The 288,358-nt window shown below is 47.6% G+C and overlaps 2 protein-coding genes across 6 annotated transcripts; one reads left to right on the forward strand and one right to left on the reverse strand.

The window, feature by feature from the left end:
* Nucleotides 1-3,637: 3,637 nt before the first annotated feature.
* LOC135057047 (gastrula zinc finger protein XlCGF26.1-like) lies at nt 3,638-39,211 on the reverse strand. Of its 2 annotated transcripts, XM_063962919.1 has the most exons (6): nt 39,110-39,211; nt 30,090-30,271; nt 29,491-29,569; nt 29,269-29,366; nt 28,714-29,125; nt 3,638-10,836 (listed from the first exon to the last, which is right to left on the reverse strand). In XM_063962919.1, exons 1-6 carry the CDS (start codon nt 39,129-39,131, stop codon nt 9,500-9,502), a joined length of 2,130 nt encoding a protein of 709 aa, XP_063818989.1. In that variant the 5' UTR covers nt 39,132-39,211; the 3' UTR covers nt 3,638-9,499. The 2 variants fall into 2 exon arrangements, with proteins under 2 accessions (XP_063818989.1, XP_063818990.1); XM_063962920.1 differs by lacking the exon at nt 30,090-30,271 and having other exon boundaries at nt 39,110-39,196.
* An 82-nt stretch (nt 39,212-39,293) lies between these two features.
* LOC135057058 (oocyte zinc finger protein XlCOF8.4-like) lies at nt 39,294-185,483 on the forward strand. Of its 4 annotated transcripts, none has more exons than XM_063962946.1 (11): nt 39,294-39,517; nt 40,262-40,328; nt 42,031-42,172; nt 95,197-95,355; nt 98,001-98,124; nt 98,238-98,335; nt 98,499-98,607; nt 172,830-172,927; nt 173,075-173,146; nt 177,650-177,758; nt 182,853-185,483. In XM_063962946.1, exons 3-11 carry the CDS (start codon nt 42,095-42,097, stop codon nt 183,584-183,586), a joined length of 1,581 nt encoding a protein of 526 aa, XP_063819016.1. In that variant the 5' UTR covers nt 39,294-39,517; nt 40,262-40,328; nt 42,031-42,094; the 3' UTR covers nt 183,587-185,483. The 4 variants fall into 4 exon arrangements, with proteins under 4 accessions (XP_063819016.1, XP_063819017.1, XP_063819019.1 ...); XM_063962947.1 differs by having other exon boundaries at nt 182,856-185,483; XM_063962949.1 differs by lacking the exon at nt 173,075-173,146.
* The last annotated feature ends 102,875 nt before the right edge of the window (nt 185,484-288,358 follow it).

Consider the following 288,358-nt stretch of genomic DNA (forward strand, 5'->3'; position numbering starts at 1 on the left):
AAAGTCAGAAATGTATAACACATTTTTTATTGCCGGGATCAAGTCACGGATTGGATTGTGTATATGTCTCCACCTTGTCGACACTGGAGTCAGACTCCGTGTCGACATCTGTGTCTGCCATCTGAGAGAGCGGGCGTTTTTGAGCCCCTGATGGCCTTTGAGACGCCTGGGCAGGCGCGGGCTGCGAAGCCGGCTGTCCCACAGCTGTTACGTCATCCACCCTTTTATGTAAGGAGTTGACACTGTCGGTTAATACCTTTTACCTCTCTATCCACTCTGGTGTCGGCCCCACAGGGGGCGACATCACATATATCGGCCTCTGTTCCGTCACCATATAAGCCTCCTCATTCAACATGTCGACACAGCCGTACCGACACACCGCAGACACACAGGGAATGCTCTAAACGAGGACAGGACCCACAAAAGCCCTTTGGGGGGACAGAGTGAGAGTATGCCAGCACACACCAGAGCGCTATATACTGCAGGGACTAACTGAGTTATGTCCCCTATAGCTTTATATCTATATATATAATGCATACTGCGCCTAAATTTAGTGCCCCCTCTCTCTTTTTTTAACCCTTGTAGACTGCAGGGGAGAGCCAGGGAGCTTCCCTCCAACGGAGCTGTGAGGGAAAATGGCGCCAGTGTGCTGAGGAGATAGGCTCCGCCCCTTTTTCGCGGCCTATTCTCCCGTTTTTTATGGACTTCTGGCAGGGGTATTTACCTCATATATAGCCCCTGGGGCTATATATTGAGGTATTTTTGCCAGCCAAGGTGTTTTTATTGCTGCCTCAGGGCGCCCCCCCCCAGCGCCCTGCACCCTCAGTGACCGGAGTATGAAGTGTGTGAGAGGAGCAATGGCGCACAGCTGCAGTGCTGTGCGCTACCTTGGTGAAGACTGAGTCTTCATGCCGCCGATTTTCCGGACCATCTTCTTGCTTCTGGCTCTGTAAGGGGGACGGCGGCGCGGCTCCGGGACCGAACATCAAGGCTGGGCCTGCGGTCGATCCCTCTGGAGCTAATGGTGTCCAGTAGCCTAAGAAGCCCAATCCGGCTGCAAGCAGGCGAGTTCGCTTCTTCTCCCCTTAGTCCCTCGCTGCAGTGAGCCTGTTGCCAGCAGGTCTCACTGAAAAGAACAAATTCTAAGACTATAACTTTCTAAGAGCTCAGGAGAGCCCCTAGTGTGCATCCAACCTCGGCCGGGCACGAAATCTAACTGAGGCTTGGAGGAGGGTCATAGTGGGAGGAGCCAGTGCACACCAGGTAGTCTAAGATCTTTCTAGAGTGCCCAGCCTCCTTCGGAGCCCGCTATTCCCCATGGTCCTTACGGAGTTCCCAGCATCCACTAGGACGTTAGAGAAAAATTATTATAGCCTTGTACCCATTTTGTAACGTAAGATTTGAAGATATTCTTTAATTAAATACTTTAATTCTAGTTCTGGTTCTGTGTTTTTGACCGAAGCCTCAAGTGGCTCATGTTACCTATTTTTAATTATATATAACTGTGTGTGCAGGTAAGAGCAGAACCTTACCTTGGGCTTTGACACTAAAGGTCCCTTCTGCTGGTGGCAGTGACCGTGTTTGATTAACCACATGTGCTGAGGTAACCATAAAAGTCACGGGTGGTGATTCTCAGATTGGCATATCTAGAGGGGCAGCACACAGGACCGTGACATGCAGTACTAGATGCTAGGACATACCCCTGCCAAATTCCAATCTCTCTGCACATTTTACCTGCCCTACCTGCTGTGTTAGATGCTAGGACACACCCTTGCTTATATCTAATTTCTCTGCACATTATGTCTGCCCACCTGCAGTACTAGATGCTAGGACACATCCCTGCCCAATTCTAATCTCTCTGCACGTTATACAGTGCATTCGGAAACTATTCACAGCGCTTCACTTTTTCCACATTTTTGTTATGTTATAGCCTTATTCCAAAATGGAATAAATACATTTTTCCCCTCAAAATTGTACACACAATACCCCATAATGACAATGTGAAAAACATTTTTTTTTTAGATTTTTGCAAATGTATAAAAAAACAAACAAACTAAGAAATCACATGTACATAAGTATTCACAGCCTTTGCTCAATACTTTGTTGATGCACCTTTGGCAGCAATTACAGCCTCAAGTCTTTTTGAATATGATGCCACAAGCCTGGCACACTTATTTTTGGCCAGTTTCACCTATTCCTCTTTGCAGCACCTCTCAAGCTCAATCAGGTTGGATGGGACGCGTTGGTGCACAGCCATTTTCAGATCTCTCCAGAGGTGGTCAATCGGATTCAAGTCTGGGCTTTGGCTGGGCCACTCAATGACATTCACAGAGTTGTCCTGAAGCCACTCCTTTGATATCTTGACTGTGTTCTTAGGGTCGTTGTACTGCTGAAAGATGAACCATCTCCCCAGTCAGCGGTCAAGAGCACTCTGGAGCAGGATTTCATCCAGGATGTCTCTGTACATTGCTGCATTCATCTACTAGTCTCCCAGTTCCTGCCGCTGAAAAACATCCCTACAGCACAATGCTGTCACCACCATGCTTTACTGTAGGGATGCAATTGGCCTGGTGATGAGCGGTGCCTGGTTTCCTCTACACATGATGCCTGGCATTCACGCCAAAGAGTTCTTTATCTCATCATACCAGAGAATTTTGTTTCTCATGGTCCGAGAGTCCTTCAAGTGCATTTTGGCAAACTCCAGGCGGGCTGCCATGTGCTTTTTACTAAGGAGTGGCTTCCGTCTGGCCACTCTACTATATAGGCCTGATTGGTGGATTGCTGCTTGCTGAGATGGTTGTCCTTCTGGAAGGCTCACCTCTCTCCACAGAGGAATGCTGTGGTTCTGAGAGAGTGACCATCGGGTTCTTGGTCACCTCCCTGACTAGGGCCCTTCTCCCCTGATCGCTCAGTTTAGACAGCCGGCCAGCTCTAGGAAGAGTCCTGGTGGTTCCGAACTTCTTCCATTTACGGATGATGGAGGCCACTGTGCTCATTGGGACCTTCAAAGCAGCAGATATTTTTCTGTACCCTTCCCCAGATTTGTGCCTCGAGACAATCCTGTCTCGGAGGTCTACAGACAATTCCTTTGACTTCATGCTTGGTTTGTGGTCACACATGCACTGTCAAGTGTGTGCCTTTCCAAATCATGTCCAATCAAGTGAATTTACAACAGGTGGACTCCAATTAAGCTGTAGGGACATCTCAAGGATGATCAGTGGAAACAGGATGCACCTGAGCTCAATTTTGAGCTTCATGGCAAAGGCTGTGATGGCAAAGACTGGTTTCTAGTGATTGGATAGAATTATCAGTGATGTCACTGGCTTCTAGTGTAGGGATAGGATGCATTCTCAGTGATATCACTGCTTCCTAGTGATTTGATAGGCTGCATTCTCAGTGATGTCTCTTGTTCCTAGTGATTGATGGGCTGCAGTGTCAGTGATGTCACTGGTTTCTAGTTACTGGATAGGTTGCATTCTCAGTGATGTCACTCAGCAATATAAATACCCCTTTGATTCATCTGAATAGCCAGGTTTTTAAACAAAGGGAAGCAAAGGGTAGAGAGGAGCCACCTTGGGCATGGTCACATTATGCCTTGCGATGTGACTATCATATTGGGAGACACCAGCCAGAGATATTTAAAAAAAACAATAATTTTATTAAAGCAATGAGTGATACAATCAGTAGTAGAAACTCAACAAGTTATTGTACATAGAATTAGATATTCCCACAGGGCCCAATCCAAAGCATTACACTGCAGAGACAGGTACAGAAAATAATCCAGTGACAAGTGAAGGAAAATTCTAAAACATTCTAGAAGGCAGATGAATCAAGTATACAATCATACATATCCAGACAGAACATGCCAAGATGCTTCCAAAAGCCATAGGGAACAATGAGCAGAAAAGAGAACAAAATGTATAAGAATGTTTCAGAAAATTGGCAGTGTCAGGCCCATAAACACAAATGCAATAATTAAACATCACCGTGCTCACCCCTTGCCCACCAAGATCACACAGTAATAGGAGGGTCACCCTCCACCATGCACATAAAATACCAGGAGGTACTGCACGGAGATTTATGAATGTCAGTTTGTATGGCTGCTGACAGGGTTGCTATGAAGCTTTCCCACACCGCGAAAAACCTCTTGGTTCTGTAGCGTAACCCCCACCCACTCTATGCAGAAAAAGTAAAACAATTTTATTTTGAAAAGGGACATGGCTGGGGGTTCAAGGTCTATCCACACCTGTAGGACTAGGGAAGCCAATCCCGGTCCATTTTTTCAATCCCGGGTATCGGGATTGAAAAATGGGCAATCCCGGGATTGGCTTTTAACTATGTGGCCACCCCCTCGCCCCGCACACATAACTAACCGTATACCGCGGGCGGGCAACTCCACAGTGTCTCTCTCTTCCCCAGCGGCGGCGCTGGGGAGCTGGAAGAATGACGCTGGGCAGCGTCTGAGCGTCCTGGGGACGTTCAACGCTGGACCCTCAATCCCCAGGATTGGACCTTCCATTCCCGGGATTGAATCCCAGACGTTTTTGGCCCTAAATCCCGGGATCCCGATATTGGCCTCCCTACGTAGAACTGATTTGCAAATTGATGCACTGACTGCCAACAGCAGCCGTCTGCCCCTCCTTGAGATCAGAAGATTTTGGGAGAATGCCAAACAGTGCCCATTCTGGAGTTAGTACCAAGTGTTCCTGAGAGTAAATATGTACTTTTTACCAAAACCTGTAATTGGCAGGACCATAGACAATGGAGTTAGTCAGCCTTGGCCAAACCACATGTAGAGTAGTCATGAGTTGAGAGCCCAATGATTGACCTCCTATGTGGAGACAGGTAAGACATGTGCAATATGATAATGAACATCTCTGTGTACACAGAAGACAGCGAATGACAGACCTAGTATGAGTCCACAACAAATCAGCTATCTGCAAGCCCGGAAGCTGTGAGGACCAGATCGCTGGGCCCCTTTGACATGTGAAATGAGCAAAGATGAATGTGCCGGTGGTCATTGGAGTATTGTGTCTATGGGATTCAGCAAATCAGCTGGGGAGAAATGGCAAACAACCTGCTTAACAGTGGTAGGCTAAAAGAAATGCTACAGAATATGCAGTTACTACAGGGAATTTCTCAGTTGTTTCCTGGAATGTGAGAGGCCATTTATTTGATGCAGATTAAACAACAAACATTGTTCCCCCCACCTACCATCCACAAGTTAAAAGGGTGTACTGCCTGTCCCTCTTGGAAGTCCAAATTTAACGTAAAAGAAAGATACAATGATGTACGTACACTTAAACCATGTTTGTGGCACACTGTGTGTCATACTTTTATGGGAGGCCAAAGCAGTGGATTCTCTCTAATGTAGTTCAGAATTTCCTGATCATGGAGGTGCAGAAAGGAAATCAGGTGCCCCCACTAAAAACTTCCTCTTCAAGGACATATCAGTGTAGACTTCCTGGCCATGCACAAATCCTTCAACCAGAGCCATTTAGTAGTGGCACACATTGGAGGCGCCTTCTGCAACTGTACCTACTTCCCTGCCCTAATCCGGCTCTACATACACCACTCACAGCAGGCTCACACATGCATAGGACTACACTCAAAGCAGGCTCTCACACATATGGCCATGCTCATGGCAGGATCACACATGTAGTTACACTCATCGTAAGTTCACACATGCATAGTTACACTGACAGCAGGCCACCACACACATTAAGAGTCACACTCACAGAATGTTCTCACACATACATTGGGTCAAAGTTCTGCATAGACACACAGAGAAGACAAATACTGGCTCACACATACACACAATATGGTGACTCCCCTCCCTCTTACAGGCTGGCCAGTGGTTACCATGCAGCTGCTCCTCCACCTTCTATCTACCATGGTGCAGAGAGTCAGACCTGTACCCTTTGCTATGTAGTACCACCTTCTGGCTCAAACTGCCCCCTCTATCCCTTCTGCCTGCATGGTAGCTCAGGGTAACTTTTGCAGTTGCTAGTGATGAACAACGGAGGGGGTGGCTGAGCTCCTATCCTCCCAAAAGCACTACTGGGGGACAAGTTTTATGTTAGGGGGAACCTCCAAACTGGCAAATCCGCTGCTTTGAGTATACTCTGTACATTTGTTTTCATCATTTACATTAACAACTTTTACTATACAAGGTGACATAGTGGTTAGATTGACACTTTACTACACTGGTGTTGCTGGTACATTTCACACCAAGGTCCTGTTTATGTGAAGTTTGTATGTTCTCTCCATGCCTGCATGGTTGACCACTGGTACTCTGGTTTTCTCCCACAACGTTTAAAAACAGACTGGTAGAGTAAGTGGCTTCTGACAAAAATATAACCTGGTGTGAGATATATAATAAGATTATAAACTCCAATGGGGCATGGATCGATGTGACTGGCTGCTTAGAATAGTAACCTTGCATGTGCAAAATGGATTCTTTGAATTATATTGGGAAAAGGAACTATATACACGTTATGCCGGGTACATATGGCGCGATGCAGGAAATGTCCGACATTGACTATTCGATGTGGCCGGAGTCCGGCACCACCGATGTAGTCAATGTTGGGCTGCCCGCACAGTCTATTTTTCCTTGCGATGCCAATCCAGCAGGACCGCGCATCAGCATTACAAGGAGTTTCCACACAGTGCGATATGCACTATATGTTCTTCCAATATGGACAATATAGTATATAACGGAAGAAATATCGCACTATGTGTAGGCACCTTTACTAGAGTTTTCTTTTATACCCATAAGCCGTAACATTGAAACCACTGACCTATTGTGTATGTCACCCTTGTGCCACAAAAAAGCTTTGACCTGTCAAGGAACAGACTACACAAGACCTCTGAAGGTGTCCTGTAGTGTTTGGCACCAACACGTTCGCAGCAGATCCTTTAAGTCCTGCAAGTTGCAATGTGAGGCCTCCATGGCTTAGACTTGCTTTTCCAGCACATCCCACATATGCTCTATTGGATTGAGATCTGGGAAATTTGGAGGCCAAGTCAACACCTTGAACTCATTTTATGTTCCTTAAACTATTCCTGAACAATTTTTGCAGCGCGGCAATGCACATTATCCCGCTGAAAGAGGTCTCTGCAATACTATTGCCATGAAGGGTGTACCTGATCTGCAACAATGTTTAGGTAGATACTTGTCAAAGTAATATCCACATGAATGCCAGTACTCAAGGTTTCCCAGCAGAACATTGGTCAGAGCATAACACTGCCTCTGTCGGCTTGCCTTCCACCGACAGTATATCCCGTTATATCCTTAAATTACATTGACCTGTCCACATTACGTAAACTAAAATATTATTCCTTAGCCCAAGCCACCATTTTCCATTTCTCGATGGTCCAGTTCTAATACCCAAGTGCCCATTGTAGGCACTTATGGTGGTGTACAGGGGTCAGCATAAGCCCTTTGACCGATCTACAACTACACATACCCATTTGCAGCAAGTTGTGTGTTCTGACACCTTACTATTGTAGCAAGAACTCTTCAGCATTTTGTGCTACAGAAGCTCTTCTGTGGGATTGGACCAGAAGAGTTAGCCTTTGCTACCCATGCGCATCAATAAGCCTTGAGTGGCAATGACCCCGTCACTGGTTGTCCTTACTTGGACCAATTTTGGTAGAAACTGACCACTGCATACTGGTACCACCCCTAAAGACTTGCAGGTTTGGAGATGCTCTGACCCAAACATCTAGCCATCACAATATGGCCCTTGTTAAAGTCGCTCAGATCTTTATGTCTGCCCAATTTTCATGCTTCCAACACATCAACTTCAAGAACTGTTTACACTTAATGCCTAGTATATCAGACTCCTTGACGGGGTGTGGATCATAAGGTCAACAGTAACTAGGTCGACAGTCATTAGGTCGACCACTATTGGTAGACAGTAACTAGGTTGACACGGTCGTTAGGTCGACATGGAAAAAAGTCAACATGAGTTTTTTTTATATTTTTTTGGTGTTGTTTTCTTCGTAAAGTTACCGGGAAACCCAATCGCTTTGCTCGCCATGCTTTGGGCAAGGTTTGCTATTCCAATCATAGTTCACGTGGATCGTAAAGTATGAAAAAGTTCAAAATATGTAAAAAAATAAAAAGTGAAAAACTCATGTTGACCTTTTCATGTGTCGACCTCTGCCATGTCAACCTAATGAGTATCGACCTAAGTGCTGTTGACCTAAAGTCTGGATACCCCCTGACAGGTGCCACTGTAACAAGATGAAACTGAATATTTAATTGATGACTAACATCACAAAAAGGGGTCAAATGTTGATAAAGCTCCATATAGAAGCAAAACCGGTCAGAGATTGGGATTCACCTGCCTCTCCATGGGTGTGCTGGCAGCATATTATATGGTCCAGTCAACAGCAATACGGGACCAGGCAATTGGCATTTAGTTATTACACCAGCTGAATAAGTACCGGATCTTCGGTTTAGTCTTTGGGCATGGAACTGCACAATAAACTGGATTCCAGAGGAGCGCACAAAACAAGACTGCACATCTAAGAAATATAAGATCTTCAGAACATTAACACCTGAGTAATGCCAGAAATGACTGGTACAAGTTCACCTCATAATAATGGATCAATGCTATTAATTGTCATTTTACCTATCTGCCACTTTAATACATCTCTGCAGCCAGCACACCGGATTGGTCAGTGGAGAGACATATTTGATAAGTAATCTACCATCCACATTAATGTATAAATATTACTGTTTTACTTATTGATTTGTACGTAACATTTTACTCCTTTTTATGATGTAAGTCATCAACTATACTCATTCATTTTATGTTTTGACTGTTTGATTATGCCATGTCAAATTCATTTTAAAGAGCAGCACTGCCATCCTGTTTTATTGGTTTTGCATACTTTTTTAAGTATCATTGAGCTTCCATGGGCTCCATTGTGCTACTGCAGCTAGGGAGGCCAATCCCGGGTATCACTATTGAAAAATGGTCAAACCCGGGATTCCTGGGATTGGCATTTTCCTGTGTGGCCGCCCCCTCTGCACACATAATTCACCATACACCAGGGGCGGGCGGGTGGGACATGTACTTTGCTCTCACCCGGCGGCTCCCAGTGGCGTGTGACGGCGCAGCGTGATTTCTGACTGCCTGTCATGCTGCGCTGGGGAGCCGGGGGGAGAAAGCTGGGCAGCATCTGAGCTCAGGACGCTCAACGCTGATCCCTCAATCCCCGGGATTGGAGCTTCCAATCCCGGGATTGAATCCCGGATTAGGCCTCCCTAACTGCAGCTGTAGTTATCATTAAGTGGATTTTTTAAGATGATTAACAATTTGGTCTATCAGCTCCTGTTATTGGTAGATTGGAACAAGAAAATCAATGTTTTTCATTTCACCTGTCAGTGGTTTTAATGTTAGGGCTGACTGGTGTATATACACATAATTAATGAAACATGGTTTCATGTATATCAACTCGAGGAAATTTAACTGAGTTTCTGCTGTTAGAATAGCTGGTTCTCAACTGTATGACTTTTCTCATGTATAACTAGATGTGATTTTTGTGTAAAACATTTCCCACACACAGAGCATGGAAATGGCTTCTCACCTGTATGAAGTCTTTGATGTGTAACAAGATGTGATTTACGTGTAAAACATTTCCCACACTCTGAACATGGGAAAGGTTTCTCACCTGTATGAAGTCTTTGATGTCTAACAAGATGTGATTTATGTATAAAACATTTCCCACACTCAGAACATGGAAATTTTATCTCACCTGTGTGACTTCTCTTATGTATAACAAGACTTGACTGCCATGAAAAACATTTCCCACACTCAGAACATGGAAATGACTTCTCACTTGAGTGACTTGAGTGACTTCTCTCATGTGTAATAAGAGTTGATTTCTGTCTAAAACATTTCCCACATTCAAAACATGGAAATGGCTTGTCACCTGTATGAAGTGCTTGATGTGTAACAAGATGTGATTTACGTGTAAAACATTTCTCACACTCTGAACATGGAAATGGTTTCTCACCTGTGTGAAGTCTTTGATGTGTAACAAGATGTGATTTACTTGAAAAGCATTTCCCACACTCAGAACATGGAAATGGTCTCTCGCCTGTGTGACTTCTCTGATGTATAACAAAAGCTAATTTGTGTGTAAAACATTTCCCACACTCAGAACATGTAAGTAAATTCTCACCTGTATGACATCTCTGATGTGTAACAAGATCTGATTTACGTGTAAAACATTTCCCACACTCAAAGCATGGAAATGGCTTCTCACCTGTGTGACTTCTCTGATGTATGAGAAGAGCGGATATCTGTCTAAAACACTTCCCACACTCAGCGCATGGAAATGGTTTCTCACCTGTGTGACATCTCTCATGTCTAACAAAAGTTGATTTATGTCTAAAACTTTTTCCACACTCAGAACATTGAAATGGCTTATCACCTGTATGAAGCCTTTGATGTGAAACAAGATGTGATTTACGTGTATAACATTTTTCACACTCAGAACACGGAAATATTTTTTCACCTGTATGAGTTTTCTTATGTCTAACAAGAGTTAGTTTGTGTGTCAAACATTTCCCACATTCAGAAGAGGTAATTATTGTATCACCACCATGATTTGTATTATGTGCAGCAATGTGTGAGTTACCAGAACATTCCTCAAGAACAGAGGGATCAGATATCTCTGCACTGTGAGGTGCTGGATGTATATTAAGGGAAATGCGATTTTCTTCTGGAGACCCTTGCGTGATGTTCTTATCTTCTGATTTACAATCTGGGGACCAATCGAGATGTCCCTCCGAGGTGATCCTTGCTTTATGTCCATCTGGTAGAAATTAAATAAGTAGTTATCCAAGTATCCCAAAGCAAAGGCATCATTAATCAAATATTTCATCTCACCCCTATTTCCACAGGTTTGTGCTTAAAACCTGAAGCGGGAATACTTTAAACTGCTGCTTTTTACTCAAACAGAATACTGGGGAAGAAAGGAAACAAGGAGAGTGTGGCTGGGTCCCAGTAGATTTCCAGGGTAGTCCAGCAGATGGTGTTTGTCCCTTACTCGTCTCCTGTGGATGTCAGATCTGGAAAGAATGTCATTGTGTGAGGTACGTATGCTGTGACCTTCTCACTGCAATGGCAAGCTTGAAACTAAAGGGATTCAAGCTTAGCCAGTGCCTATATCAAACATGGCATCCCCAGTTTGAAAAAGGAGACACAGCCAGTAGACCGCTACACTGGAGCAACAGTGGTGAGCCATTATTGTGGAGAGTTGGCAGTGCTTCAATAAAGGCAGTGTTTCAATAAAGTGCTCCTAGGAGGAAGAGATCTGGCTGCCACATAAAGGGCCAGAAGAGGGTGAGATGAAGAATGTTACGTGAGCAACTGGAGAATACTATGTAGCAGCAGATAAGCACTGAGGACAACTGCTGGTGGTGAAAGTCAAGATACATGCCGAGGACCAGAGAGGCCAGCAGCAGTGGGAGGCAAAAGAGCTCCCCACTGCAGCCTATCCATCTAGACCAGGTAGGCCTCCTTGGGACCGCCATAATTACCTATAACCCCGTAGACCACCAAGGAGTACAGGCACTAGGACCATGGCGCACACTAAATTTGGAGCTAGGGCTATGGTGCTTGCTAGGCCCTTGAGGACATTGCAGGTTTGTGTGCTGGGCCCGAGACGCAGAATAATTTCAGGTGCTAGGCCCATGTCCTGAATAGGTCTTGATAGGCATGAAACATTGTCCGGCTGTCACATGTTTATCTTGTCAGTACAAAGCCTGTTTTCCCTCCAAAACTAAGTCCATTTTTACAGCCGAAATAAAGGCTGTATAGGCTCTCCTAAATAGAGCAGACTCTTGGGCTCTATGCACTATCCTAGGTGCCAGCTAGTCTTAGAAAAAATCCAAGGGGAAACTTTCACCCAGTTCCCAAGAATAGGTGAAGGGTGATAGGCGTTAAGGGCCCCATACACTACTGCGATATTGCATGTTTTCGGGCAATAGCGACGAGTTCCTGAGATGGATAGCATGAAAAATGTCAAATTGCATGTACTTTTTTTGCGATTGCGCGCTCCCGTGTGTCACCCATCGCAAATCACACGTGCTGCACGTGGGCTCTATCTCAATTGCATGGAAATAGGTTTAATAACGTTAGATTGCATGAGATAAATCACATGTAAAAATACAATACACTCAAGTATGAAATTGCAATCGCAGGCCTACTGGGAAGCTCGCGGCCAGATTGTGGGAAAATTGCATGCAAGTCATTGCTGAGATACATCTCCCTAGTGTATGGGCCCCGTTAGGTCCATCATTCCCACAGCATTTCAGCTGTACTTTAGAGGAGGCTGTGATTTCCTTCACCATCTCCCCTAAAGACAGAGGTTGTACTTGCTTCTACTATCCTTGTCATTTGATGTGTCACTGTTTGTTCTTGATTGCATAGTATCATTAAAATTAAGTCAATTCATCTATTAGATTTAAGACAGGTTATTGTTTACACACTAGGACTGCTGTGAGTTAGCATTCAGTGTTACTAGTTAGACACCTGGGGGTAAATTTACTAAGATGTGAGTTCTATTTAAGATGGGATGTTGCTTATAGCAACCAATCAAATTCCAGGTATTATCTTCTAGAAGGTGCTAGATAAATGAGAAGTAGAATCTGATTGGTTGCTATGGGCAACATCCCATCTTAAATAGAACTCCCATCTTAGTAAATTTACCCCCTGGTTGGTTGGCGAACTAATTAGTTTAGGATTAGAGAGCTATGTGAGTGGGTGTTGTCTGTATCTCCACAGGGCTCTGGAGAAGACTACAAGGTCACAATATTGTGATGACTGTCCATCTGTCTATGTGTTTTCCTTTCCCCTTCCTTCCAGTGGACCTTGGACCTTACATTATAAGGTTAGTTTTCCACCTGCTTCACAAGCATCTATAGGTAAAAGCTGTGATCTGAGGCCAGAAGTGACGGATGACCCTCCAACTCCACACAGTGAGGCACATTTGCAGGTGAATAGTAAATGACCCAGGGTTGGTAAGAGGTGGATAGAAGAATCGACCTGCTCTGTCTCTTTTAGACACCTGACCCGGAGGGTACCAATCTGGAGATAGAACCCACAAAGGATCCCTTTTTCTTCTGAGGTAAGAACCTTATATGGTGTAGTTGGCAGGGTCATGTTTACACAGAACCTCAGCAGCTCCAGTGGCTTCCACTCTATGGCCAGTCACACCGCAACTGCAAACTGCACTGTAGTTCCGTCTCGGAGTCATATCACATGGTTTGACAGATGTTACCTGATGGAATGAACCTTTGTAGGGAACTTCCAGGTTGTATCAAGACATGAAGCTGGAACTTGCCTTGAACACTTAAGAAGGCACAATAGAATTCTGCCTACTACATCAGATTTTATATCTAAATAATTTTTTACTTTGAGAAAACCCCCAGTGTATACAAGAATACATGTATTCTTTACCACATACAGTGAGACTATAGGAGGTAATTATACATGAATTGAATTATTTGATGATGTTGGGGCTAATTAATAATGGTTTTGAAGGTAATTGTAAAGGTGTTAATTATATTAATTATAACTAATCGGGTTATTACAATGATGCTTAAGTAGTTAATAGTTTGTGAGGAGGGGTTAGTGACTTATGATGAAATGGTCAAGGTTATAAAAAATACTTCGTATTATATGTTGACCACAACTACTCTACATTTTACGGCATTCACTGATGCTCACTGTATACTAAAGTGGTCACTGATGCTCACTGTATATTAAAGTGGTCACTGATGCTCGCTGTATTACATGGCGGTCACTAATTCTCTCTGTGTTATATGGCAGTCACTGAATATCTTTATTATATGGTGGTCACTGATCCTCCCTCTATTACATGGCAGTCACTGATGCTCTCTGTATTGTATGGCGGTCACTGATGTTCTCTATTAAATGGCGGTCCTTGATACTGATTTACATGGTGGTCACTGATGATCTCTGTATTATATGGCGGTCACTGATTCTTTATACATTGCAGTCACTGTGTCACGATCCGGGTATCTGGACGCCATTTCTTACCCATCAGATGCCTCCTAAGGCTGGCTCAGCGCTCCAGGACCGGATCCCATCTGTTATCCTGATGTGTACATTCCTGTATCCTCTCCTGTCACTCTGGGACGCTGTCACAGTAAACGCCATATTACACCTGGCATGGCGTCTCCCGCGGCCTCCGCCGCCGTCCCTGAACTTCTGCATGCAGAGTGTCTGAGTGGCGATTACGTCAGCCGCGGCCTCCGCTGTGTCCGCGTGGTTGGATGTGCATCTGTCAGCCTGGCGCCTCCTGTCTCCGGTGGCCGGCGCCGCCATTACTGTTTTCATTACCACATGGATTACAAACCAAACTTCCCTCCAAGTGTCTGCATGGGCGCAGCCATCTTGGATTCTGTCAGCTGATCATTTCCACCAATCTGTTCTCAGTATTGATAATCTGCATAATTGCCTAGCCAATCCCTTCCTGCTGCAGGTATAAATACACTGTGCCTGAGCAAGGAAGGCGTCAGTGCTTTGGTTGTCAAACCTAGTTCCTGTTTGTCTCTCTCCTGTGATTGTCTTCCAGGTTCCAGCTCCTGTCTCAAGACTTCCACCATAGAGACCCGCACCAGCATTCCACCTGCGGTGTAGCCTGACTCTCCAATCCATTGTGGATTCATCTGTTTCCAGCTACAACATTACCTGCTTCCAGCTCAGCTTCCAGCAGAGTACAGCTTCCCTTAAAGGGCCGGTGTCCTTTCTACACTTTACCACTCTCCACCGGTATTATTATTTCTCCGCTCTCAAGTTCTACATTTCAGTTCATATTTCATCGCTCCCAAGTTCATTTATTATTTAACTGGTTCCAGCCAGTATCCACTCCGTGCTAACAACAGTCTGGTTCCAGCCAGTATCCACAGCAGCTGTTTTATCTTCAGCAACCCAGCTTTTCCTGGAACACCAGCTGGCACAATCCTGGGTTATCTCCATTGCTACAGTCGGGCCTGGTAAGGACTTTCCATCTAGAAGATCATAAGAACTATCTCACACTACCAGTGCCCTGTGGCTCCTGCCATCCTGTAGTACCCAGGAACTGTATTTATTCTTTGCTGACTTTTACGTTTTCTTTTACTGCTGCTGTGTTGCGGAGTTGTCATAATAAACATCATTGACTTTTATCCAAGTTGTCGTGGTCACGCCTTCGGGCAGTTATTATTCATGTTACTTACATGTCCAGGGGTCTGATACAACCTCCCAGGTTCCGGTACATCTCAGCCCCTACAACTGAGGCTGCCTCCCGTCAGCTCAGGCCCTCAGTTGTGACAGTAAGCACTGACCTAATGAATCCAGCCGGAGACCAGGATCAAGCGGCCAGGCCGATGCAAGAACTGGCAGCCCGACTAGAACATCAGGAGGCTGCACAGGGCCACATCATCCGCTGTCTCCAGGATCTCTCTACTCGGCTGGATGGGATTCAGACAACTCTCCGTGGATCAGGCGCGTCTGGTGCGTCAACCACAGTGACTCCAGCTATAACCCCACCCACCTTACCCATTTCTGCTCCACGTCTTCATCTTCCAACGCCAGCAAAATTTGACGGATCTCCAAGATTCTGCAGGGGATTTCTCAACCAGTGTGAGATTCAGTTTGAGCTACAACCTGGCAATTTTCCCAGTGACCGTACAAAAATTGCCTACATTATGTCTCTTCTCAGTGGCTCAGCCCTTGATTGGGCATCACCGTTATGGGAGAGGTCCGACACCCTGCTATCTTCCTACACTGCCTTCGTGTCAACATTCAGGCGCATCTTCGACGAGCCAGGCCGGGTAACCTCAGCTTCATCCGAGATTCTCCGTTTACGCCAGGGGTCACGTACTGTAGGACAATATCTGATACAGTTCCAGATCCTGGCATCCGAACTGGCATGGAACGACGAGGCCCTGTATGCTGCATTCTGGCATGGCTTATCTGAGCGTATTAAAGATGAGTTAGCTACCAGAGACTTACCTTCTAAGTTAGATGAGCTAATCTCACTCTGCACGAAAGTTGATTTACGTTTCAGAGAGAGAGCAACTGAGCGTGGAAGATCATCTGCTCCAAAATCTTCTGCTCCTCCTCCTCGTCAACTGTCACCATCTAAAGATGAGCCCATGCAACTTGGCCGTTCCCGTTTAACTCCTGCTGAGCGCCGAAGACGTCTCTCCGAGTTTCTCTGTCTCTATTGTGCAGCTCCGTCTCACATCATTAATGCCTGTCCCAAACGTCCGGGAAACTCCAAATCCTAGCTCGCCAAGGAGAGGGCCGGCTAGGAGTAATGATCTCCTCTCCATCTCCTCAAGATTGTAATCTCCCAGTCTCGCTTCAAGTTGCTCAACGTTATCGGAACGTCATTGCCCTCCTTGATTCCGGAGCAGCTGGGAACTTTATTACCGAAGCCTATGTTAAACGGTGGTCCCTACCCACCGAGAGACTTCCTTCGTCCATTTCTTTAACTGCCGTGGATGGCAGCAAAATTTTTGATGCAGTTATTTCTTTAAGGACTCTACCAGTTCGTCTGAGAGTGGGAGTTCTTCATTCCGAACTTATTTCTTTTTTAGTGATTCCAAGAGCCACACATCCTGTGGTCCTGGGCCTTCCATGGCTCCGTCTTCACAATCCTACAATTGATTGGACGACTACGCAAATCCTGGCATGGGGTTCCTCCTGTGCTGAGACATGTTTGTTTAAAGTATTGCCTGTCTGTTCTTCCTCCCCCAGGTCGTCTGATGTTCCACCTCCTCCATATCAAGATTTCACGGATGTGTTCAGTAAAGCTTCTGCTGATATCCTTCCTCCTCATAGAGAATGGGACTGTCCGATTGATCTCGTTCCAGGGAAGGTTCCACCTCGAGGCCGAACTTATCCGTTGTCTCTGCCTGAGACGCATTCTATGGAGGAATATATTAAAGAGAACCTAGCAAAGGGGTTCATTCGACCTTCTTCTTCTCCAGCCGGCGCAGGCTTCTTTTTTGTAAAAAAGAAAGATGGTGGTCTGCGGCCGTGCATCGACTACAGAGGTTTGAACGACATTACCATCAAGAACCGTTATCCTTTACCCCTGATTACTGAGCTCTTTGACAGAGTTAGCGGAGCTACCATCTTTACAAAGCTGGACTTGCGAGGTGCATACAATCTCATCCGGATCCGTGAGGGTGACGAGTGGAAGACCGCCTTTAACACCCGTGACGGACATTATGAGTACCTCGTCATGCCCTTCGGATTGAGCAATGCTCCAGCTGTCTTCCAGCATTTTGTCAATGAGATCTTCAGAGACATTCTATACCGTCATGTCGTGGTCTATCTAGACGATATCCTCATTTTTGCCAACGATTTAGAGGAACATCGTTTTTGGGTTAAAGAGGTTCTGTCCCGTCTCCGTGTCAATCATCTCTATTGCAAATTAGAAAAATGCGTCTTTGAAGTCAAGTCCATTCCGTTTCTAGGGTACATTGTGTCCGGTTCCGGACTAGAGATGGATCCTGAGAAACTACAAGCAATCCAAAATTGGCCGGTACCCTTAACCCTCAAAGGGGTCCAGAGGTTCTTAGGGTTCGCCAACTATTACCGAAAGTTTATACGAGACTTTTCCACCATTGTGGCGCCTATTACTGCTTTCACTAAGAAGGGTGCTAACCCGTCCAAGTGGTCTGAAGAAGCCATGCAAGCATTTCATCTTTTAAAACAAAGGTTCATCTCTGCGCCTGTTCTGAAACAGCCTGACATCGACTCTCCTTTCATCTTAGAGGTGGACGCCTCCTCCGTTGGAGTAGGAGCGGTGTTATCTCAGAGGGCTAAAGATGGCCATTTACACCCTTGCAGTTTCTTCTCCCGGAAGTTCTCCCCAGCTGAGCGCAACTATGCCATTGGCGACCAGGAGTTGCTAGCCATCAAGCTCGCTCTAGAAGAGTGGAGGTATCTGTTGGAGGGAGCTTCTCATTCAATCACCATACTTACAGACCACAAGAACCTTTTATACCTGAAGGGCGCACAATGTCTCAACCCTCGTCAGGCCAGATGGGCACTTTTCTTTTCCAGGTTCGACTTTAAACTCCAGTTCTGTCCGGGCTCTCAGAATCGCAAGGCCGATGCCCTTTCCCGCTCATGGGAGCAAGAAAATGAGTCAGAGTCTTCAGACAAGCATCCTATTATAAATCCGTTGGCATTCTCCACGGTAGGGATGGACTCTACGCCCCCATCAGGGAAAAGTTTTGTGAAGCCGATGCTAAGGAAGAAGCTCATGCATTGGGCCCATGCTTCCCGTTTTGCCGGACATACAGGTATCCAAAAAACCCTGGAGTTTATCTCTAGGTCCTATTGGTGGCCAACTCTGAAAAAGGACGTCTTGGAGTTTATTGCATCTTGCCCAAAGTGTGCCCAACATAAAGTATCCCGCCAGTCGCCTGCGGGGCAACTGGTTCCACTATCCGTTCCCCGTCGACCATGGACCCACTTGTCGATGGATTTCATTACAGACTTACCCATGTGCAACAAGTTCAATACCATCTGGGTGGTAGTTGACCGGTTCACCAAGATGGCACACTTCATTCCTCTCACCGGTCTTCCGTCAGCTTCCAAGTTGGCTCAAGTATTCATACAAGAGATCTTCCGACTCCACGGTCTTCCTGAAGAAATTATCTCAGATCGAGGAGTTCAATTCACAGCCAAATTCTGGCGAAGTTTATGTCAAGTCCTCCAAGTCAAGCTAAAGTTTTCCACGGCTTACCATCCTCAGACCAATGGTCAAACCGAGAGGGTGAATCAGAACTTGGAGGCCTTCCTCCGCATCTATGTGTCCTCCTCTCAAGATGACTGGGTTCAATTACTTCCCTGGGCCGAGTTCTGTCATAACAACCAGTATCATTCTTCATCTGCTTCAACACCATTCTTCACTAACTTTGGATTCCACCCTAAAGTCCCTGAGTTCCAACCGCTTCCAGCAACTTCTGTTCCCGCAGTGGATATCACCTTGCATCAGTTTGCCAATATCTGGAAGAGCGTACGATCAGCTCTGCTCAAGGCATCGTTCAGGTACAAGAAGTTTGCGGATAAGAAGCGTCGAGCAGTTCCTGCTCTCAAGGTGGGTGATCGGGTATGGTTATCCACGAAGAATTTGAGGTTAAGAGTTCCCAGTATGAAGTTTGCACCTCGCTATATCGGTCCTTTCAAGATTGAACAAGTCATCAATCCTGTTGCTTACAGACTCCAGTTGCCTCCCTTCTTAAAAATACCCAGGACATTCCATGTTTCCCTGTTGAAACCGCTGATCTTGAATCGGTTTCATTCCTCACTTCCTCCAACTCCGAAAGTCCAAACTCAACGAGGCGTTGAGTATGAAGTGGCCAAGATCCTGGACTCACGTCACCGTTACGGTCAACTACAATATCTTATTGACTGGAAGGGTTATGGTCCTGAGGAACGTTCATGGACCAATGCTTCTGATGTCCATGCTCCTGCCTTGGTCCGGAGATTCCATTCCAAGTTTCCTCAAAAGCCAAAGAAGTGTCCGGGGGCCACTCCTAAAGGGGGGGGTGCTGTCACGATCCGGGTGTCTGGACGCCATTTCTTACCCATCAGATGCCTCCTAAGGCTGGCTCAGCGCTCCAGGACCGGATCCCATCTGTTATCCTGATGTGTACATTCCTGTATCCTCTCCTGTCACTCTGGGACGCTGTCACAGTAAACGCCATATTACACCTGGCATGGCGTCTCCCGCGGCCTCCGCCGCCGTCCCTGAACTTCTGCATGCAGAGTGTCTGAGTGGCGATTACGTCAGCCGCGGCCTCCGCTGTGTCCGCGTGGTTGGATGTGCATCTGTCAGCCTGGCGCCTCCTGTCTCCGGTGGCCGGCGCCGCCATTACTGTTTTCATTACCACATGGATTACAAACCAAACTTCCCTCCCAAGTGTCTGCATGGGCGCAGCCATCTTGGATTCTGTCAGCTGATCATTTCCACCAATCTGTTCTCAGTATTGATAATCTGCATAATTGCCTAGCCAATCCCTTCCTTGCTGCAGGTATAAATACACTGTGCCTGAGCAAGGAAGGCGTCAGTGCTTTGGTTGTCAAACCTAGTTCCTGTTTGTCTCTCTCCTGTGATTGTCTTCCAGGTTCCAGCTCCTGTCTCAAGACTTCCACCATAGAGACCCGCACCAGCATTCCACCTGCGGTGTAGCCTGACTCTCCAATCCATTGTGGATTCATCTGTTTCCAGCTACAACATTACCTGCTTCCAGCTCAGCTTCCAGCAGAGTACAGCTTCCCTTAAAGGGCCGGTGTCCTTTCTACACTTTACCACTCTCCACCGGTATTATTATTTCTCCGCTCTCAAGTTCTACATTTCAGTTCATATTTCATCGCTCCCAAGTTCATTTATTATTTAACTGGTTCCAGCCAGTATCCACTCCGTGCTAACAACAGTCTGGTTCCAGCCAGTATCCACAGCAGCTGTTTTATCTTCAGCAACCCAGCTTTTCCTGGAACACCAGCTGGCACAATCCTGGGTTATCTCCATTGCTACAGTCGGGCCTGGTAAGGACTTTCCATCTAGAAGATCATAAGAACTATCTCACACTACCAGTGCCCTGTGGCTCCTGCCATCCTGTAGTACCCAGGAACTGTATTTATTCTTTGCTGACTTTTACGTTTTCTTTTACTGCTGCTGTGTTGCGGAGTTGTCATAATAAACATCATTGACTTTTATCCAAGTTGTCGTGGTCACGCCTTCGGGCAGTTATTATTCATGTTACTTACATGTCCAGGGGTCTGATACAACCTCCCAGGTTCCGGTACATCTCAGCCCCTACAACTGAGGCTGCCTCCCGTCAGCTCAGGCCCTCAGTTGTGACACACTGCAATGTTCTCTGTATAGTACAGCAGTCACTGCGATGCACTGTGGTGGGTGACGTACTGTAGTAAAGGCAGAAATACTTCCCTCAGACTCATAAGACATTGCAGCATACATGCTTCATTTAAAATGAGAAAACACCCCAAAACCACAAAATAAATACAGTAATGGGACTAAACATGGCTTTGCCCCTCACCTCACAGACCTTTTAGTCTTTACAATGTGGACATCTGTATTGGCGCTCCTTGGCTAGTCATATAACAGCAGCAGCAATCACCATAATTACCCATTTTATTGAGCACCATAAAGATTTATAACTAAAAGGAAATACAAAAAGAGTTCTACTATTGCTAGGATTGGATTTATTATGCTGTAACAAAAATATGTCTGGAGAAATTGTTTGAAAAAGGAGGAAGACCGTCAGTGAAATCAATTAAGACTGCCCCGTATTGACCCACTTCATCAGGTTGAACTATCATCACTATCTTTTGTTCCAACAGTGGAATTCTTTTAAGATCTATAGTCAAGCAACACAAGAGTGATTACTATCTATTGTGATGGTAGTGTGCCGAGTCTTTGCCTAGATTCTCTTGGAGGACTGGGGCTGCCCTAGGGGAAAGGCTCCTTTCGGAGCCGGTCCTGTTTGCCTGGGTCAAATGTCATGTCATGTCTGTTCCCCCTTCCCCCCATCATTCTGGGGCCACCCTAAATTCAAACCTAGTTAGGATACCTTTCTTCCAGAGGACAATCCTGCCTGTGCAATGAGTCAAAGGTCATGGATATTGTGTTCAAGTTTTTGGGGGCTCACTGAGCATCAAAGTTACTGCCAGAAGGAGGGCTATCAGGGCCGCAAACATTTTTATATTAGGGGTACACTATCATTAGCGGGCTACTCTGGATTCGAGCCTGGGTAAAAGTTAAATAGAGCCAAAAAGAGGCCACTCAAGCATTGTTTAAGTAGGAGTCATTGGTCAAATACGCTTATATCTATTCTGCAGCATGGTCCATATGCGGGTGGCATAGGTCAAAGGCTTTGTTTGTACTCAGTCTGGTTCTCCATCATGGCCTATGCAGGGGTCACAGGCCACATCATTTGGGTCCAATTTTTTCCAGGGCTAATTGAGCCTGGATACTCAGAAATAACTTATCTTGAGTTTAGGGATCCACCATCAAATTGGGCAAAGTTAATATTTGAAGCTGTTCAGAGGGGTAAACCTTAACCAAGTGGCCTGAAGCTTTGTACTCGCATGCCACGGTTGCAAAGTTCTATATTCCCCCAGTGGTGGTCTAGAGACTCAACAGAGGCAAAACATAAATATCAGGGGGTTTGTTCAGCTAGCCTATAGAGTCCAAGGAACTGGAGAAACCACGAGTAAAAGTTTAATCTAATTTTAACTTATGTATCTTGGGGTGGTTGAGGTCTAGAACCTAATGGGGTCTATACACCCCTAAAATTTGGTAGAGTTAGGGAACTGCCAGCCATAGTGGTGGCCCCAAGAAGTAGACCTATTTTTAGGGTAGGTGGTGCCACTTCCAGCAGAAGTCTATTAGCGGCTGATGGCTCCTGACTCCCCCACCGTGAAGATGAGTTTTTCTGCAGCGGGGTACACTGTTATTCCCTGTGGAATACCATCGGGGGGGTGTAGAGTAGGATCTTGATCTGAGGCACCAACAGGCTAAAAGCTTTGACTGTTCCCAAGATGCTCAGCGCCGCCTCCTCTATAACCCCGCCTCCGTGCACAGGAGCTCAGTTTGTAAGTTGGTGCCTGCAGTGTAGGCAGCTAACAGGGAGGGCTGCTCCAGCAGCCCTAAGAAGAGCTATTTTAAAGAAGATAGAAGACTTCAAGGGCTGCAGCAGAGGCACTCTAGTGCTAGATATCATTCTGATATCTCCTGCTGCAGCTCCATCACCTCCCACAGCGGCGCTGTATACTCCCACATCCCTGGTTGCTGGGTACTTACAGCGGAGGCTCCGGTTCTTTACCCAGGGCATTCTTTACCCAGGGCACACACACTAACCAAAGTTCTTGGGGATCGCGTGGCCGCACTCAGGGAGGAGGTAAGAGGGTCCCCCAGACGGGACCCGCTGGAAATCGCGATCCGCCGAGGCCATTAGGAGGCGGGCCGCACGCAGTGGCGTGGACACTGACCACCAGGGCAAGAGCACAGGTCGGATTAGACTATAATCCATTTTATTAAGGCCCGCAGCACTCGGTGGTGAAGTCCAGCAAGGGGATAAGGCTCTGGCCTGTAGCCTCTCCCCCAGCCCCTGGGCGCCATTTAGAGTAAATGTTCCCGCCCTGGAGCTGCATCTCTCACTCCCTGTAAGCGTTTGGGCACCATTACACACAGCTGCGCTGATTCTGGGACTGCTGGGTGATGCCTCCTCTGTAAAGCCGCCTGCCTCATCAGTGATGTGCATTTACAGGACACTTAAGTATTCTATATGTCGTTTAGACAGTGTTAGTTAAGAACAAGTGCATACTTCAGGGTTATTTAGTACAAGTACCCTGTGATATTCATCCAGTTTTTACTGTGCATTGATATATCTGTTTATATACATAGCTTTACTCAGTAATAGTATTGCTAGTCCAGTGCAGTTTTATTGTTTGTCATAATTCCTGCATTGTACATGTGACTGTGTGTGTGTGCATATAGCTGCTGGGTGATCTCTACTCCGTGTATCTCACTCCTACTGCTATCCCTATATTCTGTAACCTGAGGAGGCTCCGTGCGTCAGAGTTATTAGATAATATAGGAATTTCACAGGATATACGTATTTTGTATTTTTCTGTGTGTTTTTCAGTCACATTTTACCTCAGAAATCCTCTGTTTGTGCTGTCACGCTGCACGGGGTGTTTGTGTTAGGTATTCTATCTCCTGATATTGTACTGTGTCGCCCGTGGTTTATGCTTTCATATCATGTCAGATACAGGGGGCGATGGGTCTGGGGCTGATTCCGCCGTGCGCGGTTATGATGTCCCAGATGCATTTGAGGATAACATGGCTGCAGAGGGTTCAGGTTTTGGGGGTTCTGTACCCCCCAGTCAGTTTGTAACAACGGGGGCACATCAGGGCCCGCCTTGGTCTGCCTTTTCTAATTTACTGACTACGCTGGTAACTAGACTTGCCAACCCCTATGGGACCTCCTGTGCCTTATCAGCCTTATATGGTCCCTGTGGTTAATCCGCCATGGACAGATGCTCTGTCCACTCAGTTACAGCACTTGAATAACTCTTTGTATAAACGTATTCCTGACCCTCGCCCGCCTAAGACTAAACCTAAGAAGTTCTCTAAGTGGGCTGTTACTTCCTCTCAATCCATACATGTTTCGGATACCTCTTCCCATGAAGATGGCATGTATACTAACCCCACAGACTCTGATCATGACGTTTCTGATGGGGAAATGTTTCACAGGTGGATGTTCCTGATCTATTAGAGGCTATCGGACTCATTCTTCAGATTGATGATGATCCTGAGCCTGCTACTACATCTAAGAAACCGGACAGGTACAAATGTCAGAAGGTTACTAAATTGTTTTTTCCTCATTCTGACCACTTGGTTGACATACTTCAGGAATCCTGGGAGAACCCACGAAAGAAATTCACCCCGCACAACAAGATGCTGGCCCGCTATCCCCTTGCGGCAGAATTGAGTAAAAATTGTGAAACGCCACCGCCGGTGGATTCGCAAATCGCTCGGCTGGTGGTGTCATCTGCTCTGCCTGTCACTACCGTCACTCCTCTCAAGGAGCCGACGGATAAGCGTGTGGAGGGCTGCTTAAAAGCTATCTATACCCTTGCAGGGGCTGAGCATAGGCCCACCATTGCAGCTACTTGGGCCGCAGAAGCTATTGAGGCGTGGGCTCAGAAAATCGAGGCTGAGATTCCGTCCAATTTTTCTGAACATGCCAGACAATGTCTCTGTTATATTGTCACGGCATCTCATTACATTAAAGAAGCAGCTTCAGATGCAGGTGTTCTGGCGGCCAAGGCTGCTACGACATCCATTTTGACTCGCCGTATTCTCTGGTTGCAGTCCTGGTCGGTGGACTTGGACTCTAAGAAAATCCTGGAGGTGCTCCAGTTTAAAGGAAACATCCTCTTTGGTGAGGATCTCAACAAGATTGTCACTGACTTGATGTGTGCTAAGACTGCATGTCTACCTAGTACTACTCCTTCGGCCCCGAAGGCTAAGAGTACTTCCTTTCGCCCTCTGGGTAAAGCAAAGGGTCAGGCGTACCTGAAACAGTCTCGCACTTTCAAAATCACCAAGCCCAAGCCTAAACGTGCCTGGGCTGTCTGTCAGCCGGCTTCCAAATCGGACAAGCCTGCGGCATGACGTGGCGGGCCTCCCCCTGAGGGATCCCAGGGTGGGAGGCCAACTTCTACAGTTCACCCAGGTATGGTTGAAGACCACTTCAGACGCTTGGGTACGGGAAGTCGTCACTCACGGATATGCTATATCCTTCAAGACACGTCCCCCTCCTCGCTGTTGCCCGACGGACATCCCTTCGGATCAGGTGAAGGCACCAACTCTCCGTTTAGTGGTACAACCCCTCCTGGACACCGGAGTGGTAGTGCCGGTGCCTCTGGCTCAGAGGGACAGGGGGTACTATTCAACGCTGTTCCTAGTCCCCAGACCGAATGGTTCCTCCCGGCCCATTCTCAACCACAAATCTTTGAACAAGTTTGTGAGGGTCTCCAAGTTTCGTATGGAGACCCTTCGCTCTATTGTCCTGGCTTTGGAACCAGGGAACTATATGGTATCCCTGGATATACAGGATGCTTACCTGCATATTCCTATTGCCGTGTCACATCAGCAATACCTGCATTTTGCTATTGGCAATCTCCATTACCAATTCCGGGCCTTACCGTTTGGTCTGACCACGGCTCCGCGAATTTTCACCAAGGTCATGGCAGTTATGACGGCTTCACTCCGCCATCGGGGCATCCGGATCCTGCAGTATCTGGACGACCTGCTGATCCTGGCCAATTCCCCAGAAGTTCTCCTCCGTCATTTGGATCTGACGGTCCAGTTTCTGCAAGCCCACGGGTGGCTCATCAACTGGAAGAAATCATCCCTGGTCCCTGCCCAGAGCATGGTGCATCTAGGAGCGTTGTTGGACACACACAACCAGAGGTTGTTTTTGTCACAGGAGAAAGTCCTGAAGCTTCAGGACAAGATACGTTGCTTCCTCTCTTGGCCGCGTGTTTCGATACACTCGGCGATGCAAGTACTAGGCCTCATGGTGTCAGCTTTCGATTTGGTGGAGTATGCTCAATTTCATTCCCGCCCTCTGGAGAAACTGATTCTTGCCAAGTGGGATGGTCTGCCTCACCAGATCAGGTCTCAAATGATCTCCTTGTCTCCGGAGGTCCGTCACTGACCTGGTGGCTGCAAGACCAACGATTGAGCAGGGGTCGTCCCTTCTGGTTCTCCAACTCGGTCCTTCTGATGACGGATGCCAGTCTGAGGGGTTGGGGCGCGGTGTTGGAGCAACACTCTCTTCAGGGTCGGTGGACCAGGGAGGAGTCTCTCCTCCCGATAAACATTCTGGAATTGCGGGCAGTGTTCAATGCTCTGAAACTGGCCCGGCATCTGGTACTGGACAGGCCTGTTCAAGTACAGTCAGACAACGTCACCATGGTGGCGTACATAAATCATCAAGGCGGCACTCAAAGTCGCATGGCAATGATGGAAGTGTCAAAGATTCTTCAATGGGCGTAACGCCATCTGCCGGCCATATCGGCAGTGTTCATTCCGGGGGTCCTGAACTGTGAAACGGACTTCCTCAGTCGACAGGACGTACACGCCGGAGAGTGGAGCCTTCATTCAGAAGTATTTCAACTCCTAGTGGACAATTGGGGCCTACCAAATGTAGACCTGATGGCGTCTCAACACAATCACAAGGTTCCGGTCTTCGGAGTAAGAACAAGGGACCCTCAAGCTGCGTTCGTGGACGCACTGGCAATTCCATGGAGCTTTCGGCTGCCATACATGTTCCCTCCAGTCTCACTCCTGCCCAGAGTAGTGAGGAAGCTCAAGCAAAAAGGAGGAATCCTTCTTCTAATAGTTCAAGCGTGGCCCAGACGGCATTGGTTTTCAGACCTACAGGGTCTCTCGCTAGAGCGTCCTCTTCTACTTCCGCAACGACCAGACCTCCTCGTCCAGGGTCCTTGTGTTTACCAGGATTGGCCCGACTGGCTTTAACGGCGTGGCTCTTGATGCTTCCGTACTGAGGGCCAAAGGATTTTCTGAGGCGGTCATGCAAACTATGTTGAAGGCCCGTAAGCCGGCTTCTGCTCGGATTTACCATAGGGTCTGGAATTCTTACTTTGCTTGGTGCGCATCTAACAATCATGACGTTTACAAGTTTAGTACGGCCAAACTTTTGGCCTTCCTACAACATGGCCTGGACTTGGCCCTTAAGCTGGCATCCCTCAAGGTTCATATTTCTGCCTTGTCAGTATGGTTTCAGAGAAAAATTGTGACTCTGCCTGATGTTCATACATTCACTCAGGGTGTTTTACGGATTCAACCTCCCTATGTCCCACCTGCGGCTCCTTGGGATTTGTCGGTGGTTCTGGAGGCTTTGCAAGAGTCTCCGTTTGAACCTCTTGAATCTGCGGACCTTAAGTGGCTTTCCCTCAAGGTCTTGTTTCTGCTGGCTATTGCGTCTGCTAGACGGGTATCAGATTTGGGTGCCTTATCTTGTAGGTCCCCCAATCTGGTTTTTCACCGTGACCGGGTGGTTCTTCGAACCCGCCCTGGTTATCTATCTAAGGTGGTGTCTTCTTTCCACCTTAACCAGGAGATTGTGGTTCTGGCCTTTGTCTCTCCGGATTTATTCTCCAAAGAGCGGGCTCTCCGTATCTATGTGAAGAGGACAGCCTCCAGTAGGAAGTCTGATTCTCTCTTGTACTTTTTGGTTTTCACAAACGTAGATGGCCTGCTAACAAGCAGACCTTGGCCAGATGGATTAGAATGGTGATTGCACATGTTTATGTACAGGCTGGCCTTCCAGCTCCTGCTACCATCAAAGCCCATTCTACTCTGTCTGTTGGCCCTTCTTGGGCGGCCCGCCCTGGTGCGACCCTTGAACAGTTGTGCAAGGCGGCTACGTGGTCTATCAGTGAACACGTTCATAAGGTTCTATGCCTTCGATACTTCCGCCTCCCAGGATGCTTCCTTTGGACGCCGGGTTCTTGTGCCCGCTACAGTGCGTCCCCTCCCATAAGGAACTGCTTTAGGACATCCCCGATGTAATTCCCTGTGGAATACCAGTGTACCCCGCTGCAGAAAAGGAGATTTATGGTAAGAACTTACCCTTGTTAAATCTCTTTCTGCGAGGTACACTGGATTCCACAGGGCGCCCACCCTGTCGCATTTAGCTTCTTTGGGTTGGTATGGCATAAGCCGCCGATACCTTCTCCTGTCGTGAGAATGTGGTGCACGTGGCTACTAACAGTTTACGTCTCTTTTACCTGCTACTGCATTGGACTGGTTGACAAAACTGAGCTCCTGTGCACGGAGGCGGAGTTTTAGATGAGGCGGCGCTGAGCATCTTGGGAACAGTGAAAGCTTTTATCCTACTCTACACCCCCCGATGTTAGTCCCTGTGGAATCCAGTGTACCTCGCAGAAAAAGATTTAACAAGGGTAAGTTCTTACCATAAATCTTTTTCTCATTAGTCTGTACTGACAGAAGCATGTGTAGGATAAGAGATTGTTCTAGTAACTGAGCAAGGAGAATATGTGACTCTCTCTGTAATAAGTGATTGTTACTCACCTGTGCTGATATCTGTAGGGATTTCCTCCTCCTTACACTGATGACCTCTCACATATATTTCTTCTTTTTTCTCTATATCTTCCACCTTAATATCAGACACATTTGTCTCTTCTCCCTCTATATCTTCTGCCTTTATATCAGTGACATACGTTTCTTCTTCTCCCTCTATATCTTCTGCCTTTATATCAGTGACATACGTTTCTTCTTCTCCCTCTATATCTTCTGCCTTTATATCAGTGACATACGTTTCTTCTTCTCCCTCTATATCTTCTGCCTTTATATCAGTGACATACGTTTCTTCTTCTCCCTCTATATCTTCTACCTTAATATCAGTGACATTTGTCTCTTCTTCTCCCTCTATTTCTTCTGCCTTAAGGTCTTCGACCTTAATGTTATTTAAGTGGCCTTCACCCTATAAAAACCAGCAATAAAAGACATTAATAATGTGTGATTTCAGTAAGATATTAAACAATACAAAAGAACAAACTCAGCTTTTCTACACATCATATAGAGAAAGTCACTGTGGCATTTGGCGAGATCGAAAATCCCATCTACCTGATACTCTTGTGGGATCCTGTGACTCTCCTCTGTACAATCCTGTGAATACAGAGGATGGGGACATCTCTCTGGGGTATCTCTGTTACTGGGTCCATCTGTAGGAGACATACAGTGACTGAGTACACTGTATATATGTAATTATCAGATGAAGTGTGTATATACAGTAGGTGGTCCTCATACCTGTTCTCCCCTGTACAATAAATTAAAATCTCCTCTTACCTAGTGATATGAGCGGACAGGGATTCTCCATCATCACGTCCTTGTACAGATCCTTATGTCCCTGCATATACTCCCACTCCTGCATGGAGAGATGGACAGTGACATCCTGACACCTTATAAGAACCTGACACACACAATGACACAGTCATCACCCAGACACCTCCCCTGGTGTTACTGTATAATGTCCCATTCCCAGCAGTCACCTCTCCAGTCATCACCCAGACACCTCCCCTGGTGTTACTGTATAATGCCCCATTCCCAGCAGTCACCTTTCCAGTCATCACCCAGACACCTCCCCTGGTGTTACTGTATAATGTCCCATTCCCAGCAGTCACCTCTCCAGTCATCACCCAGACACCTCCCCTGGTGTTACTGTATAATGTCCCATTCCCAGCAGTCACCTTTCCAGTCATCATCCAGACACCTCCCCTGGTGTTACTGTATAATGTCCCATTCCCAGCAGTCACCTCTCCAGTCATCACCCAGACACCTCCCCTGGTGTTACTGTATAATGTCCCATTCCCAGCAGTCACCTCTCCAGTCATCACCCAGACACCTCCCCTGGTGTTACTGTATAATGTCCCATTCCCAGCAGTCACCTCTCCAGTCAGCAGCTGAATGATCTTGTTGGTGAGTTCCAGGATCTTCTGCTCATTGTCTCTCTCAAGTATCAGTGAGTGAGGTGGACGCACCGTGATGGGGCTCTGGGTCCTGTTCAATCCTCCAGACCCATGGAGACAGATACTTGGTCTCTCACACTCACTGGAGGTCTTCTTCACTACTGTGTAATAATGTGTGAACACAGAGACATTAATAAAAAGATAAGTAGAATTTCACAAATTTGGAGTTGTTTTTTAAAGTGTCTATCTTTCAATAATAGCACTTACCCTATTTGTAACCATACATTTATTATATATGGATGGATTTAAGTATCCTCCAGCTCCAGCAACGACACACTACTGGTGCTGGAGGATGAGATAGCAATCCAAATCGTGAAGATTTTCTCTTTATGAGCTCACATCTTATTAAGGTGAGGGAGGATCTAATTTGCCATCAACACGCTCTGGATACCACTCACTGATAAATAGCAATTTTATTTCTGTATAACATTTTTTAATGTGTATGTTACAAACTGTGTCAATAAACCAATAATTGGTACTAATTGTCCCTTGTGGCCTTCTGTTTGGGCGATTTTTCTGGTGAGGGGATATCTGTTCCAGGATCCCAGGAGAATAAACTGTGCAAAGATTTCTTCAATCTCCAGTCTGCACCAATTGGGTCCATTATTTTGGAAGATTTAATATCCAATGAATATAGCGCACTTTGGAAAATAAATAAATATAGTGGCAGAGACAGCATGTTTCCATGTGAAAGTAATGTGGAGGATCCAGACCAGGTTTTGGAAGCAGTAGTCCCGATATAAGGGTTTCCAGGGCAGAGTCACCTTACTCTTGATGGTGGAATAGCTGCCCAAGTGATAGGCCGGGGTGTGTGGGTTAGACTAGGGACCACTGGAGCCTGTCAAGAGTCTGCTATGCTGAAAGTGCCTGTATGCTACTGCCTGTAATACCGACTGCATATCGATGTAACTTGCTATGTGCTGACCTGCTGTTCCAAATGAACACAGAAAATGTTCATTTGAGTCCCCGTGTGTGTGATCCTTGTCACAAGTGATGGAGAATGCGAGCAAGGACACGGTGTACAGCAGAAACTGTTGGTAAGCATACCGGTGTTTAAACTGCAAGTTTTCCTTTTCTTCCTCTCTGGTTACGCAGTGCAAGTGGCAGCCTTAAAGGGCCATAGCATTATAGGCAGACTGTTTGCTGTTATGTGTTAAATAGCCAGAAAAACAGACGGGTGTCGGCTTGGACGGTTTGATAAGCCTGGCACATTATATTAAACCTCCTAGTTTTGTCCTTAAAGGGGCCATGCAGGGCAAAATGGAGTAGTTACTAAAACAACTTGCTGAACTTGCAGCTGGGCAACAAACTATAATTCAAATGTTACATGAGGGGCAACAAACCTAGATTCAGATGTTACATGAGGGGCAACGAACCCAGCTGAAAGACAGCAAACTCAAATTCAAATGTGCGATGAGTTAAAAGCGCATAAAAAAACTGAGCCAAAGCGGGAAAGGCTACTAATGCTCACCCCAGCGGATGCTATAGAGGCATTCCTTTGCACGTTTGAGCGCACGGCCACGCGGTTGGGATGGCCTGCGGAGGAATGGTCTGACAGGCTGGACACCGTTTAACAGGGGAGGCACAGCGGGCGTATGTGGACATGACTGTGGCTGAGGCACGCTCCTATCCTGGCCTGAAAAAGGCTATACTGGATAGGATTGGAGTGACGGGGCCAAGCAAACCTCAACAATTCCATGACTGGCGGCTTGAGTGCTCTGAGCCTCCCAGGATTCAGCTGGCCAAACTAGCCCGACTGGCAAGGGCCTGGTTGCAGCCAGATAAAAACCCTGCAGTACAGATTGTGGAAGTAGTCGCACTGGACCAGGCTATGCGAGTGTTAGACTGCTCGGTGCAGCAGTGGGCCCTTCAGGCTGACCCTCAGACATCTGAGGAGTTGGCAGTGGTGAATGAGCGGCACCTGATGCTGTGAAAGCTGAATAAAGCCAGGTCATGATACGGGCCAACACCTAAACCCGAAACTCAGGTCTCAGTAGTTAAACCAGAGGCTCCGCCTCCCTTGGTGTGCTTTGAGTGTGGCGAGCCTGGTCATGTGCGGCGGGACTGCCTGAAACAGGGCGAGCCAATGGACAGCTCGGCCGTTGGTCAGCATGGCGGCAGCAGGGGGTATCCCAAGCAAAGTCCTCACTGTTCCGGGTGCAGGTACAGGTGGAAAACCGGGAGATTTGGGCCCTGGTAGATACCGGCAGTTAGCTCACCATTGTCGCGGCCAACATGGTTCCTCCGGGAGCAGACAAGGTCCAGCCTCCTGTCAGGGTGTTGTGCATCCATGGCGATGTGGAGGAGTGCCCACAGGTCTATTTACCCCTGACCATTCAAGGTCGGTTGTTAAAACGTGGTAGCGGCGGTGACCTTCAGTTCCCCATATCCGCTGATCCTGGGCCGAAACTTTCCATAGCTACAGGAGCTGGTTACCTGGCATGCTAGCAACAAACCATCAAACACCAAAACAACTCAGAAGCCAGAGACCAGAGACTACCAAAGTTTAGCGTCCGGGAGAGAGGCTGCCGGTCCCAAACCACCCCAAGAGACTGAGTCCGAGGCCCATTGGAACCCAGTTGGTGGGACGATATCACTGCAGGACTTTGGGAGAGATCAACACGATGACAGCAATTTGGTACACGCCTTTGAGACTGTTAAAGTAGTTAACGTCAGGATAGTTGATGCTTTACCATCAGAGGATGTACCATATTTTGTTTTGAAAAATGATTTGCTATATTGTGTCGCTACTTTACAAGGGAAAGGGGTAGATCAGCTCTTGGCTCCCCGAAAACTGGAGCAGTTGGTGTTAGAAGCTACCCATCTAGGGAAGGAGAAAACACTCCAACGCATCCAGTTAAGGTTCTTTTGGCCTGGCATCTATGCTTCCGTTAAGAGGTATTGTCAGGAATGCCCAGTCTGCCAGAGGACAGCCCCACGGCCAGAGTTTAGAGCTCCACCGGTACCCTTCCCTTTCATTTCCGTACCTTTTGAGCAGATTGGTATGGATCTGATAGAGCCAGTGGAAAAATCTGCTCGAGGGCACCAATACATATTGGTAGTAGTTGATTATGCCACCAGGTACCCAGAGGCTATATCCCTGCGCAATATGAAATCTGGCACTATTGCCAGAGAACTAATAACCATGTATACCCGGTTAGGAATACTGAAAGAGGTCTTAACGGATCAAGGTACACCTTTCGTGTGTCTAAACTCATGAAAGATTTATGTCGGCTGCTAAACGTAGGCAGGATTACTACCTCGGTGCACCACCCGCAGACAGATGGCCTGGTAGAAAGATTTAGTAAAACCCTTAAGCAAATGATAAAGAGGGCAGTGTCACAAGAAAAACGAGATTGGGATCTGCTCCTACCTTACTTGATGTTTGCGGTCAGAGAGGTACTCCAATCCTCTACAGGGTTTAGTCACTTTGAGCTCCTCTATGGGAGACAGCCCAGAGGAATTCTAGATCTCTTAAAAGAAGGGTGGAAAGTATAACCATGGACCCTAACATTCAGTTTGTGGCCCAGTTATATGGCGGTTTAAGGCAGATTGCGCCACTACTGAACATGGAAAGGGCCCAACAACGTCAGATGTATGATGTCACCTCAGTTTACCGGTCCTTTAATCCGGGAGATAAAGTGTTAGTGCTGGTACCCACCACAGAAAGCAAGATGTATGCACAATGGCGGGGCCCCTATAAGATCATCAAGGCAAGTGGGACCGGTGAATTACAGGGTCCGACAGGAGGGTAGAAGGAGGGAGGTACAAGTCTACCATGTAAACCTGTTAAAACCCTGGAAAGAAACTACCAATCGGCCCACTTTGGTAGCTAAAAAGATTTCAGAATGCCAGGTACCCATGGAAGTCACGCTTACTCCTGAACAGAAACGGGAAGTGGTGAACTTGGTGAAACGCTACCAAGATGTGTTTTCTGCCATTCCGGGAAAGACACAGATCATCCAACATGATGTTGTGACTCCACCCGGGGTGGTCATTAAACAGAGGCCTTATCACATACCCGAAGCAAAGCGGGCAGCGGTAAAGCAGGAGGTGGAAGAGATGTTATGCCTAGGAGTTATAGAGGAATCCACCAGTGAGTGGAATAATCCAATTGTCCTAGTACGGAAGCCTTCAGATGCCTTACGGTTCTGCAATGACTTCCGTAAATTAAGTCAAGTGTCCCGGTTTGATTCTTACCCTATGCCCCGGGTTGATGAGTTGGTAGAAAATGTAGCCAATAGTCAATCTCTCACTACACTTGATTTGACAAAAGGTTATTGGCAGATTCCGTTACCAGAAGCTGCTAAGGCAAAAACAGCCTTCTCTAGCCCAGAAGGCTTATTCCAATATAAAATGCTCCCATTTGGTTTACATGGTGCCCCAGTAACCTTCCAGAAAGCTATGCATAAGTTGCTGCGCCCCACAGAGAATATTTTATTTATTTTATTTATTAACAGTTTCTTATATAGCGCAGCATATTCAGTTGCGCTTTACAATTAGAACAACAGTAATAGAACAAAACTGGGTTAAAACAGACAGACATAGAGGTAGGAAGGACCTGCTCGCAAGCTTACAATCTATAGGGAAAATATGCGACTGCTTATTTAGATGACATTGTTATTTTCAGCTCTGACTGGGAGTCACACCTACCAAAGGTAGAATCCGTTTTACAATCTCTACGGGCACACGGGTTTACCATAACCCTGAGAAATGTGCCATTGGTATGATTGAGGCCAAGTATTTGGGATACATTGTGGGCAGAGGACAGGTTAAACCTCAGCCTAGTAAGGTAGAAGCAGTCCTCACCTGGTCTAGACCTAAATACAAAATCACAACTTAGGACATTTCTCGATTTGGTCGGATATTATCGCAGGTTCATTGGAGATTTCGCCGCTAGAGCGGCTCCACTAACCGAATGTCTTAAAAAACAGTTCCCAGACAAGATAACGTGGTTTAGACCAGTGGAAACTGCTTGGCAGGATTTAAGACAAGCTTTGTGTACTGAGCCTGTCTTGCAAGCTCTTGACTTTAAAAAGCAATTTGTGTGACAAACGGATGTCTCTGGGACAGGATTAGGAGCAGTCCTATCCCAAGAGGTAGATGGAGAGGAGAAGCCCATCCTCTACCTTAGCCGTAAATTATTGCCCAGGGAGCGCAGGTACTCAACTGTAGAGCAGGCGTGCTTGGCCATTAAATGGGCAGTTGAGCATTAAGGTATTATTTATTGGGACGAGAGTTTTTGTTGGTGACAGACCATGCACCCTTACAGTGGATGCATACAAACAAAGAGGTGAATGCTTGTGTGACTTGTTGGTTTTTGGCTTTGCAGCCATTTAAGTTTGAGGTGAGGCATCGCCCAGGGAAACAGCACCTCAATGCCGATGCCCTTTCCAGGAGGTCTGTAGGTCCTGCTCTTCCAAGCAACCCTATGGTGAAGCTGGGGGGGGAAGGGGGGGAGGAAAAAGGCAAGGCGGCTGACCTCTGGAAGGTGATGGAAGGCTGTGTACCTGGGCGGATGACACAGGTGGGGGTGGGAGAGGCAGAGAGCTTGCCTAAAAATAGTGTAGCTTCACCAGGGTGGTTGAAGCTAAGGGGGGAGGAGTGTGGCAGAGACAGCATGTTTCCATGTGAAAGCAATTTTGAGGATCCAGACCAGGTTTTGGAAGCACTAGCAGAATCCCAGGTGTGTGATCAGCAGCACATGGGATTTCCTGATATAAGGATTTCCAGGGCAGAGTTACCTTGCTCTTGACGGTGGAATAGCTGCCCAAGTGATAGCCCAGGGTGTGTGGGTTAGACTAGGGACCACTGGAGCCTATCAAGGCCAGTATTTACTAAAAAAAACGAGTTTTGCCGATTTGTGTTTTTTTTTCTAAGTCCCAATCCGGGAATTCACTAAGCACAAATCTCGGCAGTGTCTGGTCTATTCGTAATGGATTTAACGGCAAAGTTCTGAAATACGAATGAATAGACCATCGGTCAAACGCGGCTGTTATTTCATACAATACGGGTATTCACTATTCATTCGTATTTGGGTGTTAGTCTCTGAGTGCTCAAGTGCGGGTCTATTTTTTTGCGAATCGTTAAAAAAAGCAGCAAAAAAATAGACCTGCTTTTTCCAGTCGAGTTTGGATAACCATGCACGGATCAGTGAGATCTGTGCATGGTTATCTATGAGAAAGGGTGTGTTTAGTGTAAAAACATTAAAAAAAATTGCGTGGGGTCCCCCCTCCTAAGCATAACCAGCCTCGGGCTCTTTGAGCCGGTCCTGGGTGACAAAATATGGGGAAAAAAATGACAGGGGTTCCCCCATATTTCATCAACCAGCACCGGGCTCTGTGCCTGGTCCTGGTTCAAAAAATACGGGGGACAAAAAGCGTAGCGGTCCCCCGTATTTTTTAAACCAGCACCGGGCTCCACTAGCCAGGTACATAATGCCACAGCCGGGGGACACTTTTATTGTGGTCCCGGCGGCCCTGGCATTACATACCCAACTAGTCACCCCTGGCCGGGGTACCCTGGAGGAGTGGGAACCCCTTAAATCAAGGGGTCCCCCCCTCCAGCCACCCAAGGGCCAGGGGTGAAGCCCGAGGCTGTCCCCCCCATCCAAGGGCGGCGGATGGGGGCTGATAGCCTTGTGTAAAAAATGAGAATATTGTTTTTTAGTAGCAGTACTACAAGTCCCAGCAAGCCTCCCCCGCAAGCTGGTACTTGGAGAACCACAAGTACCAGCATGCGGTGAAAAACCGGGCCCGCTGGTACCTGTAGTACTACTACTAAAAAAATACCCAACAAAAAACAGGACACACACACCGTGACAGTATAAGTTTATTACATACATGCACACCTCCAAACATACATACTTACCTATGTTCACACGAGGCTCGGTCCTCTTCTCCATGTAGAATCCTTGGGGTACCTGTGAAAAAAATGATACTCACATAATCCAGTGTTGCTTGTCTTCTTTGTATAATCCACGTACTTGGCAAAACAAAAAAACGGAAACCCAACCACGCACTGAAAGGGGTCCATGGCAACCAATCAACACTGAAGTAACATCTATAATTTGCATACTATAAAATGATACAGAGCTGCTGATTGGTTGATGGGGAAATTTCTCCACTGGCTCAGTTCTCCACTGTTATCACTGCTTAGTAAATGTACCCCTAAGTTCACTGATTTTTATTTGTAGCGCCGGTAAAGGAAATACTCATCTTTCTTTCTACTGCATATACACTCACCCTATACCCATAGGGGTAAATTTACTAAGGTGGGAGATTTTTTAGAACTGGTGATGTTGCCTATAGCAACCAATGAGACTCTATTATCGTCTAGAAGCAGCTAGATAGATGTTAAGTAAACTCTGACCGGTTGCTATGAGCAACATCACCAGTTCTAAAAAAACTCCCACCTTAGTAAATTTACCACCACAGTGCCCAGCACACACACTCTCTGTACCCACAGTGCCCAATATACACACACACCCTGTACCCATAGTGCACAGCATAATTCACACACCCTATACATAGGTGTGCGCAGGGGGGGTGCCTGGTGCGCACAGGCATCCCCTAATGTCTGGCACCCAGATCTCACATGCCTGATGCAGCGATCGCCGAGCAGGCTGATTACTGTCCCCTCTGCGCTGCACCCTGTCAGGACTGCATTACCGACCGGACGCCTGGGTTAATCAAGGGTGCCACTGACACCGGCTTTCAAATTCCCAGCTCCACCTCCATGTACAAAAACAGTGTGATGTGACGTGATTACGTCATGCTGCTCGCATGCCCACCCGTCATACCCGCCACATACACACCTCTCTCCTTCTATGCTATGCCAACGCCAGCCACTGATGAGGATCAGCATGCAGCCAGCGTTCCTCTTAGGAAGACAAATTCAGTACTGGCAGGCGGTCGGCAGCAACATTGACACGTCACTTGTTTTTCCAGCAGCATCAGTACTAGTCTGCGACTGTCAGTGTCAGTGAGTGACTGACTTGTAAGTAAGCTGTTGCAGCTTGCAGGGGAAAGAGAGGGGGAGCCAGACCAGGCTGAGGAGGAGCAGTGTAATTGCAGTGAGTGCCATCAGGGGTGTTTGTTTGGTGCACTCCACAACATCTGACGATGTATCTGCTTTATTAGGATTGGTACAAAGATGGATATTTTACATGTGTTTACCATCAATAGATGGTACTAACCACGCCCAAAAGGCGGTGCTAGACCCCCCCCCCCCCCCCCCCTCGACGGTGCACCCCCTAATAAAATGTGCTGCGCACACCAGTGACCCTATACCCATAGTGCACAGCACAATTCACACACCCTATACCCATAGTGCACAGCATACAGACATACACACCCCATGCTCACAGTGCCCAGCACACTCACACACCCTGTACCCATAGTGCCCAGCACATACAAATCCTGTACAAATAGTGCCCAGCACATACACACCCTGTACCCATAGTGCCCAGCACATACACACCCTGTACCCATAGTGCCCAGCATACACACACACCCTATACACTCAGTGCCCAGCATACACACACACTCTGTACAAAGATGCCCAGCACACTCACACACCCTGTACCCACAGTGCCCAGCGCATACACACCCTGTACCCATAGTGCCCAGCATACACACACACACCCTATACACTCAGTGCCCAGCATACACACACACACTCTGGGGGAGATGTACTAAGCCTGAAAAGTGATAAATATCACTGTGATAAAGCACCAGCCAATCGGCTCCTAACTGCCATGTCACAGGCTGTGTTTGAAAAATGACAGTTAGGAGCCGATTGGCTGGTGCTTTATCACAGTGATATTGATCACTTTTCAAGCTTAGTACATCTGGCCCTCTGTACCCACAGTGCCCAGCAAACTCACGCCCCATACCTATTGTGAACATCACAGTCAGTACAGTAATAATCGGATTTACCTGTTACACAGCCGCACAGCATATACTGTGTGGATCCGCGGCTAGCGTATATATTAGGTAGATGCTAGAATCAAGTGACTCTACCCTAACCCTAGCGTGTCCTGGCGAGACAAGCATCAGATAGCAGCACTAGCTGGATATCTTTAGAGGAACATAATGTCCTCAGTGCAGGAGGGCGGCGGCCATGTTGGCGGAGTCTTATAATATCACTGGCCAACCCTGGCGGCCGCTGGCTGCAGCTAGAGGCTACATACTGCTTATTCCCGTGTAAGCCTTACGTCCTAAAGTGCCCTATCAGTAAAGGGAGACATTATTGCGATACTATTTTCCTGAAAAACATAACGGAGATCTAGAGAAGCCGACGGCCGTTTTGTTGTGGTCCATCCTCTCTCCTACCCCAATACTCAGGTACTTCTTCTCCTGGGGCAGATAATTGGATCCTGTCACGTCTCTGTTTCCTCTCACAAAGGTATTCCGCTCCCTGGGTCTGTTTATACCGAGGTCTGGGCTGTGCCCCATGCACATCTGAGATAATAGAGTGTAAGCTCTTTTGGTGAGGCAGCAATGGAGGTGTATGGTGGCATATAGAACCTGTGTATGGTGACCATAGGCATGGCATTTGCTCTGCCATCTCTATACATATGACATATGCCATCAGATGTTATGGGGGTCTGTTCAGTTAGGTGGGAGCAGTGCAAAGTGCTGATGCGGTGGCGTGGATACGCAGAAGGCGGGGCTACAGCGCCTCATCTCATCCCCTGCGGAAAGCAAAATAATCAGCTAGTCACGGATTACCGTAAGTGAAGCACTTTGCTTCACTTACTGGCACCACGAGTCCAGTGAATGTGACTAGATGTAGCCTCAATCTTCATAGGGGTCAGTTCAATTACCTGTATGTTCCCTCATGATGGCGGGAGTAAGAAACTGCGGACTCGTGTATTTGCGGGGCTGTGTACAAAAATCTACACATATGGGATGAGATCGGGCCGCAAGAGGTGCAGACTGCGTTGCTGTTGGCAGCATTTCCTCACCATTCTATCGCCAGCTCGCACCCCTCCTGGCTAATTGAGTTGAGCCCCTTAGAGTCCAATTTGTCTAGATCCATAAAGCCAGTTGTATTTACATGATGTTCTTTGTATCCCGGTATTGCAGCATATAGAGCCTCATTGGAGACCCCCTGCCATACCGGAGGAAGAGGAGAATGGGGCCAAACGATTGGGTATGCACAGTATACATGATAATAAATGGCGCTGTCCTGAGAATGTAAATCACTGCCTGTATACCAGCGTCCTGATTAGTGCTGGCATAGACGGACCCCATATCCCGGCTTATCACCGCTGGTGAGGCTATCAGTGGTGCCTCCCCATCATGGAATACGCTGGCTGTCTCGGCGAGATAGCCTGTTCCTGACGGGATGGGGCCTACGCTGTGTTTATGTATACCTCCCAACATGACATTCCAGTAGGGACAACATACTCTATTCATGGACTTCCCTCTTAATTTATGATTGCCGTCACCTGTGTTGAACTAGTTAATGAATAAGAAAGGTGTTTATCACAGGTGATGGCAATCATAGATTAAGATGTTGTCCCTCCTTGAATGGGTCATGTTGAGAGGTATGGTGTATGTAACTAATGCTGCTATTGATCTGAGTATTGTCTCTGTTGTGACGGCGTCTACTGCCCCCTTGTGTCTGTGTATAGTTTATAGGTAGGTTTCCTTATAGCGGCTTACATCAAGAGTTTTGTCAGTGCTTCCCTATTACACATTGCTGTTGGCCACAGTACCGCATGCCTAGCCTTCCTGCAGGGCTTTATGATGATATTTTCCATCTTTGCATCTCTGGCACCATTGATGGTTCTAAGTTGTTAGATCTTAGATACTCAGCTCCTCCTAGATGTTGTGGCTGTGACACTTCCTTGGCGATAACATTCATGATAACAGGAACCCGCCAGCAGATGATAAAATCTGGAAACCATTAGATTTTTTTTTTTTTTTTTTATTCGTTTTTTTGTTTTCTCTACAGCTTAAATTGGTTTCCACCTCTAGGTTCCTGTTCCACCCCAAAGTCACGGTTTCTACCTATAGGTTTCCTGTTTCCACCCCTAGTTCTCGGTTTCTATCTATAGGTCCCTGTTTCCACCACTCCACTAATTCCTCTGTGAACCATGCAGGTCGTTGTGCGGCTTCTTGCTGTGTGTGCTCAGGCGCTCACTCGGTCTCTTTGAAGGCTGTACTCAGGCGAAAAACGTGTGCCCGGCCATAGGGCTGATGCAAGTTTGGATAGTAACTCCTAAAGACGCACCAGGTGGTATAAAAGTGGCTACAGCTGCGGAAAGTGCCCGCCTCAGTCCTTGCATATTCCTATACAGGGATTTATACAAGATAAGGACTTTAGCACGATCGGCATAAAGTCACAGATGGGCCACTGCCAATAGATGCAGCTGCGGGCACCTCTGAGTCCACCTCTGCTTCAGGGCCATTGTCTCTGTACTCTCGCGTGGGAGATGTTGCCCTATTTGGGGGACCCTCACCTTCAGAGAAGTCGGTGTCCGAGGTGGTGTAGCACTCCCCCACCCCCCATCTTGTTATGGGGTCTGACATTGTAACACAGCCCAAATTCTCTGGAAAACCCCCTGGTTCTGTCAAATGTAACTTATTTTTAGTGGTGCTAAGAGCGTCTGATATGTCTCTGGCAGGAATAATCCTCCTGGCCAGGAGAGGGGCATTGGTGTAACATTATACAATACAGCGCTGTGTGACAAACCCTGAGAAGTTTTATTAGCCTGGGGCACAGGAACTTCTGAGAGACACTAACCAGGGCGATATGGAAGGGAAAAGAGAAGACTTACTGGTCACCCAGTGTTACATATCTATGTTATATGTGCTATGTTGATTATATTTATTATATTTATTCCTAGACAATACAGCTGTGAGGTACCAGAGAGTTTATTACAAGTTGTCCAATCTATATTCTCACTGAGGATGGACAAGGATGGATGTCAGAAGTCTGAGAGGATATTATATATCACAATGGAAATCATCTATTTGCTGACTGGGCAGGTGAGAGGGTCTGGGAGCATCACAGTGACATCAGATATCTTTAGTAATAATACAGGGACATGACTTGGGGGATTTGGGAGTGTCACATTGACAGCACTTATATCTACATTACTAATACAGGGACATGACTGGGGAGGTGAGGGGATCTGGGAGTGACAGTAATGTCACTTATGTCTATAGTAATATACAGGGGCATGACTGGGGAGGTGAGGGGATCTGGGAATGTCACAGTGACATCATTTATAGCTATAGTAATATACAGGGACATGAGTGGGGTGGTGAGGGGATCTAGGAGTATCACTGTGACATCACTAATACCCCTTTCACATCGCACAAATAACCTGGTATCGACACGGCATATTGCCGTGTCGACACGGGTCAGTGTGCGATGTGAAAGCACTTTGCCCGAATTAGCGGGTCGACTGACCCGGTAATTCAACCCGGTATATAAGAAGGGTTATTCCCGGGTTGAATACCGGGTCAGGCACAGTGTGAATTGGAGCGACACGGCTCCCATTCACAGCATAGGGAGAGGCAGCGCAGGAGATGAACTCCACCCCCGCCTCTGCTGCTGCTGCGCCCCCCCTGCTGCTATGGCAACCGACCCGGTATATTGACAGGTCCGAAAGCCAGCAAAGCAGAGCAAATGCTGGATCCCACCCGGTAAGGACACATTTCTCTTCTCGGGTGGGATCCGGCATTTGTGATCTGAAAGCGGTATTATTGCATAGTAATAATACAGGGACATGACTAGGTTAATGGGGTGATATGGGAGTGTCACTGTGATATCGCTTATATCTATAGTAATATACAAGGACATGACTGGGGGGTGAGGGGATCTGAGAATGTAACAGTGATCACTCAAGGCTCTTTTAATGAAACAGTGATCTTAATAAATGGGTGAGGAATTCAGGGAAAGCTTTTCCACAGCCCCCTGACGCCAGTCCAAGAGGATCTGGTTATCTTTTTTTTCTCTTGCGTCCTAGAGGATGCTGGGGACTCCGTAAGGACCATGGGGTATAGATGGGCTCCGCAGGAGATAGGGCACCTAAAAAGAACTTTTACTATGGGTGTGCACTGGCTCCTCCCTCTATGCCCCTCCTCCAGACCTCAGTTAGATTCTGTGCCCAGAGGAGAAAGGGTACACTGCAGAGAGCTCTCCAGAGTTTTCTGTTTTAAAAGAATTTTGTTAGGTTTTTTATTTTCAGGGAGTCCTGTTGGCAACAGGCTCCCTGCATCGTGGGACTGAGGAGAGAGAAGCAGGGCTGGCTTTACGGTTGGGCTCTGTTTCTAGGCTACTGGACACCATTAGCTCCAGAGGGTGTCGGAACACAGGTCTCACCTGGGGTTCGTCCCGGAGCCGCGCCGCCGTCCTCCTCACAGATGCCGAAGATAGAAGCCGGGTGAGTATGAGAAGGCAGAAGACATGAGGCGGCAGAAGACATCAGATCTTCATGAGGAGGCTCCCACTATACACACACAGAGCAGCACTGAAGGGTGCAGGGCGCTGGGGGGGGCGCCCTGGGCAGCAATATTCCTCACTTCTGGGCATGTTAAGATGGATTAGGCTGCGGAGGCAGTAAATCCAAGAATCCCCCGCCATTTTAATAAAAAAAGCACTGGGACCGAAGCCCGCCGTCGGGTGGGCGGGGCTTGATCCTCAACACTAACCAGCGCCATTTTCTCCGCAGAAGCTGCATGCTGAACGCTGGCTCCCTGGTCTCTCCCCTGCTGAACGTCACAGGCTGGAAAAAAGAGGAGGGGGGCACATTGGCGACGCAGTGAGTGGGAATTGGAATATTATTATATAAAAAAGCGCTATCTGGTCATAGTTTTCCACAGTGTTATTAAGCGCCGGGTGTGTGCTGGCATACTCTCTCTCTGTCTCTCCTAAGGGCCTGGTTGGGGTTTTGTCCCCTTGTAGGTTAATCCCTGTGTGTGTGGGGTGCCGGTACGTGGTGTCGACATGTCTGAAGCGGAAGGCTTCTCCAAGGAGGAGGTGGAGCAAATGAGTGGTGTGTCCCCGTCGGTTGTGCCGACTCCGGAATGGATGGACATGTGGCATATGTTGAATGCAAGTGTGGCATCTTTACATAAAAGGCTTGATAAAGCTGAATTAGGGCATCAGGGGGTCAATCCTCGGATTGGACCGACTCACAGGGCCCGTCGGGGTCTCAAAAGCGTCCCTTAACACAAGACACTACTACCGACACGGATTCTGATTCCAGTGTCGACTATGACGAAGTAAAATTGCACCCTAGGGTGACTAAAACCATTCAGTGTATGATTGTGGCAATAAGGGATGTGTTGCATATTGAGGATGAACCCTCGGTCCCCGACACAAGGGTACACATGTTTAAGGAAAAGAAACGGATTAAATGATTTCTTTGGAAAAGCTTGGGAGACTCCGGAAAAGAGACCGCAGATCCCCAAAAGAATTTATATGGCATACCCCTTCCCTAAGCAGGACAGGGAGATTTGGGAATCACCCCGCCCCCCTGTGGACAAGGCCCTGACGCGCTTGTCCAAGAAAGTGGCGCTACCGTCTCCTGACACAGCGGTCCTTAAGGACCCTGCAGATCGCAGGCAAGAAACTACCTTAAAGGGTATTTATTCTCATACGGGTGCTGTGCTAAGACCGTCAATTGCGTCGGCATGGGTGTGTAGCGCAATTGCAGCTTGGACAGATGAGCTGACAGATCAATTTGAAAATATGGATAAGGATACTATATTCTTAACTCTAGCCCATATTAAAGACGCAGTCTTATTTATGAGGGATGCTCAAAGGGACATTGGACTGCTAGCTTCTAGGGCCAATGCCATGTCTATCTCGGCAAGAAGATCCTTATGGACTCGCCAATGGACGGGTGATGCGGATTCCAAAAAACATATGGAAGTACTACCCTATAAGGGTGAGGTATTGTTTGGGGATGGGCTGACGGACCTGGTTTCCACAGCTACAGCAGGTAAATCAAAATTTTTACCATATATTCCCCAACAGCAAAACAAAGTAACACCCTATCAGATGCAGTCCTTTCGGTCGCACAAGTCCAGAAGAGGTCGGGGATCCTCTTTCCTCACCAGAGGTAAGGGCAGAGGCAAAAGAGCACCTGCTTCGGCAGGTGCCCAGGACCAAAAGTCCTCCCCGGCTGCTCCAAAACCCACAGCATTACGCTGGGGCTCCCCTGAGGGAGTCCGCACCGGTGGGGGGCACGTCTTCGACTTTTCAGTCAGGCCTGGGTCAGATCAGACCTGAATCCCTGGGTGTTGGAAATAGTTTCCCAGGGGTACAAACTGGAATTCGAGGAGGTGCCCCCGCGCCGATTTTTCAAATCGGCCCTACCAGCTTCCACATCGGAAAGGGATGTAGTGTTAGCTGCAATTCAAACGCTGTGTATACAGCAAGTGATAACCAAGGTTCCCCTGCACCAGCAGGGAAGAGGTTACTACTCAACCCTATTTGTGGTCCCGAAACCGGACGGTTCGGTCAGACCTATTTTGAATCTGAAATCCCTAAACCTGTACATAAAAAGATTCAAATTCAAAATGGAATCACTCAGAGCGATAATAGCCAACATGGAGGAGGGGGAGTTTATGGTGTCTCTGGACATAAAGGATGCGTGCCTTCATGTCCCCATATATGCCCCCCATCAGGAATACCTGAGATTCGCTGTACAGGATTGTCATTACCAATTTCAGACGTTGCCGTTTGGACTTTCCACGGCCCCGAGGATTTTCACCAAGATAATGGCGGAAATTATGGTGGTCCTGCGCAAGCATGGAGTCACAATTATCCCATACTTGGACGTTCTCCTGATAAAAGCGAGATCAGGGAGAAATTGCTGAGCAGTGTGGCACTCTCTCTGAGAGTGCTCCAGCAACACGGTTGGATTCTAAATCTACCGAAGTCACAGTTGATTCGGACAACTCGACTACCGTTCCTAGGTATGATACTGGATACGGAACAAATGAAGGTCTTCCTCCCAATAGAGAAAGCCCAGGACATCCAGAACATGGTCAGAGACCTGCTAAAACCGAAAAGGGTGTCAGTTCACCAATGCACTCGAGTTCTGGGAAAAATGGTGGCGGCCTACGAGGCCATTCCCTTCGGAAGGTTCCATGCAAGGACTTTTCAATGGGACCATCTGGACAAGTGGTCCGGGTCCCATCTGCACTTACATCGGAAAATAACTCTGTCCCCAGGGGCCAGAGTGTCTCTCCTGTGGTGGTTGCAAAGTGCTCACCTGCTGGAGGGTCGCCGGTTCGGAATTCAGGACTGGATCCTGGTTACCACGGACGCGAGCCTCCGAGGATGGGGAGCGGTCACACAGGGAAAAAACTTTCAGGGACTTTGGTCAGACCAGGAGTCCTGTCTACACATCAATGTGTTGGAACTCAGGGCCATTTACAACGGCCTTTGACAAGCGGAGAGTCTTCTTCGAAACCTACCAGTTCTGATTCAATCAGACAATGTCACAGCAGTGGCTCATGTGAACCGCCAAGGCGGGACAAGAAGCAGAGTCGCGATGGCGGAAGCCACCAGGATCCTTCGCTGGGCGGAAAATCATGTAAGCGCTCTGTCGGCTGTTTTCATTCCGGGAGTGGACAACTGGGAAGCAGACTTCCTCAGCAGACACGATCTCCATCCAGGAGAGTGGGGACTTCATCAAGAAGTCTTTGCAGACATAACACGTCTTTGGGGAACTCCTCAAATAGACATGATGGCGTCACGCCTCAACAAAAAGCTTCGGAGGTATTGTGCCAGGTCTCGGGACCCTCAGGCAGTGGCAGTAGACGCTCTGATAACACCGTGGCTGTTCAAATCGGTCTACGTGTTTCCTCCTCTTCCTCTCATCACAAAAGTGTTGAGGATCATAAGGCAAAGAAGAGTACAGACGATACTCGTTGTCCCAGACTGGCCTCGAAGGGCCTGGTACTCGGATCTAGTTGCAACAGGGGCCATGTGTATTTCAGGACTTACCGCGGTTACGTTTGACGGCATGGCGGTTGAACGCCGAATCCTAGCGAAAAAGGGGATTCCGGAAGAGGTCATCCCTACTTTAATAAAGGCTAGGAAGGAGGTGACGGTTAAGCATTATCACCGTATCTGGCGAAAGAATGTGTCTTGGTGTGAGACCAAGAATGCACCTACGGAAGATTTTCATCTGGGTCGTTTTCTCCACTTCCTACAGACAGGAGTGGATATGGGCCTGAAATTAGGCTCTGTTAAGGTTCAGATTTCGGCCCTCTCGATTTTCTTTCAGAAGGAATTGGCTTCTCTTCCAGAAGTCCAGACGTTTGTAAAGGGAGTGCTACACATCCAGCCTCCTTTTGTGCCTTCAGTGGCACCGTGGGACCTCAACGTGGTGTTGCAGTTCCTAAAATCACACTGGTTTGAACAGCTTAACAAGGTTGAGTTGAAATTTCTTACTTGGAAGGTGGTCATGTTGTTGGCTTTGGCATCGGCAAGGCGAGTATCAGAATTGGCGGCTTTGTCACACAAAAGCCCCTACTTGATTTTTCATGTGGATCGAGCTGAATTGCTGACACGTCCGCAATTTTTGCCTAAGGTGGTTTCTTCATTCCATGTGAATCAACCTATTGTGGTGCCTGTGGCTACAAGTGACCTGGAGGATTCCAGATCCCTGGACGTAGTCAGGGCCTTAAAGATTTAGGTAGCCAGGACGGCTCGAATTAGGAAAACAGAAGCTCTGTTTGTCCTGTATGCGGCCAATAAGATTGGCGCTCCTGCTTCTAAGCAGACTATTGCTCGCTGGATCTGTAATACGATTCAGCAGGCTCACTCTACGGCTGGATTGCCGTTACCGAATTCGGTTAAGGCCCATTCCACTAGGAAGGTGGGCTCTTCTTGGGCGGCTGCCCGAGGCGTCTCGGCATTACAACTTTGCCGAGCGGCTACTTGGTCGGGGTCAAACACTTTTGCTAAATTCTACAAGTTTGATACCCTGGCTGATGAGGACCTAGCGTTTGCTCAGTCGGTGCTGCAGAGTCATACGCACTCTCCCGCCCGATTGGATGCTTTGGTATAAACCCCATGGTCCTTACGGAGTCCCCAGCATCCTCTAGGACGTAAGAGAAAATAAGATTTTAAACCTACCGGTAAATCTATTTCTCCTAGTTCGTAGAGGATGCTGGGCGCCCGTCCCAGTGCGGAAACTCTGCAAGACTTGTATATAGTTGTTGCTTACATAAGGGTTATGTTACAGTTGAAATCGGTCTTGGACCGTTACTACTGTTGTTCATACGGTTAACTGGTTATGTATGATCCAGGTTACATGGTATGATTGGTGTGGGCTGGTATGAATCTTGCCCTTGGATTTCTAAATCCTGCCTTGTATTGTCCATCTCCTCTGGGCACAGTTCTCTAACTGAGGTCTGGAGGAGGGGCATAGAGGGAGGAGCCAGTGCACACCCATAGTCAAAGTTCTTTTTAGGTGCCCTATCTCCTGCGGAGCCCGTCTATACCCCATGGTCCTTACGGAGTCCCCAGCATCCTCTACGGACTAGGAGAAATAGATTTACCGGTAGGTTTAAAATCTTATCTTTTTTTTTTAGAGGCCACAACCACATGGTCCCGACATATTCGTACATATACCGAAACTACCTTTCTCTTATATCCTAGGGGATACTGAGAATCCATTTAGTACCATGGGGTATAGACAGGTCCACTCGGAGCCATGGGCACTATAGAAGTTTGATTAGGTGTGCTGGCTCCTCCCTCTATGCCCCTCCTACCAGACTCTGTTTAGAAAATGTGCCCGGAGGAGCCGGTCACATCTCTGGAAGCTCCTGAAGAGTTTTCTGCATTTATTTTCTATGTTTGTTATTATTTTCAGGCAGGACTGGCTGGCACCAGTCTGCCTGCTTCGTGGGAATTAGGGTGGGAACGGCCCAACCTCTCTCAGGGTTAATGGTCCCGTTCCCCGCTGACAGGACGCTATCCCCTGAGGGAACTATTCGCAAGCCCCACCACGGCAAGCATACATTCCCGCAGCATGCCGCCATCCCTAACAGAGCCAGAAGAATGAAGAATGGTGAGTACTAAACTGGCGTCCTGGCTAGCGGGTCGCTGGCCATTATGGCGGCATGAGGGTGCGGAGACGCACGGCTTCTAAACGGGGTGGACTGCGTCTCATAACTGTGTACGGACACAGACGCTGAACAGCGGACACAGTACCCAGACTGGCAACAAAGCCATAAAATGAGTCTGTCTCCATTTTATGCATAAAGACACATACAGCCAGTATAAAAAAAGAGCAGGAAGACCGCGCGCCATTGAAGGGTCGGGGCTTCACTATGAGGGGATCCAGCAACTCACCAGCGCCATTTTCCCTCCACAGCTGACACAGACACTGAATGACAGGAACGCGCAGCTCCTCTGGAGAGACTCCAGATGACCTCTGCGGCACCAGGGGGTTATAGCGGGGGGGGGGGGGGGGGCATTATTAGTGTACTAAGACCCTAATCTAGGTACTTAGTCTGCGACCCGGCTAAGCTTTGCATTAGCGATTAGGGCGCAGTGTGCTGGTTCCATACACTCTGTGTCTCCCTGGAAGGGCTCTTTGTGGGTTAATTGTGCATTTAACCTTTTCCTGTGTGTGTGTGTGTGTGCTGTCACTGTTACAGTATGTCAGGCAAAGAGTGTGTTTCATGTAAGGCACAGTGTTCCTCTTTTCCACGGGATTCACAAGTATGTACTCAGTGCAGTATCCTTTCCCAGGCTAATGGGTCTGAACCAGCATGGCTGGACTCCATTAAGGGAATGATTTCCTCAATTTCTACTAAGTTATCTCGGAATGAGAAAGAGACGCAATACTTAAGACAGTCTATGGCTGAGTTTATGAAGAAGTACTCAGTACCCAAACCAGCGTCTCAGTCCCCTGCCATTTGTCCGCAAAAACGTACTTTGGCCCATATCCTGCAGTCTGACTCTGATGATGAAGGTTCAGAAATGGAGTAGGGATGGACTCAGAGGTGGGGGAGGGTACTCTGTCGCAGGGAATAGAGGCTCTCATAGAAGCTATCAGAGAAGTTCTGAATATCCCTGATAAGGTGACAGAGGAGAGTGAGGAATCTAATTTTAACATAAAGAAGAAATCTTCAGCTACTTTTCCTGTGTCAAAGCAACTAAATACTTTGTTTGAAAAATGGGAGAATCCACTGATAATGGATGCATCGGTTTCCAGGCTCTCACGAAAATTGTATTGCCTGTCCCGGGTGCAGCCTCCCTAAAAGACGCGGCTGATCGCAAAATTGAGATTACGCTCAAATCTTTGTATACAGCGGCAGAGGTGGCCCAGAGACCCACTATAGCATGTGGGTGGATTACGCGAGCCATTGCTAAATGGTCGGGTAACCTTATTGATGGGTTAGATACGTTACCTCAAGGGGAGAGTGTTTCCTGCAACATATACAGGACTCTGCAACTTTATGGTGGAAGCCGTAAAAGAAATAGGCTTGCATAATGCACATGCTACAGCTATGGCAGTGTCTGCACGCAGGGATCTATGACTACGCCAGTGGACTGCGGATGCGGACTCCCGGAAAGGCGTGGAAGGCGTACCTTTCACAGGCGAGGCCTTACTTGGAGATAAACTAGACAAATGGATCTCCAAAGCTACTGCGGGTAATTCCACATACCTTCCTTCTGCAGCTTCCCCAGCTAGGAAGGCCTACTCAGTACCCAATTTACAGTCCTTTCGGACTGCCAAGTTTAGGGGCAAACCCAGAGTTTCTTCTACCGCCACCAGAGGTAAACCATGCAAACCAGCTACTGCCAGTTCACAGGAACAGGGCTCAGGCTCTGCTTCCTCAAAACCTTCAGCATGACGGTGGCCTGCGATGCCTGGAAGAGTGGCAGGTGGGAGCCCAGCTAAAATTCTTCAGTCACATCTGGACAAGGTTGTACCAGAATCCCTGGGTCATAGGTCTTATATCCCGGGGCTACAAACTGGAGTTCCAGGAGCTCCCACTTCACAGATTCTACAAATCAGGCTTACCAGTTTCACAAGGGGCAAGTATAACTTTATACAGGACGCCATTCAAAAACTGGTACAGACTAGAGATGAGCGGGTTCGGTTTCTCTGAATCCGAACCCGCCAGAACTTCATGTTTTTTTTCACGGGTCCGAGCGACTCGGATCTTCCCGCCTTGCTCGGTTAACCCGAGCGCGCCCGAACGTCATCATGACGCTGTCGGATTCTCGCGAGGCTCGGATTCTATCGCGAGACTCGGATTCTATATAAGGAGCCGCGCGTCGCCGCCATTTTCACACGTGCATTGAGATTGATAGGGAGAGGACGTGGCTGGCGTCCTCTCCGTTTAGAATAGATTAGAGAGACACTTGATTTACTAATTTTGGGGAGCATTAGGAGTACTCAGTACAGTGCAGAGTTTTGCTGATAGTGACCACCAGTTTTATTTATAATCCGTTCTCTGCCTGAAAAAAGCGATACACAGCACACAGTGACTCAGTCACATACCATATCTGTGTGCACTGCTCAGGCTCAGGCCAGTGTGCTGCATCATCTATTATCTATATATAATATTATATATATCTGTCTGACTGCTCAGCTCACACAGCTTATAATTGTGGGGGAGACTGGGGAGCACTACTGCAGTGCCAGTTATAGGTTATAGCAGGAGCCAGGAGTACATAATATATTATATAGTGAGTGACCACCAGACACACAGTGCAGTTTATTTAATATATCCGTTCTCTGCCTGAAAAAAGCGATACACACAGTGACTCAGTCAGTCACATACCATATCTGTGTGCACTGCTCAGGCTCAGGCCAGTGTGCTGCATCATCTATATATATTATATATCTGTCTGACTGCTCAGCTCACACAGCTTATAATTGTGGGGGAGACTGGGGAGCACTACTGCAGTGCCAGTTATAGGTTATAGCAGGAGCCAGGAGTACATAATATTATATTAAAATTAAACAGTGCACACTTTTGCTGCAGGAGTGCCACTGCCAGTGTGACTAGTGACCAGTGACCTGACCACCAGTATATATAATATTAGTAGTATACTATCTCTTTATCAACCAGTCTATATTAGCAGCAGACACAGTACAGTGCGGTAGTTCACGGCTGTGGCTACCTCTGTGTCGGCACTCGGCAGCCCGTCCATAATTGTATATACCACCTAACCGTGGTTTTTTTTTCTTTCTTTATACATACATACTAGTTACGAGTATACTATCTCTTTATCAACCAGTCTATATTAGCAGCAGACACAGTACAGTGCGGTAGTTCACGGCTGTGGCTACCTCTGTGTCGGCACTCGGCAGCCCGTCCATAATTGTATATACCACCTAACCGTGGTTTTTTTTTCTTTCTTTATACATACATACTAGTTACGAGTATACTATCTCTTTATCAACCAGTCTATATTAGCAGCAGACACAGTACAGTGCGGTAGTTCACGGCTGTGGCTACCTCTGTGTCGGCACTCGGCAGCCCGTCCATAATTGTATATACCACCTAACCGTGGTTTTTTTTTCTTTCTTTATACATACATACTAGTTACGAATATACTATCTCTTTATCAACCAGTCTATATATTAGCAGCAGACACAGTACAGTGCGGTAGTTCACGGCTGTGGCTACCTCTGTGTCGGCACTCGGCAGCCCGTCCATAATTGTATATACCACCTAACCGTGGTTTTTTTTTCTTTCTTTATACATACATACTAGTTACGAGTATACTATCTCTTTATCAACCAGTCTATATATTAGCAGCAGACACAGTACAGTGCGGTAGTTCACGGCTGTGGCTACCTCTGTGTCGGCACTCGGCAGCCCGTCCATAATTGTATATACCACCTAACCGTGGTTTTTTTTTCTTTCTTTATACATACATACTAGTTACGAGTATACTATCTCTTTATCAACCAGTCTATATATTAGCAGCAGACACAGTACAGTGCGGTAGTTCACGGCTGTGGCTACCTCTGTGTCGGCACTCGGCAGCCCGTCCATAATTGTATATACCACCTAACCGTGGTTTTTTTTTCTTTCTTTATACATACATACTAGTTACGAGTATACTATCTCTTTATCAACCAGTCTATATATTAGCAGCAGACACAGTACAGTGCGGTAGTTCACGGCTGTGGCTACCTCTGTGTCGGCACTCGGCAGCCCGTCCATAATTGTATATACCACCTAACCGTGTTTTTTTTTTCTTTCTTTATACATACATACTAGTTACGAGTATACTATCTCTTTATCAACCAGTCTATATATTAGCAGCAGACACAGTACAGTGCGGTAGTTCACGGCTGTGGCTACCTCTGTGTCGGCACTCGGCAGCCCGTCCATAATTGTATATACCACCTAACCGTGGTTTTTTTTTCTTTCTTTATACATACATACTAGTTACGAGTATACTATCTCTTTATCAACCAGTCTATATATTAGCAGCAGACACAGTACAGTGCGGTAGTTCACGGCTGTGGCTACCTCTGTGTCGGCACTCGGCAGCCCGTCCATAATTGTATATACCACCTAACCGTGGTTTTTTTTTCTTTCTTTAAACATACATACTAGTTACGAGTATACTATCTCTTTATCAACCAGTCTATATATTAGCAGCAGACACAGTACAGTGCGGTAGTTCACGGCTGTGGCTACCTCTGTGTCGGCACTCGGCAGCCCGTCCATAATTGTATACTAGTATCCAATCCATCCATCTCCATTGTTTACCTGAGGTGCCTTTTAGTTGTGCCTATTAAAATATGGAGAACAAAAATGTTGAGGTTCCAAAATTAGGGAAAGATCAAGATCCACTTCCACCTCGTGCTGACGCTGCTGCCACTAGTCATGGCCGAGACGATGAAATGCCAGCAACGTCGTCTGCCAAGGCCGATGCCCAATGTCATAGTACAGAGCATGTCAAATCCAAAACACCAAATATCAGTAAAAAAAGGACTCCAAAACCTAAAATAAAATTGTCGGAGGAGAAGCGTAAACTTGCCAATATGCCATTTACCACACGGAGTGGCAAGGAACGGCTGAGGCCCTGGCCTATGTTCATGGCTAGTGGTTCAGCTTCACATGAGGATGGAAGCACTCAGCCTCTCGCTAGAAAAATGAAAAGACTCAAGCTGGCAAAAGCAGCACAGCAAAGAACTGTGCATTCTTCGAAATCCCAAATCCACAAGGAGAGTCCAATTGTGTCGGTTGCGATGCCTGACCTTCCCAACACTGGACGTGAAGAGCATGCGCCTTCCACCATTTGCACGCCCCCTGCAAGTGCTGGAAGGAGCACCCGCAGTCCAGTTCCTGATAGTCAGATTGAAGATGTCAGTGTTGAAGTACACCAGGATGAGGAGGATATGGGTGTTGCTGGCGCTGGGGAGGAAATTGACCAGGAGGATTCTGATGGTGAGGTGGTTTGTTTAAGTCAGGCACCCGGGGAGACACCTGTTGTCCGTGGGAGGAATATGGCCGTTGACATGCCAGGTGAAAATACCAAAAAAATCAGCTCTTCGGTGTGGAGGTATTTCACCAGAAATGCGGACAACAGGTGTCAAGCCGTGTGTTCCCTTTGTCAAGCTGTAATAAGTAGGGGTAAGGATGTTAACCACCTCGGAACATCCTCCCTTATACGTCACCTGCAGCGCATTCATAATAAGTCAGTGACAAGTTCAAAAACTTTGGGTGACAGCGGAAGCAGTCCACTGACCAGTAAATCCCTTCCTCTTGTAACCAAGCTCACGCAAACCACCCCACCAACTCCCTCAGTGTCAATTTCCTCCTTCCCCAGGAATGCCAATAGTCCTGCAGGCCATGTCACTGGCAATTCTGACGAGTCCTCTCCTGCCTGGGATTCCTCCGATGCATCCTTGCGTGTAACGCCTACTGCTGCTGGCGCTGCTGTTGTTGCCGCTGGGAGTCGATGGTCATCCCAGAGGGGAAGTCGTAAGCCCACTTGTACTACTTCCAGTAAGCAATTGACTGTTCAACAGTCCTTTGCGAGGAAGATGAAATATCACAGCAGTCATCCTACTGCAAAGCGGATAACTGAGTCCTTGACAACTATGTTGGTGTTAGACGTGCGTCCGGTATCCGCCGTTAGTTCACAGGGAACTAGACAATTTATTGAGGCAGTGTGCCCCCGTTACCAAATACCATCTAGGTTCCACTTCTCTAGGCAGGCGATACCGAGAATGTACACGGACGTCAGAAAAAGACTCACCAGTGTCCTAAAAAATGCAGTTGTACCCAATGTCCACTTAACCACGGACATGTGGACAAGTGGAGCAGGGCAGGGTCAGGACTATATGACTGTGACAGCCCACTGGGTAGATGTATGGACTCCCGCCGCAAGAACAGCAGCGGCGGCACCAGTAGCAGCATCTCGCAAACGCCAACTCTTTCCTAGGCAGGCTACGCTTTGTATCACCGCTTTCCAGAATACGCACACAGCTGAAAACCTCTTACGGCAACTGAGGAAGATCATCGCGGAATGGCTTACCCCAATTGGACTCTCCTGTGGATTTGTGGCATCGGACAACGCCAGCAATATTGTGTGTGCATTAAATATGGGCAAATTCCAGCACGTCCCATGTTTTGCACATACCTTGAATTTGGTGGTGCAGAATTTTTTAAAAAACGACAGGGGCGTGCAAGAGATGCTGTCGGTGGCCAGAAAAATTGCGGGACACTTTCGGCGTACAGGCACCACGTACAGAAGACTGGAGCACCACCAAAAACTACTGAACCTGCCCTGCCATCATCTGAAGCAAGAAGTGGTAACGAGGTGGAATTCAACCCTCTATATGCTTCAGAGGTTGGAGGAGCAGCAAAAGGCCATTCAAGCCTATACAATTGAGCACGATATAGTAGGTGGAATGCACCTGTCTCAAGTGCAGTGGAGAATGATTTCAACGTTGTGCAAGGTTCTGATGCCCTTTGAACTTGCCACACGTGAAGTCAGTTCAGACACTGCCAGCCTGAGTCAGGTCATTCCCCTCATCAGGCTTTTGCAGAAGAAGCTGGAGGCATTGAAGAAGGAGCTAAAAGGGAGCGATTCCGCTAGGCATGTGGGACTTGTGGATGCAGCCCTTAATTCGCTTAACAAGGATTCACGGGTGGTCAATCTGTTGAAATCAGAGCACTACATTTTGGCCACCGTGCTCGATCCTAGATTTAAAGCCTACCTTGGATCTCTCTTTCCGGCAGACACAGGTCTGCTGGGGTTGAAAGACCTGCTGGTGACAAAATTGTCAAGTCAAGCGGAACGCGACCTGTCAACATCTCCTCCTTCACATTCTCCCGCAACTGGGGGTGCGAGGAAAAGGCTCAGAATTCCGAGCCCACCCGCTGGCGGTGATGCAGGGCAGTCTGGAGCGACTGCTGATGCTGACATCTGGTCCGGACTGAAGGACCTGACAACGATTACGGACATGTCGTCTACTGTCACTGCATATGATTCTCTCAACATTGATAGAATGGTGGAGGATTATATGAGTGACCGCATCCAAGTAGGCACGTCACACAGTCCGTACTTATACTGGCAGGAAAAAGAGGCAATTTGGAGGCCCTTGCACAAACTGGCTTTATTCTACCTAAGTTGCCCTCCCACAAGTGTGTACTCCGAAAGAGTGTTTAGTGCCGCCGCTCACCTTGTCAGCAATCGGCGTACGAGGTTACATCCAGAAAATGTGGAGAAGATGATGTTCATTAACATGAATTATAATCAATTCCTCCGCGGAGACATTGACCAGCAGCAATTGCCTCCACAAAGTACACAGGGAGCTGAGATGGTGGATTCCAGTGGGGACGAATTGATAATCTGTGAGGAGGGGGATGTACACGGTGATATATCGGAGGGTGAAGATGAGGTGGACATCTTGCCTCTGTAGAGCCAGTTTGTGCAAGGAGAGATTAATTGCTTCTTTTTTGGGGGGGGTCCAAACCAACCCGTCATATCAGTCACAGTCGTGTGGCAGACCCTGTCACTGAAATGATGGGTTGGTTAAAGTGTGCATGTCCTGTTTTGTTTATACAACATAAGGGTGGGTGGGAGGGCCCAAGGACAATTCCATCTTGCACCTCTTTTTTCTTTTCTTTTTCTTTGCATCATGTGCTGATTGGGGAGGGTTTTTTGGAAGGGACATCCTGCGTGACACTGCAGTGCCACTCCTAGATGGGCCCGGTGTTTGTGTCGGCCACTAGGGTCGCTAATCTTACTCACACAGTCAGTTACCTCATTGCGCCTCTTTTTTTCTTTGCGTCATGTGCTGTTTGGGGAGGGTTTTTTGGAAGGGACATCCTGCGTGACACTGCAGTGCCACTCCTAGATGGGCCCGGTGTTTGTGTCGGCCACTAGGGTCGCTAATCTTACTCACACAGCTACCTCATTGCGCCTCTTTTTTTCTTTGCGTCATGTGCTGTTTGGGGAGGGTTTTTTGGAAGGGACATCCTGCGTGACACTGCAGTGCCACTCCTAGATGGGCCCGGTGTTTGTGTCGGCCACTAGGGTCGCTTATCTTACTCACACAGCGACCTCGGTGCAAATTTTAGGACTAAAAATAATATTGTGAGGTGTGAGGTATTCAGAATAGACTGAAAATGAGTGTAAATTATGGTTTTTGAGGTTAATAATACTTTGGGATCAAAATGACCCCCAAATTCTATGATTTAAGCTGTTTTTTAGTGTTTTTTGAAAAAAACACCCGAATCCAAAACACACCCGAATCCGACAAAAAAAATTCGGTGAGGTTTTGCCAAAACGCGTTCGAACCCAAAACACGGCCGCGGAACCGAACCCAAAACCAAAACACAAAACCCGAAAAATTTCAGGCGCTCATCTCTAGTACAGACCCAGGTCATTGTTCCAGTTCCACCTCATCTGCAAAACAAGGGGTACTATTCCAACTTGATTGTAGTACCGAAACCGGACGGTTCGTTAAGACCGATTCTGAACCTCAAGTCGTTGAAGCCGTACTTACGAGTGTTCAAATTCAAGATGGAGTCTCTGAGAGCGGTGATCTCGGGTCTGGCGGAATTCCTAGTGTCTCTGGATATCAAGGATGCGTACCTTCACGTTCCGATCTGGCCGTCTCATCAGGCTTATCTACGGTTTGCACTGCAGGACTGTCACTACCAGTTCCAGCCCCTGCCATTTGGTCTCTCCATGGCACCGAGGGTGTTCACCAAAGTGATGGCAGAGATGATGTTTCTACTCCGCAAACAGGGAGTGAACATAATTCCGTACCTGGATGATCTTCTGATAAAGGCACCGTCCAGGGAGCGGTTGTTGGACAGCATTGGCCTCTCACGGGTGGATTCTGAACCTACCAAAATCTCACCTAGAACCAACACAGAGGCTTCCTATCCTGGGAATGATACTGGACACAGAGTCTCAGAAAGTGTTCCTTCCCTTGGAAAAGGCAATCCAGTTGATGGTTCGGGCTGACAATGCTAAATTCCTTGTCGTATAAACAACCCTTTATGAAGCTAAGAACACTGTACGCTGTTTACTTAAGAAGTACCGTAATGGTACGCTATCTGCGTAGCGATCGCTCAGCCGTAGGCGAGACGCTCAAGCGTCACGTTCGCTTACGGCCCAGTGATCACAAGACACGTTATTGGTTATGTCTAGGGGAATGATTCGCTATGGCGTAGCTTACGCTCGAGACCACGAGGAGGTCACCAGCGATGCAGACGCTCACAACACTATACCTTTATGATAAAACCTTATACCAATGAAATACACTGAATACCTTAATGTGAGTACAGGGTGTAGGTGCAACCTTGTGTAACCTGACTATCTACAAAGCTGCTTGAGCGTCACCGACGCTCAAGTGAACACTTATCACTATAGAAAATACACAGATGCTGGTTTAGGTTCCAAGGCCTATTAACTGTATTATATCTAATATACTTGTAAAAGGGGATAACAGTACAAATGATACACTACAATATAACAGAGACTTCCTAACCACAGAACTAAACAATAAATACAAAAAGACAATACTACACTGACCTAAATGCAATACAATACAATACTATCTAATACAATACAATACTAGCCTAGTCTAGGGGAGATATGAGAGAACAGAACAGAGAGAGATAGAGAGAGAGAGAGAGAGAGAGAGAGAGAGAGAGAGAAATTGGCTCACAGAAAGACAATGATTACGGAGAGAAACTTACGCACAAAGGGTATGATCGCCTGCGCCTCGATATCCAGCTCCCGGCTATCAGCAGATAACCGTTGATGAGAGAGTGAGAGTTGGATGTGGTCGGCCTGCCTATTTATGCCCCACACACAATGCAATCTCCTGGTCCTACAATCCCATTGTCCATTGGCCGAAGGAATTCGGCCCTGTATCATAACAAAAGGTCATAGGGTGATTCATACAGGTGGGCTGTGACGATTTCCAACAGCTCAGGTGGGTGGGAAACTGGGTTTCCCGCCGCATACCTGAGTATGTGTAAATAATAGAAATGGACATAAACTTCTTATGTCCATAACTATTCGCACGAGCGATTAATACGCTCCAAACCAACACCGGAATATTGCTAATTAAATACTCTTCCGATGGGTACCAAACACTGCTGTATGATTCCTGTTAGACCCTTCGTACGATATAAAGAGGGATTCCTCAGCTCTGGGACATTGTATTTTAACCAAACTTTCAGAATCTATCAAAGGGACCATGATTTATAAACTACATTAATTGTGAACATTTGTAACGAATGAGTCGCACGCTACGACTACATAAACTCTACCGTAAATACGCATACCGCGCCTGCGAGTGCACATTATTGCGGGTATGCGCATCCACGGGAGAGCGCACGCACGCGCAGCGCGGACCAGTGTGCGGTGCAAATATGGCAACGTGCATTGAGACATTTTTCTGACTTTGACAGTCCACCCTTTGGCAGTCAATAATAACTGCCACAAAACATTTAAGGAGAAAAATGTAAGTCAGGGGTTAATTGATTTCCATGGTTGGGTAGGGGAGGAGAGAGGAGAAGGTGTGAAGAGGGTATGACCTAGTGAGAAAGCAGAAGCATGTGTGTATGAATCCATGTTTGGAGGGTCATGTATCATCGTGCCGTACGTGTGGTAAATCAAGCTTCGAGGTATTGCGAAGTATACATTTGAATTCCTTCTTATCCTGTGGTACAGGTCTGTGGATGGGCTGTCAAACTTTACCGAGCTCATTTCGGCTGTGGTTGTAACAAAATGGGGATGCACATTTTAGTTGATGATACATGAATGGGGGAGGTATGTGGTTGCTGATATCTGTGCCTGTATTCCCTATCGTCTATGTGTGTCGTTACCTGAGGGTTGTAGAGATGAAGATAAAGAACACTTACGAAAAATGCAATGATATTCTATGTCAGGGAAATGTACATCTGTCGTCGAAGTTGTGTTCGGTATCTGTTGAGAGTCGTCTTCTTTGCGCTGTTTTGCTCCTTAGGCATGAGCAACAAGCTTTGTCAGTGCCATCAGATTTACAAAAATGTTGGGCTAGCGTGAGTTTAAAAATACTAGGGAAACTGGGGATCCATGGCAAAGTTCATCAAGTGTCCATATTTAAAGTTGTCAAATCTTCTTCTTTGGTCAATCCGTTGTCTGTATACATCTCGTCTCGTCAGCTTCCTCGTCCAAGGGGGTCTTTGTATCTTGGAGAAAAGCAGAAAAACAGGTGAAAGAAACGGACCGTATAATCGCATTTTCATCACATTCTGGTTTCTATCATTGGGTCATAAATCAAATCCAGGTTAATTACAGTTTCCTCACTCCTCAAGCTCATCACTTTTGTACTTTGTTTGCACCTCATTAAAGCCTGCCCGCATCTAAATATCAATCCAATCGATATAACGACACCCAAGATACATAGTAGAAACTTTCCAACATCCATTATGACTCCTTGAGCCCAATCTCCTAAACCGGAGAACCAATTTCGCGGGTTCAACCATGACACCCAACCAGTCAGCTCATTACCTACAGCAGCAAGGGTGAGATTGTGTTTTCGACGAAATTCCCACTTCAATTGGAGAATATCGTCCATCTTTTGGTCTATGACCTCTACCGGATCCTCGGTGCTATTTGTGATATACGTGCAACACTTTATGCCGTACTGTGTTGCCAATGTAACACAATATCCGCCTGTTACTGCTGTAAGATAATTAAGAACCATCCTATGCTGAACTAGTTCTGTTTTGTAAGCTTGAAGTTCTCTTCCAGTGTATCTAAACGTGTCATCATACATTTCAGTGATATTATCTAACAAATTGGCGAGTGCGGAAATGTATTTATAATTCATCACTCCCCGAGCGGTACGAGTGAAATCTAACGCTACCAGAACCTGAATCCCGGTGGATTCATGGATAAGATCAGAGGCCGGATGCTCTAACCTTTCTGACAGTTGTCTTTTAACTCGGTGCTCGTAATGAGTGTGAGTATAAGGAGCTTGGGCACCACGGTGTATGTCCTTCATTTTGTCATGTGTAACAGTCATCACTTCAGGCAATACTTTTCCAATATAACACAATCCTTCAGAGTTTGGGGCTAGCCACTTGTACGCCTTTCTCCCGCATATGAAATATGCATCATCGGGGAGAACATATGGGACGGAGAAGGACATGACCATGTTACAAACCTTCCAGGTGAAATCTCCTGACCCTAATTCTTCCATCTGCCTAATGCACGTATCAGTTTGTACGATATGTGCACAGTATCCTGGTGATACCTCTCCAACTCTAGTAATCCTATTTCCTAAGGTATATCGATACCGGAAAGATTTTCCTCTACTGGCTATGTGGCGTACGAGCTCTGTATCTGTAGGCATTCTATCTGCTCTGTGTGAAAAGGTCATGGTAAGGTTGCTCCATGACACTTCCCAATTTCCCGGTTTTCTGGGATTGGAGATGTTAAGACATAAGAGGGACCTATCCACATGGTATTGGTGGAGCTTCAAACTAGGAGGGCTGGAGATGTTAAACCTCCGGTCCACCGGTCTCCCACCACTTAGCTCAAGTACCTCCCCTAACGTTAAAGGAAATGGTACTAGCCCTGATTTGCTGTGACCCTGAGGTACTTGAGAGCATACCCAACAATCTGTTTGGTTTAATACGTTACCCACTAAGGAGTGATAGTCACTCAATGGATGCCGGTCTATATGGATATTAAAACTAGATTGGCATTTCTTTATGCATCCATCTTCAACCAGATTATCACAGAGCCTACAGATACAATTTTCTTCAGCTAACAATCCATCACAATTTCTTCTATCGGATCGTTTTCTGATACTCGCCTTTGCTTGTTGGTTTGGTTGATCTTGGAAAACTACGCCTCCATCATCATAATCGGAACCCATTCCAGAACCTCTTTCGACCTCTATGGTACTCTCGCCGGAACAGACTGCTCTGGTCAACATCATGGTTAACATCAAAATCCGGATCACAGTCTCTTGGGGCAAGTCCATCTTTGAGGAGGAAATAGAGAAGAATGAGGAGGGGGAAAAAGAAATTTTAAAGGGAGAGGGGCTGGGAAGTGGAGAAAAACAATAAAAGGGAGAAGGGAGTCGACAACTGCTTTCGGTCTTCAAGGCTCAGGTGCCGCCTCAATCCTCCTGGAACAGACACTCCAGTGATACAACCTCTACCGTCTGTTCCTTATCGCGGGACTTCTCTGGATCAGCAACCTTTTTGCAGTGGGATGAATGGACCCAAGTCTCTCTCTCAGCAACCTTCAATGCTGTGGTGCTAGTCAATAAGACCTGGTATGGTCCTTCCCATCTATCAATAAGACAACCTGAGCGTAGAAAATTTCGTATCATTACATAATCCCCAGGTTCAATGTCATGACAATTACTATCTGGTAAATCAGGAATCACCAACTTCAGATTATCATTTTGATTCCTCAACTGTTTACTCATGTTAATCAAGTACTTTACAGTTACTTCATTGTTACATTTCAAATCATCCTGAGGGTTAATCATGACATGCGGTTGTCGACCAAACAAGATTTCAAAAGGAGACAGATTAAGAGGGGACCTGGGAGTGGTTCTGATGCTATACAAAACAATGGGTAAAGCTTCTGGCCACGTCAATCCTGTCTCTGCCATTACTTTACTCAATTTATTTTTAATAGTGCTGTTCACTCTTTCGACCTTCGCACTCGCCTGTGGACGGTACGGAGTGTGCAGCTTGCTATCAATACCCATCAATTTACACATTCCTTGAAAGACATCACCTGTAAAATGGGTACCCCTATCACTTTCAATGATTCTAGGGATACCATATCTACATACAAATTCCTGCACAATTTTCTTAGCTGTAAACATAGCGGTATTTGTAGCTGCTGGAAAAGCCTCGACCCAATTCGAGAAAACATCTATACAGACAAGTACATATTTCAAATTTCGACATGGGGGTAATTGAATGAAGTCAATTTGTATTACCTGGAAAGGGCCGCCGGCAGGTGGGATATGGGATGGTTCTGTAGGTATTGCTTTTCCAATATTCTTTCTCAGACAGGTAAGGCATGACATTGCTCTTTTACTCGCATGAGAGGAGAATCCTGGGGCGCACCAGTATGCTCTTACCAATTTGCACATCCCCTCCTTGCCTAGATGAGTCAGCCCGTGAGCTGCTTCAGCCAGACATGGAAGGTATGCCCTGGGGGCCACCGGTTTACCATGTCCATCCGTCCAGAGCCCTGAGGACTCCTGGCCATATCCCTTTGCCTTCCAGACTGCTCTTTCCTGTGTGGAACACAGATTCTGCATCTCACACAACTTCTGTGTGTTGATGGTATTAAATACCATCAACTGTGTGGTGTCTGTCCGTGTGGGGGTAGCAGCTGCAAGCTTTGCGGCTTCGTCTGCTCGGCTGTTACCAAGGGATACTGGGTCTTGGCTATATGTATGTGCTTTACATTTGATAACAGCCACTCTGTCGGGTTCCTGTATTGCTGTTAGAAGCCTTTTTATATGAGCTGCATGCGCTATCGGTGTACCAGCTGCCGTCATGAAATTTCTGAGCCGCCATAGCGCTCCGAAATCATGGACTACCCCGAACGCGTATCTGGAATCGGTGTAGATATTGGCTGACTTACCCTTAGCCAATTCACATGCTCTGGTTAGGGCGACCAGTTCAGCAACCTGGGCTGAGTGAGGTGGGCCTAGCGGTTCCGCTTCTATGGTGTCTTGGTCATCTACGACTGCGTATCCAGTACACAAGTCTCCCGAGTCTGACTGTCTGTGACAACTACCATCCGTGTAGAACGTGAGTTCTGCATCTTCCAGTGGATTGTCACTGATGTCAGGCCTTGCGGTAAAATTTTGGGTCAAATATTCCATACAATCATGTGTATCTTCCTTTGCATTAAATCCTCCTTCCCCATCACTCTCACCTTCCACCCTTTGTGTCTGACCAGGCACACCTGGGAGAAATGTTGCAGGATTTAATGCGCTGCATCTCCTTATGGTGATGTTTACGGGGGCCATTAATGCCAATTCCCATCTTGTAAACCTTGCTGATGAGACGTGTCTGGTTTGGGCAGAATTCAATAAGGCAGATACCGCATGCGGTGTATGGATTGTGAGGTTGTGGCCTAGCACGACATCTTCGCTTTTTGTCACTAGCAATGCTATTGCCGCAACGCTACGCAAGCATGTGGGGAGGGATCGCGCTACCGTATCTAGCTGGGCGCTGTAGTATGCAATTGGCCTGCTGGCATCACCGTGTTTTTGTGTTAGTACACCTGCTGCGCACCCAGCACTTTCTGTTCCGTATAGTTCAAAGGGTTTCCCATAGTCTGGCATACCTAGTGCTGGTGCCTGCGTTAGGCACTGTTTGAGTCTCTCAAATGCTGTTTCAGATTCGTCTGTATGCGAAATCCGATCAGGTTTGTTTGAAGAGACCATTTCCTGCAAAGGTAGCGCCAATATGGAAAACCCTGGGATCCAATTACGGCAATACCCACACATTCCTAAAAACGTCCTGATCTGTTGCTGGGTTTGTGGCAGTGTCATGTCTCTAATGGCTTGGATTCTATCAGCGGTCAGGTGTCTCAGTCCTTGTGTTAGACAGTGTCCCAAATATTTTACCTTAGTTTGGCATAATTGTAACTTGTCTTTGGAAACCTTGTGACCTGTGTCTGAAAGATGAAACAGGAGCTGTTTCGTATCCTTCAGAGATGCTTCCAGTGAATCTGAACACAGTAATAAATCGTCCACATACTGTATCAATACTGATCCACTGTCTGGTTGGAAAGACTGTAAACAATCATGCAAAGCCTGAGAAAATATACTTGGACTATCTATGAAACCTTGGGGTAACCGAGTCCACGTGTATTGGACTCCTCTGTATGTGAATGCAAACAAATATTGGCTGTCAGGGTGCAGAGGTACCGAAAAGAAAGCGGAGCAGAGGTCAATAACAGTGAAAAATTTGGCAATGGGAGGAATTTGCATTAGGATGACAGCTGGATTAGGCACTACGGGGAACTGACTCTCAACTATTTTGTTAATCCCCCTTAGATCCTGCACTAGCCTGTAACCCCTCCCCCCACTCTTTTTAACAGGGAAGATGGGACTATTTGCGGTGCTGGACGTTCTTACTAGAATGCCCTGTTGTAGCAAGCGCTCTATTACGGGAAAAACTCCTAGCTCCACCTCTGGCTTCAGAGGATACTGTGGGATTTTTGGAGCTATCCTACCATCTTTTACTTGCACAACTACTGGAGCTACGTTTGCCATTAATCCAGTGTCCTGTCCATCTTTTGTCCAAAGTGACTCTGGTATCTGAGATATCATCTCTTTTACTTGGGATGGATTCCTATTTGTCATAATGGAATGTGACATTAATTTTGATGGGGAGTCTAACATGTCTCGTACTTCCTGAGCGTGATTCTCAGGAATGTCCAAGAATACACCTTCAGGGGTACAATAAATGACGCAACCCATTTTACATAGTAAGTCTCTTCCCAGGAGATTAGTTGGTGCAGATGCAGCCAGCAAAAAGGAATGCTTGGTATGCAAGGGCCCTATTGTAATCTCGGCTGGTTTGCTAACAGGGTAGTGCTGGACTACTCCTGTTACTCCCATGGCTGGAATTGTCCTACCAGTGGTTCTCATGCCCACTGTCGAATTTATCACTGACTTGGCCGCCCCTGTGTCTACAAGAAAGTTTAAAGTTTTACCAGCCACATTGATTGCAATTTCTGGTTCGCTTCCAAGACTGGCAATCAACTTAACTGGGTGCAGATTACAGGTATGGCCACACCCCTATTGGGTATGCTGACCTCCCTGAATCCCGCTGGCAGCAACTACTTGTGAGGGAGTTAGCTGGGAACTACCAGAGGCATGCCAGTCTCTGTTTGGGGGATATCTTTTTGTTTCCCCTGTATGTGGCTCAAAACTCCGCCTCTGTGGACCCTGCTCCCAATGTCGTGTGTTGTGTTGTTGTCTAGGGGGTTGAAAAGATCTTTGTACATTCTTTGTTCTACATTCTCGTGCAAAGTGTCCCGGTCTGTTACAAGAAAAACATATTATTACACTTGCCTTACCCACAGGATTCGGTGGTACATACGCAGGCTGCCTTGTGGTCAGCGCCTGTATACTTACGGACATCAACTTATCACTTTGCGATTCCCTGTGCCTAGTGATGTTTCTGTCGTGATCAATAGCAGCCTCTCTCAAGCCGGACACTGACAGACCTCGCCAGCACGGTTGCGTGGTCTGAACCCTAGTCTTTAATGTTTCCTTTAAACCATCCATCAGTACAGATACTGCTACTTCTCGATGGTTTGGGTTGGTCTTAATGTCTTCTATACCAGTATATTTTGCCATTTCTAATAGTGCCCGGTGAAAATATTCTGTTGCCGTTTCGGACTCCTTTTGCTTAATGGAAAATATTTTATTCCATTTAACAACGGCTGGGAAATACTCTTTTAGCTGTAAATTTATCCTTTTTACATTATCCTTGTTGTACACGTCTGTAAGCGGTACATCTTTATCCAATGCACAATCAGCTAAAAACTGAGTTGCATCAACATTGGAAGGTAAACAAGCTCTTAGCAGTATCTGCCAATCCTTGTTGTTGGGTTCTACAGTGTTACCTAGATCCCTGATGTATTTTTGGCTAGCAACTAAATCCTTCCTGGGGTCAGGAAATTCGGACACTATTGTTCTTAATTCCATTCTGGAAAATGGAGTGTACATGGCAATGTTCCTTATGGGAGTGGCTCCAGACACATCTGTTTTTCCATTGGGAACTGCTATTACCCTTACAGGAGCAATTCTAACAGCCTCTTCCTGTGTAGATTCTACAGCTTGTTGTGGTACAATTGTTTCAGTGTAGTGCATGGTGCCGTACTTACCCGTTGACACGACCTCACCTATCCCTCCGCTAGGGGCTTTCACTAATCTCGTGGGTGTCGCTGTGCCTACTGTGGTCTCTGCTATGGTGGCTGCAAGAGAGAGAGCTGAAATTGTTGCTGAATCGTCTTCTTGATCACACTCCTGAGGAAGGTTCAAAACAGGGTACATCTTGCACGGGTTAATACTTGCATGAGTTATTTGGTTAACATCATTAACATTTACAGGGTTACTAAGAGTTTGTGTTTTACAACCCAGTGCGTTTCTCTCCGCAATCAACTTCTCTCCTGCAATGTATGGTGGAGGAGGAGCTGTGGCAATCAACTTCCTGACTGCCCCAGATCCCGCCGCCAGAGCCAAACCTCTCTGTATCTCACCTTCCTGGTGCCATAACTGTAAACAATCATGATGTTGAATTCGTCTCTTTGTTGATTTTACGAGACATATCCTCCTCCTTAAATTTTGTAACACTTCTGGACTAAAGCTACCTATTCTTGGGAATTTGTCCCTGTCTTGTACAGTCATTCTCTCCCATTCATCACATAAAGATTCGGTGTGAATTCCATATTTTTCACACATTACATATCGTGCCGACCCAACTGGTCGGTTCACAGAATCAACCTGAACCAGGGTTGATCGCCCCCTACCTGAACAAATGGCCCCCATAATCTGCAGGCGTTGCTTATTCCTCCTTGAATATCAAGGCTTTCAGCGAACCCTTACAAACAAACCAAGATGTCCTTGGGCAGGCCGGCGGTGGTGGTTTATCAAGTACCCCACTTACTTCTCGCCCACGTTGGCCTGTGCTGCAATCACTGTAGCCAGAGCTGCTGGACCCAACCTAGGGCCCCTGTGAACCTTTAGTTTACTGGAACATATGAGGGTTACCCGCAGGACACTTACTCTTTCCAGTAAAGTTGGGGTTGTTAGATAGTTCCTGAGTGACCAGCGAACTTCCCTTCCAAAAATAAAAAATTACACAAATCACGTCAGAATGTACAGATAGCGTTTGTGACCACTTTACTCTAATGGTATTAGGTCAGATTACTAACTACTGCACACAATAACGTGCGGTCCAATCGTTCAGTATACGAGCACTACTTGTCATGTACTGAAAGATCAATGGAATCTATGTTTCCGGCTGCGATTCCTTCAGCCAGAGCTTGTATGGCCTATATGGGTTCTGCACCAACACCCCAGGCGTTGTGCCACTGGACTTTTATAGCGGACCTTTTACCTTACGACCTCCTGGTCTTGTTACCTTATGACCTCCTGGTCTTGTTACCTTATGGTCCGCTATACTCTAATGCTCAAATATTATTTAACCAGGGATGCCTCCCTGGCCACCGTATATGTCACTTACACGTATGTCCCTTGACGAGTACCCGGCTTTCCTTTTGGTTCCACCTTAAAGTTATATAAACTTTTGTATACAAAACACACTCACTCAACACATGTACACTTTTGTTTCTATATCTATTTCTGCGCAGAAATTGTCTTTAGGCCAAAAGTGTTACCAATTAGGAGCAGGATCTGTTAAACTAAATTTCAGATTTTCTAAAAATAGATTTGCGTTATTTACCGCTTCGCGTTATCTACCGCTGTGCGTTACTTATCGCCTTGCGCTAATTATCGCTTTGCGCTAATTCAACTGTTTTCGTGACTTGAGCTACGTGAGCGTAACCGGACGCTACGTTGCGTAATGTACGCTGCGTGCGTCTGCCTTTTGGATTGCGTACGCTAGTCTTTGTTAGCGACACGTGTACGCAATGCAAAGGATCCACCGTAACACAATATATTTTTATCAATGTAAATGATCCCTGATCATCTACCGCAATCCACACTGACTGCCTTGTATCTCAGACAAACCGTGTGTTTGTTCTATACTTTAACTATCACCTCTACTATGAAATAACAGCAAATCTCTTTTTAGCACTTTCTATCAACTATAAAATTGGCAAACAGGAATAGTGATATACGAAAAATGAAACAGAAATGCAGATATATGTATGCGTGCGTGTATACGCAAGACAAAAGAGAAATAAAAGTTTTAAAAGACACAAGCGTTTTGTTCTTACTTCCGGTTACCGGGTTCCTTCAGCACTCTTTATCTAAGCGAAGCAGACGCTTATCCCGTCAGCACTGTGAGACAACCTCCCACCCTTTGCTGGAGGGATAATGTCTGCTGATCTACCTAGTGCAGATATGAGAAGTATAGGACGAGCCCGCAATTGACAATGCTAAATTCCTTGTCGTATAAACAACCCTTTATGAAGCTAAGAACACTGTACGCTGTTTACTTAAGAAGTACCGTAATGGTACGCTATCTGCGTAGCGATCGCTCAGCCGTAGGCGAGACGCTCAAGCGTCACGTTCGCTTACGGCCCAGTGATCACAAGACACGTTATTGGTTATGTCTAGGGGAATGATTCGCTATGGCGTAGCTTACGCTCGAGACCACGAGGAGGTCACCAGCGATGCAGACGCTCACAACACTATACCTTTATGATAAAACCTTATACCAATGAAATACACTGAATACCTTAATGTGAGTACAGGGTGTAGGTGCAACCTTGTGTAACCTGACTATCTACAAAGCTGCTTGAGCGTCACCGACGCTCAAGTGAACACTTATCACTATAGAAAATACACAGATGCTGGTTTAGGTTCCAAGGCCTATTAACTGTATTATATCTAATATACTTGTAAAAGGGGATAACAGTACAAATGATACACTACAATATAACAGAGACTTCCTAACCACAGAACTAAACAATAAATACAAAAAGACAATACTACACTGACCTAAATGCAATACAATACAATACTATCTAATACAATACAATACTAGCCTAGTCTAGGGGAGATATGAGAGAACAGAACAGAGAGAGATAGAGAGAGAGAGAGAGAGAGAGAAATTGGCTCACAGAAAGACAATGATTACGGAGAGAAACTTACGCACAAAGGGTATGATCGCCTGCGCCTCGATATCCAGCTCCCGGCTATCAGCAGATAACCGTTGATGAGAGAGTGAGAGTTGGATGTGGTCGGCCTGCCTATTTATGCCCCACACACAATGCAATCTCCTGGTCCTACAATCCCATTGTCCATTGGCCGAAGGAATTCGGCCCTGTATCATAACAAAAGGTCATAGGGTGATTCATACAGGTGGGCTGTGACGATTTCCAACAGCTCAGGTGGGTGGGAAACTGGGTTTCCCGCCGCATACCTGAGTATGTGTAAATAATAGAAATGGACATAAACTTCTTATGTCCATAACTATTCGCACGAGCGATTAATACGCTCCAAACCAACACCGGAATATTGCTAATTAAATACTCTTCCGATGGGTACCAAACACTGCTGTATGATTCCTGTTAGACCCTTCGTACGATATAAAGAGGGATTCCTCAGCTCTGGGACATTGTATTTTAACCAAACTTTCAGAATCTATCAAAGGGACCATGATTTATAAACTACATTAATTGTGAACATTTGTAACGAATGAGTCGCACGCTACGACTACATAAACTCTACCGTAAATACGCATACCGCGCCTGCGAGTGCACATTATTGCGGGTATGCGCATCCACGGGAGAGCGCACGCACGCGCAGCGCGGACCAGTGTGCGGTGCAAATATGGCAACGTGCATTGAGACATTTTTCTGACTTTGACAGGGCTGTCCTGAAGACAACCGGGATCTCGGTGCATCTGTGCATTCGCCTCTTACGAGGCGCTTCAATAGGGAAGGTTTCATGCGAGGCTCTTCCAGCTAGATCTGTTGGACAAATGGTCCGGATTGCATCTTCACATGCACCAGAGGATCCGTCTGTCGCCAAAAACCAGGATCTCCCTTCTGTGGTGGCTAAAGACTTCTCCACTAGTCGAGGGTCGGAAGTTCGGGATTCAGAATTGGATTCTGCTAACCACAGATGCAGGCCTCAGAGGTTGGGGAGCAGTCACCCAGGGGGTACAGTGTCAGGGAAGATGGGCAAGTCAGGAAGTCATCCTTCCAATAAACATCCTGGAACTCAGGGCTATATACAACGCCCTTCTACAGGCCTCATCTCTTCTTCAGAATCAGGCCATTCAGGTCCAGTCGGACAATGTGACGGCAGTGACGTACATAAACCGACAGGGTGGAACAAAAGCAGTACCCCAATGTCAGAGGTGTCAAGAATTCTCCTCTGGCAGAAAAACACCCCGTGGCATTGTCGGTGGTCTTCATTCCGGGAGTAGACAGCTGGGAAGCAGACTTCCTCAGCAGACATGACCTGCACCCGGGGGAGTGGGGCCTTCACCCGGAGCTGTTCCGGTTGCTGACACGTCGGTGGGGATTTCTACAAATCGACATGATGGCCTCTCGACTCAACAAGAAGCTCAAGAGATATTGTTCCAGGTCGAGAGATCCACAAGCAGTGGTGGTAGACGCTCTGACAGTTGGTGTACGTGTTTCCTCCACTTCCTCTGATCCCAAGAATTCTAAAAAGAATAAAATGGGAAAAGGTTCAAGCAATCCTCATTGCTCCGGATGTCACGCTCGGCGTAAGTTGGGGTTCCGACAACCGAGTTTTGGCTGAAGGGACAGCTACCTGTGAGGAGAGTAAACGAGGTGGAAGCCTAACTGTTAACGTTGGACGGAGGGCGTAAAGAAAAGGAGGACTTCGTAGAAAGATAACTGTAGTTTTAATGAATAATCAGGCTGTACACGAATATTGGAGCAATTGAAGAAACTGGAAGAATTAGAGTCTATGGTTAAATGACTTGAACTGAAGAACTGAAGACTGTGTTTTACGATTAAAAGACGAGGCTACAGAACTTGGGCTTTGAAGAAATGAGGACTGTGGTTTGTGATTGAAAGACGAGGCTGAAGAACTTGGACTTTGAAGAAATGAGGACTGTGGTTTGTGATTGAAAGACGAGGCTGAAGAACTTGGACTTTGAAGAAATGAGGACTGTGGTTTGTGATTGAAAGGCGAGGCTGAAGAACTTGGACTTTGAAGAAATTAAGACGTCTGCGGGAACCACCGTTAGCACCTGGAGCTCCTCTACGACCTGGGGCCCCGTGAGCGCTTCCACGAGTGGCAACGGACTTAGAAAGCAGGATTGCAGCAGCGTTTAGGTAACCGATGGATGAGAGCAACCAGGACCAGGGAACCAGAAGTAACCTGGGAGCACAGAGCTAGAGAACCTTTCACAAGGAGGTAACATGAAGCACTGGCACTCTCCCTCTGAGCCAGACCCCTTTTGTAAGGGGAGAACACGCAGGATTGGCTGGACAGATTGGGAACTTCATTGGTAGTACTCTGGTCTCCAACATGGCTGCCCCCAGCACAGGAGACCTACTTAGCTGTTAGCACACAGCTTTAGCCAGCTTCTGTCTCTGACACACTATACTGTGTCACCACTAGAGGACCTTACCGCAGCGATCCCCGCCGCAGCGCCCGTCTCTCCAGACCCTCGGCCCCCGCCCCTTGGCAGCCGCACATCCGTCCAGAAGGACCCGCCGCCAGCAGCTCCCTGCCGCCGCAGCCGTGCCAACCAGCGGGATGGTAACCCGCGGGAGTAAGGCTCCGGAGCATGACACCGGACTGGCCACGAAGGGCCTGGTATGCTGATCTTCTTGAGATGCTGCTCGAAGATCCGTGGCCTCTACCTCTTTGCAAGGATATTCTGTAACATTGCCTGTTCGTCTATCTATACTTACCACAGCTACGTTTAACGGCATGGAAGTTGATTCTAGCCAGGAGAGGGATTCCTAACAAGGTCATCCTGACTATGATCCAAGCCAGGAAGGGGGTTACGTCTAAACATTACCACCATATCTGGAAGAAATATGTCTCTTGGTGTGAGAGCAGACCATATTCTGCGGTAGAATTCCATCTGGGACGTTTCCTGCTTTTTCTGCAGTCGTAGTGGATGTGGGCCTATGTCTAGGCTCCATAAAAGTCCAGATTTCGGCCTTGTCTATTTTCTTTCAGAAACAATTGGCTTCTTTTCCTGAGGTCCAGATGTTCTTGAAAGGTGTTCTGCACATCCAACCTCCCTTTGTACCTCCCACGGCAAATTGGGATCTCAATGTGATGCTGCAGTTCCTCCAATTGGGATGTTGACATAGAGTACCTTACGTGGAAGACCGTCACACTGTTGGCCTTGGCTTCAGCAAGACGTGTGTCTGAGTTGGGGGCGTTGTCTCACAAGAGCCCCTACCTAATTTTCCATGAGGACAGAGCTGAACTCGGGACTCGTCAGCAGTTTCTTCCTAAGGTGGTGTTCGCGTTTCACAAAAACCAACCTATTGTGGTTCTGGTTATTATGGACACCTCTGCTTCTTCAAAGTCCTTGGATGTTGTGATGGCTTTGAAGGTGTATGTAAAGAGGACAGCTCGTCACAGGAAATCGAACTTGCTGTTCGTTCTCTATGATCCCAATAAAATTGGGTGTCCTGCTTCAAAGCAGTCAATTGCACGCTGGATCAGGCTCACTATCCAGCATGCTTATTCCACGGCAGGCTTGCCGGTTCCAAAATCTGTACAGGCCCACTCTACTAGGTCGGTGGGTTCTTCTTGGGCGGCTGCCCGGGATGTCTCGGCTTTACAGCTCTGCCGAGCAGCTACTTGGTCAGGTTCTAACACGTTTGCAAAGTCTTACAAGTTCGATACTTTGGCCTCCGAGGACCTTCAGTTTGGTCAATCAGTTCTGCAGGAACCTCAGCACTCTCCCACCCGGTTTGGGAGCTTTGGTACTTCCCCATGGTACTAAATGGATTTCCTGTATCCCCTAGGCCGTAAGAGAAAATAGGATTTTAATTACCTACCAGTAAATCCTTTTCTCATACGTCCTAGAGGATGCTGGAGATGCTTCAACAACCATGGGGGTATAGACGGGATCCGCAGGAGACATGGGCACTTTAAGACTTTAAATTGGTGTGAACTGGCTCCTCCCTCTATGCTTCTCCTCCAGACTCCAGTTAGATTCTGTGCCCAGTGAGACTGGATGCACACTGAGGAGCACTCCAGAGTTTCTCAGAAAAAAACTTTGTTAGGTTTATTATTTTCAGGAAGACCTGCTGGCAACAGGCTCCCTGCATGATGGGACTGAGGGGAGAGAAGCAGACCTACTTCTCTGAGTTCAAAGGCTCTGCTTCTTAAGCTACTGGACACCATTAGCTCGAGAGGGTCCGATCACTTGGTGCGCCTAGCTGCTCGTTCCCGGAGCCGCGCCGTCACCCCCCTTGCAGAGCCAGAAGATAGAAGCCAGGTGAGTATTAGAAGAACAGAAGACTTCAGTGACGGCAGAAGACGGCATGTTAGGTACCGCGCAGCGGCTGCGCTGCGCGCCGTGTTCCCACACTGATAACGGCACTACAGGGTGCACGGCGCAGGGGGGGCGCCCTGGGCAGCATTTATCCTCAATTTAGCCACTGGCAAAAGAGTATAACGTGCCTGGGCACTGATCACAGACCCCCGCCAGTATAAAAAATATGAAATTAAGCGGACTGAAGCGCGCCATTAAGGGGGCATGGCTTGGCCCTCACAGCTCTGACCAGCGCCATTTTCTCTCCACAGAAGCTACAGAGACGCTGAGCCTGGCCTCCCACACTGCTGTACAAGTAACAGGGTGCAAAACGGGGGGCACAAGAGATTTGGTGCTAATTATTGGAATATAAAAGCGCTAGCAGGTCTGGGCAGTATTTTACTCGCTTCAGAACCGGGATAGGCGCTGGGTTGTGAGCTGGCAGAACTCCCTCTGTGTTTCTCTAACAGGCTTTGTTGTGGGTCTGTCCCCTATAGCCCCAGTGTGGTTGTGGGTGTCGTTACGTGTGTGTCGACATGTCTGAGGCTGAGTGCTCTTCTCAGGAGGAGGCTGGAGTGGGAACAGAAAAGACTGGGGGAGTGACCGTGTCGGCACCGCCGACGGCTGATTGGGTAAATATGTTGAGTATTTTGAATGCTAATGTGGCTCGGTTGACGAAGAGATTCGATAAATCTGAGTCTAAGAACCAGACATGGAGGAAATCCATGGAGGATGCATTGTCACAAGCTCAGACCCCTTCGGGGTCACAGAAACGTGCATTTACCCAGTTAACAGATACAGATACCGACACGGACTCTGATTCCAGTGTCGACTATAGTGATGCCATATTAAATCCTAAACTGGCTAAGAGCATTCAGTACATGATTGTGTCAATAAAAGAAGTGTTGCATGTAACAGAGGACCCGGCTGTTCCTGAAACTAGGGTCTTTATGTATAAAGGAAAGAAACCTGCGGTCACTTTTCCTCCCTCTCATGAACTGAACGGTCTCTTTGAAAAAGCTTGGGAAAATCCTGACAAGAAGGCACAGGTTCCCAAAAGAATTCCAGTGGCATACCCGTTTCCTTTTGGGGACAGGGAGAAGTGGGAGTCAACCCCCACGGTAGATAAAGCTCTGTCCCGTCTATCCAAAAAGGTGGCGCTTCCGTCTCCTGACACGGCAGCCCTAAAGGATCCTGCAGATCGCAAGCTGGAAAATACACTAAAATCCATTTATGTCACTACGGGTTCGCTACTCAGGCCTGCCGTTGCTTCGGCATGGGTGAGTAGCGCTATTGAAAAGTGGGCAGATAACTTGTCATCTGAGATAGATACCCTAGACAGGGATAGCGTACTTTTGACTCTGGGTCATATCAGGGACGCTGCAGCATATTTAAAAGAAGCTGTAAGGGATATTGGCCTTTTGGGATCAAGGGCCAATGCCATGGCTGTCTCGGCTAGAAGGACATTGTGGATTCATAAATGGAATGCTGATACTGACTTGAAGAAGGCTATGGAGTCTCTACCGTTTAACGGTAGTGTCTTGTTTGGTGACGGCCTCACTGACCTGGTATCTACGGCTACCGCGGGTAAGTCGTCATTTTTACCTTATGTTCCTGCGCAACAAAAGAAAACGCCCCACTATCAGATGTAGTCCTTTCGGCCCAATAAATACAAAAAAGGACGAGGATCCTCCTTCCTTGCTGCGAGAGGAAGAGGAAAGGGAAAAAGGTCACAGGCTGTGGCAAGTTCCCAAGAACAGAAGTCCTCTCCGGCTTCTACCAAATCCACCGCATGACGCTGGGGCTCCTCTGCGGGAGTCCGCACCAGTGGGGGCACATCTCAAACTCTTCAGTCAGGTCTGGGCTCGCTCGACCCTGGATCCTTGTATATTTGAAATAGTACCCAAGGGTACAAATTAGAGTTTCAAGACGTGCCCCCTCACCGATTTTTCAAATCGGCCTTGCCAGCTTCTCTTCCAGAAAGGGAGGTGCTATGCGCTGCGATACTAAAGCTGTGTCAAAATCAAGTCATTGTCACGGTACCCCCGTCACAACAGGGGGAGGGTTTTTATACGAGTCTGTTCGTGGTACCAAAGCAGGATGGCTCAGTCAGACCGATTCTGAACCTAAAATCCCTCAAATTCTTTGTAAAAAAATTCAAATTCAAGATGGAATCTCTCCCGAGCAGTGATCTCCAGTCTGGAGGAAGGGGATTTTATGGTGTCGGTCGACATAAAGGATGCCTACTTACATGTTCCTCTATATCCTCCACATCAGGCTTACCTGAGGTTTGCTGTTCAGGATTGTCATTACCAATTTCAGACGTTGCCGTTTGGTCGGTCCACGGCTCCGAGAATTTTCACCAAGGTTATGGCGGAAATTATGGTTCTCCTTCGCAAGCAGGGAATCACAATTATCCCGTACTTGGACGATCTTCTCATAAAGGCGAGATTCAAGGAGCAATTGCTGAAAAACGTTGCGCTCTCTCTGACGATTCTGCAACAACATGGGGGGTTATTCCGAGTTGTTCGCTCTGTAAATTTCATCGCATCGCAGCGATTTTCCGCTTAGTGCGCATGCGCAATGTTCGCACTGCGACTGCGCCAAGTAAATTTGCTATGAAGTTAGGTATTTTACTCACGGCTTTTTCTTCGTTCAGGCGATCGTAATGTGATTGACAGGAAGTGGGTGTTTCTGGGCGGAAACAGGCCGTTTTATGGGCGTGTGGGAATAAACGCTACCGTTTCTGGGAAAAACGCGGGAGTGGCTGGAGAAACGGAGGAGTGGCTGGGCGAACGCTGGGTGTGTTTGTGACGTCAAACCAGGAACGACAAGCTCTGAACTGATCGCAGATGCCGAGTAAGTGTGGAGCTACTCAGAAACTGCACAGAGATGTCTTTTCGCAATATTGCGAATCTTTCGTTCGCAATTTTACTATGCTAAGATTCACTCCCAGTAGGCGTAGGCTTAGCGTGTGCAAAGCTGCTAAAAACGGCTTGCGAGCGAACAACTCGGAATGACCCCCATGGTTGGCTCCTAAACTTGCCAAAATCACAATTGGTTCCGACTACACGGCTGTCGTTCCTGGGTATGATTCTGGATACAGAATTACAGAGAGTCTTTCTTCCAGTGTAAAAGGCTCTGGAAATACAGCACATGGTAAAACAGATTCTGAAACCGACAAGAGTGTCAATTCTTTAATGCACTCGGTTGCTGGGGAAGATGGTGGCGGCCTACGAGGCCATTCAGTATGGCAGGTTCCATGCCAGGGTGTTTCAGTGTGACCTGTTGGACAAGTGGTCCGGGTCTCACCTGGACATGCACCGGAAAATAATCCTATCTTCCTCACCTTCTGGAGGGACGCAGGTTCGGGATTCAGGATTGGATCCTGGTGACCACAGATGCAAGTCTCCGAGGCTGGGGAGCTGTCACACAGAGGAGAAATTTTCAGGGAAAATGGTCAAGCCAGGAAGCTTGTCTGCACATAAACATTCTGGAGTTAAGGGCCATTTACAACGGCATTCTGCAAGCGGAACATCTTCTTCGCGGTCTGCCCGTCTTGATTAAGTCAGACAACATAACAGCAGTGGCGTACATAAACCGCCAGGGCGGAACAAAGAGCAGATCGGCAATGGCCGAGGCCACGAAGGTTCTTCGCTGGGCGGAAAGACATGCAAGCGCTTTGTCAGCGGTCTTCATTCCAGGAGTCGACAACTGGGAAGCAGACTTCCTCAGCAGACACGATCTCCATCCAGGAGAGTGGGGTCTTCATCAAGAGGTCTTTGCAGAAGTGACAAGTCGTTGGGGAATTCCTCAAATAGACATGATGGCGTCCCGCCTCAACAAGAAACTTCAGAGATATTGTTCCAGGTCAAGGGGCCCTCAAGCGGTAGCGGTGACACCGTGGGTGTTTCCGTCGGTATATGTGTTCCCTCCACTTCCTCTCATCCCAAAGGTGATAAAGATGATAAGAAGAACAAGGGTGGAGACTTCCGGTTCCGGCAGCGGCATGAACGGCTGCTGATCACTTCAGCTCCGCTGTCCGGGCCCCCTCACTACCGATTTCACAGCGCTAGCCGCCTCCATAACACTGCCAGCCACCACCGATTATCAGGGGAAGAGTCCGGTACATGGACAAGTATCTTACCGCCATGCCGTCCTCCAAGAACCGCGGAGCTAAGGACAAGGAGAAGCGCCGGGCGGATTCCAAGATGGCGCCGGACGCCAGCACAGTCACAGCGTGCTCCTCTCCTGCCATCCTGCCTCAGCGTGTCCGCTCTCCCGGGATCGAAGCACAGCACTTCTCAGAGGGTGAGTCTCCCCCCCCGCTCCCCTACATTATCAGATACAACAGACAGGGTGATCCCACATATGGACCGTCCTGTTACTTATGGGGAAATGGTGCAGGCAGTTAGACTGGCTATTGATCCCCTTCTGAAAGCACAGACTGCTCAAATTAATCAGCAACTGGCATCACTCTCACAGAGAGTTCTAGATACCGAACATAGATTGGGGAGAATTTTGCAGACGTCAGCTCTTTAAAACAACGAGTCTCTGCACAGGCAAATGAAATACATCAGCTGCACAATAAGGTACAGGATTTGGAGAATCGTTCACGCAGGCAAAATCTAAGAATTGTAGGTCTACCTGAGGAGGTCAAAGGTCAAGCGCTCTTTGATTTTATCCGAATCACCTTGCCATCCTTGCTCAAAGTAGCTGACAGATGCCAGGATTTAATAATAGAAAGAGCACACAGACTGGGGCCGCAGCGCCAACAAGAGGGAGCGCGTCCACGCGCTGTTATTTTTAAAAGCCTTAATTATCTACACAAAGAATTGCTCTGGACGGCATCACGCAGATGCAGAGATCTGACATGGAATGGAAACAAGATTCTCATTTTCCAGGACTACTCTGCGGAGTTATCCAAGGCGAGAAAGGATTTCGCTCCTATCTGCTCGCAACTAGTGCAAGACGGATGTAAATTTGCACTTCTTTACCCGGCACGCCTGCGTATCTATGATGGGTCATCCTTCTTGGACTTCCTAAGCCCAGCTGACGCAAAGGCTTATCTCCAGGAATATGCTGAGAATGCTCGCTCAAGATCACACATGTCTGAATGTGAATGAAATGTATGATTATGAGTTGTCTTCTTTCCGCAGATCACTGATCTACCATTAGATTTATGTTATCTGTGCAATTATTAATGCTTATCGTGCTAAGTTATATTGCCTGATGTGCACTTCGCTTATCTCCCCCCCCCCTACCCCACCACCCCCCTCTATGACCTAAGGCTCTAATTAGGAGCCCAGTGCATTAGGCTGGCAGGCTCCACATGATGTTCACGTGAGGCGCCCCGGCCTAGGAGTGCACATGATATAGTGCTTCCGGTATAGGAGCACGGATCTTATCTTCTAACAGTTTGTTGAGGAGAATTCCTCATTAGGAATGCTTATATGTAGGTTTGTTAGTTGTTTTTTTTTGTCCCCAGTTAGCCTCCCCCCCCCCACCACCTCCCCCTCCCACACCTCTTACGCTGCCTGAAAATGTCCTTAGAATACTGCCTGTGGGGTTATGTCACGTCACTCCTTTTTCTAGATGACACAGACACTTAAACTAGGCTGCTGGAATGTAGGTGGCATAAACTCGCCCCAAAAACGGAAGCGCATTTTAATCTATCTCCGTAAATTACGCTTTGACCTAGTATATGTACAGGAAACCCACCTTACCCCACCTGAAACCCTGAAACTAAATATGCTAGAATGGGTGGTGCTCGCCTCGGCCTCCTATAATTCCAAAGCAAGAGGGGTGGCTATACTGGCGAGACGACACTTTCCTGTGGAGGTGTCTGATGTAATTTCGGACCCCCTTGGCAGATATGTCTCTTGCACTTTAAAGATTGAACATCAGCTATTTTATTGCATGAATGTATACGCTCCTAATATTTATGAAAGAAAGTTTTTCGAACACATCATAACCATCCTAACTCCACGTCTACATATGTTTGTTTTGCTAGGAGGTGACTTTAACCTGATCTCAAACATACACCTAGATAGACAACAACCGCGCACTGGCAGGAGAAAACTGCCCACTCTGGGGGTCCCAGAATTAGCACGACAACTGCTACTACTAGATCTGTGGCGTATATTACACCCCACGGACAGAAATTTTACATGCCTATCTGCTGCCAAGCATACAATGTCACGTATTGACTATATATTAGTTTCCACCAAACTCTTATCAACCACGCTCATAGCTGATATGGAGCCAATACATTTATCAGATCACGCATTGATCTGGATTCAAATCCAACTCTTACGGGATAAGGGCAGCTATATTAACTGGAGATGCCCATCCACATTTGCAACCTCCTCCAAGCTGAAGCAGGCGGTTCTAGATGCACGGGCTACTTATGACACACATAACGCAGACACTAAACAAACACACCCCATCATCTTCTGGCAGGCTTCCAAAGCTACTATAAGGGGTGAGATTATCTCACACTCTTCTACAATTAAAAAGCAATTAACTAAACAATATTTAGAAGCACACGATCTGGTCTCTAGGACGTTCCTCTCATTTGCAGCCAAACCCACCCCACAAAATAGATCCGCTTATCAAAAGGCCAAATTAATTCATGAACAGGTATTCATTAAGATGGAGATGTCTTACTCCTTTTCCAGAGATGCTAAATTCCACAAATTTGGAAATAAGTCGGGCAAGCTCCTATCAAACATGCTCCAGGGTACCCGCCCCCCCTCCATAATCCATCCGCTAAAAACAACTAGTGGTGGTCTTACCACGGATAATGCACAGATAGCGCAAGTATTACTTGACTATTATCAAAAACTATACTCGGCCCCGTACTCTGACACAGTCCAGGAAACTGAGTTTTGGGAAAACCTAGCACTTCCACAGTTAACTACAGATAAAAGCCTAACCCTGATTTCTGAGATATCACAGCAAGAAGTAAGGGACGGTATAGCACATCTTAAAAGGGGAAAAGCGCCAGGCCCAGATGGCCTCACGGCGGATTACTACAAATTACTGGCAGATCACATTGTACCAATTTTGACTAAAGTTTATAACACAATTCTCTTCACTAACGCACTTCCCATCTATTTTAACAGAGCACTCTTAAGACTACTGCCGAAACCAGGAAGGGACCTCTCCGATCCAGGTTCCTACCGTCCTATCTCACTCCTCAATTTAGATTATAAAATCATGACCAAGATCTTAGCAGATAGATTGAAACCCCTTTTACCGACCCTAATACACACCGACCAGACGGGCTTTATCCAAGGTAGGAATCCAGTTACCAATATCAGGAAGGTTTTGGCTGCGGTGAGTGATTCCCAGGATGCCATGTCAAACTCAGGGAGGGCAATACTGTCTCTTGATGCAGAGAAAGCTTTTGACATGGTACACTGGGATCACCTATTCCGTTCCCTCTCCAAATTTGGCTTCCCAATACAATTTACACACTTCCTCCAAACCTTATATACAGACTCAGCATCAAACATACTATGTAATGGCACTCTATCCGGCCCTTTCCCCATTTTGAGGGGCACTAGACAGGGATGTCCCCTATCCCCCTTACTATTTGCGATTGCATTAGAACCCCTAGCAGTCGCCCTGAGACAATCCCCCCTCTACCAAGGCATATCGATAGGCTCGGCTGATCTTAGACTATCGCTTTTTGCGGACGATATGCTGCTCTTTCTATCACACCCAGAGCATTCAATCCCTACAGCCATCTCGATCATATCCAAATTTAGCTCCTTTTCGGGTTACAAAATAAATATTAACAAATCTGAATTATTAGTTCTAAGGGGCCCGCCACCTAGTTTACCTCAAACGGACGATATATCATCGATCAAACTAGCCGTCTCCCATATTAAATATTTAGGCATCCAGATCCCACATACCCTTGCGAACCTTTATAAGCTGAATTTCCACCCGATCCTGTCGTCACTAGAAAAGTATCTTAAACAGTGGCATGATTTACCTCTATCCCTATTAGGTAGAGTGGAAGTTATAAAATCCATCCTTCTCCCAAAACTAACCTATATTATGCAGCTTTTACCTATCAAAATAACTAAGGCAGACATTAAGTCCCTCAATAGTGCCTGTACGAAGTTTATCTGGCAATCTAAAAAACCGAAGATAGCTCTCAAAAAAATGTGTCTCTCCAAAAAGGATGGCGGGTTGGGTTTCCCTGACCTATCATTGTACACTCGAGCCATACACTTCCGATATGCCATGGATTGGCTACTAGAACGCAGTCAATACACAAATTATGAAGTGGAATGCGCCTTGTTTACTCCATTATCCTTAGGGGCCTTATTACATGTTCCCAAATCGGCCATAGACAAACGGGTTTACAACCATGTTTTTCTCAGAGATACTCACTCAGCTTGGCATACTATACACACCTCGCTTGGTAGGGACCCCAGTTATTCCCAGTGGCTACCAATGGGGGGCAACCCTATATTTAGCCCGGGCATCGAAAACGCTGCCTTTCAGCGTTTTCGACAAAAAGGCCTGAAAGCTATATCCCAGGTGTTCGACCCAGGGGGTCACATTATCCCATTCGTGCGACTACAGGCTACTTACGGTATCACACCTGCGGATTACTATGCTTATGCCCAACTAACACACTATGCTCTCACCCTCCCTACCCTACCTAAACAACATCCACCTTTAGACCCATTGGAGCACATTTTCCTTAAATGTACATTAAATAAATATAAACCAAGGATCACTTATGAAACTTTATTAAAACTTAATAAGGATCCCACATGGAAACAAATTGAGAGGCCCTGGACAACAGATTTTCCCACAGACATACAAGATGACACTATACTTAAACATTATCACTCAGTGCTAAAGACAGTACGATCCTCGGTGCTCCAGGAGGTTCATGTGAAAACCACACACAGGGCATACATTTCTCAGGGGCAACGCAGCCATTATGTGCCGGAAGAAAGTGGTAACTGCCCAAAGTGCAGGATTTCATCAGCGACATTCATACACAACTTCTGGACATGTGGTCATGTGAAGAAATTCTGGTATAAGGTACTACACCATCTCAATGCCATTTTCACCATGCAATTGACATTACATCCCCTCCCACTTTTATTTGCCAACTTTGACGTTTGGGATCTCGGTACTCGGAGACGACAACTCATTCCTATTTTGACTATGATAGTCACTGTAGCTAAAAAAATCATCCTAAACTCTTGGATTAAACATAGGTCTCCTTCATTGAGGGAAGTGATTAACTTACTTGAGAAATATATGGCATTCGACAGGTATGACGTACTGTCTGATTATTGTAATGGGTCAGTAGGATTTCACAAGAAATGGGGCTTATATATAGAATCTACCCAAAGGGAAAACCCCAAGATATGGTGAGGTAATGATAGGGAAACACCTCATTCCAGATACTGTTTTCCGCTTTTCTCCATGGTGAGCTGGGATTTACTAACACCCCTAGCCATGCTCAGCTTAATAATCAACCAAGAAGAGAGGTATGCTGACTCTTATGGGATAGGCTATACTCACCTATAGGAATGGTTCTTATACGCTATACTTCTCAGGAATATAGGTAGCACCCCTAGTTAATCCCATCCCCCCCCCCCCTTTTTTTTCTCTCTCCCCTTCCCCCTTACACCCCCTTTGTTAAAATTGTTTATATTTACACTCTGTATGTTTCTGAGGTTTATGAATATATTATGAGACTACCTAACTGTGTTGTAGAACATCACCCAGGCTTAGATGTCAAGCTTCAAACTCACCAATTATAGCGATTCATCTAAAATGTCTTATTTCTTAAGGGACTAAATCTACCTCTAGATGATTCCTCCATCAGCTCCCTGACGAAATATTATCCAATTTGACTGTGTTTTGCTTTTAAGAGATGACGAATTTATGTTCATGACTCTATCTTTTATAAGTCTATCATGTACAACACTGCGAAACTTTGTTATATGAAAAACTTTGTGAAAACTTAATAAACACATTTGAAAGAAAAAAAAAAGAAGAACAAGGGTTCAGGCGATACTCATTGTTCCAGATTGGCCAAGGAGAGCCTGGTATCCAGATCTTCAAGAATTACTCATAGAAGATCCCTGGCCTCTTCCTCTACGGGAGGACCTGTTACAGCAAGGACCGTGCGTGTATCAAGACTTACCGCGGCTGCGTTTGACGGCATGGATGTTGAACGCCAAATCCTAGCCCGAAAGGGTATTCCCAGTGAAGTAATTCCCACACTTCTTCAAGCTAGAAAAGAAGTAACGGCAAAGCATTACCACCGTATTTGGAGGAAATGTGTGTCTTGGTGTGAATCCTAGAATGCTCCAACAGAAGAATTTCAGCTGTGGCGTCTGCTCCATTTTTTGCAAGCAGGTGTGGATGCGGGCCTAAAGTTAGGCTCTATTAAAGTACAAATTTCGGCCTTATCAATTTTCTTTCAGAAAGAATTGGCCTCCCTTCCAGAAGTTCAGACCTTCGTGAAAGGCGTGCTGCACATTCGGCCTCCATTTGTGCCTCCTGTGGCACCGTGGGATCTTAATGTGGTATTGCAGTTCTTGCAATCTCATTGGTTTGAACCTTTATGTAAGGTTGAGTTAAAATTCCTTACTTTGAAAGTAGTCATGTTGTTGGCCTTGGCATCCGCAAGGTGGGTATCTGAGTTGGTGGCTTTGTCTCACAAAAGCCCCTATTTAATATTCCATGCTGATAGAGCGGAATTGAGAACTCGTCAGCAATTTCTGCCAAAAGTGGTTTCATCATTTCACGTAAACCAGCCTATTGTGGTGCCAGTGGCTACTGACGCCTTGGCGGAATCGAAGTCTCTTGATGTGGTTGGAGCTTTGAAAATCTATGTCGCCAGAACGGCGCAGATTAGGAAAACAGAGGCTCTGTTTGTCCTGTGGGCTCCCAACAAGATTAGGGCTCCTGCTTCCAAGCAGACTATTGCGCGTTGGATCTGTAATACGATTTAGCAGGCTCATTCTACGGCAGGATTGCTGTTACCGAAATCGGTGAAGGCCCTTTCTACCAGAAAGGTGGGCTCTTCCTGGGCGGCTGCCCGAGGGGTCTCGGCATTACAGCTTTGCCGAGCTGCTACTTGGTCAGGTTCAAACACCTTTGCGAAGTTTTACAAGTTTGATACCCTGGCTGAGGAGGACCTCTTGTTTGGTCAATTGGTGCTGCAGAATCATCCGCCCTCTCCCGCCCGTTCTAGAGCTTTGGTATAAACCCCATGGTTCTTGAAGCATCCCCAGCATCCTCTAAGATGTATGAGAAAATAGGATTTTAATACCTACCGGTAAATCCTTTTCTCTTAGTCCGTAGAGGATGCTGGGCGACCGTCCCAATGCGTACTGTATCTGCAGTTATTGGTTATGGTTACACACGTGTTGTGTTGCGGTTATAGTCAGTCTGTTGCTGTCATTATTCATGCCATTGCATGCGTTGGGTTGAATGCCATGTTGTACGGCATGCTTGAGGTGTGAGCTGGTGTGTATCTCACCTTAGTTTAAATCAAAATAAATCCTTTTTCCTCGAAATGTCCGTCTCCCTGGGCACAGGTCCTATAACTGGAGTCTGGAGGAGGGGCATTGAGGGAGGAGCCAGTTCACACCCATTTAAAGTCTTAAAGTGCCCATGTCTCCTGCGGATCCCGTCTATACCCCCATGGTTCTTGAAGCATCCCCAGCATCCTCTACGGACTAAGAGAAAAGGATTTACCAGTAGGTATTAAAATCCTATTTTCTCGTAGTCCGTAGGGGATACTGGGTGCCCGCCCGGTGTTTCGGTCTTCCTGCACTGTTACTTGGTTAAGTAATGCTGTTTGGTTCGGCTGTTACTGTTTACAAGTTTTGGTTAGCATGGCTTTCCTCATGTTATGGTTGTGCTGGTTCGAATTCTCATCACTTTCCTTTTCTATATCCTTCTTTCAAGGTATGTCCGTCGCCTCGGGCATAGTTTCCTAGACTGAGTCTGGTAGGAGGGGCATAGAGGGAGGAGCTAGCACACCTAATCAAACTTCTATAGTGCCCATGGCTCCTAGTGGACCTGTCTGTACCCCATGGTACTAAATGGATTCCCAGTATCCCCTAGGACGTAAGAGAAAGGTAGTTTAGGTATATGTACTGGTATGTTGGGACCACGTGGTTGTGGCCTTTCTTAAAAAAAAAAGATAACAGGATCCTTTAGGACTGTTAAATTCTCAGATCCCCTCACCCCCCCAGTCATGTCCTTGTATATTACTATAGATATAAGTGATATCGCTGTGACCCTCCCATATCACCCCATTAACCTAGTCATGGCTCCTAGTGGTCCCGTCTATACCCTATGGTACTAAGTGGATTCCCACGGACTATGAGAAAAGGATTTACCGGTAGGTAATTAAATCCTATTTTTATATGGGGTGTATATATTTGGTTGTAGCTTGTAATATTATTTGTGTTCATTTTGTGTTGTACTAGAAACTAGTGATGAGCGAGGTTCGGTTTTACTCGGTTCTCAAAACGGCATCTTATTGGCTATCCAAAACACGTGACATCCGTGAGCCAATAAGATGCCGTTTTGAGAACCGAGTAAAACCGAGTAAAACCGAGTAAAACCGAATCCGCTCATCACTACTAGAAACAGTTTCAGTTTTAAAGCATCTGGCGCATTTTATGTTTCTTTATAAAATGTTCAATGATTCTGTCTTTTATGTAAACTGATACCTGCATTGTATTTATTTGTACATTGATATTTCATGTATCATGTACATGGCAAAACCTGCAGGTATCTGCTCTCAGATATAGTATCAGTACCTCAGTCTCATCAGCAGAGCTGTAACCGGGCAGCAGGGAGCCGGTCCCTGATATAGTATCAGTACCTCAGTCTCATCAGCAGAGCTGTAACCGGGCAGCAGGGAGCCGGTCCCTGATATAGTATCAGTACCTCAGTCTCATCAGCAGAGCTGTAACCGGGCAGCAGGGAGCCGGTCCCTGATATAGTATCAGTACCTCAGTCTCATCAGCAGAGCTGTAACCGGGCAGCAGGGAGCCGCTCTCAGATATAGTATCAGTACCTCAGTCTCATCAGCACAGCTGTAACCGGGCAGCAGGGAGCCGGTCCCTGATATAGTATCAGTACCTCAGTCTCATCAGCAGAGCTGTAACCGGGCAGCAGGGAGCCGCTCTCAGATATAGTATCAGTACCTCAGTCTCATCAGCAGAGCTGTAACCGGGCAGCAGGGAGCTGCTCTCTCAGATATAGTATCAGTACCTCAGTCTCATCAGTAGAGCTGTAACCGGGTAGCAGGGAGCCGCTCTGGGATATAGTATCAGTGCTTCAGTCCTCTCATCAGCAGAGCTGTAACCAGGCAGCAGGGAGGTGCTCTCAGATATAGTATCAGTGCCTCAGTCCTCTCATCAGCACAGCTGTAACCGGGCAGCAGGGAGCCGCTCTCAGATATAGTATCAGTGCTTCAGTCCTCTCATCAGCACAGCTGTAACCGGGCAGCAGGGAGCCGCTACCTGATATAGTATCAGGGCCTCAGTCTCCTCATCAGCACAGTTGTAACCGGGCAGCAGGGAGCCGCTCTCAGATATAGTATCAGTACCTCAGTCTCATCAGCAGAGCTGTAACCGGGCAGCAGGTAGCCGCTCTGGGATATAGTATCAGTGCTTCAGTCCTCTCATCAGCGCAGCTGTAACCGGACAGAAGGGATTCGCTCTCAGATGGGGCTGTAACACACACGCCGGTTTCTCCCGGATGGCAAAAAGCCGGACAAACTTCGTCCGGCTTTTGCCATCCGGCAGAGTCTTTCACACACAACGGCTTTGAGCCGTTTGTGATGCTGTGCGCATGCGCAGCAGCAGGCACGGCTTGGGAAAAAACCGTTGTGTGTGTGTGTGTGAAAGCTCCCCTTCACACACACAGTCCACTACCTTCAAAGACGGCACGGCCCCCTCCCGGCAGCCGGACCTTCCGGTGGATATTTCCAGCTGCAACCCAGCAGCCGGGCTGGGGCCGTGCAGTGTGAAAGGCCCCTACCCCTCACACTGATAACTACAATACCGGCACGGGAAAAAGCCATCCAGCTTTTTCCCTGCCGGGAAAAGCCGGCGCGTGTGTTTTAGCCCCTACAGTATCCGTGCCTCAGGCCTTTTATCAGCACAGCTGTAACCGAGCAGCAGGGAGCCATTCTGATATACAGAGGGGGAAAAAAGTATTTGGACAGCCACCAATTGTGCAAGTTGACTTAAAAAGATGAGAGAGGTCTGTAATTTCCATCATAGGTACACTTCAACTGTGAGAGACAGAATCTGAAAAAAAATCCAGGAAATCACATTGTATGATTTTTAAACAATTTACTTGTATATTCTTGCAGAAAATAAATATTTGGACACCTACCAAGCAGCAAGATTTCTGGCTCTCACAGACCTGTTACTTCTTCTTTAAGAAGCTCTTCTATCCTCCACTCGTTACCTGTATTAATGGCACCTGTTTGAACTGGTTATCTGTATAAAAGACACCTGTCCACACCCTCAAACAGTCCTGCTACCTCTCCAACATGGTCAAGACCAGAGAGCTGTCTAAGGACACCAGGGCCAAAATTGTAGAGCTGCACACGGCAGGGATGAGCTACTCGACAATAGGCAAGCAGCTTGGTGAGAAGAGATCAACTACTGGCGCAATTATTCAAAAATGGAAGAAATAGAAGATCACTAACCAGTGATAGCACTGAGCCCAAAAAAAAGTGGGTCCCAGGGACCCCTCACTTTTAAAAATTGGAGTCCTACCGGTCCTTTTCTGGGTCCCATCGGAATGAAGGTTCTTATTAATCTTAATCTTGTTGCAAGGTGGGGGGATGGGGTGACAGTGCTGCTGGGCTGTGTAGCATGCAGGACACCCTGCACTAGAGCTGTAACTAGATATTTTGGTGCCCCTTGTCAGAAAGTGAATTGGTTCTCCACCTCCTAGAACCCCAAGTACAGGCAGTGTGCGCCGAAGGCGCGCAAAAAAATTATGGGCGTGGCTTAATGGAGAAGGGGCATGACCACATAATAGTACCAATTAACATTATACCACACAGTAGTGCCGCTTATACACATTGCACCAGGTAACATAGTATCTAAGGTTGAAAAAAGACAATTGTCCATCGGGTTCAACCTATTTGTGGTCTCCTATGCACGATTATTTTGTATAATTTTTTTTTACTGAAGTTGCTGACTGCCGTTCCGATTAACCCCTCTTTTTTAAATAACCATAGTGCGTGACTATGCCCCGTAACCCTGGATATCCTTATCCATTAGGAATTTATCTAACCCATTCTTAAAGGTGTTGACTGAGTTGGCCGTTACAACTCCCTCAGGCAGGGAATTCCAAACACGTATCGTCCTTACCGTAAAAAAGCCTTTACGCCGTATTGTGTGGAATCTTCTCTCCTCTAACCTGAGCGAGTGTCCACGAGTTCTCTGTGTTGATCTAACCAAAAACAGGTCCTGCGCAAGATCTGTATATTGTCCCCTTATATATTTGTAAATGTTGATCATGTCCCCTCTTAATCTCCTCTTTTCCAGTGTAAACATGCCTAGTCTTGCAAGCCTTTCCTCGTATTCCAACGTCTCCATACCCTTAATTAGTTTGGTCGCCCGCCTTTGAACCTTTTCTAGCTCCAGGATATCCTTTTTGTAATAAGGTGCCCAGAATTGTACACCGTATTCAAGGTGTGGCCTCACAAGTGATTTATATAACGGGAGTATAATACTCTCGTCCCTAGCATCAATTCCCCGTTTTATGCATGCTATCTTATTAGCCTTCTTTGCTGCAGTCCTACTTTGGGTACTACTGCTTAGTTTGCTATCTATGAGGACACCTAAGTCCTTTTCCAGTACAGAATCCCCTAATTTTACCCCATTTAGTAGGTAGGTGTTATTTTTGTTCTGGTTACCACAGTGCATTACCTTACACTTGTCTGTATTGAAGCGCATTCTCCATTTCGCTGCCCAAGCTTCTAATTTAACTAAGTCATTCTGAAGTGACTCAGCATCCCCCTCCGCATTTATAACTTTACACAATTTGGTATCATCTGCAAAAATTGACACTTGCTCTCTAGACCTTCTGTTAGGTCGTTAATGAAAATATTGAACAATAGCGGTCCTAATACTGAGCCTTGCGGCACACCACTTAGCACTTCAGTCCAAGTTGAAAAAGATCCATTAACCACAACGCGCTGCTCCCTATTATCTAACCAGTTTTTGACCCAAGTGCATATTGTGCTTCCTAGCCCTGATTCTTGTAGCTTGTAGATAAGTCTCATGTGTGGTACAGTATTGAACGCTTTGGCAAAATCTAAAAAGATTACATTCACCTCTTTACCCTGATCTAGGTTTGCGCTTACTGTTTCATAAATGCCAAGTAAGTTGGTTTGACAGGATCTGTCCTTCATAAACCCATGTTGATTCCTTTTAATGACCTTATTGACTTCAAGGAACTTCTGAATACTATCTCTTAGAATACCTTCCAATACTTTCCCCACTATAGGTGTAAGACTAACTGGTCTATAATTACCTGGTTCAGCTTTACTTCCCTTTTTGAATATAGGCACTACTTCCGCTATACGCCAGTCTTTGGGAACCATACCTGATATTACTGAATCCTTAAAGATCAAAAATAGCGGCTTTGCAAGTTCAGAATGAAGCTCCATTAGAACCCTTGGGTGAATACCATCGGGACCTGGTGACTTATTAATCTTTAAATGTTTTAATCGGTCACAGACTACTCCTATACACACTGCGCCAGGCAGAGCGCGTTATTAGCGCCAGGCAGAGCACGTTATTAGCACCAGGCAGAGCACGTTATATACTTCGCGCCAGGCAGAGCATATTATACATATTGCACCAGGTAGCTGACAATATGCACATTGCACCAGGTAGAGCACGTTACACACACTGCGCCAGGTAGAGCACGTTACACACACTGCGCCAGGTAGAGCACGTTACACACACTGCGCCAGGTAGAGCACGTTACACACACTGAGCCAGGCAGAGCACGTTACACACACTGCGCCAGGTAGAGCATGTTGTACACACTGAGCCAGGTAGAGCACGTCATACACACTGAGCCAGGTAGAGCACATTATACACATTGCAGCAGGCAGAGCACGGTATACACACTGAGCCAGGTAGAGCACATTATACACACTGAGCCAGGTAGAGCACGTTATACACACTGAGCCAGGTAGAGCACGTTATACACATTGCAGCAGGTAGAGCACGTTATACACATTTCGCCAGGTAGAGCAGGTTATACACATTTCGCCAGGTAGAGCATGTTATACACACTGAGCCAGGTAGAGCACGTTATACACATTGCAGCAGGTAGAGCACGTTATACACATTTAGCCAGGTAGAGCACGATATACACATTGCAGCAGGTAGAGCACGTTATACACATTTCGCCAGGTAGAGCACGTTATACACACTGAGCCAGGTAGAGCACGTTATACACATTGTGCCAGGTAGAGCACGTTATACACATTGCGCCAGGTAGAGCACGTTATACACATTTCGCCAGGTAGAGCAGGTTATACACATTTCGCCAGGTAGAGCATGTTATACACACTGAGCCAGGTAGAGCACGTTATACACATTGCAGCAGGTAGAGCACGTTATACACATTTAGCCAGGTAGAGCACGATATACACATTGCAGCAGGTAGAGCACGTTATACACATTTCGCCAGGTAGAGCACGTTATACACACTGAGCCAGGTAGAGCACGTTATACACATTGCGCCAGGTAGAGCACTTTATACACATTTCGCCAGGTAGAGCACGTTATACACACTGAGCCAGGTAGAGCACGTTATACACACTGAGCCAGGTAGAGCACGTTATACACACTGAGCCAGGCAGAGCACGTTATACACACTGAGCCAGGCAGAGCACGTTATACACATTTCGCCTGGTAGAGCAGGTTATACACATTTCGCCAGGTAGAGCATGTTATACACACTGAGCCAGGTAGAGCACGTTATACACATTGCAGCAGGTAGAGCACGTTATACACACTGAGCCAGGTAGAGCACGTTATACACACTGAGCCAGGCAGAGCACGTTATACACACTGAGCCAGGCAGAGCACGTTATACACACTGAGCCAGGCAGAGCACGTTATACACACTGAGCCAGGTAGAGCATGTTATACACACTGAGCCAGGTAGAGCACATTATACACATTGCGCCAGGTAGAGAGGGGCAGAGAGATAGGGGTGTGAGGAGGTAACACTGGGCTGAGTTGGGGAGGGGAATCAGTGTGTCTGGACTGACAGGGTGGTTCTAGATGGGAGGGCAGTGAGAAAACACAGTGGGCTGGTTGGGGAGGGAAGGTGGAAACACTGGGCTGGCAGGGTCAGTAATGGTGGGGTACACTGGGCTGGCAGACACTGTTAAGGCAGCATTAGCCTGCTGCTGTTCAGTTTCTGCCTGGCCCCGCACACTGGCTCAGCTAAATTACCTCTGCCCTGCCAGCTCTGAGCAGGGATCTGTTCACAGGTGGCGGGTCCGACTTCATCACTCTGCTGGGTGATGTCATCTGGCGGCAGCTCCGGCACCTCCCGTATCATCTGTAATCTAGCGGGCCCTCCCCTCTCCCCTCCCGTGGACTAGTGCAGCCGGGGAGAGGATGACAAGTGTGGATCAAGCCCCGGAGCGCCGCGCTGCAGCTTCCCGTCAGTCCTCTCAGCGTGTTACGGTCTGACTCCCGGCACCGCATCTTCCCGCCCAGCAGCAGCCGCTGCTGACTTCTGACCAATAAGGTCAGAGAAAAGTCAGCTAGTGACCAATCAGGCGCCAAAGAGCAATTTCAACGGAGCGCGTCCCCGGGGACCAGCCCATTCTTACAAAGTGAGTCCCCAGTCCTCATTTTGGGGTAAAAAAAAACGCTATAGCACGTTTTTGCGATCACTGACTAACAATCTCCCTCGACCTGGGGCTCCATGCAAGATCCATGCAAGATCTCACCTCGTGGAGTATCAATGATCTTGAGAACGGTGAGGAATCAGCTCAGAACTACACGGGGGGACCTGGTCAATGACCTCAAGAGAGCTGGCTCACAAAAGTTACCATTAGTAACACACTACATCGTCATGGATTGAAATCCTGCAGCGCCTGAAAGGTCCCCCTGCTTAAGCCAGCACATGTCCAGGCCCACCTAAAGTTTGCCAGTGACCATCTGGATGATCCAGAGGAGGATTGGGAGAATGTAATGTGGTCAGATGAGAGCAAAATCAAACTTTTTGGTATAAACTCGTGTTTGGAGGGAGAAGAATGATGAATGGCATCCCAAGAATACCATACCCACTGTGAAGCATGGGGGTGGAAACATCATGTTTTGGGGCTGCTTTTCTGAAAAGGGGACAGGACGACTGATCCGTATTAAGGAGAGGATGAATGCGGCCATGTATCGTGAGATTTTGGGCAAAAACCTCCTTCCCTCAGTAGGTGCATTGAAGATGGAACGTGGCTGGGTCTTCCAGCATGACAATGACCCCAAACACACCGCCCGGGCAACTAAGGAGTGGCTCCGTAAGAAGCATTTCAAGGTCCTGGAGTGGCCTAGCCAGTCTCCAGACCTCAACCCAATAGAAAATCTGTGGAGGGAGTTGAAAGTCCGTGTTGCCCGGTGACAGCCCCAAAACATGACAGATCTAGAGAAGATCTGCATGGAAGAGTGGGCCAAAATACCTGCTACAGTGTGTGCAAACCTGGTCAAGAACTACAGGAAACTTTTGACCTCTGTAATTGCCAACCAAGGTTATATTACAAAGTATTGAGTTAAACTTTTTGATTGTCCAAATATTTATTTTCCGCAAGAATTTACAAATAAATAGTTTAAAAATCAAACAATGTGATTTCCTGTTTTTTTGTTTTTGTTTTTTGTTTAACAGATTCTGTCTCTCACAGTTGAAGTGTACCTATGATGGAAATTACAGACCTCTCTCATCTTTTTAAGTGGGTCAACTTGCACAATCGGTGGCTGTCCAAATACTTTTGTGCCCCACTGTAGTTTCAGTGCCACATTTCTCACAGGAGCTCGTATATATTATTTTGCTCTCAGTGATTTGATTTTTTTTTTCTATCACTGTAATGAAGATGGCAGAAATTATGTTGTATAATATCCATTTACCAATGTATAAGGATAGGATACAGTCACAGGTAAGGAACAGGTTTGTAATTGTAAAATAGACCCTTGTCATATATAATGCACAATTACCAAACTACAACTCTATATACAATAAGTTTAATATAGCTTTTAATGGATGTCTCCCACAATATACAGGATTACACAGTTGTTAAGACGACATCTGGTGAGTGTGAAACGCCCATCAGCTGTGCCTCCATCACGGAGCCCCCACCTCACTCACTGATACATGGGAGAGACAATGAGTGGAAGATCCTGGAACTCACCAACAAGATCATTCAGCTGCTGACTGGAGAGGTGACTGCTGGGAATGGGGAATTATACAGTAACACCAGGGGAGGTGTCTGGGTGATGACTGGAGAGGTGACTGCGGGGAATGGGGCATTATACAGTAACACCAGGGGAGGTGTCTGGGTGATGACTGGAGAGGTGACTGCTGGGAATGGGGCGTTATCCTATCCAGTAACACCAGGGGAGGTGTCTGGGTGATGACTGGAGAGGTGACTGCTGGGAATGGGGCATTATACAGTAACACCAGGGGAGGTGTCTGGGTGATGACTGGAGAGGTGACTGCTGGGAATGGGGCATTGTACAGTAACACCAGGGGAGGTGTCTGGGTGATGACTGGAGAGGTGACTGCTGGGAATGGGGCATTATACAGTAACACCAGGGGAGGTGTCTGGGTGATGACTGGAGAGGTGACTGCTGGGAATGGGGCATTATACAGTAACACCAGGGGAGGTGTCTGGGTGATGACTGGAGAGGTGACTGCTGGGAATGGGGCATTATACAGTAACACCAGGGGAGGTGTCTGGGTGATGACTGGAGAGGTGACTGCTGGGAATGGGGTGTTATCCAGTAACACCAGGGGAGGTGTCTGGGTGATGACTGGAGAGGTGACTGCGTGATGACTGGAGATGTGACTGCTGGGAATGGGGCATTATACAGTAACACCAGGGGAGGTGTCTGGGTGATGACTGGAGAGGTGACTGCTGGGAATGGGGCATTATACAGTAACACCAGGGGAGGTGACTGCTGGGAATGGGACATTATACAGTAACACCAGGGGAGGTGTCTGGGTGATGACTGGAGAGGTGACTGCTGGGAATGGGACATTATACAGTAACACCAGGGGAGGTGTCTGGGTGATGACTGGAGAGGTGACTGCTGGGAATGGGGCATTATACAGTAACACCAGGGGAGGTGTCTGGGTGATGACTGGAGAGGTGACTGCTGGGAATGGGGCATTATACAGTAACACCAGGGGAGGTGTCTGGGTGATGACTGGAGAGGTGACTGCTGGGAATGGGGCATTATACAGTAACACCAGGGGAGGTGTCTGGGTGATGACTGGAGAGGTGACTGCTGGGAATGGGACATTATACAGTAACACCAGGGGAGGTGTCTGGGTGATGACTGGAGAGGTGACTGCTGGGAATGGGACATTATACAGTAACACCAGGGGAGGTGTCTGGGCAGAGTCGGCCCTAACCAATATGATGCCCTAGGCAAGATTTTGGATGGTGCCCCCTAGCACCACCGCTAGTTCTGCAGGAGATGCCTGGCATGAGTCAGCTGGCAGCTCTGCTAACGTCGGGCGCCTTTTGGTTATGAAAATGCATCTTATTTGCATTACTATGTGGCTAGGATGCACAAGCAGCTTCTGCTGATTAAAATGATATGCAGCAAGCCTATATTCTTTGTGCGACTGCAGCTGTTTCTGCATACGAAATGCTACATTAGTGATTTCCAGGATTACACTACAACGTAGCATTTCGTATGCAGATACAGCCGCAATCACACACAGAATATAGGCATGCCGCATATCATTTTAATCAGCAGAAGCTGCTGGTGCCCCTAAGCATACCAAATGCCCTAGGCATTTGCCTAGTTTGCCTATGCCTAAGGCCGGCTCTGTGTCTGGGTGATGACTGGAGAGGTGACTGCTGGGAATGGGGCATTATACAGTAACACCAGGGGAGGTGTCTGGGTGATGACTGGAGAGGTGACTGCTGGGAATGGGGCATTATACAGTAACACCAGGGGAGGTGTCTGGGTGATGACTGGAGAGGTGACTGCTGGGAATGGGGCATTATACAGTAACACCAGGGGAGGTGTCTGGGTGATGACTGGAGAGGTGACTGCTGGGAATGGGGCATTATACAGTAACACCAGGGGAGGTGTCTGGGTGATGACTGGAGAGGTGACTGCTGGGAATGGGGCATTATACAGTAACACCAGGGGAGGTGTCTGGGTGATGACTGGAGAGGTGACTGCTGGGAATGGGGCATCATACAGTAACACCAGGGGAGGTGTCTGGGTGATGACTGGAGAGGTGACTGCTGGGAATGGGGCATTATACAGTAACACCAGGGGAGGTGTCTGGGTGATGATTGGAGAGGTGACTGCTGGGAATGGGGCATTATACAGTAACATCAGGGGAGGTGTCTGGGTGATGACTGGAGAGGTGACTGCTGGGAATGGGACATTATACAGTAACACCAGGGGAGGTGTCTGGGTGATGACTGGAGAGGTGACTGCTGGGAATGGGGCATTATACAGTAACACCAGGGGAGGTGTCTGGGTGATGACTGGAGAGGTGACTGCTGGGAATGGGGCATTATACAGTAACACCAGGGGAGGTGTCTGGGTGATGACTGGAGAGGTGACTGCTGGGAATGGGGCATTATACAGTAACACCAGGGGAGGTGTCTGGGTGATGACTGGAGAGGTGACTCCTGGGGATGGGGCATTATACAGTAACAGCAGGGGAGGTGTCTGGGTGATGACTGGAGAGGTGACTGCTGGGAATGGGACATTATACAGTAACACCAGGGGAGGTGTCTGGGTGATGACTGGAGTGGTGACTGCTGGGAATGGGGCATTATACAGTAACACCAGCCGAGGTATCTGGGTGATGACTGTGTCATTGTGTGTGTCAGGTTCCTATAAGGTGTCAGGATGTCACTGTCTACTTCTCCATGGAGGAGTGGGAGTATATAGAGGAACACAAGGATCTGTACAAGGACGTGATGATGGAGAATCACCAACTCCGCACGTCCCTGGGTAAGAGGAGACTTTCATTTATTGTAAAGAGAAGAGCAGTTATGAGGGCCCTGTATATACACAGATCATCTGATAATCATATATATGCACAATGTACTGTGTGTCTCCTACAGATGGATCCAGTAACAGAGATTCCCCAGAGACATGTCCCCATCCTCTGTATTCACAGCATTGTACAGAGGAAAATCACAGGATCCTACAGGAGGATCAGGTAGGTGGGATTTACAGTGTCACTATGGTGGGATTTACTTGTCACTGTATGATCTGTATAGCAGCTGTGTGTTTCTTATACACTAAGATTGTATTGTTTAGTCTTAATAAATTTGAACATTATTAAAGTGTTACTTTTTTTATTTTATTTTTGTGTCGTTTAGTGTGAAGATGTAACTGATGTTATGGTAAAAGATATAAAGGCAGAAGAGACATATGTTAAATGTGATCAGCAGTGTAAAGAGGAGAAAATTCCTACAGATATCAGCACAGGTCAGTCATAATCGTTTACTACAGAAAATAGCCCCAATACATCATGTCACTGTGTGTTACCAACCCAGAGATCTGACCAGTCTCCTCCTCACACTCTCTGTTGTATCTCATAGATCAGGAGCCATCAGCCCCTATTATACTTTTGTTCTCCCCCTCACATCATGTCATTATGTGTTACCAGCCCAGAGATCTGACCAGTCGCCTCCACACACTCTCTGGTGTATCTCATACATCAGGAGTCATCAGCCTCTATTATACTCCTGCTCTCCCCTCACATCATGTCACTGTGTGTTACCAGCCCAGAGATCTGACCAGTCTCCTCCACACACTCTCTGTTGTATCTCATAGATCAGGAGCTATCAGCCTCTCTTATTTTCCTGCTCTCCTCCTCACATCATGTCACTGTGTGTTATCAGCCCAGAGATCTGATCAGTCTCCTCCCCACACTCTCTGGTGTATCTCGTACATAAGGAGCCATCAGCCCCTATTATACTCCTGCTCTCCCCTCACATCATGTCACTGTGTGTTACCAGCCCAGATATCTGACCAGTCTCCTCCACACACTCTCTGGTGTGTCTCATAGATCAGGAGCCATCAGCCTCTCTTATTTTCCTGCTCTCCCCCCTCACATCATGCCACTGTGTTACCACCCCAGAGATCTGACCAGTCTCCACCACACACTCTCTGGTGTTTCTTATTTGTCCACTAGGGGTCACTGGAGTACTCTTGGGACATGGACGGGGCGTTAGCAGGGACAGGCACATTTAAATATTTTAATTAATAATCCTACACCTACATACTCCCAAGATGCCTCAGTGTTTTTGTGCCTTCACAGGGAAGGGCACGTTTTGGAAGTCTCCAGACTTTACTTTTGTAAAACTTTTTCTTTTTTGTTTTCACAGTCCCTTCCCAGCTTACTAATAAGCTTGGATCTGGGACTGTGTGCTGCTGAGTGCAGCAAAGGCTTGTCGACGCTCAGACAGAGGAGCCCCGCCATAGATCTAAATCAGCGTTAGCTGATTTCAGCCTTGGCTGCAAAGCAGCTGTACAGAGCTTATGTGAGAAGCCCAGTCAAGGCCTCCACTTCCCGCCAGAGGTAAGGAGCGGGGGAGGGGGGTCAACTCATGCTGCCACCGATCCATTGAAGGCGTTGTTACTGTGGGTAGCAGGGCGGTTAGCTCATGCTGCCGCCCCACCATGTGTGGGGAAGTTATGTTTATGTGTACGCTCCCCAGCGCCCAGCCACGGACAGCTCACTCTGCCGCTGCTGGGCGCCGTCACCGCTCTCCGGCTCTCAGCCACACTGTGCCCACCCTGCTCCTCTGCTTACAGATGCGGTCAGCTTCCGCTGCTGCCACTGACCCCCACTCCCCGGCTCAAAGACGCCCCGCTCCACTGATCCGGCCGCGGTCAGCTTCCCCTGCTGCCGCTGACCGCACTCACAGACACTGGGGAGGGGGAGACAGCTAGATGGGGCTTACTGCACCAGCACGCAGCTCACTTACAGAGAGCTGTGGGGGATATTTAATGGTGGTCCCTGATGATTCCCCTAAATATAAGGGGAGGATTTGGATATAACTGACAGTGTTTATGTATTACATATGTGTTAGACCTAGTGTATAAGTCTAACGTATATATGTTAAAAGCACATTGTGACGCCATTTTAAATTGACTTCCTGTTTCTTCATGCAGGAATTTGGTGTCGGTCCTACAACACAGTAGGAATTTCAGTGCAGCATAAGAACTTAGTGTGTACCAAGTGCGGTGCACTCAGTTTTATACACTTCATTTAATATTTTGTACTGGGTGCGAACTTGTGTTTCACTGTTGTACTGTCTGTCTGTCTGTGTGCATGATGAGCAAAGCTAATACAAAATCGAAGAAGCAGCTTGTCTGCAATGTCTGTGATAGTGTGTTACGTGATGAATCTTCCACTTGCACAGTGTGTCTTGCAAAAACGTGTTCAAATATGGATGTCTGCCCTGATCCTCCTTGGGCGATGATGGCAGGTGTGATGGCTGATTTGAAGTCCGAGTTGGCCGCTGCACGAAAAGACCGTGAGGCGGCTAAGTCTGATTCAAGGTTAATACCGTCTGAGCAGCCAGAGTGGGCTCAGGATATTTCTAGAACTTTCCAGGGTATACAGAAGTCCATGAATAGTTCTATTCCTAAGAGTAGTCATCGTTTGTCTTATGCTTTACCGGTTTCCTTTGTGTTACATTCTGATGATTCAGTGCCAGACCTTGTATCTCAGGAAGAAGAGGAGGAACGTGAATTGGGCCAGAATTTAGATAGTGAGGTTACTGATAGCCCGGGCATTGATGATCTGATCAGGGCAGTACTCCGGGAACCTCTGTCAAAAGATGAGGTTTTATTTGCTAAGAGACAAAGGGCGACTGTGTGTTTTCCTTATTCATATTCTCTTAATAAGCAGTTAACGGAAGCATTGCAAAATTCAGATAAACGCTTTTCAGTGCCAAAGCGATTTCTGTCTAACTACCTTTTTCCACAGAGTATGACAACCAAATGGGAAACTTCGCTGCCAGTGGATTCTTCGGTTTCAAAACTTTCGAAGAAGTTAACTATTCCAGTTCCAGCTGCAATGACGCTTAAAGACCCGTCGGAGTGTAAGCTGGAGGCCATGTTAAAGTCCATGTATACAGCAGCAGGGGTGTTACTTAGACCTGCTTTAGTTGGAGTTTGGGTTAACAAGGCTGTAGTTGCATGGGCGAAACTGCTCAGGTTAGGCCTACAACAGGGTCTATCCTTAGACCAGCTTATACTTCTTACCGATCACATTTGTGAATTAGCTGAGTATTTAGGTACGGCTTCTATGGATGTCGGACAAGTTAGTTCTCGGCTTTCAGCTTCACTAATTGCGGCCCAATGGGCGCTTTGGTTACATTCTTGGCAGGCCGAGGCTGAGTCAAAACGAGGAATAGAGGCGTTGCCTTAAACTGGCGATATGTTATTTGGTCCCAGAGTTGGACAAATGGATTTCTCAGGCTACTGGGGGAAAGTCTGTTTTTCTACCGTTGCCCGCACCAGTGCCTAAAAGGAAATACTCTGGGCCAGCGTTCAAATCATTTAGACCTCAGTCCTTTCGAGGCCGTGCTCGAGCTACTACCGTACAAAGTAGACGTGGTAGAGGATGTGGTTTTCAACAAACCACTAACCGTCGTCAAGACACAAAGACCGCTGACAAACTAATGGCATGACGGGCTTTATTTGTGGGAGCGCACAGAAATTGGTATGGCGGGTGGGGACACCACCGTAGGTGCTACAGTCGGTACACTGGACGCCCCTGACCCACGGAGGGTCGCTTGAATTTCATCTAGCCGGGAGGAGAGATCCTGAAGACATCCAATAACATGGCCTTGTGCAGCCTCCTGATGTTCAAGGCAGGCTGCCAGTTCTTGCATTGGCCTAGTCCCCTGGACTTGATCTCCGACCGGCTCCATTAGGTCAGTGCTTACTGTCACAACTGAGGGCTGGTGTTGGTAGCGGGAAGCCTCAGTTGTAGGGGCTGATGGATAATTAAACTTAGGAAGTGAGATGGGACTCCTAGACATGTGCAGGAGATGCAGCACCAGAGCCCGAAGGCGTGACCACGACAACTGAAAGTAACTGTAGTGTTTTTTATTAAATAATAAAAGTAAAAAAAAGTGCAACACAACAATAATCATTGGGAGAGTCTCTGGGTTCCTACTGGTTTGAGACCAGTAATTTAGGAAGTAGTAGAAGGTATTAAATGATGCTTGAGAACGTTGTAGAATTCATAGGATGATGCTTGAGAACGTTGAAGAATTAGTAAGGTGATGCTTGAGAACGCAGGAACAGCACTTAGCTGTAATGTGGGATAATGTGAGCAATGTAAACAGAGTTCCGCTGGAGAGTAGCTATTGTTAGCCACAACATATACTCTGCCAACTCAGGGTGCAATAGCAAGAAAAGTCAGTCGGCACCACTGAGGGTTATCACAGGAGAGGCATGCTGCACCGCAGAGAGTTATCACAGGAGAAGCAGACTGCACCGCAGAGAGTTATCACAGGAGAGGCAGGCTGCACCGCTGAGAGTTAGACACAGGGGAGTCAGGCTGTACTGCAGAGTATAACACAGGAGAGTCTCTAGTGAAGGTGAAGATTGGGATCACTGGAAGACAATTGAAGCACTGACAATTTCCTGGGTGCTGGGACAGGATATTTATACCCGCTGGTGAACAGGCATTGGTTGACAACTTGACACAGGCACCAGTAGCCCATTGACAGAGTTTGAAGGGGAAAGAACCATGGGCCAAACGACAATGGCGGCGGAGGCAGCGGCAGCAGAAGACTCCACGCCACACGCGCAGCGGCCACAGGGATTACAGCAGCGGCCGTGGTTCACAGAGGATGCCACACTCAGTCTCCATGCGGCAGGATGACGGGTGCGGCGGTGCCGGCTGCGTCGGGGCTAAGAGCGTCATACTAAGCTAAGTGAAAACACTAAGAAGGCAGCTGAGCCAGCGCTGCGGGTAACACAAAAATTAAATGTAAAACCAAACATATTTATGACCCAGGACTGGCACGCTGAGCCAATCTCAGGAGACACCTAACTGGAAGAAAATGGCGACCAGACACCCGGATCGTGACAGCACCCCCCCTTTAGGAGTGGCCCCAGAACACGTCTTAGGTTTCCGAGGAAATCTGGCATGGAAATCCCGGACCAATTTAGGAGCATGGACATCTGATGCATTTGTCCAGGAACGTTCCTCAGGACCGTAGCCCTTCCAATCAATCAGATATTGAAGATGGCCATATCTGAGGCGTGAATCTAAGATCTTGGGAACCTCATACTCAACACCATGTTGAGTCTGGACTTTGGGAGTAGAGGGTAGCGCTGAGTGAAAGCGATTCAGAATTACTGGTTTGAGGAGTGAAACATGGAATGTCTTAGGAATTTTCAGAAATGGGGGTAGCTGAAGTTTGTAAGCCACTGGATTAATGACTTGTTCAATCAGGAAAGGTCCAATTTAGCGGGGAGCGAACTTCATGCTTGGGACCCTCAGTCTTAAATTCTTTGTAGATAACCAGACACGATCACCAACTTTAAGAGCAGGTATTGCCCTACGCTTCTTATCCGCAAATCTTTTGTACCTGGAGGACGCTTTCAGAAGAGCTGTTCGGAAATTCTTCCAGTTGTCCAAAAACTGCCAAAGCGTGATATCAGCAGCAGGCACTAATGTTGTTGGAACTCTGGAACTTTTGGGTGAAACCCATAGTTGGTGAAGAATGGTGTAGAGGAAGATTAAGAATGGTACTGATTGTTGTGGCAAAATTCAGCCCATGGGAGAAGTTGAACCCAATCATCTTAGGAAGATGATATATAGATACTAAGGAAGGCCTCCAAGTCCTGATTCACCCTTTCAGTTTGTCCATTGGTTTGGGGGTGATAGGCTGTAGAAAATTTCAACTTGACTTGGAGAGCCTGGCAGAGACTTCGCCAGAACTTGGCCACAAATTGAACACCTCTGTCGGAAATTATCTCCTCTGGAAGACCATGGAATCTGAAGATCTCTTGGATGAAGCTGATGGAAGACCGGTGAGAGGAATGAAATGAGCCATCTTGGTGAACCGGTCAACTACCACCCAGATGGTGTTAAACTTATTACACATAGGGAGATCCGTAATGAAATCCATAATTAAATGAGTCCATGGACGATTAGGAACTGTTATGCACACCAGTGCCTGCAGGAAAGTACTGGTGTCAGAACTGTTATGCACTCCAGTGTCTGCAGGAATGTACTGGTGTTTGAACTGTTATGCAAAACAGATGGACTCACAGACAAACTGGGGGATATGACATAACGTACACAGAAGGTGATAGGGTAACAAAATACACACAAAGTGAACAGAGAAGCCCAGAGGCTAAGGAACTGGGTATCTCCCTTGTATTAGAACTGCTCAGATGGAAAAGCAAGATGTTGTGTCTTAATACGTAGAGAACCCGAAATGCTGTTGCTAAGGGCAACAGCAAAACCCTAAAGGGTTACCAACGGGTGTGGCAGTAAACTCCTTGGTCAGAGATGGAATGATAGACACAAGGAGAATCTCCACAATCCTAATTCTCACTTGCAGTGCACAGGTTTTAGCTTACTGCCACTAAACTGACCCCTGACACCTTGCACAGTGAGACAGGATTAGACAGGCAAGTCTTAGAATACAGCCGCAAACTTGCTAAATTCACAGAGTAGTAACAGAACCCCAGCAAGCTAAACGACTGACTCCAGTCTTACTGCTAGGTCTGGATTGGCAGAGTGTAATACCAAATCCCCAGGCCTATTTGCAGTAAGCAACAAACAAATACAAAGCTACACAGTACTGGCTAACTTTCATGAACTGACTAACCAACAAAGATTCAGCAGCATCTGCTTACCCTGAAAAGAGGCCTTATAAAGCAGGTGCTGTCCACGCCCCACTCAGACCTCACAGACTGTGAGCACAAAAACCAGCACCGGATCCCCTGCCGTGCACAGAGCCTATAACCACTGCACAGCAAAAGACCCGAACCGGAGTATCAGCTGCGCTCAGGTTACTCCACTAGCACTTGTCTCCCGGTTGCCATGACGACGTGGCAGCACAGGGCAGGAGACCCTAACAGTACCCCCCCTCTGACGAGGGGTCAAAGAACCCCTACCACCGGGTTTATCGGGGAACTGCGAGAAGAAAGAGCGTATCAGTCTGGGGGCATGAAGATCACAACTGCGCACCCACGACCGCTCCTCCGGGCCATACCCCTTCCAGTGCACCAAAAATGACAGCCGACCCCGAACCACCTTGGAGTCAAGAATCCTTTCAACAACAAACTCCCTCTGGCCACGTATCAGAAGAGGGGAAGGTCTTCCACTGGAAGAAGGATTACTAATCGCCCGTTTTAAAAGGGAACAATGAAATGTTTTATTGATACCCAAAGAACGGGGCAGATCTAACTGAAATGCCACCGGATTGATAACCCTGGTGATCTTATAAGGGCCGATGAACCGGGGCCCTAACTTATGAGATGGCTGTCTCAACTTCAAATTCTTGGTAGACAACCAGACGAAGTCTCCTAATTTGAATCTGCAGGGTCTTTTCCGCTTATCAAAAACCCTTTTGGTCACTAATGACACAGACACAAGGGCTTTCTTCACTTTCCGCCAAATACCTCTAAGGACCGAAACCACAGAGGAACCACCAGGCGTGGAGTCCAGGGGGTCAAAAGAATTGGCCTTAGGATGATGCCCATACACACAAAGGAAGGGAGAGATCCCTGTAGCAGAGTGAGCCGCGTTGTTATAGGCAAACTCCGCCATGGACAGATGAGCAACCCAGTCAGTCTGACACTTGGAGACATAACACCTGAGGAACTGCTCCAAGGACTGGTTCACCCTTTCAGTCTGCCCATTAGACTGCGGATGGTAGCCTGACGACAAGCTGACAGAAATCTGGAGATCGGAACAAAATGCCCTCCAGAATTTGGCCACAAACTGGGATCCGCGGTCAGAGACCACATCAAGTGGCAACCCGTGGAGACGCACAACATGCAGCATAAATAATTCAGACAGGCGTCTGGCTGATGGCAGCCCAACCAGTGGAACGAAGTGCGCCATCTTCGAAAACCTGTCAACGACAACCCAGATGGCTGTCATCCCCGAGGATTTGGGCAAGTCCACCACAAAATCCATTGAAATGTGGGTCCATGGCTTAGATGGGATAGAGAGTGGATGTAATGGGCCAACAGGAACCCCTCTAGGAGTCTTATTTCGGGCACAGATGTCACATGCCCGAACCCACTGATCCACATCGTTAGCCACCGAGGGCCACCACACCGCCCTAGATAGCAACTCCCGAGTTCTGGCAATACCCGGGTGACCTGCCGACTTCTTGGCATGGAATTCCAGGAACACTCGCTGTCTTAACCTAGGAGGCACAAACAAAAGACCTACCGGAAGGTCTGGAGGAGCCTGCTCCTGTGCTCTAAGGACTAATGATAAGAGGTCCTGGGTAATGCCCACTTTAATACATGATGGGGAAACAATGGGCAACGGCTCCTCGGTGGTCTCCTGGATTGGAGCAAAACTCAGCGAGAGCGCATCAGCCTTGATGTTTTTTGACCCAGGGCGATATGTTATCAAAAAATTAAAGCGAGCAAAAAACAAAGCCCATTGTGCCTGCCTGGCATTGAGACGCTTCGCTGACTCTAAATATGCCAGATTCTTATGGTCAGTGAGAATTGAGACCACAAACTTAGCCCCCTCAAGCCAGTGTCTCCACTCCTCGAGTGCATCCTTAATAGCCAACAATTCCCGGTTACCCACGTCATAATTCATCTCGGCAGGCGAAAATTTACGGGAAAAGTAAGCACAGGGATGAAGGCGATTATCAGACACTCCCACCTGAGAAAGCACTGCCCCAATACCCATCTCAGAGGCATCCACCTCCACCACAAAAGGACGCTCTGGATCTGGGTGTCGCAGCACCTTGGCCGAAACAAATGCCCTTTTGAGACGGGCAAAAGCCGCTTTAGCCTCACAAGACCAGTGAGCAACATCCGCCCCTTTCTTAGTGAGTGCCACCAAGGGCGCCACTATAGACGAAAATCCAGCGATAAATCGTCTATAAAAATTTGCAAAGCCCAGGAAACGCTGAAGCGCCTTCAAACTAGTGGGCTGCACCCAATCCAGGACTGCCTGTACCTTGGAACCCTCCATTTGGAAACCTTCTGGGGAGATAATATATCCTAGAAATGCGATTTGCTGAACTTCAAATTCGCACTTCTCCAGCTTCGCCCCAAGCCGGTGGTCTCTGAGTTTCTGGAGGACTAAGCGTACATGCTTCCGATGTTCCTCCAGGGAATGGGAGAAGATTAGGATGTCATCTAAGTATACAACTAAGAATCTATCCAAATATTCCCTGAGCACATCATTCATGAAATCCTGGAAGACTGCCGGGGCATTACAGAGCCCAAAAGGCATCACCAAATATTCATAATGCCCTGAGTGGGTATTAAAGGCAGTCTTCCATTCATCCCCCTCTCTTATTCGGATTAGATTGTACGCACCGCGTAGGTCAATCTTAGAAAAAATGGTGGCAGTACGAAGCTGGTCAAACAAGACCGAAATGAGAGGCAGTGGGTATGAGTTTTTAATCGTGATACGGTTCAATTCCCTGAAGTCGATGCAGGGTCGCAACGAACCGTCCTTTTTACCCACGAAGAAGAACCCCGACCCAACTGGAGACTGTGAAGGTCTGATAAATCCCTTAGCCAAGTTCTCCTGAATGTACTCTGCCATAGCCTGAGTCTCAGGACGTGACAGGGAGTACAACCTGCTCTTGGGAAGCTTAGCATTTGGCAACAAATCAATGGCACAGTCATAGGGGCGATGGGGAGGTAGTACCTCTGCAACCTTTTTGGAGAACACGTCCGCAAAATCTGCATAACACCCTGGCAATCCTGGCAAACTTAGCTGCGAGAGCCTGACTGGAAGGCTCAAGCAACTCCTGAAACAATCAGTACCCCAACTAAGAATCTCCCCAGAGACCCAGTCAAATTGAGGATTGTGGGCCCTTAACCAGGGTAACCCCAACACCAATGGGGCAAAAGTACAGACAGTCACATAAAAGGACAATTTTTCAGAGTGTGTGGCTCCAATAAACAAAGAAATCTGGCTAGTGCAAGAGGTAATTTTACCTTGGGATAATGGTTCCCCGTTTAACCCACAAATCTCAATTTCCGATGCCAAGGGTACTAAGGGAACAGAGTGTTTCAGGGCGAATTGGCGGTCCATAAAAACCCCGTCGGCCCCACTGTCCACAAAGGCCTCAGTCTTGACAGTTTGACCGAGGATCTTCAAGCTCACCGGAATGATAAAAGTCTTCTTGGGAAATTCTGACTTCTGGCCTGACAGGATATTTCCCATCACCCTCAGGCCCTGAAGTTTTCCGGCTTTTCTGGGCATGATACTACCACATGACCTTTATTCCCACAGTACAAACACAACCCCTGCTGTCTCCTCCGCGTCTTCTCACGCGAGGAGAGGCGGGTAGCCCCAATCTGCATAGGCTCCTCAGAAAATTCCTCAGAGTCTGAGGTTCCCTTGGGAAGGAAGGAAATCTCAGTCTCCCTTTCAAGCCTACGCTCTCTCAGCCGTCTATCCACCCGGATGGATAACTGCATGAGCTGATCCAAGCTATCAGGCAAGGGATATTGTACCAGTTGGTCCTTTATCTGGTTAGAAAGACCTCTTCGGTACTGGTGTCTCAGGGCTGGGTCATTCCACTGGGTATCATGGGCCAACCTCCGAAACTCCGTACAGTAAACCTCAACTGGCCTTCGCCCTTGCTTAAGGATCAAAATCTGAGCCTCGGCTGAGGCCGTCTTGTCAGGGTCATCATACAACATGCCCAGTGCCGTAAAAAAAGCATCAACACTTTTAAGCGACGGACAGTCAGGCTGCAACCCATATGCCCAGACCTGTGGGTCTCCTTGTAGCAAGGAAATCACTATGCCCACCCGCTGAATCTCCGACCCAGAAGACTGAGGCCTAAGCCGGAAGTATAGCTTGCAGCTCTCCTTGAAACAAAAGAACTGCGAGCGATCTCCAGAAAAACGATCCGGGAGATTTACTTTCGGCTCCTTAACCCCTGCAGGTGCTGCTGCTGCGGTAGCTCCGCCAGCAGCCTGGGACGTGTGCATTTTAATGGACAAATCATTAAATTGTCGAGACAGGACCTGCACCTGATCGACCACCTGTTGCAACGTATTTTGAGGGGTATGCTCCATATTCCCACAAAATTTCAACAGGAGTATTAGGCTGCTGAATATGTTATGCACACCAGTGCCTGCAGGAAAGTACTGGTGTCAGAACTGTTATGCACTCCAGTGTCTGCAGGAATGTACTGGTGTTTGAACTGTTATGCAAAACAGATGGACTCACAGACAAACTGGGGGATATGACATAACGTACACAGAAGGTGATAGGGTAACAAAATGCACACAAAGTGAACAGAGAAGCCCAGAGGCTAAGGAACTGGGTATCTCCCTTGTATTAGAACTGCTCAGATGGAAAAGCAAGATGTTGTGTCTTAATACGTAGAGAACCCGAAATGCTGTTGCTAAGGGCAACAGCAAAACCCTAAAGGGTTACCAACGGGTGTGGCAGTAAACTCCTTGGTCAGAGATGGAATGATAGACACAAGGAGAATCTCCACAATCCTAATTCTCACTTGCAGTGCACAGGTTTTAGCTTACTGCCACTAAACTGACCCCTGACACCTTGCACAGTGAGACAGGATTAGACAGGCAAGTCTTAGAATACAGCCGCAAACTTGCTAAGTTCACAGAGTAGTAACAGAACCCCAGCAAGCTAAACGACTGACTCCAGTCTTACTGCTAGGTCTGGATTGGCAGAGTGTAATACCAAATCCCCAGGCCTATTTGCAGTAAGCAACAAACAAATACAAAGCTACACAGTACTGGCTAACTTTCATGAACTGACTAACCAACAAAGATTCAGCAGCATCTGCTTACCCTGAAAAGAGGCCTTATAAAGCAGGTGCTGTCCACGCCCCACTCAGACCTCACAGACTGTGAGCACAAAAACCAGCACCGGATCCCCTGCCGTGCACAGAGCCTATAACCACTGCACAGCAAAAGACCCGAACCGGAGTATCAGCTGCGCTCAGGTTACTCCACTAGCACTTGTCTCCCGGTTGCCATGACGACGTGGCAGCACAGGGCAGGAGACCCTAACAGGAACAGATAACGGAACCAGTTGCCCAGCGTGTGACTGGCGGGGCACTTTGTGTTGAGCACATTTTGGACATGACGCAACAAACTCAGTAATGTCCTTCTTCAGGGTCGGCCACCAGTATGATCTGGAAACGAATTCTAAGGTCTTCTGAATGCCTGCATGTCCGGCGAAGTGGGAGGAATGTGCCCAATGCAAGAGCTTCCTTCTGAGAGCTGGCTTTACAAAACTTTTCCCTGATGGGGGCATAGAGTCCATCCTCACTGCGGAGAACGCCACTGGATCAGTAATGTAATGCTTGTCAGTAGACTCAGACTCATTTTCTTGCTCCCAAGAGCGGGCGAGGGCATCAGCCTTTCGATTCTGTGACCCAGGACAAAACTGAAGTTTGAAGTCAAATCTGGAGAAAAAGAGTGCCCACCTGGCTTGACGAAGGTTAAGACACTGAGCGTTTTTTAAATACAATAGGTTCTTGTGATCCGTCAGAATGGTGATGGTATGAGAAGTGCCTTCTAACAAATATCTCCACTCCTCCAGTGCAAGTTTGATAGCCAAAAGTTCTTGGTCACCAATGGCATAGTTACTCTCGGCCGGGGAAAACTTCCGGGCGCAAAACCCACAGGGGTGTAGGTGACCATCATTGGCTCTTTGAGACAGGACTGCCCCCACTCCAACAGAAGAGGCATCCACCTCTAGGGTAAAGGGTGAGCTGGTATCTGGCTGTTTTAATACTGGAGCAGAGATGAACCTCTGTTTCAACTGATGGAAGGCTTGAACGGCTTCTTCTGACCACTTGGAAGGATTAGCACCTGTCTTTGTAAGCGCAGTAATAGGTGCTGCGATGGTGGAGAAGTCTCTAATAAATTTCCTGTAATAGTTGGCGAAACCTAGAAATCTCTGGATGCCTTTGAGGGTTACAGGAATCGGCCAATCTTGAATAGCTTGAAGCTTCTCGGGATCCATCTCCAGGCCAAAACCGGACACAATATACCCCAGGAATGGGATGGATTTAACTTCAAAGACGCATTTTTCCAGTTTGCAATACAGATGATTGGTACGGAGACGGGACAAAACTTCTTTCACTCAGAACCGATGTTACTCCAGATCATTCACAAAGATAAGGATATCATCGAGATAAACCACAATGTGTCGATAGAGAATGTCCCTAAATATTTTATTCACAAAGTCTTGAAATACCGCTGGAGCATTGCTGAGTCCGAAGGGCATGACGAGGTACTCATAATGTCCGTCACGGGTGTTAAAAGCGGTCTTCCACTCGTCTCCCTTTTGGATTCGGATGAGATTATAAGCACCCCTTAGGTCTAACTTTGTAAAAATGGTGGCTCCACTGACGCGGTCAAACAACTCTGTGATAAGCGGCAGAGAGAACCGATTTTTCACTGTAATGTCATTCAGACCCCGGTAGTCGATACAAGGCCGCAGGCCACCATCTTAATTCTTTACGAAGAAGAAGCCTGCTCCAGCTGGAGAAGATGAGGGACGGATAAACCCTTTAGCCAAATTTTCCTTGATATATTCTTCCATAGAGTGGGTCTCAGGCAATGACAACGGATATGTGCATCCATGAGGAGGAGTTTTCCCTAGGATGAGATCAGTAGGGCAGTCCCACTCTCTATGGGGAGGAAGAATATCAGCTGAAGACTTACTGAATACATCGGTGAAATCCTGATATTGAGCAGGTGGAAATCAGGAGACTTAGAAGAGGATTTGCAAACTGAAAGTACTTTACGTAGACATGACTCAGAACAAGAAGGACCCCATGCCAGGATATGGGTAGTCCTCCAATCAACTTTGGGATTATGCATGCGAAACCATGGAAGGCCTAGAACCACAGGATGCGTGGCCCTCGGGATTACCAGGAAAGAAATCAGTTCGGTGTGCAGAACCCCTACCTTCAGACGGATAGGTAGGGTCTTGGAGGTAATCACCGCATCAGAAATCTTACTACCGTCCATGGCAGTTAAAGATATAGGAGATGAAAGTCTCTCAGTGGGTAGAGACCACTGCTTAACAAACTTCTCAGTTATAAAGTTTCCGGCTGCTCCAGAATCCAACAAGGCAACAAGATTCTTGGTACGTTGAGCCACCTGAAGAGAAACTGAGAGGTTGCAGTCACTTGAAGATGGAGAGGAACTCATTGCTCCTAGCCGACCCTCTCCTTGGCGGGCTAGGATTGGGAGTTTCCCAGACGCTCGGGACAGGCGTTAATGAGGTGGGATGATGCAGCACAATACAGGCAAAGACGATGAGATAGACGTCTTCTATGCTCAGCTGGAGACAATCGTGAGTGACCTATCTGCATAGGTTCGTCTTTGGGCGGAGATGGTTGGCGAGGAGGAGGAGCAGGAGGAGTCTTATGAACTGTTGACCTGCTTTGCTCTATAGCCCTTTCACGAAACCTTAGGTCAACCTTGGTGCAAAGAGATACGAGCTTATTCAATTTCGAGGGCAAGTCTCTAGTAGCGAGCTCATCTTTAATACGTTCAGACAGGCCTTGCCAGAAAGCTGCATAGAGGGCTTCGTCATTCCAGGAAACTTCTGACGCCAGAGTCTGGAATTCAACTAAATACCGGCCGACAGTTCGTGTCCCCTGACGTAGCCGGAGGATTTCAGAAGAGGCTGATGATACTCGACCTTGCTCATCAAAGATGCGTCTAAATGTTGCCACAAAGTCAGAGTAGGATGACAACAGCGTATCTGATCTTTCCCATAAGGGTAATGCCCAGTCGAGAGCGGAGCCAGTGAGATGAGAGATTGTATAAGCAACTTTAGTGCGGTCTGTGGGAAAACTGCCCGGTTGCAACTCAAAGTGGATCTCACACTGGTTTAAGAAACCCCTGCAGGCTTTCGGGGATCCGTCATATTTAGCAGGTGTCAGCAAGTGGAAACGTTGACAGAAATGGGTATGGCGGGTGGGGACACCACCGTAGGTGCTACAGTCGGTACACTGGACGCCCCTGACCCACGGAGGGTCGCTTGAATTTCATCCAGCTGGGAGGAGAGATCCTGAAGACTTCGAATAACATGGCCTTGTGCAGCCTCCTGATGTTCAAGGCAGGCTGCCAGTTCTTGCATTGGCCTAGTCCCCTGGACTTGATCTCCGACCGGCTCCATTAGGTCAGTGCTTACTGTCACAACTGAGGGCTGGTGTTGGTAGCCCTCAGTCGTAGGGGCTGTCGGGTACTTAAACTTAGGAGGTGAGATGGGACTCCTAGACATGTGCAGGAGCTGCAGCACCAGAGCCCGAAGGCGTGACCACGACAACTGAAAGTAACTTTAGTGTTTTTTATTAAATAATAAAAGTCAAAAAAGTGCAACACAACAATAATCATTGGGAGAGTCTCTGGGTTCCTACTGGTTTGAGACCAGTAATTTAGGAAGTAGTAGAAGGTATTAAATGATGCTTGAGAACGTTGAAGAATTAGTAGGGTGATGCTTGAGAACGCAGGAACAGCACTTAGCTGTAATGTGGGATAATGTGAGCAATGTGAACAGAGTTCCGCTGGAGAGTAGCTACTGTTAGCCACAACATATACTCTGCCAACTCAGGGTGCAATAGCAAGAAAAGTCAGTCGGCACCACTGAGGGTTATCACAGGAGAGGCATGCTGCACCGCAGAGAGTTATCACAGGAGAAGCAGACTGCACCGCAGAGAGTTATCACAGGAGAAGCAGACTGCACCACATAGAGTTATCACTGGAGAGGCAGGCTGCACCGCAGAGAGTTATCACAGGAGAGGCAGGCTGCACGCAGAGAGTTAGACACAGGGGAGTCAGGCTGTACTGCAGAGTATAACACAGGAGAGTCTCTAGTGAAGGTGAAGACTGGGATCACTAGAAGACAATTGAAGCACTGACAATTTCCTGGGTGCTGGGACAGGATATTTATACCCGCCGATGAACAGGTATTGGTTGACAACTTGACACAGGCACCAGCAGCACTGCGGATTGGAAAAGAATGACATGTGACTTTATCCAACATGGCTGCGCCCATTGACAGAGTTTGAAGGGGAAAGAACCATGTGCTAAACGACAATGGCGGTGGAGGCCGCGGCAGCAGAAGACTCCACGCCACACGCGCAGCGGCCACAGAATTGACAGCAGCGGCCGCGGTTCACAGAGGACGCCACACTTAGTCTCCATGCGGCAGGATGACGGGTGCGGCGGTGCCGGCTGCGGCGGGGCTGAGAGCGCCATACTAAGCTAAGTGAAATCACTAAGAAGGCCGCTGAGCCGGCACTGCGGGTAACACAAAAATGAAATGTAAAAACCAAACATAGTTATGACCCAGGCCTGGCACGCTGTGCCAATCTCAGGAGACACCTGACTGGAAGAAAATGGCAACCAGACACCCGGATCGTGACACATCCACAGATGGGTGGATCCGCAATTTAGTGTTCAAAGGTTACAAAATAGAGTTCGATTGTCTACCACCTATGCGGTTTTTCAAGACAGGTCTGCCTGTGTCGGCAGACAAGAAGGCAGTTCTGCAGACCGCTGTCCAGTCTCTCGTAGATTCAGCAGTTTTAGTTCAGGTACCAGTGCACCAACAAGGTCAAGGGTTTTATTCAAATCTTTTTGTTTGATCCAGGCACCAACAGGTTAAAGCTGTAGCTGTCCCAGGATGCATTGGGGCCGCCTCTATAACCCCACCTCCAGGCACTGTGAGCTCAGTTTCGAGTTGGTGCCTGTAGAGCAGGCTAGTCACAGGAGGGCTGCACTGGGCAGCCCTGAAAAAAGCTTTCTAAGAAGACTTCAAGGGCCGCAGCAATGTTACATGTCAGAGTAACATTCAGTGCTGCGGCTTTATCACCTCCCAAGTGGCGTCGCATACTCCCGCAGCTCAGTTCCTGGGTACTTGCGGCGGAGACGCTCCGGCTCTAGGCACACGGTCGCAGACACTCTCCTGGTTTGCGTGGCTGCTACCGGGAGGAGGTAAGAGGGTCCCCCAGGTGGGACCCGTTACTAAATTGCGTTTCGTTCGCAGTCTAGGGAGATGGACTGCGACGCGGGCATGGACATTGTTGCGCACAGGGACCCCACTATATCTGCCAGGGAATAGGAGTACAGGTTGGATGTATTAACACCCAGTTTAATAAGACTCCGTAGGACCAGGCGGTGAGGACCAGCATAGGGGAGCCGGTGCTTGACCTGTAGCCCCTCCCCCGGCACAGGGTGCCATCTCTGAGCAGATTTTCCCGCCCTGGAGCTGACTTCCACTCTCTCTCACTCCCTGACTGAGATGCTGGGTGCCATCTTAGGTATAGCTGCAGCTGGTCTCCGGGATTGCAAGGCAAGGTCTCCCTTGTAAAGCCGCCTGTATACAACGCTGTGACTTTACAAACACTTAAGTATTCTACATGTCTTTATACAGACAATGGTGGTCATTCCAAGTTGTTCGCTCGCTGCCGTTTTTTGCAGAATTGTGATCAGGCTAAAAACCGGCAGTTGTGCACATGCGTATGGGCCGCAGGGCGCACACGCTAAGTACTTTCACACAAAACTATGCTATTTTACACACGGCCAAGCAACGCTTTTCAGTCGCTCTGCTGATCGGTGAGTGATTGACAGGAAGTGGGTTTTTCTGGGTGGTAACTGAGCGTTTTCAGGGATAGTGCTAAAAAACGCAGGCGTGCCGGGCAAAAACGCAGGAGTGGCTGGAGAAACAGGGGAGTGGCTGGCCGAACGCAGGGCATGTTTGTGACGTCAAACCAGGAACTAAACTGACTGCAGTGATCGCAATCTAGGAGTAGGTCTGGAGCTACTCAGAAACGGCATGAAATTTTTTAGTAGCAATTCTGCTACTCTTTCGTTTGCACTTCTGCTAAGCTAAGATACACTCCCAGAGGGCGGCGGCCTAGCGTGTGCACTGCTGCTAAAAGCAGCTAGCGAGCGATGAACTCTGAATGAGGGCCCATGTTAGTTAAGAACAAGTGTACCTGTTACAGAATATATTGTACGACTATTCTGATATATACCTCCGGTCTAACTAAGACTGTGCTGTGTTTTATTTATATATATATATATATATATATATATATATATATATATATATATATACATATATATATATATATATATATATATATATATATATATATATACACTGCTCAAAAAAATAAAGGGAACACTAAAATAACACATCCTAGATCTGAATGAATTAAATATTCTTATTAAATACTTTGTTCTTTACATAGTTGAATGTGCTGACAACAAAATCACAAAAAAATTATCAATGGAAATCAAAGTTATTAACCCATGGAGGTCTGGATTTGGAGTCACACTCAAAATTAAAGTGGAAAAACACACTACAGGCTGATCCAACTTTGATGTAACGTCCTTAAAACAAGTCAAAATGAGGCTCAGTAGTGTGTGTGGCCTCCACGTGCCTGTATGACCTCCCTACAACGCCTGGGCATGCTCCTGATGAGGTGGCAGATGGTCTCCTGAGGGATCTCCTCCCAGACCTGGACTAAAGCATCCGCCAACTCCTGGACAGTCTGTGGATGGAGCGAGACATGATGTCCCAGATGTGCTCAATTGGATTCAGTTCTGGGGAACGGGCAGGCCAGTCCATAGCATCAATGCCTTCGTATTGCAGGAACTGCTGACACACTCCAGCCACATGAGGTCTAGCATTGTCTTGCATTAGGAGGAACCCAGGGCCAACCGCACCAGCATATGGTCTCACAAGGGGTCTGAGGATCTCATCTCGGTACCTAATGGCAGTCAGGCTACCTCTGGCGAGCACATGGAGGGCTGTGCTGCCCCCCAAAGAAACGCCACCCCACACCATTACTGACCCACTGCCAAACCGGTCATGCTGGAGGATGTTGCAGGCAGCAGATCGTTCTCCTTGGCGTCTCCAGACTCTGTCACGTCTGTCACATGTGCTCAGTGAGAACCTGCTTTCATCTGTGAAGAGCACAGGGCGCCAGTGGCGAATTTGCCAGTCTTGGTGTTCTCTGGCAAATGCCAAACGTCCTGCACGGTGTTGGGCTGTAAGCACAACCCCCACCTGTGGACGTCGGGCCCTCATACCACCCTCATGGAGTCTGTTTCTGATCGTTTGAGTAGACACATTTACATTTGTGGCTTGCTGGAGGTCATTTTGCAGGGCTCTGGCAGTGCTCCTCCTGTTCCTCCTTGCACAAAGGCGGAGGTAGCGGTCCTGCTGCTGGGTTGTTGCCCTCCTACGGCCTCCTCCACGTCTCCTGATGTACTGGCCTGTCTCCTGGTAGCACCTCCATGCTCTGGACACTACGCTGACAGACACAGCAAACCTTCTTGCCACAGCTCGCATTGATGTGCCATCCTGGATGAGCTGCACTACCTGAGCCACTTGTGTGGGTTGTAGACTCTGTCTCATGCTACCACTAGAGTGAAAGCACCGCCAGCTTTCAAAAGTGACCAAAACATCAGCAAGAAAGCATAGGTTCTGAGAAGTTGTCTGTGGTCACCGCTTGCAGAACAACTCCTGTATTGGGGGTGTCTTGCTAATTGCCTATAATTTCCACCTGTTGTCTATTCCATTTGCACAACAGCATGTGAAATTGATTGTCAATCAGTGTTGCTTCCTAAGTGGACAGTTTGATTTCACAGATGTGTGATTTAACTTGGAGTTACATTGTGTTGTTTAAGTGTTCCTTTTATTTTTTTGAGCAGTGTATATATAGATAGTAACAAGAGCCTTGCTAGAATGTGCTCTGCTACAAAAATCCACCAGCGACTGACTCCACGTTTGTTCAATAATACAAATACCTTTTATTCAGGTTGCTCAAATACAGAGATACACATAAAACAAAGATCACTATCTTTAGTATAAACAACCAGGGAGGTTAGGCCCTGCCTCACTCCATTTTACTTAATAAGGAACCCTTAGGCCCCGACATCCTGACACTAGTGCCCCAGTCATCCGGATCCCACTGTCCCTAGCAGACCTATCACCTGGGCACTAACTGCCTTCAGGAGACCTGACTAATGGGAGAGACTCTGCTTTAAACCCAGCAGCCAGCTGATGAAGCAGCTTCTTGGGCTAAGAAGCCTATAAGACCTTGTCTGTGCCCAATGGATGGGGACCCAGTCCATCCACACTTCCCATCTACCCCCAGGACCCTGTGTGTAGCTTACAGGTGGCAAAGTACCTCTCCTGCCACATACCCTTTCCCTCAGCTTTTCCTGGCTCAGAAAAGCAGCATGTGTATATTGGCAAGGTTTCACATTTGCCATCTTTGGGACATATCTTGGGCCCATACACCTGGATCCCAAGTTCCTCTCCCAAGTACACACCCAGGGCCCTTTTAACTGGCCTTGGAATCTATTTCCATTATAGGTTGGTGGCACAGACTCGACTGTGCCACCTTACCTTTCCTTCCACTTTGGCATAGTGGCCATTTTAATGGACAACTTCCCGTTGCCCACTAAACTTCCCCTCCTTTTCACCTTTCCACCTTTAGGGATGTTTCCCTTATCGGGCTTGGATTTACTGGCTACTGAGGAAGTTGCTTCATTCTTGTCTGGGCGTTTGTGACACCTGACCTTAACCAACTCTGGACTAGGAAAAGTTTTTAAGTTCACTCTGGGCCTAGTAGTCACCCCGGCCCTTACTAGTCTTATATGGACAATTCCACCTTTTATGGCCAAGCTCTTGGCACCGGAAACACCTAGTCTCTGCCCTGACTTTAATTTTTCTGAGGTCATGGTCCAACTTTGCCCCCACCCTTTCCCTCAGAGTGAGGCTTTTGTCCTAAATCTCAAAGTCCTTTAATTTGTTGAACTTTTACTGCTTCCTTCAGTTTTTCCAGCTTTGATAACATTTTCTTCATTAACGTGACTGCTTCATCCTCCGATATCCCATCTTTGACCATAGTTACCGACTCCTGCTGTTCTGTGACCGGCACATAACCCATTTTGATTCTTTTGTCCAGGTCTCTTATTCGACTCCGTAGTTTAGGAATCTCCTTCACTATTTCTTTCAGCTGGCTATTACTTAGGGACAGCTTTTGAAACTCTCCCCTCAAATTTTCCAGCTCTCGTGTCTCATATAGAGAACTCTCCCTGGGTAGAGCAACCTCAGAAATGGGACTCTGCACCGATTCCTCTGAGACAGGCTCTTGCTCCTTACTTAGTGTGTCCTTTGTGAAATGTCCCAGTTCAGCAATTGGATCTTGAGCCTCTCGTGGTGGATCATGCCAGGGTGCAACAACCTCAAGATCGAAATCTTGCACCTTACCCTCCACATACACGAGTGGAACTCCTTCAGAAGCAGGTTCCCAGATGACTTCGGAAGTAGATTCCTGTATTGCAACTAGCTTAACCATGACTTTTCTGCAACTCTGACATCTGGCCTGAGAGCTTGGCAATCTCTTTTCTACTCCTTCCCAATTTGGTCTGAGAGTCAGACAAAAGAGTTTCCTTCTCCTCCAGCTTTTGCGTTACGGTGTTCACCTGCTCTTGAAGAAAATCACATTTTTCTCTAAGCTCTTCTAGCTCCTGGTCCTTTAATTGGACATTCCTTTCAAGGTCCCTTATCGTGTGACACCAAAAAAAAGCTTCCATGCTAAAATCTTCCCCAAGATCTGGATTACTCTCCAATAAGCTCTCCACTTCACTCTCCAACTGTGAGGCTTTAATAGGGTTACATAAATTCCTGACCTGAGGTGTTAGAGCTGTCACCCCTTTTGTTTTTTTAGCATGAAATCTCATTTTGTTACCCATTTGAAGAGACACTTCAGAATATGCTGTATATCTGAAGATCTTTATTCACCCTGGTACCTTTGAAAACTGTAAGTGAAAGGGAAAATCTAAATTCCTTTTTTTCTTTTCTTTTAAGCACAGATTAAGGTTTTAGCAAAGCACAGAAATGTAGCAAGTACATAGTGGGCACAAATAACCTTACACTGGTAGTGCAAAAACAACTTCTCCCTTCAGGCTCTAAAAACCAGAACTCGGGTATTGCTGGGACACATAGTTTCTCTATTTAAACAGATCCACCTTTATAAAAGGTTTCAACTTTGCTTGATTGGTCTTAATTAGCTAATTAACAGGGACACTAGACTCCCTCTACTAGATTTTTCAGGCACAGGTTCGGTCATAAATTATCAGATGCTTGCAACCCCTTAGAGCAAGTCAACACAGCTACTTTCAATGAATGGTGCAAAGCAGATAAGACAGAACAGTCCATGCACCCTGTTTAACCCCTTTGCTGCCAATGCAGACCTTTGCAGACCTTTGCACCATAATCAAACACATTCAGTTTAAACAAAACATATAATTTCTCACACGTCCTAGAGGATGCTGGGGACGCTTCAAGAACCATGGAGTATAGACGGGATCTGCAGGAGACATGGGCACTTTAAGACTTTGAATGGGTGTGAACTGGCTCCTCCCTCTATGCCCCTCCCCCAGACTCCAGTTTAGCTTCTGTGCCCAGTGAGACTGGTCACACACAGGGGAGCTCTACTGAGTTTCTCTGAAAAGACTTTATGTTAGGTTTATTATTTTCAGGGAGAACTGCTGGCAACAGTCTCCCTGCATCGTGGGACTTAGGGGAGAGAAGCAGACCTACTTCTGTGAGTTTCAAGGCTCTGCTTCTTTGGCTACTGGACACCATTAGCTCCAGAGGGTCTGGTCGCTAGGCACGCCTAGATGCTCGTTCCCAGAGCCCGCCGTCACCCCTCTTGCAGAGGCAGAAGTCAGAAAACGGGTGAGTAGAAGAAGATCAGAAGACTTCAGTGACGGCTTTGAGGTACCGCACAGCGGCCGCGCTGTGCGCCATGCTCCCACACACACAGGCACTGTAGGGTGCAGGGCGCGGGGGGGGGGGGCGCCCTGGGCAGCATATAAATCCTCAACAGAGACTGGCAAACGAATATATAAGTGCCTAGGCACTAGATTTAACCCCCGCCAGTATAAATATATGTAAGAAATAGCGGGCTGAAGCGCGCCATTAAGGGGGCGGGGCTTACCCCTCACAGCTCATTTCAGCACCATTTTCTCCTCACAGAGACACTGGTCCTTCCAAAACACTGCTGTACAGATCAGAGTGAAAAACGAGGGGGGGGGGGGGGGGGGCACAGGTGTTTGGTATAAGGTATAAGTTACAAAATAAAAAGCACACTATATAATGAGCGCTGTGGAAGTGAGCTGGTAAACTCCTTCTGTGTTTCCCTGGCAGAATGTACTCTGGTCTATCCCTTATAGCCAGTGTAATGTCGGTGGGTGTTTGGTACACGTGTGTCGGCATATCTGAGGCTGAGTGCTCTGCCACAAACGGCTGTGTGGATGACTCTGTTGGCACCGCCGACTCCTAATGGTACTTGGTACATGTAAATAAGTGTCAACATGTCAGTAGATGTATGTTCTTCCAAGAGAAACTTATATGGGAGACACAGACGTGTGGTGGTGACCCTGTTGGCACCAACTGTATCTGACTGGGTAAAAATTGGCATGATAATGTGATGCATATCAGAAAGGGCTATATGTATATGTATGTATAGTAATATTTATGGAGGGTGTCATATTCATAGAATAGATTTCCCTCAGACCCCTCGGGATCGCAAAAATGTTATTTTGCCCAGTTACTACTCCCTGAGAGCGACACGAATACTGTTTCTTATGTCGACCATAACGTTTCCTGACTAGATCCACAAAATCGGCATTCAGTACATGTTTCATACACATTAAGAACGTATTAATGTCACTAGGACCCTGCTGTTCCTGACAAAGGGATATAGATATATACATATATATATATAGATATATATATATATAGATAGATATAGATATATGTGTTTATAGGTGTATTTAAAGGTATATATGTGTATATATAAACATTTATAATGAATGCTGAGGTAAAGTTATTCCTTCTCATGTGCTGAGCGTTCTGTTGAAAAAGATTCTGGGTCAGCCGTGACAAGATGGTTTCAAATCCTCAAGAGGATTCCGAGTGTTTATTCTTTTCCCGCCGTGGATAGAATAAAGTGAGAGTCACCCCCTGTTCTGCACGGGGCCCTGTCACAAAGGATCGTATGCAGGAAGATATGTGATACTCTAATTATGTGTCTGCGTGTACGTTGATTATACTTGCATTACATGCGTATGGGGGAGTAGTTGTATGCAGGGTACTCCTTAACTTGGGTCATATCTATAACATTGCAGCATACTGCCGTGCGACTACAAGGGATATAGGACTCTTGGGTTCGCGGGCCAATTCCATGGCGGTCTCGACTAGGAGGGCATTGTGGATTCACCAATGGAATGCTGATGCTGACTCCGAGAAGAACTGGAGTCTCTTCCCTATGAAGGTGAAGCCTGGTTTGGTGATGGCCTTGTTAAGTTGATCTCGGCAAATGCCACTGGTAAGTCTACCTTCTTGCCCTATGTTCCCTCACAACGGTTGGTGACGCATTATTGTAGGATGCAGTCATTTCGACCGAATAGATACGGATTTCCCTTTCTTTGCAGGTAGAGGAAGGTGAAAAGGTAAGAGGTCAGCAGCCTTTTCAAGTTCGCAGAAGCAGAAATCATCCTCTGTTTCTGCCACATCCACCGCATGACGCTGGGTCTATCTTGCGGGAGCCCATACCGGTGGGACCACATCTAATACTCTTCAGTCAGCCCTGGAACGGACATGGACCAGTGAGTTTTAAGAATAGAGTCCCAAGGTTTCCCGTCACCGATTTTTAAAATAGGACTTACCGATTGTCCTCTGGAGTAGGAGATAGTATGCGACGCAATACAAGAGTTGTGTCAGGATCAGGTCATTGTCCTGCTGTCCCGCTCACACAAAAAAAAAAAAAAAGAAGAAGCTGTTATTCAAGCTTTTTCATGCTCCCGAGGCCGGACGGCTCGGTCAGACCAATCCTATATCTGAAATCCCAAAAATTTCTACTTAAGAAGTTGAACTACAAGATGGAATCTCTCAGGGCAGGGATCTCCAATCTGAAAAAGGAGAAAGGGGGTCTAATTACAGTTTCTTCCGCATTAGGCTTACCTGGGTTTGCTATTCAGGATTGTCATTACCAATTCACCGAAGTGATGGCGGTTTGATGGTTTTCCTTCGATAGTAAAAGAGTCATTATTATTCTGTACTGGGACGCTCTCCTGATTAAGGCAAGGTCAAGAAACTAAGTGGTGCAAAACGTTGCATTTTCCCTGACAGTTCTTCAACAAAGTGGTTGGCTCCTGAACTTGCCAGAATCACTGTTGATCCCAACGACGCTGTTGTCTGCGTTGGGAATAAGGTTAGATACAGAACTGATGAGAGTTTGTTTCTTCCAGTGGAAAAAGTTCTGAGGATCCAGAGTCTGGTCAGACCTGCAACAGTGTCAATCCATCAATACATTCCGTTGATGAAAAAGATGGTTGCGGCCTACGAGGCCTTTCAGTGAGCAGGTTAAATGCCAGGGTGTTTTTAGCGGGACCAGTTGGACAAGTGGTCCGGTTCCCACCTGGGATAATCCTGTTTTTTCAAGACCAGAATTTCACTCCTGTGGTAGCGGCGCAGTTCTCATAAGCGCAGGTTCAGGTTCCAGGACTGGATCCTAGGGACCACGGATGCATGCCTTCGAGGCGGGGGAGCTGTCACACAGGAGGAAAGCTTCCAAGGAAGAGGGTCAAGTTAGGATACTTGTCGCCACATTAACGGTCTAGCAGTAAGGGCCGTTTATAACGGTTTTCTACAAACAAAAACCGAAGCAGCAATGGCAGAAGCCGGAAAGATTTTCCGCTGGGCGACGAAATCATATACGCGCTCTGTCAGCGATGTTTGTTCCAGGAGTGGACAACTGGGAAGCAGACTTCCTCGGCAGACACGCTCTCCATCCAGGAGAGTGGTGTCTTCATCCAGAGGTTTTCACAGAAGAGACAGGTTGTTGAGGAATTCCTAAAATAGACAAGATGACGTCTCGCCTCAACAAAAAGCTTCAGAGATATTGTTACAGGTCAAGGGACCCTCAAGCAATAGCAGTGGATGCCCTAGTGACTCCGTGGGTGTTTCAGTCGGTCTATGCGTCCCCTCTGCTTCCATTTTTTTCCAAAAATGCTAAAGATCATAAGAAGAACAAAGGTACAGGTGATCCTCATTGTTCCAGACTGGCTTAAGAGGACCTGGTATCCGGATCTTCAGGTGAGCGCCGGATCCTAGCCGAAAGGATATTTCCAGTGAAGTCATCCCTACTCTTCTTCAGGCCAGAAAAGGAGTTCCGTAAAAACATTACCACTGTATTTGGAGAATGTATGTGTCTTGGTGCGAATCCAAGAAGGTTTCTACAGAAGATTTCCCGTGGGGTCGTTTTCTCAATTTTTCACAAAGATGGTGTGGATGCGGGTCCTAAGCGGGGCTCGATTAAGGTTCAGATTTCAGCCTTATCGATTTTATTCCAAAAACAATGGGCCTCCTTTACAAAAGTTCGAACTTTCGTAAAAGGAGTGTTACACATCCAACCTCCCTTTGTGCCCCCCTGTTGCTCCATGGGGTCTTAACGTGGTGTTGCAGTTCCGGCAATCTCATTGGTTTGAACCTTTACATAAGGTAGAGTTCTAATTCGTCACTTGGAAAGTGGTCAGGCTGTTGGCCTTGGCATCCGCAAGGCGGGTGTCTGAATCGGCGGCTTTGTCCCACAAGTGCCCCTATTTACTCTTCCATGCAGAATGAGCGGAGTTGAGGACTCTTAAGCAATTTTCTGCCAAAAGTGGTTTCATCGTTTCACATGAACCAACCTATTGTGGTACCAGTGGCTACTGAAGCCTTGACGGAATAGAAGTCTCTTGATGTGGTCAGAGCTTTGAAAATTTATCTCGCCAGAACAGCTCACATTAGGACAACGGAGGCTCTGTTTGTCCTGTATGCTCCCAACAAGATTGGGGCTCCTGCTTCCAAGCAGACTATTGCACGCTGGATCTGTAATACGATTCAGCAGGCTCATTCTATGGCTGGATTGCCATTACCGAAATCGGTGAAGACGCATTCTACCAGAAAGGTGGGCGCATCCTGGGTGGCTGCCCGAGGTGTCTCGGCATTACGGCTCTGCCTAGCAGTTACTTGGTCGGGTTCAAACACCTTTGCGAAGTTTTACAAGTTTGATACCCTGGATGATGAGGTCCTCTTTTTGGGTCAATCGGTGCTGCAGAGTCATCCGCACTCTCCCGCCCGTTCTAGAGCTTTGGTATAAACCCCATGGTTCTTGAAGCATCCCCAGCATCCTCTAGGACGTATGAGAAAATAGGATTTTAATACCTACCGGTAAATCCTTTTCTCTTAGTCCGTAGAGGATGCTGGGCGCCCATCCCAGTGCGTACTGTATCTGCAGTTATTGGGTATGGTTACACACATGGTGTGTTGCGTTTAAGTCAGCCTGTTGCTGACGTTATTCATGCCGTTGCATGCATTAGACTGTTATTGGTTGTGTTTACACACAGGTTGTGTTACACTTTCTGTCAGCGTATTGCTGCATATTCTTCATGCCGTCGGCTGGTGTTCTATTGAATGCCACGTTCTGCGGCATACTGAGGTGTGAGCTGGTAAGATGCTCACCGTGGTTTAACAATAAATTCTTTCCTCGAAATGTCCGTCTCCCTGTGCACAGTTACTTAAACTGGAGTCTGGAGGAGGGGCATAGAGGGAGGAGCCTGTTCACACCCATTCAAAGTCTTAAAGTGCCCATGTCTCCTGCGGATCCCATCTATACCCCATGGTTCTTGAAGTGTCCCCAGCATCCTCTACGGACTAAGAGAAAAGGATTTACCGGTAGGTATTAAAATCCTATTTTTTTTACCCCGTGGGGTTGGTTTTAACCACTACTCACAACACCCTTGGTCTGGTACTGATGCCCACGACTTCAGCTTGGTCTGGAGCTCGCTGGTATGTGTGACGCTACCTTGCGGCTGTTGGATCCTCTGCTACGTGTGACATGACTAGCAGAAGAGTCCTTGTTCGGGTGCCATTTGTAGCAGGAGCCTTGCTAGAATGCACTCTGCTACAAAAATCCACCAGTGACCGACTCCAGACTTGTGCAATAACAACAAATACCTTTTATTCAGGTTGCTCAAATACAGAGATGCACATAAAACAAAGATCACTATCTTTAGTATAAACAACCAGGGAGGTTAGGCCCTGCCTCACTCCCTTTTACTTAATAAGGAACCCTTCTGGCCCCGGCATCCTGACACTAGTGCCCTGTCTTCCGGATCCTACCGTCCCTAGTAGACCTATCACCTGGGCACTAACTGCCGTCAGGAGCCCTGACTCATGGGAGAGACTCTGCTTCAAACCCAGCAGCCAGGTGCTGGCTGATGAAGCAGCTTCTTGGGCTAAGAAGCCTATAAGACCTGGTCTGGGCCCAATGGATGGGAACCCGGTCCATCCACACTTCCCATCTACCCCCAGGACCCTTTGTGTAGCCTACAGGTGGCAAAGTACCTCTCCTGCCAATAAATATATATATATATATATATATTTATTCTGATATACTAATGTATACTGGTCCAGTGCAGTTTTATTGTCATAACTAATAATTATCTGCATTGTCACTGTAACTGTGTGTGCCTGTATCTGCTGTGTGGATTTCACGTTCAGTGTTTCCCAGAGATATCTATTACTATATGCTGTACCCCAAGGGACTTGGTGCGTTAGGGTCAATTATATAGTATTTGCCGATTATACGTATTATACTGTACTCGGTCAGCTACTACCAGATTTATTCGCAGGTGTTGTGTACTGGGTACTCAGTCACATACTAAAGGATTTATTCGCAGGTAATGTACTCTGACTGGCTTTATCGTACTCATACTATTGTTGCATTTACTAAAATGTCTAACAAAAAGGGCAGTAAATCTGGGAACGCTCCCGCATCATGCCGGGCATGAACCAAGGATTTACTTGAGGGGGAAGTTTTACGTGATGGTTTGTGTAATGTGTGCTATACCTCTCCCAGTCAGTCCACAGCTCATGCAACCAATCAGGAGCCACCCTGGGCTAAGTTCTCAACTTTGGGTACTCTGGTGGACTGCCTTACACCTACGATGGGATCACCTGTGCCACTACAGTCACAAATTGTCCCTATGGTTAATCCGCTTTGGGTGGATAATTTGTCTAACCAGTTGCAGCAGTTAAACCAATCTTCGGTTAGACATAAATCTGCTATTGGTCACACTCGTGCCCCTGGGTCATCTAAGCGGGCTGCTACCTCCTCACAGTCCACGCATCTCTCAGAAGTTTCTTCTGATGAGGATGGGGAACTAACTGTCCTGTCAGACACTGAATCAGATGCTTCTGACGAGGACTCTTCTTTACAGGTTGATGTCCCTGACTTGGTGGTTGCTACTAGACAAATCCTCCAAATATCTGATGATGATGAGGATTCCACTGCGGTGTCTAAGAAACCTGACAAGTTTAAACGTCAGAAGGTAACGAAAACTCTATTACCACATTCTGACCATTTAGTGGACATACGCCGAGAACCCTGGGCTGAGCCAAGGAAGAAATTCCCAATATCTAAACGGGCCTTAGCTCGATATCCTCTCCCTGCAGAGTTATGTAACAGTTGGAAAATCCACCGCCAGTGGATTCCCATGTCACCTGTCTGGTGGTTTCCTGCCTGTCACTACTGTCACCCCACTGAACGAACCGACAGACAAACGTGTGGAGGGCTGCCTGAAATCTGATTACTCCCTAACAGGTGCTGTACATAGACCCACTATTGCTGCTTCATGGGCAGCAAAAGGTATTGAAGCATAGGTTCAGGCTACCCGACGAATTATCTGACAAAGCCAGAGAATATCTGTCTCGCATTACCACCACTGCCTATTATATTCAGGAAGCGTCCTCTGAGGCAGGTGTATTGGCAGCTAAGGCGTCGACTAAGTCTGTCCTGGCTCGCAGTATTCCGTACTCCCTCTGCACAGAGGGCAAAAGGTACCACTTTTCGTTCCTTTTGGCCTCATGGGAAAGCAAAAGGTCAGGCAAAACAAAACAGTCCTGGGCGGCTCATCAGCCAGCTTCTAAACAAGACAAGCCTGCCGCATGACGGGGCGCGCCTCCCCTGGGGCATCCCAGGGTGGGAGGCCGACTTCTACTGTTCACCCAGGTTTGGTTAAAGACCACTTCAGATGCATGGGTGCTGGAAGTCGTCTCTCATGGGTATGCAGTCCCCTTTGCCAGTTTTGCACCATGGTTATCCCTTCGGATACATTAAAAGCGCACGCTCTACAAATGGTTGTGAGTTCCCTCCTGGATACAGGAGTGGTGGTGCCGGTACCTCTGTCCCAGAGAGGCAAAGGATACTATTCTACCCTGTTTCTAGTTCCGAAACCCAATGGGACTTTCCAGTCTATACTCAACCTCAAATCATTGAACAAGTTTTGGAGTAGTATCCAAGTTCCATATGGAAAATCTGCGCTCAATTGTACTGGCCATGGAACCTGGAGACTATATGGTATCCCAGGATATACAGGATGCATACCTGCATATACCTATTGCCATGTCGCATCAGCAATATCTGCGGTTTGCTAATGGCAACATCCACTATCAGTTTCAGGCTCTGCCATTTGGACTGGCTACGGCCCCTCGGATCTTCACCAAGGTTATGGCCGTGATGACTGCTCATCTCCGTCGCCAGGGAATCAGGATCCTGCTGTATCTGGACGACTTGCTGATCCTCACAAACTCCCATGATGTCCTTCTCAGCCATCTACAACTGACTGTAAGCTTCCTACAAGCCCACGGGTGGCTCATCAATTGGAAGAAGTCCTCACTGGTGCACCTGGCGGCACTGCTGGACACGCACAGTCAACGGCTGTTTCTGTCTCCAGATAAGATCCTGAAGTTTCAGGCCAGGATATGATGCTTCCTTTGTCGGCCCAGAGTGTTGCTATACTCGGCAATGCAAGTACTAGGTCTGATGGCGTCGGCATTTTACAGGGTGTAGTGCACTCAATTTCATTCCCGCCCTTTACAGAGGTTAATCCTTTCCAAATGGGACGGCCAACCTCATCGGATCAGGTCTCATATGATCACTTTGACTCCGGAGGTTCGTCTGTCGCTGACCTGGTGGCTTCAGGACCAGCAATTAAGCAGGGGCCGTCCCTTCTGGACCCCCGACTGGGTCCTGCTGACAACGGATGCCAGCCTGAGGGGATGGGGCGCAGTGTTAGAGCAACACTCTTTTCAGGGTCGGTGGACCAAGTAGGAGTCACTCCTCCCGATAAACATTCTGGTGTTGCGGGCAGTGTTATATACGTTGTCTCTTGCCCTGCCTTAAGTACGGTCAGACAACGCCACCACTGTGGCTTACATCAACCATCAAGGCGGTACTTGAAGCCGTATGGCAATGTTGGAAGTGTCAAAAATACCTCAATGGGCAGAACGCAATATCGGCAGTGTTCATTCCGAGAGTCTTCAACTGGGAAGCGGACTTCCTCAGTCGCCAGGACGTGCACGCCGGAGAGTGGAGTCTTCATCCGGAAGTCTTTCAACTCCTAGTGGACAAGTAGGGTCTAGCAGATGTAGACCTGATGGCGTCTCGACACAATCACAAAGTTCCGGTCTTTGGATCAAGGACCAGGGATGCTCAAGCAGCGTGGACACACTAGCCATTCCATGGAACTTTCGGCTGCCTTACGTGTTCCCTCCAGTGTCACTCCTGCACAGGGTCCTGCGGAAGTTCAAGCAAGAGGGAGGAATACTACTTCTAGTCGCTCCAGTGTGGCCCAGACGGCATTGGTTCTCAGACCTGCAGGGTCTGTCGATAGAGCGTCCTCTTCTACTTCCTCAACGACCAGATCTCCTCGCACAGGGCCCTTGTCTCTACCCAGACCTGGCCAGACCGGCTTTGACAGCATGGCTCTTGAAGCTTCACTCCTGAGGGCAAAAGGATTTTCTGAGGCGGTCATCCATACTATGTTGAAGGCCCGCAAAATGGCATCTGGAATTCTTATTTCACCTGGTGTGCTGATAAGAACTATGATGTTCACAGATTTCAAGACATCCAGAATCCTGGCTTTCCTGCAATAAGGCCTGGACTTGGTCCTTCGTCTGGCCTCCCTCAAGGTTCACATATCTTGCATGTTGGTGTGGTTTCAGAGAAAAAAATTGCGTCTATAACTGACGGTCACATACGTTCACTCAGGGTGTATTGCTGATTCAACCACCCTATGTCCCTACTGTGGCTCCATGGGATTTGTCTGTTGTCCTGAATGCCCTGCAAGAGTCTCCATTTGTACCTCTTGAGTCAGTGGACCTTAAATGGCTTACAGCTAAGGTCCTGTTCTTACTGGCTATTGCCTCTGCCAGAAGGATGTCGGACCTAGGCGCTTTGTCCTGTCGTCCGCCCTTTCTGATATTTCATCGTGACCCAGGTTATTTACCTAAGGTGGTGTCATCTTTTCACCTCAATCAAGAGATTGTTGTTCCGGCCTTCATCTCCTCTGACTTTGGATGTGGTACGGGCTCTCTGCATATATGTGGAGAGAACTGCCTCTATTAGGAGGTCAGTTACCCTTTTTGTAAAGTTTGGTTTCCACAAACGTGGTTGGCCTGCGAATAAGCAAACCTTGGCCAGATGGATTAGAATGGTGATTGCACAGGCTGGACTTCTAGTTCCTGCTGCTATTAAAGCCCATTCTACTCTGTCTGTTGGACCCTCTTGGGCGGCCCGCCGTGGCGCGTCCGTAGAACAATTGTGCAAGGTGGCTACGTGGTCCTCAGTGAACACGGTCATTAGGTTCTATGCCTTTGATACTTCCACCTCCCAGGATGCTTCCTTTGGACACCGGCTTCTCATACCCGCTAAGGCGCATCCTCACCCTTGAGGAACCACTTTAGGACATCCCTGATGTATTCCCTGTGGAACACAGTGTACCCTGCTGCAGAAAAGGAGATTTATGGTAGAATTACCATTGTTAAATCTCTTTATGCGAGGTACACTGGGTTCCACAGGGCGCCCACCATGACGCACCTAGCTTCTATGGGTTTGTATGGCATTATAGCCGCTGGTCCCTTCTCCTGTCGTGAGAATGTGGTTCTATGTGACTAACATCTGCCTTCTCTTTTACCTGCTCCTGCATTGGACTGGTTAACGAAACTGAGCTCACAGTGCCTGGAGAACGGGTTATAGAGGAGGCCCCAATGCATCCTGGGACAGCTAAAGCTTTAACCTGTTGGTGCCTGGATCAAGATCCATTTCTACACCCCAATGTATTCCCTGTGGAACCCAGTGTACCTCGCAGAAAGAGATTTAAAAATGGTAAGTCTACCATAAATCTCCTTTTTGCAGTACCAAAGCCAGACGGCTCAGTCAGACCGATATTGGACCTAAAAGGGCTCAATCAGTACGTCACTTACTACAGATTCAAGATGGAATCCCTGCAGTCAGTGATTGCAGGTTTGGATCCACAGGAATTCATGATTTTGCTGGATCTCAAGGATGCGTACTTACACTTTCCAATTTGGCCATCGCATCAGGCGTCCTTAAGGTTTGCAGTACAACAAACCATTATCAATTTCAGGCACCCCCGTTTGGCCTCTCATCAGCGCCTCGGGTATTCACAAAAGTGATGTCTGTGATTGCTCATCTCAGGTCTCTGGGAGTGATAATAATTCCATACTTAGATGACCTTCTTGTCAAGGCTTCGTCTCAACAAATTCTCCTTCAAACTGCCTTACAAACGTACAGTGTCCTTTTTCAGCACGGTTGGATTGTCAACTTCAAAATATTAATCCTGGTCCCGTCTCAAAGAATTCAATTTCTAGCAATGATTCTGCCAGAAGAGAAAGCACAAAGTGTCACTGACCTGGGTTGGGGGTGTTGTGAACTCGGGGATTCTTCCGATGATCGGGAAGAGGAACCACAGTTGGGTCGGAGCAGAGATGGCCGGATATAGGTTTTCCTCATACAGGACTCTGACAGTTAGATTTGGTGTAAAATGCTGAAGGACTTTATTATGGGAAGGGAGCAATACAGCAACACATAAACAGAAGTGAAGTTGTGGGCAATGTCCAAGGTTACTGGAGAGTTAGCGAGCAATGTCTACAGACACAAATGAAGAACCTGTGAGCGATGTTGAGAGACACTAACAAATGAAGAACTTGAGAGCGATGGTTAAAGACACTTGATGAATGAAGAACTTGTGAGCGATGGTAAAAGACACTGAAGAATTTGTGAGCGATGGTTAAAGACACTGTTGAATGAAGAACTTGTGAGCGGTGGTGAGAGACACTGAAGAATTTGTGAGCGATGTTTAAAGACACTATTAAATGAAGAACTTGTGAGCGATGTTTAAAGACACTGCTGAATGAAGAACTTGTGAGCGATGGTGAAAGACACTGAAGAATTTGTGAGCGATGTTTAAAGACACTGCTGAATGAAGAACTTGTGAGCGATGGTGAAAGACACTGAAGAATTTGTGAGCGATGTTTAAAGACACTGTTAAATGAAGAACTTGTGAGCGATGTTTAGAGACACTGTTGCATGAAGAACTGGTGAGCGATGTTTAAAGTGTCAAAGTCAGAAAAATATCTCTATGCACACTACCATATTTGCACCTCACACAGGTCCGTGCTGCGCATGCGTACGCTCTCCCGTACGTGCGCATACTCACAGTCGCGGGCACCCGCAGGCGCACGGTATGCGTATTTACGGTAGAGTTTATGTGATCGTAGCGTGCGACTCAATCATTACATATTTTCACTATATAATGTATTTTTTAGATCATGGTCCCTTTGATAGATTCTGAAAGTTTGGTTAATATAGAATGTTCATGAACAGAGAAATCCCTCTTTGTTTGATACGAAGGGTCAGACAGGAGTAATACAGTGGTGTTTAGTATCCATCGGAAGAATATTTAATTAGAAATATTCCGGTGTTGGTTTGAAGCAGATCAATCGCTCGTGCGAATAGTTATGGACATAAGAAGTTTATGAACATTTACTTTATTTGCACTTTATTACCCATGCGGCGGGAAACCCAGTTTCCCTCCCACCTGAGCTGTTGGAAATAGTCACAGCCCACCTGTATGAATCAACCTATGACCTTTTGTTATAATGCGAGGAGGAATTCCTGTGTCCAATGAACAATGAGATTGTAGGGACCATTGAATTGCATTGTGTGTGGGGCATAAATAGAAAGGCCGATCACATCCAGCTCTCACTCTTCAACGGTTATCATTGCTGAAAATCGGGAGCTGGATGTCCAGAGGCGCATGCGATCGTTTCCTTTGTGCGTAAGTTTTTCTCCGTAATCATAGTGTTTCTCTCTTGTTATTATGGGCCATATCTTTCTCTCTTTTCTCTTTCTCTCATTTTTCTCTTAAACTTAATTGTATTGTATTTACTGTGTAGTTACCTGGTTAGTTAGTCTATGTTATATTGTAGTGTATGATTTGTATTTGTATTAATTCTTTTGCAAGTATATCATTCAAAATATATATATATTAGGCGTTGGACCCTAAGCCCAGGTATCTGTGTATTTCTTATAGAGTTAAGTATTCTCAGAGCGTCGGTGACGCTCAAACTGCTTTTAAGCTAGTAAGGTTATACTGTGTTGCATTTACACCATATCACTACACAAAGGGTTTACTGCATAATACACTGTTTATGGTTTAGATATAAAGGTTTTACATTGTGAGCGTATGCGCCGCTGGTGATCTCCTCGTGGTCTCGAGCGGTCGCATCGCTATAGCGAATCATTACGGTAGTCGGCAGCCAATAGCGTGCCTGCCAGTGATCTCTTGGCCGTGAGCGAACGTAACGCTTGAGCGTCTCGACCACGGCTAAGCAATTGTTACGCAACGTGCGTACCCTTACGGTACTTCATACGTAGTTAGCGTACAGTGTTCTTAGACCTCATAAAGGGTATTATATAAGATAAATAATCTGCTTTAACAATTGCGGGCTCGTCCTGTCCTTCACATATCTGCACTAGGTAATTACAGCAGACATTATCCAGCAGCAAAGGGCGGGAGATCATATTCCTCGTAGTGCTGTTTGGATAAGCGTCTGCTTCTCTTAGTAAAGCGTGCTGAAGGAATCCGGGAACCGGAGGTAAGAACAACACGCTAGTCTCTTTTAAAACTGTTTATTTTTCTGTCTTGCGTACACACGCACGCATATCTGCATTTCTTTTCATTCGTGTATTTTCGTATATCACTCTCCTGTTTGCTATTATATAGTTGATAAACGTGCTAAGAGAGATTTGCCGCTATTTCATAGTTTAAGAGTAAAGGTAATATAGTTAAAGTATAGACAAACACACAGCTGTGCCTGAGAGACAAGGCGAAGTCAGTGTGGTGCGCGGTAGATGATAAAGGATCATCTACATTGATAAACATATAAATTGTGTTACGGTGGATCTTTGCTTTGCGTACACGTGTCTCTAACAAAAGACTGAGACTTGCGTACGCAATCCAAGGGCCGACGCACGCAGCGTATATCACGCAGCGGAGCGTCCGGGTACGCCCACGTAACTCAAATCACAAGGTTTTTTTTTCGCTTCTCAACGCGATAAATAACGCAAGGCGATAAATCGCACAAATTTATTTTAAATTCGAAATTTAAATTAATAGATCCTTCTCCTAATTTGTAACACATCTGGTCTAAAGAGAAATTTCTGCGCAGAAATAGAAATAGAAACAAAAGTGTACATGTGGTGAGTGAGTGCGTTGTATACAATTTTACAGGTTGAACCACAAGAAAAGTCGAGTACTCGTGAGGTACATGCGTGTAAGTGACGTACACGGTGGCTAGGGAGGCATCCCTGGTTAAATATACAATTTGAGCATTAGAGTGTAGCAGACCAGGAGGTCATACTGTAACAGACCAGGAGGTCATAACAGACCAGCAGGTTCAGGTACAGCAGACAAGGAAGTCCGCTATACAGTCCACAGGCACAACACCAAGAAAGGGTTGGTGCAACACCCATATAGGCCATACAAGCTCTGGCTGAAGGAATTCGCAGCCGCAATTTTCGATTCCACTGGTCGCTCCGTACATAAGATTAGTTGCTTATGTGCTGAACGATTGTACCGCACGTAATTGTGTACATTAGTAAACCTGACCGGTACTATTTGTGTACGAAGGTCATAAACGCTATTTGTACATTCTAACGTGATTTGTGTAATTTTTTTTTATTTTAAGGGAAGTTCGCTGCTCACTCAGGAACTATCCAACAACCAATAGTTACTGGAAAGAGTAAGTGTTCTTCGGATCACCCTCACAGGTTCCAGTAAATAGAGGTTCAGGTCGCAGGGGCCCTGGGTCGAGTACGCCAGCACCATATCGGTGTGATCAGGTCGTATTGGTCGGCGTGGGCGAGTGAGTGGGGTACTCGGTAAACCGCCACCGTCAGCCTATTTTGAACATTTTGGTTTGCGTAAGGGTTGGCTGAATAAAGCAACACCTTCGAACTATGGGGGCCACTTGTTCAGGTAGGGGGCGATCAACCTCGGTTCGGGTTGATTCAGTGAACCGACCAGTCGGGTCGGCAAGATACGTGATGTGTGAAAAATACGGTTCACACACAGAGGTTTTATGTGATGAATGGGAGAGAATGACGGTACATGACGGGGAGAAATTCCCAAGAGTAGGTAGCTTCAGCACAGAAGTGTTAACGAATTTAAGGAGAAGGATATGTCTCATTAAATCAGCAAAGAGACGAATCAAGCATTATGATTATTTGCAGTTGTGGCAACAGGAGGGTGACATACAGAGAGGATTGGCTCAGGCGGCGGGATCTGGCTCAATCAGAAAACTGATAGCCACGGCCCCACCGCCACCATACATATCAGGAGAGAAATTGGTTGCGGAGAATGACGCACTAAGGTGTAACACACAAACACTTAGCAACTGTGTAAATGTTAAAGATAATGTTAACCAATTAACCAATGCAAGTATTAACCCGTGCAAGTTGTACCCTGTTTTGAACTTTCCTCAGGAGTGTGATCAAGAAGACGAATCGGCACCAATTTCAGCGCTCTCTCTAGCAGCCACCATAGCAGAGACCACAGTAGGCACAGCTCCACCCACGAGATTAGTAACAAGGGCCCCTAGCGGAGGGATAGGTGAGGTCGTATCTACAGGTAAGTACGGCACCATACACTATGCTGAAGCCATTTCACCACAGGCTGTAGAACCCACACAGAGTGATATTGTTAGAGTTAATCCTGTTAGGGTAATAGCTGTTCCAAATGGGAAAACTGACACATCAGGAGTCACCCCTGTGAGGAACATTGCCATGTATAGCCCATTTTCCAGAATGGAATTAAGGACCATAGTGTCTGAATTCCCTGACCCTAGAAAAGACTTAGTTGCCAGCCAAAAATACATCAGAGACCTAGGTAACACTGTAGAGCCCAACAACAAAGACTGGCAGATATTGCTGAGAGCATGTTTACCCTCCAATGTTGACGCAACTCAATTTTTAGCTGACTGTGGATTAGATCAGGATGTACCTCTTACAGATGTGTACAACAAAGACAATGTAAAAAGAATAAGCTTACAGTTAAAGGAGTATTTCCCAGCCGTAGTTAAATGGAACAAAATATTCTCCATTAAACAGAAGGAGTCAGAAACAGCTGCAGAGTATTTTCACAGAGCATTATCAGAAATGGCAAAATACACAGGCATAGAGGACATTAAAACAAACATAAACCATCGAGAAGTAGCAGTATCGGTACTGATGGATGGTTTAAAAGAATCATTAAAGACTAGGGTACAGACCACACAACCATGTTGGCGAGGTCTGTCTGTGGCTACTTTGAGAGAGGCTGCTATTGATCACGATAGGAACATCACCAGACACAGGGAACAACAAGGTGATAAATTAATGGCCGTAAGTATACAGGCCCTGACCACAAGGCAGCCTTTGTTTATACCACCAAACCCTGTGGGTAAGTCAAATGTGGTTACTTGTTATTCTTGTCATAAACAGGGACACATGGCACGAGATTGTAGAATGAAGAATTCACGAAATTCATACCAACCCCCTAGACAACGACACGACACACGACATTGGGAACAAGGTCCGCAGAAACGGAGTTATGAGCCACATACAGGGGAAACAAAAAGATACCCCCCGAACAGAGACTGGCACGCCTCTGGTAGTTCCCAATTAACTCCGTCACAAGTAGTTGCTGCCAGCGGGATTCAGGGAGGTCACCATACCCAATAGGGGTGTGGCCATACCTGTAATCTGCAGCCAGTAAAATTGATTGCAAGCCTTGGAAGTGAACCAGAAATTGCAATCAATGTAGCTGGTAAATCATTAAACTTTCTTGTAGACACAGGGGCGGCCAAATCAGTGATAAATTCGACAGTGGGCATGAGAACCACTGGTAAGACAATTCCAGCTATAGGGGTAACGGGAGTAGTCCAGCACTACCCTGTTAGCAAACCAGCCGAGATTACAGTAGGGCCGTTACATACCAAGCATTCCTTTTTGCTGGCTGCATCGGCACCGACCAATCTCCTGGGTAGAGACTTATTGTGTAAAATGGGGTGCGTCATTTATTGTACTCCTGAAGGTGTATTCTTGGACATACCTGAGAATCACGCTCAGGAAGTACGAGACATGTTAGACTCCCCGTCAAAATTAATGTCACATACCATTATGACAAATAGGATTCCCTCCCAAGTAGAAGAAATGACATCTCAGATACCAGAGTCACTTTGGACAAAAGATGGACAGGACACTGGATTAATGGCAAACGTAGCTCCGGTAGTTGTACAAGTAAAAGATGGTAGGATAGCTCCAAAAATCCCACAGTACCCTCTGAAGCCAGAGGTGGAGTTAGGAGTGTATCCCGTAATAGAGCGCTTGCTACAACAGGGCATTCTGGTAAGAACGTCCAGCACTGCCAATAGTCCCATCTTCCCTGTGAAAAAGAGTGGGGGGAGGGGTTACAGGCTAGTGCAAGATCTAAGGGGGATTAACAAAATAGTTGAGTCAGTTCCCCGTAGTGCCAAATCCAGCTGTCATACTAATGCAAATCCCTCCCACTGCGAAATTTTTCACTGTTATTGACCTCTGCTCCGCTTTCTTTTCGGTACCTCTGCACCCTGACAGTCAATATTTGTTTGCATTTACATACAGAGGAGTCCAATACACATGGACTCGATTACCACAAGGATTCATAGATAGCCCAAGTATATTTTCTCAGGCTTTGCATGATTGTTTACAGTCTTTCCAACCAGTGAGTGGATCAGTATTAATACAGTACGTGGATGATCTACTACTGTGTTCTGATTCATTGGAGGCATCCCTGAAGGATACGAAACAGCTCCTGTTTCATCTTTCAGACACAGGACACAAGGTTTCCAAAGACAAGTTGCAATTATGCCAAACTAAGGTAAAATATTTGGGACACTGTTTAACACAAGGACTGAGACACCTGACCGCTGATAGAATTCAAGCAATTAGAGACATGACTCTGCCACAAACCCAGCAACAGATCAGAACATTTTTAGGAATGTGTGGGTATTGCCGTAATTGGATCCCAGGGTTTTCCATTTTAGCGTTACCTTTGCAGGAGATGGTCTCCTCAAACAAACCTGATCGGATTTCGCATACAGACGAGTCTGAGGCAGCATTTGAGAGACTTAAACAGTGCCTAACGCAGGCACCAGCATTAGGTATGCCGGACTATGGGAAACCCTTTGAACTATACGGAACAGAAAGTGCTGGTTGCGCGGCAGGCGTACTAACCCAAAAGCACGGTGATGCCGGCAGGCCAGTAGCATATTACAGCGCTCAGCTAGACACGGTAGCGCGATCCCTCCCCACATGCTTGCGAAGCATTGCTGCGATAGCATTGCTAGTAACGAAAAGCGAAGACGTCGTGCTAGGTCACAACCTCACAATTCATACACCACATGCAGTGTCAGCCTTGTTAAATTCTGCCCAAACCAGGCACGTCTCATCAGCGCGGTTTACAAGATGGGAATTGGCACTAATGGCCCCCGTAAACATCACCATAAGGAGATGCAGTGCATTAAATCCTGCAACATATCTCCCAGGTGTGCCTGGACAGGCACAAAGGGTGGAGGATGAGAGTGGTGGGGAAGGAGGATTTAATACAAAGGAAGACACTCATGATTGTATGGAATATTTGACCCAAAATTTTACCGCAAGGCCTGACATCAGTGACAACCCACTGGAAGATGCAGAACTTACGTTCTACACGGACGGTAGTTGTCATAGACAGTCAGACTCGGGAGACTTGTGTACTGGATACGCAGTCGTAGATGACCAAGGCACCATAGAAGCGGAACCGCTAGGCCCACCTCACTCAGCCCAGGTTGCTGAACTGGTCGCCCTAACCAGAGCATGTGAATTGGCTAAGGGAAAATCAGCCAATATCTACACCGATTCTAGATACGCATTCGGGGTAGTCCATGATTTCGGAGCCCTATGGCGCCTCAGAAATTTCATGACGGCAGCTGGTACACCGGTAGCGCATGCAGCTCACATAAAAAGGCTTCTAACAGCGATACAGGAACCCGACAGAGTGGCTGTTATCAAATGTAAAGCACACACATATAGCCAAGACCCAATATCACTTGGTAACAGCCGAGCAGACGAAGCGGCTAAATTAGCAGCTGCTACCCCCAGACAGACAGACACCACACAATTGATGGTATTTAATACCATCAACACACAGAAGTTGTGTGAAATGCAAAATTTGTGTTCCACACAGGAAAAGGCAGTCTGAAAGGCAAAGGGATATGGCCAGGAGTCCTCAGGACTCTGGACGGATGGACATGGTAAACCAGTGGCCCCCAGAGCATATCTTCCATGTTTGGCTGAAGCAGCTCACGGGCTGACTCATCTAGGCAAGGAAGGGATGTGCAAGTTGGTAAGAGCATATTGGTGTGCCCCAGGATTCTCATCTCATGCGAGTAAAAGGGCAATGTCATGCCTTACCTGTCTGAGAAAGAACATCGGAAAGGCAATACCTACAGAACCATCTCATATCCCACCTGCCGGCGGCCCTTTCCAGGTAATACAGATTGACTTCATTCAATTACCCCCTTGTCGAAATTTGAAATATGTACTTGTTTGTATAGATGTTTTTTCAAATTGGGTCGAAGCATTTCCGGCGGCCACAAATACCGCTATGTTTACTGCTAAGAAAATTGTGCAGGAATTTGTATGTAGATATGGTATCCCTAGAATTATCGAAAGTGATAGGGGTACCCATTTTACAGGTGATGTTTTTCAAGGAATGTGTAAATTGATGGGAATTGATAGCAAGCTGCACACTCCATACCGTCCACAGGCGAGTGCGAAAGTGGAAAGAGTGAACAGCACTATTAAAAATAAACTGAGTAAAGTGATGGCAGAGACAGGATTGACATGGCCAGAAGCTTTACCCATTGTACTGTACAGCATCAGAACCACTCCCAGGTCCCCTCTTAATCTGTCTCCCTTTGAAATCTTGTTTGGTCGACAACCGCATGTTATGATTAACCCTCAGGATGATTTGAAGTGTAACAATGAAGTGACTGTAAAATACTTGATTAACATGAGTAAGCAGTTAAGGAATCAAAATGATAATCTGAAGTTAGTGATTCCTGATTTACCAGATAGTAATTGTCATGACATTGAACCTGGGGATTATGTAATGATACGGAATTTTCTACGCTCAGGTTGCCTTATTGACAGATGGGAAGGACCATACCAGGTCTTATTGACTAGCACTACAGCATTGAAGGTTGCTGAGAGAGAGACTTGGGTTCATTCGTCCCACTGTAAGAAGGTCGTTGATCCAGAGAAGTTCTGTGATAAGGAACAGATGGTAGAGGTTGTATCACTAGAGTGTCTGTTCCAGGACTAAGGCGGCACCTGAGCATCGAGAACCACAAGATCAAAAGCAGTTGTCGATCCCCTGTTCCCTTTTATTGTTTTTCTCCAACTTCCCATCCCCTCTCCCTCAAATTATTTTTTTTCCCCCTTCTCATTCTTCTCCGTTTCCTCCTACAAGATGGACTTGCCCCAAGAGACTGTGATCCGGATTTTCCTGTTGACCATGATGTTGACCAGAGCAGTCTGTTCCGGCGAGAGTACCATGGAGTTCGAGAGAGGTTCTGGAATGGGTTCTGATGACAGAAATGGAGGCGTAGTTTTCCGAGAACAACATAATCAACAAGCAAAGGCGAGTATCAGAAAACGATCCGATAGCATTGACCATAGAAGGAATTGTGAAGGATTGTTAGCTGAAGAAAACTGTATCTGTCGGCTTTGTAACAATGTCATTGAGGATGGGTGCATAAAGAAATGCCAATCCAGTTTTAATATCCATATGGACCGGCATCCATTGAGTGACTATCACTCTTTAGTGGGTAGTGTGTTAAATAAAACAGATTGTTGGGTATGCTCTCAAGTACCTCAAGGTCATAGCAAATCAGGGCTAGTACCATTTCCTTTAACGTTAGGGGAGGTACTTGAGTTAAGTGGTGGGAGACCGGTGGACAGGAGGTTTAATATCTCCAGTCCTCCTAGTTTGAAGCTCCACCAATACCATGTGGATAGGTCCCTATTATGTTTTAACATCTCCAATCCCCGAAAGCCGGGAAATTGGGAAGTGTCATGGAGTAATCAAACCATGACCTTTTCACACAGAGCAGATAGAATGCCTACAGATACAGAGCTTATACGCCACATAGCCAGTAGAGGAAAATCTTTCCGGTATAGGTATACCTTAGGAAATAGGATTACGAGAGTTGGAGAGGTATCACCAGGATACTGTGCACATATCGTACAACCTGATACGTGTACTAAGCAGATGGAAGAATTAGGGTTAGGAGATTTCACATGGAAGGTGTGTAATATGGTTATGTCCTACTCCGTCCCATATGTTCTCCCCGATGATGCATATTTCATATGCGGGAGAAAGGCGTATAAGTGGCTTGCCCCAAACTCTGAAGGATTGTGTTATATTGGAAAAGTACTGCCTGAAGTAATGACTGTATCACATGACAAAATGAAAGACATACACCGTGTTGCCCAAACTCCTTACACTCATACTCATTACGAGCACATCGTTAAACGGCACCTGATAGAAAGAACAGAGCACCCGGCCTCTGACATGATCAGTGAATCCACCGGGATTCAATTCTTAATCGCGTTAGATATCACTCACACCGCTAGAGGAGTGTTGAATTATAAATACATTTCTGCGCTCGCCAATTTGTTAGATAATATCACTGAAATGTATGATGACACGTTTAGGTATACTGGAAGGGAACTTCAGGCTTACAAAACAGAACTAGTTCAGCATAGAATGGTTCTTAATTACCTCACAGCAGTAACAGGCGGATATTGTGTCACACTGGCAACACAATACGGCGTGAAATGTTGCACATATATTACGAATAGCACCGAGGACCCGGTCGAGGTCATAGACCAAAAGATGGACGATATTCTCCAACTAAAGTGGGAATTTCGCAGAAGACACAATCTCACCCTTGCTGCTGTGAGTAATGAGCTGACTGGTTGGGTGTCATGGTTGAACCCGCGAAATTGGTTCTCCGGTTTGGGAGAATGGGCCCAAGGAGTTATAATGGATGTTGGGAAGTTTCTCCTATGTATCTTAGGTGTTATCATAACGATTGGTTTGATATTTAGATGCGGTCAGGCTTTAATGAGGTGCAATCGTCGTACTAGGGTAATGAGTTTAAGGAGTGAGGAAACTGTAATTCCAATGGACTTGATTTACGACCCAACGGTAGAAACAATGATGTAATGAAAATGCGATTATACGGTCCGTTTCTTTCACCTGTTTTTCCGTTTCCTCCAAGGTAAAAAGACCCACTTGGACGAGGAATTTGATGAGCCGATATACAGACAACAGATGGATTAAAGAAGAAGTTTTGACAACCTGATACACAGATTTTTGATGAACTATGCCATGGATCCCCAGTTTCCCTAGAAATTTTAAAATTACGCTAGCCCAACACTTTTGTAAATCTATGGACATTGACAGCTTTTGCTCGCACCTTATGCGCAAAAGCACAAAGAAGACTGCATTCAACAGACACCAAACAAGACCTCAATCGACGAATGTACATTTACCTGACATAGAATACCACCGCATTTACCGTAATTATGTCTTTTCTTCATTTCTACAACCCTCAGGTAATGACACACATAGTCGATAGGGAATACAGGCACAGATATCAGCAATCACATATCTCCCCCATTCATGTATCATCAACTAAAATGTGCTCCCCCATTTTGTTACAACCAAAGCCGAAAAGGGCTCGGTAAAGTTTGACAGCCCATCCACAGACCCGTACCCCGGGATAAGAAGGAATTCAAATGTATACTTCGCAATACCTCGAAGCTTGATTTAAAACACGTACGGCACGATGATACATGACCCCCAAGCACGGATTCATACACACATGCTTCTGCTATCTCACTAGGTCATACCCTTTTCCTACCTTCTCCTCTCCTCCCTTACCCAACCATGTAAATGTATTAACCCCTAACATATATTTTTCTCTTTTTGAAATGTTTTCAGGAAGTGGCAGTTATTGTTGACTGCCAAAGGGTGGACTGTCAAAGTCAGAAAAATATCTCTATGCACACTACCATATTTGCACCTCACACAGGTCCGTGCTGCGCATGCGTACGCTCTCCCGTACGTGCGCATACTCACAGTCGCGGGCACCCGCAGGCGCACGGTATGCGTATTTACGGTAGAGTTTATGTGATCGTAGCGTGCGACTCAATCATTACATATTTTCACTATATAATGTATTTTTTAGATCATGGTCCCTTTGATAGATTCTGAAAGTTTGGTTAATATAGAATGTTCATGAACAGAGAAATCCCTCTTTGTTTGATACGAAGGGTCAGACAGGAGTAATACAGTGGTGTTTAGTATCCATCGGAAGAATATGTAATTAGAAATATTCCGGTGTTGGTTTGAAGCAGATCAATTGCTCGTGCGAATAGTTATGGACATAAGAAGTTTATGAACATTTACTTTATTTGCACTTTATTACCCATGCGGCGGGAAACCCAGTTTCTCTATCGTCCTAGTGGATGCTGGGGTTCCTGAAAGGACCATGGGGAATAGCGGCTCCGCAGGAGACAGGGCACAAAAGTAAAGCTTTCCGATCAGGTGGTGTGCACTGGCTCCTCCCCCTATGACCCTCCTCCAAGCCAGTTAGATTTTTGTGCCCGGCCGAGAAGGGTGCAATCTAGGTGGCTCTCCTAAAGAGCTGCTTAGAAAAGTTTAGCTTAGGTTTTTTATTTTACAGTGAGTCCTGCTGGCAACAGGATCACTGCAACGAGGGACTTAGGGGAGAAGAAGTGAACTCACCTGCGTGCAGGATGGATTGGCTTCTTGGCTACTGGACATCAGCTCCAGAGGGACGATCACAGGTACAGCCTGGATGGTCACCGGAGCCTTGCCGCCGGCCCCCTTGCAGATGCTGAAGTAAGAAGAGGTCCAGAATCGGCGGCAGAAGACTCCTCAGTCTTCTAAAGGTAGCGCACAGCACTGCAGCTGTGCGCCATTTTCCTCTCAGCACACTTCACACGGCAGTCACTGAGGGTGCAGGGCGCTGGGAGGGGGGCGCCCTGGGAGGCAAATGAATACCTATTTTGGCTAAAAATACCTCACATATAGCCTCCGGAGGCTATATGGAGATATTTAACCCCTGCCAGAATCCGTTAAGAGCGGGAGACGAGGCCGCCGAAAAAGGGGCGGGGCCTATCTCCTCAGCACACAGCGCCATTTTCCCTCACAGAAAGGCTGGAGGGAAGGCTCCCAGGCTCTCCCCTGCACTGCACTACAGAAACAGGGTTAAAACAGAGAGGGGGGGCACTAAATTGGCGTTAGAAATATATAAAAAAGATGCTATAAGGGAAAACACTTATATAAGGTTGTCCCTATATAATTATAGCGTTTTTGGTGTGTGCTGGTAAACTCTCCCTCTGTCTCTCCAAAGGGCTAGTGGGTCCTGTCCTCTATCAGAGCATTCCCTGTGTGTGTGCTGTGTGTCGGTACGTGTGTGTCGACATGTATGAGGACGATGTTGGTGAGGAGGCGGAGCAATTGCCTGTAATGGTGATGTCACTCTCTAGGGAGTCGACACCGGAATGGATGGCTTATTTAGGAAATTACGTGATAATGTCAACACGCTGCAAGGTCGGTTGACGACATGAGACGGCCGACAAACAATTAGTACCGGTCCAGACGTCTCAAAAACACCGTCAGGGGTTTTAAAACGCCCGTTTACTTTAGTCGGTCGACACAGACACAGACAGGGACACTGAATCCAGTGTCGACGGTGAATAAACAAACGTATTCCTTATTAGGGCCACACGTTAAAGGCAATGAAGGAGGTGTTACATATTTCTGATACTACAAGTACCACAAAAGAGGGTATTATGTGGGATGTGAAAAAACTACCGTAGTTTTTCCTGAATCAGATAAATTAAATAAAGTGTGTGATGATGCGTGGGTTCCCCCCGATAGAAAATTATGGGCGGTATACCCTTTCCCGCCAGAAGTTAGGGCGCGTTGGGAAACACCCCTTAGGGTGGATAAGGCGCTCACACGCTTATCAAAACAAGTGGCGGTACCGTCTATAGATAGGGCCGTCCTCAAGGACCAGCTGACAGGAGGCTGGAAAATATCATAAAAAGTATATACACACATACTGGTGTTATACTGCGACCAGCGATCGCCTCAGCCTGGATGTGCAGAGCTGGGGTGGCTTGGTCGGATTCCCTGACTAAAAATATTGATACCCTTGACAGGGACAGTATTTTATTGACTATAGAGCATTTAAAGGATGCATTTCTATATATGCGAGATGCACAGAGGGATATTTGCACTCTGGCATCAAGAGTAAATGCGATGTCCATATCTGCCAGAAGATGTTATGGACACGACAGTGGTCAGGTGATGCAGATTCCAAACGGCACAAAGGTGTATTGCCGTATAAAGGAAGAGGAGTTATTTGGGGTCGGTCCATCGGACCTGGTGGCCACGGCAACTGCTGGAAAATCCGCCGTTTTTACCCTAAGTCACATCTCTGCAGAAAAAGACACCGTCTTTTCAGCCTCAGTCCTTTCGTCCCTATAAGATCATATCTGCCCAGGGATAGAGGAAAGGGAAGAAGACTGCAGCAGGCAGCCCATTCCCAGGAACAGAAGCGTTCCACCGCTTCTGACAAGTTCTCAGCATGGCGCTGAGACCGTACAGGACCCCTGGATCCTACAAGTAGTATCCCAGGGGTACAGATTGGAATGTCGAGACGTTTCCCCTTCGCAGGCTCCTGAAGTCTGCTTTACCAAGGTCTCCCTCCGACAAGGAGGCAGTATGGGAAAAAATTCACAAGCTGTATTCCCAGCAGGTGATAATTAAATTACCCCTCCTACTACAAGAAAAGGGGTATTATTCCACACTATATTGTGGTACTGAAGCCAGAAGGCTAGGTGAGACTTATTCTAAAAAATTTTTTGAACACTTACAAAGGTTCAAATCAAGATGGAGTCACTCAGAGCAGTGATAACGAACCAGGAAGAAGGGGACTATATAGTGTCCCGGGACATCAGGGATGCTTACCTCTATGTCCCAAATTTGCCCTTCTCACTAAGGGTACCTCAGGTTCGTGGTGCAGAACTGTCACTATCAGTTTCAGACGCTGCCGTTTGGATTGTCCACGGCACCCCGGGTCTTTACCAAGGTAATGGCCGAAATGATGATTCTTCTTCGAAGAAAAGGCGTCTTAATTATCCCTTACTTGGACGATCTCCTGATAAGGGCATAGTCCAGGGAACAGTTGGAGGTCGGAGTAGCACTATCTCGGATACTGCTACAACAGCACGGGTGGATTCTAAATATTCCAAAATCGCAGCTGATCCCGACGACACGTCTGCTGTGCCTAGGGATGATTCTGGACACAGTCCAGAAAAAGGTGTTTCTCCCGGAAGAGAAAGCCAGGGAGTTATCCGAGCTAGTCAGGAACCTCCTAAAAACAGTGCATCATTGCACAAGGGTCCTGGTAAAAATGGTGGCTTCCTACGAAGCAATTCCATTCGGCAGATTTCACGCAAGAACTTTTCAGTGGGATCTGCTGGACAAATGGTCCGGATCGCATCTTCAGATGCATCAGCGGATAACCCTATATCCAAGGACAAGGGTGTCTCTCCTGTGGTGGTTATAGAGTGCTCATCTTCTAGAGGGCCGCAGATTCGGCATTCAGGATTGGATGCTGGTGACCACGGAGCCCAGCCCGAGAGGCTGGGGAGCAGTCACACAAGGAAAAAATTTCCAGGGAGTGTGATCAAGTCTGGAGACTTTTCTCCACATAAATATACTGGAGCTAAGGGTAAATTTATAATGCTCTAAGCTTAGCAAGACCTCTGCTTCAAGGTCAGCCGGTATTGATCCAGTGGGAAAAACATCACGGCAGTCGCCCACGTAAACAGACAGGGCGACACAAGAAGCAGGAGGGCAATGGCAAAAACTGCAAGGACTTTTCGCTGGGCGGAAAATCATGTGATTGCACTGTCAGCAGTGTTTCATCCCGGGAATGGAAACTGGGAAGCAGACTTCCTCAGCAGGCACGACCTCCACCCGGGAGAGTGGAAACTTCATCGGGAAGTTTTTTCCACATGATTGTAAACCGTTGGGAAATACCAAAGGTGGACATGATGGCGTCCCGTCTGAACAAAAAACGGGACAGGTATTGCGCCAGGTCAAGAGACCCTCAGGCAATAGCTGTGGACGTTCTGGTAACACCGTGGGTGTACCAGTCGGTGTATGTGTTCCCTCCTCTGCTTCTCATACCTAAGGTGCTGAGAATTATAAGACGTAGAGGAGTAAGAACTATACTCATGGCTCCGGATTGGCCAAGAAGGACTTGGTACCCGGAACTTCAAGAGATGCTTACAGAGGTCTTATGGCCTCTGCCGCTAAGAAGGGACTTGCTTCAGCAAGTACCATGTCTGTTCCAAGACTTACCGCAGCTGCGTTTGTCGGCATGGCGGTGGAAAGCCGGATCCTAAGGGAAAAAGGCATTCCGGAAGAGGTCATTCTTACCCTGGTCAAAGCCAGAAAGGAGGTGACCGCACAACATTATCACCACATGTGGCGAAAATATGTTGCGTGGTGTGAGGCCAGGAAGGCCCCACAAAGAAATTTCAACTCGGTCGTTTCCTGCATTTCCTGCAAACAGGAGTGTCTATGGGCCTCAAATTGGGGTCCATTAAGGTTCAAATTTCGGCCCTGTCGATTTTCTTCCAGAAAGAATTGGCTTCAGTTCCTGAAGTCCAGAAGTTTGTCAAGGGAGTATTGCATATACAACCCCCTTTTGTGCCTCCAGTGGCACTGTGGGATCTCAACGTAGTTCTGGGATTCCTCAAATCACATTGGTTTAAAACCAGTCAAATCTGTGGATTTGAAGCATCTCACATGAAAAGTGACCATGCTCTTGGCCCTGGCCTGGACCAGGCGAGTGTCAAATTGGTGGTTTTTTTCTCAAAAAAGCCCATATCTGTTTGTCCATTCGGACAGGGCAGAGCTGCGGACTCGTCCCCAGTTCTCTCCCTAAGGTGGTGTCAGTGTTTCACCTGAACCAGCTTATTGTGGTGCCTTGCACCTACTAGGGACTTGGAGGACTCCAAGTTGCTAGATGTTGTCAGGGCCCTGAAAATATGTTCCAGGACGGCTGGAGTCAGGAAAACTGACTTGCTGTTATCCTGTATGCACCCAACAAACTGGGTGCTCTTGCTTCTAAGCAGACTATTGCTAGTTGGATGTGTAATACAATTCAGCTTGCACATTCTGTGGCAGGCCTGCCACAGCCAAAATATGTAAATGCCCATTCCACAAGGAAGGTGGGCTCATCTTGGGCGGCTGCCCGAGGGGTCTCGGCTTTACAACTTTGCCGAGCAGCTACTTGGTCAGGGGCAAACACGTTTGCTAAATTCTACAAATTTGATACCCTGGCTAAGGAGGACCTGGAGTTCTCTCATTCGGTGCTGCAGAGTCATCCGCACTCTCCCGCCCGTTTGGGAGCTTTGGTATAATCCCCATGGTCCTTTCAGGAACCCCAGCATCCACTAGGACGATAGAGAAAATAAGAATTTACTTACCGATAATTCTATTTCTCGGAGTCCGTAGTGGATGCTGGGCGCCCATCCCAAGTGCGGATTATCTGCAATACTTGTACATAGTTACAAAAATCGGGTTATTATTGTTGTGAGCCATCTTTTCAGAGGCTCCGCTGTTATCATACTGTTAACTGGGTTTAGATCACAAGTTGTACGGTGTGATTGGTGTGGCTGGTATGAGTCTTACCCGGGATTCAAAATTCCTCCCTTATTGTGTACGCTCGTCCGGGCACAGTACCTAACTGGCTTGGAGGAGGGTCATAGGGGGAGGAGCCAGTGCACACCACCTGATCGGAAAGCTTTACTTTTGTGCCCTGTCTCCTGCGGAGCCGCTATTCCCCATGGTCCTTTCAGGAACCCCAGCATCCACTACGGACTCCGAGAAATAGAATTATCGGTAAGTAAATTCTTATTTTCCCTCCCACCTGAGCTGTTGGAAATAGTCACAGCCCACCTGTATGAATCAACCTATGACCTTTTGTTATAATGCGAGGAGGAATTCCTGTGTCCAATGAACAATGAGATTGTAGGGACCATTGAATTGCATTGTGTGTGGGGCATAAATAGAAAGGCCGATCACATCCAGCTCTCACTCTTCAACGGTTATCATTGCTGAAAATCGGGAGCTGGATGTCCAGAGGCGCATGCGATCGTTTCCTTTGTGCGTAAGTTTTTCTCCGTAATCATACTGTTTCTCTCTTGTTATTATGGGCCATATCTTTCTCTCTTTTCTCTTTCTCTCATTTTTCTCTTAAACTTAATTGTATTGTATTTACTGTGTAGTTACCTGGTTAGTTAGTCTATGTTATATTGTAGTGTATGATTTGTATTTGTATTAATTCTTTTGCAAGTATATCATTCAAAATATATATATATTAGGCGTTGGACCCTAAGCCCAGGTATCTGTGTATTTCTTATAGAGTTAAGTATTCTCAGAGCGTCTGTGACGCTCAAACTGCTTTTAAGCTAGTAAGGTTATACTGTGTTGCATTTACACCATATCACTACACAAAGGGTTTACTGCATAATACACTGTTTATGGTTTAGATATAAAGGTTTTACATTGTGAGCGTATGCGCCGCTGGTGATCTCCTCGTGGTCTCGAGCGGTCGCATCGCTATAGCGAATCATTACGGTAGTCGGCAGCCAATAGCGTGCCTGCCAGTGATCTCTTGGCCGTGAGCGAACGTAACGCTTGAGCGTCTCGACCACGGCTAAGCGATTGTTACGCAACGTGCGTACCCTTACGGTACTTCATACGTAGTTAGCGTACAGTGTTCTTAGACCTCATAAAGGGTATTATATAAGATAAATAATCTGCTTTAACAAAAGACACTGGCCCTCATTCCGAGTTGTTCGATCGCAAGCTGCTTTTAGCAGCTTTGCACACGCTAAGCCGCCGCCTACTGGGAGTGAATCTTAGCTTCTTAAAATTGCGAACGAAAGATTCGCAATATTGCGATAAGACATCTCTGTGCAGTTTCTGAGTAACTCGAGACTTACTCGGCATCTGCGATCAGTTCAGTGCTTGTCGTTCCTGGTTTGACGTCACAAATACATCCAGCGTTCGCCCAGACACTCCTCCGTTTCTCCGGCCACTCCCGCGTTTTTCCCAGAAACGGTAGCGTTTTTTCACACACTCCCATAAAACGGCCAGTTTCCGCCCAGAAACACCCACTTCCTGTCAATCACATTACGATCACCAGAACGAAGAAAAAGCCGTGAGTAAAATTCCTAACTGCATAGCAAATTTACTTGGCGCAGTCGCAGTGCGAACATTGCGCATGCGCACTAAGCGGAAAAACGCTGCGATGCGAAGAAATTTACCGAGCAAACAACTCGGAATGACCCCCACTGTTAAATGAAGAACTTGTTAGCGATGTTTAAAGACACTTGTATGAAGAACTTGTGAGCGATGGTGAAAGACACTGAAGAATTTGTGAGCGATGGTGAAAGACACTGTTGTATGAAGAACTGGTGAGCGATGGTAAAGGTCACTGAAGAATTTGAGAGCGGTGTTTGAAGACACTATTAACTGCACTGCCAAGAACCACGCTGGTTGCTGGGTACTCTGGAAACTCGGCTGCTGAAAGACACCCTGAAACGCTGGGAGCACTGGAGTACAGCCGCTGGGAGACACACGGTGAACAGGAGCACTGGCATCCACCTTAGAGGATAGACGATACTCAGGCACCGGGGCTTTGCCCGGCGTCTGGTTTTGAATTCCCCGCCTTTTCGCGATTGGTGGAGCGGGTAGGTGACGTCAGCCGCTTTCCACCCCGTGACGTCGGACGTCACGACAGCGCCCACGCTCCAGGGAACCGCCGGGAGCCGCGCCAGCCAGACGCCGGGACCCGAGGACCGCCCCGGAGGGAACGTCACGGGTAGCAGGTCGTGGGGCTTCCACGACACAACTTTGCCGTGCAGGTACATGGTCATCAGTGCACTTGTTTGTGCGCTTTTACAAGTTTGTTACTTTTGCGGCATCAGCATCTAGCTTTGGCAGTCTAGTGTTACAGGTGCCAACCAGCTCTCCCGCCCACGGGGGAAACACCGGTACGCCCCAAGAGTACTCCAGTGACCGCTAGTGGATGAAGAAGAGTGGATTTTGGTACTTACCAGTTAAATCCTTTTCTTTGAATCCATAGGGGTCACTGGACGCCCGCCCAGAACAGTTGTGGTAAGTTCAGTATATCTTATGGTAACACATTATCACCGGCTTGTTTCAATGTTGCTGTGATTGTTATCTATTTTCGTGTCAACTTTCAAGTTGTCTGTTATGTTATAATGTTATATGTAATTCTCCATTGTTCATCCTCTCTTTCGCTCCTGTTCGGCTCAATAAAAAACACTGAGGCATCTTGGGAGTATGGAGGGGGAGGAGGGTTACTAATTTAAATATTTAAATGTGCCTGTCCTGGTAACGCCATATCCATATCCCAAGAGTACTCCAGTAACCCCTATGGATTCAAAGAAAAGTATTTAACAGGTAAGTACCAAAATCCACTTATCTCATACATTAGGAGCCATCAGCCCCTATTAGACCCCTGCTCTCCCCCTTACATTATGTCACTGTGTGTTACCAGCCCAGAGATCTGACCCATCTCTTCCACACACACTCTGGTGTAATAGATCAAGAGACATCAGCCCCTATTATACTCCTGCTGTCCCCCTCACATCATGTCACTGTGTGTTACCAGCCCAGAGATCTGGCCAGTCTCCTCCACACACACTCTGGTGTATCTCATACATCAGGAGCCATCAGCCCCTATTATACTCCTGCTGTCCCCTCACATCATGTCACTGTGTGTTACCAGCCCATAGATCTGACCAGTCTCCTCCCCACACTCTCTGGTGTATCACATCAGGAGCCATCAGCCCCTATTATACTCCTGCTCTCCCCCTCACATCATGTCACTGTGTTTTACCAGCCCATAGATCTGACCAGTCTCCTCCCCACACTCTCTGGTGTATCACATCAGGAGCCATCAGCCCCTATTATACTCCTGCTCTCCCCCTCACATCATGTCGCTGTGTGTTACTAGCCCAGAGATCTGACCAGTCTCCTCCCCACATTCTCTGGTGTATCTCATACATCAGGAGCCATCGGTGCCTATTAGTCTTCTGCTCATTGGTATTTCTCTAACGTCCTAAGTGGATGCTGGGGACTCCGTAAGGACCATGGGGAATAGCGGCTCCGCAGGAGACTGGGCACAACTATAAAGAAAGCTTTAGACTACTGGTGTGCACTGGCTCCTCCCACTATGACCCTCCTCCAGACTTCAGTTAGTATCTTGTGCCCGGCTGAGCTGGATGCACACTAGGGGCTCTCCTGAGCTCCTAGAAAGAAAGTATATTTAGGTTTTTTATTTTCAGTGAGATCTGCTGGCAACAGACTTACTGCAGTGAGGGACTAAGGATAGAAGAAGCGAACCTACCTAACAGGTGGTAGTTTGGGCTTCTTAGGCTACTGGACACCATTAGCTCCAGAGGGATCGACCGCAGGACCCGACCTTGGTGTTCGTTCTCGGAGCCGCGCCGCCGTCCCCCTTACAGAGCCAGAAGAGTGAAGAGGTCCGGAAAATCTGCGGCAGAAGACTTCGGTCTTCACCAAGATAGCGCACAGCACTGCAGCTGTGCGCCATTGCTCCTCATGTACACCTCACACTCCGGTCACTGATGGGTGCAGGGCGCTGGGGTGAGGGGCGCCCTGAGGGCAATATTACATACCTTGGCTGGCAAATATACACCATATATAGTCCCAGAGGCTATATAGGTGTAAATTAATACCCCTGCCAGAGTTTCAAAAACGCGGGAGAAGTCCGCCGAAAAAGGGGCGGGGCTAACCTCAGCACACTGGCGCCATTTTCCCTCACAGCTCCGCTGGAAGGAAGCTCCCTGGCTCTCCCCTGCAGTCTACAACTACAGAAGGGTAAAAAAGAGAGGGGGGGCACTAAATTTAGGCGCAGTATATATATATATATATATATATATATAAAGCAGCTATAAGGGGATATAATTCAGTTAGTCCCTGTATTATATAGCGCTCTGGTGTGTGCTGGCATACTCTCTCTCTGTCTCCCCAAAGGGCTTTGTGGGGTCCTGTCCTCTGTCAGAGCATTCCCTGTGTGTTTGCGGTGTGTCGGTACGGCTGTGTCGACATGTTTGATGAGGAGGCTTATATGGAGGCGGAGCAGATGCCTGTAAATGTGATGTCATCCCCTGCGGGGTCGACACCTGAGTGGATGGTGCTGTGGAAGGAATTACGCGACAGTGTCGACTCCTTGCATAAAAGGTTTGACGACATACCAAATGTGGGACAGCCGGCTTCTCAGCCTGTGCCTGCCCAGACGTCTCAAAAGCCATCAGGGGCTCTAAAACGCCCGCTACCTCAGATGGCAGACACAGATGTCGACACGGATACTGACTCCAGTGTCGACGACGATGAGACTAATGTAACTTCCAGTAGGGCCACACGTTACATGATTGAGGCAATAAAATGTGTTGCACATTTCTGATGTTACCCCCAGTACCACAAAAAAGGGTATTATGTTTGGAGAGAAAAAACTACCAGTAGCTTTTCCTCCATCTGAGGAGTTAAATGAAGTGTGTGAAGAAGCGTGGGCTTCCCCCGATAAGAAACTGGTAATCTCTAAAAGGTTACTAATGGCGTACCCTTTCCCGCCAGAGGATAGGTCACGTTGGGAAACATCCCCTAGAGTGGATAAAGCGCTCACACGCTTGTCAAAGAAGGTGGCACTACCGTCTCCGGATACGGCCGCCCTAAAGGAATCTGCTGATAGAAAGCAGGAGGCTATCCTGAAATCTATATATACACACACACAGGTGTTATACTGAGACCAGCTATTGCTTCAGCATGGATGTGCAGTGCTGCAGCTGCATGGTCAGATTCCCTGTCAGAAAATATTGATACACTAGACAGGGACACTATATTGCTAACCGTAGAGCATATAAAAGACGCACTTTTATACATGAGGGATGCACAGAGGGATATTTGCCGGCTGGCATCCAAAATTAGTGCAATGTCCATTTCTGCCAGGAGAGGGTTATGGACTCGGCAGTGGACAGGAGATGCAGATTCCAAAAGGCACATGGAAGTTCTGCCTTATAAGGGTGAGGAGTTGTTCGGGGATGGTCTCTTGGACCTCGTTTCCACAGCAACAGCTGGGAAGTCTACATTTTTACCCCATGTTCCCTCACAACCAAAGAAAGCACCGTATTATCAGGTACAGTCCTTTCGGCCCAATAGGGGCAAGCGGGTTAAAGGCGCGTCCTTTCTGCCCAGAGGCAGAGGTAGGGGGAAAAAAGCTGCAGCATACAGCCAGTTCCCAGGAGCAAAAGTCCTCCCCCGCTTCCTCTAAGTCCACAGCATGACGCTGGGGCTCCACAGGCGGAGCCAGGTACGGTGGGGGCCCGTCTCAAATATTTCAGCAATCAGTGGGCTCGCTCACGGGTGGATCCCTGGATTTTTCAGATAGTATCTCAGGGGTACAAGCTGGAATTCGAGACGTCTCCCCCCCGCCGTTTCCTCAAATCTGCCTTGCCAACCACTCCCTCAGGCAGGGAGGCAGTGTTACAGGCAATTCACAAGCTGTATTCACAACAGGTGATAGTGAAGGTACCCCTACTTCAACAAGGACGGGGTTACTATTTGTGGTACCGAAACCGGACGGTTCGGTGAGACCCATTTTAAATTTGAAATCCTTGAACACATATATAAAAAAATTCAAGTTCAAGATGGAATCGCTCAGGGCGGTTATTGCAAGCCTGGACGAGGGGGATTACATGGTATCACTGGACATCAAGGATGCTTACCTGCATGTCCCCATTTACCATCCTCACCAGGAGTACCTCAGATTTGTGGTACAGGATTGTCATTACCAATTCCAGACGTTGCCGTTCGGTCTATCCACGGCTCCGAGGGTCTTTACCAAGGTAATGGCCGAAATGATGATACTCCTTCGAAAGAAGGGAGTTTTAATTATCCCGTACTTGGACGATCTCCTGATAAAGGCGAGGTCCAGAGAGCAGTTGTTGGTCGGGGTAGCACTATCTCGGGAGGTGCTACAACAGCACGGCTGGATTCTAAACATTCCAAAGTCACAGCTGGTCCCTACGACACGTCTACTGTTCCTGGGGATGGTTCTGGACACAGAACAGAAAAAAGTGTTTCTCCCGGAGGAGAAGGCCAAGGAGCTGTCATCTCTAGTCAGAGGCCTCCTAAAACCAAAACAGGTGTCGGTGCATCACTGCACGCGGATCCTGGGAAAGATGGTAGCTTCTTACGAAGCAATTCCATTCGGCAGGTTTCATGCAAGAACCTTTCAGTGGGACCTGTTGGACAAGTGGTCCGGATCGCATCTTCAGATGCATCGGCTGATAACCCTGTCTCCAAGGACAAGGGTGTCTCTGCTGTGGTGGCTGCAGAGTGCTCATCTTCAAGAGGGCCGCAGATTCGGCATACAGGACTGGGTCCTGGTGACCACGGATGCCAGCCTTCGAGGCTGGGGGGCAGTCACACAGGGAAGAAACTTCCAAGGACTATGGTCAAGTCAGGAGACTTCCCTGCACATAAATATTCTGGAACTGAGGGACATTTACAATGCCCTAAGTCAGGCAAAACCCCTGCTTCAAAACCAGCCGGTACTGATCCAGTCAGACAACATCACGGCGGTCGCCCATGTAAACCGACAGGGCGGCACGAGAAGCAGGACGGCAATGGCAGAAGCCACAAGGATTCTCCGATGGGCGGAAAATCACGTGTTAGCACTGTCAGCAGTGTTCATTCCGGGAGTGGACAACTGGGAAGCAGACTTCCTCAGCAGGCACGACCTCCACCCGGGAGAGTGGGGACTTCATCCAGAAGTCTTCCAACTGATTGTAAACCGTTGGGAAAAGCCACAGGTGGACATGATGGCGTCCCGCCTAAACAAAAAGCTAGAAAGATATTGCGCCAGGTCGAGAGACCCACAGGCGATAGCTGTGGACGCTTTAGTGACACCGTGGGTGTACCGGTCGGTTTATGTGTTCCCTCCTCTTCCTCTCATACCAAAGGTACTGAGGATAATAATGAGAAGAGGAGTAAGAACTATACTCATTGTTCCGGATTGGCCAAGAAGAGCTTGGTACCCGGAACTTCAAGAAATGTTGTCAGAGGACCCATGGCCTCTGCCGCTCAGACAGGACCTGCTGCAGCAGAGGCCCTGTCTGTTCCAAGACTTACCGCGGCTGCGTTTGACGGCATGGCGGTTGAACACCGGATCCTGAAGGAAAAGGGCATTCCGGAGGAAGTCATTCCTACGCTGATTAAAGCTAGGAAAGAAGTAACCGCAAACCATTATCACCGCATATGGCGAAAATATGTTGCGTGGTGTGAGGCCAGGAAGGCCCCAACGGAGGAATTTCAGCTAGGCCGTTTCCTGCACTTCCTACAGTCAGGGGTGACTATGGGCCTAAAATTGTGTTCCATTAAGGTCCAGATTTCGTCTCTATCGATCTTCTTCTAGAAAGAACTAGCTTCACTACCTGAAGTTCAGACTTTTGTTAAGGGAGTGCTGCATATTCAGCCCCCTTTTGTGCCTCTAGTGGCACCTTGGGATCTCAACGTGGTGTTGGATTTCCTAAAGTCACATTGGTTTGAGCCACTGAAAACCGTGGATTTGAAATATCTCACGTGGAAAGTGGTCATGTTGTTGGCCTTAGCTTCGGCCAGGCGTGTATCAGAATTGGCGGCTTTGTCATGTAAAAGCCCTTATCTGATTTTCCATATGGATAGGGCAGAATTGAGGACTCGTCCCCAGTTTCTCCCCAAAGTGGTATCAGCGTTTCATCTGAACCAACCTATCGTGGTGCCTGCGGCTACAAATGACTTGGAGGCTTCCAAGTTGTTGGACGTAGTCAGGGCCCTGAAAATCTATGTTTCCAGGACAGCTGGAGTCAGAAAGACTGACCCACTCTTTATCCTGTATGCGCCCAACAAGTTGGGTGCACCTGCTTCAAAGCAGACTATTGCTCGCTGGATCTGTAGTACGATTCAGCTTGCACATTCTGCGGCTGGACTGCCGCATCCTAAATCGGTGAAAGCCCATTCCACAAGGAAGGTGGGCTCTTCTTGGGCGGCTGCCCGAGGGGTCTCGGCTCTTCAACTTTGCCGAGCAGCTACTTGGTCGGGGTCAAACACGTTTGCTAAATTCTACAAGTTTGACACCCTGGCTGAGGAGGACCTAGAGTTTGCCCATTCGGTGCTGCAGAGTCATCCGCACTCTCCCGCCCGTTTGGGAGCTTTGGTATAATCCCCATGGTCCTTACGGAGTCCCCAGCATCCACTTAGGACGTTAGAGAAAATAAGAATTTACTCACCGGTAATTCTATTTCTCGTAGTCCGTAGTGGATGCTGGGCGCCCATCCCAAGTGCGGATTGTCTGCAATACTTGTATATAGTTATTGCTTAACTAAAAGGTTATTGTTGAGCCATCTGTTGAGAGGCTCAGTTGTTATCATACTGTTAACTGGGTATTGTATCACGAGTTATACGGTGTGATTGGTGTGGCTGGTATGAGTCTTACCCGGGATTCAAAATCCTTCCTTATTGTGTCAGCTCTTCCGGGCACAGTATCCTAACTGAAGTCTGGAGGAGGGTCATAGTGGGAGGAGCCAGTGCACACCAGTAGTCTAAAGCTTTCTTTATAGTTGTGCCCAGTCTCCTGCGGAGCCGCTATTCCCCATGGTCCTTACGGAGTCCCCAGCATCCACTTAGGACGTTAGAGAAATACCAATGAGCAGAAGACTAATAGGCACCGATGGCTCCTGATGTATGAGATACACCAGAGAATGTGGGGAGGAGACTGGTCAGATCTCTGGGCTAGTAACACACAGTGACATGATGTGAGGGGGTGAGCAGGAGTATAATAGGGGCTGATGGCTCCTGATGTGATACACCAGAGAGTGTGGGGAGGAGACTGGTCAGATCTATGGGCTGGTAAAACACAGTGACATGATGTGAGGGGGAGAGCAGGAGTATAATAGGGGCTGATGGCTCCTGATGTGATACACCAGAGAGTGTGGGGAGGAGACTGGTCAGATCTATGGGCTGGTAAAACACAGTGACATGATGTGAGGGGGAGAGCAGGAGTATAATAGGGGCTGATGGCTCCTGATGTGATACACCAGAGAGTGTGGGGAGGAGACTGGTCAGATCTATGGGCTGGTAACACACAGTGACATGATGTTGTGCCCAGTCTCCTGCGGAGCCGCTATTCCCCATGGTCCTTACAGAGTCCCCAGCATCCACTACGGACTACGAGAAATAGAATTACCGGTGAGTAAATTCTTATTTTTTACATCTAGGAGCACTAATAGAACGGTATTAGAGTGTGAGAGCTTCCTTAATTTATGGGGCTGGAAGGCTTGAACCCTTTCTAATGCGCATCTTTAAGCTCCTGTAAAAATACTGTACATGAAAACTAGACAGGGATGACTAATCCCACATCTTACTTCGGGTTAGATATTATAACTATATAATAAATCATGTTATATGATAGATCATATGTTATACCAAATTCCTGTGCCGAGGTGATATTCTGTGTCGGCTGTGATCCAGTGCTGGGGTGATATTCTGCGCCGGGAGGTCACATTTTTGACACCGCGGTCATGTTCAGCTTTGTCCACCAGACCACGATGCAGTAAAGAGCCTTTGGCCCATAACTAGTTGTGAGGGTACTTAACACCAGGGAGCTCCCATGTTACCTCTGGCCTGCAGAGTTGGTGCCGGTTATTTGGAAACCTCCAGTGGAACCTCCCTTAAATATAGCTGCTTAGAACTTTCAGTCAGTGGTAATGACACCAGTTGAACCAATATCACCCATCTGATAGCACATTTGGAGTGGTGGTGTAAAAAGTTTTGGCAGCAAAGTGATTAAAGACTTGCCTCACAGCGAGACGACCTTTCTGGAGAGAGACAACCAGTATATAATGAGTAGGTAGCCTTCTGTCTTACTGGTACAGCTGCTGGTTACTTTTCAGTTTCCCCTCCTCACACATTGATACTAAGGTCAATCAGACCTGTACGTGTTTTTTGTCTATAATCCTCACTAAAACATTCCCTTATTTGCTGAAAACACTGGTACAAGGTCCATTACTGCCGCGGATGTCTGCAGAGAGCGACCCAGTGATCACGGCTAAAGGATAATCTTCCCAGATATAGATAAGAGACAGTCGTGGCTCAGATGTCTCCTATCACTACAGTTTCCCTAAAGAGGGCACCTATCTATTGCGCTGTAAGTGATGCGGCCCCAGTTCCCCCATTTTCTCTTACGTCCTAGTGGATACTGTGGTTTTGTACTTTAGTACCATGGGGTGTAGGGATTCATTCCGAGTTGATCGCACGTAGCAACTTTTTGCTGCCTGTGCGATCAACTAGACCCCGCCTATGGGGGAGTGTATTCCTGCATAGCAGGGCTGCGAACGATTGTGCAGCCCTGCTATGCAAAAACAATTTCCTGTAAAAGAAGATCAGGGTAAGCGTTACTTGCCCTGTGCGATCGATCCAGCGATGCTGGTCCAGGAATTGACGTCAGACATCCGCCCTCCAAACGTCTGGACGCTTGCGTTGGACTCACCACTTCCTGAAAATGGTGAGTTGCCGCCCGGTCCTGCCTTCCTCCTGTCAATCTTCTTGCGGTCGCCGCTGCGACCGCTTTCTTCGCTAGCGGCGTCTGAGGAAGCGCAGTGTGCGATCGGGTCGGAATGACCCCCATAGATCGGGTCCACTGGAGCCTGGCACTTTAAAACTTTTAGTGTGTGTATGTGTGTGCTGGCTCCTCCCCTCTATGCCCCTCCTACCAGACTCAGTTTAGAAAAATGTGCCCAAGGAGCCGGGTGCACTTCTCTGGAGCTCCAGAGATTCTTTCTTTAAATTTAATTTAGTTTTTATTTTTAGGTAGCTCTGCTTGGCAGACAGACTACCTGCTTCGTGGGACTTAGAGGGGGGACCGAACCAACCTCCTGAGGGTTAATGGTTCGTAATCCCAGTTGACAGGACACTGAGCTCCTGAGGTGCTGATCACACATCGTTAGTATGTGTGCCCACACTAGCAGCTAGCCGCCACCCCCTAACAGATGTCGAAGACCAGGTGTGGTGAGTGTTACACCGGGGCCCCGGTGCAGTTTAGCGGCATGTCACGCAGCGGTCACCGGCCCGGGGCTGCGGTGCCCGCCGTGGACGAGACTGCCTCAGGGCTATTAGCCCCGTAGTGCTCACTGTCATCTAAGGCTTTGTGTGGACTGATGAAAACATTTCTGATGTGTTTTACACTTGTGGCCACTATAATCTTGTGAGGGACCGCACACCATTGCAAGGGACGGAGTTTCCCGGAGCGGGACCAGCGGCGGGAGGGCGCCATTACCTGCTGCTGCGGATCATCAGGGCTGCATGCACGCTGCTCCTCCAGGACCCAGCTGTTACAGACGGTTTAAACTGTTACCAGGGGGTCATAGTCAGGGGGGAGCACGCCAGCAGTAGCGCCACTGCACTTATATCACATACACTTATTTTCACACATTGTGCTGCTGTATTCTGTGTGCTGGGTCCGCTCCTCAGTGTCACTCGTAAGGGCTCTCTAGGGTCTGTGTGGGGTGTTGGACAAAGGGGCTGTGCTGTGGTTTTACTGCATAATGTCTGTGGACATGCTTATGTGTGCTGCTTGTAATTCTACCCCATCTTCAGCGGGGTCACTCATGCTTGAGCAATGTTCCTTACGTCCCCAGGGGTCCAGCTCACAGGCACCTGACTGGTTAGATAGCTTTAAGAGCATGATTCACAATGTCAGTCCTGAACTAGCTGCAGCTAAAAGAGAGAGAGAGAGACAGGTGTTGAAACACTCCATTGATTGTGTGACTAAGGCAGAAGATTCCAGGAAGGCTTCTCAGCCCCCCTCTAGTGGCTTCCCATAAACGCTCACTGCCACAGGTTTTTCCAGTCTGATTCTGATCAGCCAGATGTGGATGATGATGATATAGATGTGGACAGCTCTCTGTCCCCTGGGATGGAGGCTCTCATTTTTGCTGTAAGGGAGGTCCTCCACATACTGGATCAGGAGGCGGAACCAGATGAGGAGTTATACTTTTATGTTAGACCCAGGAGTTCAGCTACGTTTCCTGTGTCTTAAGAGTTAAGGGAGGCCTGGTTAAACGGTGATAAAAAACCTCTGAGGAATCGAACATTTTTTATCTACCTTTCCCCTTCCAACTGAGGATAGGAAGGTCTGGGAAAACCCCCCATCAGTCGATACATCTGTATCCAGACTGTCTAAGAAATTGGTACTACCTGTCCCTGTATCCCTGAAGGAGCCTGCTGACCGTAAAATTGAGACAACGCTCAAGGCAATTTATACAGCAGCAGGCGCAGCACAGTGCCCCACAATAGTTTGTGGGTGAATCTCCAGGGCTGTGGTAAAGTGGTCTGCTAATGTTATTGATGGTTTAGACTTTACCCCGGGATGAGGTCGTTACTCTGTTGCAACATATACAGGATGCTGCAAATTTTATGAGCGAGGCTATTAAGGAGTTGTGTAAGATAAATGTCCGCACTACTGCTATGGCTGTCTCAGCACGCAGAGCTCTGTGGTTACGTCAGTGGGCGGCAGACGCTGATTCCAAGAAGGGTGTAGAAAATCTTCCCTTTACAGGTGATGCCTTGTTTGGAGACTAATTAAATAAATGGATCTACCAAGCAACGGCGGGTAGGTCTACCTATCCGCTGTCAGCTGCACCACCTGCTGGACGTTCTTACACCGGACCATCCTTACAGTCCTTTCGTGTGGCAAGGTTCAGAGGCAGGGGCCGAGGGGTCTTCGCTACTTCCAGAGGAGCTCATGGTAAGTCCCGTAAACCTGCACCTGCTGTCTCCCTGGATCAGACCACTGGATCCCCTGCCGATAAGCCTTCTGCGTGACTGTTGGCCCCAGCAACAAGGTGACTTTCAGGTAGGTGCTCGCCTTCAACACTTCGCCCACGTGTGGGCGGAGTCCTGCAGGGATCCTTGTCGAGGGACCTCATTTCCCACGGATACCGGCTGGAATTTTCAAACACTCCCTCCTCTCAGGTTTTTCAAGTCGGGCTTACCAGCTTTACCCACAGCAAAAGTTACCTTACAAGGGGCTATTCAAAAAGTTTTGCAGACAGGGGTGGTAGTTCCTGTACCTCCTCCGTTACGCAACAGGGGTTTTTACGTCTTTTTGTCGTTCCCAAGCCAGACGGTTCGGTGTGCCCCATCTTGAATCTGAAGTCTCTCAACCCGTATCTGCGGGTGTTCAAATTCAAGATGGAGTCTCTGAGGGTGGCAGTATCCGCTCTGGAGGAGGGGAAGTTCCTGTAGTCTCTGGATGTCAAGGATGCTTACCTACACATTCCCATGTGGCCCCCTCATCAGGCTTACCTCAGGTTCGCCATTTTGGACTACCATTTCCAGTTTCAGGCCTTACCCTTTGGATTATCCACAGCTCCGAGGGTCCTCACCAAGGTCATGGCGGAGATGATGATGCAGCTGCGCATTTTGGGTGTGAACATAGTGCCCTATTTGGATGATCTCCTGATAAAGGCTGTGTCCAGGGAGTGTCTACTGCATAGCATCGATCTGACTACTCGCCTACTCACGGATCATGGGTGGATCCTAAATTTTCTGAAATCTCACCTGGAATCGACCCAACGTCTTCAGTTCTTGGGAATGATACTGGATATGGTGTTTCAAAAGGTGTTTCTCCCGATGGACAAGGCCTTGACTATCCAGGCTATGGTCCGCTCTGTACTCTGTCCTTGCAGGGTGTCTGTACATCTTTGCATCAAATTAATGGGCAAGATGGTGGCTGCTTACGAGGCAATCCAATACGGCAGGTTTCATGCCCGACCATTTCAGCTGGATCTGCTGGACAAATGGTCGGGTTCTCACCTGCATATGCATCAGGAAGTGACCCTATCTCCGAAAGTCCGGATTTCTCTTATATGGTGGCTTTAAATTCCTCACCTGATAGAGGGCAGAAGTTTCAATATCCACTCGTGGATTTTACTAACAACGGATGCCAGCCTCCGGGGTTGGGGAGCGGTGACCTAAGGGGTCCAATTCCAAGGGTTATGGTCAGTTCAGGAATCTGCTTTACCGATAAACATCCTGGAACTCAGGGCAGTTTACAGTGCTCTTCTACAAGCCTCCCATATCCTGAAGGGTCAGGCGATCCAGGTTCCATCGGACAACGCAGCGGTGGCGTACATAAACCGACAAGGGGGAACAAGAAGCAGAGCGGCGATGCGAGCGGTGTCAAAATCCCTCCTCTGGGCGGAGGCCAACGCAAGGGCCATCTCAGCCATATTCATTCCATGAGTGGACAACTGGGAATCAGACTTCCTCAGCAGGCACAACCTCCATCCGGGGGAATGGGGCCTACATCTCCAGGTGTTTCAACAGTTAATTCACCGGTGGGCCTGTCCGCAGATAGATCTGATGGCTTCTCGTCTCAACAAGAAGCTATGCCATTACTGTTCCAGAACAAGGGATCCGCAGGCTGTAACAGTGGACGCACCAGTTTGCGTACCTGTTCCCTCCTCTACCGCTGATCCCAAGGGTGCTAAAAAGGCTAAGAAGGGAAGGCGTTCTGGCAATTCTAATTGCTCCAGATTGGCCTCAACTTGTGTGGTACTCGGATCTCCTGGCCATGGTTCTGGAGGATCCCTGGCCTCTGCCACTCCAAGACGATCTTCTTCAGCAAGGTCCGTTCGTCTATCCAGACATGCAGCGGCTACATTTGACGGCTTGGAAGTTGAGAGGGAGATTCTAGCGAGAAAGGGTCTTCCCTCCCGGGTTATTTCCACCATGGTCCAGGCCAGGAAGATGGTTACATCAAAATATTATCATCGTATCTGGAAAAAGTTTGTTTCCTGGTGTGAAAGTAGGAAGGTTTCTCCCGTGGAATTTAGAATTGGTAGTTTTCTACTTTTCCTTCAAGCGGAAGTGGATATGGGCCTACGTTTAGGCTCCATCAAAGTACAGATTTCGGCGCGCTCTATGTTCTTCCAGAAACAACTTGCCATGATGCCTGAAGTACAGACTTTCATGAAGGGTGTTCTGCATATACAACCGCCCTTTGTGCCTCCCACGGCTCCGTGGGACCTCAATGTGGTTCTGTCCTTTTTCCAATTGCTTTGGTTTGAATCCCTTACATAGGGTGGAGTTAAAATTTCTCACCTGGAAGACTGTGATGTTATTGGCTTTGGCGTCTGCCAGACGTGTCTCTGAATTAGGGGCCTTATCCTGTAAGAGCCCTTATTTGATTTTTCATGCAGACAGAGCGGAACTTAGGACCCGTCCTCAGTTTTTGCCGAAAGAAGTGTCAGCTTTTCATGTAAATCAGCCTATTGTGGTTCCGGTGTTGTCTGACGCTTCCGTTGGTCCTGAATCCTTGGATGTGGTCAGAGCTCTGAAGGTTTATGTGTATCGGCTCTACAGTTGTGCCGAGCTGCGACTTGGTCTGGTTTTCGAACACGTTTGTTAAATTCTATAGGTTCGATACCTTGGTCAAGGATGACCTTCAGTTTGGTCAAGCGGTTTTACAGGGGTCTCAGCACTCTCCCACCCGTTTGGGAGCTTTGAGACTTCCCCATGGTATTAAAGTACAAGACTCCAGTATCCACTAGGACGTAAGAGAAAATAGGAATTTAATACCTACCGGTAATTCCTTTTCTCGTAGTCCGTAGTGGATACTGGGCGCCCGCCTCAGTGCTTCATTCCTCCTTACCTGTGTAAGTATTTGGTTGGACAGACGTTGAGGTCCCGTTATGTTGTTAGGATAGCCGTGCTATCCAGGTTAGGTTGGTGTTGCTATCTTCTGTTCTGGTTAGCATCCTCCTTACGTTCATGGTTGTGTGTTGGCTTGTTGCCTCACCGCTGTTGTATTGTTCTCTCCATGTTATGTCTGTTTCCTCTGGCTCAGTTTTCCTAGACTGAGTCTGGTAGGAGGGGCATAGAGGGGAGGAGCCAGCACACACATGCACACTAAAAGTTTTAAAGTGCCAGGCTCCAGTTGACCCAATCTATACCCCATGGTACTAAAGTACAAGACCCCAGTATTCACTACGGACTAGGAAAAATAAGAATTTACTTACCGATAATTCTATTTCTCGGAGTCCGTAGTGGATGCTGGGGTTCCTGAAAGGACCATGGGGAATAGCGGCTCCGCAGGAGACAGGGCACAAAAAGTAAAGCTTTAGGATCAGGTGGTGTGCACTGGCTCCTCCCCCTATGACCCTCCTCCAAGCCTCAGTTAGGATACTGTGCCCGGACGAGCGTACACAATAAGGAAGGATTTATGAATCCCGGGTAAGACTCATACCAGCCACACCAATCACACTGTACAACCTGTGATCTGAACCCAGTTAACAGTATGATAACAGCGGAGCCTCTGAAAAGATGGCTCACAACAAATAATAACCCGATTTTTGTAACTATGTACAAGTAATGCAGATAATCCGCACTTGGGATGGGCGCCCAGCATCCACTACGGACTCCGAGAAATAGAATTATCGGTAAGTAAATTCTTATTTTCTCTATCGTCCTAGTGGATGCTGGGGTTCCTGAAAGGACCATGGGGATTATACCAAAGCTCCCAAACGGGCGGGAGAGTGCGGATGACTCTGCAGCACCGAATGAGAGAAACTCCAGGTCCTCCTTAGCCAGGGTATCAAATTTGTAGGATTTTACAAACGTGTTTGCCCCTGACTAAATAGCCGCTCGGCAAAGTTGTAAAGCCGAGACCCCTCGGGCAGCCGCCCAAGATGAGCCCACCTTCCTTGTGGAATGGGCATTTACATATTTTGGCTGTGGCAGGCCTGCCACAGAATGTGCAAGCTGAATTGTATTACACATCCAACTAGCAAAAGTCTGCTTAAAAGCAAGAGCACCCAGTTTGTTGGGTGCATACAGGATAACAGCAAGTCAGTTTTCCTGACTCCAGCCGTCCTGGAACCTATATTTTCAGGGCCCTGACCACATCTAGCAACTTGGAGTCCTCCAAGTCCCTAGTAGGCGCAAGACACCACAATAAGCTGGTTCAGGTGAAACACTGACACCACCTTAGGGAGAGAACTGGGGACGAGTCCGCAGCTCTGCCCTGTCCGAATGGACAAACAGATATGGGCTTTTTTGAGAAAAAAAACCACCAATTTGACACTCGCCTGGTCCAGCCAGGTCCAAGAGCATGTTCACTTTTCATGTGAGATGCTTCAAATCCACAGATTTGACTGGTTTTAAACCAATGTGTTTTGAGGAATCCCAGAACTACGTTGAGATCCCACAGTGCCACTGGAGGCACAAAAGGGGGTTGTATATGCAATACTCCCTTGACAAACTTCTGGACTTCAGGAACTGAAGCCAATTCTTTCTGGAAGAAAAATCGACAGGGCCGAAATTTGAACCTTAATGGACCCCAATTTGAGGCCCATAGACACTCCTGTTTGCAGGAAATGCAGGAATCGACCGAGTTGAAATTTCTTCGTGGGGCCTTCCTGGCCTCACACCACGCAACATATTTTCGCCACATGTGGTGATAATGTTGTGCGGTCACCTCCTTTCTGGCTTTGACCAGGGTAGGAATGACCTCTTCCTGAATGCCTTTTCCCTTAGGATCCGGCGTTCCACCGCCATGCCGTCAAACGCAGCTGCGGTAAGTCTTGGAACAGACATGGTACTTGCTGAAACAAGTCCCTTCTTAGCGGCAGAGGCCATAAGTCCTCTGTGAGCATCTCTTGAAGTTCCGGGTACCAAGTCCTTCTTGGCCAATCCGGAGCCATGAGTATAGTTCTTACTCCTCTACGTCTTATATAATTCTCAGTACCTTAGGTATGAAAAGCAGAGGATGGAACACATACACCGACTGGTACACCCACGGTGTTACCAGAACGTCCACAGCTATTGCCTGAGGGTCTCTTAACCTGGCGCAATACCTGTCCCGTTTTTTGTTCAGACGGGACGCCATCATGTCCACCTTTGGTAATTCCCAACGGTTTACAATTATGTGGAAAACTTCCCCATGAAGTTCCCACTCTGCCGGGTGGAGGTCGTGCCTACTGAGGAAGTCTGCTTCCCAGTTTCCATTCCCGGAATGAAACACTGCTGACAGTGCTATCACATGATTTTCCGCCCAGCGAAAAGTCCTTGCAGTTTTTGCCACTGCCCTCCTGCTTCTTGTGCCGCCCTGTCTATTTACGTGGGCGACTGCCGTGATGTTTTATCCCACTGGATCAATACCGGCTGACCTTGAAGCAGAGGTCTTGCTAAGCTTAGAGCATTATAAATTTACCCTTAGCTATATTTATGTGGAGAAAAGTCTCCAGACTTGATCACACTCCCTGGAAATTTTTTCCTTGTGTGACTGCTCCCCAGCCTCTCGGGCTGGCCTCCGTGGTCACCAACATCCAAAACTGAATGCCGAATCTGCGGCCCTCTAGAAGATGAGCACTCTGTAACCACCACAGGAGAGACACCCTTGTCCTTGGATATAGGGTTATCCGCTGATGCATCTGAAGATGCGATCCGGACCATTTGTCCAGCAGATCCCACTGAAAAGTTCTTGCATGAAATCTGCCGACTGGAATTGCTTCGAAGGAAGTCACCATTTTTTTTACCATGGCCCTTGTGCAATGATGCACTGATTTTAAGAGGTTCCTGACTAGCTCGGATAACTCCCTGGCTTTCTCTTCCGGGAGAAACACCTTTTTCTGGACTGTGTCCAGAATCATCCCTAAGCACAGGAGACTTGTTGTCGGGATCAGCTGCGATTTTGGAATATTTAGAATCCACCCCTGCTGTTGTAACAGTATCCGAGATAGTGCTACTCCGACCTCCAACTGTTCCCTGGACTTTGCCCTTATCAGGAGATCGTCCAAGTAAGGGATAATTAAGACGCCTTTTCTTCGAAGAAGAACCATCATTTCGGCCATTACCTTGGTAAAGACCCGGGGTGCCGTGGACAATCCAAACGGCAGCGTCTGAAACTGATAGTGACAGTTCTGTACCACGAACCTGAGGTACCCTTAGTGATAAGGGCAAATTTGGGACATGGAGGTAAGCATCCCTGATGTCTCGGGACACCAGATAGTCCCCTTCTTCCCGGTTCGTTATCACTGCTCTGAGTGACTCCATCTTGATTTGAACCTTTGTAAGTGTTCAAATTTTTTTAGATTTAGAATAGGTCTCACCTAGCCTTCTGGCTTCAGTACCACAATATAGTGTGGAATAATACCCCTTTTCTTGTTGTAGGAGGGGTAATTTAATTATCACCTGCTGGGAATACAGCTCGTGAATTGTTTCCCATACTGCCTCCTTGTCGGAGGGAGACCTTGGTAAAGCAGACTTCAGGAGCCTGCGCAGGGGAAACGTCTCGACATTCCAATCTGTACCCCTGGGATACTACTTGTAGGATCCAGGGGTCCTGTACGGTCTCAGCGTCATGCTGAGAGCTTGTCAGAAGCGGTGGAACGCTTCTGTTCCTGGGAATGGGCTGCCTGCTGCAGTCTTCTTCCCTTTCCTCTATCCCTGGGCAGATATGACTCTTATAGGGACGAAAGGACTGAAGCTGAAAAGACGGTGTCTTTTTCTGCAGAGATGTGACTTAGGGTAAAAACGGTGGATTTTCCAGCAGTTGCCGTGGCCACCAGGTCCGATGGACCGACCCCAAATAACTCCTCTTCCTTTATACGGCAATACACCTTTGTGCCGTTTGGAATCTGCATCACCTGACCACTGTCGTGTCCATAAACATCTTCTGGCAGATATGGACATCGCACTTACTCTTGATGCCAGAGTGCAAATATCCCTCTGTGCATCTCGCATATATAGAAATGCATCCTTTAAATGCTCTATAGTCAATAAAATACTGTCCCTGTCAAGGGTATCAATATTTTTAGTCAGGGAATCCGACCAAGCCACCCCAGCTCTGCACATCCAGGCTGAGGCGATCGCTGGTCGCAGTATAACACCAGTATGTGTGTATATACTTTTTATGATATTTTTCCAGCCTCCTGTCAGCTGGCTCCTTGAGGACGGCCCTATCTATAGACGGTACCGCCACTTGTTCTGATAAGCGTGTGAGCGCCTTATCCACCCTAAGGGGTGTTTCCCAACGCGCCCTAACTTCTAGCGGGAAAGGGTATACCGCCCATATTTTCTATCGGGGGGAACCCACGCATCATCACACACTTCATTTAATTTATCTGATTCAGGAAAAACTACGGTAGTTTTTTCACATCCCACATAATACCCTCTTTTGTGGTACTTGTAGTATCAGAAATATGTAACACCTCCTTCATTGCCCTTAACGTGTGGCCCTAATAAGGAATACGTTTGTTTATTCACCGTCGACACTGGATTCAGTGTCCCTGTCTGTGTCTGTGTCGACCGACTAAAGTAAACGGGCGTTTTAAAACCCCTGACGGTGTTTTTGAGACGTCTGGACCGGTACTAATTGTTTGTCGGCCGTCTCATGTCGTCAACCGACCTTGGCGCGTGTTGACATTATCACGTAATTCCCTAAATAAGCCATCCATTCCGGTGTCGACTCCCTAGAGAGTGACATCACCATTACAGGCAATTGCTCCGCCTCCTCACCAACATCGTCCTCATACATGTCGACACACACGTACCGACACACAGCACACACACAGGGAATGCTCTGATAGAGGACAGGACCTACTAGCCCTTTGGAGAGACAGAGGGAGAGTTTGCCAGCACACACCAAAAACGCTATAATTATATAGGGACAACCTTATATAAGTGTTTTCCCTTATAGCATCTTTTTTATATATTTCTAACGCCAAATTAGTGCCCCCCCTCTCTGTTTTAACCCTGTTTCTGTAGTGCAGTGCAGGGGAGAGCCTGGGAGCCTTCCCTCCAGCCTTTCTGTGAGGGAAAATGGCGCTGTGTGCTGAGGAGATAGGCCCCGCCCCTTTTTCGGCGGCCTCGTCTCCCGCTCTTAACGGATTCTGGCAGGGGTTAAATATCTCCATATAGCCCCCGGAGGCTATATGTGAGGTATTTTTAGCCAAAAATAGGTTTTCATTGCCTCCCAGGGCGCCCCCCTCCCAGCGCCCTGCACCCTCAGTGACTGCCGTGTGAAGTGTGCTGAGAGGAAATGGCGCACAGCTGCAGTGCTGTGCGCTACCTTAAGAAGACTGAGGAGTCTTCATGCCGCCGATTCTGGACCTTCTTCTTGTTTCAGCATCTGCAAGGGGGCCGGCGGCGAGGCTCCGGTGACCATCCAGGCTGTACCTGTGATCGTCCCTCTGGAGCTAATGTCCAGTAGCCAAAGAAGCCAATCCATCCTGCACGCAGGTGAGTTCACTTCTTCTCCCCTAAGTCCCTCGTTGCAGTGATCCTGTTGCCAGCAGGACTCACTGTAAAATAAAAAACCTAAGCTAAACTTTTCTAAGCAGCTCTTTAGGAGAGCCACCTAGATTGCACCCTTCTCGGCCGGGCACAAAAATCTAACTGAGGCTTGGAGGAGGGTCATAGGGGGAGGAGCCAGTGCACACCACCTGATCCTAAAGCTTTACTTTTTGTGCCCTGTCTCCTGCGGAGCCGCTATTCCCCATGGTCCTTTCAGGAACCCCAGCATCCACTAGGACGATAGAGAAAAAGGAATGACCGGTAGGTATCATATTCCTATTATTACTGGGATCTATTGGGATTGTTTATCTCTATAGAAATACAGAGGTATATCATCTCCAAGGCACTTCGGGGCAGATTCAGTTTTTTGCATAGGAACCCGTTCCAGTGGCTTCTATGCGTTACCTCAGGAAGACTGATTCTGCTCAAAGCCTATGGAGACGGGAGCCAAGTCAGCCCATCGTACATGGCAGAGAAATGCTTAACGCAAGCTGTCATCCAGCCTACATTGCTGAACTTGGGCCTTCCTGATCAGTGTGGTATGGCTGACCGGCGGTCAGGAGGCTGCCGGTCAGCATACCGACGCGGGGATCCCGGTGGGGAGGGCCAAGTGCAGAAAGCCCCTTGCGGGATCGGTGGCGGCCACTCTATGGGTGTACTGGACACCCACGAGTGGAAATAGTCCCTGTTGGTCGGCATAGTAAGGGGGCGGGATGTTGGTGGACCGTCGGTCTCATGAATACCACCCTTTCTGATGTATCGCTGTCTGCTCGTACAGACATATCCTTGCGTTGTAGACCAGAGTTTCATGAAGTCAAGATGTGTTGGAAAGTTCACATCCCTGTGAATTGGATCCCCTGAGTACTAGTTCAAGTAAATTACCTACTTGTCAAATATAGAGTCCATCCTCACTGGACTGGCTGCGCTCTCTAACGTGCTCTTTATCTTTGTTCTTGGGGTGTCTCGTGATGAGCAGAATTTAGTGTCCTGCACAGTATTGGTACAAATGTGCGCCTCACTGTAAATACCTAGTGGGTAATATAGCAGCTTCAAAAGCTGCTACATAAATGTTATTACCCAGAATTCCAGTCTCCTGCCGGAATGGCTTATTTATGAAAACTAGAGACCACACAAACATCACAGGGATCACATTATACCCTACCACATACAGTGTCACAGATCTGCCCTCTCACACTGCCGGGGATGCAGGGACCTTAGACATACAGTGTCATAGATCTGGCCCTGCACACTGCTGGGGATGTGGGGACATACTTTGTTCTGTGTCTTTTAGGAATGTCTTAAAAATCAAACACTATTGATAGCCATTATCCTGTCACAAAGAAAATGTGTGTCTCCTACAGATGGAGCCAGTAACAGGGATTCCCCAGAGAGATTTCCCCGTCCTCTGTATTCCCAGGACTGTACAGAGGGGAATCATAGGACCCCACAGGAGAATCAGGTAGGTGGGATTCAGGGTATCTCCAAATACCAAAGTGATTGTAATTATATGAGCTTCAGATCTACTGTGTTTGTCACTGATTTTCTTTTTACTCTCTGTTAATGAAATCGGACATTATTAGTGTTTATTGTTTGGTGTGTTAATTAGGGTGGAGATCTGACTATTATTAAGGTGGAAAATTCAAAGGAGGAAGAAGAGATGAGTGTAACTGATAATAAGGTAGTGGTTATAAAGGAGGAAGAAGAGATGAATGTGACTGATAATAAGGCAGAAGACAAAGATGGAGAAGAAGAGACGTATGTGACTGATAATAAGGTAGTGGTTATAAAGGAGGAAGAAGGGACGTATGTAAAGGTAGTAGTTATAGAGGGAAAAGAGACATTTGACTGATACAGAGATAGAGGAGGAGACATATGTGACGGGTGATCAGCAGTGTTAGGACGAAGAAATCCCTACATATATCAGCACAGATGAGTAATAATCTCTTATTCCAGAAATGCCAGAGAAATTAATGAAATCTTGTGTATTAGTGCTCCATATGGACAAGCCGCCAACTGTCAATGACACACAGTGAGGAAAACATGTCCAAAGCACATCACCATAATTACACTCCATTAATGTATAGAAAGTCTTAATGGAAATATATGTAATTTTTTCAAAAATTTTTTTAACATCCCCAAAAAGAGCCTTTTGCAACCTACTCCCATCATTTTGGTGCCTTTCTGAGAGCGTTGCATGAAATTTCAAACTATGCAGATGGATTCCCTGTAATAGATTTGGTGGCTTCCAGGCAGTACAGCAAAATACAGTCTATTCTAGGGACCAGGATGCAGCCCTAGTATATGCACTAATGCTTCCGTAGGAGCTTCAGCTGATGAATCTCTTTACTCCTCCCCCGATACTCCTTTGGTGCCAAAGAAAGTGAAAAGAGAACAAGTTCTAGTAGTTCTCATTGCCCTACATTGGCCAAGTAGAACCTGTTAGTCTGATCTGCTGTGCATGGCAGACGGGCCCTTTTCTGGGGATACGGTCATTGGGTCGACAGTCCTTAGGTCGACCACTATTGGTCGACATGGTCACTAGGTCGACATGGTCACTAAGTTGACGTGCGTTTTTCACGTTTTTTTTCTTCATTTTTTGAAATTTTTCATTATTTACAATCCACGTGGACTACGATTGGAAATAGTAACCTTGCCGGAAGCATAGCGAGCGAAGCGGTGCACTAATCAGGGTTCCCCATCACTTTACAAAGAAAACGAAACCCAAAAAAGTTTTAAAAAAGACTCACGTCGACCCTTTCCCATGTCGACCTAATTACCATGTTGATCTAGTGACCATGTCGACCTAATGCATGTCGACCTAAGTGTGGTCGACCTAATGACCCATACCCCTTTTCTGCATCAGTACATTTTATAGGCTGGATTTGAGCTATTACTGATGCAGGCTCTTGAGATAAAAGATACCATGATAAAGGGTTGAAAACCACTTTCTGCTCAGTGCTTGTATAGGTTCTGGAGGACCTACTGTACGTATGTCATTTGATGTGAGCATAGTGGTGCACTTTCGTCCTCCTTCCAACTGCCTCCTATGTACAGTCTGGGTTAGAGTTGGGTCTACGCTTGAGTTGTATGAAACTAAGTAAAGAAAGGGGACACCTGCACTTTTAAAGGAAATTAACGTTCATTCTGGAGGGTAAGACTTTTGTGTAAGGAGTTTTGCGTATTCCGCCTCCATACGTTCCTCCATTGGGACGATGGCATCTGAACCCGTTTTGTTTTTTGCACTGTTCTCAATTTGAGCCATTGGAGACTGTAAATTTGTGGGTTTTTTATATGAAAATGGTCCTCATAGCTGCCACTTCAGCCAGATCAGTTGCAGAATTGGGGGTCCTGCCTTGCAAATCTCCTTTTCTAGTCTTATGGTGATAGTACCGTGTTACGGGCTAACCCAGGGTTTCAGCCCAAAGGATTAGCCTATGTCGCTTAATAGTTACATTACTCTTTCAGTTGTGGCTGGAACAGTCAAGATTTACCCCGGTAGGACTGCCATAATGCAGACAGCTCATCATGTTTGATGCACAATAGAAGCATTTGTCTAACCCAGTGGTTCCCAAACTTTTTGGAATCACGGCGCCCTATAGTATCAGAATTTCTTTTCACAACACTCCTAGGCCAAGAGTTTCTTATTGAGAAATGTAGAAAATGTTTTTAATATTAATTAAATTGTGTTTATATGTCATCCTTAGGGTCAGTTATGTGATGAGGGACAGGATTCACTTCTGTGTGTCCACATATTTTATGATTGGCAGCCACCAGCACTTGGTTTGTCTATTACATGGACCATAAAGAATTTGAATTGGTCCTGAACCACCAACCCAGGGCACCCCTGCAAGTGTCCCGAGTCATTCCCAGGGTGCCACGGCACATCGTTTGAGAACCACTGGTCTAAGCAAACTATAGCCCAGTGGATTAGATGGGCCATTCAGCAATCATATTCTGGCGCTGGGCGGCCCATTTCAGCCCAGATATCGGTTCATTCCACCAGATTAGTTGCTAGTTCTTGGACAGCTATTTGGGTGCTGAGGCAGAGAAGGTGTGTCAGACAGCCATTTGGTGTGTTGCCCATATTTTGACCACGTTTTTTACGGTTTGTGCATTATGATGGAAAGAGAGAAACATAATTTTTATTACTTACAGCTCAATGCACTTTTCTGAGTCCACCAGTAGGGGACACTGTGCTCCCTCCTAGACTTACTGAGCTTCTCTTGTTAGTGATCTGTCTTGCTTACACCCTATCCTATGGAGTGTTGGAACTTGAAAAGAGAGGAGGGGTAGAGAGGGGATGAGCTTTATACTTTTTCATATGCAACCTTTTAAGTGCCAGCTCCTGCACCCCCGGCACAATCCCATGGGGGCAGCGACCTATATGGGCTCGGACAGATGGGTCTAGCAGTAAGTAATCTAAATACTGTTACTGCTGTATTGCAATACCTTTTTAAGGTTGGTTAACATAAAAGAGATGACTCGATCCTGTTTTCCCTGGTATCTGGTTGAATGGTGGGCGTTCATTAGGTCAACACAATTTCAACATCAGAAAATCGACATGCTTCAAACTGTCGGCAGGTCAGCATCCTCAAACTGTCAACAGATTCACAATATGGACATCTGAAATCTTATGTCGAAAGTTTTAGGATGCCGATGGTTATGGTTAGGCACCGCCAGGAGGTATTGGGTTAGGCTGCGGAGGAGAGGTCAAGGTTAGTGATAGATGTAGGCGGATAAATACTCACCGGCACGCTGCAGTATCAAAGCTCCACACCGGAAGTCATGGTGTGCCGGGACCAAGTAAGAAAACACTGGAGCCGCTGCTGGGAGAAACTACAAAACTGGGAGACCACCAAGGACGGTTTGTCGACAGTTCATCATGTCGACATACAGTATCATCCGGGTAAACCTGTTGAACCTCCACATGATGACTGTCAACAAGTCATACCACACCCGTTTTCCCTAATATGCTATGGGTTGCATAGTGCACACACATTTTCTAATCGCATATACACAATGTACAGTACTCGGGGAGATATACTGTCACAGCGCACCGGACACTGGCTTATACTTACCGTGCATGGCAGCACTGCGGTCCCAGTCTGTGGTGGGCAGCAGGGGGAGACTCGCTGCTCCCGGCTCCCCTCCTCCGGCTGCAGCATCTATGTACACAGGCGGCTGCTACCCCCATATGGACGCATGCGCTGTGTCAAATTTTAAGAGACAGACGCGCCAAGCGTGACATCACGTTTGGAGCGAGTTTCAAATCTCCTCCCTATAAATGGGAGTCTCTAAGCGTATAGGCTCTAATACCTTGCTCCAGCGTTAGCCTTGTGCTTCCCAGTGTTCTGCTTTCCTGTGCTCCATTCCTGGATCCTGACTTCTTCGTGTTCCGTTCATGGTTCCTGCCTTCCTTCCTTCCCTGTGCTCTGTTCCCGATTCTTGCCATCTTAGTGTCTCTCTCAGGGGGTCCCTGGTGAACTCCACGCCTCTGTACTGAGGGGTAAATGTATGAAGCAGTGATAAGAGTCGAGAAATGAGCCAGTGGAGAACCAATCAGCCGCTCTGTATAATTTTATAGTATGCAAATTATAAATGTTACATCAATGCTGATTGGTTGCCATGGGCAACTTCTCCACTGGCTCACTTCTCCACTTATCACTGCTTCATACATTTACCCCTGTGTCTCAGTCAGTTCCATAGTACGAGTTAACATCCATCACACCCTTCCGTGAATTGTGACAATAATGTAGAGAAAAATCACTGTTCCCTATGTTGTTTGTAAGCATCTTAACGATTTTGGTGTCACCTTACAATTGTATGGCTACAAAAATCGGCTAGATCAGGCCTGTGGCTCTCCAACTGCTTTGAAACTACACATACCAACATGCCCTGCCACGTTTTACCATGACCTAATTGCAAAACTGTGGCAGGGCATGTTGGGACTTGTAGTGTCACAACAGCTGGAGAGCCACAGTTTGGCCAGGCCTGATCTAGATGTATAAAAAAAAATTAAAGAACTCAATTGCTTATCGGTTGTTGTTTTTTTTTTCTTCACATATCGGCATGTATTAACTGCGGTGGCTGCTGGGGAACAGGCTGTGCATGGGAGATCTTGTGCATGCCCATATTCTATATCTCCATTTATGAAATCAGACATAATTGTTGTATTATTTAGGGTGAGTACCTGACTGAAATTAAGGTAGAACCTATGGAGGAAGAAGAGACGTATGTGAGGGGTGATCAGCAGTGTAACGAGGAGGAAATCCCTACAGATATCAGCGCAGGTGAGTAATAATCACTTATTACAGAGAGGAGTCACATATTCTCCTTGTTCTGTCACTACAGCAGCCTCTTATCCTACACCCTCAGTACAGACTAATGAGGACAATTTATCTGGGCAGTGGGGGTGTCAGGAGCCATCAGCCTCTATTACACTCCTGCTCTCCCCCTCACATCATGTCACTGTGTTACCAGCCCAGAGATCTGACCAGTCTCCTCCACACTCTCTGGTGTATCTTATACATCAGGAGCCATCAGCCCCTATTATACTCCTGCTCTCCCCTCACATCATGTCACTGTGTGTTACCAGCCCAGATATCTGACCAGTCTCCTCCCCACACTCTCTGGTGTATCTTATACATCAGGAGCCATCAGCCCCTATTATACTCCTGCTCTCCACCTCACATCATGTCACTGTGTGTTACCAGCCTAGAGATCTGACCAGTCTCCTCCCTACACTCTCTGGTGTATCTCATATATCAGGAGTCATCGGCCCCTATTATACTCCTGCTCTCCCCCTCACATCATGTCACTGTGTGTTACCAGCCCAGAGATCTGACCAGTCTCCTCCCCACACTCTCTGGTGTATCTCATACATCAGAAGCTATCAGCCCCTATTACACTCCTGCTCTCCACCTCACATCATGTCACTGTGTTACCAGCCTAGAGATCTGACCAGTCTCCTCCCTACACTCTCTGGTGTATCTCATATATCAGGAGTCATCGGCCCCTATTATACTCCTGCTCTCCTCCTCACATCATGTCACTGCGTGTTACCAGCCCAGAGATCTGACCAGTCTCCTCCCCACTCTCTGGTGTATCTCATACATCAGGAGCCATCATCCCCTATTAGACTCCTGCTCTCCCCCTCACATCATGTCACTGTGTGTTACCAGCCCAGAGATCTGACCAGTCTCCTCCCCACACTCTCTGGTGTATCTCATACATCAGGAGCCATCAGCCTCTATTATACTCCTGCTCTCCTCCTCACATCATGTCACTGTGTGTTACCAGCCCAGAGATCTGACCAGTCTCCTCCCCACACTCTCTGGTGTATCTCATACATCAGGAGCCATCATCCCCTATTACACTCCTGCTCTCCCCCTCACATCATGTCACTGTGTGTTACCAGCCCAGAGATCTGACCAGTCTCCTCCTCACACTCTCTGGTGTATCTTATACATCAGGAACCATCAGCCTCTATTATACTCCTGCTCCTCCCCTCACATCATATCACTGTGTGTGTTACCAGCCCAGAGATCTGACCAGTCTCCTCCCCACACTCTGGTGTATCTCATACATCAGGAGCCATCATCCCCTATTACACTCCTGCTCTCCCCCTCACATCATGTCACTGTGTGTTACCAGCCCAGAGATCTGACCAGTCTCCTCCCCACACTCTCTGGTGTATTTCATACATCAGGAGCCATCAGCCCCTATTATACTCCTGCTCCCCCCCCCCCCCCCCCCCCTGCTCACATCATGTCTCTGTGTGTTACCAGCCCAGAGATCTGACCAGTCTCCTCCCCACACTCTCTGGTGTATCTCATATATCAGGATCCATCAGCCCCTATTATACTCCTGCTCTCCCCCTCACATCATGTCACTGTGTTACCAGCCCAGAGATCTGACCAGTCTCCTCCTCACACTCTCTGGTGTATCTCATACATCAGGAGTCATGTAGGACATACATTAGACAGTCATGGAGGACAGCCACCCTAAACCCACCCCCTTTCCCCGCCTGTGGTCCTCCTGGCAGCTGCACCTGCTGGACTTATGGTAGCTATGCCCTTGCTTTTTGTCCTATGACTCCGGCAGGGCAAAGTTTCTACTTGGGTGCTGTTACTCACTAAGGCCTCCATTTGGGTGGTGGTCTGCTTATCCCTGTAGCTACGTTTATGCAATGTGTTGGTATGAAATACCTGGTATGGGAGTTTTCGCTCACTATGTAACCCTGCATATTATTATGGGTCACGGATACCACATGTAAAGACAACAGAGAATATACAGTTGTATATTTATTGTATTTGATGTTAGCAATACAGTACATAACACTGCGAGGTATTTAAAACAATCGCTGTGTTAATTACCAGTCCCCTAATTTAGAACTTACCCACTGCAGTGATCCTATGAGGAGGCAACACTCCACACCCCAAGTCCTGACCAATGTCGGTCACAGCAATCCCTTCCTGTGTGCCCATCCAGAGACAGAGATAAAACTCTCAGGTGTAATGTTCTGCATAAGTGAGAGGAGGCTCGCTAGCACAGTATAACAACGCCGAGGCCTGACGTGTCTCCTTGTAGAGCCTAAACTCCACACCCCTGAAGATGTTACATAGTAGCACCAACCTTCTCCTGTCCTGACCTTTTAAGACTGCTCAGTATCCTAAAATGTTGGTACACACTCCTGGGGATTCCATGCACATGAGGGGTCCCCCTGATTTATCCTTATAGCCAGCTGTGACATCACTTAACCAGCTGTTTGGAACTTCCTGCCTCAATGGTGTATTACTGAACTGTACCAGAAGCGTCGCTCACCTCTTATGCACCCGGTGCAGCCACGGGCGCAAAAGGGGAGTGGATTCATGGGCGGGGAATGCCTAAGTGCCCGACCCGCGTTTTCGGCACTCCAGGGGTCCGGGAGTTGCGGGCTGCCCCTGGAGACTAGCACGTCTGCAGTGCCTGCTCCTACATGGTGACAGGAGCAGGGTTGCTGCACGTAATGTTACAGTGCAGGAGCCGGCACTTTGGTGCAGTCTATACCCCTCACCCACAGTGCTACTATACAGTCCCTTAGGTGCTGTCTATACCCCTGACCCACAGTACAACTATATACTCCCTTAGGTGCTGTCTATACCCCTCACCCACAGTACTACTATACACTCCCTTAGGTGCTGTCTGTACCCCCTCACCCACAGCACTGCTATACACTCCCTTAGGTGCTGTCTGTACCCCCTCACCCACAGCACTGCTATACACTCCCTTAGGTGCTGTCTGTACCCCCTCACACACAGCGCTACTATACACTCCCTTTGGTGCTGTCTGTACCCCTCACCCACAGCGCTACTATACACTCCCTTAGGTGCTGTCTGTACCCCTCACCCACAGCGCTACTATACACTCCCTTAGGTGCTGTCTGTACCCCCTCACCCACAGCGCTACTATACACTCCCTTAGGTGCTGTCTGTACCCCCTCACCCACAGCGCTACTATACACTCCCTTAGGTGCTGTCTGTACCCCCTCACCCACAGCGCTACTATACACTCCCTTAGGTGCTGTCTGTACCCCCTCACCCACAGCGCTACTATACACTCCCTTAGGTGCTGTCTGTACCCCCTCACCCACAGCGCTACTATACACTCCCTTAGGTGCTGTCTGTACCCCTCACCCACAGCGCTACTATACACTCCCTTAGGTGCTGTCTGTACCCCCTCACCCACAGCGCTACTATACACTCCCTTAGGTGCTGTCTGTACCCCCTCACCCACAGCGCTACTATACACTCCCTTAGGTGCTGTCTGTACCCCCTCACCCACAGCGCTACTATACACTCCCTTAGGTGCTGTCTGTACCCCCTCACCCACAGCGCTACTATACACTCCCTTAGGTGCTGTCTGTACCCCTCACCCACAGCGCTACTATACACTCCCTTAGGTGCTGTCTGTACCCCCTCAACCACAGCGCTGCTATACACTCCCTTAGGTGCTGTCTATACCCCCTCACCCACAGGGCTACTATACACTCCCTTAGGTGCTGTCTATACCCCCTCACCCACAGCGCTACTATACACTCCCTTAGGTGCTGTCTGTACCCCCTCAACCACAGCGCTGCTATACACTCCCTTAGGTGCTGTCTATACCCCCTCACCCACAGCGCTACTACACACTCCCTTAGGTGCTGTCTGTACCCCCTTACCCACAGGGCTACTATACACTCCCTTAGGTGCTGTCTGTACCCCCTCACCCACAGCGCTACTATACACTCCCTTAGGTGCTGTCTATACCCCCTCACCCACAGCGCTACTATACACTCCCTTAGGTGCTGTCTGTACCCCCTCAACCACAGCGCTGCTATACACTCCCTTAGGTGCTGTCTGTACCCCCTCACCCACAGGGCTACTATACACTCCCTTAGGTGCTGTCTGTACCCCCTCACCCACAGCGCTACTATACACTCCCTTAGGTGCTATCTATACCCCCTCACCCACAGCGCTACTATACACTCCCTTAGGTGCTGTCTATACCCCCTCACCCACAGCGCTACTATACACTCCCTTAGGTGCTGTCTATACCCCCTCACCCACAGCGCTACTATACACTCCCTTAGGTGCTGTCTATACCCCCTCACCCACAGCGCTACTATACACTTCGTTAGGTGCTGTCTGTACCCCTCACCCACAGCGCTACTATACACTCCCTTAGGTGCTGTCTATACCCCTCATCCACAGTACTACTATACACTCCCTTAGGTGCTGTCTATACACCTCAGTATATGCTGCACAAACATCAAGCAAGTCCATGAAATACCCAATGCCAGCTGAAGACGGCTGTCACAGCTGGGTGATGTGGTGTCTTTATATTGTAAGATAAGTCATCTTTGTTATTTTGTAAATGTATCATAATTATATATAATCTGGAGAAAGAACTAAAATCACTAAACATTGTGAACTTAAGGTGTGTACACATGGTGAGATAAATCTGTGAGATTTTGACTGTATAGTGAAAATCTTAAGGAAAGTTAGTGCATATCTCAAGGTGTTAGGCAGCTTGCGATACCGATTCGATCCTGATGCGCGCTCCCGCGGGGTCAGTATCGAAAGGCTAGATAGACTGTGCAGGCAAGTCAATCTTGACTATCTAGTGTACCATCTAGTACAAAGTATAGTCAAAATCGTACATAGACAAAATTGAAAGTACAGAGAGCCAAAATCTGTGCTATCTGTGTGCTGGGGAGTTCAAGGGAAATCACATAGTCAAAATCGGGGCATAGCAAGGATCTCACCGTGTGTACACACCTTTAGTTGTAGTATGAAGATTTGTTCCTAGTTAAAATAAACATGGATAATATTCTAGTATCATAAATGTTATTTTATTTCCAGCAGATGGACGCACAAGCATGAAGCCCTCTGAGGGATGTCATATTTTGTCTCCACATTTTAAAATAGAAGATAACATCACACAGAATTCTCCAGGAGAAATCCCCATTACTCTAAATATACATCCAGTATCTCGCAGTACAGATATATTATCTGATCCATCTAATTGTGAGGACTGTTCTCCAGCTAACTCCAATATTGCTGCACGCAGTACAGCTCACAGAGGGGATAGGTACTTTCCCTGTTCTGAGTGCGGGAAATGTTACACAAGGAAATCACGTCTTGTTGCACATCAGAGACGTCACATAAGTGAGGAACAATTTCCATGTTCTGAGTGTGGGAGATGCTTTACACAGAAATCGTATCTTGCTATACATGAGAGACTTCACACTGGTGAGACGCCGTATCCATGCTCTGAGTGTGGGAAATGTTTTCCAGCATCATCAAGTCTTGTTAAACATCAGAGAAGTCACACAGGTGTGAAGCCATTTTCATGCTCTGAGTGCGGGAAAGGTTTCACAATGAAATCCCGTCTGGTTCTTCATCACAGAAGTCACACTGGAGAAAAGCCATTTTTATGTTCTGAATGCGGGAAATATTTTACACAGAAATCTGGTCTTGATAAACATCACAGAACTCACACTGGTGTGAAACCATTTTCATGTCCTGAGTGTGGGAAATGTTTTTCACAAACATCACATCTTGTTACGCATCAGAAAATACATAATAAAAGATGAGCTGGTAGACGTGAAACGCAGTACTGCAAATATTGCAAAGGCTGCAAATTGTTTGGCTAATCATTTGTGTTTAAGTCCCAGCAATAGCAGAATGGTCAATATACAGTACCACCAGTAGACAAAACATTGGTATATTTTCCACACAGCAATCAACCTTTAACAAAGGGAGTATATATTACACAGCCATGGACAGCATGAGTGAACAGGGAAGGAAAGATGTCTGTGTGTTGCTAACCAAAAGCAAGTAGTCCTCCGTCTCCATGAACTCTAGCCAATAGCACTACGTGGAGACAGATTTGGAATATCAGACCATTCTGGAGAACATCACATCTTTCCTCTGAAAATAGTGATCAGTTGTGTGAACTCATGCCTGAATCAGGGAAGAATTGTTAATTCTCCAGTAATCTGGGATATTGGCTTTCGTGGCTGTACTCGGGTGTTTCCATAAAGGTGTAGCAATAAGAAAATCCAAAACTTATGATTGGTTGGTATCTCTGGACCTGATATCTTCTTAGAAATATCAATTACCATTTGCCAGACAAGTGATCTTGGGACCTATTAAATATGAGAGGAAGTTCCGGGTGAGATCCACATCTAAAACACTGATTTGGGTGACCAGGGAACATTTTATAAAGAACTCTAGGGCTCCTATACTTGTAGTGAGCTTCAATGACTGAACGTCTGTGGAAGCTAATGTGGGTAAGTTGATAAATCTTCTCCCATTGTTTAACATCATTATGAAGGTGGCATTCTTGTTGCCATTGGAGAGACAATATCAGAAGGGTACTAAAGAAGATGCTTCCCCAACAGTGTGTAAATGAAAGTCATGGTATGCTTAAGAAGAACCCTAGAGGGTATTTCCTCAACTTGTCTCTAATTGGGGAAAGTACATGTTGTTATATCTGACAGAAGATCCAGAATCCCTGCTCTGAAAGGCTCAGTCAGTCCGGTGAGAGACATCACATCAAAGACCGTTAATTAAGTACCATCAATTCAACTGGAGAGACTTTTATAAAAATCTCCTCCAAGGCCATATGGACCAGGATGGCTTTAAACTGTTGATAGCAAAGTGGACGTCATCTAGAGTTATGGGGGCAGAAAGAGAAACACAAATTTTGTCAAAAGGAAAACTTTTTGATTATTGTAATAGTCTCCTGACCGGTCTTCCAAAACATAGGCTCTCACCACTACAATCCATTTTGAATGCAGCTGCGAGGCTAATCTTCCTCGCTAGACGTTCATCGTCTGCAGATCCGCTCTGTCAGTCTCTCCATTGTTTTACTGACATACAAGGCTATTAACCAAACTGCACCAACATACATCTCTTCACTCATCTCAAAATATCTCCCTACCCGACCTCTCCGCTCTGCACAATATCTGCGTCTCTCATCCACACGCATTACTTGTTCACACTCAAAATTACAGGACTTTATCCGGGCTTCACCCACTCTGTGGAATGCCCTACCACGCACATTAAGACTCGGCTTTAGTCTCCAAACCTTTACAACGTTCCCTGAAAACTCACCTCTTCAGACAAGCCTATCAAATTCCAGACCCACCCACATAACCTTCAGTGCTTCCCTATCTAATTACATCCTCTCTGTACAGTATACATAATATCACATATCTTGTCTTTCTTTACTCTCACACCCTCCTGACACTTTGCGAACATTGCGGAGTATCATCATACAACCCATTAAGAACCTAGCAATCTGGTGGACCATTATGCAATAGGTAGCATCTATCCTTGTGTATCTATGGCTATTTCCCTATAGATTGTAAGCTTGCGAGCAGGGCCTTCCTACCTCTGTCTGTCTGTAATTTACCCAGTTTTGTTCTATTACTGTTGTTCTAATTGTAAATTGTAATTGTAAACGGAATATGCTGCGCTATATAAGAAACTGTTAATAAATAATAATAACTTAGCAGCAGAGGTGTATCTTGGGTTCTGAACGCCCCTGGCAAAGTAAGGGATTGGCATCAATCCAAGGAGTAAGAAAGGGGGAGACCGGAAGAACATGGGGAAATGGGAGGGAGACGGGAGGAAGAAAGGGGGAGAAAGGAGGAAGACGAGGCTTGACTGGAAGAACTTGTGGAGATGGCAGGAAGATGGGGGACATTGGAGGCTTCTCCACAACAGCAGCTGGTAACTGTCACATTAAAAAAAATATAATAATCTGTTTTCTCTGACGTCCTAGTGGATGCTGGGTACTACGTAAGGACCATGGGGAATAGCGGGCTCCGCAGGAGACTGGGCACTCTAAAAGAAAGATTAGGTACTATCTGGTGTGCACTGGCTCCTCCCTCTATGCCCCTCCTCCAAACCTCAGTTAGAATCTGTGCCCGGCCCGAGCTGGTTGCACACTAGGGGCTCTCCTGAGCTTCTAGAAAAGAAAGTATTTGTTAGGTTTTTTATTTTCAGTGAGATCTGCTGGCAACAGACTCACTGCTATGAGGGACTAAGGGGAGAGAAGCGAACCTACCTGCTTGCAGCTAGCTTGGGCTTCTAAGGCTACTGGACACCATTAGCTCCAGAGGGATCGAACACAGGCCCAGCCTCGGTCATCCGGTCCCGGAGCCGCGCCTGCGTCCCCCTTGCAGAGCCAGAAGCAAGAAGAGAATCCTGGAAATCGGCGGCAGAAGACTTCGGTCTTCATTAAGGTAGCGCACAGCACTGCAGCTGTGCGCCATTGCTCCCTATGCACACCACACACTCCGGTCACTGATGGGTGCAGGGCGCTGGGGGGGGGCGCCCTGGGCTGCAATTTGAGTACTTTACAATGGCGAACAGCACATAATATAGTCAAATAAACTATATATGTGCAAATTCCCCCGCCATAAACTACATATAAAAGCGGGAGAAGTCAGCCGAGAAAGGGGCGGGGCTATCTCCCTCAGCACACTGGCGCCATTTTCTCTTCACAGCTCAGCTGGAAGACAGCTCCCCAGGCTCTCTCCCCTGTAGTTTTCAAAGGGTTAAAAAGAGAGGGGGGGCACTAAATTTAGGCGCTAAACTGTAATGTAAAGCAGCTATAGGGAAAATCACTTGTCTTAGTGTAAATCCCTGATTAAATAGCGCTGTGGTGTGTGCTGGCATACTCTCTCTCTGTCTCCCCAAAGGACTTCTGTGGGGTCCTGTCCTCAGTCAGAGCATTCCCTGTGTGTGTGCGGTGTGTCGGTACGGCTGTGTCGACATGTTTGATGAGGAGGCTTATGTGGAGGCGGAGCAGGTGCCGATAAATGTGATGTCACCCCCTGAGGGGGCGACACCAGAGTGGGTGGATATGTGGAAGGTATTAACCGACAGTGTCAACTCCTTACATAAAAGGCTGGATGACGTAACAGCCGTGGGACAGCCGGCTTCTCAGCCCGCACCTGCCCAGGCGTCTCAAAGGCCATCAGGGGCTCAAAAACGCCCGCTACCTCAGATGGCAGACACAGATGTCGACACGGAGTCTGACTCCAGTGTCGACGAGGATGAGACTTATACACAATCCACTAGGGGCATCCGTTGCATGATTACGGCAATGAAAAATGTGTTACACATTTCTGACATTAACCCAAGTACCACAAAAAAGGGTATTATGTTTGGGGAGAAAAAGCAGTCAGTGCTTTTTCCCCCATCAGATGAGTTGAATGAAGTGTGTAAAGAAGCGTGGGCTTCCCCCGATAAGAAACTGGTAATTTCTAAAAAGTTACTGATGGCGTACCCTTTCCCGCCAGAGGATAGGTCACGTTGGGAGATATACCCTAGGGTGGATAAGGCGCTCACACGTTTGTCAAAAAAGGTGGCACTGCCGTCTCAGGATACGGCCGCCTTGAAGGAGCCTGCTGATAGAAAGCAGGAGGCAATCCTGAAGTCTGTATATACACACTCAGGTACTATACTGAGACCTGCAATTGCCTCAGCATGGAGGTGTAGTGCTGCTGCAGCGTGGTCTGATACCCTGTCAGATAATATTGATACCCTCGACAGGGATACTATTTTGCTAACCATAGAGCATATTAAAGACGTCGTCTTATATATGAGGGATGCACAGAGGGATATTTGCCGGCTGGCATCCAGAATTAATGCAATGTCCATTTCTGCCAGGAGGGTATTATGGACCCGGCAGTGGACAGGTGATGCTGATTCTAAAAGGCACATGGAGGTTCTGCCTTATAAGGGTGAGGAATTGTTTGGGGATGGTCTCTCGGACCTCGTATCCACAGCAACAGCTGGGAAGTCGACATTTTTACCTCAGGTTCCTCACAGCCTAAGAAAGCACCGTATTATCAGGTACAGTCCTTTCGTCCTCAGAAAAGCAAGCGGGTCAAAGGCGCTTCCTTTCTGCCAGAGGCGAGGGAAAAGGCTGCACCAGACAGCCAGTTCCCAGGATCAAAAATCTTCCCCCGCTTCCTCTAAGTCCACTGCATGACGCTGGGGCTCCACAGGCGGAGCCAGGTGCGGTGGGGGCGTGTCTCCGGAACTTCAGCGACCAGTGGGCTCGCTCACAGGTGGATCCCTGGGTTCTGCAAGTAGTATCACAGGGATACAAGCTGGAGTTCGAGGCGACTCCCCCTCGCCGTTACCTCAAATCAGCCTTGCCTGCTGCCCTCAGAGAAAGGGAGGTAGTACTGGCGGCAATTCACAAGCTGTATCTTCAGCAGGTGATAATCAAGGTACCCCTCCTTCAACAGGGACGGGGTTACTATTCCACAATGTTTGTGGTACCGAAACCAGACGGTTCGGTGAGACCCATTCTAAATGTAAAATCCTTGAACATATATATAAAAAAGTTCAAGTTCAAAGTACCTCAGGTTTGTGGTACAGGACTGTCATTACCAATTCCAGACGTTGCCGTTTGGTCTGTCCACGGCACCGCGGGTATTTACCAAGGTAATGGCCGAAATGATGATGCTCCTCCGAAAGAAGGGAGTCATGATTATTCCGTACTTGGACGATCTCCTTATAAAGGCGAGGTCCAAAAAGCAGTTGCTAGTCAGCGTAGCACTATCTCAGGAAGTGCTGCATCAGCATGGCTGGATTCTGAATATACCAAAGTCGCAGCTGATTCCTGCGACGCGTCTGCTGTTCTTGGGCATGATTCTGGACACAGAACAGAAGAAAATCTTTCTCCCGGAGGAGAAGGCCCAGGAATTATCATCTCTGGTCAGGGACCTCCTGAAACCAAAGCAGGTGTCGGTGCATCACTGCACGCGAGTCCTGGGAAAGATGGTAGCTTCTTACGAAGCAATTCCCTTCGGCAGGTTCCATGCAAGGACTTTCCAGTGGGATCTGTTGGACAAGTGGTCCGGATCGCATCTCCAGATGCATCGGTTAACCACCCTGTCCCCGAGGGCCAGGGTGTCTCTGCTGTGGTGGCTGCAGAGTGCTCATCTGCTCGAAGGCCGCAGATTCGGCATACAGGACTGGGTCCTGGTGACCAAGGATGCAAGCCTCCGAAGTTGGGGGGCAGTCACCCAGGGAAGAAACTTCCAGGGACAATGGTCGAGTCAGGAAACTTCCCTACACATAAATATTCTGGAACTAAGGGCCATTTACAACGCCTGAGTCAAGCAGAACCCCTGCTTCAAAACCAACAGGTTCTGATTCAGTCAGACAACATCACAGCGGTCGCCCATGTAAACCGCCAGGGCGGCACAAGAAGCAGGGTGGCAATGGCAGAAGCCACAAGGATTCTTCGATGGGCGGAGAATCACGTGATAGCACTGTCAGCAGTGTTCATTCCGGGAGTGGACAACTGGGAAGCAGACTTCCTCAGCAGGCACGACCTCCACCCGGGAGAGTGGGGACTTCATCCAGAAGTCTTCCAGCTGATTGTAAACCATTGGGAACGGCCACAGGTGGACATGATGGCGTCCCGCCTCAACAAAAAGCTAAAAAGATATTGCGCCAGGTCAAGGGACCCTCAGGCGATAGCTGTGGACGCTCTAGTGACACCGTGGGTGTACCAGTCGGTTTATGTGTTCCCTCCTCTCCCTCTCATACCCAAGGTACTGAGGATAATAAGAAGGAGAGGAGTAAGAACTATACTCATTGTTCCGGATTGGCCAAGAAGAGCTTGGTACCCAGAACTTCACCTGCTGCAGCAGGGGCCCTGTCTGTTCCAAGACTTACCGCGGCTGCATTTGACGGCATGGCGGTTGAACACCGGATCCTAAAGGGAAAGGGCATTCCGAAGGAAGTCATTCCTACGCTGATTAAAGCTAGGAAGGATGTGACCGCAAAACATTATCACCGCATATGGCGGAAATATGTTGCTTGGTGTGAGGCCAGGAAGGCCCCAACGGAGGAATTTCAGCGGGTTGATTTCTGCACTTCCTACAGTCAGGGGTGACTATGGGCCTAAAATTGGGTTCCATTAAGGTCCAGATTTCGGCTCTATCGATTTTCTTCCAAAAAGAACTGGCTTCACTGCCTGAAGTTCAGACATTTGTTAAAGGAGTGCTGCATATTCAGCCCCCTTTTGTGCCTCCAGTGGCACCTTGGGATCTCAACGTGGTGTTGGATTTCCTAAAGTCGGATTGGTTTGAGCCACTTAAAACCGTGGAGCTAAAATATCTCACGTGGAAAGTGGTCATGCTGTTGGCCTTGGCTTCGGCCAGGCGTGTGTCAGAATTGGCGGCTTTGTCATGTAAAAGCCCTTATCTGATTTTCCATATGGATAGGGTGGAATTGAGGACTCGTCCCCAATTTCTTCCTAAGGTGGTATCAGTGTTTCATTTGAACAAACCTATTGCGGTGCCTGCGGCTACTCGGGACTTGGAGGATTCCAAGTTGCTGGACGTAGTCAGGGCCTTGAAAATCTATGTTTCCAGGACGGCTAGAGTCAGGAAAACTGACTCGCTATTTATCCTGTATGCACCCAACAAGCTGGGTGCTCCTGCTTCAAAGCAGACTATTGCTCGCTGGATCTGTAGCACGATTCAACTTGCACATTCTGCGGCTGGACTGCTGCATCCTAAATCTGTAAAAGCCCATTCCACGAGGAAGGTGGTCTCTTCTTGGGCGGCTGCCCGAGGGGTCTCGGCTTTACAACTTTGCCGAGCTGCTACTTGGTCGGGTTCAAACACATTTGCAAAATTCTACAAGTTTGATACCCTGGCTGAGGAGGACCTTGAGTTTGCTCATTCGGTGCTGCAGAGTCATCCGCACTCTCCCGCCCGTTTGGGAGCTTTGGTATAATCCCCATGGTCCTTACGGAGTACCCAGCATCCACTAGGACGTCAGAGAAAATAAGAATTTACTCACCGGTAATTCTATTTCTCGTAGTCCGTAGTGGATGCTGGGAGCCCGTCCCAAGTGCGGACTCTCTGCAATACATGTATAAAGTTATTGCGTAACTAAAAAGTTTTGTTATGAGCCATCTGTTCATGAGGCTCATTATTGTTTTCATACTGTTAACTGGGTATAGTTATCACAAGTTGTACGGTGTGATTGGTGTGGCTGGTATGAGTCTTACCCGGGATTCCAAATCCTTTCCTAGTAATGTCAGCTCTTCCGGGCACAGTTTCCCTAACTGAGGTCTGGAGGAGGGGCATAGAGGGAGGAGCCAGTGCACACCAGATAGTACCTAATCTTTCTTTTAGAGTGCCCAGTCTCCTGCGGAGCCCGCTATTCCCCATGGTCCTTACGGAGTACCCAGCATCCACTACGGACTACGAGAAATAGAATTACCGGTGAGTAAAATCTTATTTTTGTCAGGTGAACAGGGAGTTCTGGCAGTAACGGGAAAAACCATGAGACCACAGGGGGATAGGATGAACGTAGGTGGAATAACAGGCGGAAAACTGGAAAAACCAGGGAGATAAAGTCCTCGGTGTCAATAGCAGGTATACAGAAGAGGTGGAGAAGGGTGGGGAGGAGAGAGTGTGCCTGCCTGTGTCTGGCTGGTGTATTTTCATGAGTCACTGGCTCATTATTGTTACTGCTAATGCCACCGTCTTCAAGCGCCTTTATTGCGATGCGCACCAGTGCAATGCACCGTCAGCACCACCAGGATTTCCGCCTCTGACTCCCCCAGCCTAACCATGTAGTTACAGCAGACTGCTGGACAGCTTGTTGACGTGGCTCACCTCACTAGATGGGACGCCAGCAGATTCACTACCCCTTGGCCACGGGTGGCACCCCTTTGTGAGTGCCATCCTGGCCAAGGGGTAGATACACCCCTGCTTGGCAATGGTATTGTATGATGGATAAGTGCTGCATGTATTTCTCTTGTGACCTAGAGGATGCTGGGGTCCACATTAGTACCATGGGGTATAGACGGGTACACTAAGAGTTTGAGAGTGTGGGCTGGCTCCTCCCTCTATGCCCCTCCTACCAAACCCAGTTTAGAAAATGTGCCCGGAGGAGCCGGTCACAGCTAGGGGAGCTTCATAGGAGTTCTTTTAGTTGTTTTTTTCCCCCGTTTTTTTTTTAGAGTTTAGGCACATGGAGGCTGCTGGCAACAGCCTCTCTGCTTCGAGGGACTAAGGAGGGGGGAGTAGTGTCCGCCCTGCGGGGTCTGAGCCACTATCTCCGCTGACAGGACACTGAGCTCCTGAGGGGATTGAACGTTCGCCGCCACAGGGGATCTCTCATCCCAGCAGCATGCCGCCGCCACCCCCTTACAGAGCCAGAAGATCAGTGGCGAGATAGTCACTGGCCCCCCTCGCAAGCAGGGAGCTGGTGTGAAGATGGCAGCAACAGAGTAGGGAGCGCAGTACTAACTGCGCTCCGGGGCTCATTGGTACATGGTGGGGCGCCCTGAGCCAGCACCTACACCCTCCACTGTCCAGCAAGCCTGTCAGGATCCCAGGATCGCTGCCAGCACTTTTCCTCAGGCCAGTATAAACTTCAGCAGAGCAGGAAGCAGCACCATGAAAGGGGGCGGAGCTTCGCCTCAGAGCGGACCCAGCAGTGTTCAGCGCTGTCCCTCCAGATCAACTCAAGCTATCTTGTACGGTACCAGGGGGTTGTAGAAGAAGGGGGGGGCTGTATATCTATACTGTGTAACCTATTAAGGTGCACAGTAAGCGCTGGGTAGGGGTTTCTCTATATCTTGAAGCGCTGTGTGTGGGTTGGCTCCAATCTCTGTATCTCTCTTGCCATTCTTGGGGGTGAAACTCTGTCTAATCCTCCCGTGTGTGTGGAGTGTTTGTTTGTCTCCATAAAACTATGTCCAGAGGTTAATTCCTCTTAAGAAGATCTCATTCCATGTAATCAGGATTGCACTCTTTTAGCGCAGATCCCTGCAAGGGAGCCTGAGTGGTTAACCTCTCTTTTGGGTATGATCTCTGAGATTTCTACTAGGGTTGCACAAACTGAGACTACAACTCAGTTTTTACAGAACTCTATGGTAGTTTCACCCGGTTGTGTTCCTTCAGGGCCCCCTAACGTACACTCTCAAAAACATGCTCTTGCCCAGATTATGCAAGATGACACGGATACCAATTCTGACACGGCAGACGGTGATGGGGATGTGCTACGGGGGGCGGCATCTCTTGCAAAAGGGGTGGGTTAATGATTGAGGCCATTAGAGATGTGTTGAACATTACTGACACAACATCTGAGCAGGTTGAGGTGGCTTACTTCACAGATACTAAGAAAGTCTTGCTTACCTTCCCTGCGTCTAAAGAATTAAAAGCTATATATGAAAAATCCTGGGAAAACCCGGAGAAAAAATTACAGATCCCAAGAAAGGTTCTGGTTGCTTTTACCTTCCCTGAGGAAGATAGAAAGAAATGGGAAAACCCACCCATAGTTGACGCATCTGTTTCCAGACTGTCAGAGAAGGTGGTTTTACCTGTCCCGGGATATACCGCATTAAAAGAACCAGCAGATCGCAAGATTGACACTACGCTCAAATCCATTTACACGGCTTCAGGGGCAATACTGAGACCTACTATTGCCTGTGCATGGATTTCTAAAGCTATAGTAAAGTGGTCAGGCACGTTACTTGAGGACTTGGATACAATGGATAAAAGTGACGTTGAATTATTTTTACGTAACATACAGGATTCTGCAGGATTTATGGTGGAATCCATGAAAGACCTGGGTTCGATGGCTGCAGGGATATCTTCCATGTCTCTCGGCTCGCAGGGGACTCTGGCTGCACCAATGGTCTGCCGACGCGGAACAGGAGAGGGGTGGACAACCTACCCTAAACAGGTCAGGCTCTATTTGGGGACGCGTTGGATGCGTGGATTTCCACGGCAACTGCGGATAAGTCACCTTTTCTTCCCTCAGCTGCGCCTGCTACGAAGAAACCATTTTCTTCAGCTACGACACAGTCCTTTCGGACGGCTAAACCAAGAAAGAACAAGCCGTCTAACACTGTCTTTAAAAAATCCAAAAAACCTACTACTGCAGTTTCCCTGGACCAGAAGCCTGCTTCTGGTACATCAAAATCCTCAGCATAACGGTGGACAGCACGGCCTGGAGGAAGGGCCGGTGGGAGCGAGGCTCAGACGATTCAGCCACGTTTGGATGTCGTCCGGCCTGGACCCCTGGGTACAGGATAGTGTGTCCCAGGGGTACAAGCTGGAGTTTCAAGAACTCCCGCCTCACCGATTCTTCAAATCATTCTTACCAGCATTGCTGGCAGACAGGGCTATCCTACTGGAAGCCATCCAAAAATTGGAAAAGTCACAGGTCATTGTACCAGTTCCACCTCAGATGCAGAACAAGGGTTACTATTCGAACCTTTTTGTGGTACCGAAACCGGATGGTTCGGTCAGACCAATTTTGAATTTGAAAATGTTGAACCCCTGGATATCAATGATGCATACCTCCACATTCCGATTTGGCTGCCACATCAGGCTTATCTCCGATTCGCACTGTTAGACTGTCACTATCAGTTCCAGGTACTGCCATTTGGCCTCTCCACGGCACCGAGGGTGTTCACCAAGGTGATGGCAGAGATGATGGTTCTCCTCCACAAGGGAGTAAACATATTTCCATACCTGGATGATCTGCTGATAAAGGCAGTGTCCAGGGAGAAATTGTTGCAGTCCATTGCTCTCACGACTCGACTACAGAGATCACAGTTGGATCCTTAACCTTCCAAGATCACATTTGGAACCGACAAGGAGATTATTTTTCCTGGGGATGATCCTAGACACGGAAGTGCAGAGGGTATTCCTCCCGGTGAAGAAAGCGTTGGTGATACAATCAATGGTCCGGAATGTCTTGAAGCCTGCCCGGGTATCTGTTCATTAGTGCATCCGCCTTCTGGGGAAGATGGTTGCCTCCTACGAAGCTCTACCGTATGGAAGATTCCATGCTCGACCCTTTCAGCTGGATCTCCTGGACAAACGGTCGGGATCTCACCTGCACATGCACCGGAGGATACGTCTCTCACCAAAGGCAAGGATTTCGCTCCTCTGGTGGCTGCAAATGCCTCACCTTCTGGAGGGCCACAAGTTCGGAGTTCAGAACTGGATCCTTCTAACCACGGATGCAAGTCTCAGAGGTTGGGGAGCAGTCACCCAAGGGGAAACCTTCCAAGGAAGATGGTAAACTCTGGAAGCCGTTCTTCCAATAAACATTCTAGAACTAAGAGCCGTGTACAACTGTCTTCTTCAGGCGGCACATCTTCTACAAGAACGGGCCATTCAAGTACAGTCGGACAATGTAATGATGGTGGCCTACATAAACCAACAGGGAGGAACAAAGAGCAGAGCTGCAAAGTCAGAGGTGACAAGAATCCTCCTCTGGGCAGAAAGGCACACATTGGCGCTGTCAGCGATCTTCCTTCCAGGAGAATGGGGTCTCTATCCGGAGGTGTTCACGTATGTGACCAGTCGTTGGGGCGTGCCTCAAATAGACATGATGGCCTCACGTCTCAACAAGAACCTTCGGAGGTACTGTTCCAGGTCAAGAGACCCACAAGCAGTGGCAGTGGATGCCCTGGTAACTCCGTGGGTGTTCAAGTCAGTGTATGTGTTCCCTACACTTCCACTCATCCCAAGGATTCTCAAGCTAATAAGAAGAACAAGCTTTCAGGCGATCCTCATTGCTCCGGACTGGCCAAGAAGGGCTTGGTACGCGGATCTTCTGGAGACCTGAGACCTCTTCCTCTTTGCAACAGGTCCCGTTCACTTATCAAGACTTATCGCGGCTACTTTTGACGGCATGGAGGTTGAACGCCAAATCTTAGCTCGGAAGGGCATTCGAACAAGGTTATTCCTACCCTGATACAGGCTAGGAAAGGAGTAACTTCTAAACATTACCATCGCATTTGAAAAAAGTATGTACCTTGGTGTGAATCCAAGAAGTTTCCTACGGTGGAGTTTCAGCTGGGACGGTTGCTCCTCTTCCTGCAAGCAGGTGTGGATATGGGCCTGAGGTCCGTAAAGGTCCAGATTTCAGCCTTATCCATTTTCTTTCAGAAACAATTGGCTGCCCTCCCTGAGGTTCAGACTTTTTTGAAAGGGGTTCTGCATATCCAGCCTCCCTTTGTAGCGCCTACAGCGCCCTGGGAGCTTAATGTGGTGTTGCAGTTCCTCCAATCGGATTGGTTTGAGCCTCTACAGGAGGTTGAGGTCAAGTTTCTCACGTGGAAGGCTGTCACTTTGTTGGCCTTAACTACTGCAAGACGTGTGTCGGAGTTGGTGGGCTTTGTTGTGCAAAAGTCCCTGCATGATCTTCCATGAAGATAGAGCTGAGCTCCGGACACGTAAGCAGTTTCTTCAAAAGGTTGTGTCGGATTTTCAGATCAACCCACCTATTGTGGTGCCAGTTGCTACTGACTCCTCAATTACTTCAAAGTCCTTGGATGTTGTAAGGGCTCTGAAAATCTATGTGAAGAGGACTGCTCGTCACAGAAAATCGGACTCTCTGTTTGTCCTGTATGGTCCCAAGAAAATTTGGTGTCCTGCTTCTAAGCAGATGATCTCTTGCTGGATCAGGTTCACTATCCAGCATGCGTATTCTACGGCAGGATTGCCGTGTCAAAGATCTGTTAAGGCCCACTCTACTCGTAAGGCGGGTTCTTCCTGGGCGGCTGCCAGGGTGTCTCGGCCTTACAACTTTGCCGAGCGGCTACTTGGTCTGGGTCGAACACGTTTGCTAAGTTCTACAAGTTCGATACTTTGGCCAATCAGTTCTGCAGGAGCCTCCGCGCTCTCCCTCCCGTTTTGGGAGCTTTGGTACATCCCCATGGTACTAATGTGAACCCCAGCATCCTCTAGGACGTAAGAGAAAATAGGATTTTAATTACTTACCGGTAAATCCTTTTCTCGTAGCCCGTAGAGGATGCTGGGTGCCCGCCTAGCGCTTTGTTATCCTGCAGTGGTTCTCTGGTTCAATACGACTTTGTTCTTAGTTAAGTACTGCCTTGTTACTTGTTTAAGTTAAGTAATGTTTTTCAGCCATTGCTGAGTTCAAGCTAGTTAGCTTGGTTTAAACAATTCAAAAAATGCACCTTGAGAAAGGCTCCTTGAGAGCAGAAACGCGTTGGTGCTGTGGGACAGACTGCGACAAATCCAGTAAGAGTGGAAGTACCCAGGATTACCATGGCTAGAGGAGGAACAGTGCTGAGATCCCGGGAGGGAACGAAGAGGAACTCTGTTCTGATTTAAAGGGAAGGATTTGAATATTTGAATATTGAACGTTCTTCACACAAACTTACACTCGAACAATTATACCATACTACCCCGGGGTGCGCACATCTGAATTTTTTGAATTGTTTAAACATCTCTTTGGAAGTGGGGGTGACCACTTCAGCGGACGGTGCAGCACTGCCGATTTGGAGCGCTGGTTTGAAAACGTTTCTTTAATACAGTTAGCTTGGTTTGCCTTGTGTGTGAGCTGGTGTAAATCTCGCCACTATCTGTGTATAATCCTTCTCTGGAAGATGTCCGTCTCCTCGGGCACAGTTTCTAGACTGAGTCTGGTAGGAGGGGCATAGAGAGGAGCAAGCCCACACTCACAAACTCTTAAAAATGCCAATGGCTCCTAGTGAACCCGTCTATACCCCATGGTACTAATGTGGACCCCAGCATCCTCTATGGACTACGAGAAAAGGATTTACCGGTAGGCACACCACCGCCATGTTTCCTGTCGCAGGAAACGCAGGCAACGTCACTTGGCTGCCTCGAAAACTGCCATGACATGCCTGTTTCCATTACCCCTCCCCAAACACCGCCATTTGAGATTTTGCAAAAATAGCGTCCACATTGTGTGCAGTGCTATGTTTGTGAAGCATCATTATTGCTGGTGGTTGCTGCACAATGGTACATATCCCTCATGCTCCCCTCCAGCACTTTCTCATCTGCTCTTGTGTCTGCTCTCTTCCATGTTCTGCGGAAAATGTTGCAGCCATCCAGTAGGTCCTTTCTGCTGTAAAGGCTCCCACAAAATGGTGGAGGAAGGGAGGTTCCTGCTCATCCCTGTGAAAATGGCAGACAACTGTAAAGCTCCATATACACCAGGCATAGCATCCCCACACCTGTGATACTGGCTTCTGGATCTCTGTCTCCCATGCTGCACAAATGGGTCAGCACTGATTGGCCACTTGGCTGGCTAAAGGAACCAGTAAAATACTTCCCACAATCCATTTCTGGACGGACTCCTGCCATCAGACAATGGTAACATTGTGGGGAGATAGAGGGGACAGTTGTGCTGTGCAAAAACGACATCATAGTGACTGCAAAAATTGGACACAAAGGGGGTTATTCAGAGTTGTTAGCAAACTAAAAAAGTTAGCAATTGGGCAAAACCATGTTGCACTGCAGGGGGGGCAGATGTAGGGCCTGATTCAGACTTGTTATCTGCTGTGAGTTTTCACACAGCAGGTGATCAGCTATTAACTGTGCATGCGTATGCACCGCAATGTGCACGTGCGTTGGCAAACAACAAGCATCGCCGGACAGCGACAGTCTGGTGCGAATTCGCATGCTGATTGACAGGAGGAAGCCGTTTGTGGGTGGTAACTGACTTTTCTGGGTGTGTCAGGGAAAATGCAGGCGTGCCCAAGCGTTTTCAGGGAGGGTGTGTGACGTCAGCTCTGGCGCCAATCAGCTCGTTCTCATCGCACTGTAGGAGTAAGTACTGGGTTGCGCAGAGACTTTGCACACTGGTAAAAACCAGCCACTGGTGAGTGAGGTGCGAACGGATTTGCAGCTGTCCACTGACTGAGGGGGCTTTATGCAGCTCGGCGTACACATATGATCGCACACTTGTCCAGTGAAAATACACTCCCCTTGGTCGGCGACTATCTGATCACAGGGCTACAATTTTAGCAGCCTAGCAATCAGGTCTGAATTACCCCTGTAATATAGATTGTAAGCTTGTAAGCAGGGCCTTCCTACCTCTGTCTGTCTGTTTTTACCCAGTTTTGTTCTATTACTGTTATTCTAATTGTAAAGCGCAAGGAATATGCTGCGCTATATAAGAAACTGTTAATAAATAAATAACGTGCAGAGTTAGATTTGGGTGTAGTGAGTTCAAACTGAAATCTACATTGCAGTGTAAAAATAAAGCAGCCAGTATTTACCCTGCACAGAAACAATATAACCCACCCAAATCTAACTCTCTCTGCACATGTTACATCTGCCCCACCTGCAGTGCAACATTGCTTTGCCCAATTGCTAACTATTTGGGTTTGCTAACACCTTTGAATATCCCCCAAAATCAAAGTAAGCTGCCGTGTCTATACACAGGCCAGGTAAGGGCTGCAAAACAGACCACAAATTCAGAGCAGCCCGCAGTGTACTGTATAAGCAGCAGTCCGCTCCTCTGTTTGAGTTTTGTGAAGTCTACCTCAGTGATGGAAGGTATAGTACCCCCCCCCCCCCCACACACACACACACACAAACACACTCTTTGTGCTATCGTTTGCTGATGTACACACATAGGCCCTCATTCCGAGTTGTTCGCTCGTTCTTTTTCATCGCATCGCAGCGATATTCCACAAACTGCGCATGCGCAATGTTCGCACTGCGACTGCGCCAAGTAAATTTGCTAAGAAGTTTGGTATTTTACTCACGGCATTACAAGGTTTTTTCTTCGTTCTGGTGATCGTAATGTGATTGACAGGAAGTGGGTGTTTATGGGCGGAAACTGGCCGTTTTATGGGTGTGTGTGAGAAAACGCTGCCGTTTCTGGGAAAAACGCGGGAGTGGCTGGAGAAACGGGGGAGTGTCTGGGCGAACGCTGGGTGTGTTTGTGACGTCCAACCAGGAACGAAACTGACTGAACTGATCGCAGTGGCAGAGTAAGTGTCGAGCTACTCAGAAACTGCTTAGAAATTTCTATTCGCAATTTTGAGAATCTTTCGTTCGCAATTTTGCTAAGCTAAGATTCACTCCCAGTAGGCGGCGGCTTAGCGTGTGCAATGCTTCTAAAAGCAGCTTGCGAGCGAACAACTCGGAATGAGGGCCATAGTGGGCATTGACATGTGAGAATAAACATGCATAGGTGTATCTGTATACACATAGCTCGGCTGGACGCTCCCTCCATATATGAACTGCATCCTAAAACATATTTTCTCATACGTCCTAGAGGATGCTGGGGACTCCGTAAGGACCATGGGGTATAGACGGGATTCGCAGGAGACATGGGCACACTATAAGACTTTTAATGGGTGTGAACTGGATCCTCCCTCTATGACCCTCCTCCAGACCTCAGATTCTGTGCCGAGGAGTGACCGGTCACACACTAGGGGAGCTCTACTGAGTTTCTCTGAAAAGACTTTATGTTAGGTTTTTTATTTTCAGGGAGCACTGCTGGCAACAGGCTCCCTGCATCGTGGGACTGAGGGGAGAGAAGTCAGACCTACTTCTTCTGAGTTAAGGGCTCTGCTTCTTATGCTACTGGACACCATTAGCTCCAGAGGGTTCGATCACTTGGTGCGCCTAGCTGCTTGTTCCCGGAGCTGCGCCGTCACCCCCCTCACAGAAGCCAGAAGAAAGAAGCCGGGTGAGTATGAGAAGAACGGAAGACTTCAGTGACGGCAGAAGACGTCAGTAATGAAGGTACAGCGCAGCGGTCGCTCTGCGCTCCATGCTCCCACACACCAACGGCACTACAAGGGTGCAGGGCGCAGGGGGGCGCGTCCTGGGCAGCAATCTACCTCTTTAAGAAGCCTGGCATGACATGTATACAGTGCACGGACACTGTATACGGACCCCCGCCAGCATGAAACGCTAAAATAACAGCGGGGCTGAAGCGCGCCGATAAGGGGGCGTGGCTTAGCCCTCACAACATGATACAGCGCCATTTTCTCCACAGTCCCCGCCAAGAGCACTGTGTACAGTAGCAGTGAAACGAAGGGGGACACAGTGATTAGTGCAATATAGATTAAAATATAGCACTATATTAGATAATGGGCGTGTAGTCAGTGAGTTGTGCATTAGTGTCTGTGTTTTCCCTGTCAGATACCCACTATAGCTTTTAGTACACATGTGTCGACATGTGTGAGCACTCTGTCGCAGAATCTCTCTCGGCATCGCCGACTCCTGTGGTATTTGATTCAGTAGATGAAGTGTCAGCAGGTCGGTAGTTGTATGCTTTTTCAAAGAGTAAACACGTTATGGGAGACACAGTAATATGTGGGTGACCCTGTCTGCACCAACTGTTAATACTGGGTGGAAAATTAACATGCTGTAACAATTACTTATGCCTTTATATATATTTATATTAGGGATGAGCGGGTTCGGTTCCTCGGAATCCGAACCCGCCCGAACTTCATGTTTTTTTACACGGGGCCGAGCGACTCGGATCTTCCCGCCTTGCTCGGTTAACCCGAGCGCGCCCGAACGTCATCATCCCGCTGTCGGATTCTCGCGAGGCTCGGATTCTATCGCGAGACTCGGATTCTATATAAGGAGCCGCGCGTCGCCGCCATTTTCACACGTGCATTGAGATTCATAGGGAGAGGACGTGGCTGGCGTCCTCTCCGTTTATAGAGAAGAGAGTGAGACAGTAGAGAGAGACACAGTAGTAATTTTGGGGAGCATTAGGAGGAGTACTAGTTACTTGCTGAAGTGATAGATAGTGTGACTGTATATTATCTGACTTGTGGGGGAGACACTGACAGTGGGGAGCAGTTAGAGTCTGAGAGCAGGACTCAGGAGTACATATAACGTACAGTGCACACTTTTGCTGCCAGAGTGCCACACTGCCATTGTGACCACACTGACCACCAGTATAATATATATTGTGATTGTCTGCTTAGGAGTACTACTTGCAAGTTGCTGATAGTGTGACCAGTGACCTGACCACCAGTCACCACCAGTTTAATATATATATATATATATATATATATATATATATATAATTGTATATAATATATATATAATATTGTATACCACCTACCCGTGGTTTTTTTTTTTCTTTCTTCTTTATACATACTACTATAGTAGCTTACTGTAGCAGTCTGCGGTGCTGCTGAGCTGACTGTGTCCAGCAGGTCCGTCATCAGTCATTACATAATAAATATATATACCTGTCCGGCTGCAGTACTAGTGATATTATATATATATATATATATATATTGATTTCATCTCATTATCATCCAGTCTATATTAGCAGCAGACACAGTATGGTAGTCCACGGCTGTAGCTACCTCTGTGTCGGCAGTCGCTCGTCCATCCATAATTGTATACCACCTACCCGTGGTTTTTTTTTTTTTTTTCTTTTTTATACATACTACTATAGTAGCTTACTGTAGCAGTCTGCGGTGCTGCTGAGCTGACAGTGTCCAGCAGGTCCGTCATCAGTCATTACATAATAAATATATATACCTGTCCGGCTGCAGTACTAGTGATATTATATATATATATATATTAATTTCATCACCTTATCATCCAGTCTATATTAGCAGCAGACACAGTACGGTAGTCCACGGCTGTAGCTACCTCTGTGTCGGCAGTCGCTCGTCCATCCATAATTGTATACCACCTACCCGTGGTTTTTTTTTTTCTTTCTTCTTTATACATACTACTATAGTAGCTTACTGTAGCAGTCTGCGGTGCTGCTGAGCTGACAGTGTCCAGCAGGTCCGTCATCAGTCATTACATGTTTTTTGGAAGGGCCATCCTGCGTGACACTGCAGTGCCACTCCTAGATGGGCCAGGTGTTTGTGTCGGCCACTAGGGTCGCTTAGCTTACTCGCACAGCTACCTCATTGCGCCTCTTTTTTTCTTCTTTGCGTCATGTGCTGTTTGGGGAGTGTTTTTTGGAAGGGCCATCCTGCGTGACACTGCAGTGCCACTCCTAGATGGGCCAGGTGTTTGTGTCGGCCACTAGGGTCGCTTAGCTTACTCACACAGCTACCTCATTGCGCCTCTTTTTTTCTTCTTTGCGTCATGTGCTGTTTGGGGAGTGTTTTTTGGAAGGGCCATCCTGCGTGACACTGCAGTGCCACTCCTAGATGGGCCAGGTGTTTGTGTCGGCCACTAGGGTCGCTTAGCTTACTCACACAGCTACCTCATTGCACCTCTTTTTTTCTTCTTTGCGTCATGTGCTGTTTGGGGAGTGTTTTTTGGAAGGGCCATCCTGCGTGACACTGCAGTGCCACTCCTAGATGGGCCAGGTGTTTGTGTCGGCCACTAGGGTCGCTTAGCTTACTCACACAGCTACCTCATTGCGCCTCTTTTTTTCTTCTTTGCGTCATGTGCTGTTTGGGGAGTGTTTTTTGGAAGGGCCATCCTGCGTGACACTGCAGTGCCGATCCTAGATGGGCCAGGTGTTTGTGTCGGCCACTAGGGTCGCTTAGCTTAGTCATCCAGCGACCTCGGTGCAAATTTTAGGACTAAAAATAATATTGTGAGGTGTGAGGTATTCAGAATAGACTGAAAATGAGTGGAAAATATGGTTTTTGAGGTTAATAATACTTTGGGATCAAAATGACCCCCAAATTCTATGATTTAAGCTGTTTTTTAGGGTTTTTTGAAAAAAACACCCGAATCCAAAACACACCCGAATCCGACAAAAAAAATTCGGTGAGGTTTTGCCAAAACGCGGTCGAACCCAAAACACGGCCGCGGAACCGAACCCAAAACCAAAACACAAAACCCGAAAAATTTCAAGTGCACATCCCTAATTTATATGTATATGTATGGTACGGTTTCATGGGCCTGTAGCTCGAGCACAGACATGGTAGTATTTGTGGGGGAGTGATATTGAAATTATATACGTATACTTCCCTCGGACCCCTCGGGGTCGCAAGAATGTTATTTTGCCTGGTACTACTCCCTGCTGTCGACGAATACTATGTTTATGTCGACCATAAGGTTTCCTGGTTTGATCCACAACTGGGGCATTCAGTACATGGACATACACATTCAGAGCACATTGATGTCACTAGAGACCCGGCGGTTCCGGACAAACTGCTTATGTGTATGATAGATAGATAGATATATATATATATATATATATATATATATATATATATATATAAATAAAGTTCCTGTATAGAGTGCACTCACCAGACGGATACTGTAGCCAACAGGGTTTTATTGAGACATCATACACATTGTCATGCCGACGTTTCGGTCCTTATTAGGACCTTTGTCAAGGTTCAATAGATACCCATACAGCTTATCTATATATAGCCATCACCTTAATTGCTCAGTATGTAGAAAAACCCGACACAGAACATATATAACATATATAACATACACACAAACAAACATTTAGTATAGTGTTTAATCAGGCCCACTTACACTCTCAGGTATACTTCTCATCCATCCCGTGTATTAACCGGGAGGGTTGTTGCTCATTGCTTCCCGCCTCGCCCGTTGTCGCCGCTGGACCGCACGCTGGAGGAGGCGGTAGTACTAGCAGCACTGTTTGGAACGCACCCACGTGTTCCCATCACGTGGTGCACCAAACAACCAATTGCGTCTTACACATTGCGTGCGCGTCGTCACGTCTAGCGTATCTCACCGCATCATGTGACCCACTCGTCACACAGCGACGCCGTCACCTAGCAACCGGAGTAGTATATTTTGCACAACAACTGAGAGCCGGTATACCCATCATAAATACTTATTGCACATTGTAAGTGGGGCTGAAGGCCACTAGATAAAAACGATTGGAGAATGTAATCCACATTAAGATCACTCTGAAACACATTGGTTACTAAACATAATATGGATCATGTACAGGAATAAGTAACACAGACCAGAACACACCACCGTCAAATCAAGACAAAAATAATAATAAAAATACAAATTAAAAAATGAATGAAAGACTCCATTCCACAGCGGGGCCTTAAGTCCAACAGAAGATGTCCATAGCCAACCTTTATAAAAAGATGCTGTAATGTACTACGTCATTGAGACCCTTTGGGTAGACAGTATCTCATCTCTGTATCCAATATGCCTCACGGCGTAGAAGAATCTTGGCACGGTCACCACCCCTAGAGAGTGGTGGTATTCTATCAATCACCATATATCGTAAGGCTGTCAATTGGTGTTGATGTTGAACAAAGTGACGTGCTACTGGTTTATCCGATCCACCAGCTTTTAATGCCAATCTGATATTTGAACGATGATTAGTGATTCGTTCGCGAAATGACCTGATCGTCTTACCCACATATACAAGTGAGCATGGGCATATCAGAATATAGATGACATAATCAGATGTGCACGTCAATTGATGTTGTATTGATATCCGTCTACCATCATGGGGGTGTGGAAAACTGTCTCCTGTTAACATACTTCTACAGGTTGTACAGTTCGGACACTTATAGCATCCCAGTTTCTTAGTAGGTAGCCAATTATCTATTTCTTTGCCAACCGACTGTTCAGGGCGCATGAGCATATTCCGTAGGTTTGGTCCCCGCCTGTATGCAATCAAAGGTTGCTTAGGAAGTGCCTCCTTAAGTACACCATCAGTAGCCACAATGCACCAATTTTTCTTAATGGCAGATCGTGTGGCAAAACTGCCAGTATCATATGTGGTAAGGAACACAAACGGATTTTTACCGTTATCCGGCACTGATCTCTTGCCAACCTTATGGCGATGTTCAGCTATTTTCAGACATCGTTCAATAACGTCGGGGTGGTATCCCCTATCCAAAAAGCGATGTTGCATTTCTAGAAGTTGACCTTTAAGGATCTCTGTATTCGAATTGTTCCTCATTACTCTGATAAACTGGGAAATTGGTAGGCTTTCTTTGAGTGGCTTTGGATGGTAGCTACTGTAATGTAGAAGTGTGTTCCGGTCTGTGACCTTCCTATACAATTTAAATCCATAACCCCTATCTGTGGTGAACACGGTAACATCCAAGAAATTAATACTTTTGGAATCACATTCCATAGTAAATCTAATCGGTGTATCTAGTTGATTGAGATGCGATACCATATTCTCCAATGCAGTTCTGTCACCAGACCATAATAGAAATATATTATCGATATAGCGTTTATAGTAACCGATACTACCCCCAAACATCGGTAATATGTAATGTTGTTCGTATTCATCCATATATAGATTTGCATACGCCGGGGCTATATTACTCCCCATCGCGGTCCCAGATGTCTGGAGGTAGTATCGGTCACCAAACTTGAAATAATTACATGTCAGTGTCATATCGAGTAACTCCAGCAGAAATTCAATCGGTGGGTTGTGTTGTTGAGTTCTCACTAATGCTTTCTTTACGGCAGCCATACCTGCTTGGTGAGGTATGACCGTATACAGGGAAGACACGTCCATAGTCACAAGTAACCAGTTTTCATCATACCCTTTAATAGATTTTAATCCAGCAATGAAGTCATTAGTGTCCTTAATGTAACTTTCTATTTGTCTCACACATGGTTGCAGGTAGGTGTCAAGATATCGTGCTACTGGTTGGAATAATGATCCCCTGGCAGATATGATTGGTCTGCCAGGGGGAGCATCAACACATTTATGTACTTTTGGTAAAGTATACAAAATCGGACATATAGGGAACTCAGTATGCAGAAAGGATGACACAGTTTCAGTGATGACACCCATATTGGATGCCATGTCCAACACCGTATCTAATTTCTTTTTAAACAGTGGCATAGGGTCACTATCAAGGACCCTGTAGGTACACTCATCGCCCAACTGTCGTAAAATCTCTTTATTATATGCTACTGTATCCTGAAGCACAACCGCCCCACCCTTGTCTGCTGGACGTATCGTAATCATAGGATTTTCTTTCAATTGTTTAAGAGCAGTTTTTTTCTGCTTTACTGAGATTTGGTCTACCCTTAATAGAATTAGTCATAGAGTCAGTCACCGATTGATCCATCATACATGTAAAGGTCTTAATATTAATATTATTTGATGGAGGATCATAGGTGCTTTTCTTTATGAACACAGAATCCGGTATATCACGTTTATTGTCCCCAAACTTCTCTTTAAGCCTTAATTTGCGTGCCAAGCAATAATTGTCTATTTTCCACCTCATTGGACTGAAGTGTACAGTAGGGATAAAGGACAAACCGCGTGATAGAACCTTTTCCTGCTCAACACTTAATGCTACGGATGAAATATTGATTATTTCACTCGTGGATTCTTTGGAGGTTTTTTTGCATTTTTTGTAAGACCCCCTCCTTGGGTGGGGCCTTTGGTGTCTACCTGTACCGGGTCTAATTGTGAACGAATGGCCACCCGAGAAAAAGGCGGGCGTTGATTATTTCTCAGATCAAAGTTGTCTCTGTCTGAACTAGAAGCAGTGAAGTATTGATCAAACTGATATTGGCCCCTTCTGGATCTAAATTCGCGTGATTTACGGGGGGGGGGGAAATCATTGTGGCTACTGATGGTGTACTTAAGGAGGCACTTCCTAAGCAACCTTTGATTGCATACAGGCGGGGACCAAACCTACGGAATATGCTCATGCGCCCTGAACAGTCGGTTGGCAAAGTGTTAGGGTCTCCTGCCCTGTGCTGCCACGTCGTCATGGCAACCGGGAGACAAGTGCTAGCGGAGTAACCTGAGCGCAGCTGATACTCCGGTTCGGGTCTTTTGCTGTGCAGTGGTTACAGGCTCTGTGCACGGCAGGGGATCCGGTGCTGGTTTTTGTGCTCACAGTCTGTGAGGTCTGAGTGGGGCGTGGACAGCACCTGCTATATAAGGCCTCTTCTCAGGTTAAGCAGATGCTGCTGAATCTTTGTTGGTTAGTCAGTTCCTGAAAGTTAGCCAGTACTGTGTAGCTTTGTATTTGTTGTTGCTTACTGCAAATAGGCCTGGGGATTTGGTACTACACTCTGCCAATCCAGACCTAGCAGTAAGACTGGAGTCAGTCGTTTAACTTGCTGGGGTTCTTTTGCTACTCTGTGAACTTAGCAAGTTTGCGGCTGTATTCTCAGATTTGCCTGCCTAAATCCTGTCTCACTGTGCAAGGAGTTCAGGTGTCAGTTTAGTGGCAGTAAGCTGAACCTGTGCACTGCAAGTGAGGATTAGGATTGTGGAGACTCTCCTTGTGTCTATCATTCCATCTCTGACCAAGGAGTTTACTGCCACACCCGTTGGTAACCCTTTAGGGTTTTGCTGTTGCCCTTAGCAACAGCATTTCGGGTTCTCTACGTATTAAAACACAACATCTTGCTTTTTCCATCTGAGCATTACTAATACTAGGGAGACACCCAGTTTCTTAGCCTCTGGGCTTCTCTGTTCACTTTGTGTTTATTTTGTTACCCTATCACCTCTGTGTACGTAATGTCATATTCCCCAGTCTGTCTGTAAGTTCATTTGTTTTGCATCCCTATCCGTTCAGACACCAGTACATTCCTGCAGGCACTGGTGTGCATAACAGTTCAAACACCAGTACATTCCTGCAGGCACTGGTGTGCATAACAGTTCAGACACCAGTACATTCCTGCAGGCACTGGTGTGCATAACATATTCAGCAGCCTAATACTCCTGTTGAAATTTTGTGGGAATATGGAGCATACCCCTCAAAATACGTTGCAACAGGTGGTCGATCAGGTGCAGGTCCTGACTCGACAATTTAATGATTTGTCCATTAAAATGCACACCTCCCAGGCCGCTGGCGGAGCTCCCGCAGCAGCAGCACCTTCAGGGGTTAAGGAGCCGAAAGTAAATCTCCCGGATCGTTTTTCTGGAGATCGCTCGCAGTTCTTTTGTTTCAAGGAGAGCTGCAAGCTATACTTCCGGCTTAGGCCTCAGTCTTCTGGGTCGGAGATTCAGCGGGTGGGCATAGTGATTTCCTTGCTACAAGGAGACCCACAGGTCTGGGCATATGGGTTGCAGCCTGACTGTCCGTCGCTTAAAAGTGTTGATGTTTTTTTTACAGCACTGGGCATGTTGTATGATGACCCTGACAAGACGGCCTCAGCCGAGGCTCAGATTTCGATCCTTAAGCAAGGGCGAAGGCCAGTTGAGGTTTACTGTACGGAGTTTCGGAGGTTGGCCCATGATACCCAGTGGAATGACCCAGCCCTGAGACACCAGTACCGAAGAGGTCTTTCTAACCAGATAAAAGACCAACTGGTACAATATCCCTTGCCTGATAGCTTGGATCAGCTCATGCAGTTATCCATCCGGGTGGATAGACGACTGAGAGAGCGTAGGCTTGAAAGGGAGACCGAGGTTTCCTTCTTTCCCAAGGGAACCTCAGACTCTGAGGAATTTTCCGAGGAGCCTATGCAGATTGGGGCTACCCGCCTCTCCTCGCGTGAGAAGACGCGGAGGAGACAGCAGGGGTTGTGTTTGTACTGTGGGAATAAAGGTCATGTGGTAGTATCATGCCCAGAAAAGCCGGAAAACTTCAGGGCCTGAGGGTGATGGGAAATATCCTGTCAGGCCAGAAGTCAGAATTTCCCAAGAAGACTTTTATCATTCCGGTGACCTTGAAGATCCTCGGTCAAACTGTCAAGACTGAGGCCTTTGTGGACAGTGGGGCCGACGGGGTTTTTATGGACCGCCAATTCGCCCTGAAACACTCTGTTCCCTTAGTACCCTTGGCATCGGAAATTGAGATTTGTGGGTTAAACGGGGAACCATTATCCCAAGGTAAAATTACCTCTTGCACTAGCCAGATTTCTTTGTTTATTGGAGCCACACACTCTGAAAAATTGTCCTTTTATGTGACTGTCTGTACTTTTGCCCCATTGGTGTTGGGGTTACCCTGGTTAAGGGCCCACAATCCTCAATTTGACTGGGTCTCTGGGGAGATTCTTAGTTGGGGTACTGATTGTTTCAGGAGTTGCTTGAGCCTTCCAGTCAGGCTCTCGCAGCTAAATTTGCCAGGATTGCCAGGGTGTTATGCAGATTTTGCGGACGTGTTCTCCAAAAAAGTTGCAGAGGTACTACCTCCCCATCGCCCCTATGACTGTGCCATTGATTTGTTGCCAAATGCTAAGCTTCCCAAGAGCAGGTTGTACTCCCTGTCACGTCCTGAGACTCAGGCTATGGCAGAGTACATTCAGGAGAACTTGGCTAAGGGATTTATCAGACCTTCACAGTCTCCAGTTGGGTCGGGGGTTCCTCTTCGTGGGTAAAAAGGACGGTTCGTTGCGACCCTGCATCGACTTCAGGGAATTGAACCGTATCACGATTAAAAACTCATACCCACTGCCTCTCATTTCGGTCTTGTTTGACCAGCTTCGTACTGCCACCATTTTTTCTAAGATTGACCTACGCGGTGCGTACAATCTAATCTGAATAAGAGAGGGGGATGAATGGAAGACTGCCTTTAATACCCACTCAGGGCATTATGAATATTTGGTGATGCCTTTTGGGCTCTGTAATGCCCCGGCAGTCTTCCAGGATTTCATGAATGATGTACTCAGGGAATATTTGGATAGATTCTTAGTTGTATACTTAGATGACATCCTAATCTTCTCCCATTCCCTGGAGGAACATCGGAAGCATGTACGCTTAGTCCTCCAGAAACTCAGAGACCACCGGCTTGGGGCGAAGCTGGAGAAGTGCGAATTTGTAGTTCAGCAAATCGCATTTCTAGGATATATTATCTCCCCAGAAGGTTTCCAAATGGAGGGTTCCAAGGTACAGGCAGTCCTGGATTGGGTGCAGCCCACTAGTTTGAAGGCGCTTCAGCGTTTCCTGGGCTTTGCGAATTTTTATAGACGATTTATCGCTGGATTTTCGTCTATAGTGGCGCCCTTGGTGGCACTCACTAAGAAAGGGGCGGATGTTGCTCACTGGTCTTGTGAGGCCAAAGCGGCTTTTGCCCGTCTCAAAAGGGCATTTGTCTCGGCCAAGGTGCTGCGACACCCAGATCCAGAGCGTCCTTTTGTGGTGGAGGTGGATGCCTCTGAGATGGGTATTGGGGCAGTGCTCTCTCAGATGGGAGTGTCTGATAATCGCCTTCATCCCTGTGCTTACTTTTCCCGTAAATTTTCGCCTGCCGAGATGAATTATGACGTGGGTAACCGGGAATTGTTGGCTATTAAGGATGCACTCGAGGAGTGGAGACACTGGCTTGAGGGGGCTAAGTTTGTGGTCTCAATTCTCACCGACCATAAGAATCTGGCATATTTAGAGTCAGCGAAGCGTCTCAATGCCAGGCAGGCACGATGGGCTTTGTTTTTTGCTCGCTTTAATTTTTTGATAACATATCGCCCTGGGTCAAAAAACATCAAGGCTGATGCGCTCTCGCTGAGTTTTGCTCCAATCCAGGAGACCACCGAGGAGCCGTTGCCCATTGTGTCCCCATCATGTATTAAAGTGGGCATTACCCAGGACCTCTTGTCATTAGTCCTTAGAGCACAGGAGCAGGCTCCTCCAGACCTTCCGGTAGGTCTTTTGTTTGTGCCTCCTAGGTTAAGACAGCGAGTGTTCCTGGAATTCCATGCCAAGAAGTCGGCAGGTCACCCGGGTATTGCCAGAACTCGGGAGTTGCTATCTAGGGTGGTGTGGTGGCCCTCGGTGGCTAAGGATGTGGATCAGTGGGTTCGGGCATGTGACATCTGTGCCCGAAATAAGACTCCTAGAGGGGTTCCTGTTGGCCCATTACATCCACTCTCTATCCCATCTAAGTCATGGACCCACATTTCAATGGATTTTGTGGTGGACTTGCCCAAATCCTCGGGGATGACAGCCATCTGGGTTGTCGTTGACAGGTTTTCGAAGATGGCGCACTTCGTTCCACTGGTTGGGCTGCCATCGGCCAGACGCCTGTCTGAATTATTTATGCTGCATGTTGTGCGTCTCCACGGGTTGCCACTTGATGTGGTCTCTGACCGCGGATCCCAGTTTGTGGCCAAATTCTGGAGGGCATTTTGTTCCGATCTCCAGATTTCTGTCAGCTTGTCGTCAGGCTACCATCCGCAGTCTAATGGGCAGACTGAAAGGGTGAACCAGTCCTTGGAGCAGTTCCTCAGGTGTTATGTCTCCAAGTGTCAGACTGACTGGGTTGCTCATCTGTCCATGGCGGAGTTTGCCTATAACAACGCGGCTCACTCTGCTACAGGGATCTCTCCATTCCTTTGTGTGTATGGGCATCATCCTAAGGCCAATTCTTTTGACCCCCTGGACTCCACGCCTGGTGGTTCCTCTGTGGTTTCGGTCCTTAGAGGTATTTGGAGGAAAGTGAAGAAAGCCCTTGTGTCTGTGTCATTAGTGACCAAAAGGGTTTTTGATAAGCGGAAAAGACCCTGCAGCTTCAAATTAGGAGACTTTGTCTGGTTGTCTACCAAGAATTTGAAGTTGAGACAGCAATCTCATAAGTTAGGCCCCCGGTTCATCGGCCCTTATAAGATCACCAGGGTTATCAATCCGGTGGCATTTCAGTTAGATCTGCCCCGTTCTTTGGGTATCAATAAAACATTTCATTGTTCCCTTTTAAAACGGGCGATTAGTAATCCTTCTTCCAGTGGAAGACCTTCCCCTCTTCTGATACGTGGCCAGAGGGAGTTTGTTGTTGAAAGGATTCTTGACTCCAAGATGGTTCGGGGTCGGCTGTCATTTTTGGTGCACTGGAAGGGGTATGGCCCGGAGGAGCGGTCATGGGTGCGCAGTTGTGATCTTCATGCCCCCAGACTGATACGCTCTTTCTTCTCGCAGTTCCCCGATAAACCCGGTGGTAGGGGTTCTTTGACCCCTCCTCAGACGGGGGGTACTGTTAGGGTCTCCTGCCCTGTGCTGCCACGTCGTCATGGCAACCGGGAGACAAGTGCTAGCGGAGTAACCTGAGCGCAGCTGATACTCCGGTTCGGGTCTTTTGCTGTGCAGTGGTTACAGGCTCTGTGCACGGCAGGGGATCCGGTGCTGGTTTTTGTGCTCACAGTCTGTGAGGTCTGAGTGGGGCGTGGACAGCACCTGCTATATAAGGCCTCTTCTCAGGTTAAGCAGATGCTGCTGAATCTTTGTTGGTTAGTCAGTTCCTGAAAGTTAGCCAGTACTGTGTAGCTTTGTATTTGTTGTTGCTTACTGCAAATAGGCCTGGGGATTTGGTACTACACTCTGCCAATCCAGACCTAGCAGTAAGACTGGAGTCAGTCGTTTAACTTGCTGGGGTTCTTTTGCTGCTCTGTGAACTTAGCAAGTTTGCGGCTGTATTCTCAGATTTGCCTGCCTAAATCCTGTCTCACTGTGCAAGGAGTTCAGGTGTCAGTTTAGTGGCAGTAAGCTGAACCTGTGCACTGCAAGTGAGGATTAGGATTGTGGAGACTCTCCTTGTGTCTATCATTCCATCTCTGACCAAGGAGTTTACTGCCACACCCGTTGGTAACCCTTTAGGGTTTTGCTGTTGCCCTTAGCAACAGCATTTCGGGCTCGCTACGTATTAAAACACAACATCTTGCTTTTTCCATCTGAGCATTACTAATACTAGGGAGACACCCAGTTTCTTAGCCTCTGGGCTTCTCTGTTCACTTTGTATTTATTTTGTTACCCTATCATCTTCTGTGTACGTAATGTCATATTCCCCAGTCTGTCTGTAAGTTCATTTGTTTTGCATCCCTATCCGTTCAGACACCAGTACATTCCTGCAGGCACTGGTGTGCATAACAGTTCAAACACCAGTACATTCCTGCAGGCACTGGTGTGCATAACAGTTCAGACACCAGTACATTCCTGCAGGCACTGGTGTGCATAACACAAAGAAATAGATAATTGGCTACCTACTAAGAAACTGGGATGCTATAAGTGTCCGAACTGTACAACCTGTAGAAGTATGTTAACAGGAGACAGTTTTCCACACCCCCATGATGGTAGACGGATATCAATACAACATCGATTGACGTGCACATCTGATTATGTCATCTATATTCTGATATGCCCATGCTCACTTGTATATGTGGGTAAGACGATCAGGTCATTTCGCGAACGAATCACTAATCATCGTTCAAATATCAGATTGGCATTAAAAGCTGGTGGATCGGATAAACCAGTAGCACGTCACTTTGTTCAACATCAACACCAATTGACAGCCTTACGATATATGGTGATTGATAGAATACCACCACTCTCTAGGGGTGGTGACCGTGCCAAGATTCTTCTACGCCGTGAGGCATATTGGATACAGAGATGAGATACTGTCTACCCAAAGGGTCTCAATGACGTAGTACATTACAGCATCTTTTTATAAAGGTTGGCTATGGACATCTTCTGTTGGACTTAAGGCCCCGCTGTGGAATGGAGTCTTTCATTCATTTTTTATTTTGTATTTTTATTATTATTTTTGTCTTGATTTGACGGTGGTGTGTTCCGGTCTGTGTCACTTATTCCTGTACATGATCCATATTATGTTTAGTAACCAATGTGTTTCAGAGTGATCTTAATGTGGATTACATTCTCCAATCGTTTTTATCTAGTGGCCTTCAGCCCCACTTACAATGTGCAATAAGTATTTATGATGGGTATACCGGCTCTCAGTTGTTGTGCAAAATATACTACTCCGGTTGCTAGGTGACGGCGTCGCTGTGTGACGAGTGGGTCACATGATGCGGTGAGATACGCTAGACGTGACGACGCGCACGCAATGTGTAAGACGCGATTGGTTGTTTGGTGCACCACGTGATGGGAACACGTGGGTGCGTTCCAAACAGTGCTGCTAGTACTACCGCCTCCTCCAGCGTGCGGTCCAGCGGCGACAACGGGCGAGGCGGGAAGCAATGAGCAACAACCCTCCCGGTTAATACACGGGATGGATGAGAAGTATACCTGAGAGTGTAAGTGGGCCTGATTAAACACTATACTAAATGTTTGTTTGTGTGTATGTTATATATGTTATATATGTTCTGTGTCGGGTTTTTCTACATACTGAGCAATTAAGGTGATGGCTATATATAGATAAGCTGCATGGGTATCTATTGAACCTTGACAAAGGTCCTAATAAGGACCGAAACGTCGGCATGACAATGTGTATGATGTCTCAATAAAACCCTGTTGGCTACAGTATCCGTCTGGTGAGTGCACTCTATACAGGAACTTTATATATTCATGGAACAAGGAATGCTTCTTTTGATCCAATTAAATATTGAGTGACACCCCAGCAATTATTACTCTGAATTGTGAGTGCAGACAACTTCATTTCTTCTATATATATATATATATATATATATATATATATATATACACTGCTCAAAAAAATAAAGGGAACACTAAAATAACACATCCTAGACCTGAATGAATGAAATATTCTTATTAAATACTTTGTTCTTTACATAGTTGAATGTGCTGACAACAAAATCACACAAAAAATAAGAATTTACTTACCGATAATTCTATTTCTCGTAGTCCGTAGTGGATGCTGGGGACTCCGTCAGGACCATGGGGAATGGCGGCTCCGCAGGAGACAGGGCACAAAAGTAAAAGCTTTAGGATCAGGTGGTGTGTACTGGCTCCTCCCCCTATGACCCTCCTCCAAGCCTCAGTTAGGATACTGTGCCCGGACGAGCGTACACAATAAGGAAGGATCTTGAATCCCGGGTAAGACTCATACCAGCCACACCAATCACACTGTACAACCTGTGATCGGAACCCAGTTAACAGTATGATAAAACGTAGAAGCCTCTGAACAGACGGCTCACAACAATAACAACCCGATTTTTTTTGTAACAATAACTATGTACAAGTATTGCAGACAATCCGCACTTGGGATGGGCGCCCAGCATCCACTACGGACTACGAGAAATAGAATTATCGATAAGTAAATTCTTATTTTCTCTAACGTCCTAAGTGGATGCTGGGGACTCCGTCAGGACCATGGGGATTATACCAAAGCTCCCAAACGGGCGGGAGAGTGCGGATGACTCTGCAGCACCAAATGAGAGAACTCCAGGTCCTCCTCAGCCAGGATATCAATTTTGTAGAATTTTACAAACGTATTTGCTCCTGACCAAGTAGCTGCTCGGCAAAGTTGTAAAGCCGAGACCCCTCGGGCAGCCGCCCAAGATGAGCCCACCTTCCTTGTGGAGTGGGCATTTACAGATTTTTGGCTGTGGCAGGCCTGCCACAGAATGTGCAAACTGAATTGTACTACAAATTCAGCGAGCAATCGTCTGCTTAGAAGCAGGAACACCCTGTCACAACTGAGGGCCTGAGCTGACGGGAGGCAGCCTCAGTTGTAGGGGCTGAGATGTACCGGAACCTGGGAGGTTGTATCAGACCCCTGGACATGTAAGTAACATGAATAATAACTGCCCGAAGGCGTGACCACGACAACTTGGATAAAAGTCAATGATGTTTATTATGACAACTCCGCAACACAGCAGCAGTAAAAGAAAACGTAAAAGTCAGCAAATAATAAATACAGTTCCTGGGTACTACAGGATGGCAGGAGCCACAGGGCACTGGTAGTGTGAGATAGTTCTTATGATCTTCTAGATGGAAAGTCCTTACCAGGCCCGACTGTAGCAATGGAGATAACCCAGGATTGTGCCAGCTGGTGTTCCAGGAAAAGCTGGGTTGCTGAAGGTAAAACAGCTGCTGTGGATACTGGCTGGAACCAGACTGTTGTTAGCACGGAGTGGATACTGGCTGGAACCAGTTAAATAATAAATGAACTTGGGAGCGATGAAATATGAACTGAAATGTAGAACTTGAGAGCGGAGAAATAATAATACCGGTGGAGAGTGGTAAAGTGTAGAAAGGACACCGGTCCTTTAAGGGAAGCTGTACTCTGCTGGAAGCTGAGCTGGAAGCAGGTAATGTTGTAGCTGGAAACAGATGAATCCACAATGGATTGGAGAGTCAGGCTACACCGCAGGTGGAATGCTGGTGCGGGTCTCTATGGTGGAAGTCTTGAGACAGGAGCTGGAACCTGGAAGACAATCACAGGAGAGAGACAAACAGGAACTAGGTTTGACAACCAAAGCACTGACGCCTTCCTTGCTCAGGCACAGTGTATTTATACCTGCAGCAAGGAAGGGATTGGCTAGGCAATTATGCAGATTATCAATACTGAGAACAGATTGGTGGAAATGATCAGCTGACAGAATCCAAGATGGCTGCGCGCATGCAGACACTTGGAGGGAAGTTTGGTTTGTAATCCATGTGGTAATGAAAACAGTAATGGCGGCGCCGGCCACCGGAGACAGGAGGCGCCAGGCTGACAGATGCACATCCAACCACGCGGACACAGCGGAGGCCGCGGCTAACGTAATCGCCACTCAGACACTCTGCATGCAGAAGTTCAGGGACGGCGGCGGAGGCCGCGGGAGACGCCATGCCAGGTGTAATATGGCGTTTACTGTGACAGCATCCCAGAGTGACAGGAGAGGATACAGGAATGTACACATCAGGATAACAGATGGGATCCGGTCCTGGAGCGCTGAGCCAGCCTTAGGAGGCATCTGATGGGTAAGAAATGGCGTCCAGATACCCGGATCGTGACAGCACCCCCCCTTTAGGAGTGGCCCCAGGACACTTCTTTGGCTTTTGAGGAAACTTGGAATGGAATCTCCGGACCAAGGCAGGAGCATGGACAACAGAAGCATTGGTCCATGAACGTTCCTCAGGACCATAACCCTTCCAGTCAATAAGATATTGTAGTTGACCGTAACGGTGACGTGAGTCCAGGATCTTGGCCACTTCATACTCAACGCCTCGTTGAGTTTGGACTTTCGGAGTTGGAGGAAGTGAGGAATGAAACCGATTCAAGATCAGCGGTTTCAACAGGGAAACATGGAATGTCCAGGGTATTTTTAAGAAGGGAGGCAACTGGAGTCTGTAAGCAACAGGATTGATGACTTGTTCAATCTTGAAAGGACCGATATAGCGAGGTGCAAACTTCATACTGGGAACTCTTAACCTCAAATTCTTCGTGGATAACCATACCCGATCACCCACCTTGAGAGCAGGAACTGCTCGACGCTTCTTATCCGCAAACTTCTTGTACCTGAACGATGCCTTGAGCAGAGCTGATCGTACGCTCTTCCAGATATTGGCAAACTGATGCAAGGTGATATCCACTGCGGGAACAGAAGTTGCTGGAAGCGGTTGGAACTCAGGGACTTTAGGGTGGAATCCAAAGTTAGTGAAGAATGGTGTTGAAGCAGATGAAGAATGATACTGGTTGTTATGACAGAACTCGGCCCAGGGAAGTAATTGAACCCAGTCATCTTGAGAGGAGGACACATAGATGCGGAGGAAGGCCTCCAAGTCCTGATTCACCCTCTCGGTTTGACCATTGGTCTGAGGATGGTAAGCCGTGGAAAACTTTAGCTTGACTTGGAGGACTTGACATAAACTTCGCCAGAATTTGGCTGTGAATTGAACTCCTCGATCTGAGATAATTTCTTCAGGAAGACCGTGGAGTCGGAAGATCTCTTGTATGAATACTTGAGCCAACTTGGAAGCTGACGGAAGACCGGTGAGAGGAATGAAGTGTGCCATCTTGGTGAACCGGTCAACTACCACCCAGATGGTATTGAACTTGTTGCACATGGGTAAGTCTGTAATGAAATCCATCGACAAGTGGGTCCATGGTCGACGGGGAACGGATAGTGGAACCAGTTGCCCCGCAGGCGACTGGCGGGATACTTTATGTTGGGCACACTTTGGGCAAGATGCAATAAACTCCAAGACGTCCTTTTTCAGAGTTGGCCACCAATAGGACCTAGAGATAAACTCCAGGGTTTTTTGGATACCTGTATGTCCGGCAAAACGGGAAGCATGGGCCCAATGCATGAGCTTCTTCCTTAGCATCGGCTTCACAAAACTTTTCCCTGATGGGGGCGTAGAGTCCATCCCTACCGTGGAGAATGCCAACGGATTTATAATAGGATGCTTGTCTGAAGACTCTGACTCATTTTCTTGCTCCCATGAGCGGGAAAGGGCATCGGCCTTGCGATTCTGAGAGCCCGGACAGAACTGGAGTTTAAAGTCGAACCTGGAAAAGAAAAGTGCCCATCTGGCCTGACGAGGGTTGAGACATTGTGCGCCCTTCAGGTATAAAAGGTTCTTGTGGTCTGTAAGTATGGTGATTAAATGAGAAGCTCCCTCCAACAGATACCTCCACTCTTCTAGAGCGAGCTTGATGGCTAGCAACTCCTGGTCGCCAATGGCATAGTTGCGCTCAGCTGGGGAGAACTTCCGGGAGAAGAAACTGCAAGGATGTAAATGGCCATCTTTAGCCCTCTGAGATAACACCGCTCCTACTCCAACGGAGGAGGCATCCACCTCTAGGATGAAAGGAGAGTCGATGTCAGGCTGTTTCAGGACAGGCGCAGAGATGAACCTCTGTTTTAAAAGATGAAAAGCTTGCATGGCTTCTTCAGACCACTTGGACGGGTTAGCACCCTTCTTGGTGAAAGCAGTAATAGGCGCCACAATGGTGGAAAAGTCTCGTATAAACTTTCGGTAATAATTGGCGAACCCTAAGAACCTCTGGACCCCTTTGAGGGTTAAGGGTACCGGCCAATTCTGAATTGCTTGTAGTTTCTCAGGATCCATCTCTAGTCCGGAACCGGACACAATGTACCCTAGAAACGGAATGGACTTGACTTCAAAGACGCATTTTTCTAATTTGCAATAGAGATGATTGACACGGAGACGGGACAGAACCTCTTTAACCCAAAAACGATGTTCCTCTAAATCGTTGGCAAAAATGAGGATATCGTCTAGATAGACCACGACATGACGGTATAGAATGTCTCTGAAAATCTCATTGACAAAATGCTGGAAGACAGCTGGAGCATTGCTCAATCCGAAGGGCATGACGAGGTACTCATAATGTCCGTCACGGGTGTTAAAGGCGGTCTTCCACTCGTCACCCTCACGGATCCGGATGAGATTGTATGCACCTCGCAAGTCCAGCTTTGTAAAGATGGTAGCTCCGCTAACTCTGTCAAAGAGCTCAGTAATCAGGGGTAAAGGATAACGGTTCTTGATGGTAATGTCGTTCAAACCTCTGTAGTCGATGCACGGCCGCAGACCACCATCTTTCTTTTTTACAAAAAAGAAGCCTGCGCCGGCTGGGGAAGAAGAAGGTCGAATAAACCCCTTTGCTAGGTTCTCTTTAATGTATTCCTCCATAGAATGCGTCTCAGGCAGAGACAACGGATAAGTTCGGCCTCGAGGTGGAACCTTCCCTGGAACGAGATCAATCGGGCAGTCCCATTCTCTATGAGGAGGAAGGATATCAGCAGAAGCTTTACTGAACACATCCGTGAAATCTTGATATGGAGGAGGTGGAACATCAGACGACCTGGGGGAGGAAGAACAGACAGGCAATACTTTAAACAAACATGTCTCTGCACAGGAGGAACCCCATGCCAGGATTTGCGTAGTCGTCCAATCAATTGTAGGATTGTGAAGACGGAGCCATGGAAGGCCCAGGACCACAGGATGTGTGGCTCTTGGAATCACTAAAAGTGAAATAAGTTCGGAATGAAGAACTCCCACTCTCAGACGAACTGGTAGAGTCCTTAGAGCAATAACAGTATCAAAAATTTTACTGCCATCCACGGCAGTTAAGGAAAAGGAGGAAGGAAGTCTCTCGGTGGGTAGGGACCACCGTTTAACATAGGCTTCAGTAATAAAGTTCCCAGCTGCTCCGGAATCAAGGAGAGCAATGACGTTCCGATAACGTTGAGCAACTTGAAGCGAGACTGGGAGATTACAATCATGAGGAGATGGAGAGGAGATCATTACTCCTAGCCGGCCCTCTCCTGGGCGAGCTAGGGTTTGGAGTTTTCCCGGACATTCGGGACAGGCATTGATGGTGTGAGACGGAGCTGCACAGTAAAGACAAAGAGACTCAGAGAGACGTCTTCGGCGCTCAGCAGGAGTTAAACGGGAACGGCCAATTTGCATGGGCTCATCTTTAGATGGTGACAGTTGACGAGGAGGAGGAGCAGAAGATTTTGGAGCAGATGATCTTCCACGCTCAGTTGCTCTCTCTCTGAAACGTAAATCAACTTTCGTGCAGAGTGAGATTAGCTCATCTAACTTAGAAGGTAAGTCTCTGGTAGCTAACTCATTTTTAATAAGCTCAGATAAGCCATGCCAGAATGCAGCATACAGGGCCTCGTCGTTCCATGCCAGTTCGGATGCCAGGATCTGGAACTGTATCAGATATTGTCCTACAGTACGTGACCCCTGGCGTAAACGGAGAATCTCGGATGAAGCTGAGGTTACCCGGCCTGGCTCGTCGAAGATGCGCCTGAATGTTGACACGAATGCAGTGTAAGAAGATAGCAGGGTGTCGGACCTCTCCCATAACGGTGATGCCCAGTCAAGGGCAGAGCCACTGAGAAGAGAGATGATGTAGGCAATTTTTGTACGGTCACTGGGAAAATTGCCAGGTTGTAGCTCAAACTGAATCTCACACTGGTTGAGAAATCCCCTGCAGAATCTTGGAGATCCGTCAAATTTTGCTGGCGTTGGAAGATGAAGACGTGGAGCAGAAATGGGTAAGGTGGGTGGGGTTATAGCTGGAGTCACTGTGGTTGACGCACCAGATGCGCCTGATCCACGGAGAGTTGTCTGAATCCCATCCAGCCGAGTAGAGAGATCCTGGAGACAGCGGATGATGTGGCCCTGTGCAGCCTCCTGATGTTCTAGTCGGGCTGCCAGTTCTTGCATCGGCCTGGCCGCTTGATCCTGGTCTCCGGCTGGATTCATTAGGTCAGTGCTTACTGTCACAACTGAGGGCCTGAGCTGACGGGAGGCAGCCTCAGTTGTAGGGGCTGAGATGTACCGGAACCTGGGAGGTTGTATCAGACCCCTGGACATGTAAGTAACATGAATAATAACTGCCCGAAGGCGTGACCACGACAACTTGGATAAAAGTCAATGATGTTTATTATGACAACTCCGCAACACAGCAGCAGTAAAAGAAAACGTAAAAGTCAGCAAATAATAAATACAGTTCCTGGGTACTACAGGATGGCAGGAGCCACAGGGCACTGGTAGTGTGAGATAGTTCTTATGATCTTCTAGATGGAAAGTCCTTACCAGGCCCGACTGTAGCAATGGAGATAACCCAGGATTGTGCCAGCTGGTGTTCCAGGAAAAGCTGGGTTGCTGAAGGTAAAACAGCTGCTGTGGATACTGGCTGGAACCAGACTGTTGTTAGCACGGAGTGGATACTGGCTGGAACCAGTTAAATAATAAATGAACTTGGGAGCGATGAAATATGAACTGAAATGTAGAACTTGAGAGCGGAGAAATAATAATACCGGTGGAGAGTGGTAAAGTGTAGAAAGGACACCGGTCCTTTAAGGGAAGCTGTACTCTGCTGGAAGCTGAGCTGGAAGCAGGTAATGTTGTAGCTGGAAACAGATGAATCCACAATGGATTGGAGAGTCAGGCTACACCGCAGGTGGAATGCTGGTGCGGGTCTCTATGGTGGAAGTCTTGAGACAGGAGCTGGAACCTGGAAGACAATCACAGGAGAGAGACAAACAGGAACTAGGTTTGACAACCAAAGCACTGACGCCTTCCTTGCTCAGGCACAGTGTATTTATACCTGCAGCAAGGAAGGGATTGGCTAGGCAATTATGCAGATTATCAATACTGAGAACAGATTGGTGGAAATGATCAGCTGACAGAATCCAAGATGGCTGCGCCCATGCAGACACTTGGAGGGAAGTTTGGTTTGTAATCCATGTGGTAATGAAAACAGTAATGGCGGCGCCGGCCACCGGAGACAGGAGGCGCCAGGCTGACAGATGCACATCCAACCACGCGGACACAGCAGAGGCCGCGGCTAACGTAATCGCCACTCAGACACTCTGCATGCAGAAGTTCAGGGACGGCGGCGGAGGCCGCGGGAGACGCCATGCCAGGTGTAATATGGCGTTTACTGTGACAGCGTCCCAGAGTGACAGGAGAGGATACAGGAATGTACACATCAGGATAACAGATGGGATCCGGTCCTGGAGCGCTGAGCCAGCCTTAGGAGGCATCTGATGGGTAAGAAATGGCGTCCAGATACCCGGATCGTGACACACCCATCTTGTTGGGTGCATACAGGCTAAACAGCGAGTCAGATTTTCTGACTCCAGTCGTCCTGGAAACATATATTTTCAGGGCCCTGACAACGTCAAGTAACTTGGAGTCCTCCAAGTCCCTAGTAGCCGCAGGTACCACAATAGGTTGATTCATGTGAAAAACAGAAAACACCTTAAGGAGAAATTGAGGACGAGTCCTCAATTCTGCCCTGTCAGAATGAAAAATTAAGTAAGGGCTTTTATATGATAAAGCCGCCCATTCTGACACACGCCTGGCTGAAGCCAGGGCTAATAGCATCATCACCTTCCATGTGAAATATTTTAAGTCCACAGTGGTGAGTGGATCAAACCAATGTGACTTTAGGAAACTCAAAACAACATTGAGATCCCAAGGTGCCACTGGGGCACAAAAGGAGGCTGTATATGCAGTACCCCTTTTACAAACATCTGAACTTCAGGCACTGAAGCCAGTTCTTTCTGGAAGAAATTCGACAGGGTCGAAATTTGAACCTTAATGGACCCTAATTTTAGGCCCATAGACAGTCCTGTTTTCAGGAAATGTAGGAAACGACCCAGTTGGAATTCCTCTGTAGGGACCTTCTTGGCCTCACACCACGCAACATATTTTCGCCAAATGCGGTGAAAATGTTTTGCGGTTACATCCTTCCTGGCTTCGACCAGGGTAGGGATGACTTCATCTGGAATGCCCTTTCAGGATCCGGCGTTCAACTGCTATGCCGTCAAACGCAGCCGCGGTAAGTCTTGGAACAGACAAGGCCCCTGCTGGAGCAGGTCCTTTCTTAAAGGTAGAGGCCACGGTTCTTCCGTGAGCATCTCTTGAAGTTCCGGGTACCAAGTCCTTCTTGACCCATCCGAAACCACGAGTATCGTTCTTACTCATCTCCTTCTTATGATTCTCAGTACTTTGGTATGAGATGCATATGAGGGAACACATACCCTGACTGGTACACCCACAGTGTTACCAGAGCGTCCACCGCTATTGCCTGAGGGTCCCTTGACCTGGCGCAATATCTGTCTAGTTTTTTGTTCAGGCGGGACGCCATCATGTCCACCTTTGGTTTTTCCCAACGGTTTACAATCATGTGGAAGACTTCCCGCTGAAGTCCCCACTCTCCCGGGTGGAGGTTATGCCTGCTGAGGAAGTCTGCTTCCCAGTTTTCCACTCCCGGAATTAACACTGCTGAGAGTGTTATCACATGATTTTTCGCCCAGCGAAGAATCCTTGCAGTTTCTGCCATTTCCCTCCTGCTTCTTGTGCCGCCCCTGTCTGTTTTCGTGGGCGACTGCCGTGATGTTGTCCCACTGGATCAATACCGGCTGACCTTGAAGCAGAGGTCTTGCTAAGCTTAGAGCCTTGTAAATTGCCCTTAGCTCCAGTATATTTATGTGGAGAGAAATCTCCAGACTTGATCACACTCCCTGGAAATTTTTTCCTTGTGTGACTGCTCTCCAGCCACTCAGGCTGGCATCCGTGGTCACCAGGACCCAGTCCTGAATGCCGAATCTGCGGCCCTTTCATAGATGAGCACTCTGCAGCCACCGCAGAAGAAAACACCCTTGTCCTTGGAGACAGGGTTATCCGCTGATGCATCTGAAGATGCGATCCGGACCATTTTCCCAGCAGATCCCACTGAAAGGTTCTTGCGTGAAATCTACCGAAAGGGATCGCTTTGTAAGAAACCACCATTTTTCACAGGACCCTTGTGCAATGATGCACTGATACTTTTTCTGGTTTTAGGAGGTTCCTGACTAGCTCGGATAACTCCCTGGCTTTCTTCTCCGGGAGAAAACATCCTTTTCTGGACTGTGTCCAGAATCATCCCTAGGAACATTAGACGTGTCGTCGGAAAAAGCTGCGATTTTGGAATATTTAGAATCCACTCGTGCTGTCGTAGAACTACTTGAGATAGTGCTACTCCGACCGCCAACTGTTCTCTGGACCTTGCCCTTATCAGGAAAGCGTCCATATTTCTTTTAGGAAGAATCATCATTTCGGCCATTACCTTGGTAAAGATCCGGGGTGCCGTGGACAATCCAAACGGCAGCGTCTGAACTGATAGTGACAGTTCTGTACCACGAACCTGAGATACCCTTGGTGAGAAGGGCAAAATTTGGACATGTAGGTAAGCGTCCCTGATATCCAGTGACACCATATCGTCCTGGTTCGCTATCACTGCTCTGAGTGACTCCATCTTGATTTGAACCCTTGTATGTAATTGTTCAAATCTTTCAGATCTCACCGAGCCGTCTGGCTTCAGTACCACAATATAGTGTGGAATAATACCCCTTCCCTTGTTGTAGGAGGGGTACTTTGATTATCACCTGCTGGGAATACAGCCTGTGAATTTTTTTCCAATACTGCCTCCCTGTCGGAGGGAGACGTTGGTAAAGCAGACTTCAGGAACTTGTGAGGGGGAGACGTCTCGAATTTACAATGTACACCTGGGATACTACGTGTAAGATCCAGGAGTCCACTTGCGAGTGAGCCCACTGTGAGCTGAAACTCTTGAGATGACCCCCCACCGCACCTGAGTCCGCTTGTATGGCCCCAGCGTCATGCTGCGGACTTGGCAGAAGCTGTGGAGGACTTCTGTTCCTGGGAATGGGCTGCCTGCTGCAGTCTTCTTCCCTTTCCTCTAACCCTGGGCAGATATGACTGGCCTTTTGCCCGCCTGCCTTTATGGGTACGAAAGGACTGAGACTGAAAAGACTTTGTCCTTTTCTGCTGAGATGTGACTTGGGGTAACAAAAGTAGAGATGAGCGCCGGAAATTTTTCGGGTTTTGTGTTTTGGTTTTGGGTTCGGTTCCGCGGCCGTGTTTTGGGTTCGACCGCGTTTTGGCAAAACCTCACCGAATTTTTTTTGTCGGATTCGGGTGTGTTTTGGATTCGGGTGTTTTTTTCAAAAAACCCTAAAAAACAGCTTAAATCATAGAATTTGGGGGTCATTTTGATCCCAAGGTATTATTAACCTCAAAAACCATAATTTCCACTCATTTTCAGTCTATTCTGAATACCTCACAATATTATTTTTAGTCCTAAAATTTGCACCGAGGTCGCTGTGTGAGTAAGATAAGCGACCCTAGTGGCCGACACAAACACCGGGCCCATCTAGGAGTGGCACTGCAGTGTCACGCAGGATGTCCCTTCCAAAAAACCCTCCCCAAACAGCACATGACGCAAAGAAAAAAAGAGGCGCAATGAGGTAGCTGACTGTGTGAGCAAGATAAGCGACCCTAGTGGCCGACACAAACACCGGGCCCATCTAGGAGTGGCACTGCAGTGTCACGCAGGATGTCCCTTCCAAAAAACCCTCCCCAAACAGCACATGACGCAAAGAAAAAAAGAGGCGCAATGAGGTAGCTGACTGTGTGAGTAAGATAAGCGACCCTAGTGGCCGACACAAACACCGGGCCCATCTAGGAGTGGCACTGCAGTGTCACGCAGGATGTCCCTTCCAAAAAACCCTCCCCAAACAGCACATGACGCAAAGAAAAAAAGAGGCGCAATGAGGTAGCTGACTGTGTGAGCAAGATAAGCGACCCTAGTGGCCGACACAAACACCGGGCCCATCTAGGAGTGGCACTGCAGTGTCACGCAGGATGGCCCTTCCAAAAAACCCTCCCCAAACAGCACATGACGCAAAGAAAAATAAAAGAAAAAAGAGGTGCAAGATGGAATTGTCCTTGGGCCCTCCCACCCACCCTTATGTTGTATAAACAGGACATGCACACTTTAACCAACCCATCATTTCAGTGACAGGGTCTGCCACACGACTGTGACTGATATGACGGGTTGGTTTGGACCCCCCCCAAAAAAAGAAGCAATTAATCTCTCCTTGCACAAACTGGCTCTACAGAGGCAAGATGTCCACCTCATCATCATCCTCCGATATATCACCGTGTACATCCCCCTCCTCACAGATTATCAATTCGTCCCCACTGGAATCCACCATCTCAGCTCCCTGTGTACTTTGTGGAGGCAATTGCTGCTGGTCAATGTCTCCGCGGAGGAATTGATTATAATTCATTTTAATGAACATCATCTTCTCCACATTTTCTGGATGTAACCTCGTACGCCGATTGCTGACAAGGTGAGCGGCGGCACTAAACACTCTTTCGGAGTACACACTTGTGGGAGGGCAACTTAGGTAGAATAAAGCCAGTTTGTGCAAGGGCCTCCAAATTGCCTCTTTTTCCTGCCAGTATAAGTACGGACTGTGTGACGTGCCTACTTGGATGCGGTCACTCATATAATCCTCCACCATTCTTTCAATGTTGAGAGAATCATATGCAGTGACAGTAGACGACATGTCCGTAATCGTTGTCAGGTCCTTCAGTCCGGACCAGATGTCAGCATCAGCAGTCGCTCCAGACTGCCCTGCATCACCGCCAGCGGGTGGGCTCGGAATTCTGAGCCTTTTCCTCGCACCCCCAGTTGCGGGAGAATGTGAAGGAGGAGATGTTGACAGGTCGCGTTCCGCTTGACTTGACAATTTTCTCACCAGCAGGTCTTTCAACCCCAGCAGACTTGTGTCTGCCGGAAAGAGAGATCCAAGGTAGGCTTTAAATCTAGGATCGAGCACGGTGGCCAAAATGTAGTGCTCTGATTTCAACAGATTGACCACCCGTGAATCCTTGTTAAGCGAATTAAGGGCTCCATCCACAAGTCCCACATGCCTAGCGGAATCGCTCCGTGTTAGCTCCTCCTTCAATGTCTCCAGCTTCTTCTGCAAAAGCCTGATGAGGGGAATGACCTGACTCAGGCTGGCAGTGTCTGAACTGACTTCACGTGTGGCAAGTTCAAAGGGCATCAGAACCTTGCACAACGTTGAAATCATTCTCCACTGCACTTGAGACAGGTGCATTCCACCTCCTATATCGTGCTCAATTGTATAGGCTTGAATGGCCTTTTGCTGCTCCTCCAACCTCTGAAGCATATAGAGGGTTGAATTCCACCTCGTTACCACTTCTTGCTTCAGATGATGGCAGGGCAGGTTCAGTAGTTTTTGGTGGTGCTCCAGCCTTCTGTACGTGGTGCCTGTACGCCGAAAGTGTCCCGCAATTCTTCTGGCCACCGACAGCATCTCTTGCACGCCCCTGTCGTTTTTTTAAAAATTCTGCACCACCAAATTCAAGGTATGTGCAAAACATGGGACGTGCTGGAATTTGCCCATATTTAATGCACACACAATATTGCTGGCGTTGTCCGATGCCACAAATCCACAGGAGAGTCCAATTGGGGTAAGCCATTCTGCGATGATCTTCCTCAGTTGCCGTAAGAGGTTTTTAGCTGTGTGCGTATTCTGGAAAGCGGTGATACAAAGCGTAGCCTGCCTAGGAAAGAGTTGGCGTTTGCGAGATGCTGCTACTGGTGCCGCAGCTGCTGTTCTTGCGGCGGGAGTCCATACATCTACCCAGTGGGCTGTCACAGTCATATAGTCCTGACCCTGCCCTGCTCCACTTGTCCACATGTCCGTGGTTAAGTGGACATTGGGTACAACTGCATTTTTTAGGACACTGGTGAGTCTTTTTCTGACGTCCGTGTACATTCTCGGTATCGCCTGCCTACAGAAGTGGAACCTAGATGGTATTTGGTAACGGGGGCACACTGCCTCAATAAATTGTCTAGTTCCCTGTGAACTAACGGCGGATACCGGATGCACGTCTAACACCAACATAGTTGTCAAGGCCTCAGTTATCCGCTTTGCAGCAGGATGACTGCTGTGATATTTCATCTTCCTCGCAAAGGACTGTTGGACAGTCAATTGCTTGGTGGAAGTAGTAAAAGTGGGCTTACGACTTCCCCTCTGGGATGACCATCGACTCCCAGCAGCAACAACAGCAGCGCCAGCAGCAGTAGGCGTTACACGCAAGGATGCATCGGAGGAATCCCAGGCAGGAGAGGACTCGTCAGAATTGCCAGTGACATGGCCTGCAGGACTATTGGCATTCCTGGGGAAGGAGGAAATTGACACTGAGGGAGTTGGTGGGGTGGTTTGCGTGAGCTTGGTTACAAGAGGAAGGGATTTACTGGTCAGTGGACTGCTTCCGCTGTCGCCCAAAGTTTTTGAACTTGTCACTGACTTATTATGAATGCGCTGCAGGTGACGTATAAGGGAGGATGTTCCGAGGTGGTTAACGTCCTTACCCCTACTTATTACAGCTTGACAAAGGGAACACACGGCTTGACAAATGTTGTCCGCATTTCTGGTGAAATACCTCCACACCGAAGAGCTGATTTTTTTGGTATTTTCACCAGGCATGTCAACGGCCATATTCCTCCCACGGACAACAGGTGTCTCCCCGGGTGCCTGACTTAAACAAACCACCTCACCATCAGAATCCTCCTGGTCAATTTCCTCCCCAGCGCCAGCAACACCCATATCCTCCTCATCCTGGTGTACTTCAACACTGACATCTTCAATCTGACTATCAGGAACTGGTCTGCGGGTGCTCCTTCCAGCACTTGCAGGGGGCGTGCAAATGGTGGAAGGCGCATGCTCTTCACGTCCAGTGTTGGGAAGGTCAGGCATCGCAACCGACACAATTGGACTCTCCTTGTGGATTTGGGATTTCGAAGAACGCACAGTTCTTTGCGGTGCTTTTGCCAGCTTGAGTCTTTTCAGTTTTCTAGCGAGAGGCTGAGTGCTTCCATCCTCATGTGAAGCTGAACCACTAGCCATGAACATAGGCCAGGGCCTCAGCCGTTCCTTGCCACTCCGTGTGGTAAATGGCATATTGGCAAGTTTACGCTTCTCCTCCGACAATTTTATTTTAGGTTTTGGAGTCCTTTTTTTACTGATATTTGGTGTTTTGGATTTGACATGCTCTGTACTATGACATTGGGCATCGGCCTTGGCAGACGACGTTGCTGGCATTTCATCGTCTCGGCCATGACTAGTGGCAGCAGCTTCAGCACGAGGTGGAAGTGGATCTTGATCTTTCCCTAATTTTGGAACCTCAACATTTTTGTTCTCCATATTTTAATAGGCACAACTAAAAGGCACCTCAGGTAAACAATGGAGATGGATGGATACTAGTATACAATTATGGATGGACTGCCGAGTGCCGACACAGAGGTAGCTACAGCCGTGGACTACCGTACTGTACTGTGTCTGCTGCTAATATAGACTGGATGATAATGAGATGTAGTATGTATAAAGAAGAAAGAAAAAAAAACCACGGGTAGGTGGTATACAATTATGGACGGACTGCCGAGTGCCGACACAGAGGTAGCTACAGCCGTGAACTACCGTACTGTACTGTGTCTGCTGCTAATATAGACTGGTTGATAAAGAGATGTAGTAGAATGTATGTATAAAGAAGAAAGAAAAAAAAACCACGGGTAGGTGGTATACAATTATGGACGGACTGCCGAGTGCCGACACAGAGGTAGCTACAGCCGTGAACTACCGTACTGTGTCTGCTGCTAATATAGACTGGTTGATAAAGAGATGTAGTAGTATGTATGTATAAAGAAGAAAGAAAAAAAAACCTCGGGTAGGTGGTATACAATTATGGACGGACTGCCGAGTGCCGACACAGAGGTAGCTACAGCCGTGAACTACCGTACTGTGTCTGCTGCGACTGGATGATAAATAATGATATAAAAAATATATATATATATCACTACTGCAGCCGGACAGGTATATATATTATATAATGACGGACCTGCTGGACACTGTCTGTCAGCAGAATGAGTTTTTTATAGAATAAAAAAAAAAACACCACACAAGTGAAGTCACACGACGATTGTTTAACTTTTTCAGGCAATCACACAATATAGTATACTACTAACTATACTGGTGGTCAGTGTGGTCAGGTCACTGGTCAGTCACACTGGCAGTGGCACTCCTGCAGCAAAAGTGTGCACTGTTTAATTTTAATATAATATGTACTCCTGGCTCCTGCTATAACCTATAACTGGCACTGCAGTGCTCCCCAGTCTCCCCCACAATTATAAGCTGTGTGAGCTGAGCACAGTCAGATATATATACATAGATGATGCAGCACACTGGGCTGAGCAGTGCACACAGATATGGTATGTGACTGAGTCACTGTGTGTATCGTTTTTTTCAGGCAGAGAACGGATATATTAAATAAAACTGCACTGTCTGGTGGTCACTGTGGTCAGTCACTAGTAAACTCTGCACTCTCTACACTTCTACAGTACTCCTAAGCTCCAGTAAATCAGGTCAATCTCTCTCTCTCTTCTAATCTAAATGGAGAGGACGCCAGCCACGTCCTCTCCCTATCAATCTCAATGCACGTGTGAAAATGGCGGCGACGCGCGGCTCCTTATATAGAATCCGAGTCTCGCGAGAATCCGACAGCGTCATGATGACGTTCGGGCGCGCTCGGGTTAACCGAGCAAGGCGGGAAGATCCGAGTCGCTCGGACCCGTGAAAAAAAACATGAAGTTCGGGCGGGTTCGGATTCAGAGAAACCGAACCCGCTCATCTCTAAACAAAAGTGGATTTTCCAGCTGTTGCCATGGCCACCAGGTCCTATGGACCGCCCCTTTATACGGCAATACTTCCATGTGCCGTCTGGAATCTGCATCACCTGACCACTGTCGTGTCTATAAACATCGTCTGGCAGATATGGACATCACATTTACTCTTGATGCCAGAATGCAAATATCCCTCTGTGCATCTCGCATATATAGAAATGCATCCTTAAAATGCTCTATATTCAATAAAATATTGTCCCTGTCAATATTTTCAGTCAGGAAATCCGACCAAGCCCCCCCAGCGCTGCACATCCAGGCTGAGGCGATTGCTGGTCGCAGTATAACACCAGTATGTGTGTATATACTTTTTAGGATATTTTTCAGCTTCCTATCAGCTGGCTCCTTGAGGGCGGCCGTATCTGGAGACGGTAACGCCACTTGTTTTTATAAGCGTGTGAGCGCCTTATCCACCCTAAGGTGTGTTTCCCAACTCGCCCTCACTTCTGGCGGGAAAGGGTATACCTCCAATAATTTTCTATCGGAGGAAACCCACGTATCATCACACACTTTAATTTATCTGATTCAGGAAAAACTACAAGTAGATTATTCCCACCCTACATAATACCCTTATTTGTGGTACTTGTAGTATCAGAAATATGTAACACCTCCTTCATTGCCCTTAACATGTAACGTGTGGCCCTAAAGGAAAATACGTTTGTTTCTTCACCGTCGACACTGAAGTCAGTGTCCGTGTCTGTGTCTGTGTCGACCAACTGAGGTAAATGGGCGTTTTTACAAGCCCCTGACGGTGTCTGAGACGCCTGGACAGGTACTAATTTGTTTGCCGGCCGTCTCATGTCGTCAACCGACCTTGCATCGTGTTGACATTATCACGTAATTCCTAAATAAGCCATCCATTCCGGTGTCGACTCCCTAGAGAGTGACATCACCAATACAGGCAATTTGCTCCGCCTCCTCACCAACATCGTCCTCCTACATGTCGACACACACGTACCGACACACAGCACACACACAGGGAAAGCTCTGATAGAGGACAGGACCCCACTAGCCCTTTGGGGAGACAGAGGGAGAGTTTGCCAGCACACACCAAAAACGCTATAATTATACAGGGACAACCCCTTATACAAGTGTTTTCCCTTATAGCATTTTCACATATGTAATCATATCGCCAAATAAGTGCCCCCCCTCTCTGTTTTAACCCTGTTTCTGTAGTGCAGGGGAGAGCCTGGGAGCCTTCCTCACAGTAGAGCTGAGCAGGAAAATGGCGCCGTGTGCTAAGGAGAATAGGCCCCGCCCCCTTTTCGGCGGGCTTCTTCTCCCGTTTTTCTGAGACCTGGCAGGGGTTAAATACATCCATATAGCCTCCAGGGGCTATATGTGATGTATTTTTAGCCATAAAAGGTATTATACATTGCTGCCCAGGGCGCCCCCAGCAACGCCCTGCACCCTCCGTGACCGTTGGTGTGAAGTGTGTGACAACAATGGCGCACAGCTGCAGTGCTGTGCGCTACCTTCATGAAGACTGAAAAGCCTTCTGCCGCCTGTTTCTGGACCTTCAATCTTCAGCATCTGCAAGGGGGGTCGGCGGCGCGGCTCCGGGACGAACCCCAGGGTGAGACCTGTGTTCCGACTCCCTCTGGAGCTAATGGTGTCCAGTAGCCTAAGAAGCCAATCCATCCTGCACGCAGGTGAGTTGAACTTCTCTCCCCTAAGTCCCTCGATGCAGTGAGCCTGTTGCCAGCAGGACTCACTGAAAATAAGAAACCTAAAAACTTTTTCTAAGCAGCTCCTTAAGAGAGCCACCTAGATTGCACCCTGCTCGGACGGGCACAAAAACCTAACTGAGGCTTGGAGGAGGGTCATAGGGGGAGGAGCCAGTACACACCACCTGATCCTAAAGCTTTTACTTTTGTGCCCTGTCTCCTGCGGAGCCGCTATTCCCCATGGTCCTGACGGAGTCCCCAGCATCCACTTAGGACGTTAGAGAAATTATCAATGGAAATCAAATTTATTAACCCATGGAGGTCTGGATTTGGAGTCATCCTCAAAATTAAAGTGTAAAAACACACTACAGGCTGATCCAACTTTGATGTAATGTCCTTAAAACAAGTCAAAATGAGGCTCAGTAGTGTGTGTGGCCTCCACGTGCCTGTATGACCTCCCTACAACCCACACAAGTGGCTCAGGTAGTGCAGCTCATCCAGGATGGCAAATCAATGTGAGCTGTGGCAAGAAGGTTTGCTGTGTCTGTCAGCGTAGTGTCCAGAGCATGGAGGCGCTACCAGGAGACAGGCCAGTACATCAGGAGACGTGGAGGAGGCCGTAGGAGGGCAACAACCCAGCAGCAGGACCGCTACCTCCGCCTTTGTGCAGGGAGGAACAGGAGGAGCCCTGCCAGAGCCCTGCAAAATGACCTCCAGCAAGCCCCAAATGTGCATGTGTCTACTCAAACGATCAGAAACAGACTCCATGAGGGTGGTATGAGGGCCCGACGTCCACAGGTGGGGGTTGTGCTTACAGCCCAACACCGTGCAGGACGTTTGGCATTTGCCAGAGAACACCAAGATTGGCAAATTCGCCACTGGCGCCCTGTGCTCTTCACAGATGAAAGCAGGTTCTCACTGAGCACATGTGACAGAGTCTGGAGATGCCAAGGAGAATGTTCTGCTGCCTGCAACATCCTCCAGAATGACCGGTTTGGCAGTGGGTCAGTAATGGTGTGGGGTGGCATTTCTTTGGGGGGCCGCACAGCCCTCCATGTGCTTGCCAGAGGTAGCCTGACTGCCATTAGGTACCGAGATGAGATCCTCAGACCCCTTGTGAGACCATATGCTGGTGCGGTTGGCCCTGGGTTCCTCCTAATGCAAGACAATGCTAGACCTCATGTGGCTGGAGTGTGTCAGCAGTTCCTGCAAGACGAAGGCATTGATGCTATGGACTGGCCCGCCCGTTCCTTAGACCTGAATTCAATTGAGCACATCTGGGACATAATGTCTCGCTCCATCCACCAACGCCACGTTGCACCACAGACTGTCCAGGAGTTGGCAGATGCTTTAGTCCAGGTCTGGGAGGAGATCCCTCTGAGACCATCCGCCACCTCATCAGGAGCATGCCCAGGCATTGTAGAAAGGTCATACAGACACGTGGAGGCCACACACACTACTGAGTCTCATTTTGACTTGTTTTAAGGACATTACATCAAAGTTGGATCAGCCTGTAGTGTATTTTTCCACTTTCATTTTGAGGGTGACTCCAAATTCAGACCTCCATGGGTAAATAAATTTGATTTCCATTGATAATTTTTGTGTGATTTTGTTGTCAGCACATTCAACTATGTAAAGAACAAAGTATTTAATAAGAATATTTCATTCATTCAGATCTAGGATGTGCTATTTTAGTGTTCCCTTTATTTTTTTGAGCAGTGTATATATATATATATATATATATATATATATATATATAGGATATGTGTGTATATGTGTTTTACAATACGTATATTCATATTACGATTTCTAATGAATGCTGTAGTAAAAGTATTCCTTCTCATGTGCTGGTTGCTCTGTTGCTAAAGCTCTAGGTCGGCCATGGCGAGTTGGTCTCAGTTCCTCACGAGGAGTCCGAATGGTTATTCTTTTCCCGCCGTGGATAGAATACAGTAGAAGTCAACTCCTGGTCTGCACGGAGCCTTGTCACAAAGGATCGTATACAGGAAGCTAAGTGATAGTTTTAATTATATGCTTTGATGATATTGGCATTACACACGCAGGGGGGAGTGCTTGTATTCAGAAATGGTCGGTTACCTTGACATCCGATAGTTTACCTTAGAGAGAGAGGGGATGTTTCCTATGTTGGGTCTTCTCTATAACAGTGCTGCAGCCTGCCGTGCGACTACAGGGGGTTTGGCCAGGGTAATGCCGAGGCTGACTCCGAGAGATACTGGAGTTTTTTCCCTGTGACAGTGTACCGCTGTTTGGGGATGCCTCAGTTAAGTCACTCTCGGCGAATACCACTGGTAAGTCTACCTTCGTGAGTTAGATTCCCTCACAACGGTTGGTGACGCATCCTTTTTTTGGGACTCTTTAACCGGTTCGATACAGTTCTTTTTTCCCTTTCTGTGCAGATAGTGGAAGGTGAAAAGGTAAGAGCTCTGCAGCCTTGTTAGGTTCGCAGAAGCGGATATTGTCTTCTGTTTCTACCACATCCGCCGCATGTCACTGGGTCTATCTGGCTGGAGCCCACACCGGTGGGAACTCGTCTAATACTCTTCCGTCAGTCCAGGAATGAACTTGGACCTGGGGGTTTATAATAGAATCCAAAGGGGGACATACTGGAGTTTACAGATGATTCCCCTCACTGATTTTTCAAATAGATCTTACCGATTCCTCTCTGGAAGGGGAGGTAGTATGCGACGCCGTACCAGAGTTGCGTCAGGTTCAGGACTTTGTCCTGCTGTCCCTGTTAAAAAAAAAAAAAAAAAAGAAAACAAAGATTTCTACTTACGAAGTTGAACTACAGGATGGAATCTCTCAGGCCAGGGAGCTCCAGCATGTAAAGGTAGAAAAAGGGTTTAAATGCGTTTTTCTCAGCATTCAGCCTACCTGGGTTGATATCCAGGATTGTCTTTGCCATCTCACCGGATTGTTAGCAGTATGATGGTTTTCTTTCAATAGTAAGAGCCATTGTTATTCTGTACTGAGACGCTCCCCTGCTTACGGCGAGGTCAAGAGACAAGTGTTCCAAATCGTTGTTTCTCTCTGACTGTTCTTCAACACAGGGAATGGCTGTTGTTCCCAACGACGCGGATGTCGGAGGTGGGTATCAGAGTAGATACTGAACAGTTGAGGTTCTGTGTTTTCCTGTGGAAAGAGTTCTGAGGATCCAGAGTCAGATCAGATTTGCAATGACAATCCATCAATATGTTCCGTTGATGAAGAAGACGGGTGCGGCCTAAGAGGCTTTTTCGGTGAGCAGGTCAAATTCCAGAGTGGTTTTCACGGGACCAGTTGGAATGTGGTCCGGGTCTCTCCTGCACATGCACCGGAATTTAATACTAATGGCCAGGATATCGCTCCTGTCGTGTCTGCACAGTCTCGCCTCCTAGAGGGACGAAGGTTCGGGATCCAGGATTAGATCCTGGTGTCCATGCATGAAGATCTCCGAGGCTGAGGAGCGGTCTTTCCAAGGGAAGTATTTCCAGAGGAAAAGGTCATGCTGGAAAGCTTGTCTGCAATATGCTTTCTTGAATTAGAGCTATTTTCAACGAACATATTCTGCGTGATCTGCCCGTGTTATGTCTGTCGGGCAACTTGACAGCAGTGGCGTGAGTAAGCCGCTAGGGCGGAACAAGGAGCAAAGTGGCAATGGCAGAAGCCGCAGAAGTAAGTCCATCCGGGAGATATACACTCGTCATCCTGAAGTTTACACAGAAGTGACAAGCCTTTGGGGAGTGCCTCAATGGGACATGTTGGCGTCTCGACTCAACGAGAGACCTCAGGAATATTGTTCCAGGTCAGGCGACATTCAAGCTATGGCAGTGGACGCCCTCGTGACACCTTGGGTGTTTTCAGTCGGTCTGTGTGTCCCCTCCGCCTTCACTCTTGCTGAAGGTGATAAACGTAAGAAGAACAAAGGTTCAGGCGATCCTCATTGTTCCGGTCTAGCCAAGGAGGGCTTGGTATCCAGTTCTTCAAGTTTTACTCATAGACGATCCCTGGCCTCTTCCTCTACGTGAGGAACTGTTACAGCGAGATCAGGGCGTGTATCAAGACTTACCGCTGCTGCGTTTGACGGCGTAGCAGTTGAACGCCATATCCTAGCCCTAAAGGTTATTCCCAGTGAAGTCATTTCCACACTTCTTCAGGCTAGTAAAGAGGTAACGGCAAAGCCTTACCACCGTCTTTGGCATAAATATGTGTCTTGGTGTGACTCCACGAAGGCTCCTACGGAAGACTTTCACCTGGGTCGTTCTTCTCCATTCTTTGCAAGCAGGTGTGGATTCAGGCCTAAAGTTAGGCTCCTTTTCAGTGCGGTTTTGACCTTATAAATTTTCTTTCAAAAGAATTGGCCACCTTTCCGGAGGTTCAGATTTTCGTGAAAGGAGTACTGCACATCCAACCTCCATTTGTGCCCTCATTGGCACCGTGGGACCTTGACGTGGTGTTGCGTTTTCTTATGTCACACTGATTGGAACCTTTATGAAAGGTAGTGTTAAAATTTCTCTCTTGGAGAGTGGTCCTGCTTTTGGTTCTGGCGTCCGTAAGGCGGGTGTCGGAAGTAGCGGCTTTGTCTCACAAGAGACCCTGTTTGATCTTCCATGTGGACAGAGCGGAATTGAGAACTCGGATAATAGTTCTGCCAAAAGGGGTTTTTCTGTGTTTCGCAGATGCCTGTGGTAACCTCAGCATTGGCTGATTCAAAGTCTCTCGATGTAGTCAGGGCTTGGAATATTTATGTTGCCAATTTGGCTCTGTTTGGGGAAACGGAGGTTCTGTTTGTCCGGTATGTTTCCAGCGTGTTTGGGGCGCCTGCGTCTATGCAGTCTGTTACACGCTGGATCTGTGATATGATTTGGCGTGCTCGTTCTGCGGCTGGATTGCCGTTGCCGAAGTCGGTGGAGACCCATTCTACTAGAACGATAGGCTCTTCTTGGGCGGATGCCCGAGGTGTCTCAGTGGTTTAACGTTGCCGAGCGGCTACTTGGTCGGATTCAAACACCTTTGCTAAGCTCTACACGTTTGATACCCTGGCTGATGGGGACCTCCTGTTTGCTCAATCGGTGCTGCAGAGTCGTCCGCACTCTCCCGCCCGGTCTGGAGCTTTGGTATAAACCCCATGGTCCTTACGGAGTCCCCAGCATCCTCTAGGACGTATGAGAAAATAGGATTTTAATACCTACCAGTAAATCCTTTTCTCTTAGTCCGTAGAGGATGCTGGGCGCCCGTCCCAGTGCGTACTGTGTCTGCAGTTATTGGTTATGGTTACACTCTTGTGGTGTTTTCTTTTTTGTCAGGCTGTTGCTGACGTTGTTCATGCCATGACATGCGGTATCTTCTTATTGGTTGGATTGACACACAGGTTGTGTTGCTTATTCTCTCAGCATGTGGCTGTGTAATTTTTCATGCCGTTGGCTGGTGTTCTATTGAATACCACGTTCTGCGGTATGTTCGTGGTGTGAGCTGGTATGACACTCACCGTGTTTAAACAATAAATTCTTTCCTCGAAATGTCCGTCTTCCTGGGGTCTGGAGGAGGGGCATAGAGGGAGGAGCCAGTTCACACCCATTAAAAGTCTTATAGTGTGCCCATGTCTCCTGCGGATCCCGTTTATACCCCATGGTCCTTACGGAGTCCCCAGCATCCTCTACGGACTAAGAGAAAAGGATTTACCGGTAGGTATTAAAATCCTATTTTTAGTTGGAAAAGGTACACTTTATGTATACGTGTAATGGGATAAGATTCTAGTTGTCAGAATACTACTATATATTTTTGCAAGGTTGTGAGACATAACCACATCTGTCAGAACACAAGATACTGCAGTAGTTAATTACTGAATGCTACTGGATCAATGCTAATTATAATACTTATGCATTATGGACAAATGGAACAACAGCTGTCTAATTATGTAAATGCCATAACAATTAGCTATATACAGTATTTCTATACTCATTATTTATTTTAAAGATAAAAGCTATGACTAGAAGTGGTTTACAATAAACCAGAGGCGCTTTAATAGAGGAGGGGGCCCCGTGTGGAGTCTCTAATTGGGCCCCCTCCTCTCTGGTGGCTTGTGCATGAGCAGGTCTCCGGGTACATGGTGCCCACTCCGCGTTCCCGAGGACATCTCTATTACGCATGCACGAATCACCGAAAATAGCCGCGGCTGACATTTTCCGAGTGATTTTTGCCGCTGTGCAGCTAGGGCCGGGTCAATAAGTGTATTGAGGTGGCACATTATACAACCACCATCCTTCCTGGGGAAATATGTGCAGCTTAATATAAAATACTACAAAGATGGGGCGGAGTCAGACCTGTTCGCTGATGTGCGTTTTTGCACAGCGGGCGATTATCGATTGACTGCGCATGCATATGCACCTCAATGCCCACGCGCATCACCAAACAACAGACCTCGCCAAATTACGACAAGCTGATTCGAAAATTTCAATTGCACAGCCATTCGCAAGCTGATTGATGAAGAGGTGGTTTGTGGGTGGTAACTGACCATTTTCTGGGAGTGTCAGGGAAAACGCAGGCGTTCCAAAGCGTTTTCAGGGAGGGTGTGTGACGTCAGCTCCATCCCCGATCAGCCTGTTCTCGTCGCATTGTAGGAGTAAGTTCTGGGCTGCACACAGACTGCACACACTGGTAAAAACATTTGATGATGAGTGAGGTGCGAACGGATTCGCAGCTGTCTGCTGACTGGGGGACATTTGTAGCACGGCTTACACATGCGAGCACACACTTGCACGGTTGAATTTACACTCCCCTTGGGTGGTGACTATCTGATCACGGGACAGCAAAATTAGTAGCCCAGCGATCAGGTCTGAATTAGGCCCCTTAGCTGAATTAGGCCCCTTAGCTGATACAGATAGCCTGATACATTGGATGTGAAGCAGTTAGTACACATATATGATAATTAGAACTCATACTTGTGTGGAAATAATCACCTTTTTATCTAAAAGTCTTTATGGCAAATAAGAATTCATAAGCAGATATAATAGGATTTTAATTACCTACCAGTAAATTATTTTCTCGTTGTCCGTAGAGGATGCTGGGGTCCTTATTAGTACCATGGGGTATAGACGGGTCCACTAGGAGCCACTGGCACTTAAAGAGTTTAATAGTGTGGGCTGGCTCCTCCCTCTATGCCCCTCCTACCAGACCCAGTCTAGAAACTGTGCCCGAGGAGACGGACAACTTCGAGAGAAGGATTTTACACAGATAGTGGTGAGATTCACACCAGCTCACATAAACAAGGCAAACCAAGCTAACTTGCTTGAAAACTCAGCAATAGCTGAATAACATTACTGAACCAAGTAACAACGCAGTACTTAACCAAGAACCAAGTAGTACTGAACCAAGTAACCACTGCAGGATAACAAAGCGCTTTGCGGGCGCCCAGCATCCTCTACGGACTACGAGAAAAAGATTTACCGGTAGGTAATTAAAATCCTATTTTCTCTTACGTCCTAGAGGATGCTGGGGTCCACATTAGTACCATGGGGATGTACCAAATCTCCCAGAACGTGAGGGAGAGCGCGGAGGCACCTGCAGAACTGATTGACCAAACTTTAGGTCCTCAGAGGCCAAAGTATTGAACTTGTAGAACTTGGCAAACGTGTTCGACCCTGACCAAGTAGCCGCTCAGCAAAGTTGTAAAGCCGAGACCCACCGGGCAGCCACCCAGGAAGAACCCACCTTACGAGTAGAGTGGGCCTTAACAGATTTTGGACACGGCAATCCTGCCGTAGAATATGCATGCTGAATAGTGAACCTGATCCAGCGAGAAATCGTCTGCTTGGGATTATATAAAGGACAAAGAGTCCGATTTCCTGTGACGAGCAGTCCTCTTCACATAGATCTTCAAAGCCCTCACAACATCCAAAGACTTTGATGTAATTGAGGAGTCAGTAGCTACTGGCACCACAATATGTTGATTGATATGAAAAGCCGACACAACCTTTGGAAGGAACTGCTGACATGTCCTGAGCTCAGCTCTATCTTCATGGAAGATTAAATAGGGGCTTTTTTCAGGCCAAAGCCCCCCAATTCCGACACACGTCGAGCAGAAGCTAAGGCCAACAATGTGACAGCCTTCCACGTGAGAAACTTGACCTCAGCCTCCTGTAAAGGCTCAAACCAATCCGATTGCAGGAAATGCAACACCACGTTAAGATCCCAGGGTGCCGTCGGCGGTGCAGTCCACCGTCATGCTGAAGATTTTGAGGAACCAGAAGCAGACTTCTGGTCCTGGGAACCTGCAGGTGCAGGCTTTTTGAATTTTGCTTGACCACCTCTAAAGAAGGTGGCAGGAGGCTTGGACTTTTTTGTATTTGCGGTCCGAAAGGACCGCGATGTTGATGATGAAAAGGGTTTATTCGTAGAAGGAGCAGCTGAGGGGAGAAAAGCCGACTTACCCGCGGTTGCCGTGGAAATCCATGCATCCAACACTTCTCCAAATAGAGCCTGACATGTGAAGGGTAGGTTCTCCACACTTCTCCTGGATTCCGCGTCTGCTGACCATTGGCGCAGCCAGAGTCCCCTGCGTGCTGATACCGCCATGGAAGATATCCTTGCATTCAGAGTACCCAGGTTCTTCATGAACTCCACCATGAACCCCGCAGAATCCTGTATGTTACGTAAAAACAGTTCAATGTCACTTCTATCCATCGTATCTAAGTCCTCTAGTAATGTGCCTGACCACTTTTCTATGGCTTTAGAAATCCATGCACGGGCAATAGCGGGCCTTAGCACCACTCCTGAAGCAGTGTATATGGATTTGAGCGTAGTGTCAATATTACGATGAGCCGGTTCTTTTAACGCAGTAGATCCAGGGACAGGTAAAACCACCTTTTTAGACAGATGCGTCTCAACTATGGGTGGGTTTTCCCATTTTTTCCTATCCTCCTCAGGGAAGGGAAAAGAAACAAGAACCCTTTTTGGGATCTGGAATTTTTTTCTCCGGGGTTTCCCAGGACTTTTCAAATAATGCGTTTAATTCTTTAGACGCAGGGAAGGTTAGCGAGGCTTTCTTATTGTCTGTGAAGTAAGCCTCCTCTACCTGCTCAGGTATTGTGTCAGCAATGTGTAACACATCCCTAATGGCCTCAATCATGAGCTGCACCCCCTTTGCAAAGGATGCCGCCCCCCTCAGCACATCCCCATCACCATCTGCCATGTCAGAGTCGGTATCCGTGTTGTCTTGCATAATCTGGGCAAGTGCACCTTTCTTTGGATATATGCTAGGGGATTTAGAAGTAATGGGAACAGAACCTGACCAAACTTCCATAGATTTCCTTAAAACCTGAGTTTCAGTCTCAGTATGGGCTACCCTAGTAGAAATCTGAGATATCATTCTTTTAATGGAAGCCAGCCACTGTGGCTCAGAATCAGAAGTCTGAGACATGATATCACATTCCTGGGTACATGGAATGGATTGCTCTGGAGAAGATACTTCCTCTGCAGCATAAGACACAGAGTCCCTGAACATGGTTATGTAATAATTTGCATACACACACACACACACACACACACACACACACACACACACACACACACACTCACACTCACACACACACAGGAAAATTTCAGACACTGTTTCTCCCAAGTACATACAGAGAGAGACACAGAGTTTGGAGCCAGCACACACAGCGCCCCAGAGACAGTTATATAAGATCTGCCTGGCGCTGACTGTGTACCCTTAATAGACTACACAGCAAATTTACAGCCTCCCCCTTCCCCCCTTCTATAACGCCCTGGTACCGCACAGGATAGTTGGAGTCGTGTGGAGGGACAGCGCTCCCTGTCAGCGTCGCTGGAAGTGGATATGCAGGGAGAAAATGGCGCTGATGAGCTGCTGGGTTCGCTCTGAGGAGAAGCTCTGCCCCCAAACATGGCACGTCTTTCCGCACTATTTGAAATTTATACTGGCCTGAGGTATTATGCTAGCAGCGTTTACCAGAGTCCCTGATAGCCTGAGTGACCAGTGTAAGGGTATTTGCGCTGGCCCAGGGCACCCCTCATAGCGTCGCACCTGCTGTACCGCTGAGCCTTCCGGAGCGCAGTATCAGTACTGTGCTCCCACCCTGTTGCCGCCATACACACCGGCTCCTTGCTTGTCGGGTCACCGGTTACACACTCACCACCGGAATCTTCTGGCTCTGTTAGGGGGTGGTGGCATGCTGCGGGAGTGAGCGGTTTACCTCGGGTGGCTAATGATCATCACCCTCAGGAGCTCAGTGTTCTGTCAGCGGAGATAGTGGCCATTAACCTCTGAGGGTTGGACACTACTCCCCTCCACCCCACCCCCCCTAAGTCCAACGAAGCAGGGAGGCTGTAGCCAGCAACCTCCCTGTGCCTAACTCTAAGAAAAAAAATAAAACTAGAAAAACTCCTAGGAGCTCCCCTAGCTGTGACCGGCTCCGCCGGGCACATTTTCTAAACTTAGTCTGGTAGGAGGGGCATAGAGGGAGGAGCCAGCTCATGCTATTAAACTCTTAAAGTGCCAGTGGCTCCTAGTGGACCCGTCTATACCCATGGTACTAATGTGGACTCCAGCATCCTCTAGGACGTAAGGGAAAGGGGGTCATTCAGACCTGATTGCACGCTATGTTTTTTTGCTGCGCTGCAATCAGGTCAGAACTGCGCATGCGTATGCATCGCAATGCGCAGGCGCGTCGCACGGGTACAAAGCAGATCGTTGCTGTGCGATGGATTTTACGAAGAATCCATTCGCACAGCTGATCGCAAGGAGATTGACAGGAAGAAGGCGTTTGTGGGTGGCAACTAACCGTTTTCAGGGAGTGGTTGGAAAAACGCAGAAGTGTCCAAGCGTTTGCAGGTCGGGTGGCTGACGTCAATTCCGGCCCCAGACAGGCTGAAGTGATCGCAAGGGCTGAGTAAGTCCTGGGCAACTCGGAAACTGCACAAATATATTTTGTACCGCCCGGCTGCACATGCGATCGCACACTTGCAAAGCAAAAATACACTCCCTTATGGGCGGCTACTATCTGATCGCAGCAGTGCAAAAAAAAACCTAGCGAGCGATCAGGTCTGAATTAGGCCCACAGAGTGCTTAGCAGATTTTATTTTTTTTAAATATAAAGTTTATTGAGGCAGTCACAGCAGTAGAAGGCAATGAAATACATACATTCATCAGTGAACATCAAATACAGTACAAAGCTGGTGCCTAGCAAGATATTGTGTATCACATAGTGACCGCTATTATTAAAAAGTGTCACAGGGACATCATCATAAACATACTTACATGGATGTACAGTGGAACAGCAGGGTGTGGAATCCAGTCCAGGTATTCCGTTTGATCAAGTCTGAGCAACCACAAGCATGGTTGCAGACACCTGTTAGCTGCTGTTAAAATGGTTTCGGACACAAGGGCCAGGGCCCTTGACGGTGAACTAGTCGTCCAGGTGATAGGCCTGTGGGGTGGCTACTGTTTGGGGTCCAGTATTAATGGTCTCTAGCGAATTTACACTCTGTAGGCTCTGAACTATTTTGTAACTTTTGACTTGCTGGTAGCTGCTAATGTTTAGTTTTGATTTGAATTGCCTATCTGTGGAAAAGCTGTGGAAAGAGAAACCTGCCGTTTGAAACTTTTACCCCGTGTGCAGTGGCAAACGCAGGATTTAGTGAGGGGGGTTTCCGTGGGTGTGTATGTATATGTGCATGTATGTGTAATATATATATATATATATATATATATATATATATATATATATATATACACACAGTGGTCGAAGTGGAAATTTTGAAGTGGGGGTATGCAAGAGTCAAGGAAGTAATTATGCACGCCTATGGCACGATCCAGACAAGGGGGCGTGGCCACACAAAAGGGGCGTGGTCACCCAAATGGGGCGTGTCCAGTGTAGTAGAACCCCTTATACTATCTAGTACTGGTGCCCCTTTCACCTTATAGCACACGGTAGAAGCTGAAATTCACATTATAGCACACGGTACGAGCTGAAATTCACATTATAGCACACGGTACGAGCCGAAACTCACATTGTAGCACACTGAATGAGCCGAAATTCACATTGTAGCACACTGAATGAGCCGAAATTCACATTATAGCACACGGTACGAGCCGAAACTCACATTGTAGCACACTGAATGAGCCGAAATTCACATTGTAGTACACTGAATGAGCCGAAACTCAAATTGTAGCACACTGAATGAGCCGAAATTCACATTGTAGCACACTGAATGAGCCGAAACTCACATTGTAGCACACTGAATGAGCCGAAACTCACATTGTAGCACACTGAATGAGACGAAATTCACATTGTAGCACACTGAAAGAGCCGAAATTAACATTGTAGCACACTGACAGAGCCGAAACTCACATTGTAGCACAATGAATGAGCCAAAATTCACATTGTAGCACAATGAATGAGCCAAAATTCACATTGTAGCACACTGAATGAGCCGAAATTCACATTATAGCACACGGTGCGAGCCGAAATTCACATTGTAGCACACTGAATGAGCCGAAACTCACATTGTAGCACACTGAATGAGCCGAAATTCACATTGTAGCACACTGAATGAGCCGTAATTAACATTGTAGCACACTGAATGAGCCAAAATTAACATTGTAGCACGCTGAATGAGCCGAAATTCACATTGTAGCACACTGAATGAGCCGAAATTCACATTGTAGCACACTGAATGAGCCGAAACTCACATTGTAGCACACTGAATGAGCCAAAACTCACATTGTAGCACACTGAATGAGCCGAAACTCACATTGTAGCACACTGAATGAGCCGAAACTCACATTGTAGCACACTGAATGAGCCGAAACTCACATTGTAGCACACTGAATGAGCCGAAACTCACATTGTGCACACTGAATGAGCCGAAACTCACATTGTAGCACATTGAATGAGCCGAAACTCACATTGTAGCACACTGAATTAGCCGAAATTCACATTGTAGCACACTGAATGAGCTGAAATTTTGACAGCAGGGACAGCCAGAGTGACGACAGGGAGAGAGAGAGTGACAACAGGGAGAGAGAGAGTGATTACAGTGACGACGGGGAGAGAGAGTGACGACAGTGAGAGAGTGACGACAGTGACGACAGGGAGAGAGAGTGATGACAGGGAGAGAGAGTGACGACAGGGAGAGAGAGTGACGACAGTGAGAGAGTGACGACAGTGACGACAGGGAGAGAGAGTGATGACAGGGAGAGAGAGTGATGACAGTGACGACAGGGAGAGAGAGTGACAACAGAGAGAGAGTGACGACAGGGAGAGAGAGTGACGACAGGGAGAAAGAGTGACGACAGGGAGAAAGAGTGACGATAGTGACGACACGGAGAGAGAGTGACGACAGTGACGACAGGGAGAGAGTGATGACAGGAAGAGAGAGTGATGACAGGGAGAGAGAGTGACGATGGAGAGAGAGTGACGAAAGGCAGAGAGAGTGATGACAGGGTGAGAGAGTGACGACAGGGAGAGAGAGTGACAACAGGGAGAGAGAATGACGACAGTGACGACAGGGAGAGAGAGTGACGACAGTGACGACAGGGAGGGAGATTGACGACAGTGACGACAGGGAGAGTGACGACAGTGATGACAGGCAGAGAGAGTGACGACAGGGAGAGAGAGTGATGACAGGGAGAGAGAGTGACGACAGTGATGACAGGGAGAGAGAGCGACGACAGGGAGAGAGGTGACAGCAGGGGAACATTACCTAATTTGTTGTTGGTGGCTGGCAGCGGTGAGCGATGGGCTGCTGGCGGCAGCGGGCGGCTGGTGGCTGGCGGCGAGCAACGTGCGGTGAGCAGCTGGTGGCGGCTGGAGGTGAGCGGCGTGCGGTGGGTGCCGGCCGCAGCACAGGGACAGGGAGCACAATGTGCAGCAGGATGGCCACTTCCCTCACCTCCTGCTGCACTTTCAGTGCATTTCCGCCCCACTTCGACCACTATATATATATATATATATATATATATATATACACATATATACACATACATACATGTGTATATATATATATATATATATATATACATATACACACACACGCACATACATACATACATACATACATATATACCACATTCAAACATACATATACAAACACACACACATATACACAAGTACACATCCATACATACATACTGTATATACACCAGTGCACAAACACACAGGCATACTGTACATACAAATACACACATAAACACTGGCTGCAAACTTACATGATACATCAGAGCCTGGGAGAGCAGAAGGACGGCAGAGTGAGGACGGAGTGGAGGGAGCTGCTGTTGCTGAGCATGCGCAGCCAGCAGCTCCCCGGCACATTCTGTGAGCAGAGAGCTCCACAGCTCTCTCTTGCTGCTGCAGCTCCGCGGTCGCGATCGCGGTAGCGGCTTTTGCTGAGACGGAGACAAAGCTGTCTCCGTCTCAAAATAGAAACCTCTGCTCATCAGGGGGGGTTTCCAGGTACTCGGAAACCCCCCCTGCGTGCGCCACTGGTGTGATCCTTCACACATTGGGGAAGAAGGAAAGAAGATAAAAGTTAAGAAAAGTGATGGTGTGGCAGACTGTAGTGAGAAAAAGTTAGTAAGATACAGAAACAAAGAGAAGAGACAAGAGATCTGGGTGGGTGGACACCAAAAAAAAAAAAAAAAAGCAGGATTTTAATACCTACTGGTGAATCATTTTCTCCTAGTTCGTAGAGGATGCTGGGGTCCACTTCAGTACCATGGGGGTATAGATGGTTCCGCAGGAGCCATGGGCACTTTAAGACTTTTCAAGGGTGTGAACTGGCTCCTCCCTCTATGCCCCTCCTCCAGACCTCAGTATAGGAACTGTGCCCAGGTAGACGGACATTTCGAGGAAAGGATTTAATTTTAAATTAATGGTGAGATTCATACCAGCTCACACCTCAACCATGCCGCACAACATGGCATTCAACACAACACATGCCAATAGGCATTAACACTTTTGCAGCAACATGCTGAAATAACCGTAACACAACACTTGTGTAACTACAAAACTAGTAACTGCAGGTAAAGTACGCACTGGGTCGGGCACCCAGCATCCTCTACGGGCTAGGAGAAAAGGATTTACCAGTAGGTATTAAAATCCTATTTTCTCATACGTCCTAGAGCAGAGGTTCTCAAACTCGGTCCTCGGGGGCACACACAGTGCATGTTTTGCAGGTCTCCTCACAGAATCGCAAGTGAAATAAATAATTAGCTCCACCTGTGGACTTTTTAAAATGTGTCAGTGAGTAATTAATACACCTGTGCACCTGCTGGGTTACCTGCAAACCATCCACTGTGTGTGCCCCTGAGGACCGAGTTTGAGAACCTCTGTCCTAGAGGATGCTGGGGTCCACTTCAGTACCATGGGGTTATACCAAAGCTCCAGTATAGGCGGGAGAGTGCGGATGACCCTGCAGCACCGATTGACCAAACTTGAGGTCCTCATCGGCCAAAGTGTCAAACTTATAAAATGTAGCAAATGTGTTTGACCCTGACCAAGTAGCTGCTCGGCAAAGTTGTAAAGCCGAGACGCCCCGGGCAGCCGCCCAAGATGAGCCCACTTTCCTAATAGAATGGGCCTTCACCGACTTCGGTATCGGCAATCCTGCCGTAGAATGAGCGTGTTGAATCGTACCTCTGATCCAGCGCGCAATAATCTGCTTAGAAGCAGGACACCCAATCTTGTTGGGAGCATACAGGACAAACAGAGCCTCTGTTTTCCGTATCCGAGCTGTTCTTGCGACATAAATCTTCAAAGCTCTGACCAGATCTAGAGACTTTGACTCAGTGAAAGTGTCAGTAGCCACTGGCACCACAATAGGTTGGTTTCTGTGGAAAGATGAAACCACCTTTGGAAGAAAATGTTGTCGAGTTCTCAACTCTGCCCTATCTTCATGGAAGACCAGGTAAGGGCTCTTGTGAGACAAGGCCCTCAACTCAGACACCCGCCTTGCGGATGCCAAGGCCAAAAGCATCACCACTTTCCAAGTGAGAAACTTCAATTCTATCTCCTGTAGAGGTTCAAACCAACTCGATTGAAGGAACTGCAACACCACATTAAGGTCCCATGGTGCCACAGGAGACACAAATGGAGGCTGGATGTGCAGAACCCCTTTCACGAACGTCTGAACTTCTGGAAGGGAGGCCAATTGTTTTTGGAAGAAAACTGATAAGGCCGAAATCTAGACCTTGATTGACCCCAATCTCAGGCCCGCATCCACACCAGCCTGCAGAAAATGGAGAAAACGTCCCAACTCAAACTCTTCCGTAGGAGCCTTCTTGGTTTCACACCAAGACACATATTTTCTCCAAATACGGTGGTAATGTTTAGACGTTACTCCTTTCCTGACCTGAATAAGAGTGGGGATGACTTCCTTGGGAATACCCTTTCGGGCTAGGATCCGGCGCTCAACAGCCATGCCGTCAAACGTAGCCACTGTAAGTCTTGATACACACATGGTCCCTACTGTAGTAGGTCCCCTTGAGGAGGAAGAGGCCGAGGATCTTCTATGAGCAACTCCTGAAGATCTGGATACCAAGTCCTCCTTGGCCAGTCTGGGGCAATGAAGATTGCTTGAACTCTTGTTCTTATTATTTTGAGAACTTTTGGAATCAGTGGAAGTGGAGGGAACACATACACCGACCGAAACACCCACTGGATCACCAGTGCATCCACTGCTATTGCTTGAGGGTCTCTCGACCTGGAACAATATCTCTGAAGCTTCTTGTTTAGACAAGATGCCATCATATCTACTTGAGGAACTCCCCAAAGACTTGTCACCTCTGCGAAGACTTCTTGGTGGAGGCCCCACTCTCCTGGATGGAGATCGTGTCTGCTGAGGAAGTCTGCTTCCCAGTTGTCCACTCCCGGAATGAAAATTGCTGACAGAGCTCTTACATGTCTTTCTGCCCAGAGGAGGATCTTCGACACCTCTGCCATTGCCGCTCTGCTTTTCGTTCCGCCTTGACCGTTTATGTACGCGACTGCTGTTACATTGTCTGACTGGATCTGCACGGGATGATCTTGAAGAAGATGTACCGCTTGCAGAAGGCCGTTGTAAATGGCTCTCAATTCCAGAACGTTTATGTGAAGGCAGGCTTCCTGACTTGACCATTTTCCTTGGAAGTTTTCCCCCTGTGTGACAGCTCCCCAGCCTCGGAGACTTGCATCCGTGGTTACCAGGACCCAGTCCTGAATCCCGAATCTGCGTCCCTCTAGTAGGTGAGAACTGTGTAGCCACCACAGCAGCAAAATCCTGGCTTTGGATGACAGGATTATCTTCCGGTGCATGTGTAGGTGGGATCCGGACCACTTGTCCAACAGGTCCCACTGGAATACTCTGGCATGGAATCGGCCAAACTTTATGGCCTCATAGGCCGCTACCATCTTTCCCAACAACCAAATGCATTGATGGATCTACACACTTGTTGGTTTCAATATTTGTTTGACCATTTTCTGGATTGCCAGAGCCTTTTCCACTGGAAGAAATACTATCTGTACTTCCGTGTCCAGAATCATCCCTAAAAAGGACAATCTTGTCGTTGGTTCTAACTGCGACTTTGGAAAATTCATGATCCAACCATGTTGTTGGAGTATTGACAGGGAGAGTGCGATATTCTAAACCAACTGTTCCCTGGACCTCGCTTTTATCAGGAGATCGTCCAGATAAGGAATTATATTGACTCCTTTTTGACGAAGGAGGACCATCATCTCTGCCATCACCTTGGTGAATACCCTCGGTGCCGTGGAGAGCCCGAATGGCAACGTCTGAAACTGGTAATGGCAATCCTGTACCGCGAATCTCAGATAAGCTTGGTGAGGAGGATAAATGGGAACATGCAAGTAAGCATCCTTTATGTCTACTGACACCATGAAGTCCCACTCCTCCAGACTGGAAATCACTGCCCTCAGGGATTCCATCTTGAACTTCAACCTTTTCAAGTAGAGATTCAGATTTTTCAGGTTTAAAATCAGTCTGACCGAGCCGTCCGGCTTCGGAACTACGAAGAGGCTTCAATAAAACCCTTCTCCTTGTTGTGACAAGGGTACCAGGACTATGACCTGATCCTGACATAATTTTTGAATTGCCGTTATTACTGCCTCTCTTTCTGGAAGAGAAACTGGCAAGGTCGATTTGAAAAATCGGCATGGGGGGACGTCTTGAAACTCTAGTTTGTACCCCATGGACACAATTTGTAATACCCATGGGTCCAGGCCAGATTGAAACCAAATTTGACTGAAGAGTTTCAGACGTGCTCCCACCCGAGCGGGCACCTGCAAGGGAGCCCCAGTGTAATGCTGTATATTTGGCAGAAGTAGGGGTTGACTTCTGCTCCTGGGATCCTGGAGATGCTGCGGGTTTCTTTCCTCTTCCCCTTCCTCTACCTGCAAAGAAGGGGGAACCTTTGGCCTTTTTGTATTTGTTGGGCCGAAAGGACTGCATGTGAGAGTGATATGTCTTCTTCGCCGGTGCAGGAGCATAAGGCAAGAATGTCGACTTACCTGCGGTAGCCGCCGAGACTAACGCATCCAGCCCATCACCAAATAAGGCCTCACCTTTATATGGGAGAGCCTCCATATTTCTTTTGGAATCTGCATCAGCATCCCACTGGCGAATCCACAATGCCCTCCGAGCCGATACTGCCATGGTAGCGGCTGTTGAACCCAAGAGTCCAATATCCTTCATAGCTTCCAGCATGTATGCTGCAGCGTCTTTGATATTACCTTATGATAGCAGTATCTCATCTCTATCAAGCATGTCAATTTCTGATGACAAGTTATCAGACCATTTTTCTGCTGCGGGGTACACTGGGCTCCACAAGGAAAGACATAAGGGTGTAGAGTAGGATCTTGATCTGAGGCACCAACAGGCTCAAAAGCTTTGGCTGTTCCCAGAATGCATAGCGCCGCCTCCTCTATAACCCCACCTCCCTGCACAGGAGCTCAGTTTTGTAGTTGGTGCCACAGATAGCAGGCACATAACAGAGGGGCTGCTCTGGGCAGCCCTACGAAGAGCTTTTTTGAGAAGAAAAGTGAAGACTTCAAGGGCTGTAGCAGTGTGTACATGTCTAGTGACATTCACTGCTGGAGCTCCATCTCTCCCCAGCGGCGCTGTACACTCCCGAGCCCTGGTTGCCGGATAACTACAGCAGGAGGCTCCGGTTTTCTTCTGGTCAGGCACACACGACGGGGGGCTCTCCGGGATCGCGTGGCCGCGCTTTGGGAGGTGGTGAGTGGGTCCCGTTTGCAGGACCCGTACTTTATCGCGATCCGGCGTGGTCGGTGGAAGGCGGGCCGCACGTGCTGGCGGTGGACACTGGCAGTACAGGCGATCCCACTAGATCACCAGGGCATGGGTGCAGGTCAGGTTTTCCCTTAAAACCTTTTTGTGTGTAGCCAGCAGTAGCTGGTGGTTTTGCTAGCAGAGGGGATAAGGCTTAGACCTGCAGCCCCCAGCCCCAGGGCGCCATTTGCAGCAAATGTTTCCGCCCTGGAGCTGCATATCTGTCTCTCCCTCACTCCCTGTCAGTGTTTGGGCGCCATTTCTCTCAGCTACACTGTTCCTGGGACTGCTTGGGCAAATCCTCCTTTGTAAAGCCGACTGGTTGTCAGCGCTGTGACTTTTCATGACACTTAAGTATTCTACATGTCAATTAGACAGTGTTAGTTAAGAAAGAGTGCATTTAGTCAGGGTTCTCTGGTACAAGTACCCTGTGATATAGATCCAGTTCTTACTGTGCAGTGTTATATCTATTGACTACATAGCTATATATATAAGCTGGTCCAGTGCAGTATTATTGTTAGTAATAACCTCTGCATTGTATAACTGTGACTATATGTGTGTGCATTAGCTTGTTGAGTGGTTTCCATTTCGTGTCTCTCACTCAACTTGCTATCCCTATATTCTATAACCTGAGGGGGCTTGGTGCGTCAGGTTTTATAATCATATAGGATTTTCACAAGATATACTTAATACGTATTTTTCTCTGTGATTTAGTCACTATGGCCCTCATTCTGAGTTGATCGCAGCAGCAAGAAAGTTAGCAATTGGGCAAAACCATGGCCCTCATTCCGAGTTGTTCGCTCGGTATTTTTCATCGCATCGCAGTGAAAATCCGCTTAGTACGCATGCGCAATGTTCGCACTGCGACTGCGCCAAGTAACTTTACTATGAAGAAAGTATTTTTACTCACGGCTTTTTCTTCGCTCCGGCGAACGTAATGTGATTGACAGGAAATGGGTGTTACTGGGCGGAAACACGGCGTTTCAAGGGCGTGTGGCTGAAAACGCTACCGTTTCCGGAAAAAACGCAGGAGTGGCCGGGGAAACGGTGGGAGTGCCTGGGCGAACGCTGGGTGTGTTTGTGACGTCAACCAGGAACGACAAGCACTGAAATGATCGCACAGGCAGAGTAAGTCTGGAGCTACTCTGAAACTGCTAAGTAGTTAGTAATCGCAATATTGCGAATACATCGGTCGCAATTTTAAGAAGCTAAGATTCACTCCCAGTAGGCGGCGGCTTAGCGTGAGCAACTCTGCTAAATTCGCCTTGCGACCGATCAACTCGGAATGAGGGCCCATGTGCACTGCAGGAGGGGTAGATATAACATGTGTAGAGAGAGTTAGATTTGGGTGGGGTGTGTTCAATCTGCAATCTAATTTGCAGTGTAAAAATAAAGCAGCCAGTATTTACCCTGCACAGAAACAAAATAACCCACCCAAATCTAACTCTCTCTGCACATGATATATCTGCTTCCCCTGCAGTGCACATGGTTTTGCCCAATTGCTAACTTTCTTGCTGCTGCGATCAACTCAGAATGAGGGCCTATATCTTTCCTGTATCCCTGCTTGTGCTGACTACACTGCGCAGGGGTTTGGGCAAGAGGTACTGTGCTGCTGACAATTGTACTGTGTTACCTGATACTGCAAGTTATATCATGTCTGCTTCTGAAGGTAACGGTTCTGGGGCTGAACACACTGTCGGTGTTGCTGAAGCCACAGATCCCTATGAGGAGACTATAGCAGCTGTGGGCTCTTGTTCTGGGGGCTCATTGCCCCCCAGTGGGACTGTGGCAACGGGGGTGCATAATGACCCACCGTGGGCTACTTTCTCCACGCTTCTACAAACGCTAGTTACTAAACTAACACCCCTTATGGGACCTCCTATGCCGGTGCAACCGTATGTGGTCCCTGCAGCTAACCCGCCGTGGGCGGATAATTTGCTCAATTGAAGAAGTGAACCAGTCCTTGACTACTAAAAAGTCTGACCCTCGCTCGCCTAAGACCAAGGGGTCCTCTAAGCGAGCTATTATCTCCTCACAATCCACTGATGTCACTGACACCTCGTCTGATGAAGATGGCGCTTACACTGACCCCACAGATTCTGACACAGATACTGCTGAGGGGGAGGATAGATCACATGTGGATGTTCCTGATCTTTTGGAGGCTATTAAGTTGATTTTACAGATTACGGATGATCCCGAGCCATCCGCCCCTCCTAAGAAACCAGATAGGTTCAAGCGTCAGAAGATGGTTAAACAAGTTTTACTTCACTCTGACCACCTAGTGGCTATACATCAGGAACCCTGGGGAAACCTGGGAAAGAAGTTTGTGCCTCAAAAGAAGATGCTGGCTTGCTATCCCATCGCTCCAGAGCTGTCTAAAAATTGTGAAACTCCTCCTCCAGTAGACTCACATGTGGCTAGGATGGTGGTTTCCTAAGCTCTACCTGTCACTACCGTCGCGTCTCTAAAAGAGCCTACGTATAAACATGTGGAGGGTTGTCTGAAAGCGATTTACACCCTCACGGGTGCTGCACAAAGGCCCACTATTGCAGCAACATGGGCTGCAGAGACTATTGAAGCATGGGCCCTAGAGTTAGAAGCTGAAATCTCTTCTGACCATGCTAGACAATGCTTGTCATATATTGTCACAGCTTCTCACTATATTAAAGAGGCGGCTTCTGATGCCAGTATCCTAGCAGCCAAAGCCTCTACTACATCAGTCCTGGCTCGCAGGATATTGTGGCTGAGATCCTGATCTGTGGATCTGGACTCTAGAAAAACCCTGGAGGTACTCCCTTTCATATACCAGTTTCGGGTGTTACCTTTTGGTTTAACTACGGCTCCGTGAGTCTTCACCAAAGTTATGGCGGTGATGACGGTGGTACTCCGCCGTCAAGGGGTCAGGATACTGCCGTATCTGGATGACTTGTTAATCCTGGCAAATTCCCCAGAACTTCTCCTACGTCATCTGGATATGACTGTCCAGTTTCTACAAGCCCACGGGTGGCTCATCAACTGGAAGAAATCCTCCCTGGTCCCTACTCAGAGCATGGTGCACCTGGGAGCGCTATTGGACACTCACAACCAGCGGTTGTTCTTGAGAAAGTCCTGAAGCTTCAGGACAGGATTCGTTGCTTCCTTTCTCGTCCGCAAGTGACGATACATTCGGCGATGCAGGTGCTGGGCCTCATGGTATCAGCATTCGACATGGTGGAGTATGCTCAATTCCATTCTCGCCCCCTCCAGAGGCTGATTCTAGCCAAGTGGGATGGCCTGCCTCACCGGATCAGGTCTTACATGATCTCGTTGACTCCGGAGATCCGTCTGTCGCTGCACTCGTGGCTCCAGGACCAACGATTGTGCAGGGGCCGTCCCTTCTGGATATCCGACTGGGTCCTGTTGACGACAGATGCCAGTCTAAGAGGTTGGGGAGCGGTGCTGGAGCAACACTCCCTTCAGGGTCGGTGGACCAAGGAGGAATCTCTCCTCTCGATCAACATTCTGGAATTGCGGGCGGTCTTCAATGCGTTGAACCTGGCCCAGCATTTAATTCAGAACCGTCCTGTTCAAGTACAGTCGGACAACGCCACCACAGTGGCTTACATAAATCATCAAGGCGGCACTCAAAGCCGTTTGGCAATGAAGGAAGTCTCACGGATTCTACACTGGGCGGAACGCCATCTACTGCCCATATCGGCAATATTCATTCCGGGAGTCCTGAATTGGGAAGCAGACTTTCTCAGTCGTCAGGACGTACACGCCGGAGAGTGGGGCCTCCATCCAGAAGTGTTTCAACTCCTAGTGGAAAAGTGGGGCCTTCCAGACGTAGATCTAATGGCGTCTCGACACAATCACAAGGTTCCGGTCTTCGGAGCAAGGACAAGGGATCCTCAAGCAGCATTCGTGGAGGTTTCGGCTGCCATACGTGTTCCCTCCGGTGTCACTCCTGCCCAGGGTAATTCGGAAGTTCAAGCAAGAAAGAGGAATTCTGCTTCTCATAGCACCGGCGTGGCCCAGACGGCACTGGTTCTCAGACCTGCAGGGCCTATCGTCAGAGCGTCCAATTCTACTTCCACAACGCCCAGACCTCCTCGTTGAGGGCCCCTGTGCCTACAAGGACCTAGCCCGGCTGTCTTTGACGGCGTGGCTCTTGAAGCTTCCGTCTTAAGGGCTAAAGGGTTTTCTGAGGCGGTCATTCAAACTATGTTGCAGGCCCGGAAACCGGCTTCGGCTCGGATTTACTATAGGGTCTGGCATTCTTACTTTGTTTGGTGCGCATCTAACAATTATGACTCTTCCAAGTTTAGTATAGCCAAGTTGTTGGCCTTTCTTCAGCAGGGCCTGGACTTAGGCCTGCGTCTGGCCTCCCTCAAGGTTAAAATATCTGCCTTGTCGGTGTGGTTTCAGAGAAAGATTGCGACCTTACCTGATGTGCATACCTTTACTCAGGGTGTGTTGCGTATCCAACCTCCCTATGTCCGGCCTGTGGCTCCTTGGGACTTGTCGGTGGTTTTGGAGGTGTTACAAGAGTCTACGTTTGAACCTCTTGGTACAGCTGATCTTAAGTGGCTTTCCCTTAAGGTGGTGTTTCTGCTGGCTATTGCTTCAGCTAGAAGAGTGTCGGATTTGGGTGCCTTGTCTTGTAGTTCCCCATATCTGATATTTCACCGTGACCGGGCGGTTCTTCGGACTCGTCCCGGTTATTTGCCTAAGGTGGTTTCTTCGTTCCACCTTAATCAGGAGATTGTGGTACCGGCCTTTGTCTCTCCTGATCTGTCTCCCAAAGAGCGGTCTTTGAATGTGGTACGGGCTCTCCGTATCTATGTGAAGAGAACTGCTTCTGTTAGGTAATCTGATTCTCTCTTTATTCTGTTTGGGTTTCAGAAACGGGGCTGGCCTGCTTACAAGCAGACTTTGGCCAGATGGATTAGAATGGTGATTGCCAGGGGCGGATCCAGAAGAAAATGATAGCCCCCCCCCATGGAAGGGGCAAGTACATTTGCGTGCGGCTTCGGTGCATGTGAGGTGGCGCTTCTTATACAATGCCCACAGTTGTAGCGCTCATTATGCAATGTCCACTGTACTGGTAGTGCCCGTTATATAGACCCCATAGTAGTGGTGCCCCTTATGCAATGCCCGTATTGCCCCCAGTAGTAATGTTGCCTGTAGTAATGCCCCCAGTGGTAATGCCCTTGCAGTTATGACCCCAGTAGTTTACCCCCCCCTTTAGTTTAGCCTCCCAGTGGTAATGCCCCCAGTAGTTTAGCCACCAGTAGTAATGCCCCCCTGTAGTTTGCCCCATTGTAGTTTAGCCCCTGTAGTTATGCCCCCCTTGTAGTTTAGCCTCCAGTAGTAATGCCCCCAGTAGTTTGGCCCCTGTAGTTATGCCCCCAGTAGTTTGGCCCCCCTGTAGTTTATCCCCCAAGTAGTAATGCCCCTGTAGTTAAGCCGCCAGTAGTAATGCCCCTGTAGTTACGCCGCCAGTAGTTGGCCCCCAGTAATAATGTCCCCCAGTAGTTTGCCCCCAGTAGATGCCCCCCAGTAATAATGTCCCCCAGCAGTTTGCCCCCAGTAGCCCCCCAGTAATAATGTCCCCCAGCAGTTTGCCCCCAGTAGATGCCCCCCAGTAATAATGTCCTCCAGTAGTTTGCCCCCAGTAGTAATGCCCCCTAGGAGTTTGCCCCCAATAGATGACCCCCCAGTAGTAATGCCCCCAGTAGATGCCCCCCAGTAATAATGCCCACAGTAGATGGCCACCAGTAGCTGCCCCCAGTAATAATGCCCCCTACGAGTTTGCCCCAATAGATGACCCCCCAGTAGTAATGCCCCCAGTAGATGCCCCCCAGTAATAATGCCCCCAGTAGATGGCCCCCCAGTAAAAATGGCCCCCAGTAGCTTTCCCCAATAGATGACCCCTCAGTAGTGATGCCCCCAGTAGATGCCCCCCAGTTATAATGCCCCCAGTAGTAATGCCCCCCCAGTAGTAATGCCCCTTGTTGATGCCCCCCCAGTATTAATGTCCCCCCGTAGTTTGCCCCCAGTAGATGCCCCCGCTGCACTAAGGAAGAAAAAAACATCATACTTATCGAGCCCCGTTCCCGCTTCCAGACCGCCGCAGTCCTCCTCTTGGCGTCCGCTCCTCAGCACTATGAGAGAGACGTCATGACTGACGTCTCTCCCATAGCGCACGCCGCACAGTGACAGCGCCGGAAGCTGGAGCTCAGTACTGAGCTCCTGCTTCCGGCTGCCGCTGTGCAGGGAGACGGGCGCCCGCTGGTAACACAATCTCAGCGGGCGCCCGTCATCTCCCTGTGCGGCGCCGGCGCCGGGGGGACGGACGGACAGAAGGATACAAATAACAGGGGGGGCACGGGCCCGAGTGCCCCCCCCCCCCCCCCCTGGATCCGCCACTGGTGATTGCACATGCTTATGTGAGGGCTGGTCTGTCAGCTCCTGCTCACATTACGGCCCATTCTACTCGGTCTGTTGGACCTTCTTGGGCGGCCCGCCATGGTGCGACCCTTGAACAATTGTGCAAGGCGGCTACGTAGTCCTCTGTGAACACGTTCATAAGGTTCTATGCCTTCGATACTGCCGCTTCCCAGGATGCTTCCTTTGGACGCCGGGTTCTTGTGCCCGCTACAGTGCGTCCCCTCCCATAAGGAACTGCTTTAGGACATCCCCTATGTCTTTCCTTGTGGAGCCCAGTGTACCCCGCAGCAGAAAACGAGTTTTATGGTAAGCACTTACCTTTGTTAAAACTCTTTCTGCGAGGTACACTGGGCTCCACAAGGCGCCCACCCTGATGCACTTAGCTTCTTTGGTTTGGTATGGCATTAGCCGCTAACACTTCTCCTGTCGTGAGAGTATGGTGTATGTGGCTACTAACCGTTGTCATCTCTCTTCCTGCTACTGCATTGGGCTGGTTAACTAAAAACTGAGCTCCTGTGCAGGGAGGCGGGGTTATAGAGGAGGCGGCGCTATGCATTCTGGGAACAGTCAAAGCCTTTGAGCCTGTTGGTGCCTCGGATCAAGATCCTACTCTACACCCCTATGTCTTTCCTTGTGTAGCCCAGAGTACCTCGCAGAAAGAGTTTTAACAAAGGTAAGTTCTTACCATAAAACTCATTTTCAATAGCACGACTCACCCATGCGCAAGCAGTGGTGGGCCTGAGCAGTGTACCATTGGCCACATAAATAGATTTTAATGTGGTCTCCATTTTGCGGTCTGCCGGCTCTTTTAGTGAAGCCATCCCAGGTGCAGGGAGAATCACCTTTTTGTCAACCTTGACAGGGCACTGTCTAACACCGGGGGTTACTTCCATCTTTTCTTGTCCTCTAAAGGAAAAGGATAAGCAATTTGAATCCTTTTAGGAATACGAAAATATTTTTCAGGATTCACCCGCACTCCCTCAAAAAGAGTATTGAGCTCGTGGGAAAAAGGGAAAGTTACCTAATAGAAATAAGCCTTCTCCTGAGGTACAGTAGGGGTTCCGTAACTTCTAAAACCTCCCTTTGTTTTTTGCCAATTTAGGATCTATCTCTCTGGAATCACTATTGTCGACACAAGAATCGGAGTCCTTGTCGGTATCAGTATGTACAATGTTTGCAAATAGTCTTTTATGTGACCCAGAGGGGTTGCCTGCGGATGAGACAGCAGAACCCTGAAAAAATCACATCTTTAACTGATTTTCTCCAGCTTTCTGCATGAGACTCCGACATATCTAATCTCCTACTGATATGACTCACACTATCACGTATTTCTTTCACCCATTCAGGCTCGTGGTGTGCTGGCAGTGTCACCACATTACAACTCTGTGTCCCTAAAATGGCTCCCTCAGGGGAAGAACTCCCTGCCTCAGACATGTCACACACGTGTACAAACACCTCACAAACACTCCAGGGGCAGTATTTACTAATATTCGTGTTTTAGCCGTTTTTAAGGGAGTTTGATCTCGAATGGTATCGGGTGCATTTTACTGCAACTTTTTGAATCCTGATACGATCATTCACTAAGCTGCCGAGTTTTCCACATTCGTTTTTTCCAATGTCAATGTGATTCGTAATATCAGGCAGTGTTTTACGGGAGTGATGAGTAAAACACTGCCTGACAAAACACAAGGAATCCCGGCCGGATATGTGAGTTCCGTGCAGGGCTTCATTGTGTACCTTAAAAAGTTGTTTAAAGTCTTAAAAAATCTGAAAACAATTGCGTGGGGTCCCCCCTCCTAAGCACAACCAGCCTCGGGCTCTTTGAGCCGGTCCTGGTAGAAAAAATATGGGGGGAAAAATGACAGGGGTTCCCCCATATTTAATCAACCAGCACCGGGCTCTGCGCCTGGTCCTGGTTCCAAAAATACGGGGGACAAAAAGCGTAGGGGTCCCCCGTATTTTTGAAACCAGCATCGGGCTCCACTAGCCAGGTACATAATGCCACAGCCGGGGGACACTTTTATACTGGTCCCTGCGGCCCTGGCATTACATACCCAACTAGTCACCCCTGGCCGGGGTACCCTGGAGGAGTGGGGACCCCTTCAATCAAGGGGTCCCCACCCTCCAGCCACCCAAGGGCCAGGAGTGAAGCCCGAGGCTGTCCCCCCATCCAAGGGCAGCGGATGGGGGGCTGATAGCATTGTGAAAATTGTGAATATTATTTTTAATAGCAGTACTACAAGTTCCAGCAAGCCTCCCCCGCAAGCTGGTACTTGGAGAACCACAAGTACCAGCATGCGGTGGAAAACCGGGCCCGCTGGTACCTGTAGTACTACTACTAAAAAAATACCCCCAAAAAAACAGGACACACACACCGTGACAGTATAAGTTTAATACATACATGCACACCTCCATACATACATACTTACCTATGTTCCCACGAGGCTTGGTCCTCTTCTCCATGTAGAATCCTAGGGGTACCTGTGAAAAAAATTATACTCACATAATCCAGGGTAGAATCCGACCTTTGAATAATCCACGTACTTGGCAAAAATAAGAATTTACTCACCGGTAATTCTATTTCTCGTAGTCCGTAGTGGATGCTGGGGACTCCGTAAGGACCATGGGGAATAGACGGGCTCCGCAGGAGACTGGGCACTCTATAAGAAAGATTTGGTATTATCTGGTGTGCACTGGCTCCTCCCTCTATGCCCCTCCTCCAGACCTCAGTTAGGATACTGTGCCTGGAAGAGCTGACACAATAAGGAAGGATTTTGAATCCCGGGTAAGACTCATACCAGCCACACCAATCACACCGTACAACTCGTGATATTATACCCAGTTAACAGTATGAAATATAACTGAGCCTCTCAACAGATGGCTCAACAATAACCCTTTAGTTAGGCAATAACTATATACAAGTATTGCAGACAATCCGCACTTGGGATGGGCGCCCAGCATCCACTACGGACTACGAGAAATAGAATTACCGGTGAGTAAATTCTTATTTTTTCTGACGTCCTAGTGGATGCTGGGGACTCCGTAAGGACCATGGGGATTATACCAAAGCTCCCAAACGGGCGGGAGAGTGCGGATGACTCTGCAGCACCGAATGAGAGAACTCAAGGTCCTCCTCAGCCAGGGTATCAAATTTGTAGAATTTAGCAAACGTGTTTGCCCCTGACCAAGTTGCAGCTCGGCAAAGTTGTAAAGCCGAGACCCCTCGGGCAGCCGCCCAAGATGAGCCCACCTTCCTCGTGGAATGGGCTTTCACTGATTTAGGATGCGGCAATCCAGCCGCAGAATGCGCCAGCTGAATCGTGCTACAAATCCAGCGAGCAATAGTCTGCTTAGAAGCAGGAGCACCTATTTTGTTGGGTGCACATAGGATAAAAAGCGAGTCAGTTTTCCTGACTCCAGCCGTCCTGGAAACATAAATTTTCAAGGCCCTGACTACGTCCAGTAACTTGGAATCCTCCAAGTCCCTAGTAGCCGCAGGCACCACAATAGGTTGGTTCAAGTGAAAAGCTGATACCACCTTAGGGAGAAACTGGGGACGAGTCCTCAATTCTGCCCTATCCATATGGAAAATCAGATAAGGGCTTTTACATGACAAAGCCGCCAATTCTGACACACGGCTGGCCGAAGCCAAGGCCAATAACATGACCACTTTCCACGTGAGATATTTCAGATCCACAGTTTTAAGTGGTTCAAACCAATGTGATTTTAGAAAACTCAACACCACATTGAGATCCCAAGGTGCCACAGGAGGCACAAAAGGGGGCTGAATATGAAGCACTCCTTTTACAAAAGTCTGAACTGCAGGCAGTGAAGCCAGTTCTTTCTGGAAGAAAATCGACAGAGCCGAAATCTGGACCTTAATGGAACCCAATTTTAGGCCCATAGTCACTCCCGACTGTAGGAAGTGCAGAAAACGACCAAAGCTGAAATTCCTCTGTAGGGGCCTTCCTGGCCTCACACCACGCAACATATTTTCGCCAAATACGGTGATAATGGTTTGCGGTTACTTCTTTCCTGGTTTTTATCAGCGTAGGAATGACTTCCTCCGGAATGCCCTTTTCCTTTAGGATCCGGAATTCAACCGCCATGCCGTCAAACGCAGCCGCGGTAAGTCTTGGAACAGACAGGGCCCCTGCTGTAGCAGATCCTGTCTGAGCGGTAGAGGCCATGGGTCCTCTGATATCATTTCGTGAAGTTCTGGGTACCAAGCTCTTCTTGGCCAATCCGGAACCACGAGTATCGTTCTTACTCCTCGCCTTCTCATTATTCTCAGTACCTTTGGTATGAGAGGCAGAGGAGGGAACACATAAACCGACTGGTACACCCACGGTGTCACTAGAGTGTCCACAGCTATCGCCTGAGGGTCCCTTGACCTGGCGCAATATCTCTTTAGCTTTTTGTTGAGGCGGGACGCCATCATGTCCACCTGTGGCCTTTCCCAACGGTTTACCAACAGTAGGAAGACTTCTGGATGAAGTCCCCACTCTCCCGGGTGTAGGTCGTGTCTGCTGAGGAAGTCTGCTTCCCAGTTGTCCACTCCCGGAATGAACACTGCTGACAGTGCTAGTACGTGATTTTCCGCCCATCGGAGAATCCTTGTGGCTTCTGCCATCGCCATCCTGCTTCTTGTGCCGCCCTGTCGGTTTACATGGGCGACTGCCGTGATGTTGTCTGATTGGATCAGAACCGGCTGGTTTTGAAGCAGGGGCCTTGCCTGACTTAGGGCATTGTAAATGGCCCTCAGTTCCAGAATATTTATGTGTAGGGACGACTCCTGACTTGACCAAAGTCCCTGGAAATTTCTTCCCTGTGCGACTGCGCCCCAGGCTGGCATCCGTGGTCACCAGGACCCAGTCCTGTATGCCGAATCTGCGGCCCTCTAGAAGATGAGCACTCTGCAGCCACCACAGTAGAGACACCCTGGTCCTTGAAGACAGGGTTATCAGTTGATGCATCTGAAGATGCGATCCCGACCACTTGTCCAAGAGGTCCCACTGGAAGGTCCTTGCATGGAACCTGCCGAATGGAATTGCTTCGTATGAAGCCACCATTTTTCCCAGGACTCGTGTGCAGTGATGCACCGATACCCGTTTTGGTTTTAGGAGGTCTCTGACTAGAGATGACAGCTCCTTGGCTTTCTCCTGCGGGAGAAACACTTTTTTCTGTTCTGTGTCCAGAATCATCCCCAGGAACAGTAAGCGTGTGGAAGGAACCAGTTGTGACTTTGGAATGTTTAGAATCCAGCCATGCTGTTGTAGCACTTCCCGAGATAGTGCTACTCCGACCAGTAACTGCTCCCTGGACCTCGCCTTTATTAGGAGATCGTCCAAGTACGGGATAATTAAAACTCCCTTTTTTCGAAGGAGTATCATCATTTCTGCCATCACCTTGGTAAACACCCTCGGTGCCGTGGACAGTCCAAACGGTAGTGTCTGGAATTGGTAATGGCAATCCTGTACCACAAATCTGAGGTACTCCTGGTGAGGAAGGTAAATGGGGACATGCAGGTTAGCATCCTCGATGTCCAGGGATACCATGTAATCCCCCTCGTCCAGGCTTGCAATAACCGCCCTGAGCGATTTCATCTTGAACTTGAATCTTTTCATGTATGTGTTCAAGGATTTCAAATTTAAAATGGGTCTCACCGAACCGTCCGGTTTCGGTACCACAAAGAGTGTGGAATAGTAACCCCGTCCTTGTTGAAGTAGGGGTACCTTGACTATCACCTGCTGGGAATACAGCTTGTGAATTGCCTCTAGCACAGCCTCCCTGCCCGAGGGAGTTGTCGGTAAGGCCGATTTGAGGAAACGGCGGGGGGGAGGCGCCTCGAATTCCAGCTTGTACCCCTGAGATACTACTTGAAGGATCCAGGGATCCACCTGTGAGCGAACCCACTGATCGCTGAAATTTTTGAGGCGGCCCCCCACCGTACCTGGCTCCGCCTGTGGAGCCCCACCGTCATGCGGCGGATTTAGAAGAAGCGGGAGAGGACTTTTGTTCCTGGGAACCTGCTGTGTGTTGCAGCTTTTTTCCCCTTCCTCTGCCTCTAGACAGAAAGGACCCGCCTTTTCCCCGCCTGTTTTTCTGGGGTCGAAAGGACTGTACCTGATAATACGGCGCTTTCTTAGGCTGTGAGGGGACATGGGGCAAAAATGCTGACATCCCAGCTGTTGCTGTGGAAACAAGGTCTGAGAGACCATCCCCGAATAACTCCTCACCCTTATAAGGCAAAACTTCCATGTGCCTTTTAGAATCTGCATCCCCTGTCCACTGCTGAGTCCATAAGTCTCTCCTAGCAGAAATGGACAATGCACTTATTCTAGATGCCAGCCGGCAGATCTCCCTCTGTGCATCTCTCATGTACAAGACAGAGTCTTTTATATGCTCTACGGTTAGCAATATAGTGTCCCTGTCTAGGGTGTCAATATTTTCCGACAGGGAATCTGACCAAGCAGCAGCAGCACTGCACATCCACGCTGAAGCAAGAGCTGGTCTCAGTATAACACCAGTGTGTGTATATATAGACTTTAGGATAGCCTCCTGCTTTCTATCAGCAGGTTCCTTTAGGGCGGCCGTATCCGGAGACGGTAGTGCCACCTTTTTAGACAAACGTGTGAGCGCTTTATCCACCCTAGGGGGAGTTCCCCAACGTGACCTATCCTCTGGCAAGAAAGGGAACGCCATTAGTAATTTTTTTGAAATCACCAATTTTTTATCGGGGGAAGCCCACGCTTCTTCACACACTTCATTTAATTCTTCAGATGGGGGAAAAACTATTGGTAGTTTTTTCTCCCCAAACATAATACCCTTTTTTGAGGTACCTGGGTTTATATCAGAAATGTGTAATACCTCTTTCATTGCCTCAATCATGCAACGAATGGCCCTAGTGGACATTAAATTTGACTCATCGTCGTCGACACTGGTATCAGTATCCGTGTCGACATCTGTGTCTGCCATCTGAGGCAGTGGGCGTTTCAGAGCCCCTGATGGCCTTTGAATTGTCTGGGCAGGCACGAGCTGAGAAGCCGGCTGTCCCGCATTTGGCATGTCGTCAAATTTTTTATGTAAGGAGTCGACACTTGCACGTAATTCCTTCCATAAGTCCATCCACTCAGGTGTCTTCCCCGCAGGGGGTGACATCACATTTATAGGCATCTGCTCCGCCTCCACATAAGCCTCCTCATCAAACATGTCGACACAGCCGTACCGACACACCGCACACACACAGGGAATGCTCTTAAAGGAGACAGGACCCCACAAAAGCCCTTTGGGGAGACAGAGAGAGAGTATGCCAGCACACACCAGAGCGCTATATAATGCAGGGACTAACTGAATTATGTCCCCTTATAGCTGCTATAAGTTATACTGCGCCTAAATTTAGTGCCCCCCCTCTCTTTTTTACCCTTTCTGTAGTGTAGACTGCAGGGGAGAGTCAGGGAGCTTACTTCCAGCGGAACTGTGAGGGAGAAATGGCGCCAGTGTGCTGAGTGAGATGGCTCCGCCACTTTTTCGGCGGACTTTTCTCCCGCTTTTTTCTGGATTCTGGCAGGGGTAATTACCACATATATAGCCTCTGGGGCTATATATTGTGGTTATTTTGCCAGCCAAGGTGTTTTTATTGCTGCCCAGGGCGCCCCCCCCCCCCCCCCCCCCCCAGCGCCCTGCACCCTCAGTGACCGGAGTGTGAAGTGTGCATGAGGAGCAATGGCGCACAGCTGCAGTGCTGTGCGCTACCTTGGTGAAGACTGAAGTCTTCTGCCGCCGATTTTCCGGACCATCTTTTTGCTTCTGGCTCTGTAAGGGGGACGGCGGCGCGGCTCCGGGAACGAACACCAAGGACGGGTCCTGCGGTTGATCCCTCTGGAGCTAATGGTGTCCAGTAGCCTAAGAAGCCCAAGCTAGCTGCAAGCAGGTAGGTTCACTTCTTCTCCCCTTAGTCCCTCGTTGCAGTGAGCCTGTTGCCAGCAGGTCTCACTGTAAAATAAAAAACCTAACATATACTTTCTTTCTTGGAGCTCAGGAGAGCCCCTAGTGTGCATCCGGCTCGGCCGGGCACAGAAATCTAACTGAGGTCTGGAGGAGGGGCATAGAGGGAGGAGCCAGTGCACACCAGATAGTACCAAATCTTTCTTATAGAGTGCCCAGTCTCCTGCGGAGCCCGTCTATTCCCCATGGTCCTTACGGAGTCCCCAGCATCCACTAGGACGTCAGAGAAAAAAAAAACGGAAACCCGACCACGCACTGAAAGGGGTCCCATGTTTACACATGGGACCCCTTTCCCCGACTGCCAGGACCCCCCTGACTCCTGTCAAAGAGGGTTCCTTCAGCCAATCAGGGAGCACCACGTCGTGGCACTCTCCTGATTCGCTGTGTGCTCCTGTAATGTCTGTCAGGCAGCACACGGCACAGATACAATGTAGCGCCTATGCGCTCCATTGTAGCCAATGGTGGGAACTTTGCGGTCAGCGGTCAGGTTACTTTCGGTCAACCTCTGACCGCAAAGTTCCCACCATTGGCTACAATGGAGCGCATAGGCGCTACATTGTATCTGTGCCGTGTGCTGCCTGACAGACACTACAGGAGCACACAGCCAATCAGGAGAGTGCCACGACGTGGCACTCCCTGATTGGCTGAAGGGACCCTCTTTGACAGGAGTCAGGGGGGTCCTGGCAGTCGGGGAAAGGTGTCCCATGTGTAAACATGGGACCCCTTTCAGTGCGTGGTCGGGTTTCCGTTTTTTGTTTTTTTTGCCAAGTACGTGGATTATTCAAAGGTCGGATTCTACCCTGGATTATGTGAGTATAATTTTTTTCACAGGTACCCCTAGGATTCTACATGGAGAAGAGGACCGAGCCTCGTGGGAACATAGGTAAGTATGTATGTATGGAGGTGTGCATGTATGTAATAAACTTATACTGTCACGGTGTGTGTGTCCTGTTTTTTTTGGGGTATTTTTTTAGTAGTAGTACTACAGGTACCAGCGGGCCCGGTTTTCCACCGCATGCTGGTACTTATGGTTCTCTAAGTACCAGCTTGCGGGGGAGGCTTGCTGGGACTTGTAAATAACAAGAAAAAAAGGGCTGCGCTGAATATCAGAAAATAAAAGGATAAGAGAGCCAACGTATAAATAAAAAATATACAGATTTATTGAATACAGACTATAAAATATGGAAACATTAAAAACAATGAAAAAAGCATAAATGGTGCTCAGTCATTTATCCCGGAGTGTCAACACAGTTCAGAAGCTTATAAAGTGCTGCAGCTGTAATGTAGAGGGTTAAAATCCATATTCCATAACTGGAAATGAGTGCCGCTAATTAAGCACAGTGATGAACAGAGGGTGCAATGGTCAGGCTCCAATAGTTGATAGACAGTATGTGGCCAGAAAACATTCAATACGTAATACCTCTCCGATGGGCTGGTCCGTTTACCGGGCGTCCCCGGTCGGATGTCCTGCGTTGCCCACAAGTGCTCTGCAGCGGAGAGGAGATAGAATGTTATAAGCTGTCAGCTGGCTTAGGCGGCGTAGATAGCATCAGCCGCTTGAGACAACGATGCAGACCGGAGCGTGGTCGTGTGGAGTTTCTGAGCGCTGCACCGGACGTGAGACACCTGAGCAAGGTGTGTGGAGAGGCGGGTTCTAACGCGTTTCGTCACGCTCCACGTGACTTTTTCAAAGGTGATTTCCTGCCTCCAGATTCTCCAGTATTTAAGCTGTGGTGTATCCCAAGCAGACAGCTGTCTGTACTCAATCTCAAATTAAAAGTCAAACATAAACCGTTTATACTACGTGGCTCTCATATATAAACACAATACCGATCGTATATATCCATGGCAGACTTGACTTGATAACAGATAACAATGAAAATAAAGAAAAATAAAAGAAATGAATAAAAATAATAAATTGTTATAACTAAAAATATATTTAAGGACGCATAATAATGAGGGGAAGTCCCAAATGACGTGCCTTAAGCATGAACAAGTCAGGCACAGACAACTTTTTTAACCCAAAGACGGGAACATAGTTTTAACCCTATAGGTAGAAAAACAGATTGTGCCGTAGGGAGACACTATATAGCCCTAATTCCAGATCTTCCACCAGTGAGAGACTCCATACGGACTTATATAACTTGCAATAGCGATTCACAGATACAAAGTATCAGACAAAGAATTAATTAAAATGTATATGTACATAATAGATATATACGGAATAGCATCCCTGTCCTATAGTCAAATACCCTCTGGCACCTAACTGATTTAATTCTAAATCGAACTCAGGATTCTTTACACTGGGGGGGACCCGTCGCTCAGACATGCACGCCACTGGATACACATGCGTCCAGGGTGTGTAAGCAAGTATGTAGCGCCAAATAAGCGTTCTCTATGACTGAGATATACGTAAGATCAAAAGGAGTCATTCCGACATATAAAAAGTTATAAAGTATGAATGACTGGAGTAGTCATTAAGTACATATCTAACTGGAAAAAATACTACTGATGTTGTACTGATACAAAAAGCATACCTAATTATGTCTAATATATCACACCATTGAACTCATGAGAATAAATGGCTAGTGTTAAAAGAATTCAAAATTATAAGGACGCTTAGCATCAGCGCTTATAGATGCTAATTATATCTTACAGGGGAACTATAAGAAGTTCAAATTAATAGGTCACTCTGATTCTATCTGAGTATATAAAGAGTGCGATTTCCTCATATCACATATTTAATGGTTGATCCTATGGGATCGAATAATAGTTGTCAATAGATACAAATATTCAAAATGTATATAATGAAAAATAAAAAATAACCAATAAACCATAAACCTGGGGCTTGTAGTACTGCTACTAAAAACAATATTCACAATTTTTCACAAGGCTATCAGCCCCCATCCGCCGCCCTTGGATGGGGGGGACAGCCTCGGGCTTCACCCCTGGCCCTTGGGTGGCTGGAGGGGGGGACCCCTTGATTGAAGGGGTCCCCACTCCTCCAGGGTACCCCGGCCAGGGGTGACTAGTTGGGTATGTAATGCCAGGGCCGCAGGGACCAGTATAAAAGTGTCCCCCGGCTGTGGCATTATGTACCTGGCTAGTGGAGCCCGGTGCTGGTTTAAAAAATACGGGGGACCCCTACGCTTTTTGTCCCCCGTATTTTTGGAACCAGGACCAGGCGCAGAGCCCGGTGCTGGTTGATTAAATATGGGGGAACTCCTGTCATTTTTTTCACCATATTTTTTCAACCAGGACCGCCTCAAAGAGCCCGAGGCTGGTTATGCTTAGGAGGGGGGACCCCACGCAATTTTTTTTTCAGATTTGACACTAAACAGACCCTTTCCCATAGATAACCATGCACAGATCTCACTGATCCGTGCATGGTTATCCAAACTCGACTGGAAAATGCAGGTCTATTTTTTTGCTGCTTTTTTTAACAAATCGTTAAAAAACAGACCCGCACTTGAGCACTCAGAAACTAACACCCAAATACGAATGAATAGTGAATGCCCGTATTCTATGAAATAACAGCCGCGTTTGACCGATGGTCTATTCATTCGTATTTCGGAACGTTGTCATTCAAACCATTACGAACGAATAGACCAGACACTGTCGAGATTGGTGCTTAGTGAATTCCCGGATTGGGACTTAGAAAAAAAAACACAAATCGGCCAAACTCGGATTTTTAGTAAATACTGGCCCAGGACTTATAGGGGACAGACCCACAGTAAAATCTGTCAGAAGGACACAGATAGGAGCAGCCAGTTCACAAAAAAAACAGCGCCAGTAACACAATGCCTGTGAAACATACAGCGCTTTTTTATAATGTTAATACACAATGTAAAGCACCAATTTCACTGTGCTCCCCCCCCCCCCCCCCGTTTTGCACTCTGATTCTGTAGTCAGTAGTGGAGGAGGACCAGCGTTGTCTCTGCAGCCTGAGGAGAGAGAGAAAATGGCGCTGATCAGTGTGCTGGCTGACTGAGGAGGAAGCCCCGCCCCCTTAATGGCGCGTTTCTCCTCAGAGATTTTTACCATGTTATTTATACTGGCGGAGGTAGGGCTGTGCCATGGCATCTTATGCCCCCTTTCTGCCAGTTTAATCAGGTTTCATGCTGCCCAGAGCGCCCCCCACCCCCTGCAGTGCCTGTGTATGAGTGGGCAACATGGCTCGCTGCGCTCCCACCAGCCACGCGGTACCTTTAGCCGTCACCTTGATTGAAGATCTATCTTCTAACACTCACCTGTCTTCTGACTTCTGGCTCTGCAAGGGGGGTGACGGCGTGCTGTGGAAGTGAGCATCTAGGCACGGCTAGCGTTCAGTACCCTTCAGGAGCTAATGGTGTCCTGTCAGCCAGAAGCAGAGCCATGAAACTCTTTAGGAAGTTGGTTCCTACTTCTGCCCCCTCAGTCCCACGAAGCAGGGAGTCTGTTGCCAGCAGTTCTCCCTGAAAATAAAAAACCTAACATAAGTCTTTTCAGAGAAACTCAGTAGAGCTCCTCTGGAGTGCATCCAGTCTGCCTGGGCACATTTCTAAAACTGAGGTCTGGAGGAGGGGCATAGAGGGAGGAGCCAGTTCACACCCTTGAAAAGTCTTAAAGTGCCCATGGCTCCTGCGGAACCGTCTATACCCCATGGTACTGAAGTGGACCCCAGCATCCTCTAGGACGTATGAGAAAATAAGATTTTAAACCTACCAGTAAATCTTTTTCTCCTAGTCCGTAGAGGATGCTGGGGACTCCGTAAGGACCATGGGGTATAGACGGGCTCCGCAGGAGACATGGGCACTATAAAGAACTTTAGATGGGTGTGCACTGGCTCCTCCCTCTATGCCTCTCCTCCAGACCTCAGTTAAAGAACTGTGCCCAGAGGAGACGGACAGTACGAGGAAAGGATTTTTGTTAATCTAAGGGTGAGATACATACCAGCCCACACCGTACAACATGGAATATACCAAACCAGTTAACAGTATGAATAAAAACAGCATCAGCGGGCGTGGTCTGGGGTCTGAAGGAGGCAGACGTGTCTGAGGAGAGCTCCTGAGACCCATAGCCCAAAATACCCATCCCTATAATATTTACACCTTTTAGGCCACCTTACAGCATCTGCTACCCTTCTGGTGCCCCCCGGCTGAGACCCCTGAAGCGCCGCGGAATCGGGGAGCAGTTTTAACTGCTCCCGCGGATTGCGGCCTGCAGGACTAGAAGAAGCCGGGGCCTCGATTTTGAACAATAGGCCGGGGACGGCTCCGGGACCCGCTACGCGGGCCGCGAACATCAGACAGAGCCCTAAAGACTCACCTGTCGCCGGCCGCTTGCCGCGGCCAGCTGTTTCCTCCCTGCTCTAAGCTCCCACCGTGACGGGGACCCGGCAGCTCGTCGGACGGAGAGGGGAGAGAGGACGCCCGGCGGCCATCTTGGGCTCAGTGAGAGGTGCTGGCTGTACTTTCACTGCAGCAACGTATGTAAGGGAGAGAGGGGGGAACTGCAGGGCTGGATTACATAAGCTTGGTCGCAATATAAAAAACCACAAGTGCAGTCACAGTACCCCCCACACCCATCCATCCACTCATCCATCTACTTAATAAGTTCTCTATACTTGCTGGCTGACTCTCTACCCGGTGGCTTGGAGTCCGGTGGCTACACCCCGCTCGGGCTATATCAGAGGCACCATCGCTATAAGTGAAAGAATGGGCCCCTAGCCTAGTGCATACCTGCCTGATGCTACCCTAAGACCACGAGGGGGGTTCTTGCACGATGACGGCCCTCATGCTATATAATACCGAGGAAATGTGAAAGTGTAATTTTAAACAGCTATATCTAAAGACCGATCTCATGGTGAAAGGGATAAAGAAAAAAAAAGAAGGCCAAGACTAAGCCGGACGAGATCCCACCCCCCGCGAATCGACGTTCATCAGATCTACGTCGGTTCCTAACTTCCCCAGCCTCAACCCCTTCTGCTCCTTCTAACGCCCCGACCTTTTCGAGTGTACACGACCCGTTAGACGACATGGCCTCCCCTGGGACTCCAGAGCCCTCACAGGCCCTCTCCCTATCAGCGGAGATAAGTGAAATATTGTCTCATGTGCGAACACTTCCGACGAAACAAGACTTCTTGGCCTTGGAGACCCGTCTGCTATCCACCATCACTCAAGAAGTGACAGCGCTCCGACAAGATATGTCGCAAATCGCGACTCGAGTTGATGTCCTAGAACGCCATGAATCGTCTACTGTGGACTCTTTAACTAAATTTCGGGAAGTGCTATGCCACCAACGAGACGATATCTCTTTCTTAAAGTCGCGCATTGAAGATATGGATAATCGCGGCCGGCGAAATAATATTAGAATCAGGGGCCTGCCGGAGAGCGTCCAGCAAACAGATCTGGTAGACGCCTTATCTAAGATATTTGGGGAACTTATCGACCTGGATCCGAATAAGGACATTATATTCGATAGAGCTCATAAAGCCCTTCGTCCTCGAGGCTTGCCCTCCGACAGACCACGGGACGTGATTTGTAGGCTCCACTATTACGCCCAAAAAGAGGAAATAATGAGGTCGGCCCGTCAACTAGACAACATTGCATTTCAAGGCGACAAGATCCAGATATTCCCTGACCTGGCCTGGTCAACCCTGCAACAACGTCGCGCCTTGAAACCTCTTACAGACTCTCTCAGGAAGCTCGAGCTGAAATACAGATGGGGCTTTCCATTCTCCCTCCAGATTTCTCATGGCGGCAAAATTGCGAGCCTTTCCAGACCATCGGACTTACAGGCCTTCTTCACGACTCTAGGTATCCCCCCGGTTCTGGTTCCTGACTGGGACGCCTTTCACCACCTTCCGGACTTACCTGTTGTACTCCCTCCAGATGACGCATGGCAACAAGTTCGCACCCCGCGGAGGCGGGGATCCACTCCGGGCCCACGACTTTCGAAGCCTCCTTGAATGAGATGCCTTGTCCCGAGTGGATATAATTTTGCTTGTTGAATACGTTATACATTGAATTTTTCTCTTTCTTCAAAGTGCAATGTATTGCTCACCAAAGTGATCGGTTTTTGCTTTTGTTTCTGTTTATATTTTCTTTCTTCCCCCTTTTTTTTTGGAGGGGGAGGGAAGAGAAATTATATATTAATATATATATGTTATATTTTTGTTTGTGTAGAGGGATAATAGTGTACAGACACTACAGTCTACTGAAACCCGGCTCGATAATCTGAGGCTTGTCTGTGCGCTCTTGTGCCAATATGTATACTTAAATATTTGTATGCTTTATTTTTCATGTTTCACATATGCCTAGTGCATACATCGGTAATACCGTATATTTAACGAGTTTCTATTTGGGGAGTGGTCACTGTCCTGAGCCCCCCGCAGGACCCCAATATGCTGCATCCTCTGTTTCTTTGGACCGGGAGTTGGCAGGATTCCGCTCCTGTCCTTTTTGCAGCAATTTTGGTTGTAATACCACTTTGGCTTAACGTTAAAGTACTTTTTGGCGGAGATTTCCCCGCCACAGCTTTTTCTTTCTATTTCTTTGCTCTCCCTTTTTTCCTATCTCCCCCCCCTGTTGTTATTTTCCCCCCACCTTTCCCAAGGTCTGCCGTTAAGAAGACTATCGTGAAACGAACCGATCTGACTGATAATGGGGGTGAGTGATCTACACGTAACTACCCTTAACGTCAAAGGGCTTAATGTCCCTGAAAAAAGGTCTAAACTCCTTAAATGGCTTAGAGACGAGAAAATAGATGTCGCTTTTATTCAGGAAACACCCTTCAAGATGGGACACGCACCGTCCCTAAAATGTCACTACTACCCGCATGTTTTCCTGTCCAATAATTCGGCTGGTAAGACACTAGGTGTAGCCATCCTACTTGCCCGCCATCTGCCTGTCCTCAATGTAGCCTCCCACAGAATAGCTGAAGGAAGGGGGTTGCTGGTGAAATGCGACATACATGGCCAACGTTTCTCCTTTTTAAATATATATGCCCCTAATGCTAAACAACCCTCCTTTTTATCCTCAGTTCTAGAAGACGCGGAACCTCTATTGGAGGGGGTGGTAGTGATGGGAGGTGATCTGAATTGGACCCTGGATCCTCGCCAGGACAATTCTAAAAAGATCTCCTGCAAGCCAGAGAGGGAGCATAGGGGAATGAGGCGTGCTCTGCTCGACCATCAGCTGATCGACACTTGGAGATTGACACACCCCACAGATATAGATTACACCTATTTCTCACACCCACACCAGATATATTCCAGGATTGATTATTTATTTTTGAGTCACCGACACCTACACCTTCTGTCTGATGCCTCTATAGGACAGATTGTATGGTCCGATCATGCCCCAGTCAACCTCACCATACGCTTACCACCCAATACACATCGCCAATGGTCTTGGCGTTTCAACGACACTTTCTTACAAGATGCAGATTGTAAGTCCCGAATTGATAACGCTTTAGACTCTTATATCTGCACCAATGACTTGGATGACATCTCCAAAGTCTCAGTATGGGAAGCACATAAATGTGTCATCAGGGGGGTCTGTGTCCAAATAGGATCCTTTCGCAAAAAGCAGAGGGAGAAACTCAGAGAGGATCTATTGACTAAAATACAATCTCTTGAGCTCCTACATAAAAAATCCCAAACCCCACAACACTACGCTGATCTCGAAACTGCTAGGGCAGCTCTGAATAAGTTACTTTCAGGTAGAGTCAAATTTTCTTATCGGAAGTGCCGTAGCAGATACTATCAATGGGGCAACTGTTAGGGTCTCCTGCCCTGTGCTGCCACGTCGTCATGGCAACCGGGAGACAAGTGCTAGTGGAGTAACCTGAGCGCAGCTGATACTCCGGTTCGGGTCTTTTGCTGTGCAGTGGTTATAGGCTCTGTGCACGGCAGGGGATCCGGTGCTGGTTTTTGTGCTCACAGTCTGTGAGGTCTGAGTGGGGCGTGGACAGCACCTGCTTTATAAGGCCTCTTTTCAGGGTAAGCAGATGCTGCTGAATCTTTGTTGGTTAGTCAGTTCATGAAAGTTAGCCAGTACTGTGTAGCTTTGTATTTGTTTGTTGCTTACTGCAAATAGGCCTGGGGATTTGGTATTACACTCTGCCAATCCAGACCTAGCAGTAAGACTGGAGTCAGTCGTTTAGCTTGCTGGGGTTCTGTTACTACTCTGTGAACTTAGCAAGTTTGCGGCTGTATTCTAAGACTTGCCTGACTAATCCTGTCTCACTGTGCTAGGTGTCAGGGGTCAGTTTAGTGGCAGTAAGCTAAAACCTGTGCACTGCAAGTGAGAATTAGGATTGTGGAGATTCTCCTTGTGTCTATCATTCCATCTCTGACCAAGGAGTTTACTGCCACACCCGTTGGTAACCCTTTAGGGTTTTGCTGTTGCCCTTAGCAACAGCATTTCGGGTTCTCTACGTATTAAAACACAACATCTTGCTTTTCCATCTGAGCAGTTCTAATACAAGGGAGATACCCAGTTCCTTAGCCTCTGGGCTTCTCTGTTCACTTTGTGTGTATTTTGTTACCCTATCACCTTCTGTGTACATTATGTCATATCCCCCAGTTTGTCTGTGAGTCCATCTGTTTTGCATAACAGTTCAAACACCAGTACTTTCCTGCAGGCACTGGTGTGCATAACATATTCAGCAGCCTAATACTCCTGTTGAAATTTTGTGGGAATATGGAGCATACCCCTCAAAATACGTTGCAACAGGTGGTCGATCAGGTGCAGGTCCTGACTCGACAGTTTAATGATTTGTCCATTAAAATGCACACCTCCCAGGCTGCTGGCGGAGCTCCCGCAGCAGCAGCACCTGCAGGGGTTAAGGAGCCGAAAGTAAATCTCCCGGATCGTTTTTCTGGAGATCGCTCGCAGTTCTTTTGTTTCAAGGAGAGCTGCAAGCTATACTTCCGGCTTAGGCCTCAGTCTTCTGGGTCGGAGATTCAGCGGGTGGGCATAGTGATTTCCTTGCTACAAGGAGACCCACAGGTCTGGTCATATGGGTTGCAGCCTGACTGTCCGTCGCTTAAAAGTGTTGATGCTTTTTTTACGGCACTGGGCATGTTGTATGATGACCCTGACAAGACGGCCTCAGCCGAGGCTCAGATTTCGATCCTTAAGCAAGGGCGAAGGCCAGTTGAGGTTTACTGTACGGAGTTTCGGAGGTTGGCCCATGATACCCAGTGGAATGACCCAGCCCTGAGACACCAGTACCGAAGAGGTCTTTCTAACCAGATAAAGGACCAACTGGTACAATATCCCTTGCCTGATAACTTGGATCAGCTCATGCAGTTATCCATCCGGGTGGATAGACGGCTGAGAGAGCGTAGGCTTGAAAGGGAGACTGAGATTTCCTTCCTTCCCAAGGGAACCTCAGACTCTGAGGAATTTTCTGAGGAGCCTATGCAGATTGGGGCTACCCGCCTCTCCTCGCGTGAGAAGACGCGGAGGAGACAGCAGGGGTTGTGTTTGTACTGTGGGAATAAAGGTCATGTGGTAGTATCATGCCCAGAAAAGCCGGAAAACTTCAGGGCCTGAGGGTGATGGGAAATATCCTGTCAGGCCAGAAGTCAGAATTTCCCAAGAAGACTTTTATCATTCCGGTGACCTTGAAGATCCTCGGTCAAACTGTCAAGACTGAGGCCTTTGTGGACAGTGGGGCCGACGGGGTTTTTATGGACCGCCAATTCGCCCTGAAACACTCTGTTCCCTTAGTACCCTTGGCATCGGAAATTGAGATTTGTGGGTTAAACGGGGAACCATTATCCCAAGGTAAAATTACCTCTTGCACTAGCCAGATTTCTTTGTTTATTGGAGCCACACACTCTGAAAAATTGTCCTTTTATGTGACTGTTTGTACTTTTGCCCCATTGGTGTTGGGGTTACCCTGGTTAAGGGCCCACAATCCTCAATTTGACTGGGTCTCTGGGGAGATTCTTAGTTGGGGTACTGATTGTTTCAGGAGTTGCTTGAGCCTTCCAGTCAGGCTCTCGCAGCTAAGTTTGCCAGGATTGCCAGGGTGTTATGCAGATTTTGCGGACGTGTTCTCCAAAAAAGTTGCAGAGGTACTACCTCCCCATCGCCCCTATGACTGTGCCATTGATTTGTTGCCAAATGCTAAGCTTCCCAAGAGCAGGTTGTACTCCCTGTCACGTCCTGAGACTCAGGCTATGGCAGAGTACATTCAGGAGAACTTGGCTAAGGGATTTATCAGACCTTCACAGTCTCCAGTTGGGTCGGGGTTCTTCTTCGTGGGTAAAAAGGACGGTTCGTTGCGACCCTGCATCGACTTCAGGGAATTGAACCGTATCACGATTAAAAACTCATACCCACTGCCTCTCATTTCGGTCTTGTTTGACCAGCTTCGTACTGCCACCATTTTTTCTAAGATTGACCTACGCGGTGCGTACAATCTAATCCGAATAAGAGAGGGGGATGAATGGAAGACTGCCTTTAATACCCACTCAGGGCATTATGAATATTTGGTGATGCCTTTTGGGCTCTGTAATGCCCCGGCAGTCTTCCAGGATTTCATGAATGATGTGCTCAGGGAATATTTGGATAGATTCTTAGTTGTATACTTAGATGACATCCTAATCTTCTCCCATTCCCTGGAGGAACATCGGAAGCATGTACGCTTAGTCCTCCAGAAACTCAGAGACCACCGGCTTGGGGCGAAGCTGGAGAAGTGCGAATTTGAAGTTCAGCAAATCGCATTTCTAGGATATATTATCTCCCCAGAAGGTTTCCAAATGGAGGGTTCCAAGGTACAGGCAGTCCTGGATTGGGTGCAGCCCACTAGTTTGAAGGCGCTTCAGCGTTTCCTGGGCTTTGCAAATTTTTATAGACGATTTATTGCTGGATTTTCGTCTATAGTGGCGCCCTTGGTGGCACTCACTAAGAAAGGGGCGGATGTTGCTCACTGGTCTTGTGAGGCTAAAGCGGCTTTTGCCCGTCTCAAAAGGGCATTTGTTTCGGCCAAGGTGCTGCGACACCCAGATCCAGAGCGTCCTTTTGTGGTGGAGGTGGATGCCTCTGAGATGGGTATTGGGGCAGTGCTTTCTCAGATGGGAGTGTCTGATAATCGCCTTCATCCCTGTGCTTACTTTTCCCGGAAATTTTCGCCTGCCGAGATGAATTATGACGTGGGTAACCGGGAATTGTTGGCTATTAAGGATGCACTCGAGGAGTGGAGACACTGGCTTGAGGGGGCTAAGTTTGTGGTCTCAATTCTCACCGACCATAAGAATCTGGCATATTTAGAGTCAGCGAAGCGTCTCAATGCCAGGCAGGCACGATGGGCTTTGTTTTTTGCTCGCTTTAATTTTTTGATAACATATCGCCCTGGGTCAAAAAACATCAAGGCTGATGCGCTCTCGCGGAGTTTTGCTCCAATCCAGGAGACCACCGAGGAGCCGTTGCCCATTGTTTCCCCATCATGTATTAAAGTGGGCATTACCCAGGACCTCTTATCATTAGTCCTTAGAGCACAGGAGCAGGCTCCTCCAGACCTTCCGGTAGGTCTTTTGTTTGTGCCTCCTAGGTTAAGACAGCGAGTGTTCCTGGAATTCCATGCCAAGAAGTCGGCAGGTCACCCGGGTATTGCCAGAACTCGGGAGTTGCTATCTAGGGCAGTGTGGTGGCCCTCGGTGGCTAAGGATGTGGATCAGTGGGTTCGGGCATGTGACATCTGTGCCCGAAATAAGACTCCTAGAGGGGTTCCTGTTGGCCCATTACATCCACTCTCTATCCCATCTAAGCCATGGACCCACATTTCTATGGATTTTGTGGTGGACTTGCCCAAATCCTCGGGGATGACAGCCATCTGGGTTGTCGTTGACAGGTTTTCGAAGATGGCGCACTTCGTTCCACTGGTTGGGCTGCCATCAGCCAGACGCCTGTCTGAATTATTTATGCTGCATGTTGTGCGTCTCCACGGGTTGCCACTTGATGTGGTCTCTGACCGCGGATCCCAGTTTGTGGCCAAATTCTGGAGGGCATTTTGTTCCGATCTCCAGATTACTGTCAGCTTGTCGTCAGGCTACCATCCGCAGTCTAATGGGCAGACTGAAAGGGTGAACCAGTCCTTGGAGCAGTTCCTCAGGTGTTATGTCTCCAAGTGTCAGACTGACTGGGTTGCTCATCTGTCCATGGCGGAGTTTGCCTATAACAACGCGGCTCACTCTGCTACAGGGATCTCTCCCTTCCTTTGTGTGTATGGGCATCATCCTAAGGCCAATTCTTTTGACCCCCTGGACTCCACGCCTGGTGGTTCCTCTGTGGTTTCGGTCCTTAGAGGTATTTGGCGGAAAGTGAAGAAAGCCCTTGTGTCTGTGTCATTAGTGACCAAAAGGGTTTTTGATAAGCGGAAAAGACCCTGCAGCTTCAAATTAGGAGACTTCGTCTGGTTGTCTACCAAGAATTTGAAGTTGAGACAGCCATCTCATAAGTTAGGGCCCCGGTTCATCGGCCCTTATAAGATCACCAGGGTTATCAATCCGGTGGCATTTCAGTTAGATCTGCCCCGTTCTTTGGGTATCAATAAAACATTCCATTGTTCCCTTTTAAAACGGGCGATTAGTAATCCTTCTTCCAGTGGAAGACCTTCCCCTCTTCTGATACGTGGCCAGAGGGAGTTTGTTGTTGAAAGGATTCTTGACTCCAAGGTGGTTCGGGGTCGGCTGTCATTTTTGGTGCACTGGAAGGGGTATGGCCCGGAGGAGCGGTCGTGGGTGCGCAGTTGTGATCTTCATGCCCCCAGACTGATACGCTCTTTCTTCTCGCAGTTCCCCGATAAACCCGGTGGTAGGGGTTCTTTGACCCCTCGTCAGAGGGGGGGTACTGTTAGGGTCTCCTGCCCTGTGCTGCCACGTCGTCATGGCAACCGGGAGACAAGTGCTAGTGGAGTAACCTGAGCGCAGCTGATACTCCGGTTCGGGTCTTTTGCTGTGCAGTGGTTATAGGCTCTGTGCACGGCAGGGGATCCGGTGCTGGTTTTTGTGCTCACAGTCTGTGAGGTCTGAGTGGGGCGTGGACAGCACCTGCTTTATAAGGCCTCTTTTCAGGGTAAGCAGATGCTGCTGAATCTTTGTTGGTTAGTCAGTTCATGAAAGTTAGCCAGTACTGTGTAGCTTTGTATTTGTTTGTTGCTTACTGCAAATAGGCCTGGGGATTTGGTATTACACTCTGCCAATCCAGACCTAGCAGTAAGACTGGAGTCAGTCGTTTAGCTTGCTGGGGTTCTGTTACTACTCTGTGAACTTAGCAAGTTTGCGGCTGTATTCTAAGACTTGCCTGACTAATCCTGTCTCACTGTGCTAGGTGTCAGGGGTCAGTTTAGTGGCAGTAAGCTAAAACCTGTGCACTGCAAGTGAGAATTAGGATTGTGGAGATTCTCCTTGTGTCTATCATTCCATCTCTGACCAAGGAGTTTACTGCCACACCCGTTGGTAACCCTTTAGGGTTTTGCTGTTGCCCTTAGCAACAGCATTTCGGGTTCTCTACGTATTAAAACACAACATCTTGCTTTTCCATCTGAGCAGTTCTAATACAAGGGAGATACCCAGTTCCTTAGCCTCTGGGCTTCTCTGTTCACTTTGTGTGTATTTTGTTACCCTATCACCTTCTGTGTACATTATGTCATATCCCCCAGTTTGTCTGTGAGTCCATCTGTTTTGCATAACAGTTCAAACACCAGTACTTTCCTGCAGGCACTGGTGTGCATAACAGCAACAAGCCTGGAAAATTACTGGCCAAAGCACTTAGAGAACAATGTGCTCTTACTTTCATTCATACAATTAAAGATAATCATGGCCAACCCCAACACCAGACATCTCACATAGCCAGAGCCTTCAAGACATATTACTCTACTCTGTATAATCTCTCCGGCCCAACCGGCAGAATTGACAGGTCGTCCCATCAAAAAGCCATAGCTGACTATTTAAAGACCTTACATTTCCCCACACTGACCGCAACAGAAGTAGAAGATCTAGATGCCCCTTTTTCTACTGAAGAGGTTCAGAGAGTTATCGAATCCTCTCCTAATGGCAAGAGTCCCGGCCCCGACGGATATACTATTGCCTACTACAAAGCTTTTAAAGATAAATTAATCCCCATACTCACAAGAGCCTTTAACACTATATCTGATCAATCGCCCTTCTCCCCACAATCTCTCGAAGCCCATATTGCAGTTTTACCCAAAGAGGGTAAAGACCCCAGTCTCTGCTCTAGCTACCGCCCAATCTCCCTATTAAATATTGATATAAAGCTTTTCGCTAAATTGATTGCAAACCGCCTTAAACTACTGCTGCCTGGCTTGATACATGGAGACCAAGCTGGGTTTGTTTTAGGTCGAGAAGCCAGGGACAATACCTCCAAAGTGCTTAGCATGATTCACTATGCAGGCCAGCTTTCATCCCCATCTATCCTACTGTCAACCGATGCAGAAAAAGCTTTTGACAGAGTGGACTGGGATTTTATGACTGGAATATTGAGGCATCAGGGACTAGGTAGCACCTGCCTTCACAGAATCCTATCCCTCTATACCTCCCCATCCGCCAAAATTAAGATTAATGGCTCCCTTTCTGACCCCTTTCCAATTTTTAACGGTACGCGACAGGGATGCCCGCTATCCCCATTGCTCTTTGTCCTTTGCATGGAAACACTAGCCCGAAGCATTAGGACTAACCCAAACATTTCAGGCTTGCTAGTAAGGGGGACCGAATATAAACTGGCATTATATGCCGATGATCTACTCGCAATAATCACGAACCCGGTCACCTCTCTGCCAAATTTAATGGTGGAATTTGAGAAGTTTGGAGTCCTCTCCAACTTCAAAATAAATTATTCCAAATCTATTGCCATGAACCTAACTACATCTCCTGCTATAGTAGAAAACCTGAAACAAGCCTTCCCCTTCACCTGGCATGATCATAAATTAAAATATCTAGGGGTGTTACTGACTAATGACTTATCCAAAATGTTCTCCCTAAATTTTAAACCCTTATTATCTAGGCTTCGTTTAGACTTCCTGTTATGGAGAAAGCTGAGACTGTCCTGGTTCGGACGGATCAACGTAGTTAAAATGAATGCCCTCCCCAGGATTTTATTCTTTCTCCAGACCCTTCCGATACACATCCCCCTGCTATGGCTTCGAGATGTCCAGAGGCTTATCCGTACATTTGTATGGGGTGGGAATACACCTAGATTTAAACACGATATTTTGTTCAGGAGAAAACACCAAGGGGGGCAACAACTCCCACATATCCCTAACTATTACCACGCAGTACACCTGAATAGGATTCTGGAGTGGACACGTGCCAAGGATCGCAAACAATGGGTCCTCCTAGAGGAGGGCTGTCTCCCATACTATATAGAAATTGCACCTTGGCTTCCTATCCTCCCGAAGGTGTCACACCCCACGGTCTCTCCCACACTCAGATTATGGGCCAAGCTGAGATCCCAGAGTAATATATCCTCCAAACGGTCCCCCTTAACCTCTTTTCTCTATAACTCCGAATTTGCCCCTGGCCTTCAGGGGACTGCTTTCGCCCCATGGGCGGAAGCCGGGATCTTCAGGGTCGGTCAGCTGGTGAGCTCGGGTAGGGTGCGCTCCTTTTCAGATGTTCAATCCTCTTGGAACCTACACAATGCGGAGTTTTGGAGGTTCCTGCAGGTCCACCATTTCATATCATCTCCCAAGAACTTCTCTGACGTAACTAGGGACCTCTCTGGATTTGAGAGACTATATATCTCCCCCAGCTCACCCACACATACTATTTCACAAATTTATACGTTGATTATGGAAAATTTCTTCCCACAACCTCCTACCTTCTTGGCTTCCTGGGAAAGGGAATTGTCGGGGCTACCTACTCAAATTAACTGGGAATCCGTGTTTAAAAACGCTCAGGCGAGTTCTTTATGCATCTCGACACTAGAGACCCTTTATAAACTTATATATAGGTGGTATAGGACCCCCCGTGTTCTCAACAGAATGTTTCCCTCTCTTTCGAATATGTGTTGGAGATGCAAAAATGCCCCAGGGAGTTTTATACATATTTGGTGGGATTGCCCTCTTATAACCTCATTCTGGGCAGAAGTATTTAAATGCACCGAAATGATAATAGGTGACGAAATCCCGAGAGACCCAGATTTCTGGCTCCTTAATCACACCCCCGTAGGATCACACTCCTACAAACATTCCCTGTTAAGACACCTTAGCAACGCCGCTAAAGCGGTGATCCCAGTTCTTTGGAGATCTACCTCCCCACCCTCAATTAAAATGTGGTTCACAAAGATTGATCACTTCTTGAACATGGAAGACCTGGTTTCCTTCTCATCCGGGAAAACAGTTAACTTCATAGCTATTTGGTTTCCCTGGTACGACTTTAAAGACACATCGCAGTATAGGTCCTATATTGCGACATAACCCCCCTCATATTGGTAAACAGGCCCATAATCATAATCATATCATTGTCTATACCTATACCCATATTTCGATAATGTTGTCTCAGCATAGTGGCCCAGACTCAGGATCGGTGGAGACCGCCCATACGCCCCCCAAATAGTCTGCCCGCACCACGCAGATCACCACACCTGACCCTGCCCACCCTAACCTTCCCTTGCTTACCCTCTTTTCCTCTCTCTTTCCTTTTTTTTTTCTCTCTCTCTCTTTCCCACTCACTGATGCTGTTTTGATATTATGTTCATCCCCTATAAGCTTTAATGATGACAGAAATTCAGACAGATATTTTTCGGCTAAGGGCGCTTTATGTGTGGTGTACTGATGGATATATGCTATGTGATATTTTTGTATGCCCTTCTTTTGTTTTGTTTTTTGAAAATGTTTCTGTAATGTTTTTTGAATACTGCTTTGACTAATAAAAACAGTTTACACAAAAAAAAACAGCATCAGCCAGAAACTGATCACAACTGTAACACAACCCTTATGTAAGCAACAACTATATACAAGCCCTGCAGAATTTGTCCGCACTGGGACGGGCGCCCAGCATCCTCTACGGACTAGGAGAAAAAGATGTGATGAGCGGATTCGGTTTTACTCGGCTTTACTCGGTTCTCAAAACCGAATCTTATTGGCTCACTGATGTCACGTGTTTTGGATAGCCAATAAGATTCGGTTTTGAGAACCGAGTAAAACCGAGTAAAACCGAATCCGCTTATCACTACGCAGTAGGTTTAAAATCTTATTTTCTCTTACGTCCTAGAGGATGCTAGGGACTCCGTAAGGACCATGGGGATTATACCAAAGCTCCAGACCGGGCGGGAGAGCAGCACTCTGCAGCACCGATTGAGCAAACATGAGGTCCTCATGAGCCAGGGTATCAAACTTCTAGAATTTTGCAAAGGTGTTTGAACCCGACCAAGTAGCTGCCCGGCAAAGCTGTAATGCCGAGACGCCTCGGGCAGCCGCCCAAGAAGAGCCCACCTTCCTAGAGGAATGGGCCTTTACCGAATTAGGTAACGGCAATCCAGCCGTAGAATGAGCCTGCTGAATCGTGTTACAGATCCAGCGAGCAATAGTCTGCTTAGAAGCAGGAGTGCCAACCTTGTTGGCCGCATATAGGACAAACAGGGCCTCTGTTTTCCTAACTCGATCCGTCCTGGCTACATACATTTTTAAGGCCCTGACTACATCAAGGGACTTGGAATCCTCCAAGTCACCCGTAGCCACAGGCATCACAATAGGTTGGTTCATATGAAACGACGAAACCACCTTAGGTAGAAATTGAGGACGAGTTCTCAACTCCGCTCGATCCACATGGAAAATCAGATAGGGGCTCCTGTGAGACAAGGCCGCCAATTCGGACACCCGCCTCGCAGATGCCAAGGCCAACAACATGACCACTTTCCAAGTGAGAAATTTTAATTCAACCGTTTGAAGAGGTTCAAACCAGCGTGACTTAAGGAACTGTAACACCACGTTAAGGTCCCACGTTGACACTGGGGGCACAAAAGGAGGTTGGATGTGCAGCACTCCCTTTACAAAAGTCTGGACTTCTGGGAGAGAAGCCAATTCCTTCTGAAAGAATATAGATAATGCCGAAATCTGCACCTTAATGGAGCCTAACTTTAGGCCCATATCCACTCCTGTCTGTAGAAAATGGAGAAAACGGCCCAGCTGAAAATCTTCTGTCGGAGCATTCTTGGCTTCACACCAAGACACATATTTCCTCCAGATACGGTGATAATGCCTCGCCGTTACCTCCTTCCTAGCTTTGATCAGAGTAGGGATGACTTCCCCCGGAATACCTTTCCTAGCTAGGATTTGGTGTTCAACCGCCATGCCGTCAAACGTAATCGCTGTAAGTCTTGGAACACAGAGGGCCCCTGTTGTAACAGGTCCTCCCTGGGAGGAAGAGGCCACGGATCTTCTACGATCATTTCCTGAAGATCTGAATACCAGGCCCTTCGAGGCCAATATGGAACAATGAGTATTGTCTGCACTCTTGTCCGTCTTATGATTCTCAATATTTTTTAGATGAGCGGAAGAGGAGGGAACACATATACCGACTGAAAATCCCATGGTGTCACCAGGGCATCCACCGCTACTGCCTGAGGGTCCCTCGACCTGGAACAATACATCCGAAGTTTCTTGTTGAGGCGTGACGCCATCATGTCTATTTGAGGAAGTCCCCAACGACTTGTTATCTCTGCGAAAACTTCTTGATGAAGACCCCACTCTCCTGGATGGAGATCGTGTCTGCTGAGGAAGTCTGCTTCCCAGTTGTCCACTCCCGGAATGAAGACTGATGACAGAGTGCTTACGTGATTTTCCGCCCAGCGAAGAATCCTGGTGGCTTCCGCCATTGCCACTCTGCTCCTTGTCCCGCCTTGGCGGTTTACATGCGCCACGGCTGTGACATTGTCTGACTGAATCAGAATGGGTAGGTTGCGAAGAAGATTCTCCGCTTGTCGTAGGCCGTTGTATATGGCCCTTAATTCCAGCACGTTGATGTGTAGACAAGCCTCCTGGCTTGACCACAGTACCTGAAAATTTAGTCCTTGTGTGACTGCTCCCCATCCTCGGAGGCTCGCGTCCGTGGTCACTAGAACCCAGTCTTGAATACCGAACCTGTGACCCTCTAGGAGTTGAGCACTCTGAAGCCACCACAGGAGACACCCTGGCCCTGTGGAACAGGCTTATTTTCTGATGTATTTGTAGATGGGACCCCGACCACTTGTCCAGAAGGTCCCACTGAAACGTTCTCGCATGGAACCTGCCGAAGGGGATGGCCTCGTTGGCCGCCACCATTTTTCCCAATACTCGAGTGCATTGATGAACTGACACTCATCTTGGTTTTAGCAGGTCCCTGACCATGTTCTGGAGTTCCTGGGCTTTTTCCGTTGGAAGAAAAACCCTCTTCATTTCCGTGTCCAGAATCATACCCAAAAATGATAGCCGATTTGTCGGAATCAACTACGACTTTGGTAGATTTAGAATCCAGCCGTGTTGCTGCAGCACTCTCAGGGAGAGCGACACGCTTTTCAGTAATTGATCTCTTGATCTCGCTTTTATCAGGAGATCGTCCAAGTATGGGATAATTGTGACTCCTTGCCTGCGCAGGAGCACCATCATTTCCGCCATTACCTTGGTGAAAATCCTCGGGGCCGTGGAAAGCCCAAACGGCAACGTCTGAAAATGGTAATGACAATCTTGTACAGCGAATCGCAGGTATGCCTGATGAGGTGGATAAATGGGGACATGAAGGTATGCATCCTTTATGTCTAGTGATACCTTAAAATACCCCCCTTCCAGGCTGGAGATCACTGCCCGGAGAGATTCCATCTTGAATTTGAACCTTTTCAAATACAGGTTCAGGGATTTTAGATTCAGAGTGGGTCTGACCGAGCCATCCGGCTTCGGGACCACAAACAGGGTTGAATAGTACCCTTTTCCCTGTTGCATTAGGGGAACTTTGATAATCACTTGCTGTTGACACAGCCTTTGAATGGCAGCTGAAACTATTTCCCTCTCTGGGGGAGAAGCTGGCAAAGCCGATTTGAAAAATCGGCGAGGAGGCACTTCTTCGAACTCCAGCTTGTAGCCTTGGGATACAATTTCGATCGCCCAAGGATCCAAATCCGACTGAACCCAGACCTGGCTGAAGAGTTGAAGACGTGCCCCCACCGGTGCGGACTCCCTCAGCGGAGCCCCAGCATCATGCAATGGATTTTGTAGAGGCCGGGGAGGACTTTTGTTCCTGGGAACCAGCCGTAGCAGGCGTTCTTTTCCCTCTACCTTTACCTCTGGCGATGAAGGAAGAGCCCCGACCCTTTCTGAACTTATGCGACCGAAAGGACTGCATCTGATATTGAGGTGTTTTCTTTTGCTGTGGGGGAACATAAGGCAAAAATGACTTACCCGCGGTAGCTGTGGAAACCAGGTCCGTGAGGCCCTCCCCAAATAAAACCTCACCTTTGTAAGGTAAAGTTTCCATATGTCTTTTTGAATCGGCATCACCCGTCCATTGGCGGGTCCACAGTGACCGTCTAGCAGAAATTGCCATGGCA

This window comes from Pseudophryne corroboree, chromosome 3 (genome assembly GCF_028390025.1).
Source record: "Pseudophryne corroboree isolate aPseCor3 chromosome 3, aPseCor3.hap2, whole genome shotgun sequence".
NCBI classification, from domain to species: Eukaryota; Metazoa; Chordata; class Amphibia; order Anura; family Myobatrachidae; genus Pseudophryne; species Pseudophryne corroboree.

Bases quoted from the DNA above. Each gene is read 5' to 3' on its own strand.
- LOC135057047 (XM_063962919.1), bottom strand. From the start codon at position 39,131: ATGCTGTGCGGCTGTGTAACAG. The intron at 29,126-29,268 runs GTAGATGGGATT...TGGTTTTTATAG, and splicing joins GGATCCCACAAGAGTATCAG to GGTGAAGGCCACTTAAATAA. The intron at 10,837-28,713 runs GTGAGTAACAAT...AATTTCTACCAG, and splicing joins CCCTACAGATATCAGCACAG to ATGGACATAAAGCAAGGATC.
- LOC135057058 (XM_063962946.1), top strand. From the start codon at position 42,095: ATGGACAAGGATGGATGTCAGAAGTCTGAGAGGATATTATATATCACA. The intron at 98,125-98,237 runs GTAAGAGGAGAC...TGTCTCCTACAG, and splicing joins CCAACTCCGCACGTCCCTGG to ATGGATCCAGTAACAGAGAT. The intron at 173,147-177,649 runs GTAGTGGTTATA...TGTATTATTTAG, and splicing joins TGAGTGTAACTGATAATAAG to GGTGAGTACCTGACTGAAAT.